Genomic DNA, 274753 nt, shown 5'->3' on the forward strand with positions numbered 1-274753 from the left:
AAGAGGAGCAGCTGCAGCTCAGCTTCACTAATGGCTGGTGGCCACTGCAGAGTCAAGGGATGTGACATTTGTTGCATCATTCCCAGTCTGGAGAGCAGGGAGGAGAGCAATCCGTGCCAGATCCGCCGCGGTGAGGACAAAGCCATCAACAAAGGCTGCTCCTGGCGGTGCTGCTGCGCAGAGCCAGAGCTATGCAGACACAAACGGCAGCAGAAAATGCACAGCCCGGCAGGCTGGGGGCGGGGGGCTGCCAGGCTGCCCTGCCCGCCTCAGCCCCCCAGGCGGCAGGCAGGAGACGAAGGTACAGAGAGGAGAGGCCACGCCTGCGCATCGCCCCCGGCGGCTTCCTACACGGAGGAGAAGTTGCTCTTTAAGGCAGAGGAGGCATCCTGTGGCTCTGGGTGCTGCTGGCTGCCGGCACTCCCAGGGGGGCAGTGGCAGGGGACGAGGTACTTTTCTTCCTGAAGCGAGGGCGAAGAGTCCTAGGCGGTGCCTGAAGGGAAGCAGAGACAACCTCGGTGGCAGCATAGCAAATGGTTCTGCTTGTCTTAAGCCTCACCTGGCCTTGTGGCACCTCTCTGGCACTGACCCATTCCAGGCACGAAGGATGGAGAAGCAGGTCTGTGCCCTGAGGGTCATTAATGGATGACCAGCTGAGGACTTTCCCTTTTAAGAAGCCTGGTTGCAGTCCTTCACCCAGGTGACACCACACCTTCCCCCAGCACTTGGTCAGAGGTGTGGCTGGGGACCACCAGCAGCAGCCACGGGAGCCAGGACAGACTGGTGCTGTCTACAGCAGCTGATGGATCAGGAGAGCACACTGGTGGCAGAGGGCCAGCTCTGCTGTGTCTCCTGAGCCAGCCTGCAGTGCCCAGCCCAGCCTCAACCCACCTGAGGGTGCAGCTCAGTGGGGCACAGCACAGCTGAAGGGTCCTCAGGGTGCAACACCAGGTCAGTAATTCTCTTGTAAAGCTGAAGCTCTTTCCTGGCAGACAGGCAGCCAATCTTTACATCATTTTAAGACCCTACTATTGCAGTTCTGCCTTGCAGATAGAGCTTCAGAGAGGAGCCCTGAGCACCCAGATCAGCTCCATGAAGCTGCCTTCCTGTGCTTAACCTCCAGCCGGGGCAGGGATTAATTCAGACTGGCAAACAGCCACCACCCTGCTCTGCAGTGCAGACAGAAGAGCTCTGGCGTGGTGCTGTGTCCTGAGAGCAAGGGCTAGCAGATGTGCAAGAGCACAAACTGTGTGGAGCCTGCTGAGCTCTTCTGCTCCACTTCCCAAGCCTTGCTCTGTGGCAGCAGCAAGCTCTTCCCCTGGCAGGCCCTGGCAGGACCCTGCACTCCCTGAGTGAGGACTCTCATTGCTCTCACAGGACTTTCAGACCCATGCTCTTCCCACACCCCCAGGGTGCAACAAGGTGTAAATGCTGACAGAGCCAAGGAACTGTAGCAGTGAGGCTTTGTTTAGGCTCCATCTAGAGCTCCATCCCTTCCAGCCTGCCCATAGAGCAAGGCAGTTGCTCACAGAGCTGGGATTAATCCAACACCACCCCCCTGAAATCTCCCCCACTGCTGGATCCTCAAAAGCACAACAGCCCTGGCTGGGACAGCTGCAGCCAGGGAGGCACAACTGGAGGAGAAGAGCTAAGGGAGAAAGCTGCTGTGCATGGCAGTCTGGGCTCCCACACCAGACTCCATAGCTGCTGGCCCCAAGAGCCCTGGGACACAGCTGACTGGAGCAGTACCTCCTGCAGCTTGGGAGCAGGCTGCTCTCTGGGAAACCAGATGGCTCTGGAAGCAAAGCAGCCACTAACTGCCTGGTGGAGACCCCTGAGTCAGGAGTTCATAGCTCTGCCTCCTTTGGCAGGCCACTAAGCAGCCCCCAGAGTAGCTGCAGAGGCTGCACCTTTCCATGGTAGTAACAGAGCAGCCTGACCTTTGGTGGGAACCCCCAGAGGTAGGACATGCAGCTGCTAACCAAGCCACACTGCTCCCACTCAGCCAAGGGGAGGATGGACAGACCCCAGCTCCTCACAGCAGAGCTCACCCAGCTCAGAGCTGAGAGCTGCTGGCTGTGGCTCCATCCCCTCTGCCCAGACCTGGAAGGACTCTTTGCCTGCCTCTTACAGAGGTTCTCTTTGCTCCACAACAAGAGGCTGCTAAGATAGCCTCTGACAATCCAGGCTGAGATCTGCAGCTCCTTCACTTCTTTTCTTTCCATGAAGCAACTGGAAGCAGACCTGAGCCAAAACCCTGCTGAAGCCACAGAACCTGAGTGCTGGGGTTGGAAGGGACCTCTGGGCATCACCTGGATCAGTTTGCCCTGGATCCCAATGTCCAGGTGGGTTTGGAATCCCTCCAGAGAAGCAGACTCCACAGCCTCTCTGGGCAGCCTGCTGCAGGCCTCCAGCACCTTCACACCAGGAAGTTTCTCTTCATGTTGAGGTGGAACCTCCTGGCTTCCAGTTTGTGGCCCTTGCCCCTTGTCCTGTCCCTGGGCATCACTGACAAGACTCTGGCCCCAGCCTCTTGCCCCCCACAGCTCCTTTAGCTCTTGCTGAGCATTGCTCAGCTGCCCTCTGGGGCTGCTCTGCTCCAGGCTCTCAGCCCCAGGGCTCTCAGCCTTTCAGAGCTGCTCCAGGCCCCTCGGCAGCTTTGTAGCCTCTGCTGGACTCTCCCCAGTAGCTCCCTGACCCTCTGAACTGGGGAGCCCAGAACTGGACCCAGTGCTCCAGATGTGGCCTTCCCAGCCCTGCTGCTGGCCACACTCAAGACTCTTAACACACCCCAGGGTGTCCTCAGCCTCCTTGGCCACAGCTGCTGGCTCCTGGTGAAGTGCTGTGCACCAGCACTGCCAGACTCCTCCCCAGAGCTGCTTCCCTGCAGCCCAGCCATTCACCTGTACTGCTCAGGGGCTCCCCAGGGGCAGCACTCTACACTTACCCTGGTCCTCTCCATCAGACTCTGCAGCCCAAGCCATGGAGGAGGAGCCTGGGCTGGTTTCAGTGAGCTCTGGCAGGGAGTGCGCTCAAGCAGGGACAGCTCTCAGCTGGGAGTGCTCTGGCTGGGGGTCCTGCCCTGGGGGTCCTGCCCTGGGGGTGGGGATGTTTGCCTCTCCAGGCATGAAAAATCATCTCGTGGCTGACAGCCAGACTCGCTCACTGGAACACCTCCCCGGGGCTCAGAGCCCCAGCCCAGCCCTGCAGCCCAGCCCGAAGCGGCTCCTCAGGGCACCACTCCGCAGAGGCAGCAACGCAGACCCCTCTCAGGCAACCCCCACCGGCAGGCCGGCGAGAGAGCCACAGCCACCCCGGAGCCGGCAGCCAGCGAGGGCCTGGGCTCGGTGCCACAGCGCCAAGAGCCGGCTGAAGGCTCGGGAGGGGTCCCTGGGGCAAGCTGGATGTACCTCCAGGGGTGGAGCCTTCCTGGTCGGCCTTTGGTTCAGCGGTGCCGGATCCAGGGCATTGTTCTCCTCATCATCCGAGAACACAGAGCCTGCCACCCCACAGCTGGCCTCAGCTGGCTGCTGGCACTTACTGTCCACACCTAGGCATCAGTGCAGCCTGAATGGGAGGGCAGAGATGAGGCCATCAGTGCTGCCAGGCAGCACACCGCCCCGGGGCACAGCCATGCAGCCCCCAGGAGTCAGTAGGGCTCACACCACACTGCAGGGCGGCAGCTGGGGTTAGACAACAAAGGCTCTTGGCTGGGAAGCCACCAGGAGCTCAGGTTGCTCACTTGACACAGGACTGAGACTGAAGCCACAGCCTCTGATGCTCTGCAGGTTGCCTCTGCAAGGGGCTGGGGGGGAGGGTGACTCAGGGAGAAATCCAATAGCTGACTGGGGACAGGGCTCAGGGGGCACAGGGCTGGGGGCAGGGCTCAGGGGGCACAGGGCTGGGGGCAGGGCTCAGGGGGCACAGGACTGGGGGCAGGGCTCGGGGGGCAGGGCTCAGGGGCAGAGCATGATCCACTTGCAGCCTTCAAGCCAGAGTGGAGTGAGCTGGGATGGGACTTCCAGGGGACAGTGCAAAGCAAGAGGGGAGGGGGAAGGGGAAGGGGAAGGGGAAGGGGAAGGGGAAGGGGAAGGGGAAGGGGAAGGGGAAGGGGAAGGGGAAGGGGAAGGGGAAGGGGAAGGGGAAGGGGAAGGGGAAGGGGAAGGGGAAGGGGAAGGGGAAGGGGAAGGGGAAGGGGAAAGGGAAGGGAAGTTTTTCCCAGCTGAACTGAAAATGCTGAGTGCCACTGCAGAGTGCCAGGAGAGCTGAGCTGGGCTGGCTGTGTGTGCCAGCAGCTGAGGCTGAGAGCAAGATGAAATCTCTGGGTCCCATGGCAGAGCACCACAGCAGCAGCTCATTGGCATCACTGAGCTACTCTTCCACCAGGGCAGTGAAGCTGCCTGGCCTAGGCCAGCTTGAGTTTGGCAGCTGCTCCTTGGTGCCTCACTGAAGTCAGCAAGAAATGGAGCCAAGTTTATTTCCAGTGCTGTCTGTCCAGCAAAGCCTGAACTGAGCTAAACCTGCAGCCTGGAGGCCAAGTACTGCCCCCAGCACCTACTCCTATGACTGTTCCCAGCTGCCCTCTTCCCCAGAGGTCTCTCAGCTGTGGGCTGCAGGGAGCAGGAGCAGGCCAGGACTCTTGCAAGTGTCTGACTGAGGCTTGCAGCGGTCCAACAAGACCCCAGCAGCCATGTGCCACCGCCAGGGGACAAGGGCACCCCGGGGAGAGGAGGAGTTCAGCTGGGGCAGGTTGGAAGGGTGCTGGAGAAGCATCATCAGAGCAGCCAGTGGGCAGCACTGCAGCTGAGAGCACAGAGGAGCAGAGCTGTGCCCTGCTGCCCTGCACTCAGCACTGCAAAGGAGCCACAGCAGCTGTCAGCCTCCAGGCACCCCCTGCACCCCCGTGGTTTGCAGCACACACTGCTCAATCCATTCTGCTTCTCTCTGGGACTGGGTAGTGAAAAAGATAGCCAGGCAGCTCTGCCACCTGTGCCCCCTGCCTCCATGGCAGGCACAGCAGAGACTCCTGCAGGCTCCTCTGCTCTCCCCACCAGCCTTGAGCATTGCATCCATGTCCTGGAGCTGCTTCCAAGAAGAGCAAGAGGAGAGCTCAGCTCCAAGGTGGCACAAGCTGCTTTGACTCCCACAGCAGAGAGGGCTCCAAAGGCCTCTGGAAGCTGCAGGACTCCTCTTGCCCTCTGGTCCTGCTCACTGTGAAGGAGGCACAGAAAGCAGTCAAATGGGAAGCAGCTCTGCTTCAGCCTCACTGAACAGGAGGAAGGAAGAAGTGTCCCAGGCCTTGCCACCACATTGCTGACCATGGCTGAGAGCAGATCTTGAACCCTGTGTCCACAGAGCCTTTTCTCTAGGGCCTGCAGGAAGGGAGGATTCCCTGCTCACCTTCCCTGGGAGAGGACATCTGCACTGTGGGCAATGCCCACCTCCTACTGCTCTGAGGTGCCAGACTCTGTGCCATGGCTGTGGGAGCCTTATGCTGCTGTGGGGCTGGAGGGGCTGAGAGCAGGGTGCTGAACCAGAACAATAAGCACCTGTGAGCAAGGGGATGGAGGCTGGGGCCTGGGACACCAAGGTTTGCTTCTGGAGAAGGTACAGACTGAGAAGCAACACCTTTTTCAGGGCTGAGAGATGCTTCTTCAAGACAGGACTTGGCCTTGAATGACCTCCTGTGCCTCCTCCACTCACATTTATGGCTCCTCACCTTTGTGTGGAGGGGCAGAAATGGGGAAGTCCCTGCTGCACCAGGGTGGGAGCTGCTGCCACCTCCTGTGTGTGTCTCTGGAATATGCAGAGCAGATCACACTGCTCCCTTCACTGAGGAGAAGCAGAAGCTGGCTGCAAACACTCTAAGGAAACCCCTCAGAAACAGTCTAAATCCAGCTCCTATCCTGTGCCAGTTCCTTCGTAGGAGGATGAGCAGTGCACAGAATCACAGACCCACAGACTGCAGTGGGCTGGGAGGTAGCCTCCAAGGGCATCCTGTCCAACCCCTGCAGGCAGCAGGGACAGCTCCAGCTCCAGCAGGCTGCCCAGGGACACAGCCAGGCTGAGCTTCAGTGTCTCCAGGGATGGAGCTTCAACCCCATCCCTGGGCAGCCTGTGCCAGTGTCTCCCCAGCCTCCCTGTGCAGAGCTTCCTCCTCATGTCCAACCTAACTCTGCCCTGCTCCAGGTTCAAACCACTGCCCCTGGGCCTATCCCCACAGCCCCTTCTGAGCAGTCCCTCCCCAGCCTGCCTGCAGCTGCCCTGCAGATATTGAACTGCAGCTCTGAGGTCTCCCTGGAGCTCAGAGAGGCTGCACAGCCCCAGCTCTCCCAGCCTGGCCCCACAGCAGAGGTTCTCCAGCCTCTGATCATCTTTGTGGCCTCCTCTGGACCCTCTCCAGCAGTTTCATTTCTCTCTTGTGTTGGGGGTCCCATGGCTGGACCCAGCCCTGCAGGTGAGGTCTCCCCAGAGCAGAGCAGAGGGGCAGGATCCTCTCTCTCCAGCTCTGGCCACACTGCTTTGGATGCAGCCCAGAAATCCCTCCCAGGGGAAGTGGTCCCAGCAAGAGGTTTGCACAGCACTCAGCATGAGCAAGGGAAGAGGCACTGATCACAGGATGGCCATGAGCTGCTCCCTGCACCAAAGACACACCTGCCATCGTCCCAACAGGCACTGACCCAGCCACGTGCTCCCCCATCAGCTTCCACTGCCAAACCAAGTTAGGAGCAGCCAGCTCCACCAGCACACTGCCCCAGAGCCACAGAAGAGAGGCAGCCACCCCTTCCCAAGCTGGAGCCCAGTGCAACCCAAGCAAGTCAGTGTGACCACAGCACAGGCATCTGTTAATGAGCACAGCCCACCCAGCATGGAGCTGTAAGTGCTGTGCACTCCAAACACCTCACAGCACTCTCATGCAATCTGTAACACTTACATCAGAGGCCCACAGAATTCACATGGAGGAAAAGAAAGAACAAACTGTTAGGGCAGAGGAGTGTGGAGGGGGAAGGAACATTTTGTCAGAGCACAGACATCTTCCTCTCTGCTGTCTGTGTTCCTCTGCAGGTCCCTGAACAACAGTGAATGCTGGCACCTGCTGCTGCTGCAGCTGCAGCCAGCCTGCTGGGTTTCCAGCAACGTTTTGCCTTCCCTGAAATAACCAAAACCAGCATCAAAGTATTTTGCAGCACCCAGAGGAGCCCCTGCATTGCCATCCAGAGGTGCCAGCGCAGCATGGTGCAGATCATCCCTCTACAAACCTGATTCAACGCTCAGCAAAGAGGAGTTTTAAGGAGCAAAATGCCCTGCAACAGGGGGAAGCTGTTGACTGCACTAAATAGCTGAGAGACAGGTTACAAAAAGCCCCAACAGAAGAGCTGGAGGCAAAACTGGTTAAAAATAAAGATGGAAACACCCACACTGTGTAATGGAATTCATGCAGAGACAGCTGAGCAGCTGTGCAAGGACAGTTGTGATGTTTAAGAGCACTTCCCAAGGTAATGCTCTCACTGGCAGCAGGGCACAGAGCAGGGAGTGGCTGCCCCTGAGCCAGCAGGGAGGGCATTTCTTTAACCCCAGTCAAGTGAAGGTCCCCTCAGGATCCTGCACTGCTGGCTGTGTGGGATCTGTCCCCCTGTCTCCAGGGTGACAATCCCATGCAGGGAGAGTGCCAACAGAGTGATGGGATTATGCTGCTGGAACAGCTCCAGGGGCTGGGTCTGCAGCACCTCATGCAGGGCTGCCTGGAGGTGTGGCACTGCCCAGCTGCAGTGCTTCAGGTGCTGAGCACCACCCTGCAGTGCATCTCCGAACAGCCCCAGGCACCACTGATGTCCCTGCACATTTCTTACACTGCCTAAGGCTCCCAGCAGCATTTCAGTGTTAAATGTGCCCTCAGACACATGCAGCCACCACAGCTCCCCTGATGCACAGCTGCCAGACACATCTATGCTCTGGAAGGGTTAAAGCCGTTCCTCCTCCTCAGCCACGCCACAGGTCTTTGCAACAGCACCTAAGAGACATTAGTGAAGAGACCAGCACCAAAGATTGCATTTGTTACTTCTCCAGCCCCAGGGCCAAGCTTGTTCAGCACCGACCAGCTCTAAGACACTGCCAAAGGACAAAGAGTTCCTGCTGGAGATCATCACCCAGTGCGTCCCGAGGGCAAAACACCTCCCATGTAAGTGTCCTGCCGCTCCTTAGTGCTGCAGCCTGACTCTGCACAGGCTGTCAGCACAGACAAGGAGAATCAGCAGCTGCTGTGAAGAGCAGGAGGGAGCCTGGCCAGCTGAGACCCGCCACAGACCAGGAGCAGGAGCTGCCGGCACCGAGCGAGCACAGCTGGAGCAGGGGCAGAACAGGTTTGCACTTCCAGATGCAGCCCAGAGCAGAGGACGAATGCCCTGCATGGCTTGTGTCACATGGAGACCACGAGGCCAGCTGGGCTGAGCCCACCAGGCTGGGAAGAGCTCTTCTGTGGAGCAAACAGCTTCAGTGGCAGGGGAAGCCACCCCCACTGCCCGCGCTGGAGCTGCCCCCAGGCCGCGGCCAGGCTGCACCAGTGGCCATCCCACGGCACCTCATGGAGCCACCACCCTCTGGCCCCAACCATTCTCATTTTGTCCTCTGCTGCTTTCAGGACACCACCAAGGCAGCAGGGTGGGCAGACTTTTGCTCCTACCAGCCTGTGCTCTACCCAAGAGCTGTGGGGGCTTCTGTGAGTCAGGCAGCAAGAGAATCATAGAATCCCAGAGCTGTCAGGGCTGGAAGGGAGCTCAAGGCTCAGCCAGTCCCAACCCCCTGCCATGGGCAGGGACACCTCACACCACAGCAGGTTGCTCACAGCCACCTCCAGCCTGGCTGCAAACACCTCCAGGCAGGAGGCTTCCACCACCTCCCTGGGCAGCCTGTGCCAGGCTCTCACCACCCTCATGGGCAACAACTTCTTCCTCACAGCCAATCTCAATCTCCCCACTTCTAGTTTTGCTCCATCCCCCCCAGTCCTATCCCTTCCTGACACCCTCAACAGTCCCTCCCCAGCTTTCTTGGAGCCCCCTGCAGATCCTGGAAGGCCACAATGAGGTCTCCTGGGAGCCTTCTCCTCTCCAGCCTGCACAACCCCAACTCTCTCAGGCTGTCTCCAGAACAGAGCAGCTCCAGCCCTCTGCTCCTCCTCCTGGCCCTTCTCTGGACACCTTCCAGCCCCTCCAGAGCCTTCCTGGCACAGAGGCTCCAGAACTGGCCCCAGAGCTCCAGCTGTGGTCTCAGCAGAGTGGAGCAGAGGGGCAGAATCCCCTCCCTGGCCCTGCTGGCCACACTTCTCTTGCTGCAGCCCAGGATGTGGCAGTTGAGCTTCACCCACAAGAGCACTGAGACAACTGCTGCTGCCACAGGCTGCATCCTGACACCAGCCCTCCACCCTCCTGCTGGAGCTGTGGCTGGACTAGCTGCCTGTCTGGATCAGGAAGGCTTTGGGAAGAGTACTGCCAGCAGTTGTGCTCTGAATAGCTACACCAAAGCTTGCACCAAGGAAAGCTGAGAGCCAGCAGCTCAGGACAGCTTCATCCCCAGCTAAACAAACTCAGCTTCTTCCTTCCCCCCTGCTCTCTGTGGGGTAAAAAGCTGTGGTCACACCACACAGCCAGGTCTCTAAGCTCCCAAAGCTGCACTTCCAAAGGAGCATTTTGAATGGCAGGCTGCTGTCTGCAAGTGCATCAATGCCTTGGAGACAGAGAGAGGGCAGCCTGTGGCCACAGCAGGAGCCACAGCTTCAGCACAGCCCTGCTAGTGTGGCCTGGGGACTGGACTGTGTCCCTGGTGCAAAAAGACAGCAATGCAAGGCAGTCTGAAAGCCAGGGCACACCATCAGCACCAGAGCAGCATGACTTTGGGCCCCATCTGTGAGCACATTGGGCTGACTGCTGCTTTGGCACCACCAGCTGAGTGGCCTCAGCTTACCTGGGGAGCATCAAGCACCTATGGATTCAGTGACTCTCTTGTAAGCAACACCTTGAAGTCCAATGCCTACGAATGAGAAGGATGCTAACAATAGGCAGTGTGACTGCAAGGCCTCCTGAGGCCTTAGCCTGACTGCACCTTACACAGGCTTCATTCTGCACAGGTGTGCTAGGGCAAGGAGCCAGACAAGGACAACAGGGAGGTGACAAACCAGGAAAGGGGTGGGGGGCATTTGCCACCTGCACAGTCTGCAAGGAGCCTGAGTCAGGCTGGCACCAGCAGCCTCCAAGCAGCAGTGCTGCTCAGGCCTGCATGGCACTTGATGCCAGGCAGCAGGAGGGCACGCTGCAGGGCCAGGAGCCAGCAGTGATGGCAGGTGGCAGCACCTGATCCTTCAGCCCCTCTGCTGTCTGTAACACAGTCCCTCTGTGCACATGAGGTGAGCAGTAAAGGGATTATGAAGGTCTTCTGCTTTCACCAGTATTAGGCACTGCCACCTGGATTTCTTCTTCCTTCCCAGACAGGTTCCTTGCCAGCCCCTTCCTCTGGTATGCCCACATCAGAGGCCTCCTCCCCCTTTCACCTGGCACTGGGACAAAAGGCACAAGTGATGCAGCTCAGTTCTTAGCAACCAAAGTAGTTGTTGCACCACTGAGAAGACCACCAGCAGCTAAACTCTTACTACCTCCTAAGATTGCAGGCACCACCCAGGCTGGGGACAGGAGGGACACTTCCTCAGAGCATCTCAGGCACAGACTGGAGCAGGCAGTCTGCCCAGCCCCTTCTGTCACACCAGGAGCTGCTGCTGACCTTTGCTAGACACCCAAATGCAGGAGAGGAGTCCTCTCCACCAACAGAGCCAGGTGTCAGAGCCTGGGGAACAGAGCCAAACACAGCTGGCACTGGGGCAGGGCTGCCACGCTGCATTCCCAGCGGATGCACAGCGGCGCTGGGGCACCAGGGGCACCCCCAGCGGTGCTCACTCTCTAGAGCAGGAAGGACTGAGGCTGTTGTCCAGCAGCAGCTGGGCTGGCAGGGGGCAGCAGGGCACACACCGAGCTCGCCGCAGCCCGGCCCCGGCACGCAGCGGAGCGGAGCGGCAGGGTCCGTGCGGCAGGAGCCCGGGCGGCAGGGTCCGTGCGGCAGGGGCCGGGGCGGCGGGGGCCGGGGCGGCGGGAGCCCGGGTGGCAGAGGCCGGGGCGGCAGGAGCCGGGTGGCAGAAGCCGGGGCGGCAGGAGCCGGGTGGCAGGAGCCCGGGTGGCAGAGGCCGGGGCGGCAGGAGCCGGGTGGCAGAAGCCGGGGCGGCAGGAGCCGGGTGGCAGGAGCCCGGGTGGCAGGAGCCGGGGCGGCAGGAGCCCGGGTGGCAGGAGCCGGGCGGCAGGAGCCGGGGCGGCAGGAGCCCGGGTGGCAGGGGCCGGGGCGGCAGGAGCCGGGCGGCAGGAGCCCGGGAGGCAGGAGCCGGGCGGCAGGAGCCCGGGAGGCAGGAGCCCGGGTGGCAGGGGCCGGGGCGGCAGGAGCCGGGTGGCAGGAGCCCGGGTGGCAGGGGCCGGGGCGGCAGGAGCCCGGGCGGCAGGGGCCGGGGCGGCAGGAGCCGGGCGGCAGGGGCCGGGGCGGCAGGAGCCCGGGCGGCAGGGGCCGGGGCGGCAGGAGCCCGGGAGGCAGGAGCCGGGCGGCAGGAGCCCGGGAGGCAGGAGCCCGGGTGGCAGAAGCCGGGGAGGCAGGAGCCCGGGTGGCAGGAGCCGGGCGGCAGGAGCCCGGGAGGCAGGAGCCCGGGTGGCAGAAGCCGGGGAGGCAGGAGCCCGGGAGGCAGGAGCCGGGGCGGCAGGAGCCCGGGAGGCAGGAGCCCGGGAGGCAGGAGCCGGGCGGCAGGAGCCCGGGAGGCAGGAGCCCGGGAGGCAGGAGCCGGGCGGCAGGAGCCGGGCGGCAGGAGCCCGGGTGGCAGGAGCCCGGGTGGTAGGGGCCGGGGCGGCAGGAGCCGTGCGGCAGGAGCCCGGGAGGCAGGAGCCGGGGCGGCAGGAGCCGGGCGGCAGGAGCCGGGGCGGCAGGAGCCCGGGTGGCAGGGGCCGGGGCGGCAGGAGCCCGGGTGGCAGGGGCCGGGGCGGCAGGAGCCCGGGAGGCAGGAGCCGGGCGGCAGGAGCCCGGGTGGCAGGGGCCGGATGGTAGGGGCCGGGCGCGGGGCGCGGGCGCAGCACTCACCGGCGAGCAGCCGGCACACCGAGCAGCAGGAGCAGGCTGCAAGAGGAGCAGGCCTTAGAGACTCACCGGGCTCAGCCGCAGCTCTCCCGCCACGCCTGGCGCCGCTGAGGCGGCTTGGTGGCCCCCCGGGCACGGAGAGCACAGCGCCACAGCCCAGCCCGGGCTGGCGCCGTGCCCAGCTACCTGGCTCTGTCCTCAGGTCACAGAACAGAAGTAACTCCTGACTAGGAGGGGCAGAGAGAGGCAGTGCCAAGGGCTGTGCCAAGAAGCACAGGGGCAAGACTGGCACTGGTCCTGCTGCACGCTCTGGAGGGCTTTGGTAGCTTCAGACTTCCAGCAGTGCTGCAGCCACTCATGCAGCCTCTGAAGGGAAGCGATCCCTGGATCCCTGATCCTCCCAGATCAGGAACATGCTGAGGAGCTCTGCAGGAATTGCCTCTGGCAGAGCTGCCACAAGAATGAAGGCAGCCAGGGGACTGCATTGCACCCTTCAGCACAGATCCTCACAGAAGTCTATCACAGCTTCAGCTTGTGCTCCAGGAAGCAGCCTTCCAGTTTTCCCTCACAGTGGCAGCAGGGACTCCAGATTTTAACAAAAAAAAAGGGGTTTGAGGGAAAATAGAGATCTGAGCTCTGTTCAACTCCTTTGGTCCTGATCATCCTGCACTACAGCAGTGCCACGCTCCCCAGCACACCTCAGTGCTGCTGCTGGAAGCAGACATCCCTCGCCCCTCACATTCCAGCCCTCACCTTCCCTCTCCCCTGGCTGATGTTCTCTGCTGGCTTGAGGATGTGACCCAGGTCAAGAGCAGCCTGGAAGCACAAACCAGCATTTAACCTGAAGCAGCTCCCGGACTGGGGTCAGCACTGGAACATGTCCAAGGCAGAGGGTGGCGCAGGGCAGGGGCAAGCAGCTGGCTCACAGCTTTTCCATGGGTGCTGCTCACAGCAGCTGGGTGCTGCCACGGAGCTATGGCCTGCACCTCAGAGCTGAGGCTCAGCCAACCTCAGGAGATCTGCTGGGGGCTTGGGCTCTGCTTTTACACAGAAGGTAGCTATCAAAAGTGCAGGATAGCTTCATCCCTGAGAACTCCTGTGACAGCCACATGCAGGTTGTTCTGCCCCAGCTCTCAGAAGCTCTGCTGGTGGGTGAGGACACATCCTGAACACTGACACCCCCTCACCTTTGCCCTGCCCTGCAGTGCTTAGGTGCAAACCCAAGAGGCAGAGAGGAGCAGTGAGCACGAGGGAGCACACTGCACGCTTCTGCTCTGAGCTCATGCCAGCAGAGAATGAGCTGGGCCTGGGGGAAGCTTAAGCAGAAAGGGCACTGAGCCTGGCAGCAGAGCCAGGCAGCAGAGAGCCTGCCTGCCAGCTCTGGCCTCTGCCCCGGGGTGCAGAGAGCTCTGTGTCGCTGGCACCCAAAGGCAGAGCCCACGCCGCAGCCTTCCCCGGGCGCCGGCAGCAGGAGCGGTGTCTGCAGGAGCTGTGCGACTGAGCTGTGCGGCACAGGGGCCAGCCCCACGCCAGCCCTCAGCACAAGGCACCAAGTTCTACCTGCGCTCTCCAGGGTGCTTCTGAGGCAATCCCATAAGGTGAGGAGGGCAGAAGGCCCTCTGGTAATACAGACACGGCCCTGTGTGGAGTGGGGACTTCTGCCAGGATCACCTCGACAAATCCCTGGTCATGTGCTCCGGCAGCTGCCAGCTTCCCAGGAGCAGCCACACTACACCCACAGGTCCTGAAGGCAGTGGTGGCTCTGCCCATGGAAGCAGCACAGGATGGAGCTAAAATATGGCTGTGGTTTAGGGGTGAACTTTGAAGAGCAGGGTTATAGGCTGGACTTGGTGATCCTGAGGGTCTTGGCCAACCTGAACGTTTCTGTGATACCACAGGCTGCTCACCAGGGTGACAGGACACTGAACCAAGCAAAGCAAAAGGGCAGCTGGAGAGAGCAGGGCCTGTCAAGTGCTCCCTTGTGTGTGTCAGAGGAAGGTGGCACAGATGTGGCAATGCCTCACAGTGTGCTGTGTGAGGGCAGCAGCCACACACAAATGATGGCAAAAGCAGCCTCTGCCCCTTCAAGTCACCTGTGTGGCTTTGGAGGCTGTGAGGAGGAGGAGGCTGTGTCTGTGTGCTGGGAGTGGATCCAGCAGGAACACCTGGAGCCCAGTACAGAGTCAGCAGTGCAGCTCCTGCAGAAGGCTGCACACAGGAGCAGGGCTGTGCACAGCAGGCACCGCTGCAAGGCAGCCAAAGAGAAAACAAAACAGCAGCAGAGGGCAGAGGAGAGCAGGAGGCATTCCCTGGCCCCCTGGGATACCTTCAGCAGGCAGAAAGAAGCCTGTGCTGTGTCTGCATGTGGTTACCACTGCCCAAATGCTGAGCTCTTCTCAGGCTGCTTTGTGTGAAGAGGGCACTCGGGGTCAGCAATCCACCTCATCAGCCCCAGGCATGCCCCAAACAATGAGCTGAAACAAGCTGAGCAGTTATTTGATGCAGCCAGCTCTTGGCCACAGCCAAGCTCCACCAGTGTCAGCAGACTCTTTTCCCAGGTTTCAGTGGGCTTGGAAAGAAACCTGAGAGACATGAAACCAGACCCTGAACCACCCCTGGTGCTCACAGAGGAAGTGGAAGGGTTTCACCCTGCCAAAGCTGAGCCTCAGCAGCCTGATCTATGCAGGGAGCAGAACAGAGCCCTCTCCATCCCCACCCATCTTTCCAGTCACCTCCAGATAACACATCTGCCCTTAAACAGTTACCCAGCAGGGCTGGAACCAGCAACAGGAAGCTGCACACCAAGCCTGGCTGCCTTTCCACTGCTCAGGGATGGGACCCACCTAGAGTCCTCTCACCTCAGCCTGAAGAGCCATCTCTTGGCTTGGCTTGGCCTGGCTGCTGTGAGAGTGTGCTGCCAGGCACCACTCATCAGCAGCAAAGCTGGCTAGGGAGCTCCCAGCTCCTGGCTTCCTGATCTCACACCCAGTCTGCCCAGAGTTCTCCCAGAACAGGTATCTTGGAGGCTTCCAGACAGGCAGATCAGCAAATCAGGCTGAGTTAAAACTAATCCCTCCACAGTAGTCACAGCCACATGTTTTTCCCTAGATCAAAGCCAGGATCTCTTCCCAAGTCCCCAGCTCTGCACTGCTGACAGCCTGACTGCCCACAGCTGGCCTGTGCCATCACCTGAGGCCAGCACTTGACATCTCCTTACCACAAGGCTGCTCTTCTTCCCTTGTGCTGTGCTAGATGCAAAACCAACCCTTCAGCCTCTGCAGATCCCTGCAGCCACCTGAGAGCAGTACCAGGAGCTGGAAAGCACTCTCCGGGCACTGCTCTGTGCTTCTGCTCTACCATCAAAGGTCTGAGCCCAAGGATCAAGCGATGCTGCCAAGATGCCAGGCTCAGGGGCACCAGTCCTGAAGCACAAAGGCTTACAGCTGCTCCAGTAGTGCTTGGCTTGCCCACTGGTGAGGCTGGCTGAGGCCCAGCAATGCCCCTGCTCAGGCAGACCCCACTGCAGCAGCACCTCAACCAAACAGACTTCTGGTTCCTGCCCCTGCTGGGGGCTGCAGCAGGTTGGTAGGGACAGAGGGGGCAGGGAAATGGGTGGGGGTGGAAGCACCTGAAGGAACAAATGGATCCTTGCTGTAAGGTCAGCAAGAATCTCACACATGAGCAGCTCCCCAGATGCCTGCACTGGGAAACAAAGGACAGAACAAACGAAAGGAAAACATAAATGAAAAGGAAAGTTCCCAGGGGCAGTGGCAAGCTAGAGCTCTGCTGCTGCAGCCAGAGCAAGCCTCTGGCAGAGCTGGGGCAATCCAGAGGCTGGACTTGAACATGTTACACTCACTGAGCTTCCTGCAGGAAAGCCACCCAAGAAGTCTTGTGGGGTACTGCCCTTCACACACACAGGCACCTCAGGCATGGGCAGCACAACTTGCTCTCTGGCAGACACCAAGGCCTGCTCCAGGCCAATACAGCAAGGTGTGAATTCCTGACTTGCCTCCTAACTACTACCCTGCTGCTTCTGCAGACCAGGGCCCATTCCTTCAAGCCTTCCCTACAAGTCTCCACCAAGCAGGATTTCTGACCAAGGGCACAATGTTTGATGTTCTGGAGGCTGTTTTGTGTCCCCCAGCTACTGCTGTCAGTCTTTCTAACACCTGGTGGCTTCCAAGGCCTTTTCCAAGGCAGGAGCCAGGTCAGAGCCAGGTCACCCTCATGTCAGTCCAAGGTATCTTTGCTGGCTCCCTCTGTCATCAGCCTCAGTCGTTTTCTCTCTCCAGCAGGAGCACAAAGAGCAATCTCATGTTTCTGTGTGACAGCTGGGGCTGCTGAGGGCTTGGGGCAGGAACAGCAGCTGTGTGCCAGCTGTTCTGCAGCTCCTGCTTACAACCTGCTGTGTGTCTGTGTTACACACACAGAAAGCACACTGACAGGCAGCAGCAGACCCTGAATGCAACACCCTAAAGAAATGGGCAGGTGGAGCAAAGAGACCATGTCTGGGACTGGTGAGTCTAGCATGGTGTTGGCTCACTCTGGGCACGGCCCCAGGATGTGGTGCAGGCTGGCTGATAGACCACACTCACACACATCATAGTTCTGACTCTGGTCACTGGCACCCTTGGACTTTCTGACTGCAGACATAGTTGTGTCAGACAACCAGAGAATGGTTTGGGTTGGAAAGGGCCTCTGAGATCACCCAGTCCAGCCACCAACCCAACCCAACCCCACCATGGCCACTGGGTTCTGGGACACCTCCAGGACTCCACCACCTCCCTGGGCAGCCTCTGCCAGTCCCTGACCACTCTGCAGCAAAGAGATTTTTCCTCATCTCCAACCTAAGCCTCCCCTGGCACAATTCCAGGCCATTGCTTCTCCTCCTATCACCTGAGACTAAGGAGCAGAGCCCAACCCCCACCTCACTGCAGCCTCCTCTCAGGGAGCTGCAGAGAGCAAGGAGGTCTCCCTCAGCCTCCTCTGCTCCACACCAAACCCCCCCAGCTCCCTCAGCTGCTCCTCCCCAGCCCTGTTCTCCAGCTTCCCCAGCTCTGTTGCCCTTCTCTGGACACACTTGTAAGAGAATAAAGCTTGTCTCCCTTGGTGTGACTCAACAAAGATCAAATCACCTTTGCTGCTTGCCCAGACAACAGCTGATGTGCATTGGGCAGAGGCCACTGGGTAAGGACTCTCTGGCATGTGCACAGACAAGATCCTCTCTAGCCAGCAGCTACCTGGGGAAGGGAGGATGGTGCAAAGGACAATGGATTCACCACCTGGACATACCTAAAAAACCTGAGCAATACCTGCTCAGGAGAAGGAAAACACCTGAGCAATGCCTGCTCATGAGAAATAAAGCAGAGAAGCAAATCCAAGGAGAGAGAAGGCCAGAGACAGGAGAAGACATCACCACGGAGCCCGGAGGCAGCACACCAGGAGGAAGCCTCTCTCCGTGTCCTAAGTTCCACCTGCTGCAACTCCTGGAGCTGAAGAGGCTGCTCAGAGAAGGACTGGGGCTTGGACTTTGGGCTCTCTCTCTCCCCTCCTCCAGTGGAGGACAGCACAGCCAACAAGGATGACCTCTCCTCCATGCCAAAGCAGCAGCAGCCTTCCTCCACAGGCCCAAACTGGCCTGGGGGGGTCTGGGGTGCGGTAATATAATTCCTTTCCTCTTCTCTCTCCCTCTCTCTTCCTCCTTCTGTTCTGTACACTTAGTTCTCTTCATAAATAGCCTCAAGGGCTGTTGACAGTTTGGCCTCTAATTTCCTACAGGGCAACACTCACAGACCTGAGTCTGTTTCCTGCTCCAGACCGAGACAGCACTGCAGCTCCTCAGTGTCCTTCCCAGAGTGAGGAGCCCAAAACTGAACCCAGGACTGAGGGTGAGGCCTGAGCAGTGCCACGGCCACCCACAGCAGCACAAAGACTGGAGAGACCAGGCCCACTTAGTCTGACTAAAAGCAAGAGTAAAACAGTGGCTGTGGTCCTCCAGTGCCATCCCCTCTGAGTGAAGTCACGCTCTGGGGTTGCCTCTCCAGCCTGACTGTGGGTGGGGAAGCAGCCTGCAAGCAGGCTCCTAGATCACTAAGTGAGCTGGGACAGCCAGAGGTGCATGCCAACAGGAGGTGCCCAGTGGGCTGCTCTGGTATTTGTGCTCCTGCAGCTGGTCTGGAAAGAGAATTTACTCAAGAGAAGATGTTAAGCCAAACAGACACAGTGAGCTCTGAAACTCTCAGCACCTGCACAGAGCTGGCAGGATGCTCTGCAGGGAGACACTGCCAACACGCTCCGAAGCTGGAGCAGACCCAGAGGGGTGCTGGTTCTGTAGGCTGAACCCACTGCCTGTCTGTACAAAGCTCAGCACAAGCCCTAGCTGCCAGCTTGTGCCCCACAAGCTACCAAGTGCACCACACCTGCAGCTTCCCATCCCAGCAATCCAGCTCCATGATCTTTGGTGGTGCTGAGGACCCCCAGAAGCCACCCAGAACCCCCTGCCTGGGATAATCTTCTGTGTCTCAGGGTTTGAGATCTCCAAAGCTACCTTCAATGAAATGGTTTGGATTTGGGCTTACAAAGATTTCTTTGGCCAAGTTTGAGATAAATTTTGGTAACTAGACCCCCAGGAATGGATCTTACTCCCTTTGTTCTTCAGGAATTCCAAGCCAGACTGCTGCCCTTCCCAGAGGCTTGTGCTTGTGCTGACATCCTTCACACCACACACAGCTGCCAGATCTGGGGTTCTGCTCCTGGCAGTGCTTCAGGGGGGGTTGTTTCTCAACAGGCATCACCAGTGACAAGCTCTGCAACTCCAGCTGCCAATGCTGTAACAGCTACTGCACAGTTTGGAAGACCTGCAGGTGTGCCCAGCTGAGAGAGACAGCCTGGGAGCTCACACCAGTGTCTAGGTGATGGGAGGGAGAGGCTGTACAACCACCTGGGGGCCCTTGCCCACTGCTCTGCCTCCTCATCCCCTCTTGTTGCATTTCCCTTCTCAGCGAGGCCCCACCGTGAGCTGCAGTCCTCACTCCAGAGCCTGACGCCCCTGCACGCTCCGAGGCCATCCCCGGTGCCAGGGGCAGCAAGGACCCAAGGGTGCTGCCCTCTGCTCTCTGAAGCGCCCCGAGGCTCAGGCACACTCGGCCTGTGTGCCGCACGCTCTGCTGCGCTCCTGCCGGCTGCAGGACTCGCTCGGCCCTGCCCTCCCCCCGCACTCACCTGAGCCGCCGCCGGCCGCGGCGCTGCGGGGCGCCTTGGGCTGGCTCTGCCTGCCGCTGGCTCGCACGGTGACCGGGGCGGGAGCGCTGCTGCTGCTGTCCCCGCGGATGCTCGACAGGTCCTGCATGCTAAAGCTCCTTAGCCGCTCGGACAGGGCCCCCTGCCCCTAGTCAAAGAAGCAAGCAAACAACAGACAAGGGAGTTAGGTTCCACAGTGTATCTGCAGCCTTTCTCCCTTGCTCAGTGAGATCAGGACAAGAGAGGAGAAAAAGGAGCTCTTAAAAGCATCGTTTGCCTCTCTGCTCGGCCTTTTGGAGTGGCTCTACGCACAAAGTCATTCAGACTTCTGGTGGTGACCATCTCTGCTCAGGGATTTGCTCTCAGAGCAACCCTGGCCACTTCCAGAGGAGCAGGAAGTTGTTGCCTCTCTCCATAGGTTCTTTCCTTTCATTAGGATCTGAGTCCAAGAGGTGCTTGGCTTCAGAAACACAAGGAAATGATCTGCAAAAGAACTCCCTTTTGAAGTGAATCACTTGACAATCACCATCCCCCCCCCCAAAGCACAGAACCACTGCAACTCCAAAATAAGAAAAACTTACTGTTACAAAATCCCAGAACACATCCAGCTGGGAGAGACCTCCAGCCCAACCCTCCCCCCAGCCCAGGAGGAACCAGCACTAGTTGACATCAGAACAGTGTAGCTGTGCCCCTGAATGCCATTGAGTACTCAGTGGCAATGAGCCCCAGGCTCCTAAGTTACTACAACTTCCCTGACCAAGCCAAGGGCTCTCTTCCTGTGTCTGTCACTATCCCTGCCGTGGGGACTGCCCATAACCCCCCCAAGCAGTCTGCCCCAGGGAGGAGGGCACTGGCCACAGTGACACACAATCCCAGAGCACATCTGGCTGGAAGAGACCTCCAGGCTCATCCAGGCCAACCCTACCCCCAGCACTGCAGGCTCAGCACCAAGCCATGGCCCTAAGCACCAGCTCCACAGGCTGCTGGAACACCCCCAGGGATGGGCACTGCAGCACTGCCCTGGGCAGCCTCTGCCAAGCTCTGAGAACCCTTCCAGGGCAGAAAGATTTCCTGAGCTCCAGCCTGAGCCTCCCCTGGGGCAGCTTGGAACCATTGCCTCTGCTCCTGTGCCCTCCTCCAGCCCAGGGGCTCCAGGCCCTTCTCCAGCCTCACTGCCCTGCTCTGGACAGGCTCCAGCCCCTCAATGTCCTTCCTGCAGGGAGGGCCCAGAGCTGAGCACAGCACTCCAGCTGTGGCCTCCCCAGTGCTGAGCACAGGGGGTGGTCACCTCCTGTCCCTGCTGCCCACCCTGCTTCTGACCCAAGCCAGGAGGCCATTGGCTCCCTTGGCCCCCTGGGCACTGCTGGCTCCTGGTCAGTGACTGCCAACCAACACCCCCAGGTCCCTCTCTGAGTTGCAGCTTTCCAACCACACCTCCCCAGGTCTGGAGCTCCCCATGGGGTTGTTGTGGCCCAGGTGCAGGACCTGGCCCTTGGCCTTGTTGAACTTCCTCCAATGAGCCTTGGCCCCTGGCTCTGACCTGTCCAGGTCCTGCTGCAAAGCCTCCCTAGCCTCTTGCAGATGGACACAGCCACCCAGCCTGGTGTTATCTGTAGACTTACTGAGGATGCCTCAATGTCCTCATCCAGGTCATTAATAAAGACATTAAAGAAATGCAGAGAAAGATTCTGGTGCTGCTGCTGCTTGGGGTTTTGCTGCTGCTGGGTAGGTGGTGGGCTGGTTGGTGTGTTGGTTGGTTTGGCTTTATTGCAGCTTAAGAAAGAAACTAACACAAGATTGATCTTTCTTTCCAGACTAGCTCTCAATCCAGCACTCCCTGGTGAGTGTAGCTGCTGCCTGTGCAGGCTGGGCTGGTTAACAGACACCTTCCAGCTCAAACCACAGCTCCTCAGAGAGCTGCACACCCACCAAAAAGCTGCCTGCAACCAGCTCCTGAATTCGCTAACCCTCACCCTACACCAGTGCCACACAGTGAAAGTGCCAGCAAAGAGCCTCTGTGCAGGCCCCCTGCACCCTCTGTCTGCTACACTGAGGGACACTCAGAATGTGGAAAGCACAACTGACAGAAGGAACATTTAGGTTTGAACATTTTGCTGAGAGGAGGAGGGTCTGAAAGAGACTTCACAGCATCCAGCCTTGACAAAGAACCGAGACAAACACACAGAGCCTGGCTGCTGGCAATTAGGCAACACTCAGTGGATGCTGTGACCAAGATGAAATCAGGAAGGCCAACTCCAGACAGTATTGATTACCCCTGCTCAGCCAGCCTGGCCAGCACAGCACACTGCAGCACGTCACACAGGGCTCTCCCTTAGGCTCCTGCTTGTCCGAGCAGTGCAGAGCTGGCAGCGCTGCCTGGCACTGCCAGAGAGATCTCTGCATGCTGGGTTTGGCAGCACGCTGCAGTTTCTGCAGGCTCTGACAGAGAAGTCTCCACACAACCACTCTGCTGTCTCAGCCTAGGGAAGAGCAGGCTCCAGGCAAATCTAAAAGCAACCTTCCAGTCCCTGAAGGAAGAAGGATGGAGAGGGACTGTGTGCAAAGGCCTGCAAGGACAGGACTAGGGGCAATGGCTTCAAACCAGAGTGGAGCAGATTGAGATTGGATGTGAGGAACGAGTTCTGCCCCAGCCTGGTCCTTCTCTGCCCCCAAACAGAGAGACCTGTCCCAGGAAGGGACCTAGTGACTTGGCAGATCCAGGGAGAAGAGGCAAAGAAGCCTGCAGGGGTCACTTTCAGCTTGGGCTGTACCTTCAGCCCGGGGGTGAACTTCCTTAGGGGCCAGCAGGTGAGGTGCATTGGGAGCAGGTACACTCCAGTGAGCAGGGAACAGAGAGACCCCTGCCCACACAAGGCCACCAAAACCTCACCTCCAGCAGAATCACTCTGCTGGGTCACACTTGGGGGATGAGGTTCAAGCTGAGTCTAGGCAGGCAGGCTTCTGCCCAGGGAGGGTAAGGCTCAGCCTGGGGAAGAGAAGGCTCTGGGGAGACCTAACAGGGACCTTCCAGTACCTGAAGGGGGCTGCAGAAGGACTCTTTGCAAAGGTCTGCAGTAACAGGACAAGAGCAGAGCAGATTGAGATTGGATGTGAGGAGCAAGTTCTGCACCAGGAGGCTGCTGGAACACTGCAGCAGGTTGCCCAGGGAGGTGGTTGAGGCTCCATCCCTGGAGCTATTCCAGGTGAGGCTGGACAGGGCTCTGGGCAACCTGCTCCAGTGGAGGATGTCCCTGCTGGGTGCAGAGGGCTTGGACTGGATGCCCTGTGGAGGGCCCTTCTGACCCAGACCATTCTGGGACTCCTGCAGACTGCATTCTCTTGCTTCTTGATCTGGTTTACTTTGTGAGGCATTTGTGAGGATGGAGCTTGGTGGCTTCTGCACCAGGACTGTGCTGATTGTGTGTGCTTGGCAGAGGAGTGCTGAGAGCTGCCGCTCAAAGCTCGCCTCTGCCGCGTCTCCAGCGTTCCACAAGGGCTGAGCAGCCACTGCTGGGAGGAGTTCTCATTCCAAGAGGCAGCTCAGGTTCTTCACAGAATGGTGGAGGTTGGAAGGAACCCCTGGAGATCACCTGGTCCAATCCCCCTGCTAAGGCAGGGTCACCCAGAGCTGGCTGCCCATGATGGCCTCTAGGCAGGTTTGGAGTATCTGCAGGCTCCCCAGGCTCTGTCTGTCACCTCCAGAGCACAGCAGTCACTGCCCCCAGGCCAGCGAGGGTACCTTCACTGTGCAGTGCCCCTGGGCTGCTATGCTGCAGGTCCCCTGCCTGGCTGCTCAGCTGGGTCGAGCTCAGCTGCCCACAGCTCATGCAGGGTGCCCTGGGTGGGTTCTGCAGTCTGCACAGCCACTCTATTCTTAGCAGCTCATTTAGAGCTACCAAAGTCATCCTACCTCCAGCAGACAGACCCTGGCTGAGCAAGCCCAGGGCAGTCAGACTGTCTTGCTGCTGCAGAGTGACTGGAGCAGCAAAGCTGGAGGTCAGCAGCTGATGTAACCTGAGTGCAGGATGCCTTCTGCACAGCAAGCTCAAGTGTCAGCAGGGCTCCAGGACTTACCCTGCAGCCACCCAGCCCAGCCCAGCTAACCCAAGTGCCATTTCACTCCAGGGAGTGATCTGTGTGTGGACAGGAGGCAGAGCAGAGCCCAGCCTGGCAGGGAGGGTGATACTTCAGGCACCTTTTGCACTGCAAGGCAGAAGAAATGTTAATATCCTTGGCTTGGCAGCTTGGGGTAGAGCAGCAGGTAAAGCCCAAAGGCACCAAAGAGAGCTCTGAAACAAGGGCCTGACCCGTGGGGCTGCTGCACTGGCAGGTCACACACAGCCACAGCCTTCACTGCAGAGTCAAGGCAGCTCTGCTCAACAGTTGTGACCTCAGCCAGGAAAAAACCCCAAACCCAAACTAAAACTGTCTGTCTTTGGTCTTTTCCACCTCCCTTGAGCTTCTACTAGCCAAGCTCAGGGTTTCACAGCACAGACAACAGCAAAACATTGCTGCTCCCAGCAGCCCATCACAGTTTGTCCAAATTTAAGCTGCAGGGACAGCAAAGGCTGAGGCTGGGGAGGCCACTGCAGACACCACCCCCTGCTGGCTCCCTTCCTTCCCCATCTTGGCACCTCTGGTCTTTGCAGGGACAGACTGGGTGGAGGTGCTTGAAGGGCACAAGATAACACAACTCTCTGTCACATCTCTACCTGACCACAAGCAGAAACACCACCGAGGGGATGACTGCCCCAGAACCGGCTGCCCCCAGCCTCAGTGTCCCTGTCAGAGCAGCAGCTGCTGAGGTGAGGCCACAGCCATTTGAAATCTCAGCACTGTCAGGGTTTGCATGGCTGCAGCTGCAAGTTTTAGCAGCACAGACTTCATCCAGTCTAACACTTCTTATCCACAACCAGACTTACTGTTCCCTAACCAAAGGAAAACCAAGTTCATTGCTTGCTTTCACAACAGAGTCAGCACTGCACACATCTGGCACCAGGTCTGGGTCAGAAGGGCCCTCCACAGGGCATCCAGTCCAAGCCCTCTGCACCCAGCAGGGACATCCTCCACTGGAGCAGGTTGCCCAGAGCCCTGTCCAGCCTCACCTGGAATAGCTCCAGGGATGGAGCCTCAACCACCTCCCTGGGCAACCTGTTGCAGTGTCCCAGCAGCCTCCTGGTGCAGAACTTGCTCCTCACATCCAATCTCAATCTGCTCTGCTCTTGTCCTGTTACTGCAGACCTTTGCAAAGAGTCCTTCTGCAGCCCCCTTCAGGTACTGGAAGGTCCCTGTTAGGTCTCCCCAGAGCCTTCTCTTCCCCAGGCTGAGCCTTACCCTCCCTGGGCAGAAGCCTGCCTGCCTAGACTCAGCTTGAACCTCATCCCCCAAGTGTGACCCAGCAGAGTGATTCTGCTGGAGGTGAGGTTTTGGTGGCCTTGTGTGGGCAGGGGTCTCTCTGTTCCCTGCTCACTGGAGTGTACCTGCTCCCAATGCACCTCACCTGCTGGCCCCTAAGGAAGTTCACCCCCGGGCTGAAGGTACAGCCCAAGCTGAAAGTGACCCCTGCAGGCTTCTTTGCCTCTTCTCCCTGGATCTGCCAAGTCACTAGGTCCCTTCCTGGGACAGGTCTCTCTGTTTGGGGGCAGAGAAGGACCAGGCTGGGGCAGGGCTCAGTGCCACTCAAACACCACAAAGGACCTTTGGCTGGCCCCCAGCAACTGCCACCACTGGGTGATACTCCTGCTTAGCTCCATGGCACTACCAACAGCACTAGGGCAGAGCCCTTCAAGCCCTGGGCATTTAGGCTGCAGCAGCTGATCCTAAGGGTACTCCCAGCCCCCATCCATGTAGCATCATTATTAATCCAGAACTAAGTTGGGAACATTTACCTGCTTGGGTCAAAGCTCAGCTGTGGTGCAGGCAGATCTCACTCACCCACATCCAGCACATTCTCTCCTTGCTTTGGCTGTCAAAACCAGGCTAAGCTGGCTTCCAGAGCCTGCAGGCTACCTTCCTGCAAGTGCTGCAGGCATCACCATCTCCAGGAACAGACACTGAGCTCTGTGGGCCCAGAGCGCACACACTGCTGCAACCAGTGCTGGCCTGGAAGGAGCTGAAGTCTTGGTGCCTCCCAAAGCCTGAGGTCAGCACAGCGACAGGCACTGCAAAAGGCATCCATCAGCAGCAGCTGCAGCTCTCCTCATGCCCTCACCTCGCTCTAACCTGGCTCTGCACTCACAGTTGAAGTGCAGCTTTGCAAAGGGAGGCAGAGTTACACGCCTGGAACACTGTTCCCGCAGGACACTCCTCACGGCTTGGGGCTGGGTGCCCTCCAGAAACCGGCGAGGAGCCTTACAGGGGGGCTGGAGAGAGGGCTGGGGGTGGATGGAAGCGTAATGGTTTGCTGTTTCATGCCCAGAATGCCTGCATCTAGCCCTCAGGAGGGACAGCACAAGCTGCCTCCCCCCCTCGCCCTGCCCCCTTGGCTCTTGTCTGGGAGGGGGCAGCGGTTCAGCCTCCCGCAGCCTGCGAGCAGCCTGGGCAAGGCTGGCTCCTACCTGAGCCTCTCTGGGCTGAACTGGGGGGGGGAGGGAGGCATGGGGGGGCTAGGGAGGCATGGGGGGGTAGAGAGGCATGGGGGGGGCATTTGAGGTCTGAATTTTGGCCTTGCTGGGGGGAGGCTGGGGGAGCTCTGGCTCAAGGGTCTCCTGTGTTAAGCCCAGCCCATGGATCTGTTTGTATCTGATGTGCTTTGCAGTGCAGCATGCAGATAGGAACAGCATTTCCATGTACACTTCCCAGGCTGTATCCAGCCCCTGTGTGGAGTGTTCCTGTGATCCTGGGAGAGGAGTCAGAGAGCTCTGCCTGGCTCCTTAAGCCAGACCAGCCCTCCCAGCACACAGCTGCAGCTAAGCACTAGGCCCAGTCTGCAATTCTGCATGTTGTGGATCAGTTCCATGTGAGCTACTAGAAACAAACAGACTGCATCCTACCTTCAGTCTGACAACCCGAGAGGATGCTGCAGACTTTACTCAGGCTTCTCTACAGCCTGCAAAGGCCATCCTGCAGCTGTGCAACCTGCAGCACAGCACAGAGACACAAACCAGGAACTCCAGCAGGTCAAGTCACGAGAAAGCAGCTGCAGGTATGGGCAGGGTTAATGCAGGGGGCACCTGCTGGCCTCCTGCAGCTTAGGGGCAGCAGTTAATGGACAGGCAAGGGAGCACTAAGTCATGCTCCCACACTTCCAGCACAAGACTAAACCTGTTACTGTCCCTCTTGCTGCCCCTTTGCTCCATGCTAGCAGACATGGCTGCATGCATCTCACAGCCTGAGTCCTGCAGACGTGCCCTGCAAGGGGCAGTGCATGTTCCCGGGATGCCACTTACTGCTGTGCTGTCAGCAGGACTCCCCCAGCCACACCCATCAGGAAATGTTTGCTGAGATGTGTCCCAGCCTCAGCAGCTTTACTGCAACCCCAACCATCCCATGATGGGCTCACAGCAGTGGGACAGAGGCTGCCTTGCTCCTTTAGCAAAAGAGCAGCAAACACGGCAGCCTGCCCAGTGCAGCAGCAAGGACCCGAGTTAGAAGGGTTTGCCAAGTGCGAAGCTCCCTGCCTGGCTGCTGGAGCCGCTCTGGCTGCCAGCAGAGGACCTGGAAGGCACTGTGCTGATGAGGTCAAAGGCTTCCAAAGCTCAGCATGCACTCAGCTCAGCAGACAGCCTCTAGCCTCAGACCAATCTCAGCTGAAAACAGCTCAAATGGGGAGGAGAAATGAGTTAGGGGTTAGTAGGAGCACTCAGCAGATTACCTGCCCTTTTTTCTGGTCCAAATACAAGTGTAAATGAAGCAGCTGAGAGACCTAGCAAGGAAAGAAGAGAGCCATTGTGGCAGCACACAGAGCTCGGAGAGTAAGGGCTGCTTGAAGCAGAAACCCCCGAGGTGAGACTGGGCAGCATGTGCAGGGACTCACAGGAAGAGCAGGGCCCCCACCTGTGGACTTGAGCATAGGTTCCCCCTCCCTCAGCTCTCCCAGAGAGGCAGAGAAAGCCCTGCACGAGCCCAGCCGACAGGGTGCTACCCTGCACCTGTGCTTGAAGAGGAAAGCAAAGCACACCCAGCCCCTTGCCTGCCCCTCTGCTCCTTGCACTCGGGGATGCCTTCCACTGCAGACACCCCCAGTGCCTGCCCACCCCTGACTGCAGGTCTGAGAGGGCACTTATGACTGGTAGAGGCAGAGGATGAGGTGAGGGATAGAGGGCACTCATCTCAGCCACAGTGACTGGCAGGACTTGGGAGCTGTAGGGTAAGGCTGGGCAATCCCTCAGGCCCGGAGCAGCAGTTTGCCTGGCTGCAGGCAGGTCCTGCTGACAGCCAAGCCACCAGCTGCATGCCCTGGGCACAGGCCTGAGGGAAGGAGGAAACTGCTTCTGCCACCTGGTTGCCCAGGGAGGTGGCTGAGGCCCCATCCCTGCAGATACTGCAGGTGAGGCTGGACAGGGCTCTGGGCACCCTGATCCAGGGGAGGATGTCCCTGCTGAGTGCAGAGGGCTGGATGAGCTTTGGAGCTGCCTTCCAGCCCAGCACATTCTGCGATTCTGTGAACACCAGGACCCTACCAGCCACATCCTCATGGGCAGCTGGGGCCTTTGTGCAATGCCTAGCCCCGAACAGCTCTCGGCTTGGGTGGCGTCAGGCAGCAGCACAGACTGGCAGGGAAGCCAGCTGCCATCAATGCTGATGGTGGATACTTAATTCCATCCACCCTTGTTTGTGCAGCTCGTTTCCTCTCCTGGGAACTGTTTGTTACTGTCACTCCCCCCTGGCCCCTCTGTATGAATTTGTTTGCTCCTGCTGTGCTGTGCATTCCCTGGCTGCTGTCTGCCTCTTGAAGACACCAACCAAGGAGCCAGCAAGGAGAAGAAACTGCAGCCAGCCACGGGGGCTGTAGCTCAAACAGCACTGGGCTTTGATCTGGGGAAGGGATTCTCCAAGACTTGGGAATGAAAGACATGTGACAAGATGACAGGAACAGCTCACAACACCCCATGGCCAGGGGGAGGCTCGTGAAAGCCTTTTGCTGCTTCTCCTCTTGGTGTGACACAGCTCAGCCACAAGAGCTCTGATTCTAGATCTCAAATGGAGATCCTTTAGGGGATCCTTCCAAAAGCAGCACGCTCAGCCCTCCTGAGGACACCGACAGGGCCCCAAAGGTACCCTGGGTCACTGCTGGCTTCTGAGGCTCTTGGCCACGGCCCAGTGTGGCCATTACAGATCTGCCACCAAGCAGAGCAGCCAGCAGCGTCCCCTGGCAGGTTTGGCAAGCGAAGAACTGCCCTGTCTGAGCAGCAGGATCCTCTCACTGCACAGAGGCCCCGGGCAGTGTCCCTCGGAGCAGGATGCTCCCCACCCTTGCCTCCTCTTTCCTGTGTCAAGTGAAAGTGCAGTTCTCCACTGCCATGCCACAACAAGCAGCTTCTCTCTCCTGCACAAGAGCGTGCTCCAAACTCCTACAACCAGTAGGTCTCCATGGCCATGGCAAGCCAGGGACCTGAACACTGCCTTGCAAGCAGCTGCAGTGGCTGCCCCAGCCCGGCCCTGGAAACCAAGGGAGAGTGCTGCTGGACCAGAGGGGGGAAAGTCTTAACCGGTGCCAGCAATTCCCTTCCGTGCCCTGCCTCAACACACAGCAAATGCCCTGGGAAGCCTCCCCCACGGTGAGGGGCTGAGGGGCCCTGAGGGGCTGAGGGACCCTGAGGGGCTGAGGGGCCCTGAGGGGCTGAGGGACCCTGAATGGCTGAGGGGCCCTGAGGGGCTGAGGGACCCTGAGGGGCTGAGGGGCCCTGAATGGCTGAGGGGCCCTGAATGGCTGAGGGGCCCTGAATGGCTGAGGGGCCCTGAATGGCTGAGGGGCCCTGAGGGGCTGAGGGACCCTGAGGGGCTGAGGGGCCCTGAGGGGCTGAGGGACCCTGAGGGGCTGAGGGGCCCTGAATGGCTGAGGGGCCCTGAGGGGCCCTGAACGGCTGAGGGGCCCTGAGGGGCTGAGGGACCCTGAGGGGCTGAGGGGCCCTGAACGGCTGAGGGGCCCTGAGGGGCTGAGGGACCCTGAACGGCTGAGGGGCCCTGAGGGGCCCTGAACGGCTGAGGGGCCCTGAGGGGCTGAGGGACCCTGAGGGGCTGAGGGGCCCTGAGGGGCTGAGGGACCCTGAGGGGCTGAGGGACCCTGAATGGCTGAGGGGCCCTGAGGGGCTGAGGGACCCTGAACGGCTGAGGGGCCCTGAGGGGCCCTGAACGGCTGAGGGGCCCTGAGGGGCTGAGGGACCCTGAGGGGCTGAGGGGCCCTGAACGGCTGAGGGGCCCTGAACGGCTGAGGGACCCTGAATGGCTGAGGGGCCCTGAGGGGCTGAGGGACCCTGAACGGCTGAGGGGCCCTGAGGGGCTGAGGGGCCCTGAACGGCTGAGGGGCCCTGAGGGGCTGAGGGACCCTGAATGGCTGAGGGGCCCTGAACGGCTGAGGGGCCCTGAGGGGCTGAGGGGCCCTGAGGGGCTGAGGGGCCCTGAACGGCTGAGCTCCCAGCCCTGAGCGGGGCACAATCCAAAGCTGGGAATGGAGAGCACAGTGCCAGAGCAGGGAGGGGGCTGTGGGCTCAGGCAGCCGGGCAGCTGCTGACACCGCATTGCTGAGCCCTCGGGAGGCAGAGCTGCCGCTCTGGCAGCCTCCTGCTGCCCCTGCAGGCCTGGAGGGACAGCCAGGGGCTGCTGCGTGCCCCTCGAAGGCTCCCAGGCCGCTCCTCAGGCGAGAGGCTTTCCCTGGCGGCAGCGCTGCCGCCTGCTCCCTCCGGCCCATCTCCCACCCCCTGCCAAGCACCGCTGTGCCCTGCTGCCCTGCCCCAGCAGGGACCTGCCCCGCAGCAGCAAGGGGCGAAGAGGCCCAGCCCTGCAGGCAGGAGGGCGAAGGAAGGGCAGAGGAAGGCACACGGCAGAAATCTCTGGGTCCCGGTGAGCTGCTGGCTCTGGGATGCTTTCTGCAGCTCCGCTTTGAAGAGCAGAGCCACAGCTGCAGCTCGAGGAGCGCTGATGGCCAGGAGCAGGCCTGGCCTTGGGGCTGGGGCAGGACATTGGCCTGCTGGGCAGAGCTGGCCTGGCGGAGGGAGGAACGCGAGTAAGGATGTGGGGAAGCCAGGAGCTGGAGGGAGAGAGTGTGGAACTGGCAACGTGTGATGGAGAGACAGAGGCCGTGGCAGGGCTGGGCAGGGACTTGAGAAGGCAAGCAGGGAGTAGAGGATTCGGGGACCGAGCCCAGGGCAAGCTCAGGGTGCCAGAGGGCAAGTGCTGGCAGCATGGTGACAGCCAGGCAGCACACAGGAGCCTGCTGGAGCTGCTGCTGCTGCTTCCTAGCCACCAGCACTCTCCTGCCTGCAGACACTTGAGTGCCAGCCACCGACATTACAAACCTGGCTGGTGCCAGTGAGAGGCCACTTGTGCCCAGGCCTCCAAATGAGGGCCCTGCCCCTGCCCCAGCGCCACAGCTGCGGCCCTGCCCCTGCCCCAGCGCCACAGCTGCGGCCCTGCCCCTGCCCCACTGCTGCAGCTGCAGCCCTGCCCCTGCCCCACTGCTGCAGCTATGGCCCTGCCCCTGCCCCACTGCTGCAGCTCGGCCCTGCCCCTGCCCCACTGCTGCAGCTGCAGCCCTGCCCCTGCCCCAGCACCACAGCTGCGGCCCTGCCCCTGCCCCACTGCTGCAGCTGCAGCCCTGCCCCTGCCCCACTGCTGCAGCTATGGCCCTGCCCCTGCCCCACTGCTGCAGCTCGGCCCTGCCCCTGCCCCAGCACCACAGCTGCGGCCCTGCCCCTGCCCCACTGCTGCAGCTGCAGCCCTGCCCCTGCCCCACTGCTGCAGCTATGGCCCTGCCCCTGCCCCAGCGCTGCAGCTGCGGCCCTGCCCCTGCCCCTGCTGCAGCTATGGCCCTGCCCCTGCCCCACTGCTGCAGCTATGGCCCTGCCCCTGCCCCACTGCTGCAGCTATGGCCCTGCCCCTGCCCCAGCGCTGCAGCTGCGGCCCTGCCCCTGCCCCTGCTGCAGCTGTGGCCCTGCCCCTGCCCCACTGCTGCAGCTATGGCCCTGCCCCTGCCCCAGCGCTGCAGCTGCGGCCCTGCCCCTGCCCCTGCTGCAGCTGTGGCCCTGCCCCTGCCCCACTGCTGCAGCTATGGCCCTGCCCCTGCCCCACTGCTGCAGCTATGGCCCTGCCCCTGCCCCACTGCTGCAGCTATGGCCCTGCCCCTGCCCCACTGCTGCAGCTGCGGCCCTGCCCCTGCCCCTGCTGCAGCTGTGGCCCTGCCCCTGCCCCACTGCTGCAGCTGCGGCCCTGCCCCTGCCCCAGTGCTGCAGCTCGGCCCTGCCCCTGCCCCAGCGCTGCAGCTGTGGCAGCCTCACTGCTGCTCTTCTGCTGTGGCTTCTCTCTTCCTCCCCTGTGGTGAGCTGGAAGGTGGTGGTCAGTGCTCAGAGCCCCCGGGAGCAGGAAGGGCTGAAGCAGGTAGCTGGCTGCAGGCAGAGGAGGAGCAGCAGGATTTACTGCCCAGTCTCTTCATCCTGCCCTGGGGACTGAGCCACTTGAAGTCCCAGCGTGTGACAGTGACCAAGCAATGAGCACAGGGCTAGAGAGCCCCAAATGAGATTATGCTCTTTGGTGGGGATGCAAACTGCCAAGGGCAGGGGAAAGATCTGCTGAGCACTAGCAGGAGTAATGAGAGCAGATACCCAGTGCTGTGTCTGCCCAGCCAGCATCCAAATGAGACTCTCCAGAGAGACAGAAAACCCCCAGGCAAGGCAGCAGGGCAGAGCCAGGGTACTTGGGACACTGACAGCTCCTCTGCCCGTGAAATGAACTGGCACAGGCCTGTGCCAACTGTGACTTCAAACAGAGCAGGGGAGGGCAGCAGGAGGCAGGGAGACAAGCCTGCCCTCCACCAGCACGCTGCAGGCTAAGATAGGAAGAGGAAAGGGCCAGGGGCTCAGAGATAAGGGAGAGGTTGTGCACAGCTCACAGCCCCTGGTAAGGACCCAAGCAGCAACCTGTCAGACACAAAGAGAACAATGAGTGCCAGCTGCTTCATGCTGCACCCTGGATAGGAAGAATGGAGAGATGGACCTGGCCCAAAGATCTGACCACCAAAGATGCTGAGGGGTGGTGGAGGAGCACAAAATCAGCTAAGAGGGCTCAGGGCTATGCAGTGGGAGAGGGCTCCCAGCACAGGCTCCCTGGGACGTGAGCTCATTCCTTGGAGACAGGGCTGTGCTGAGCACACCTTCAGCCCAGTGCAGGTGCCCCCAGAAGGTGCTCACTTGCAAAGTCTGATGGGCCATTTCTTAATACAAAAGCATCTTTTCTTTGCCCACTAATGCAAGTGAGGCAGGAAATCAGACACCCTCCTGCTGACTTGCTGCTGGAAGCTGCAGGAGCTCAGCACTCACCTCCAGAGGATCCGACCTGACCATGACCCATTACAGACCCAAACTCTGAGAGCCTGTGCAGAGCTCAGCTTCCCATCTGCACTCAACACTGACCACAGACTAGCTGGGTGCCCTTCAACCTCGGCATCAGGAAAGCCACAACGAGCCTCAGAAGCAGTATTCTCTTTCCTCCCTCCCTGGAAGCTTCCCCATAGGGCAGCACTGCAGCCCTGTCTGGCACCTGCCAGCTCCAGGGGTTCCCCAGGCAATCAGTCTCTTGAACTTCTCTCAGGAAGCACAACCCAGCTCTGCTGCACCTCCTCCTCGAGTGAGGGCTCTCCCACACACTTACCAGCACCTGAAAACCAGGGCAGCAGCAGCAGCTACCACCCCTACCTGCTCCTCTCTTGGGAGCAGCTCCCTTCACAGCAACTGAATGCAGACCCAGCCACACTCATCCCATCACCCAGCTCAGCACTCCTGCACTGCAGCACCACAGGCTGCAGTCACAGTCACTCAGCCCTTCCTGCCTGGAAGGCAACAGACTCACTTTGAGAAGGGCAAGGGACACAGCCTGCTTTAGCCATTCCTGACCTTTACACCATGAAGGGTGTAAATGTATTGAGGGTGTGATTGCATGAGCAGCAGAGCTAACGTGGCTGCTTCCCCCTGCCAGCAAGGGGAGAGCAGAGCTAACGTGGCTGCTTCCCCCTGCCAGCAAGGGGAGAGCAGAGCTAACCTGGCTGCTTCCCCCTGCCAGCAAGGGGAGAGCAGAGCTAACCTGGCTGCTTCCCCCTGCCAGCAAGGGGAGAGCAGAGCTAACCTGGCTGCTTCCCCCTGCCAGCAAGGGGAGAGCAGAGCTAACCTGGCTGCTTCCCCCTGCCAGCAAGGGGAGAGCAGAGCTAACCTGGCTGCTTCCCCCTGCCAGCAAGGGGAGAGCAGAGCTAACCTGGCTGCTTCCCCCTGCCAGCAAGGGGAGAGCAGAGCTAACCTGGCTGCTTCCCCCTGCCAGCAAGGGGGGGATCTTGCTTTCCCTTCCTCACAACTCCTCTCAGTCAATTCCCATTCCTCACAGTTTCACTCCTCACAATGCAGCTGTGTCCTTTTTCCCTTGTCCTGACCTTTGTGGGCTTGAAGAAACAGCATTTCAATTTTCCCCTCTTTCTGGATTGGCTTTCTGATGGATTTGAGATAAAGCAGGGGTACCCAAAGAGCTGGTGCACAGTAACCCACTGGGAGCAGGAGCACCACTCCATTTTGGAGGAGGAGAGCTGTCTTGGATTTGCACCCTGGGGCACACAGATGCAAGCAGCTTGCTGGAGGCCACTGCTGAAGACAGGGTTCTGTTTTTCCTTATACACTTGAAGTCATTTTAATGTCAAGACTGAAGCAAAGACATGAACAGTCCTTGCTCTGCTGTAAAAATCCCAAACCAACCAGTCCCATAACAACCTCTCAATCTCATCAAGAGATCATTTTCCCCTGCCAAAGCAGCATGCAGGAAAGACTCTGCAGGTCCACCTCCAGGCTGCAGTCTCTGGGCTGCTTGCTCTCACCTTGGGCTGGCAGATGTGCCACACAACAATACCACACCAGTAACAGAGAGGCTGTCTTCCAGCACTGAATGGGGAGCTTCATTAACTCATGCAAAACAACAGCTTCCTTGTACCCTGGAGCCTCTTCTCCCTCCTGCCCAGCTCCCCACTGCCCCTACAGCCACTTTTCAAGGCTGAGATTCCCAAGAAAACACCAGAAAAGCAGAGTGATGCTGACTGCTCATCCAGGATGAGGAGCTGCTGCAGTTCTGCAATGAACAGGTTGGCACTGGGGTCTGGGCTACTGTTGAGCCTCAACATTCAGGATCTGCCACAGAAGAGACAGAATTCCTTCAGGATTCAGTTTCCCACCCTGTCCCAAAGCCAGCTCTAGCACAGAATCTTGCAGGATGGGGCTCAGGGCAAAGGCAGTTCTCAGAGCCTGTTTCTGTCTGGTGTGACTTCTTCAGGCTCACCCAGCAGCAGCACGAGTGTCACACAGGCACCACACAAATGTTCTTCTGTCCAGGTATGTAACACACAGCTGTGCTCAGCTCCACAGTCATCCCAGGTCTCAGTCCAGCTCTGGATTAGCCAGCAGCCCCTGGCTTAGCAGAGCCTCCCCCTGAAGAGCAACAGCTTAGGAGAACTGAGGCAAGCCTGGGAGCCAAGGCTGCAGAATGCTTGGCAAGGAAAAGAGAAGCAGTTTGTGGCTTTTCTTTGGAGCAGGACAGAGCTTTTGCATATCCTGCAGTCCTGCATGTGCCTGGCAGTGTCCCCCTGCTTCTGTAACACCCTTCATGCAACATGCTCTAGAGGTTGATCTTGTTTGGCCTCCTAGGGGTGCATGATGCATTGGCACAGAGGGTGAGCCCAAGGCCTGCTGAAGTGATGCCTGAGGTCACAAGGGAAGCATCTGACTGGGCAAAACAATTTCCTTCAGCTCCCATTCACAGGTTCCTACTGTCCCTTTGCAAGAGGCCTTGTCTCTGGGTGCATGAAAGCCACACCTCACACACAAGGCTTGCCCCAAACACAGAGCTCTGTGCATTCACCCTGGCATGATCCATGGCCAGAGAGCAGGGCCACAGAATACCACCAAGTCCTTGCAGCTTTTATGCAAGCAAAGAAACAGAGCCAGAATCTCTTTCCTGGTTCTAAGCCAGAAGGAGCACACAGGCTACAGCTCCCCAGCCTCCAAGAGCAGCCAGGGCCAGTTCTCTCAGCACCATGTGAGCAGAGGATCAGCCAGCAGCATGCCATGTGTAAGCCTTGCAGACAAGCTCCTGGCCTTCAGGAACTCCACATCACAGCTGCTTCCTGTTGGTACCCAGGTTACAGGTCCCTGGATCCCGCAGGCTTCTCAGGAGCTGACCCACAGGGCTGCAGGAGGCCTTTCCTTTCGCTGCAAGAAGTGCTGCCCGAACACCAGCTCCCCTGGCAGCGTGCTGGCAGCGCTCACCCGCCGGCAGAGAGCCGGGGCAGCGAGGGCCGGGGGCCGCCAGGGCCGGGGCAGCGAGGGCCGGGGCAGCGAGGGCCGGGGGCCGCCAGGGCCGGGGCAGCGAGGGCCGGGGGCCGCCAGGGCCGGGGCAGCGAGGGCCGGGGGCCGCCAGGGCCGGGGCAGCGAGGGCCGGGGGCCGGCAGGGCCGGGGCAGCGAGGGCCGGGGGCCGCCAGGGCCGGGGCAGCAGCCGCTAACGCAGCCCGTCAGGCGCTCCTCCGCAGCCTGGTGCGGGCTGCCAGGCACCACCTCTGCTGGCGAGGTGCGATCCAAGCCCGAGAGCGAGTGCCTGCCCCCCGGCCGCAGCTTACCTTGGAGGCTGCCATGACGGCGGCCGTGGCGGCGACGTTCAGCCCCCGCTTGCCGAAGTGCACCAGGGCGTCGTAGCTGCGGTCCTTGGCCTGCACCAGGCAGTCGTCGATCTCCTGGCACGGCAGGCAGCACCACAAACGAGAGAGGAGGACAGGGTCAGAGCTCCCCCTGCCCAGCTCCGGGCAGGGCCAGATCAGCGTTTGTTCCTCCAGCCAGAGCCTGCCAGAGAGCTCTGCAGGGGCAGCAGCCCGGCTGCAGCGTGTGGCAGCTCTGCACTCCGCAGGTGGAAGCCTGGGACCCAGAGGCTGGGGCCCACAGCCTCTCTGGGCAGCCTGCTCCAGGCTCCAGCACCCTCACAGGGACAAAGTTTCCCTCCTGTTCCCCTGGCACCTCCTCTGCTCCAGCTTGCCCCCAGTGCCCCTTGTGCTGTGCTTGGCCATCCCTGAGCAGAGCCTGGCTCCAGCCCTGCACATCTTTATCCCAGCACTGAGGGCAGCCCTCAGGCTGCTCTGCTCCCAGCCCCAGCTGCCTCAGCTGAGCTCACAGGGAGATGTTCCACTGCCTGCAGCAGCTCTGTGCCTCTGGGATGGACTCTTTTATGCAGTTCCTTGAGGTCCTTCCTGAACAGAGTGGCCCAAAACTGGACACAATATTCCAGCTGTGGCCTCAGCAGGGCAGAGTAGAGGGGCAGGAGAACCTCTCTGGAGCTATCAACACAGCCCTTCTAATGCACCCCAGGATGGCCTTGGCCTTCTTGGCCACAAGGGCTCACGGTCTAGTTAAGAAGAATCTTGACACTGGGCTGCTGCAGCTGCCCTGGGTCCAGGACTGGAGTCCCAGAAGCATCTGAGATATTTCTGCACATTACTGCAGTGTTCAGCTTCAATATGCCCACAGAATCCATAGGATCAGAGCTTCTGGACTCCAACACTGTTCAATATGCAGTCAAATTCCTGTCCTTAGCCCCCCTCAGGACACAGAGGCCTGGGTGATAATGCCTGACAATGACTTCTGGTCCTCAGCTTCTGAAGTGCTGGGTTAGGAGGGACTGTAGGCTGCTGGAAGCTGCTTGCTCTGCACTGCTCTCCCCTCTCTTCCCAGCAGACAAGGGGTGGCAACCCAAAACGTACAAGCAGGACTTGTGAGGGGCATGGGCAGAAGGTCCCAGGAAGCAGGGAGTTTTTCTTGGAGAGGACAGACACAGCCTCAGGCCCTGCCTGTGGCTAAGCAGAGCTCTTTGATAGCTGCCAGCTGCAGCAGCAGTCCCTCCTCGGCAGCCTGCACACTGGTATGTGGCTGCTGAGCTATTCCTGGCCTGGGTGTCCACATCAGTCAAATGGAGCTGCCTGGCAGTGTCCTGTTCAGCCACAGGCATCTCCCAGGCAGCCTGTGCTGTACCTCTCCCCCCCAGAATTAGCTCTTTTAGTTGGAGCAAGACGTTTCTCAGCCCAGGACCTCAACACCCCCATGTCCCACCAGAGCATGCCCCAGCCAGGCAGCTGCTGCCAAGCCCTTCCCAGACAGCCTTGGCTCTGTGTCTCATTGCTGAGCCCTGTTTCAGCAGAGTCCTACCCTGGCTGCCAGACCCTGTTTCTCTAATCATCCTACCCAGCCCCAACATCAGCTCCAGCCACACTCAGCGAAGAAGCTCAGGAGGTATTTTTATCCCACTCCCTCCCAACTTCAAGTGTACAAAGGTCAGTTAAGATGTGTGAGTGCTCTGAACAGATGCCAGTGTGTACAAATACAACCACCAAAGAACAAAAGCACCAACCAGACAGGGAGAATCAAAGAGCAAAGAGAACCAGCAGCTCCCAGGCCTTGCAGGAAAATGAGAGCCAGGAAGACTGGAGCAAGCACACTGCAGCCCTGCCTCAGCCAGGGGCGAGCCAGGCACCTCTGATTACCTTTTCTTTTGAAGACAGTGTTGGATGAACAAATTTTCTGTACAGGAGGCTGGAGCCTTTTGTGTATGGAGACAGCAACCATGCTACAAAAGCTATTTTGAGTTCATAGTAGAATGGAAACCTGGAAGAGAAAGAGCTGTTAGTGTCCACTCCCAAAGGTGACCACTGCCCTCCAGTAACCAGAGATGCTCAGCACAGGAAGGGCCTGGCCAGCCTAGCTTTGGACTGCCCAAGACTCCAGAGAGCTGAACACATGAACTCACCTTTGCACACACCTCAACTAGGCAGGTGGCTAAGTCTTTACTCAGGTACTGAGGCCATTACTTAATGGTCTGGAAGAGTTTTCTATGTGCAAAAAGCACAGATGCTGCCTCCACAGCAACCTGAGTCACTGTGAGGGAGCAAAGAGGAAACCAGCACATCAGCAGCTCCCCTCTCTGCCTCTGAGCTGACACCATAACACCCAACACACAGGTGCAGAGCCACGCTCTGGCTTCCAGGGAGCACTGCCAAATACAGAGCTCCCAGACTCTGCTGGAGAGCAAAGCCCAGAGCTCAGGCAGCAGGCCTGGGGAACACAGCAGCAGCACCAGGACCCAGCACTGCCCTTTGTAGGCAGGGACAAGGGAGAGCAGCACAGAGCCCCTGTGATGGCTGGGCACCAGCCCTGCTGCACCCAGACAGGCTCCTGCTATGCTCCCACAGCACTGGCACTGAGGCAGCAGGGCCACAAAGCTGCCAGGCCTGGCCCTGTGCACCTCTGCCATGCTTCTCTGAGCGTGGGTTTGCCAGGCTGGGCTCCCTGCTCACTCAGGATCCCTACTTGAGTGCTCAGGCTGCACAAGCTCTCTAGAGACACCCACACAATGCATCCTTCAAGGAAAGAGAGCTCCAGATGAACACAGTGGAGGCAGATCTGCATGTGAATTAGACAGACACAAGGGCATCCTTTATCTCCTTTTCAGCAGCGCTGCCAAGCTGCCAAGCACCCCCATTCCCTTAGCAGGGAGGACTCACCAGAGCCATGCAGCACCAGACAGGGACAAGCTACCCTCTCATTTTCACCTGAAGTCAACTGGTTTCACTGGCTGCCACTGGAAAAGCCTTGCTAACAAAGGACAACCAAGTAACACCCCCACACCCCCCACCCCAAGCAGCCAAACGCAAGGAGCAATCTGATGGCTGGGCAGTTACATGCCTGGCCCTGACAGAAGCACAGCAGCACAGCATTAACCAGCTTGGAAAGGACCTCTGAGATCACCAAGTCCAACCTATCACCCAGCACCATCTAATAAACTCAACCATGGCACCAAGTGCCTCATCCAGGCTCTTCTTAAACACCTCCAGGGATGGTGACTCCACCACCTCCCTGGGCAGCACATTCCAATGGCCAATCTCTCTTGCTGGGAAGAATTTCTTCCTCCCCTCCAGCCTAAACCTCCCCTGGCACAGCTTGAGACTGTGTCCTCTTGTTCTGGTGCTTGCTTGCCTGGGAGAAGAGCCCAACCCCCAGCTGGCTACAACCTCCCTTCAGGGAGTTGGAGAGAGCAAGAAGGTCTCCCCTGAGCCTCCTCTTCTGCAGGCTAAGCAACCCCAGCTCCCTCAGCCTCTCCTCCCAGGGCTGTGCTCCAGACCCCTCCCCAGCTTTGTTGCCCTTCTCTGGACACCTTCCAGCATCTCAACATCTTTCCTAACCTGAGTAGCCCAGAGCTGGACACAGGACTCCAGGTGTGGCCTAAGCAGTGCTGACAGAGAGAGGCCACCAGGAATCCTTCCACTGGCAGCACAGAGATCACATCAGTGTGGACTGTCAGTGTGCTCCATCACACCACAAACCCAGAGCAACCAGGCAAGGGCCTGGCAGAACAGCCAGCCAAGCTCAGCAGCCAGGGCTGCTGCTATCTGCACAACCTCTGCAAGCATCCAGCTTGGCAACCAGCAGGGCACTGAGACTCCTGTGATGACTTCTCTCTAAGGACAGCATTCAGCAGACCCTTCCTTGCTTTCCTGTGACAGCCCTGAGGAAGGAAGCAAGGCTGCCCCAGGCAGAACTCCACACAGCTGAGGCTCCTAGCCCCACATTCAGGAGCCAGTGCACCTCTGTGTCTCCTTCTACTCCTTGCCAACATTTCCAGTTCCTTTCCCCTGCCCCCTCTGGTGCTCACCAGCAAAGAAATATATCGGTGAAGGTCTCTGCGGTGGTGAAAAGAGCAAAGATGATCCAGTACATCATCCACTTGACCTGGGGGACACAAACAGAACCTGGGTCATCTTCCACAGAACCACACAAACATTCAGGTTGGAACAGACCCTCAGGATCACCAAGTCCAACCCAGAGCCCTACCCTGCAAGGCTCACCCCCATACCACATCCCTAAGCACCACATCTAAGTGACCTTTAAACACCTCCAGGGGTGGTGACTCCACCACCTCCCTGGGCAGGCTGTGCCAGTGCCTGACCACTCTGGCTGGGAAAACCTACTGTCCAGTCTAAACCTGCCCTGCTCAAGGGCCTCCAACTGCCTCACACAGGCACAAGTGCACAGAGTGACCCTCACAGAAAAGAAGTAGTTCTTCCCCCCCTGTGTATGTAACCATCACTTCTGAACTGATGTCAGAGCTCAGCACACAGCACTCCTCATGTTTCTTGGCAGTGAGGCTGGGGAGACACTGGCAGAGGTTGCCCAGGGAGGCTGTGGCTGCCTCCTGCCTGGAGGTGTTCAGGGCCAGGCTGGATGAGGCCCTGAGCAGCCTGTGCTGGTGGGAGGTGTCCCTGCCCATGGCAGGGGTTGGAACTGGATGAGCTTGAAGGTCCCCTCCAAACCAAACCATGCTCTAACTTCCCACCCTTGGGAAGGCATTTGGTGGCCTTTAGGACTGGTCTTGTGAAACTGAGAGCAGCCTGACTCTGCTCCTCTGGCCAGCAGAGGACCATAACCTCACTCAGCTCAACAGCAGAGGTTAATCCTAGAGTGTTGGCCAAAGAGCAATTAAGACACTCTGTAAGCACTTAGGGAATACCTGCAGGCAGGAGAAAGCAGGCAAGAAGGGCTGAAGAAGTAACTGCCCCCCATGAGCCAGGGCTCCTGGGCACCATCAGCCCCCCACAGCTCACTGACTTACCTGCATCAGCTGAGTGCTGCTGCGTCCCCACAGCACAGGCTGAGCCCATGGCAGGGCAACCCAGGCAGCTTAACTCCCTTCTCTGGGCCTTAGCTAGGGGCATTTTACCCCACACTGACACCCAAAGCCTGTGCTGTGCTGTCACAGACCTGGGGAGGTGTGGTTGGAAAGCTGCAACTCAGAGAGGGACCTGGGGGTGTTGGTTGGCAGTCACTGACCAGGAGCCAGAAGTGCCCAGGGGGCCAAGGGAGCCAATGGCCTCCTGGCTTGGGTCAGAAGCAGGGTGGGCAGCAGGGACAGGAGGTGACCATCCCCCTGTGCTCAGCAGTGGGGAGGCCACAGCTGGAGTGCTGTGTTCAGCTCTGGGCCCTCCCTGCAGGAAGGACATTGAGGGGCTGGAGGTGTCCAGAGCAGGGCAGTGAGGCTGGAGAAGGGCCTGAAGAGAGGAGGGGGCAGCCTCTGGTCCTTGGTGGCAAGGGACAGGAGCTGAGGCAGTGGTTCCAGGCTGCCCCAGGGGAGGCTCAGGCTGGAGCTCAGGAAATCTTTGTGCCCTGGAAGGGTTCTCAGAGCTTGGCAGAGGCTGCCCAGGGCAGTGCTGCAGTGCCCATCCCTGGGGGTGTTCCAGCAGCCTGTGGAGCTGGTGCTTAGGGCCATGGTTTGGTGCTGAGCCTGCAGTGCTGGGGGTAGGGTTGGCCTGGATGAGCCTGGAGGTCTCTTCCAGCCAGATGTGCTCTGGGATTGTGTGTCACTGTGGCCAGTGCCCTCCTCCCTGGGGCAGACTGCTTGGGGGGGTTATGGGCAGTCCCCACGGCAGGGATAGTGACAGACACAGGAAGAGAGCCCTTGGCTTGGTCAGGGAAGTTGTAGTAACTTAGGAGCCTGGGGCTCATTGCCACTGAGTACTCAATGGCATTCAGGGGCACAGCTACACTGTTCTGATGTCAACTAGTGCTGGTTCCTCCTGGGCTGGAAAACAGCAACATCTGCCCCCTGCTCCCAGCACTGGCAGTGGTCTTTCCCAGGTGAGGCAGTGCTCCTCTTCTGGGGCACTGGCACCAGAGATGATGTAAGAAGGAACTTCAAAGTCCTGGAGATGAGACAAAAACTTTTCATCCCCCCTCAAGATTTTCTTCCCATTGTAAAACTCAGTTCAAACAGATGTAAGAAATTCTCTCTCCAAGGGAAGTGGTGGTGAGACAGAAGTTGTTCCTTGACCTCAGCATTTTGGTCTAATCAGCTCTGTTTGCAAATGCAGCTCCCTGAGCAGCTTTGCTGGAAGGCTTATGGAGGTAAACTCCATGAAAATCTATGAGCTAAAGAACTGGCCCCTGGTGTGTGAGGCTGGGATGACTGCAACAGAGTAAGGCAAGGCTGGAAAGGAGGACACAAGAGGGACACTGACATCAGGTGCTGCTCTGCAGAAGGGAGGATGGAGGGGGCAATAAATTGGGGTCTCCCTGGCTGGGACACGGCTGGCTCCATCTGCTCCTGAGGGCAGTGGGGACAGTACCTTCAGTGGCTCTTCGTCTCCCTGCAGGTACTGAAATTACTCACTAAGCACCTGGCACCCAGCTGGGGAACTGCTCCCCTGGGATGCATCTTTGTCAACACAAAGAGAATTACTTACAGTTATCATACTGCAGCAGCAGGTGCCTGGGCAGCTGCTGCCAGGGTTTTATGTGACTCAGCTCCCTCAAACCCTCTCTGCCACCACAGTTCTGTCAGCTAAGACATGACTGCCAGCACCAAGGCCTGGGCTTGGAGCAGCCTCAAACACCCAGCAAAATCAAAACAGGCTACCCAGGGAGGCTGTGGCTGCCTCCTCCCTGGAGGTGTTGAAGGCCAGGCTGGATGAGGCCCTGAGCAAGCTGTGCTGGTGGGAGGTGTCCCTGCCCAGGGCAGGGGTTGGAGCTCTGAGGCCCTTTCCAACCCAAGCCATTCTAGGATCCTGTGGTGTTATCAGTGCAGGAAGGGTTTGTCCTGGGTCAGTTTGTATCCGAACAGCCAGAGCCCAGCAGCAGGATTGCCACCGCTGCTGTGCTCAGCTGAAAGCCATGGCTCAGATCAGCTGCTCCCACCTTGGAGTCTGATGCCAGTTCCTCTTCTGGGAGTGGGTTTCCAACAGGAGCTGGAGCCTTCAACTGAGTATTCTCCAGACAAGGACTGTGGGTGTGTTAAGCCTCAGGGGCAGACACTGCCTGGGACCCCCACACTTGTCTGCTGCCTTTCCCAGCAAAGGGTGCACACAGCTGTGCCAGGGCTGCAGGGTCACTCTGCCTGCACTATCTGCTGTGTTCTCTGACACTTATGATTCTCAAAGCATCCAGAAGCAGCACCTGAAGGAGGAAGTATCTCAGCTGGCACAGTTTGAGCTTTCACTAAAGACTTGATGGGACAGGCAGCTACAGAGGAGAACTTGGGTTTGTTATCCCTGGAACCTCAGGAGCATTGAGGAGGCAAGATCTGGAGGCTGCATCAGGTTCACTGAAGGTTGTGAGGGCAGTATAAATCCTACAGGACCCCAACAGCATCCAAGTGCTTTTGATTCTCCCACATGTCACTTGCCCTGTGGCCCCATATGCTTCTAGAAACCTGAGCCCAGGGCAGACCCCTCATCACACCCAGCTGCCAGCCCTGCCTGTAAGTAGGTCACTGCAAGGAAGGATGTTTCTATCTGAGGATTCAGTCCTCTGTGCTTCCAGTTGCCTTCTCTGATCCTTGTTTTGAATGAGCAGCTCAAGCTTCAAGGCTTTCTGAAAAGGCTTTGATTTGTGCTGCTCTTTGGAAAGAAAGGGAAAGAGGCACAGCCCTGTGTGCCAAACACCTTCCCAGGCAGCCACACACAGCTCACAGCACCAGAGACACAGCAGGCACCTGTCAGACAGCACAGCAGCTCTGCACAGCAGCCAGAAGCACAAACTCAGGTCTCCTTGTTTGAGGCTTGTGCCCAGCAATCAGCCAGTCACAGCATGTTAGGGGTTGGCAGGGACCTCCCCAGCTCACCCAGTCCAACCCCCTGCCCGAGCAGGGGCACATCCAGGAACACATCCAGCTGGGGTTCCCAGCTGGAACCTCCTGTGCTGCAGTTTCCATCTATAGCCCCTTGGCCTATCCCAGGGCACAAGTGAGCAGAGTCTGTCCCTTCCTTCCTGACCCCCAGCCCTCAGCTATTGATAGACATTGATCAGATCCCTCTCAGCCTTCTCCTCTGCAGCCTGAACAGCCCCAGGGCTCTCAGCCTCTCCTCCCCAGGCAGTGCTGCAGTCCCTTCAGCATCCTTGGAGTCCTCCCTTGGACTCTCTCCAGCAGATCCCTGTCCCTCCTGAGCTGGGGAGCCCAGAGCTGGATGCAATGCAGCCCCCCTTCAGGCCAGCCTTCCCCTTGAACTGAGGGGGTCTAGGAGCTTTCCCAGAGCCCAGGCAACTCCTTCCCAATGTGGTGAGGCAGAGGCTCAGAAAGCCAGCCCAGCAGCAGAGCTGCAGAGCTCAGTACTCACATATTCTTTGATGTCCTTTGATTTCACGGCTTTGTAAGAGTAATAGGCAGGGTAAAGAGTGCCAAATATAAGCCTGGAAAAGAGAAACAACACACAAACAACAAATGGATTAAATTGATTCCCTGTCACAGGGACAGGTATTTCCCCCCTGTCTGTCCAATGAGTTCCTTGCACTAGCAAAAGGTGTTAGATTTGATTTCAGCTTGAGAGCAAAGTGCAGTCCAGGAGCCAGGAGTGATTTTGCATCACTGAATTCAGAGAGACTATTGCCAGAGAGAGGAACAAAAAGCAGGGCTGGGGCTGGCTTGCCTCTTGCAAAGGGTTCCACAGCTGAGCCTTGGGGCTTACAAGCAAAAGGAACAAACCAAACCAAACCAAACCAAACCAAACCTCCAAAGGCCAGCACACTTTAAAAAGGCAACTGAAGCCCTGGCTTCAAAAGAGCCTGGTGTGACAGCAGCACATGGCAGCACTGCCTTCCGAGGCAGGACAAAAGCAGAACCCTTGCCCTGCAATCCTTTCCCCTCTATTCAGGACCCTGGAAAGCTGGCAGACAAGCAGCATCCAAGCCCTACAGGCTCAAGGGTTTGAATGCTGGGGCCTCATCCTGCATTAAACCTGCCCAAGGGAAGGGTCCTGCACGCCAGAAAAGTCCATTTGGACTCAGCAGAGAAGGAAATTCCCCACTGAGATATAGCAACAGGATCAGGCCTAAAAATGCCAGGCCTGCCACTCTTCCTGGCAGGTTCCTCTCCTCTTCAAGCCTGGAAGGGACACTGCCAGCTTCAACATTTCATGTAAGGAAGAAATCCATCAGTTAAAAATAGCAGCAGTGAGGAGAAACCACTGAGAGTGTCTGCCACTGGCTCCTCTCTGCACCACTGCCTAGCTGCTTGGTCACTTTGGTTAGCCTGGACATAAGCTCAGGCTTGTCAGCCCCGCTCTGCCCTGCCCGGCTGTCAGTGCAGCAGGATGGTGCTGCAAAGCCTGAATGCAACAGCTTGCAGGGGGCCTTGGAGTGGCTTGCAAGCACCCCCCTGCCGCTGCAGCTTTTGCCTGCAATTCACACAGCTCTTTCTGCTGCTCTTGGCAAGGGGAGTGCTCAGGGTTTCAGTCCCTCACTGTGGAGCCACAAGGACCTGCAGTGGTGTTTTCCATCCTGTCAGCAGTGATTGTGTGCTGTGGGCCTCAGGCATTACCTGCATAAGACATCCACAGTTAACTCTCTGGGAGGTGCTGCCCCATCCTGCTGCTGGAGCTGAACAAGGCATTTGAGAAAGAATGGGGCAAGCCAGCACACATCTTGGTTTCCAAAGCAGTGACCCAAGACAGTTTGCCTGCTGTTCATCATGCTCACTGCAGCAGAGCTGAGCAAAACCTGAGGCACCAGGCAGACCTCAGGAAAGCAGCTACTGAGCCAGGAGAGTCAATCTTTTACAGTGGCTTCACACTGGCTTCAACAAGCTCAGCCCTGAACCTGTTCCTCCTGCAGGGGCTGTGAGGATGCAAGGATTGGGTACAAATGATCAGAAGGAGTCTGGGAAACTGAACACATTTTGATCCCTTGCAGTATCTCAACAACATAAATGAGCCCTTGTGGTCAGGAAGGCCAAGGCCATCCTGGGGTGCATTAGAAGGGCTCTGGTCAGTAGGTCCAGAGAGGTTCTCCTGCCCCTCTGCTCTGCCCTGCTGAGGCCTCATCTGGAATATTGTGTCCAGTTCTGGGCCCCTTAGTTCAGGAAGGACCTCAGGGAACTGCATGAAAGAGTCCATCCCAGAGGCACAGAGCTGCTGCAGGCAGTGAAACATCTCCCTGTGAGGCCAGGCTGAGGCAGCTGGGGCTTGGAGCTGGGAGCAGAGCAGCCTGAGGGCTGCCCTCAGTGCTGGGATAAAGATGTGCAGGGCTGGAGCCAGGCTCTGCTCAGGGATGGCCAAGGACAGCACAAGGGGCACTGGGGGCAAGCTGGAGCAGAGGAGGTGCCAGGGGAACAGGAGGGGAACTTTGTCCCTGTGAGGGTGCTGGAGCCTGGAGCAGGCTGCCCAGAGAGGCTGTGGAGTCTCCTGCTCTGGAGCCTTTCCAACCCCAGCTGGATGTGTTCTGTGTTCCCTGCCCTGGGTGCCCTGCCCTGGCAGGGGGTTGGACTGGGAGAGCTCTGGAGGTCCCTTCCAAGCCCTCCCATTCTGTGGTTCTGTGAAGCAAGCACATCAGTAAAGGCAGGGAAGAGCATGCAGACAACAGCTTGGTCCTGGGCTCACCTAAGATGATAATAAATACCCTCTTTGAGTTTAGCAGGACCTAATACAAAGAATCTTGAGCTCACAGAAGGAAGAGAGCTCCACAACAGTGAGAACCCAGCAGCCAAGCACACAACTGACATTTTTAGCCGTGGTTCTAGGTGCTGCCTTTCTGTCCTCCTGCCCTTCCTCCCCAGCCCCTGCTGCTCGCTGCCCCACGCCTTTATTTCCTGCAGCTCAGCAGGCAGTGACTGACAGCCACTTCCTCAGGTTGTGCTGCCCACAGTAAGAGACTGAACCCTGAAGCAGCAGTTTCCAGGAGCACACGAAGAGAGTTGCTTGCAGACAATGAGCACAAGACCAAATCTGCTGTGAGGGAAGGAAACTGCAGAGCAGCAGCCAGTCAGCAGGGCACAGTGCTCTCCTAAATTGGAGGTGCAGAGCTCCCTGGGTCTGCCTCACGCTGAGCCTGTGCATATATGGAGCTCTGGCAGTGCCGTGGCCTGCCCAACCCCAAACTCTGCTGGGGAACGCTGGACTGCAGCCTGGGCACTGCTGCAGCTCACCGTGTGCCTGCACTGCACCCTGCAGATGACAGACAACAGCCATCCAGGCATTTCTCTGAGGCATGTGCGGGGCACTGGAGACAAGAAGCACAGGGGCAGACCCCAGCCTCCACTGGGCTTTGGATGGGGCTTGAATACCGCTGAGGTAATTCCAACAGCCCTGGCTGGCCTCCGGCTCCTCCACCAGCTCCCATCCCCTGGTGAAGACACAGCTCCCCTCATCCTCTTCACCCAGGCTTCAGTGTGGTTAAAGTTATCCTGGATTCCTGCCTGCCTCTGCTCCGCTCTTCCCACCCCTGTGCTCCGCTCTTCCCACCCTGTGCTCCGCTCTTCCCACCCTGTGCTCCGCTCTTCCCACCCCTGTGCCCCGCTCTTCCCACCCTGTGCTCCGCTCTTCCCACCCTGTGCTCCGCTCTTCCCACCCTGTGCTCCGCTCTTCATAGCCCTGTGCTCCGCTCTTCATAGCCCTGTGCTCCTCTCTTCCCACCCTGTGCTCCGCTCTTCCCACCCTGTGCTCCGCTCTTCCTACCCCTGTGCTCCGCTCTTCCCACCCTGTGCTCCGCTCTTCCCACACTGTGCTCCGCTCTTCCCACCCTGTGCTCCGCTCTTCCCACCCTGTGCTCCGCTCTTCCCACCCTGTGCTCCGCTCTTCATAGCCCTGTGCTCCGCTCTTCATAGCCCTGTGCTCCGCTCTTCCCACCCCTGTGCTCCGCTCTTCCCACCCTGTGCTCCGGCTCTTCCCAGCCCTGTGCTCCGCTCTTCCCACCCTGTGCTCCGCTCTTCCCTCCCCTGTGCTCCGCTCTTCCTGCCCCACCGCTCCGCTCTTCCCACCCTGTGCTCAGCTCTTCCCACACTGTGCTCAGCTCTTCCCTCCCCTGTGCTCCGGCTCTTCCCACTGCTCCGCTCCGCTCTTCCCGCCCTGTGCTCCGCTCTTCCCACCCTGTGCTCAGCTCTTCCCATCCCTCCGCTCCGCTCTTCCCACCCTGTGCTCAGCTCTTCCCACCCTGTGCTCAGCTCTTCCCATCCCTCCGCTCCGCTCTTCCCACCCTGTGCTCCGGCTCTTCCCGCTCCTCCGCTCAGCTCTTCCCACCCTGTGCTCTGGCTCTTCCAATCCCTCCGCTCCGCGGTTCCCACCCCTGTTCTCCGCTCTTCCCACCCTGTACTCCGGCTCTTCCCACTGCTCAGCTCTTCCCACCCCTCTGCTCAGCTCTTCCCACCCCTCCGCTCTGATCTTCCCATCCCACTGTTCTGATCTTCCCATCCCACCACTCTGCTCTTCCCAGCCCTGTGCTCCACTCTTCCCGGCCCTCCGCTCCGCTCTTCCCACCCTGTGCTCTGGCTCTTCCCAGCCCTGTGCTCCGCTCTTCCCTGTGCTCCGCTCCGCTCTTCCCACCCCTCTGATCCGCTCTTCCCACCCTGTGCTCCGCTCTTCCCACTGCTCCGCTCCGCTCTTCCCATCCCTCCGCTCAGCTCTTCCCACCCCTGTGCTCCGCTCAGCTCTTCCCACCCCTGTGCTCAGGCTCTTCCCTGCCCTCCGCTCCACTCTTCCCACCCCTCTGATCCGCTCTTCCCACCCTGTGCTCCGCTCTTCCCAGCCCTGTGGTCCACTCTTCCCACCCTGTGCTCCGCCTCTTCCCACTGCTCCGCTCCGCTCTTCCCATCCCTCCGCTCAGCGCTTCCCACCCTGTGCTCTGGCTCTTCCCATCCCTCCGCTCTGCTCTTCCCACCCCTGTACTCCGCTCTTCCCACCCCTCCGCTCTTCCCACCCTGTGCTCCGGCTCTTCCCGCCCCTCCGCTCAGCTCTTCCCACCCTGTGTTCCGCTCTTCCCACCCTTTGCTCCGGCTCTTCCCATCCCTCCGCTCCGCTCTTCCCATCCCTCCGCTCAGCTCTTCCCATCCCTCCGCTCTGCTCTTCCCACCCTGTGCTCCGGCTCTTCCCATCCCTCCGCTCTGCTCTTCCCACCCTGTGCTCCGGCTCTTCCCATCCCTCCGCTCTGCTCTTCCCACCCCTGTACTCCGCTCCTCCCACGCCTGTACTCCACTCTTCCCAGCCCTGTGTTCTTCCCAGCCCTGTGCTCCGGCTCTTCCCGACCCTCCGCTCAGCTCTTCCCACCCTGTGCTCCGCTCTTCCCTCCCCTGTGCTCCGGCTCTTCCCGACCCTCCGCTCAGCTCTTCCCACCCTGTGCTCAGCTCTTCCCACCCTGTGCTCCGCTCTTCCCTCCCCTGTGCTCCGCTCTTCCCACCCTGTGCTCCGCTCTTCCCTCCCCTGTGCTCCGCTCTTCCCATCCCTCCGCTCCGCTCTTCCCACCCTGTGCTCCGCTCTTCCCACCCTGTGCTCCGCTCTTCCCTCCCCTGTGCTCCGGCTCTTCCCATCCCTCCGCTCAGCTCTTCCCACCCCTGTGCTCAGGCTCTTCCCTGCCCTCCGCTCCACTCTTCCCACCCCTCTGATCCGCTCTTCCCACCCTGTGCTCCGCTCTTCCCAGCCCTGTGGTCCACTCTTCCCACCCTGTGCTCCGCCTCTTCCCACTGCTCCGCTCCGCTCTTCCCATCCCTCCGCTCAGCGCTTCCCACCCTGTGCTCTGGCTCTTCCCATCCCTCCGCTCTGCTCTTCCCACCCCTGTACTCCGCTCTTCCCACCCCTCCGCTCAGCTCTTCCCACCCTGTGCTCCGGCTCTTCCCACCCCTCCGCTCTTCCCACCCTGTGCTCCGGCTCTTCCCGCCCCTCCGCTCAGCTCTTCCCACCCTGTGTTCCGCTCTTCCCACCCTTTGCTCCGGCTCTTCCCATCCCTCCGCTCCGCTCTTCCCATCCCTCCGCTCAGCTCTTCCCATCCCTCCGCTCTGCTCTTCCCACCCTGTGCTCCGGCTCTTCCCATCCCTCCGCTCTGCTCTTCCCACCCTGTGCTCCGGCTCTTCCCATCCCTCCGCTCTGCTCTTCCCACCCCTGTACTCCGCTCCTCCCACGCCTGTACTCCACTCTTCCCAGCCCTGTGTTCTTCCCAGCCCTGTGCTCCGGCTCTTCCCGACCCTCCGCTCAGCTCTTCCCACCCTGTGCTCCGCTCTTCCCTCCCCTGTGCTCCGGCTCTTCCCGACCCTCCGCTCAGCTCTTCCCACCCTGTGCTCAGCTCTTCCCACCCTGTGCTCCGCTCTTCCCTCCCCTGTGCTCCGCTCTTCCCACCCTGTGCTCCGCTCTTCCCTCCCCTGTGCTCCGCTCTTCCCATCCCTCCGCTCCGCTCTTCCCACCCTGTGCTCCGCTCTTCCCACCCTGTGCTCCGCTCTTCCCTCCCCTGTGCTCCGGCTCTTCCCATCCCTCCGCTCAGCTCTTCCCACCCCTGTGCTCAGGCTCTTCCCTGCCCTCCGCTCCACTCTTCCCACCCCTCTGATCCGCTCTTCCCACCCTGTGCTCCGCTCTTCCCAGCCCTGTGGTCCACTCTTCCCACCCTGTGCTCCGCCTCTTCCCACTGCTCCGCTCCGCTCTTCCCATCCCTCCGCTCAGCGCTTCCCACCCTGTGCTCTGGCTCTTCCCATCCCTCCGCTCTGCTCTTCCCACCCCTGTACTCCGCTCTTCCCACCCCTCCGCTCAGCTCTTCCCACCCTGTGCTCCGGCTCTTCCCACCCCTCCGCTCAGCTCTTCCCACCCTGTGCTCCGCTCTTCCCACCCTGTGCTCCTGCTCTTCCCACCCCTCTGCTCTGCTCTTCCCACCCTGTGCTCCGCTCTTCCCAGCCCTCTGCTCCGCTCTTCCCACCCTGTGCTCCGCTCTTCCCACCCTGTGCTCCTGCTCTTCCCACCCTGTGCTCCGCTCTTCCCAGCCCTCTGCTCCGCTCTTCCCACCCTGTGCTCCGGCTCTTCCCACTGCTCCGCTCTGCTCTTCCCACCCCTCTGCTCAAGCTCTTCCCACCCTGTGCTCCGCTCTTCCCACCCTGTGCTCCTGCTCTTCCCACCCCTCTGCTCCGCTCTTCCCACCCTGTGCTCCGCTCTTCCCATCCCTCCGCTCCGCTCTTCCCACCCTGTGCTCCGCTCTTCCCACCCCTCCGCTCCGCTCTTCCCACCTTGTGCTCCGCTCTTCCCACCCCTCCGCTCAGCTCTTCCCACCCCGCTGCTCAGCTCTTCCCATCCTGTGCTCCGCTCTTCCCACCCTGTGCTCCGCTCTTCCCACCCTGTGCTCCGCTCTTCCCACCCTGTGCTCCGCTCTTCCCACCCCTGTGCTCCAGTTCTTCCCACCCCGCTGCTCAGCTCTTCCCACCCTGTGCTCCGCTCTTCCCACCCCTGTGCTCAGCTCTTCCCACCCCTCCGCTCCACTCTTCCCACCCCTGTGCTCCAGCTCTTCCCATCCCTTTGCTCTGCTCTTCCCACCCGTGCTCCAGTTCTTCCCATCCCTCTGCTCTGCTCTTCCCACCCTGTGCTCCAGCTCTTCCCATCCCTCTGCTCCGCTCTTCCCACCCTGTGCTCCAGCTCTTCCCATCCCTCTGCTCTGCTCTTCCCACCCGTGCTCCAGCTCTTCCCATCCCTCTGCTCCGCTCTTCCCACCCCTCTGCTCTGCTCTTCCCACCCCTCTGCTCCAGCTCTTCCCATCCCTCTGCTCTGCTCTTCCCACCCCTGTGCTCCAGCTCTTCCCATCCCTCTGCTCCGCTCTTCCCACCCTGTGCTCCAGCTCTTCCCACCCCTTTGCTGGCTGTGTTCCTGTGTGCCCTGCCCCGGGTGACCCTGCTCTAGCAGGGGGGTTGGGCTGGATGGTCCCCGGAGGTCCCTGCCAACCCTGCTACCCTGAGATCTCCCTACTCTTCTTCTGCAACGCTCCAGTTCTCCTCTTGCTCTCTGAACCACACCACAGAGCCTTCATCATTCCTGACAAATCCCCCACTCCCAGCTCAGGCCCTCAGCTCCCTCCCAGCGCTGCCAGCTGCCCTGAGAGCCACATGTGCTGCTTGCACTGAGCCCTGCCTGCCAGCCAGAGGGGGTTAACACTGCAGCTTTCCCCTCCCAGCAGGCACTGCTGCCAGACCATCTCCTGTCCAGCAGCTAACTCTTACGGGTCACAAGTGGACTTCGTATTTGAGATCTCTCTGACACATCTCTCTTGGCTACAGCCACTTTGCAGATGCAAAAGTCAGCAGCAGGGGAAAACCAGACTGCTCAAGCCTCATTTCCTTAGGAAACCAGGCCACAGTCAACCCACTCCCCACCCACTTCCACCTCTCAGAGCTCCTCTGGGCGTGCTGTGTGCCCTGGAAAGCTTTGGCTCTTCTGCCCTCGGTGCTGGAGCAGAGATCCTGATCAGCAAAGCAGAGACTTCCAGAGCTTGATGCAGTGGTGGTGACATTCAAAGCTACAGAGATGCTCCTGCAGCCTGAGCTGAAGCAAGCACACACCCTCAGGGTGTGGGAGAGGCAGGGACATCCACCGGTGAAGAGGAAAAGCTCACTTGCAGTACTAAGCAAAGCTGAGGGTTCCTGCACTGCTCGGTGCTGCAGCTCTGCATCACTGACAGGGGCTTGGAGAACAAAGCAGCAGCTGCAAAGCAGCCACTGAAGAGTCAACTAACTGCAACAGGAGGCAAACAGCTAAGTGAAAGGTGACTCTGCCTAAAGAATAGGATAAGGATTCATGCTGAAGACCTTTCAGTCCTGTTAGGCACAGCAGCAGCAATGCCCAGTCTGGACCATTCTGTGTGCTTCTGGTCACTCTCTGTCAGAAGGGACACAGGGGAGGCAGGAGGGGACAGGAGAAGGGAGGCAGAAGTGTGCTGAAGTGCAGTGGGGAACACCCAGCTGGGCAGCTGTGAATGCTGTGGTGATTTCCTGGCAGCAGAGACAAATAACCAAGGCTATCTGCTCCACAGCCTGGTGCAGGTAAGGGGATGTGCAGCTCCGGCAAGAGAACAAAGACAGGAGGAGAGGATGCCCCACTGTCGCCAGCAGCTGTCTGGGGAGCTGAGGAACTGTGTTCACCTACAGAACTGCATCACACAGGGCCTGAGGTTTGCTTGCAGTCTGCATTATTCAAGCTTACCACTAAATGAGACAGGAAAGGATAAAGCTTCCCGTGCTGGGGGGTTTCCTGGTTACCTTGGGAACACTAAACCAGCTGAGCTGTTGGCTCCTCTTCAGCAATCCCTGTCACACTGCAGGGGAGCAGCTGAAGCATCACCAAACCTCCTCCTGCCGCTACTTACCAGTAAGGGCCACAGCCAGCCCTGCCTGCTGTATCACAGAATGGGTTGGGTTGGAAGGGATCTTAAAGATCATCCAGTTCCAGGCCCCTGCTCATCACCTCCCACTCATTAGGTTGCTCAAAGCCTCATCAAACCTGGCCTTGACCACTCCCAGGGAGGGGGCAGCCACAGCTGCTTCTATTCTTTCTCTGGATCTGCTGGTGCAGTGGTCCAACCATCACAGAGCAGAGGCTCACCCAGCTGTGACCACACTCCTAGTGGCATCTGGGTTATAAACTGGGCATGAGTGTCAGAGCTGCTGTGGGACCCTGAGCCCTTGAGCTCTGATGATCTGGGGATGCCATTTTCCTCATGAGGAGCCTGGCCCACATCCTTTCCTTCTGCCACTGACTCTCACCTTACTCTCACACAGCAGCCTCTGGGAAAGAAAAGAAACTGGGAGGACTCTCAGTGCCTCTGAGGACTGCTGGCCAGGACTGAGGGTACCTGCAGCACCCCTGCACATCCTCTCCCTGTGCCTCTGACCACACAGGCACTTCTGGATGGTGACCTACTGCCACAAACACCCCAGCACGGTGCCATCTGCATCCAAGCCTCCCAAGCTTTGCTCTGCCAGGGCCCAGGCTGCCAGCTGTGTTGGTGCTGCCCAGAGCCCTCCACTGCTGCCACACAAACAGAGCAGCCCTTGTACTGCCCATAACTAACTCATGCTTCCAGCTCCACCCCAGGGATGGACACATGCAGGAACCACTGAAGCTCTCCTATTTCTCAACACATTCCCTGGCTCATGTGGGCTTCTCTGCAGGGAGCAGCACCTCAGCTGTCAGCATTCCTCACTGCAACCCACCAGAGGGGTGCCAGTAGGTTTCTATTCCTTATTGCCAGTCCTAATTAATGTTCACTTAGTGCCACAGACTGGGAAAGCAGCACAGTTCCTGGACCAAAGGTGCCCAGTTTCAATCTGATAGCTGTGGAAGTGAGCACAGCAGTGCAGAGGGGCAGGGAACAGGTCACTGCCAGCCCCTGGACAGGCCAAATGCCTGACAGCCAAGAAGGGCCTGGGCTGAAGGAAGCATCAGCTGCAGAGCAGACTCCAGGCTGGTACTTCCCTGGGACATGGCTCCTGCAGGTTCTCTGTGGTCATTTGCCAGCAGAATGAGCCCTGCACAGTGGCTCCAGGGCAGACTGGAGCTTTGCTGTCCACCCTCAGGGTGACAGCTGATGCCAGGCCCAGCCTGGGCCCCAGGAGGTGTGGGTACTCCCCCCTGACGCACCAGCAGGCTCTGAGAACACCAAAGGTGCCCCAGTACAAAAGCATCCCCCAGGGGAAGTGCTGGGCCCTGGCCTGAGGCAGAGCAGGCTCTTTCCCATCAGTTGGTGCCAAAGCTCAGGCCCTGGAGCTCTCCTCACTGTCCCTTGGAGCACAAGCAGCCTGTGGAGCTGCTGCACAAACAACCCACAGCCCTGCAGCTATTTTAGGAAGCAAATTTATTGCAGGTAGCTGCCTTACAAAACTGCTCTGGCCTACTTCACCCTGCCTTCAGTGAGCTGCTGGGCAGCAGAGATCACAGAATCACAGAACTGTCAGGGCTGAAAGGACCTCGAGGCTCAGCCAGCTCCAACCCCCTGCCATGGGCAGGGACACCTCACACCGCAGCAGGTTGCTCACAGCCACCTCCAGCCTGGCTGCAAACACCTCCAGCCAGGAGGCTGCCACCACCTCCCTGGGCAGCCTGTGCCAGGCTCTCACCACCCTCATGGGCAACAACTTCTTCCTAACACCCAGTCTGAATCTCCCCACTTCTAGTTTTGCTCCATGCCCCCAGCCCCATCCCTCCCTGACACCCTTAAGAGATGAGCTGCTGCACAGCAGAGATGAGCTGCTGCTGAGCAAGGGCCACTGGGCTGCCCCTGAGGCAACCTTCTAAGGGCCCAGCCTGCATGGGGACTGTGAGGAGCTGCTGTGGGTTGGGAGCAGGGGCAGAAGCTGTGGGTGCTAGGAAGGCTGTGCCTGGCTCTGAGCAGCTGCATGCAGGAGATAGTGTTTCATGGGCCTCCTGGCAGGCATCTGCCCTGTTGCTGCTCCTGCCTCCCCTGCCTTGGCTCAGCAGCAGAAAGAACCCACTGCAGGGAGCCTTCTGCCAGCGCTGGCACAGCACTGCCCACCCCTTCACTCAGACCCTTTGGGGGAGAAGAAGTCATTCAAGCTGTGATGCTGAGGGGAATAAAACCTGTGCCCTTTAGAGAAGCAAAGAGTCTCTGCTACATGACCTGGTCAGAGCTCCCCTCAGCCCTGCAGCTCCAGAAAGGCAGGGCCTGGCATGTGTGCCCCTGGCGGCTTCCCTGGCCAGGGCCCTGCTCCAAGAGCCCCTTCTGTTCCAAGGCAGGGGATCAGCACTTCGAGAGCTCCCTGCACGGTCTGGAGGAGCAGGGCTGCTTCCCAGCCTCGGCAGAGGGAGGTCTGGGTGGAAATGGTTATTTCAGAAGCACTGACATGATGCTCCAGAGATGGCAGATGGTCCAAAATCTGGCTGGAGTTATACTACACATTTATGGTGGGCTCAGGATGCTGCAAGGCACAGAGACACAGAACCTAAGCAAACTCATGTCTAGGCTGAAGGAGGTGAAACTGGGGCTTGCATGGCAGCAAGGGGGGGCTGCACTGTTTGCATGTGAAAGCACACAGCCCATGGGGGGCTGAAAAGAGGCAGAGCTGCGGTGCTGAGGGCCACAGGCTAGAAAATGTTTGGGCTGGATGCTCTGCAAGGGCTTTTCCAACCAAACCCATCCTGTGATTCTATGCTGCAAGTGTTGTGTTGGAGTTATTTCAACTGCTGCTGTGTGAATCAACTTTCAGAACTCCTGATTTCAGGCAGCCTCTGAACCTCTGTGCTGCCAGAAAGTCAGTTCAGGGCAGGGAGCAATCCGACAGCAAGCCCTGGGTGCTGCCACCGAGCGAGGAGGTGCTGAGGAACACAGCAGCTCAGCTCCTCACTGCAAGGCAGCTCTAGGCTTCCAGGGCTGCACTCATGGAAAGGGGAGCAGAAAATTAAATGAAATGCATCCAAGGCAACTGCAGTAGGATCTCCTTGGAGTGGCACTGCTGCAGCTGCCCAGGGACAGCACACTGCTAGGAGCACTCAGCTAAGGGCAAGAATCTTTTAGCTCACTGAGGGATTCTATGGTCCTGCCCTGGCAGGGGGCTTGGACTCGATGATCTTTGAAGGGCCCTTCCAACCCCAACCTCCACAAGCTCTTGGAGGTGGATGGGAACCTCAGCTGCATCTCACTAGCTGTGGAGAGCAGCTTGACACAGCCACAGGTATCAGGCACAGGCAGGGCCAGCTTGGTGCAGAACAGCCTGAGGAGACCTCAGCACGACCTGCACAGCTCTAGCAGATGCCAGTAAACTACCAACAAACTGCACCAGTGACTGCCCTCACGTCCTCACAGCTCTGAGGGCTCCAGAACACGAACCCCAAAACACACTGGAGGGACCAGCCACAGGGAGGACAACTCAGCCACAGGCTGTGTGTTCCACAGCCACTGTCTACCTCCTGGTTAGAGTGAAAAACAGCCCAACCCCCCCCAGCCACCTTTGAAACAGCTCATTTTGCTAAGGCATGGCAGAGAAGGGCTTCAAAGTGCATGACCAATGTTAGTGAGCTCAGTACCCCAGGGACTGCTGGTCACTCCTGTTCCATCTTCAGTGGCAAGCACAGTGGGAGCCAGGGGAAGCCATGCAGAAACCCACCCCAGGGACAGGCAGAGCACTCAGTTCTAAAGCAAGAGTGCAGGAAAGCCAAGGCAGGAAGACTCCAGGGCACTCCTGAGCACCCAGACCATCCCAGTGCTTCCTTAGCAGGGTGCTAGCAGAGCCCCACCTGCCACAGACAACAGCTGAGACACCAGAGGGTGTCATGGGCTCTGCAGGGCCAGGGGCACACACTGCTCCCCTGAGCACCACAGCACAGCTCAGGGAGGGGCTGGGCACCTCCCTTACCAGGACCTGCTTTTGCTTTGTCTTCCCATACAGAAAGGCAAACGAGACACTCTGATGGAGCCTGGGGAAGCCAGGCCTCTGGGGTCCACACTCAGAAGCATTTGACAGGATTCCCAGGGGGAATTTAATAGAATTCTTTCCTCCAGGGTCTCTTCTTACTTGGTTTGTCCTTTTGAATCCCTCCATTTCAGCTGATTAGTCACACCACCAGCAGGAACTGCATGGTGCAAGTGAGATAAACGAGGGGGAAGAGATCCCCAGCTGGAGCTGCACTGATAGAGAGCAGCCTGCAGTGTAACCCAGACAGAAGAGAGAGGGAATCAGGAGGACACCAGCTTCTGTCCCCGAGCCATGGCTCACTGAGTGATCACCACTCAGCTGCTGGCTACACCTCTGAGCTCAGCTTCAGCTCTCAGCACAATTATTCACCTCTAAAGCAAATGAGAAGAAAACAATGGGAGAGGATAAGTGATAGAAAGCAGCAGCAGGGGAGCCTGGCCCAGCACCCCTGAGGGCTGCCCCAAGACAGCACTGGTCCCACGAGGGTGACACTCACCACGAGGAGCTGATGGGCAGGCTCTGCAGAAGCCCCCAGAGAGTGGTTAGCCCCTGCAGGGGTGTGGGATGCATGCAGGGGTGCATGGGCACTAGGGCCCACACAGGAGTGAGAAGCACATCAGCATGGCAGCACAGGGGCACCCTGCTCTGCCTGGGTTCACATCTTCCCATTCCAGTCCCCAGGGACACCTGCTGCATCCCCTGGAGCCCCCTCACGAACAGCCCTGCCACAGGGCTCCAGCAGAGAGGCTCATGGAGAGGAAGGGAGCTCCCAGGGCTGGCTCTGGGGGAACCAGACTCACTCAGCACAGAAGCAGCAGCTCATTTGCCCCAGATCAGCAAACTGCAGCTGGGCATGAGCAAAGCACAGCAGCACTAAACCAAACCACTGGAAAGACCTTTCCTCTCCACACCCTCCCATCTGGGAAGAGAAAGAGCAGGAGCCATGGGGCAGGCATCACTGTGTGTGCTGCTGGAGGGAAGGAATGGCAGGGGCAAGGTGAGAGACAGCATGGGGCCTTGGGACTGGAACCACAGAGGAATGGAGGGAGGCAGAGATCTCTGCAAGCCCTTCACCCAAACCAGGACCACCTGCACATCAGGCTGCCCCAGGCCCTGCCTGGCCTCACTGTGGTTATCTCCAGCTTTGGGCCTCTGCTCCAGTATCTGCTCACTCCCTTGGAAGAATTTGTTTTCTGTCTAAACAGAACTTCCTTTGTTGCAGCTTGTGCCCTCTGCCTCACTGTGTGCCCCTACACAACACCTGCCTCAGGCTGCTCACCTCCCTGTGCCCCAGGGTGCTGCAGCTCCCTTCAGGCTGCTCACCTCCCTGTGCCCCAGGGTGCTGCAGCTCCCTTCAGGCTGCTCACCTCCCTGTGCCCCAGGGTGCTGCAGCTCCCTTCAGACTGCTCACCTCCTGCTGCCCCAGGGTGCTGCAGCTCCCTTCAGGCTGCTCACCTCCTGCTGCCCCAGGGTGCTGCAGCTCCCTTCAGGCTGCTCACCTCCCCGTGCCCCAGGGTGCTGCAGCTCCCTTCAGACTGCTCCTCCTGCTGCCCCAGGGTGCTGCAGCTCCCTTCAGGCTGCTCACCTCCCTGTGCCCCAGGGTGCTGCAGCTCCCTTCAGGCTGCTCACCTCCTGCTGCCCCAGGGTGCTGCAGCTCCCTTCAGACTGCTCCTCCTGCTGCCCCAGGGTGCTGCAGCTCCCTTCAGACTGCTCACCTCCCTGTGCCCCAGGGTGCTGCAGCTCCCTTCAGACTGCTCACCTCCTGCTGCCCCAGGGTGCTGCAGCTCCCTTCAGGCTGCTCACCTCCCTGTGCCCCAGGGTGCTGCAGCTCCCTTCAGGCTGCTCACCTCCTGCTGCCCCAGGGTGCTGCAGCTCCCTTCAGACTGCTCACCTCCCTGTGCCCCAGGGTGCTGCAGCTCCCTTCAGACTGCTCCTCCTGCTGCCCCAGGGTGCTGCAGCTCCCTTCAGACTGCTCACCTCCTGCTGCCCCAGGGTGCTGCAGCTCCCTTCAGACTGCTCCTCCTGCTGCCCCAGGGTGCTGCAGCTCCCTTCAGACTGCTCACCTCCCTGTGCCCCAGGGTGCTGCAGCTCCCTTCAGGCTGCTCACCTCCCTGTGCCCCAGGGTGCTGCAGCTCCCTTCAGGCTGCTCACCTCCTGCTGCCCCAGGGTGCTGCAGCTCCCTTCAGACTGCTCCTCCTGCTGCCCCAGGGTGCTGCAGCTCCCTTCAGGCTGCTCACCTCCTGCTGCCCCAGGGTGCTGCAGCTCCCTTCAGACTGCTCCTCCTGCTGCCCCAGGGTGCTGCAGCTCCCTTCAGACTGCTCCTCCTGCTGCCCCAGGGTGCTGCAGCTCCCTTCAGGCTGCTCCTCCTGCTGCCCCAGGGTGCTGCAGCTCCCTTCAGACTGCTCACCTCCCTGTGCCCCAGGGTGCTGCAGCTCCCTTCAGGCTGCTCACCTCCCTGTGCCCCAGGGTGCTGCAGCTCCCTTCAGACTGCTCCTCCTGCTGCCCCAGGGTGCTGCAGCTCCCTTCAGACTGCTCACCTCCCTGTGCCCCAGGGTGCTGCAGCTCCCTTCAGGCTGCTCACCTCCTGCTGCCCCAGGGTGCTGCAGCTCCCTTCAGGCTGCTCCTCCTGCTGCCCCAGGGTGCTGCAGCTCCCTTCAGGCTGCTCACCTCCCTGTGCCCCAGGGTGCTGCAGCTCCCTTCAGGCTGCTCACCTCCTGCTGCCCCAGGGTGCTGCAGCTCCCTTCAGACTGCTCACCTCCTGCTGCCCCAGGGTGCTGCAGCTCCCTTCAGACTGCTCACCTCCCTGTGCCCCAGGGTGCTGCAGCTCCCTTCAGGCTGCTCACCTCCTGCTGCCCCAGGGTGCTGCAGCTCCCTTCAGGCTGCTCCTCCTGCTGCCCCAGGGTGCTGCAGCTCCCTTCAGGCTGCTCACCTCCTGCTGCCCCAGGGTGCTGCAGCTCCCTTCAGGCTGCTCACCTCCTGCTGCCCCAGGGTGCTGCAGCTCCCTTCAGACTGCTCACCTCCTGCTGCCCCAGGGTGCTGCAGCTCCCTTCAGGCTGCTCACCTCCTGCTGCCCCAGGGTGCTGCAGCTCCCTTCAGGCTGCTCACCTCCTGCTGCCCCAGGGTGCTGCAGCTCCCTTCAGGCTGCTCACCTCCTGCTGCCCCAGGGTGCTGCAGCTCCCTTCAGACTGCTCACCTCCTGCTGCCCCAGGGTGCTGCAGCTCCCTTCAGGCTGCTCACCTCCTGCTGCCCCAGGGTGCTGCAGCTCCCTTCAGGCTGCTCACCTCCTGCTGCCCCAGGGTGCTGCAGCTCCCTTCAGGCTGCTCACCTCCTGCTGCCCCAGGGTGCTGCAGCTCTATGGCTTTGAAGGGAAGCCTGTGAAGGATTGCACCGCAGTGTCTCAAGCCTGGGAGCTCACGGGGACCAGAGTGCAGTTCGCAAGAAGCTTTTAAAGAAGGGCTTAGGGAGATGAGCTGGACAGCGACAAACACCTTTGGCTCTCTTGCTGAGTCCTTCCTGGTGAGCCCGAGGCTGCCCAGCCGGAGTGGCCTTACCTGCCCCGCACACAGCGCGGCTGGGAGGCCGGGAGCCACCCCGCAGCGCTGCCGCGCAGCAGATGGTTCATGGCAATGCCGGTGCCTGGGGCGGCCCCGCAGCCAGCCGCCAGCAGGGAGGTCTCTGGCGTCTGATTTACCTCTGTGCCAAACACCACAGCCCACCGCCTGTGTTCGGGGAGAAAACCAAACATCCTTCCTTTGTCTGGAGCCAGCAGCCTCCCGGAGAAGGTCAATTGCCCAGACCCGAGGCTAACAGCCCTGCTGTGATCCTTCCTAACAGGATCGGGAGCTGCAGCAGCCAGCCAAGCCCTGACTGAGCCAAACCTTGAAAGGGCTTCCTCAAGCTACAATCTCCACCAGTCCCCACATTCACCCTTCACAAGGTGGAGAATTGCATTTTCAGGTGAAAAAAGGTTAAATGAAACCGATTCTGAGGAGACCTAGATCCCAAGGGTTCACCTGGGTTAGAACAGGACAAACACAGCCCAGGATTCAGCAAGCCTTCATTTTCCCAACCTACTGATCCCAAGAGGCTTCTGTCCTGGTTTTGCTGGGCCAGAATCCCAGGGCATGGGATCAAGCAGTTCTGAGTCAGCCAGGAGAGCTGCCTGGAGCTGGCTCCAGCTGGATCCCAGACCTCCAGCATCACACTCCAGACGGAGGGGGAAGTTAGCTGAGGAGAGGGAGCCTCTTGCTTGGGCTCCTCCTGACCCTGCTCCTCTTCATTCTCCTGCTCTCCAGGCCTGCCTCCCTGTTTGGAGTGACTGCTGCCCCTTTGCTGGGCTGAGGATAACTGCATGGCCTTCACACTTGACACAGGGATCAGCTTGGCTGTTCCACCAAACCCATTTGCATTTCAGCCTGTCAGTCTCCTCTCCTTTTCCAGTCCCATTCTCTGCTGGAGAGGGCTCCCTGGGTGCCAAATTGCCAGAGTTCAGCCCCAGGGATGGCTAAACCTCTGCTGGGGAGGAACCCCTGGATGACAAACTGCTAGAGCTGAGCCCCAGGGATGGCTAAACCTCTGCTGGGGAGGGATCCCTGAATAACAAACTGCTAGAGCTGAGCCCCAGGGATGGCTAAACCTCTGCTGGGGAGGGATCCCTGAATAACAAACTGCTAGAGCTGAGCCCCAGGGATGGCTAAACCTCTGCTGGGGAGGGATCCCTGAATGACAAACTGCTAGAGCTGAGCCCCAGGGATGGCTAAACCTCTGCTGGGGAGGGATCCCTGAATAACAAACTGCTAGAGCTGAGCCCCAGGGATGGCTAAACCTCTGCTGGGTGCCAAACTGCTGGAGTTCAGCCCCCACTTTCCAGCTGGTTTCTTTGGGCCCTGGTAGGACACTCACCAGGCAGTAGTGCCATGGAAAGCCGCATCTGCTGTGCCCTTGGCATGCTGGGGCTGGGCAGCACTGACAGGCTCTGGCTCAGAGCAGGGCAGCACAGTGTGGGTGCACTCCTGGGAAGGCAGCTGCAGAGCCTCCAAAGCTCAGGATGCTGCCCCAGGAGCACTTGCCCAGAACCACAGCCCCAGGTGGAGGTGTCTGGCTTGCTGCTGGCTTGGCAGGTGCCTGGCACAGGTACAGTTCATGCAGGTTGCACAGGGTCTAAACCATCTCTGCTGTTTCTGTCCCAGCAGGACACAAACACTGCTGTCACTCTGAGCTGCTCCTGAGAACTGCAAGGCTTCTCTTCCAGACTCTGGAATCTCTTTTGTGTCTCTGCAGCTTTCCCACCTCAGGATTCACCCCACAATCTCCTGCTGCCAAAGGACAGTTCTCTCCCTCCCCAGTAAAGTTATTTCATGACCTATCTCCAGGTTTTGCATTTCTTGACCAGCATCTGATTCTTCTGTTGGATTTCTGGCATTTCCCTGCCTCACCACAGCTTTCCCCTGATGCTGAGCAAGGCAAACACTGCCCTGCTCCATCCTGGACTCTAGGCTTCAGTCCCTGCAGTTTTTAGTAAGTGAACTAAGGTAAGAGAGAGGAAGAGGTTTCCCTTAGCTTCCACTGGCTGTCAGAGCACTGCTGCTATCCATCTGCATCACAGCTCTCAGCAGTGAAGTGCAGGAGAAAGTCAACAGCCAGGCCAGACAGCAGCTGAAGCCCCTCACAGTACAGCTCTGCATACTGAGAGCCTCATGACAGCTACTGAAAGCCAGAGAGCCTCCAGGGATAGAAACCTTCCAAGCAGCCTGGGACAAGAGGCAAATATCTACAGGTTCCATTGCCTGTGCTGGAAGTTAAATGGTCACCACTGGAACTCAGCAGCTTGGTCATAGCCCAGGCAGAGCCAGGGTGAGGGCTGGAAACAGCAGTCACAATCTCCAGGCTATGCCTCGGTGCCAGCCTTCATCACCCTCCTCTGCACACGGCAGTGAGCTTCCCTCTGCGAGCACAGCCCAGCATCACCCACTGCCAGGGCTGACATTTGCCCACTGAGTCTCACCAGGTGGCTCCTTGGGACCTGTCATAGCAACATCTCCGTCCCAGATGAATTCTCAGACTCCATGGACCCTCAGAAAAGAGCAGGAGAGCAACCCTGCAGCTTCAGAGCACAGCTCACACCTCTGCTGCACAGAGATCGGTCACACAGGCAGACACTGCAGAACAGGGATGTGAAATCAAGCCTCACAGCTTGGTACAGAGCTGAGGGGGTCTGCCCTGGCCCCCAGACAGCAGCACTGCCACCCAGATACTCCATCCTCCCTCTGACAGATGTCACACTCCCATCTGCATTCAGTTTGGGTCTCCTCCAGACTTTGTACCTTCCTGAATGTCAGGCTTTGGCTGAGCATTAGAGAGCACAGGGGCTAAGCCCTGCCACTCTCTCCTGTGCTGCAGGTCCCCAAGCCCACAGGAGCTCAGGGCCAGCCCTGTGGCACAGACAGCTCCATCCCCACCCTGCCAGGAGCAGCTCTTTGCTTTGGCCTTGGCTAAAGCCTCGTTCAGAGCAGGAAAGGCCTTGCTGCTCCTCTTTCCTTGGGCTTAGTGACTTCACCTCTCTTCCTCCTCACCTCCCCTCACACCCCCTGCCACTGGCCTCTACTCAGACAGAAGCTGTGGCTGAGGAGCCAGACGGAGGCTCCCCAGGAACAGCTTCAGAGAAAGCAAGAGGCCAAACTCCCAACGCGCCCAGGAGCCTTGCAGGCAGCTCTCAGCAGCAGCTGCTGCAGCAGGCAGCTTGGGCATGTGGGGACACCCCCCTGCCTGCTGCCCACACATTGCCTGCTGCCCCCCCCCCGCCTGCCGCCCCCACACTGCCTGCCGACCCCCCCCCCCGGCCGTCCCCCCACTGCCTGCCGCCCCCCCCTGCCTGCCGACCCCCCCCGCCTGCCGACCCCCCCCGCCTGCCACCCCCCCACTGCCTGCCGACCCCCCACTGCCTGCCGACCCCCCCCCCGCCTGCCGCCCCCCCCCCGCCTGCCACCCCCCCACTGCCTGCCGACCCCCCACGCCTGCCACCCCCCCACTGCCTGCCGCCCCCCCACTGCCTGCCGATCCCCCCCCCCGCCTGCCGCCCCCACACTGCCTGCCGACCCCCCCCCCCCCGGCCGTCCCCCCACTGCCTGCCGACCCCCCCTGCCTGCCGCCCCCCCCGCCTGCCGTCCCCCCACTGCCTGCCGCCCCCCCCGCCTGCCACCCCCCCACTGCCTGCCGCCCCCCCCGCCTGCCGCCCCCCCACTGCCTGCCGACCCCCCACTGCCTGCCGCCCCCCCCGCCTGCCGCCCCCCCACTGCCTGCCGACCCCCCACTGCCTGCCGCCCCCCCCTGCCTGCCGCCCCCCCCCCGCCTGCCGCCCCCCCACTGCCTGCCGCCCCCCCACTGCCTGCCGACCCCCCACTGCCTGCCGCCCCCCCCGCCTGCGCCCCCCCACTGCCTGCCGACCCCCCACTGCCTGCCGCCCCCCCTGCCTGCCGCCCCCCACTGCCTGCCCCCCCACTGCCTGCCACCCCCCCAATGCCTGCCGACCCCCCCGCCTGCCGCCCCCCCCTGCCTGCCGCCCCCCCGCCTGCCACCCCCCCACTGCCTGCCGCCCCCCCACCGCCTGCCCCCCCCGCCTGCCGCCCCCCCACTGCCTGCCGCCCCCCCACTGCCTGCCGCCCCCCCGCCTGCCGCCCCCCCACCGCCTGCCCCCCCACCGCCTGCCACCCCCCCAATGCCTGCCGACCCCCCCCGCCTGCCGCCCCCCCCCGGCCGCCCCCCCCCTGCCTGCCGCCCCCCCGCCTGCCACCCCCCCACTGCCTGCCGACCCCCCCTGCCTGCCGCCCCCCCCGCCTGCCGTCCCCCCACTGCCTGCCGCCCCCCCCGCCTGCCACCCCCCCACTGCCTGCCGCCCCCCCGCCTGCCGCCCCCCCACTGCCTGCCGACCCCCCCGCCTGCCGCCCCCCCCACTGCCTGCCGCCCCCCCACTGCCTGCCGACCCCCCCGCCTGCCGCCCCCACACTGCCTGCCGCCCCCCCGCCTGCCACCCCCCCACTGCCTGCCGACCCCCCCCGCCTGCCACCCCCCCACTGCCTGCCCCCCCCGCCTGCCGCCCCCCCACTGCCTGCCCCCCCCACTGCCTGCCGCCCCCCCACTGCCTGCCGCCCCCCCCCCCGCCTGCCGCCCCCCCCACTGCCTGCCGCCCCCCCCTGCCTGCCGCCCCCCCACTGCCTGCCCCCCCACTGCCTGCCGCCCCCCCCCCGCCTGCCGCCCCCCCCCTGCCGCCCCCCCACTGCCTGCCGCCCCCCCGCCTGCCACCCCCCCACTGCCTGCCGACCCCCCCTGCCTGCCGCCCCCCCCCGCCTGCCGTCCCCCCACTGCCTGCCGCCCCCCCCGCCTGCCACCCCCCCACTGCCTGCCGCCCCCCCGCCTGCCACCCCCCCACTGCCTGCCCCCCCCCGCCTGCCGCCCCCCCCACTGCCTGCCCCCCCCACTGCCTGCCGCCCCCCCCCTGCCTGCCGCCCCCCCCCCGCCTGCCGCCCCCCCCCCCGCCTGCCGATCCCCCCCCCCGCCTGCCACCCCCCCACTGCCTGCCGTCCCCCACCCGCCTGCCGTCCCCCACCCGCCTGCCGTCCCCCCACTGCCTGCCACCCCCCCACTGCCTGCCGATCCCCCCCGCCTGCCGTCCCCCCACTGCCTGCCACCCCCCCGCCTGCCGCCCCCCCACTGCCTGCCACCCCCCCACTGCCTGCCGCCCCCCCCTGCCTGCCACCCCCCCCCCGGCCTGCCGCCCCCCCCCCCGCCTGCCGCCCCCCCACTGCCTGCCACCCCCCCACTGCCTGCCGCCCCCCCGCCTGCCGCCCCCCCACTGCCTGCCGCCCCCCCACTGCCTGCCGCCCCCCCCTGCCTGCCGCCCCCCCCGCCTGCCGCCCCCCCACCGCCTGCTGCTGCCCCGGGGGTGCTCCTCCATCACCCCTTGCTCCCTGTCACGCTGCTGGCTCCCACCCCGCAGTGCTGCGCTTCTCTCCCCGCAGCAGGCTGCCATGATGCAAGGGCCACTCTGCACTAACAGCTGGAGTGAAAGGGTTACTTGTTCAGACAACATCTGGCGGTGAGAATGTGCCTTCAGCACTGCACCTTCACAGGCTGCAGCCACTCACGGTCTGACTGCCCAGGCTGAGGCCTCCTGACTTCAGGAAGACACTGACGCACAGTGGGATCTGCTTGGTTACAGCCAAGGGGCTGCAAACCTCAGCAGAACGGTAACAGAGATTGCTGAGCTGGCCCCGGGGCTGCCTGGCACATCCCAGTGTCACACCTCAGGACACATCACAGCAAGGACAGCAAAACATCTCATCCACAAAGAAATGCTGGCGAGCAGGGGGAGAGGAGAGGCTTTCCAGAGGGGGTTAGGTGTGACTGGCTGTGACTCAGAGAGCAGAGGGAGGCTCAGCTCCAGTGCCAGCCAAACCTGGCACGCTGTACTGGAGATGCACACCCTGCCTCCCAGGCAGCAGGCAGCCTCCTTCCCTCTGGCTGTACACAGTTCCTGAAGCAGCTTTGCTCACTCTGCAGCGATCTAAGAACCCAGGCTGTAGAGAGATGCACAGGGCCTGTACCATCAGCTGTGTGTCACAGCCCCCTGGGCCCTGGGGAGCCCTCAGGATGCAAAGCAGCACTGAAAGGGATGCCAGGATCAGAGGTAAGCTGAGCTGATGGCAGCAGGCTGTGCTCAGCCAGCTGCAATGTGCAGCAGCCTCTGGCACTGCTCTGCAGATAAGGGCACAGGGGTGAAGCATGAGAGATGGCAAAGCCTCTGCCTGTCTGACAGCAGCAAGGGGCTCTTAGCAGGCACATAGTATCACAGCATCAGTCAGGGTTGGAAGGGACCACAAGGATCATCCCATGGGCAGGGACACCCCACACTAGATCAGCCTGGCCAGAGCCTCATCCAGCCTGGCCTTAAACACCTCCAGGGACGGGGCCCCAATCACCTCCCTGGACAACCCATTCCAGGGCTTCACCACTCTCATGGGGAAGAACTTCCTCCTCCAGCCTCAATCTCCCCACCTCCAGCTTCATTCCATTCCCCCTAGTCCTATCACTGCCTGAGATCCTGAGCAGTCCCTCCCCAGCCTTCTTGTAGCCCACTTCAGATACTGGAAGGCCACAATGAGGTCACCTCAGAGCCTTCTCTTCTCCAGACTGAACAGCCCCAACTCCCTCAGTCTGTCCTCACAGCAGAGCAGCTCCAGCCCTCTGCTCCTCCTCCTGGCCCTGCTCTGGACACCTTCCAGCACCTCCAGATCCCTCTTGCAATAGGGGCTCCAGCACTGGAGGCAGTACTCCAGTGTGGTCTACCCAGAGCTGACCAGAGGGGGAGAATCCCCTCCCTGGCCCTGCTGGCCACACTTCTCTTGCTGCAGTGTGCTCAGATGCTTGGGTGGCCTGCAGCAAGCCTCAAGAGAAGGTGATTGTGCTCCTCATCCTCACCTTCCAGTGGGTATTGATGCTTAGAGAGCAGCTCCTCAGAGAGCTGCAGAGATATCTTGACTATGGGCTCTGGATGGCCCATCTGGTCATGCAGGTAGAGCCACGTTTCCATCTAGGGACGAGACTCACATCACTTGAATGCAAGCAAGGATGAAAGAACTGTCCTGGCAGCATCCCTCTGGGAGCCCTCTCCTCTCCAGCTGTCATCACCCAGGGGGCAGTTGAGCCTCACACAGAACTGAAGTTGTCTGTTGTCCTGTTCCCACCCTGCAGGAGTCGCTTGCCTGGGCTCCAGCTGGGCCATCCTGTCCTGGGCTACACACACACCCCTTGGGGTTCCGACCAGGGTAGGCTTCCAGCCACTGCCTTCAGCAGAGCTGCACCATTAACGGAACTTGAAGCCATGGGACTGAGGAATGATGGTTGGCTTGCACTGAGGCAGCATGTTCCAGCTATTGACTCCCTCTGCTGAACATCCACCCTTGAGCCTTCAGGTGTACACAAGCCAGGACCAGGAACTGTGGCAGCTCCTGTCACAGTGTGGCAATGCAGCGCTCGGCCTCCTGGCTGTGACAAAGCAGAGCAGCTGCCACGACTGCAGAGAGGGGGGCAGAGAACTCTGCCCCTCCTGCACTGTGGGGCTCTGCTAGAGAGTGTCTCTAGTAAGTTCCTTTCCTCTGCTCTTCATTTCATGAGGCTTCTGCAGCTGTGATCAAGAACCTGCCAAGCTCTTCTGGGCACGTGAAGCAGTGATGCAGTCATCTGCTTGCTGGGGAAAAGGAGTTGGTGAACTTCCTGCCGGCTCCAAGCATCCTCCAGACCTGTGTGGCTGGCTGCCCACTCACTGCTAGCTGTTCGGGTGCTGGAAGGTCACTGCAGGTTCCCAGCCAACAGCCAGCTGAAGTGACACCAAGCTGTGTGCTGCTGGCCTCACTGGAGGGCAGGGCTGCCATCCAGAAGGATCTTGCCAGGCTTGAGAAGTGGCCAGTGCCAGCTGCATGAGGATCAGCAAGTCACAGGGCAAGGTCCTGCAGCACCAATCCAGCCTGGGTGCAGAGTGGGGTGAGAGTAGCTCTGCTGTCCCCAGCAGGAGAAGGACTCAGAGCTGCTGCAGAGGAGGCCACAAGGATGCTCCAAGGGCTGGAGCAGCTCTGCTGGGAGCACAGGCTGAGGGAGCTGGGGCTGTGCAGCCTGCAGAGGAGAAGGCTCCAGGGGCACCTCAGAGCTGCTGCCAGGACCTGAAGGGATCCTGCAGGAAGGCTGCAGAGAGACTTTTGCTGAGGGGGTCTGGAGCCAGGCCAAGGGGGAATGGTTTGGAGCTGAGGCAGAGCAGGGTCAGACTGGAGCTGAGGAAGAAGTTGTTCAGCAGGAGGGAGCTGAGACTCTGGCACAGGCTGCCCAGGGAGGCTGTGGCTGCCTCCTGCCTGGGGGTGTTGAAGGCCAGGCTGGATGAGGCCTTGAGCAGCTGAGTCTAGCTGAGAGGTGTCCCTGGGCATGGTGGGGAGGTTGGAGGAGATGTTCTCTGAGGTCCCTTCTCTAGGCCATTCTATGACAGGCAAGGATCTCAAGATGCTATCCCAATATTGATGAAGCCTTTACCCAAGAGATGGAGAACACCAGCCCCCAGAGGCACTGCTCCCCTGGCACCCTGTGTCAGAGATTCAGCAGGGTTACAGCTCCCACCTGTGTGGGTATGGATAGCCCTGAGAAAGAGAGGGTGTCCTGGGAAAGGATCATCACATCCCTCTGTGCCCCTGAATCACCAGTCAGCAGGGCCCTGGTGTGACTGCCCTGACAGCCAGGAGAAGAGGTCAGCACCCAGCCACCAGCAAGGCCCAGCACCCCCTATGCAGGAAAAGGCTTTCTTTCCCTGCCTGTGCTTTCAGGGTGTCTGCTCTGAACAGCAGCTTCCTGCCTGCTCCTGAGCCGAGAAGCAAGCCCTTGCTGTATGTAGGACAGCAGTGTTGCCATGGCAATGCTGCCGATCTGCCTTCATTCACCAAACCCATCCCCGTGGGCTCCCCTCCCCTGAGAGCCTCAGCTCAATTATCCATCTTCTGCCCAAACAGCAACACCTTTCTGTTTGGGCCAAACACCCTGCCAGGCAGAGTGAAAACACTGACCCTGGAAAGCAGCAGCCTGTGTGCAGCAGAAAAGGGAGAGAGAGAGGTGCAGGCAGGGCAGGGAAGATGCAAACAGCTTCCTGCACAGGTACTGAAGGATCACCTGGTGGGGAGGGAGTCTCACTCAGGGCACGTGTCCATTGCATCCCTGGCCTCTGCTGGGACTGCCAGCAAAAACACCAGCCAGGAGAAGAGGGCTCTGCAGAGGGACACTGCAGTGGAACCTACACCCCAGCCACCAGCTCCTTTCCATCAGCCACCGGTCTCAGCCTCCATCCCAGCCACACAAGGCCAGGGAAGCCACCCAACCTTCTGCCACTAAACACATCACTGCACTCAAAGCCTCGGGACAGCTCCAGCAGCCACTCCTCTCCTTCAGGGTGATCATGGATTTGCAGGTGGTGCTGTTCAGGCTGGTCTGACACCAGGGACAGTTTCTCGATGGCTCTTCAGTTTCAACATCCCCAGACACAGCCTCCCAGCCAAACAGGCAGCAGGGCAAGCAGCACCCTTCCACAAGCAGGATGAGGCCCAAGGGTCCCAAAGTGCCACGAAAGGGCCCAAGGCAGCACAGCAACCTCCTCAGTGTGGCTGCTTGGTGTGCCCTGCAGCCTGCCCGGGGGTGCCACCCTCCCCAGTGCTCACAGCAAGCATGAGGGCAGTTGTGACCTCCTCTCCAAGCAGCCATGGCAGGAGAAGGTCACCTTGGGACTGCTCTGCTCTTAATCCTGGCCAGGTGCTTCCCATCTCTCCCGGCCAGGAGAGCATTCCTCACAAAGTGCTATCCCAGAATTCTGTTTTCACTGCCCCAGGAGTGCTTCCCAAGGACTGAGAGTCAGGAGAGTTCTGCCACAGAGGCCACGACACCCCAGAGCATCCCTGCTCTTCTGACTCCTGCCTTGGAAACCTCAGCTGACAATTCCTATCCACATTGCCCCTTTCGATTCTGCCCCAGCAGGGCCTGCCAGCTGAGAAGCAGGATGGGCAGTTCAGATGGACAGAGGGCAGCACCAAGCCTAGCTGCCAGGGACCACGTGCAGAGAGAATCACTAACCTGCAGCGTGGCTGTCTCCAGCCTCACCTAGCCTCACCCCCCTGCAGCCCAAGCCCTTCCCTCCTCTCTCACACGAGGCTGGCCCCCTCCAGAATGCCAGACAAGACCTGACTGTCACTTTGCAGTTCTCCTCTAAACCCTTTAATTACTGGCTGGAGACAATAAAGTGAACCAATGAGCTCAGCAGAGCTGCAGCAGAGGAGGCAGCAGCACCAGCTCCACACAACAGAAGAGCTTCTGGAGCAGGAGCCCCGGCTGCCGGTGAACGCTGGCAGCACCGCGCCGCGTGCCAGGCTCGGAGGCAGCCTGCACACACTGCCCTGGCACTGCCCAGGAAGACAGCAAATCCCAGAGGTGAGGGCAGCCTGGCTCCTGACAGACAAGGCTCCCAGCACTGGGTCTGGAGTCCTGTGAGATCTGGAGAGCAAACGACTGCTGGTGGCTGAAGGGGAGAGCAGGGCAAAGGAGACTGCAGCTCTGCTGCCCAGCTGATTGCTTCCTTCAGCACTCTTTGTCCACCAGCAGTCAGGGCACTGCCAGCGAGGGCACAGCAAGAAGCAGGCAGCATCTGAAGAAACAAACTGGAGTGTGACACCAGCCCAGCATTCCCAGCTGTCCCCCTGGCACTCCCAACAGCTGATCCCCAACGCTCTGCCTCCACCTCAGTGTGTCCCTCTGAAACACAATCCCTGCTCTTCACCTCTCCCCACTCCACAACCAGCTCCTCTCCCTCTCCACCACCACCCCTGCTCTTCTGCCTGTGGGGCAGCTCCTCCCCAGCTGCCTGCTTTACCTCCCCAGCAAGTTAACATCCCCTGCCCTCCTAGATGCTGCAAAATGTCCCCAGGAAAGAAAAGAGCTGCAGGGGGTTGACTCCAGTCAGCATCACACAGCCCCCACACAGCAGCAGAGGATCAGGGGGAAAGTCAAGCTCACAAGTTGAGATAAAGACATTTGAAGGACAGAAAAGGCACAAAATGTTAACAGTGATATTAACAGTAAAATAATCAGAATGTACAAACCCAGGGATGCACAATGCAGCTGCTCTCCACTTGTCAAGCAGTGCCCAGCCAGTGGCTCCCAGCCAGCCTTGCCCCTGCTTCGTACACTGAACATGATGCCATGGAACGGTCTGAGCTGGAAGGGAGCTCCACAGCTCCTGCAGCCCAACCCCCTGCACCCAGCAGGGACATCCTCCACCGGATCAGGTTGCTCAGAGCCCTCTCCAGCCTCACCTGGAATAGCTCCAGGGGCAGGGCCTCAACCACCTCCCTGGGCAACCTGTTGCAGTGTTCCAGCAGCCTCCTGGGACAGAACTTGTTCCTCACATCCAATCTCCATCTAATTTCAAGCCATTGTCCCTGGAGCCCAGGAGAGTGTGAGAACTTCTGCAGAAGCTGTCTGCAGTTAGTGCACCACTGCTGCACCTCAGACAGTGTAGCTCCCTTGGGATGTTGTATCAGGCTTTGTCTTCTAATGTTTAAAAGCCTGGATTGGTATGGCATATTCCTCTGGCCAGTGTGGGTCGGCTGTCCTGGCTGTGTCCCCTCCCAGCACCTTGTGCCACTCCAGCCTCCGCTGGCAGGGCCGGAGTGGGAAGCTGGGAGGTCCTTGACACAGCACAGCAACTAAGTGCCACAGCGTTGTTCTGACATCAAATCCACAGCACAGCACTGCCTGCTCCTAGGGAGCAAACCAGCTCCATCCTGAGCATCACCTGGGCACCATGGAGCCCTGCCTGGGGGCAGCCAGGGAGCTCGGCCGGGGGGCTGCCGGCTGCGGGGCGCCCGGCCGGGGGGCTGCCGGGGAGCTCGGCCGGGGGGCTCGGCCGGGGAGCTCGGCCGGGGGGCTGCCGGGGAGCTCGGCCGGGGGGCTCGGCCGGGGAGCTGCCAGGGAGCTCGGCCGGGGGGCTGCCGGGGAGCTCGGCCGGGGGGCTGCCGGGGAGCTCGGCCGGGGGGCTCGGCCGGGGGGCTGCCGGGGAGCTGCCGGGGAGCTCGGCCGGGGGGCTGCCGGGGAGCTCGGCCGGGGGGCTGCCGGGGAGCTCGGCCGGGGGGCTCGGCCGGGGGGCTGCCGGGGAGCTGCCGGGGAGCTCGGCCGGGGGGCTGCCGGGGAGCTCGGCCGGGGGGCTGCCGGGGAGCTCGGCCGGGGGGCTCGGCCGGGGAGCTCGGCCGGGGGGCTGCCGGGGAGCTCGGCCGGGGGGCTCGGCCGGGGGGCTGCCGGGGAGCTCGGCCGGGGGGCTCGGCCGGGGAGCTCGGCCGGGGGGCTGCCGGGGAGCTCGGCCGGGGGGCTCGGCCGGGGGGCTCGGCCGGGGGGCTGCCGGGGAGCTCGGCCGGGGGGCTGCCGGCTGCGGGGCGCCTGTTGACCGCTGGAGTGGTTCCATTCACAGAGCCTGGGAAGGCAGCAGGCAGCACACAGCCAGTGCCGGCTCCAGTGCCGGCTCCAGTGCCTTCCTGTGTCCTGCCTGCAGAAGGGACAGCCCTCCCCTGCTGCCTCAGCCCTTCAGCAGCAGCCAGGGCAGACCTCTCACACGCAGCTGCCGTGGTGCCTCTCCCAGCTCATTCTCACCACGCTGCCCATCCCCTGCTCTGCCAAGCTCCCATCCCTCTCCGTGAGGGGCTCCTCAGAGCAGGGCTCTGGTCCCATTCTGTGATGTGGATGCCAGAGCAGGAGCACTGGCACACAATCACAGAATGGCAGGGGGTGGAAGGGAGCTCCAGAGCTCAGCCAGCCCAACCCCTGCCAGCGCAGGGCACCCAGGGCAGGGCACACAGAACACATCCAGGGGGGGCTGGAAAGGCTCCAGAGCAGGAGACTCCACAACCTCTCTGGGCAGCCTGCTCCAGGCTCCAGCAGCCTCACACCAGAGAAGTTTCTCCTCCTGTTGAGGTGGAACCTCCTGGCTTCCAGCTTGTCCCTGTTGGTCCTTGTCCTGTCCCTGGGCACCACCAGCCAGAGCCTGGCCCCTTCCTCCTGACCCCCAGCCCTCAGCTAGTGACAGACATTGATCAGATCCCTCTCAGCCTTCTCCTCTCCACACTACTCAGCCCCAGGGCTCTCAGCCTCTCTTCACAGGAGAGATGTTGAAGTCCTTTCATCATCCTCATAGCCTCTGCTGGACTCTCTCCAGCAGATCTCTGTCTATGTGGAGCCCAGAACTGGGCACAGCATTGCAGGAGTCCCAGCACAGGATCAGGCTCAGAACCAATTCACCTGGCAGCAGAGCCTCATTTATTCAGTCTGAGCCTAACCCCTGCCTGGGGTGCTGTAAAAGCAAAAACACTGAAGAAGACTTCCTGCCAGAGAGTCCCAATCTGAATGACACACAAGGGACACCAGGAGTATGTGACACCTTCCTCAGGGGGAACCCCAACCACACAGGTGAGCTCAGAGACATTTTGCCACCTGAGTGGTTTTTCTCTTGTGAAGAGAGGATGCATCCCTCCAAGGGACCTCATCTCACAAGGCCTGCCTGAAATTTGCTGTGGCCCTGATCAAGTGGACAAGTCAACAAATCTAGACCCAGACCCTTGCTGTTCAGTGAGGACACTGAAGAAATGTTGACACACAAAGGTTCTGCAGCAGGGCAAATTTGCCCCAGCTCTGCAGCACTCACCCCTGCACCGGCAGCACTCACCCCTGCACCTGCCTCTATGAGCAGCCTGACAGCTCCCAAGATCCCACTTCTGTCTGCTGCAAGCATGGAAGCAGAAAGACAAACACACTGTTTGGTACCTCGACACCCAGGAGCAGTGCACCACACTGTGTGGTGTGGCTGACAGCTGGAGGGAAGGGATCCACCAAGAGGGACCTGGGCAGGCTGCAGAGCTGAGCCCAAGCCAACCTCATGAAGCTCAACAAGGCCAAGTGCAAGGTCCTGCAGCTGGCTCAGGCCAATCCCCAGCACAAATCCAGGCTGGGTGAGAGCAGGCTGCAGGAGAAGGCCTTGGGGGGGTCAGGTGGTGACAAAGTCCCCAGGATCCAGCACTGGGCCCTGGCAGCCCAGAGCCAGCTGAGTGCTGAGCTGCAGCCAGAGCAGGGAGAGCAGCAGCACAGGGAGGGGATTCTGCCCCTCTGCTCTGCTCTGCTCAGCCCCCACCTGCAGCACTGCCTCCAGCTCTGGGGCCCCCAGCACAAGGAGGACCTGGAGAGGGGCCAGAGGAGGCCACCAAGATGATCAGAGGGCTGAGAACCTCCCCTGTGGGGCCAGGCTGGGAGAGTTGGGGCTGTTCAGCCTGGAGAAGGCTCCAGGGAGACCTCAGAGCAGCTTTCCAGTAGCTGAAGGGCTCCAGAAGAGCTGGGGAGGGACTTGTGACAAGGGTTGGGAGGGACAGGATGAGGAACAATGGATTGAAGCTTGAGGAGGGCAGATTGAGACTGGAGATGAGGAAGAAATTGTTGGCAGTGAAGATGGTGAGACTCTGGCACAGGCTGCCCAGGGAGGGGGTGGAAGCCTCCTGCCTGGAGGTGTTCAGGGCCAGGCTGGATGAGACCTTGAGCAGGCTGTGCTGGTGGGAGGGGTCCCTGCCCATGGCAGGGGGTTGGAACTGGATGATCTTTGAGGTCACTTCCAACCCATTCCATGAATGAATTATTCAGGGTATTTAAGCCTTTGTTTATTTGACTGCTTCAGTACCATCCACTGAAGTCTGTATTTCCTCACACTCAACACTAATCCCCCAAATGAGCTACAATTCCCCTGCTCAGATCCCCTTTCATCAATTCATTGATCAAGAGGCCTGGAGCAAACACATCACAGCCTCCCACCATCTTCCTGTGGAATACTGAGCACATCCCTTGGCCTCCCTGTGCCTCAGCCCTGAGCAGCACCACAGCAGTTCCAGCACTCTGATGACACAACAGTAAAGCAGTCCCTGTAGATACAGGGAGATGGAAAGGGTCCCTCAAAGGCAAACCACTGCCTGAGGGCAGCTGCAGAGGGCCCTCAGCTGCATCACACAGCTCCTAGTTTGGAAAGCATCCCTCAGCAGAGCAGGGCTGCTGTGTATGCAGGAAAAGCCTCCCCCTGGGGAGTGCTCCCAGCACATCTGGAGCTGTGCAGCAAGAGCTGGGCCAGGGCTGGCAGAGCAGCAGGCAGGGCCAGCACGGTGACATTTCCCAGCAAGGGCAGAGCAAGTGACACCTGCACTGCCTGCTCCTCTGCCAGTCACTGGCACCCACAGGCTCTGCCTCCTCAGCAGAGATGCAGGTGCAGCAGAGATGCAGGTGGTGGGCACTGGGCTGAGCTGGCAGCCAGGGACGTGCCCAGGTAAGGCTGCTGGTAAGCTGCACCTGTGGGAGGTCATCTGCCCTCCTGCTTCCAGCTCACAACGCACAGAGAGGCTGCTGCAGGCTCAGCCCCAGCTGGAGCCACGCTGCTGCCCTTTGCATAGTGCTGTGCCACTAATCTCAGGATCCTTCCAGCAGCTGCCAGCCCCAGGCAGGCAGTGCAGGCTGTGAGGGAGGCCCTGACACACGTGGTGCTGGTCAGCCCAGGGGCCAGCACTGGCACATCGCTCACCAAGGGCATCCAGCAGGGCAGCTCTGGCCCTCCTGAGCACAGCCCTGTGCAGGGGGCACAAGCTGTCCTGCTCTGCTGTCATTTTCTCTCTGTGACACAACTTCTTTTTCTTTCCATTCATGAATCTCTAGAGGCTTCCCACAGGCATGACTGAGAGGAAGAGGAGGGATCTGCTGTGCTCCTCTGGGCTGGGAACCCACTGCTGATGCAGGCTGTGTCTGTCTGGTTCGGGGGCACCACGGATCGGTACCAGCTGGGGGTGGGCAAGCTCACCCAGCCCTGCTACAATGGCATCACTGTGAGCAAGAAAGCAGAGACACTGTGACAAAGCAAGGCATTTCACTCACCAGCTCAAAGAATTCTCACTGGGTTTGCTCTGCCCTACCTGCTGCCAGCAACAGCCAGCAGAATGCCTCTGCTAACCCCAGATCTCCGCTACCTCCACACAGGGCTGGGAATTCCCAGGGAAGATTTCTGAGGCTGCAACTCCCTTTCACATCAAACCATAAGAGATCAAACAGGGCCAGTGCTGGTACTTGGATTTAAAAGGAAACAAACTTGGGGGAAAAGCATCACTAAGGCTGTGGCTGCCACCACAAAGAACAAATTTACCTATCTCATAATAATTTGTGCTGCTCTGCTGAGGCTCTCAGAGCAGGAATTCGGCAGGGATGATCTGCCTGATCAGCCTCATTCCTGTTGATGTCTCCTGCTGCTGCCACACCTTCCAGACTGAAAGGCTTTCAACAGGCAGTGAGCTCTGCCTGACTTCCAGAGCTGGAGCCAAACCCTCTATTTCTGTTCTGTAAGACACCAAGCACAAAAAGCAAGTGCCATGCTTCTGGGGAAGGAATAGTATGTCCCTGCAAACACAATGGGCAGCATTTCTATATCCCACTTTTCACTTCACAATGCTCTTAGACAGGAGCCAAACCACATAACAGAGGAGTAACTGCCTCAGAGTGCCAGTGCTGGGCACTGCAGCTGAGCTGAGCTGCAAGAATGAAGGCAGACCCCAAGTCCTTTGTCTAGAGTGGCCTCAGCCACTTGAAGCAAAAAACCCCACAAGCCTCCTTGGAAATGAAGAGCAAGAAACTGTAGATGGTTGGACCTGCCACTGATCCCTTCTGGTCTGCCTCAGGACAAATGCAGCACAGCTCACTGCATCTGACAGAACAGGAGACTGAAATGCAGGTGTGCTGGGGTGTCCTGTCAGATGTACTCACAGATGAGCTGCAATCAACCCACAGATGATGACACATAAAAAGCCCATGCCAGATACTGAGAGAGAATGCAACAAAGAGCCCCAAGGTGCAGTGACAGCAATCACAATGACCCCAGGCACCTCTGGGTGCAAGAGTCAGATGTAAGCTACTACCACGAGACAGCAACATCCTGGCTTTGTTCTCCTTGAGGTGAGTGCAAGGAACTCCCTGGACTTCAGGTGGATAAGAATTGAGCTCTTAAAGGACAAAGATGTCCAGGGACAGGATTATCCTTTTGTTTGCATTTGCACAGTACTGAGTGCAGCTCCTGACAATAATCAAGGCTTTGGCTTTCACACACACCTACAGCAGCAGAAGATGCTGCTCTGAAGTTTCTCTCATGTCTCTTCTGGGGGGTCCTAGCACACAGCTGTGCAGGCAGAAGACAAGCAGCCACACTCCAGACCAGTGCTAAACCCAAAGACTAAAGCTGAAATTATGCAGAGGATGGTTTGCAGGAAGCTGCCTGACTCCCCACTGGAAGTGGGTGAGAAGTGCTCACACTTTCCTTCCACGATGCCTTGGAAATGGAAATCGCCAGGACAGAAGCAGCAACAACCAAACCAGGGACAAGGGAAGCAACAAAGCACCCAAGAGCCACAGGTTTCCTCTCTTTTTAAAGCTGAGTCATATCAGGCACGAGCCCTGTGGAGATCAACAGAGTCCTAAGAGCACGGAGCAGTGGTCACAGTGTGGCTGGGCCACACCACACCACTCGCTCCATAATCCTCCTCAGTCAGTGAGATGTGAGGAAAAAACAACTAAGTAAGCATCAGCAGGGTGGGGGTTAGCCCAAGCAGGAGGTCACTGTCCCAGAGCACAGCTGATGTACTGATGGATTAGCCAGTGATGGGAAAACTGGATTGGAGAGATTACAGCTTTGTCAGAAGCCTCATCTGAAGACCGCTGCACCCCAAGGAGTCAGGGATTCACCCAAGCTGAGTGGATCATCTCAGCAGGAAGCTCACAGCGGTCAGCAGCAATTAAACCACCTGCCCATCCTCATTTGCCTTACCCAGCAGTGCAGCAGCACATACCCTTGTCACTTGGAAGAGAAAGGATGGACAGATCTTCCCACCCCCCTTTAAAAACACAGCTCTAAAGGCTCCAAAGACCAAGGTGCAAGGGAAGCAGGTAACCCTCCCCAGACAGATCTGCACAGCAGCGTGCACCCAGGCTGCAGGCCTGCTCCATTTCAGGCAGCTCAGGCTCTCCAGCCTCTGAAGGGATGCAAGATTATTTACCCCCTCCTCTGAATGCTGTTAGCTCTGGTAAATGGCTAGAGTCCCAGGTCCTTGCTGGGACTGTAGCAAACCAGCAGGTCGTGGTGCAGAGCACTCACAAAGGCTGGGTGTGCACCGAGGAGCGGTGCAAAGGAAGTGCAGATGCAGCTTGCCTCCCCCCAGGCTCCCCTGCAATACTCATTCTTATTGCTAGGATTGCCAACTTGTTCATATTTTAATACTGCACTAGCTGTTTGCTGCTGAAATCCTCGCCCAGCAAGCCATTGGCAGCAACCTCTGCACAGCTGGGGGCAGGCTGTGACACGCTGTCGAGATAGCTAAAGCTGAGGGGGCAGGTTTGTGTCTTCAGCTAATCACCTGCCTGCAGATGTCAGCTGCTCTGCCTGCTGCCCCCGGCAGATTCCCAGCCAGCTCCCCAGCCAGCCCCGTGCCTCAGCTGCAATCACCTGTGCACATCTGTGTGTGCCAGGGCAAGCAAGCCAGCCCCCATCCCTCTGCAGACACTCTTTGTTCTGCAGCAGGAGCTGGGCTGCACCACGGCATGCCTTTTCCAAGCGGAAATTAGTGCACAGGGAAGGAAGAAAAGCAGCCTTGGACAATGCATGGCACATCTCAGGCGGCTGTCAGAGCTATCTGCACAGCTCCACCGTTCAAATGAAATCATTTAAATATTTCACGTGCTTTCCCGGAGTGAAGTGCAAACCAAACACCGACCGGCAACAACCGGAGCCCAACCCAGACCTGCTACCTCCAGGGGCTGCATTCAACTCTTGAACCCCCCCAGGCTTTCCCATCTGACAGCCACTCGACACCTTAGCGAGAGACAAGCAAGATCAAGGCAAGTTTGCCTTTTGATGTTTCATCTCATGCAGCAACGCAGGAGACCTTGAAAACGCCTGTCTGGAGCTCTGCTGACAGCGCAACATCACGGCACGTTTCCTTCAGACAAAGAAAGTGGCAGGCCCCTGCAGACCCGCTCCCATAACTTCAGAGCACAACAGATGTTCCCTCCGGTCTGCAGCTACATGGACCAGGCAGAGGAAACTGGCAAGGGAGTCATCTGATTCCGTGTCCTAACCTTGGTCGGCCACATTTCCAGCAGGGAGACAGAGAAGTCATCCCGGGCCCCACCTTGAGTCGAGCTGTCCCCTCCCCCCCTCGGCATTCTCCTAGCAGCATCCAAAACGCCCTTCCCTCACTGGCTCTCTTCTCAGGTGGGGCAGATCAGCATATTCCCCGATCTTCGTCCATTTTCCCCTGTTGCCTGGGAAGCATTTCCAGGGAATTTCCACACGCATTCCCACCTCCGACACCTCCAGCCATGGAAGAGCGGCAGGACAAGTGCAGGGCGCCTCACGCCTCCCCTGCCAGGCTGCCGCTTGACGGCAAATGGAGAAGGCGTTTGGCGAGGGCGGGCGGTGAGCTGCGGGGACAGCAGCATTTGCCATCTCCTGCACCCGGAGCAGGCAGCAGCGGGGGCAGCGCCCATGGCCCCTCGCCAGTCCCGCCGGCGCCGCCAACAAAGCGCCCCCGGGGATGCTTCAGCCCCGGCCCCCGCGTCGAGCAGCGGGGCGATGCCATCGCCCCCCGTCCCCGTGCAGCACGGCAGCTCTAGCCTCCCAGCCCTGAAACCCCCCCTGCGAGCCAAGGGCAGCGGGCACCGAACTCCCCGGCCCCCCCACGGCGGCTGCGGGCACCGAGCCGCGGCACCGAGCTCCGCAGCGCTGGAGCGGGACGAGGCGGCCGGGCAGGGCGCGGACACACGGGCACGGCACACGGACAGGCAGGGACAGGGACACGGCACACACACGCAGGGACACGGCACACACGCAGGGACACGGCACGGATAGCGACACGCAGGGACACGGCCCCAGGGGCGCAGGTGCCGGCGGCAGGTACTCACACCACCAGCCTGGAGATGATCCATGAGACCATGGCGCTGCCCGGCGCAGGGCTGGCTCTCCCTGCAGGGAGGGCTCGCCCCGGCTGCTCGCCCGCCGCCGGCCGCCGCCCGAGTGAGCGGGGCGGGCGGCTCGGCCATCCGGCCCCGCAGCCTCAGCGCAGCCTCACTGGCGGCGGCGCCGGCAGCCAACGCGCAGCCGGCCCCGGCCGCCCAGATTGGGCAGGGCCCGCGGACGCCCCCGGGCCCTCGGCGCTGCGGGGGGAGGAGGAGGAGGTGTGGGAGCCCCGGGGGAGCGCGGGTGCGGAGGAGGTGTGGGAGCGGGCAGGGGTGCCCTGCCCACGCTGTCGCACCGGGCACGCAGGGCTCCGGGCAGGGCTCCGGCAAACCCTATCGCCTGCTCAATAGGAAAAGGCACAGCCAAGAGAGAGGCTTCTTGGGGAGAGAGGAAGAGACGGATCCTACACACACCCCAAAGCCTGCAGGCACCGACAAGAGCATCAACCTCACAGCAGGAAGAATTGTTTCCCTGTGAGGGTGACAGAACACTGGAGCAGGCTGCCCAGGGGGGTTATGGAGTCTCCCTCTCTGGAGATATTCAAGACCTGCCTGGATGTGTTCCTGTGTGATCTGCTCTGGGTGATCCTGCTCTGGCAGTGGGGTTGGACTGGATGAGCTCTCAAGGTCCCTTCCAGCCCCTAACATTCTGTGATTCTGTGAACCACATGAGCCAGGCAAGTCCCTGCCACTGTCAGTCTCTCCTCCACATCCCTTGTCACACCTATTGAGTCCAATTTCCATGCAGAACCGTTGCCCACAAACAAATCAACAGATGTTGGCTGCAGGTTCCCTGAGTTTCCTTCAGGTTCCCCTTTGCTACGCTGGCATGTGCCAAATGTCATTGCATTGTCAGAAGTCGTCTTCCTTCATGCAGAAGCACACACCCATGGGAACTCATGAGGGTTTAGTTTTGTGGCATTCCTCAGATCTGAAGCTTGCTACCAGGAGAGCAGCCTCCAGCCTCACTTGGAGGTTGCTGTTGGCCTGGTGTCAGGCATTAGGGCCGGGGCCCCATCCAGCCACCCTGGCTGCGCTGCGTGGTCCCTGCCTCCCTGCCCAGCACATTGTTCTTTTCTAGGACTCTGCATCTGCAGCAAATTTTCCTCATCATCCTGAGGCAGCAGAGCTGAAAGAGGCTGAAATTCCCTAAAGCAGTGTAAGTAACCTGCGAAGAACTCTTCTAAGGACAGACCAAACCCTTCCGAGGAGAAGCAGCAGAGCTAGAGCCTGATCACAGAGCTCGCTGGTTAGAGCTGGCCACAGCCACGCTCACACTCCTGTCCCTTTCCACAGGGGGAAACCCAGCACACAACACCCAGCCCTTGCCTAGCACCTTCCTTCTGCTCACCCCGGAGTCCTGCATAACAAGATCATCTCAGACTAGGCAGGGGCTCTGAATCTGGTCTCCAGGAAGCATCCAGCACGCACAGCCTTCAGCTAAAGCTGCAGTTCAAGCTCAAGACCTCTAACGATGACCTCCCAGGGTGAGCATCTCCGGTACCCATGGCCCTTCTCTCTGCAGTGGGTCTGCTCCTCCAGCAGAGGGAACTTCCACCTCAGCCTCTGACCTCCCTTCCCTACAGCATCGCTGCTCCACCAACACCGACGCGTTCCGGTCACAGCCAGGTTGTGAACCGCGGCCGGAGGTACGGGGCCCGCGCCAGGCGTTCCTGCCTCGGGGACTGCACGGAGGCAGCACGGCTACGGCTGCATGCCGACTGCCCCACGCACACCACAGAGGCAGCACTGGGTGCTCGGCTGCAACAGGCAGAGTCAATGAAGTGTCTTCCCCAGCCAAGGCTGCTCTCCGCGGGCACGACCTTCTCCCAAAGAGAAGTCATTAGGCCTTCCAGCCCACTCCCCAAGGCAGCAGATCGGCCTGTGGCTGTCTTGCTTGTGCATCCTAGGCAGGCAGGGACTGGGGGATCTGTCCCCCAAGCCTTTCCACGTGTCCATGTGGGAGTTTAGTCTGGCAGACGCTCCACAACATCACACAGTGCATCGTGTGAGGTTATCAAGGGTAAGGCACAGACCTCCCAGCATGGATCTCTGTAATCACCACAGTACACAGGACTCTCCACTGAGAACTTGCTGCATGTCTGAAGCACAGAAAAATGGCTCAATGGGATGGAGTCTGTGCTGACAGGTTGGACTTGATGATCTTTGAGGTCTCTTCCAAACTTGGTGATTCTGTGAAGATGCCAGATCACAAAGACAGATACCACAGAGGACAACAATCAAAGCTGCAGCTAAATGTTTCGGTGCCCAAAGCACAACAGCCTCATGGCTGCTTTCCTCTTTCCAGCCCCTTCCAGCTCACCATGTTCCCTGTAACTCCTCACCATCACTGCTGACCTGCAGCTCTCTTTCCTGGGCAGCAACTGCCAGAAGGGCTGGAAGATGTTTTCTCCTGCTTGGCAGCAATCTCTGTCAGGGGTGAGCAGGAACCCCTCTTGTGCTGCTTCTGCTTGGTACACAGCTGACACAACCACCACTCTCGACTGATTTTAAGCTTCAGATGTCCACAGGTAGTTAAAAGGCAGCTCTGGTGATGGAAAACCAGTGGGAATGCAGGGAGCTGAGCTTGATAGCCATGTGGTAAAGAGAGAGTGAAGGGGAGAAATCCAGCTCTGCCATGTCATCAGTGGCAGGGTGACAATGCCCCCTACCTGCTCCTCATGGGCTGTGCCTTGGGACAGCAGTCGCACAGCCTGCAGCTGTAAGCTCAGCCTGTCACACCCCAAGCATCCTGGCAAGAGGCTTTCCCTGCAGAAAGCCTTTCCTTTGACACCAAACCACCTGACCCAAGCTCAGAGAGACATGAGCAGGGTTAAAGCTGTAGGGACAGGTAGGAGCCAATTCACAGAGCCAGCTCAGCAAAGAGGCCGCCTGGTGCTGGTGGAACAGTCTGGAAGAGCTTTAGCAGGGGAAGAAGGTCAGGCAGTGAAAAAGCCTCTGCAGATTGCACCACCCAATGGTTTGGTCTCTGCCCCCCAACTATCAAAAGGAACAAGCTCTGGTAATGAAGGCTGAGCCACCAGCCCTGCCCTAAGCACTCTGCAGCCTTCTCCTAGCAAAGTCTTTTTCCAGGTAGTTCACAGCCACGGAAGACTCAGACCCTCCATGGCTCCATCATAACCAGGCTTAGAAGCACAGAATCATTAAGGTTGGAAAAGCCCTTTAAGAACTTGGTCCTCTTTGGCCCCAGGGAGGGAGGATCTCAGCTCACAGCTGAACAACAACTGTCCAGCCCAGAACAAGAAGAGTAACTGATAGACATGCCCAGGGCGTTCTTGTGTCCAAATCCAGCCATGCCAGGGAGTAAGAGCAGACAGCTCTGACCAATAAGGCATGTCCTCTACACAGCATGGAGGCATTTCAGGACAGAACAGTCCTAGACAGCAAATGTCCCAAGGTACAGGGAGAAACCTCAGTCAGGAAACCTGTGGTGATGTTTAGGTGCTACAGTTCATGCAGAGAGAAGAAAAGAAAAGCAAACAAAACCCAACAGCAGAGTTTTGGGGCTGAGCTGTTGGAGAGCAGCTGTGGGGAAAAGGACCTGGAGATCCTGGTGGACAGAAGGATACCCATGAGCCAGCAATGAGCCCTGGTGACCATGAAGGCCAAGGGCACCCTGGGGTGGATTGGAAGGGCTCTGGTCAGTAGGTCCAGAGACATTCTCCTGCCCCTCTGCTCTGCCCTGCTAGGCCACAGCTGGAATATTGTGTCCAGTTCTGGGCCCCTTAGTTCAGGAAGGACCTCAGGGAACTGCTTGAGAGAGTCCAGCCCAGAGGCACAGAGCTGCTGCAGGCAGTGGAACATCTCCCTGTGAGCACAGCTGAGGCAGCTGGGGCTTGGAGCTGGGAGCAGAGCAGCCTGAGGGCTGCCCTCAGTGCTGGGATAAAGATGTGCAGGGCTGGAGCCAGGCTCTGCTCAGGGATGGCCAAGGACAGCACAAGGGGCACTGGGCACAAGCTGGAGCAGAGGAGGTGCCAGGGGAACAGGAGGGGAAACTTTATCCCTGTGAGGCTGCTGGAGCCTGGAGCAGGCTGCCCAGAGAGGTTGTGGAGTCTCCTGCTCTGGAGCCTTTCCAGCCCCCCCTGGATGTGTTCTGTGTGCCCTGCCCTGGGTGCCCTGCTCTGGCAGGGGTTGGCTGGGTGAGCTCTGGAGGTCCCTTCCAAGCCCTCATGTGCTGTGACTCTGTGCAAATGGATGTAAAATACTCAGTCAGTAGGAACAGTGCAGACATCTACGGCAGAGTACTGTTACAGTAGCTAAGAGGTATCAGGGGAAGACAGAGTGGTCAGGAAATGGATATTCTGCATCCCATCAAGGAAGAAAAACATATATGTATATATAGAGAGAGCCATCTGCTCAGCCTCCTGGCAGAGGAATGCTTGGTGTTCCACCCACTGGAAGGGGATAGGTGATCTCTTGCATTTATCTCCTGACTTCTGCTTGGGAAGCAAAAGAGAAAAACAACAAGAGAGCCTGGCCATTGAGAGCAGAACTGCCAGCAGAATGCCTCTGCTGAGCAGAGCAAGGAAACATGCACTAAAGCAGCAGAGATGGAGCACTGCTGCTCTGTGGAGCCTTGGCAGAGCCTGTGGAGACAGCCAGCACTTCCTGGCTGCCACTTCCATCCCTGGGACTGACTTGGCCGTCGGCAAAGGGAATCAAGAGATGCTGGGTTTGGCTCAGAAGTGCTGTGGTGTGGCACGTGGGACCTGTGGCTGCTGGGAAGCTCTCTTCATCCTCACTGACTGACTGCAAGAGCCTGGGGAAAGCAGCCAGAGCAGCAGGCTCGAGGGGATCATTTGGCTTTAGGTAGCCAGGGTGGCACAGCTTAGCCTCAGGTACTGCCAATCAAGCTCTGCAGCACGGGCAGCAGGCACTGGCACTCAGTAGCTCCAAGTAGGAAGCTCTCAGCACTTCAAGGCATGCACCAAAAGTGTCTTCCAAGAGCCTGTCCTTTGCCTCCCATATCCTGGCACTGTCTCAGCACAGGGTGCCTGTGCCTTGCATCAGTCCACATCTCTTAGGTGGCTGGGAGGCCCCTGCAGGCTCTCCAGCTCCGTGGGACGCTGCCCCAGCTCAGCAAGCCTCACACTCTGCTGGTTCAGGATGAAGAAACTGTTTGAATTGCAGCACTTGGTCACTTGAGGAGAACAGGACTGGATCTTGGACTGTACCTTCCCTTTTTCTCAGCCTTAACAGCCAATAAAGATGTTCATAACTGACCACCACTGCACTGCTTCCGACACTCAGAGTAGGGTTTTTTGTCTTTTGTTACCTGCTACCATCCTTCCACCCCAGACTGCTCACACACAACCAGCAGGTCTATTCTATGGCTCCAAATCATCTTCCTGTCACTGTCTATGTCCTAACCACCCTGCAGCTCCATGGAGAAAGACCTTGGGGTGCTGGTGGACAGCAAGTTCTGCACGGAACAGCAATGTGTCCTGGTGGCCAAGAGAGCCAAGGGGATCCTGGGGGCCAGCAAGAAAAATGTGGCCAGCAGGGCTGGGGAGGTTCTGCTGCCCCTCTGCTCTGCCCTGCTGAGACCACAGCTGCAATGCTGTGTCCAGTTTGGGGCTCCCCAGCTCCAGAGAGACAGAGAGCTGCTGGAGAGAGTGCAGGGCAGGCTGTGAGGATGCTGAAGGGAGTGGAAGAGCTCTGCTGTGAAGAGAGACTGAGAGCCCTGGGGCTGAGTAGTGTGGAGAGGAGAAGGCTGAGAGGGATCTGATCAATGTCTGTCAATACCTGAGGGGTGGGGGTCAAGTGGAGGGGGCCAAGCTCTTTTGGGTGGTGTGCAACAAGCCAAGGAACAACAGCTACAAACTTGAACAGAGAAGATTTCACCTCAACATGAAGAGAAAATTCTTTGGTGTGAGGGTGCTGGAGGCCTGGAGCAGGCTGCCCAGAGAGGTTGTGGAGTCTCCTGCTCTGGAGCATTTCCAGCCCCAGCTGGATGTGTTCTGTGTGCCCTGCCCTGGGTGCCCTGCTCTGGCAGGGGGTTGGGCTGGGTGAGCTCTCAAGGTCCCAGAGGCCCTCCACAGGCAAATAGAAGAAGCTTCCAGGTCACAAGCCCTGCTCCTCATGGGTGATTTCAACCACCCTGACATCAGCTGGAGGGACAACACAGCAAGGCTCCAGCAACCCAGGATGTTCCTGGACTGCATAGAAGACAACTTCCTCCTCCAAATGGTAGAGGAACCAACAAGAAAAGGTGCTCTGCTGGACCTTGTTCTCACCAACAGGGAAGGGCTGGTAACCAATGTGAGGCTCAGAGCCAGCCTGGGCTGCAGTGACCATGAAGCAGTTGCATTTGATCTCCTCAGGGCAGTCAGGAGGAAGTATTCTCAGCTCACAACCCCAGACTTCAGGCGTGCAGGCCTTGATTGCTGCAAGGATCTGCTAGCCAAGGGGTTGTGGGACAGAGCCCTGGAGGGAAGAGGGACCCAGGACAGCTGGGCAGTATTCAAGGACCACCTCCTCTGTGTCCAGGAGCTATGTATACCAACAGAGAGAAAAGCAGGAAAGAATGCTAGGAGGCCTGCCTGGATGAGCAAGGAGCTGCTGGACACACTGTCACTGAGAAGGAAGCTCTAGAGGCAGTGGAGGGAAGGACAGCTAGAACTGCCCATCGTGAGAGAAGATCAGGTTGGTGATCACCTGAAGAGCCTGAAGGTGTTCAAGTCCATGGGACCCCACGGGATACACCCAGGGGTGCTGAGAGAACTGGCAGAGCAGGTTGCTAAAGCCTTCTCTATGCTATTCCAAAGCTCCTGGCAGTCTGGGGCAGTCCCCACAGACTGGAAGAGGGGAAACATTACTCCATTTGCAAACAGGGTAAGAAGGAGGAACAGGGAACTCCAGGCCAGGCAGTCTCACCTCTGTGCCCAGAGACATCATGGAGCAGATCCTCCTGGAGGCACTGCTGACTCAGCAGAATAGTGAAGAGGTGACTGGGAACAGTCAGCATGGCTTCAGCAAGGGCACATCCTGCCTGACCAACCTGGTGGCCTTCTCTGCACAGGTGACAACATCAACAGCTGAGGGGCAGCAGCTGATGTCGTTTGCCTGGGCCTGAGCACAGCCTTCCACACTGTCCCACACCACAGCCTGGGCTCCAGGCTGCTGACACAGGGGTGTGATGGGTGACCACTAGATGGATACAGAACTGGCTTGATGGCTGCACCCAGAGAGTGGCTGTCCATGGGTCCATGTCCCAGGGGAGGCCAGGGACAAGCAGAGTCCCTCAGGGATCAGTCCTGGGACCAGGCTGGTTCAACATCTCTGTGGGTGCCAGGGACAGTGGCATTGAGTGCAGCCTCAGCAGGGTTGCTGATGGCACCAAGCTGTGTGGGGCAGCAGACAGGCTGGAGGGAAGGGATCCATCCAGAGGGACCTGGACAGGCTGGAGAGGTGGGCACAAGCCAACCTCAGGAGGTTCAACAAGACCAAGGGCAGGGTCCTGCAGCTGGGCCAAGGCAACCCCAGGCACAAATCCAGGCTGGGCAGGGACTGGCTGGAAAGCAGCCCTGAGGAGAGAGCCTTGGGGGTGCTGGAGGAGGAGAAGCTCACCAGGAGCTCTCAGTGTGCACTTGCAGCCCAGAGAGCCAAGCAGAGCCTGGGCTGCAGCAAGAGAAGTGTGGCCAGCAGGGCCAGGGAGGGGATTCTGCCCCTCTGCTCAGCTCTGGGGAGACCCCACCTGGAGCACTGCCTCCAGTTCTGGAGCCCCTATTGCAAGAGGGATCTGGAGGTGCTGGAAGGTGTCCAGAGAAGGGCCAGGAGGATGAGCAGAGGGCTGGAGCACCTCTCCTGTGAGGACAGACTGAAGGAGTTGGGGCTGTTCAGTCTGGAGAAGAGAAGGCTCTGAGGTGACCTCATTGTGGCCTTCCAGGATCTGAAGGGGGCTCCAAGAAGGCTGGGGAGGGACTGCTCAGGATCTCAGGTAGTGATAGGACTAGGGGGAATGGAATGAAGCCGGAGGTGGGGAGATTCAGGCTGGACATGAGGAGGAAGTTCTTCCCCATGAGAGTGGTGAAGCCCTGGAATGGGTTGTCCAGGGAGGTGGTTGAGGCCCCAGCCCTGGAGGTGTTTAAGGCCAGGCTGGATGAGGCTCTGGCCAGGCTGATCTAGTGTGGGGTGTCCCTGCCCATGGCAGGGGGGTTGGAGCTAGGTGATCCTTGTGGTCCCTTCCAACCCTGACTGGTACTATGGTACTATGATACTATGATGCTGGGGGAATGGCAGCTTGGGGTTCAGATGCTCCCCATCTCCCTCCTGAGGAACACCAGCTCCCTGGATGTCTGCTGGGGCCAGAGGGCAAACCACAGACATGTTCCCTCTGCTGGGAGAAGAAGACTTCTCAGAGAGCTGCCAGAGTGACCTCTCACAATAATGCCTGCTCTCAAGAGTGGACAGCCCCAGCTAGAGCAATCCCATTCTCGTCCTGAAGCAGAGGATTTCATCATTCTGGAAAAGGAAAAGGAAGAGGCCTCTGCCTGGGCAACCTGCTGTGGGTGATGCATGCTGAGGCAGGGCAGGGGAGTGCCACTCTTCAGCCTGCTGCTGGCAGCCTCTCTGAGCCCTCCAGTTCTTTACTATGAGAGTAGTGGAACACTGGAGCAGGCTGCCCAGGGAGGTGGCTGAGGCTCCATCCCTGCAGATATTCCAGGTGAGGCTGGACAGGGCTCTGGGCAACCTGCTCCAGTGGAGGATGTCCCAGCTGCCTGCAGGGGGGTTGGACTGGATGAGCTTTGGAGGCCCCTTCCAGCCCAGCCCATTCTGTGATTCTATGACTCTGAGCTCACAGCAGAGAGGAGACACCAAGATGCACAGAGCTTTGGTCTGACCAGTGTCTCAGTCCTTCCTTTCATGCACTGGAAGCAGAGGCTGTTCTGAGTTCTACTGTGTTCCACAGTGCTCCAGAGGGCAGCACACTGTGCAGGGTGGCTTGACCATGTTCTTGCCCATAAAGCAGACACAGAGAGAGAGGAAGAAGGTAATTAAGTGCTAGAGTGCTGCCAGAGATGGATGTGGAGAGAAATTGGTCAGTGCATGGCCTGGGGGTTTCAGCAAGGCAGCATGCAGATGGGAATGCTGCAGCTAACCAGAAGCTGCAGACACTGAGTGAGAGGAGCTGCTGCTCTGGGAGCAGAAGAGAGAAGGGTTCCTCTAAGGAAAGAGAGAAGTAACATGAGGGAGGCTGTTGGTAGCCCTAATTATGTTAGGGGGCAGCTAAAGGCCATCTGCAACTGGAGTTAGCAGTTTCTAGAGGCAGGCTGCCTTCCCAGGCTGAGGTGGTGAAAGAACTGAAGGCCCTGGGAGGGCAGCGAAGGGAACCCCTCGGCCGCCCCTCGCTGAGTCACCTTTGCCCCAGCTGGGTACCACAGGCACTGCTCTGGTCAGCAGCAGCCTGCACAGAGGTGAAGGTCCTCAGCAATTCCTCACCTGCTGTGGCTTTGTGAATCATGCTTTAATAACTGGTTTAGTGCTACCTCACTGCAAGTTTTTACAACAAGCTGCTGTTGACCTTCAGGATCAGCTGAAATCCCAGCACAAGCCAGGATGTGGCAAGCACAGATCAGCTCTGTGCAGAGCCCCAGGGGAGGCAGAAGGAAACTGGCTGCACTGGCACAGCTGGCAAAGATCCTTCCCATGGCAGCTGCCCCAAAACACCTGCAGGTGAGCAGCACCCTCCCTGCAAGCACCAGCCTTTCTCTGGGGGTTCTCCACACCTCCATGAGGCCTTTCCATGAGCCCTGCCTCTGCCATGAGTGTCCTGCTCTGCTCCTCTCCAGCTGTGTGCTTCCTGACTGCCTTCCCCTCACTTAGAAATGCAAAGAGAAGTGCTGGCTCAAGGCACAGGGCACAGTAAAGACACAGTACCTATAGTTATAAACCTGAGATTCCATCAAGCTAATCTAGCTCCAGTTCCATTTAACACTGGGAAAAGTAAGAAGGATGTCTTTTCATACAGACAAGTTAGAGAACTAAAGAGGGATCTCAGAGCTTGGCAGAGGCTGCCCAGGGCAGTGCTGCAGTGCCCATCCCTGGGGCTGTTCCAGCAGCTGTGGAGCTGGTGCTCAGGGCCATGGCCTGGTGCTGAGCCTGCAGTGCTGGGGGGAGGGCTGGCCTGGATGGGATTGGAGGTCTCTGCCAACCAGATCTGTGATTCTGTAAAGCTTTTCCCTGCAGCCAGGGCATATGACACACTTGCAGTATCATCCTGCTTCTCTCCCTCCTTATGTGGAAGTAAGAACAGCTGATTGTCTTCTAAGGGACTAAAAAGGCTAAGCTCCAGAACTGAAATGGAAAAGAAACAAAGCAGGATCCAAACAAACAACTCAGAGGCTTTGGGGAAGAAAAAAGCCACAAAAGAAAGAGCAAGCCACTGTGGAGAGATTCTGAGCTGCCCTCCCTGGACTGTTCATAGGGACCCCCAGCCCTGGCCTCATGCCTCACTGCTGAGGGCTTACAATATCTCACTTGACTGTCACTGTTAATGAGGCCAGATAATGGTTTCTTGGCTACTGTCTGCTTCCAAGTTAGAAAGGTCAAAGAGAGTGGTGGAGGAAGAGCACCCAGAGCACTTCCAGCCTGTGGTACTGGCAAGTGCTGCTGTTCCCACACGGCTCCATGGGAGCAGTGGCTCTTCCCCACAGAGGGTGAGCAGCCTGACTGCTGAGCACAAGAGCTGAAGAGGCTACAGAGGAAAATGGAAATCAGACTCCTAGAAGTCTGCACTTCAATACCACAAACCTCTCTTTAAAGGCAAGGGAGAGAAAAACCACAACCAACCCCAAACCCCAGCAGCCTTTGTGCTTGATCTCCATTTCCCCTATCAGTCTCCAGCCAGAAGCCCCAAATTCCAACCTCTCAAGCTGCTAAGAGAAGCATTTGCAGCCATGCTCTCCCCCATGCTCCAGCAAGAGCCTCTTACCTGCAATGCATGCAGGTGAGGAAGGGTCTTCTGCGCTCTCTTCTCCCTCAGACCCCACTCAGTGTCCATTACAGCTCTGAGCTTCTCCAAGAGCCACTGAAATGAAGGGGACACAATGGAGCAGGGCTGGGAAGGTGTCTGCAGCCCGTGGGCAGTGTGCCAGCCAGCCCTGCAGACTGGCAGAGCTGCCCTGAAACCACTCAGGGCACTGGGAAAGGTGTTGCTGTAGCAACCCAGAGCTTGCTGAGACAGCCACACAAGGTGTCCTCGGCAGCCAGGCCAGTTTCAGTCCCTGCTGAGCTCCATGCCTCACCTGAATAATTCAGGTTGCCAGTAGGCTGTGGAGGACACCTGGCTCCAAGGAGGGCCAGCTTTGGAGCTGTGCTACACTGGGGAGGGCCTTGTCCCAGCCTATGGTTTGTAAAGCAGTCCTGGCATGACTTTGTGAGCTGTGGCTCACACCACAGTGAGCCAGGAGATACTTTTCACCTCATGACAGCTCTGCAGAAGCAGTGTGGTAGGCAGGGACCTGATGCTGTCTTAGCACTGACCTTGTGTGCCCTGGTGCCAGACATCAGAGCACTGTGCAACAGGCTGCCCTCCAGGGATGCCTGGTTACAGCCAGGCCAAGGCATCCTTCTGCTGGGCAGAACCCTGTTCTGCACAAGTCAGGCCCATGGCTGCTACCCACTCTAGGCAAGGGGCTTTCAGCCCCTGCTCTGGGGCTGTGGGAAGCACACTGGTGAGCAGCTGCAGCCATTACTTGAGAGCTAATCGCTGGAATAGCCTTTGTTAGCCTAACTGCAGCGCTGCAGAGGTATGGGACAGGCCCAGCGTGCCCGGGGGGATGTCAGACTGCCAAGATCACCTGCTGCTGCTGGCAGTGCTGCTCTGCCTTTATTCAGCACTCCTCTGAAGAGCAGAAGGTGCTCTCCAAAGGCCAGTAAATGCTTGTTAATCCCAGAGGGGAAAAGGGCAGTGCCAAGAGATTAAGCAATAGCAGCAGGTCCACACAAGGAGCCAGCAGCAGCACCCCCAAAGCCTGCTGCAGCACAGCACAGCCTGGCTTCTCGTGCTAACAGCCTGCTTCCAAAGCACCATTGCCACTGCTAGTCAAGCCTCCATCTTGTGACAGGTTAACACACTGTGAAGGGTGACCTGCCTGCTTCCAACTCCAGAAGAAAGGTTAATGAGGCCAAGTGCAGGTCTGGCACCTGGGAGCACAACTCAGGAGTGCAGCTCAGGCTGGGAGCCTGCTGGCTGGAGAGCAGCACTGTGGAGAGGGACCTGGGGGTCTTGGTGGACAAAAGGCTCAAGGTGAGCGAGCAGTGAGCTGCAGGGGCACAGAAAGCCAGCAGGGTGCTGAGTGGCATTGACAAGGGTGTCACAGCAGGGGTAAAGATGTCATTGTCCCAGGCTGCTCAGTGCTGCACCTTGAGCACTGGGCACAGGTTTGGTCCCTGCTGCACAAGAAGGCTGGGGCCAGGCTGGAAAGGGGCCAGAGAAGGGCCAGGGGAGTGATCAGAGGGCTGGCACAGCTGTCAGCTGAGACCCGGGCTTGTTCAGCCTGGAGGAGAGAAAGCTCAGGGCAGACCTCATAACCATGAACAAGCACATGAACGGTGGCTGCCATGAGGGGGGACACTGCCTTTGTACAGAGTCCCAGGGCAGACAGGGCAGTGGGGACAAGGCACTGCTGGGGACATTCCAACTGGAGGCCAGAACAGTATTTCTTCACCATTGCATTGGAATAAAGTCCCCAGGGGGTGGTGGAGTCCCCTGGGTTAGACAGCTGCAGGGCCCAGCTTGCCAGGGTGCTGGGCCCAGCTTGCCAGGGTGCTGGGCCAGCTCACTTCACCTATATCCACAGCCTGAAAGGCTGGACTGGATGATCCTTGGGGTCCCTTCCCTGTGAATCCTGTGAATTCTATGAACACACAGAAGCAAGAGAAAAGTAACCCAACCCGCTCTGGGCTGAGATACAGAGAGCTGAGAGTGGAAGTTCCACTGAGCAAATCAGACCATAATAACACAAAGCACAATCCCCAGCCCATAACATCCTGCCAGCTGCCTCAGCTTAGCCTGCCTGCAGAAACAGCACAGCACCAAGCACAAACCCAGGGAGCTACCCAACCCCCCACGGGAGAGAGGCAGCACCCAAACCCAGCCCAGCAGCAAGCCTCTCGGGTGCCACCCTCAGCTCCAAGCCCCACAGCACCCTGCTGCAGCCAGCACCCTCATGTGCTGGCATGGGGCAGGATGGGTGCCAATGACAGCAGCAGATCTGGGCCCAACCCATGGCAGCACTCAGCAGTTTTGCTGAGAGGCTACAGGCAATGTCTGTGGGAGAGCACAGAGGTGCCACTGGCAGAGCTGGGCAGGGGCCTGCAGCACATCCCACACTGTGCTGGGGAACGGCTGGCAAAGATCTCTGCACTCAGCAGGGACATCCCTGTCCACCATTGCCCCTGCTCCTGGCCCTGCAGGCCTTTGGGAACAGTCTCTCTGCAGCCTTCTTGTAGCCCCTTCAGGTCCTGGCAGGCTGCTCTAAGGTCTCCCTGGAGCCTTCTCTTCTCCAGGCTGAACAGCCCCAGCTCCCTCAGCCTGTCCCCAGAGCAGAGCTGCTCCAAGCCCCTGATCATTTCCTCCTCTGGACCCTCTCCATCAGCTCCAGGTCCTTCCTGTGTTGAGGGCTCCAGGGCTGGCCCCAGCCCTGCAGGTGAGGTCTCCCCAGAGCAGAGCAGAGGGGCAGGATCCTCTCTCTCCAGCTCTGGCCACCCTGCTTTGGATGCAGCCCAGGCTGCCCTTGGTCTCCTGTGCTGCAAGCTCCCACTGCTTCTCCCCCACCAGCACCCCCAAGGCCTTCTCCTCAGGGCTGCTTTCCATCCCCTCCTCCCCCAGCCTGTCCTGGCAGTGAGGATTGTTCCAGCCCAGGTGCAGGACCTGCTCTTGCTCTTGTTGAAGCTCAGGAGGTTCCCCTGGGCACCACCTCTGCTGGTGCCAGGGGCACAATGTGGGCACCACAGTGTTGTGAACCAGGGAGGCCAACACCTGACAGACAGCCCTGGCCTCTACAGGTCACAGCCCTGCGGTGCTCTGCAGGACTTGGCTTCCAGCATTCCCCATCAGCTTCCCCAATTATTTCAACCACCTAAAATATTTAGAAGGGCCAGAAGGAGGACCTGGGGCTCTTCAGAGCTGCCAGGCTGCCCTGGGTGCCAGGGGAGGTCATGGTGCAGGTCAGCTTGATGCCATCATGCAGCATGTGCAGTGCAGCCAGGGGATCAGGTCCGGTCAGCATAGGTTCATGAAGGGCAGCTCCTGCTTGACCAACATGCTCTCCTGTGACAAGGTGAGGGACAGGTTGTCTACTTCAGTGAAGCCTTTGGCACCATTTCCCACAGCACCCTCATGGAGAAACTGCCTTGGCTTGGATGGGTGGACACTTCCCTGGGTGAAAACCTGGCTGCTGGCCAGGCCCAGAGAGTGCTGGGGAATGGAGTTAGCTCCAGCTGGTGGCTGATCACCGGTGGTGTTCCCCAGGGCTCAGCACTGGGGCCAGTTCTCTTTAACCTCTTCATCAAGGGTTTGGATGGGGGCATCAAGGGCATCCTCAGGCAGTTTGCAGGTGACACCAGTCTGAGTGGCTGTGTTGATCTTCTGGAGGGTAGGAAGGCTCTGCAGAGAGAACTGGCTGGGCTGGATTGATGATCTGAGGCCAGTGGGATGAGGTTCAACAAAGCCGAGTGCCAGGTCTTACATTTGGGTCACAACCACCCCATGGAGGCTCCAGGCTTGGGGCAGAGTGGCAGGAAACTGCCCAGCAGAGAAAGCCCTGGGGGTGCTGGGTGCCAGCAGCTGAAGGTGAGCCCAGGGGATGCCCAGGGGGGCAAGGAGGCCACCAGCAGCCTGGCCTGGAGCAGCAGTGCTGTGGGCAGCAGCAGCAGGGCAGGGATTGTGCCCCTGGGCTCAGCACTGGGGAGGCCACAGCTTGAGGGCTGGGTTCAGCTTTGGGCTCCTCACTCCCAGAAGCACATTGAGGAGCTGGAGCAGGGCCAGAGAAGGGCACCAGAGCTGGGGAAGGGTCTGGAGAAGAGGGCTGGGGAGGAGCAGGTGAGGGAGCTGGGGGGGTTTGGTGTGGAGCAGAGGAGGCTGAGGGAGACCTCCTTGCTCTCTCTGCAGCTCCCTGAGAGGAGGCTGGAGCCAGGGGGGAGTTGGTTTCTTCTCCCAAGGAACAAGGGGCAATGGCCTCAAGTTGTGCCAGGGGAGGTTTAGGTTGCAGGTCAGAAGAAACTTCTTCACTGGAAGGGTTCTCAGAGACTGAACAGGCTCCCAGCAGGGACAGCTGGATTAGCACCAGCCTTGATACTGGTCAGACTTGGGGATCTTAAAGGTCTTCCAACCAAAGGCATTCTGTCATTCTGAGACTCACAGTTTTTCTACTTGCCTCTGACCCAACCCATCTCCAGCCCTCCCACACAAACACAGATGTTTTAAGCTCCTCTGCACTGTGTGTGCCCAAGCCTGTTGGATGAGAGCCTGCAGTAACCTGGCTGTGTCCTGTGCTCTCATGAGCAGACTGCAGCTGGCCATTTCACTCTGAGAATCTGTGCACAGGAAACAGGAGCAAGCAGCAGCACTGGGTCCTGTGCTGCACCACATCTGCCTCTGCCAAGGGAGCTGGGAAATGGCATTCCCATGCCTTGGACAACTGACTGTGCTGCTTAGGGGGTGAGCTGTTGGGAAGCAAGAAAAGCTCAGCTTTGCCTTCTGTTGCTTTTTCAGAAGAGATGAGAGACAAGACAGATCCCAGCCCTCCTCTGCTGCCCCATCCCAGCCCTCCCCTGCTGCCCCATCCCAGCCCTCCCCTGCTGCCCCATCCCAGCCCTCCCCTGCTGCCCCATCCCAGCCCTCCTCTGCTGCCCCATCCCAGCCCTCCTCTGCTGCCCCATCCCAGCCCTCCCCTGCTGCCCCATCCGAGCCCTCCCCTGCTGCCCCATCCCATCCCATCCCATCCCATCCCTCCCCTGCTGCCCCATCCCATCCCAGCCCTCCCCTGCTGCCCCATCCCAGCCCTCCCCTGCTGCCCCATCCCAGCCCTCCCCTGCTGCCCCATCCCAGCCCTCCTCTGCTGCCCCATCCCATCCCATCCCTCCCCTGCTGCCCCATCCCAGCCCTCCCCTGCTGCCCCATCCCAGCCCTCCTCTGCTGCCCCATCCCATCCCTCCCCTGCTGCCCCATCCCATCCCAGCCCTCCCCTGCTGCCCCATCCCAGCCCTCCCCTGCTGCCCCATCCCAGCCCTCCCCTGCTGCCCCATCCCAGCCCTCCTCTGCTGCCCCATCCCAGCCCATCCCTCCCCTGCTGCCCCATCCCAGCCCTCCTCTGCTGCCCCATCCCAGCCCTCCTCTGCTGCACCATCCCAGCCCTCCCCTGCTGCCCCATCCCATCCCAGCCCTCCTCTGCTGCCCCATCCCAGCCCTCCTCTGCTGCCCCATCCCAGCCCAGCCCTCCCCTGCTGCCCCATCCCAGCCCTCCCCTGCTGCCCCATCCCAGCCCTCCTCTGCTGCACCATCCCAGCCCTCCCCTGCTGCCCCAACCCAGCCCTCCTCTGCTGCCCCATCCCAGCCCTCCTCTGCTGCCCCATCCCAGCCCAGCCCTCCCCTGCTGCCCCATCCCATCCCTCCCCTGCTGCCCCATCCCAGCCCTCCTCTGCTGCCCCATCCCAGCCCTCCTCTGCTGCCCCATCCCAGCCCAGCCCTCCCCTGCTGCCCCATCCCAGCCCTCCCCTGCTGCCCCATCCCAGCCCAGCCCTCCTCTGCTGCCCCAACCCAGCCCTCCCCTGCTGCCCCATCCCAGCCCTCCCCTGCTGCCCCATCCCAGCCCTCCCCTGCTGCCCCAACCCAGCCCTCCCCTGCTGCCCCATCACAGCCATCCTCTGCTGCCTCATCCCAGCCCTCCCCTGCTGCCTCATCCCAGCCCTCCTCTGCTGCCTCATCCCAGCCCTCCCCTGCTGCCCCATCCCAGCCCTCCTCTGCTGCCCCATCCCAGCCCTCCCCTGCTGCCCCATCCCATCCCTCCCCTGCTGCCCCATCCCATCCCATCCCTCCCCTGCTGCCCCACCCCAGCCCTCCCCTGCCCCATCCCAGCCCTCCCCTGCCCCATCCCAGCCCTCCTCTGCTGCCCCATCCCAGCCCTCCTCTGCTGCCCCTTCCCAGCCCTCCCCTGCTGCCCCATCCCATCCCAGCCCTCCCCTGCTGCCCCATCCCAGCCCTCCTCTGCTGCCCCATCCCAGCCCTCCCCTGCTGCCCCATCCCATCCCATCCCTCCCCTGCTGCCCCACCCCAGCCCTCCCCTGCCCCATCCCAGCCATCCCCTGCTGCCCCATCCCAGCCCTCCCCTGCTGCCCCATCCCAGCCCTCCCCTGCTGCCCCATCCCAGCCCTCCTCTGCTGCCCCATCCCATCCCTCCCCTGCTGCCCCATCCCATCCCAGCCCTCCCCTGCTGCCCCATCCCATCCCTCCCCTGCTGCCCCATCCCAGCCCTCCTCTGCTGCCCCATCCCAGCCCTCCCCTGCTGCCCCATCCCAGCCCTCCTCTGCTGCCCCATCCCAGCCCTCCTCTGCTGCACCATCCCAGCCCTCCCCTGCTGCCCCATCCCAGCCCTCCCCTGCTGCCCCATCCCAGCCCTCCCCTGCTGCCCCAACCCAGCCCTCCTCTGCTGCCTCATCCCAGCCCTCCTCTGCTGCCCCATCCCAGCCCTCCCCTGCTGCCCCATCCCAGCCCAGCCCTCCCCTGCTGCCCCAACCCAGCCCTCCCCTGCTGCCCCATCCCAGCCCTCCCCTGCTGCCCCAACCCAGCCCTCCCCTGCTGCCCCATCCCAGCCCTCCTCTGCTGCCCCATCCCATCCCTCCCCTGCTGCCCCATCCCAGCCCTCCCCTGCTGCCCCAACCCAGCCCTCCCCTGCTGCCCCATCCCAGCCCTCCTCTGCTGCCCCATCCCATCCCTCCCCTGCTGCCCCAACCCAGCCCTCCCCTGCTGCCCCATCCCAGCCCTCCTCTGCTGCCCCATCCCATCCCTCCCCTGCTGCCCCATCCCAGCCCTCCCCTGCTGCCCCATCCCAGCCCTCCCCTGCTGCCCCAACCCAGCCCTCCTCTGCTGCCTCATCCCAGCCCTCCCCTGCTGCCCCATCCCAGCCCTCCTCTGCTGCCCCATCCCAGCCCTCCCCTGCTGCCCCATCCCAGCCCTCCCCTGCTGCCCCATCCCAGCCCTCCTCTGCTGCCCCATCCCATCCCTCCCCTGCTGCCCCATCCCATCCCAGCCCTCCCCTGCTGCCCCATCCCATCCCTCCCCTGCTGCCCCATCCCAGCCCTCCTCTGCTGCCCCATCCCATCCCTCCCCTGCTGCCCCATCCCAGCCCTCCTCTGCTGCCCCATCCCAGCCCTCCTCTGCTGCACCATCCCAGCCCTCCCCTGCTGCCCCATCCCAGCCCTCCCCTGCTGCCCCATCCCAGCCCAGCCCTCCCCTGCTGCCCCAACCCAGCCCTCCCCTGCTGCCCCATCCCAGCCCTCCCCTGCTGCCCCAACCCAGCCCTCCCCTGCTGCCCCATCCCATCCCTCCCCTGCTGCCCCATCACAGCCATCCTCTGCTGCCTCATCCCAGCCCTCCCCTGCTGCCCCATCCCAGCCCTCCTCTGCTGCCCCATCCCAGCCCTCCCCTGCTGCCCCATCCCATCCCTCCCCTGCTGCCCCATCCCATCCCATCCCTCCCCTGCTGCCCCACCCCAGCCCTCCCCTGCCCCATCCCAGCCCTCCCCTGCCCCATCCCAGCCCTCCTCTGCTGCCCCATCCCAGCCCTCCTCTGCTGCCCCTTCCCAGCCCTCCCCTGCTGCCCCATCCCATCCCATCCCTCCCCTGCTGCCCCACCCCAGCCCTCCCCTGCCCCATCCCAGCCCTCCTCTGCTGCCCCATCCCAGCCCTCCCCTGCTGCCCCATCCCATCCCAGCCCTCCCATGCTGCCCCATCCCATCCCTCCCCTGCTGCCCCATCCCATCCCATCCCTCCCCTGCTGCCCCACCCCAGCCCTCCCCTGCCCCATCCCAGCCCTCCCCTGCTGCCCCATCCCAGCCATCCCCTGCTGCCCCTTCCCAGCCCTCCTCTGCTGCCCCATCCCAGCCATCCCCTGCTGCCCCATCCCAGCCATCCCCTGCTGCCCCATCCCAGCCCTCCTCTGCTGCCCCATCCCAGCCCTCCTCTGCTGCCCCATCCCAGCCATCCCCTGCTGCCCCATCCCAGCCATCCCCTGCTGCCCCATCCCAGCCCTCCCCTGCTGCCCCATCCCAGCTCTCCTCTGCTGCCCCATCCCAGCCCTCCCCTGCTGCCTCATCCCAGCCCTCCTCTGCTGCCCCACTTCAGCCCTCCTCTGCTGCCCCACTCCAGCCCTCCCCTGCTGCCCCATCCCAGCCCTCCTCTGCTGCCTCACTCCAGCCCTCCCCTGCTGCCTCATCCCAGCCCTCCTCTGCTGCCTCATCCCAGCCCTCCCCTGCTGCCCCATCCCAGCCCTCCCCTGCTGCCCCATCCCAGCCCTCCCCTGCTGCCCCATCCCAGCCCTCCCCTGCTGCCCCATCCCAGCCCTCCCCTGCTGCCTCATCCCAGCCCTCCTCTGCTGCCTCATCCCAGCCCTCCCCTGCTGCCTCATCCCATCCCTCCCCTGCTGCCCCATCCCAGCCCTCCCCTGCTGCCCCATCCCAGCCCTCCCCTGCTGCCCCATCCCAGCCCTCCCCTGCTGCCCCATCCCAGCCCTCCTCTGCTGCCTCACTCCAGCCCTCCCCTGCTGCCTCATCCCAGCCCTCCTCTGCTGCCTCATCCCAGCCCTCCTCTGCTGCCCCATCCCAGCCCTCCCCTGCTGCCCCATCCCAGCCCTCCCCTGCTGCCCCACTCCAGCCCTCCTCTGCTGCCAATCCAAGGCTGACTCAGTCTGTTCAGGCAACACTGGCTGAAGCTCCTGGTTGCACTGCAGTCAGGAGTTTGCTTTAGACCTGCTGCAGTGTAGGGCACAAAGCTCTGCTGCAAAGGCCAGGCCCTGGAGAATGGTCAGTAGCCTCTGACAGCTGGGAAGAGAGGGGGAAAAGAAACCAGCCAGCTGCCCTTCCCTGGGGACCTCCACAGAGAGCAGCAGGGCAGGGGGAGCCCTAGGAGAGCAGCAGGGCACAGGGGGCCCTAAGAGAGGAGCAGGGCACAGGGGGCCCTAAGAGAGCAGCAGGGCACAGGGGGCCCTAAGAGAGCAGCAGGGCACAGGGGGCCCTAAGAGAGCAGCAGGGCAGGGGGAGCCCTAGGAGAGCAGCAGGGCAGGGGGAGCTCCAGGAGAGGAGCAGGGCAGGGGGAGCTCCAGGAGAGGAGCAGGGCAGGGGGAGCCCTAAGAGAGCAGCAGGGCACAGGGAGCCCTAAGAGAGCAGCAGGGCAGGGGGAGCCCTAAGAGAGCAGCAGGGCAGGGGGAGCTCCAGGAGAGCAGCAGGGCACAGGGAGCCCTAAGAGAGCAGTAGGGCACAGGGAGCCCTAAGAGTGCAGCAGGGCAGGGGGAGCTCCAGGAGAGGAGCAGGGCACAGGGAGCCCTAAGAGAGCAGCAGGGCAGGGGGAGCTGCAGGAGAGGAGCAGGGCAGGGGGAGCTCCAGGAGAGGAGCAGGGCAGGGGGAGCTCCAGGAGAGGAGCAGGGCAGGGGGAGCTCCAGGAGAGGAGCAGGGCAGGGGGAGCCCTAAGAGAGGAGCAGGGCAGGGGGAGCCCTAAGAGAGGAGCAGGGCAGGAGGAGCCCTAAGAGAGGAGCAGGGCAGGGGGAGCTCCAGGAGAGGAGCAGGGCAGGGGGAGCCCTAAGAGAGGAGCAGGGCAGGGGGAGCTCCAGGATAGGAGCAGGGCAGGGGGAGCTCCAGGAGAGGAGCAGGGCATCACTGAGTGCTGTGCAGTGAAACAGGTCACAGTCAGCAGGGCCAGCAGCTTGGGTTGCCCAGCCTGGAGAAGACTCTGGGGAACCTTAGAGCTGCCTTCTAGTACCTGAAGGGGTCCTACAGGAAGGCTTCAGAGGGACTGTTTGTGAGGGGGTCTGGAGCCAGGCCAAGGGGGAATGGTTTGGAGCTGAGGCAGAGCAGGGTCAGACTGGAGCTGAGGAAGAAGTTGTTCAGCAGGAGGGAGCTGAGACTCTGGCACAGGCTGCCCAGGGAGGCTGTGGCTGCCTCCTGCCTGGGGGTGTTGAAGGCCAGGCTGGATGAGGCCTTGAGCAGCTGAGTCTAGCTGAGAGGTGTCCCTGGGCATGGTGGGGAGGTTGCAGTAGATGATCTCTGAGGTCCCTCCTGTTGCCATCCCAGTGCTTTACAGCTGCCCAGCACTCCCCTCCACTGGCTGGTGATGTAAAGGAGAAGGTCAGAGCAGACAGCAAGAGAGGTGCTGACTGAGATGGCAGCAGCAGGGCTCACTGCCCCCAGGTGTACCAGCTGGTAAGCAGTGCTCTCCAGTGATGCTGCTGTGGAACCTCAGTGCCCACTGCCAGGCTCTAGACTGGGAGCACAGGGAAGGTGGAAGGCAGTTTGAAGGCAGAGGTGTGTCAGCTGCTTTGCTTTTCACAGCATCACAGAATCACCAAGGTTGGAAGAAACCTCAAAGCTCATTGAGTCCAAGCTGTCACCACAGACCTCAGGACTAGACCATGGCACCAAGTGCCACATCCAATCCCCTCTGGAACACCTCCAGGGATGGGGACTCCACCACCTCCCTGGGCAGCACATTCCAGTGGTGAATGACTCTCTCAGTGAAGAACTTTCTCCTCACCTCCAGCCTAAACCTCCCCTAGGTGCAGCTTGACCAGACTGGACTCATGCTCTCTGCTCTCACAGAGCAGTTCTTGCATGGTCCCTTGATCTGAAGCAGAAGACTCAATCCCAGTTTGCTATTGATATCTACTGGGGAAACCCCTTAGCAGCTGCATTGCAGTCATGCCTGTTTCTCTTTGTCCCTGGCTTGAGGGAGCACAAACATTGAGCTTAAAAGGGGAGAGGAAATGTGAGTATTCAAACAGTTTTCAATGAGCTGTAGCACTCAGCTCCTGTTGGGTGCACAACACAGAGAATACATAGAATACATAGAATACATAGAATAAACCAGGTTGGAAGAGACCTTCAAGATCATCGCGTCCAACCCATCAACCAATCCAACTCCGCCCAAGCAACTAACCCACAGCACCAAGTACCCCGTCAAGTCTTCTCCTAAAAACCTCCAGTGATGGTGACTCCACCACCTCCCCAGGCAGCCCATTCCAATGTGCAATCACTCTTTCTGTATAGAACTTTTTTCTAACATCCAGCCTGTATCTCCCCTGGCGCAGCCTGAGACTGTGTCCTCTTGTTCTGGTACTGCTTGCCTGGGAGAAGAGACCAACATCCGTCTGTCTACAACCTCCCTTCAGGTAGTTGTAGAGAGTAATAAGGTCACCCCTCAGTCTCCTCTTCTCCAGGCTAAGCAACCCCAGCTCCCTCAGCCTCTCCTCATAGGGCTTATGTTCCAAACCCCTCACCAACTTTGTTGCCCTTCTCTGGACTCGTTCCAGCAAGTCAACCTCCTTCCTAAACTGAGGGGCCCAGAACTGGACACAGTACTCGAGGTGCGGCCTAACCAGTGCAGTGTACAGGGGCAGAATGACCTCCCTGCTCCTGCTGGCCACACTGTTCCTGATGCAGGCCAGGATGCCATTGGCCCTCTTAGCTGCCTGGGCACACTGCAGGCTCATGTTCAGTCTACCGTCGACCAGCACCCCCAGGTCCCTCTCAGCCTGACTGCTCTCAGCCACTCTGACCCCAGCCTGTAGCTCTGCATGGGGTTGCTGTGGCCAATGTGCAGAACCCGGCACTTGGATGTGTTAAATCTCATGCCGTTGGACTCTGCCCATCTGCCCAGCCTGTCGAGGTCCCTCTGCAGAGCCTCTCTACCCTCCAGCAGATCAACTCCTGCCCCCAGCTTGGTGCAGTCCCCAAGAGCCATTATTGCTCTCCCCCTGAGAGCTGAGCTGAATTATCTGCTTAATGACACACTTAGGGGTAGGTTCCAGCCCTGGCTCCACCAATGGGTCACATTTAGCCATCCACACACCTGCACTCTTAGCCTCTCAGCTTTGCAGGCACTGTCCCAGCACAGCATGGAGAATGTCACTTCAAGCAAGGCTGCAGTTCTCACCTGACCCTCGGCAGGGCCATGAGAAGGATCAGGGACCTGGCAGCCCTGCCAGGTGAGGAGAGGCTGAGAGAGCTGCACTTGGCCAGCCTGGAGAGGAGGAGGCTCAGGGCAGACCTCATCACCATGGCCCAGCACATCAAGGGTGGCTACCAGGGGCATGGAGACTCCCTTGGTACAAGGAGTGCCATGGCAAAGCCCAGGGGTGATGGGGACAAGGTGCTGCTGGAGACATTCCCATTGCACCCCAGGAGCACAGCCAGGCCTGGGCTCAGCTCCCAGGGGCAGCAGTGGAGTCCCCTGCATGGGACAGGCTGCAGGCTCAGCTTGCCAGGGTGCTGGGCCAGCTCATCTCAGCTGCACCACCACCTGCAGAGCTTGGGGCAGAGGAGCCTGGGGTCCCCCCCAGCCTGGCCCTCTGGGCTCTGTGACATGCCAAGACACTCTGCTTTCCTGCTGCTGCCAGTTACTGCTCTAGAAGGCAGAACACAGCTCTCTGCTGAGCAGGCAGCTGGCACTGCCTAGTTCATGCAGTTGGCACTGCCCAGTTCATGCAGTTGGTAAGCTCAAGAGAAGTGGGAAGTGCAGGAGTGAGCACCAGTGGAGGCACTGCTCTCTGTGGGGAGGGGACAGGTCTGCAGGGCACTGGGCAAGACTCAAGCCCACCCACCACGAGCTCCCCTTGCCTCCTCCACACCCTCATCAAAAGGCTCAGTCTCTTTCCAAGTGGATCCACATTCAAGAAGAGCCAAAGCCCCTGTCCAGACTGCACATCCTCCCAACTCAGAGCCACCACTGCTTCTCCCCAGCTTCACCACTGTGCTGGAAACTGCACTCACTGCTGGAACTGAGTGTCCCAAACCAAATCAGAGAACTGTTCGGGCTGGAAAAGACCTTTGAGGTCATTTGAGTCCAGCCATTGACCCAGCACTAAACCAGGTCCCTCAGCACCACATCCACACAGCTTGTAAACCCCTCTGGGCATGGGAACTGCACCCTGGGCAGCCTGGTCCAGGCCATGACAACCCTTTGGAGGAAGGAATTGTTCCTCACACCCAACCTAAAGCTGTCCTGGTGCAAGGTGAGGCTGTTTCCTCTCCTCCCAGCTGTACTCTCCAGACAACACACATGTGGCTGTGGCAAATCAAAAGCAGCACTGCCAGCGGTGCTGAAATGATGGCAGAAAGCACACAGTGGTTCAGTATTAATGAGAACAATCACCCAGCCCAGGAGTCCCTGGCTGCCACCTCCACAGCAGCCTGGGCTGCTGGGAGCTCTTCTCACACCCACAAGAGCAAGTGTCACCTTCCTAGCAGGGACAGGCTCAGTCACAAGACAGATCTGCTCAAAAGCAGCAGCAGGGAGAATCTGCAGTCAATGGCAAGATCACAGAACCACAGAACCTGAGGGGCTGGAAGGGACCTGCAGAGCTCTCCCAGTCCAACCCCCTGCCAGGGCAGGGCACCCAGGGCAGGGCACACAGAACACATCCAGGTGGGGCTGGGAAGGCTCCAGAGCAGGAGACTCCACAGCCTCTCTGGGCAGCCTGCTCCAGGCTCCAGCAGCCTCACAGGGATAAAGTTTCCCCTCCTGTTCCCCTGGCACCTCCTCTGCTCCAGCTTGCCCCCAGTGCCCCTTGTGCTGTCCTTGGCCATCCCTGAGCAGAGCCTGGCTCCAGCCCTGCACATCTTTATCCCAGCACTGAGGGCAGCCCTCAGGCTGCTCTGCTCCCAGCTCCAAGCCCCAGCTGCCTCAGCTGTGCTCACAGGGAGATGTTCCACTGCCTGCAGCAGCTCTGTGCCTCTGGGCTGGACTCTCTCAAGCAGTTCTCTGAGGTCCTTCCTGAACAGAGTGGCCCAGAACTGGACACAATATTCCAGCTGTGGCCTCAGCAGGGCAGAGCAGAGGGGCAGGAGAACCTCTCTGAACCTACTGACCAGAGCCCTTCCAATCCACCCCAGGGTGCTCCTCCTTGTTGGTGAGAACAAAGCCCAGCATGGGACCTCTCCTCATTAGTTCCTCTATCACCTGGAGAAGGAAGAGCAGATTATGGCTCACAGGAGGTGTCTGCGGGCTGCTGTGAGGCTTTTGCAGGTAAAGCTGATTGACAAAGAACAACTTTCCTCACTTCATTAAATATCTGAGGGCTGGGGGTCAGGAGGAAGGGGCCAGGCTCTGCTTGGTGGTGCCCAGAGACAGGACCCACAGGGACAAGCTGGAAGCCAGGAGGTTCCACCTCAACAGGAGGAGAAACTTCTCTGGTGTGAGGCTGCTGGAGCCTGGAGCAGGCTGCCCAGAGAGGCTGTGGAGTCTCCTGCTCTGGAGCCTTTCCAGCCCCCCCTGGATGTGTTCTGTGTGCCCTGCCCTGGGTGCCCTGCTCTGGCAGGGGTTGGGCTGGGTGAGCTCTGGAGCTCCCTTCCCTTCCATTCTGTGACTCTGTGGTTCCAATGTTGCCTGAAGTTCACTGTGCAGCTTGACCTAAATTCCAGTGGATCTTGCTGTGCATGGGTAGCAGCAGCACCAAGGCACTCCTGCTGTGCTGGTGGTGTCTAAGCCTTGACTCAGTGAGAGAAGAGTGATTTGCATTCTTGATTAAAAGAGTGATACCACAAACCCTTTTAGTTAGCATCTGGTGATGTACGAACACCTGAAGGGACAGGGCCTTCTCCTTCCAGCACAGACCTCCCCCCTCTGGAGCAGCCAAGGAAAAGCACCTGACCACACTTCAGCTCCAGTGCTTGCCTGTGGCTCCTCTTTAAAGGCTCTTGCATCACCCTGTCTATAAATACCTGCTGAACTTCAGCACTGAGCTGAAACGTTCCACACCCAACCCCAATCCCCAGACAACAATTAACATCCACCAGAATAATTAAGTATCTTAAATGAATAGCCAATTAAAACTTCAGAGTTGGCTGTGGTTTATCATCCTACAATTCCTCTCCCGTGCTGCTGTTTCCACACTCATGACACAAATCCGAGTGCTGCCAGCCAAGTCAGTCCCCACTGCTGAGGGGGTGTGGGGTGGAAAAGAGGAACCTCAGCTTTCCTCAGGGAATTCTTCCTTCAGCAGCACAATGTACTTTGTGTCCAAATGTGTGCTGCCCTCAGCTGCAGGCAGAGAGGCAGAGAGAGGTGGTTTTGATGGAGCTTAAGGGAGAGAGAGCCATGGGGGAAAGAGCAGAGCTGCTGATCCATGCCAGGTGAGTGGAGATCTTGACCCACAGGGGAACTGGAGTGTTAGTTCCGCTTCTGTGATCCCCAGTTGAACAGGGACATGCTAGAGAGACTCCAGTGGAGGCTATAAGGATACTGAAGGGACTGGAACATCTCTCTGGTGAGGAAAGGCTGAGAGCCCTGGGGCTGTTTAGGCTGGAGAAGGCTGAGAGGCATCTGATCAATGTCTGTCAATAGCCGAAGGTGCCAGTCTCATCTCAGTGGTGTCCTGTGACAGGACAAGGGACAATGGATGCCAACTGGACACAGGAGGCTCCACCTCAACATGAGGGAGAGCTTCCTTACTGTGAGGGTGCTGGAGCTCCAGAGCAGGCTGCCCACAGGGGCTGTGGAGTCCCCTTCTCTGGAGCCTGCCCTGGGTGTCCCTGCTCTGGCAGCGGGGTTGGACTGCAAGATCTTCAGAGGCCCTTCCCAAGCCCTACCATTCCAGGACTCTATGAGGTGTGCTGTACCTGAGAGAGAGCTCAGCCAGACTTGCAGCTTTTCTTGCTGGAGCTGGAGCCAGACTGCATGGCAGCAGCAACCAATCTGCTTTAGCTACTTGAGGAGGAACTAAACTACATCACCTTGGTGCCTGTAGATAGGAAAGCTGCTGGCAGTCTCTTCCTCATCCTTTAGCTCCCCATCTCAAGACTCACTGCAGAAATGCTGCTGTTGGGTGTCTCCCAACGGCCTGGCTCTGCCAGTGTGGCTGCTCCTTTTGTAGTCTGACCAGCAGCACTTTCAGCTGCAATCACACATCCTCACACCTCCATCATTCACCATCAGAAGACACAGCAGCTTACGTTCTTCTCCTGTGCTTTTCCAGCCTCCTGTTCAACATGCTGGAAGGTGTCCAGAGCAGGGCCAGGAGGAGGAGCAGAGGGCTGGAGCTCCCCTGCTGCGAGGACAGCCTGAGAGAGTTGGGGTTGTGCAGGCTGGAGAGCAGAAGGCTCCCAGGAGACCTCATTGTGGCCTTCCAGGATCTGCAGGGGGCTCCAAGAAAGCTGGGGAGGGACTTGTGAGGGTGTCAGGGAGGGATAGAAGTGGGGAGATTGAGATTGGATGTTAGGAAGAAGTTGTTCCCCATGAGCTGCTGCTTCTGTGCCCCAGCCCCTTGGGTGTGATCTTGTTTTCTGCAGACAGGGCAGCAGAAAGAGTGGGAGCTGGGGAGCTGCTGGGTTTCCCCCCCTGTATTTCACTGCACTTCCACAGATAGGCTAAGCTAAGGTAAAGATGCATGGCAGTGTTGGACTGGTTAGATTGTTAGCTCAGGTAATTATGCATTGTGCTTAGGATATCTTCTGTTACATTAAACTCTCACCTCTTTACCTCAGCCCTGAGTTGTGTTACTCTTCCCCTCACTGCTGTGTTGTTAGCCCTTGTGCCTCTCTGTCCCAGTGGGACAGCAGCTCCCAGGCACAGCCACTTGGTAGCACAGCCAGGCTTTGCCTGCAGAGAGGCAGGCTCAAACCTTTGAGGCACTGCTGCTTCCAACATGGCTGTGCAGCTTTGGCACATATTTTATCCAGCCCCAGCTGCTCTCCACACAAAGCCTCTGACACTCTTTCCCCTGTGATGCAGAGTGCAAAGTGCTGCTGTGGCAGGGTGGCTGACAGGAGGAATTGAGTCAGGTGTGCTCTGAGTTACTGGTTAAAGAGCTCAGCTTGCAGAGTGCTCCTTGCTCCAGCAGCAGCTAAAGGTTACCTATTCGTTCAACCCAGCAGGTAGAGCTGGCTGCAACATACAGGCTCAAGAGTCCTTGTGGGCAGAAGAAGAGGCTGAAGTCTGCTGCTCTGGAGGTTAAGCAGCTCTGCATGTTTATGGCACTGGGTTTATGCACAGAATCATGGAATGGGCTGGGTTGGAAGGGACCCTCAAGAGCATCCAGTTCCCTGGGCAGGGACACCCCTGCCATGGGCAGGGACACCTCCCACCAGCCCAGGCTGCTCCAGGCCTCATCCAGCCTGGCTTTGAACACCTCTAGGGAGGAGGCAGCCACAGCCTCCCTGGGCAGCCTGTGCCAGTGTCTCCCCACCCTCATACTGAGGATTTTTGTCCTGACAGCCAATCTACATCTGGTACTGGAAGGCTGTTCTAAGGTCTCCCTGGAGCCTTCTCCAAGCTCAACAGCCCCAGCTCTCTCAGCTTGTCTTCACAGGAGATGTGCTCCAGTCCCTTGATCATGTTTGTGGCCTCCTCTGGACCTGCTTGAGCAAGTCCATGTCCTTATGCTAGGGGCCTCCAGAGCTGAACACAGTCCAGATGGGGTCTTGTGGGAGAAGAAGGGGGAGAATAACCTCCCTCGAGCTGCTGGGCACGGCTCTTTGGATGCAGTTCTGCAGGTACTCCCAAAGGCATTTTGTCTGTCAGATGCAGAGTGGGGCAGCTGCAGCTCTGCCATTGTCCCAGGGCTGGGCTGAAAGTGAAGGCTGAACATTTGGATGCTCTGCTGGCATGCTGTGTGAGTGAGGGTGGGCACAGACACCCCCAGCTGTCCAGCAGACAGCAGTTTGGGGGCAGACTGTTGTGAGTGGTGATCAAACAAGCAGGGAAGAGAGGGAGTGGCATTTATTTTTTCTGTATTGTATGGTTAGACCTCTGGGGAATAAACTCTAACAGGACACAACAAATTCAGAGCTGTTGGCAGTCACAACTTAAAACTGTAGATATTTGGTTATTGTTTTGCTGCAGGACCTCCCCTCTGACCCAGGAACTGGAACCTACCAGACAGCTAAATAATTTTCTGTCTGTATCTACTTCCTCCTGATCTAGCTTCTTCAGGGAATGAGGAATCCCAGGCAAGTACAACAAGTAGCTTGAATTGAAATACTTCCAGCACTCTGAGTTGGGCTTCAAGGTTTAGCCCCTGGGCTTTGAACAGCTCTGCTCTTTCAGGACGAAAACCTTGTTTGCACCCTGAGTGCTTGATTTGTGTCCAGGTTCCTGTCTGCTGCACCACCTGCCCTCTGGGGGTGAGAGCATACCCTCACAATGCTTCTCTTTGGTTACATGGCTCTCCTTTGGCCATCACCTCCTACACAGGCTCATTTTCAAGGTCATTCATGGCTGTGTCACCCTCTGCTTGCTCTCTTACTCTTGAGCCTCTAGGCATGTGGGAGCTGCTCATTCACAATACTTGGTTGTCTTTCAAGTCTCTCCTCACAGTACTGTGTCCAGTGCTGTCTCCATCTATGGGCCCCCAACAGAAGAGGGACATGGAGCTGACAGAAGGGGTCCAGATGAGGCATGAAGATGATCAGAGGGCTGGAGCAACACTCCTATGAGACAGGCTGGGAGAGTTGGGGCTGTTCAGCCTGGAGAAGTCAAGTCTCCAAGAAAATTTTAGAGCAGCCTGAAGGAGGCCTGCAGGCAGGCTGGGGAGGGACTGCTCAGAAGGGGCTGTGGGGATAGGACCAGGGGCAGTGGTTTGAACCTGGAGCAGGGCAGAGTTAGGTTGGACATGAGGAGGAAGCTCTGCACAGGGAGGCTGGGGAGACACTGGCACAGGCTGCCCAGGGATGGGGTTGAGGCTCTGTCCCTGGGGACACTGAAGCTCAGCCTGGCTGTGTCCCTGGGCAGCCTGCTCTAGCTGGAGGTGTCCCTGCTGCCTGCAGGGGCTGGTCAAGATGCCCTTGGAGGCTCCCTTCCAGCCCAGGGCAATCTGTGAGTCTGTAAAGCTTTCTTTATCTCTGGTGCTAATGGAACAACCCCCTTCCCATTAGCTAACTGGAGTGCTACCAACAGCTTGATCTGCTGCCTCCACTAACACTGCTTCATTACTGCCCAACGTTGCTCCTCCTGGGTGCATTCATGAGCCACCCTTGGAGGCAGGGCTGTGTATGCATCAAACCCAAGGGCTGCAAGTAAGGAAGGTATGCAACACCTGTACTGAATGCTGGATGTGGTTTAGTGTGGACCCTTCAGTGCTGGGTTGAGGGTTGGACTGGATGAGCTTGGAGGTCTCTTCTAGCTGGGTGTTTTCTGTGATCCTGTGTTGCACCACTCCTGCTTCACCTGCAATGAAACAAGGGAGCTGGTCGTTTGAGGTACAGCTTGCCTTAGAGAATAGCCCAAATCCCACTTTCTAGGTCAGCTCTGTATATTAAATATTCCCAGCTGAGAAGGCACTGTGCCTGTTTTCCCTCCCAGTGCCAGCTAACAAGCACTTCTCCAGGTCACATGCAGCCCCTGGTACATCAGGCTCCTTTTCTGTTCCTCACTTTTGGCTGGCTGGTTGTTTGCCCTGCTGAAAATGCTGCACCCTCCCAGGCTGCTAGGAACTAACAAAGAGGAGCTGAAGTTTTCAAGGGATTTGGGAGAGCTGATGTGCATGCTGTGAAGATCAGGAATGCCTCACTGTGGCACACAGGGGAATGCTCTCTGCCTTCTGATTTCACCCAGGCACGTGTTCGCAGCAGCAGCAGAGAGGCCGGAGGAGAGCTCTGGGGCCAGCTGGGGAGGAGAGCTTCTAAACCACCTTTACAGGACTGGCTTCGTTGAGAAAGAGGAGGATGAGAAGAGAATGTGGCAGGAACATCCCAGAGAGTGCCCACTGCTGTCTGCTGGGGATTGCTGGAGCTCAGACAGCTCTGGTGATGAGACCCCAAGGAAAGAAACAGCTGCACACGCTGGTTTGCACCAAACCAGACCACTCAAAAGCTGCTTGGCCTTGGCCTCTTCATCTTCTTCCTCCCACATCTGCCAGTAGGAAACTCTCCTGGTAGAAGATGAGTCTGTGTCTTGCTAGACCACTAGAGTGTGCTCAGCTAGCTTGGCAGCACCTTCTAACTACCTGGTTGTCTGCAGCCTTCCATCTCAAGCTGTGCCAGGGGAGGTTCAGGCTGGAGGTGAGGAGAAAGTTCTTCACAGAGAGAGTTGTTGGCCACTGGGATGTGCTGCCCAGGGAGGTGGTGGAGACCCCATCCCTGGAGGTGTTCAAGAGGGGATTGGATGTGGCCCTTGGTGCCATGGTTTAGGTGTCAGGTGTTGGGTGACAGCTTGGACTTGATGATCTCTGAGGTCTTTTCCAACCTTATTGATTCTGTGCTTCTAAGAGTGTGCGGGTCCTGCATGAAAGGAAGCCCTGTGGGGAGAGGCTGAGGGAGCTGGGGTTGCTTAGCCTGCAGAAGAGGAGGCTCAGGGGAGACCTCACTGCCCTCTACAGCTCCCTGAAGGGAGGTTGTAGCCAGGTGGGGGTTGGTCTCATCTCCTGGGCACCCAGCACCAGAACAAGAGGACACAGTCTCAAGCTGTGCCGGGGAGGTTCAGGCTGGATGTTAGGAAGAAGTTCTTCATAGAGACTGGCCATTGGGATGTGCTGCCCAGGGAGGTGGTGGAGTCCCCGTCCCTGGAGGTGTTTAGGAAGAGCCTGGATGTGAGAAATTGTTTTAATGTTCGGCTTTCCAAGGGGAACTGCTGGGGAGCGTGGGGCTCGGTCCTGGGGCTGCTGGGTTGGTTGTGGTCTGTATCCTGTGGGGTTCACTGCTGTGTACGGGGAGAGAAGGGTGAGGCACCAACAGCTCTAAAGACTGGCCAAAAGTGCAGGTTTTGCCCCAGCCCTGACGGAGAGGGGTGGGAGGTGCTGGGGAGCATGTGTGTTTGTCTGCTTGCCCTCTCTGCAAGCCCAGCCCGTGCGGTTGGGGTGCGCCCCCAGCAGGCTCGCCCCGCACCCAGCGCTGCCTTGCCTTTGTTTAGTAATACACTGGTTACAGACTGCAGCAGTGCGTTCATTCGCACGCTGGATCAGGCACTTGGTGCCATGGTTGAGTTGATCAATGGTGCTGGGGGAGAGGTTGGACTCGGTGATCTCGAAGATCTTTTCCAAGCTGGCTGATAGTGCGATCGAGGGATGTGAGGTGGTGGGAGCCATTTGCGTGTAGACGGAACTCCATAACCCAGGTCAGCCGCAACCAGAGCTTCGCTGAAGACTGACAGCCCCGCAAGGCTTCTCCAGCGGATCCTTTGTCCGCTGTAAGGCCTCGAGTCACGCAGAGACCTGCGGCTCCCCCGGCCCTCAAGGCCACCCAGCAGACGGTGCCCGGCAGCACGCCTCGGGCTAGCTCCGCCCGGCCCTGGGCGCCGCCGCGCCCCAGCGCGCAGGCGCAGAGGCGGCGGCGGGCAGGTGCCGGGCGCTGCCCTGCCTGCGCAGAAGGCGGCGCGCAGCCCGCAGCGCCCCCGCAGGTGCCCGCTGCCGGCAGGCGCCTGCGCAGAGGCGCCCGCAGGTGCCCCCTCCCCCTGTGCTATATCTGAGTACGCCGCGAACCGCACGTATAAGGGTCGGTTCACGCCTTTTGCCTCCTTCAGATCCTTCCGCTATCGCCAAAGGCGCTCCTTAGGCCTTAAGCCTGAGCTGGCCTGCGGCAGAACCCTAAGCGTGCAGGCGTGCTGAGGCCTCAAGCATGTTGGATTTTGATCCCATCTTTGGGTTCTTCGTGGATGTGGCCGGGCTGTCGGACTCCTTCCCTCGACGCCCTGCGGAAGGATACTTCCTTTTTTTATCCACCATCTGCTGAGAAACGGTTTTGAGGCGTGGCCGGGGTGCGTGCACCGCCCCTGCAGGCCAATCGTAGCGGGAGGCTGGTCATGAGCCCCGCCCGGCTGGCGAGGAGGAGCCAATGGGAGCGAGAGAGAGAGCGGCGGGGGCGGGCTGCCAGCCGGGGCAGGGGCGTGCGCGCGCGGTGAGGGGGTGTGCGCGTGGGGCCCGGCTGTGCGCAGTGGCTGGAGCCGAGGGAGCGCCGCGTTCGCGGGGCCCGCCGACGGGCGCCGTGTGGCCGCGGGGTGCGCCGGGGGGAACGCAGCGGGGGCCGGGGGAGGGGGGGGGCGGCGGGTAAAGGAAGGGGCAAGGCTCCAGGCTGCCTGGGCCGGCGGGAGGGGGTGTTGGTGAGGCGGAGAGGCGTCCGGAAGGAGCTTGGCCCGATCGGCTCTTTCCCTGCCTCGCCTTCAACTGCCGCCCCGCGCTCCTGCTCGTCGCAGGGAGGGAGGGAGGGAACAAAGAGGCGGCGGGGGACAGGCCCAGGAAGGCAGAGAGCGGCCGACCGGGGTGGAAGTCGCTGCGAACTGCACTGCAGCAGCTTCTGGTATTTCTTTTCACCACCCCCCCCCCCCCCCCCCCCCCCCCCCCCCGACTGAGGCAATGATTAACAGGACCGTGGGCAAGGAGGCGTCCTGTGGGTGTCTGAGGGCTCGGCTGGAGCCGCCTGATGAGAAGTGGGGGAGGGAAGCGGGAGGACGGGAAGGAGCGAAAGGAAACAAGGCTGCTCCCGCCCGCCGTGGCCCCTGCGGGTCCCCGTGAGGAGAGCCGGACGCGGGGCGAGCTGCGGGCAGGGTAGGGAGCGCGGCCTGCCAGCTGACCGCCGCCGTGCTCTCTTTTGTTGTTTTTTCTCCTCCTTCCGTCGACTTCCTCTCTGAAGGCCTCCCGATGAGTTAAAATGGTGCTGAGGCTCGAGGGGAGCTGGTCGCTGCTCGTGGGAAAGAAGTTCCTCAGCCTGTCGGAGGAAGACGACAGGCCCTGGGACGTCAGCCGCGTCTTGGAATGGCCCTGGAAGTCAGGCAGGATCCGAGCGGTTTCGCACACGGACATCTCCAAACAAGACCTGAAGGTAACCGGCAACTTTCGAAGAGCCTTAAACCGAGAGTGCTCGCCCTGTGCCCTGGCAGCTCGGCGTGCGTGTGGGGGTGTGTGCACACAGCTATGTATACCCGCAGCTGGGGTAGGGAGGCCCTTCTTGGTTCAACTTGCCTGCTTAACATGCTTGCAAACCTGCACCCCCGGCTACAGCCCCCACTGTGGGGCTCCTAACGCTGGCAACTGCCTCAAACTAATGCTAAATCTGCATTTTTCCACTAGCATTTTGAAAACTTAAGGGTTTTATTGCATCCATTGTGCCTACGGTTTTATTTGTATGTATTTCCTAAACGGAATTTAAGGTCTTGTCACTTGTGAAGAGTTCCCCCCGGCCCAGAGCTGAAAGTGAAACACTCCCGTGTTGTTGTGCTTGGTGACCTTTCTCAGTCTTTGGAGCAGCTGGTAATGAACAAGTGCTTCAACTGGCTTGACAGATGTACCAATTCATGTGTGGTGGTAGAGGTGTTTGGGACTTTTCTGATGTGGTGGCCACTTAATAATCATTACCAATAGGACTGTAAACATTCAGTTACTGCAAACTTCGTGTAGTTTAACTGTACTTTGGGTGAAAGTCGAGTGGTAGGTGCAGTTGGGCTATGAAGCTCTTTAGAGCTCTCTGGCAACTGTAATCCAGCCACCTGTGGGCAGTTACTGTAGTACACAGCATGCTCTCTAAGGGCATCCTGTGCATGGTCCTCTTGCTTGTTTCTACAAGAGGCTTTGGTGGCAGGCTGTTCTGACAGCACCATCTTCCCATTGAGATGGTTTCATTGACTTTTGTTGATGGTGTGGGGGTTTTTGTTGTTCTGGGATTTTTGTTTGTTTGTTGTGTATTAATGGAACTTCATGACCTGTAATTAGCTGAAGAAACATCTGCTCGTTGTGAAACAGAAATCGTAGGCGTTTCGAACTCCTTTTTGGAAGTGTCATTTCGGGGAGTGCAAACTTTGTTAGGCAGAGTTGTTAGAGGCCGAGCTTGTTGTGGAGGTGCGGTAGGGGTGGAGCTTTCTCCATCTTTGGTCAGCGGGGCTGTGTCCTTGCCGTACTTGGAGCGAGGAGGAGGAGGGTGTTGCTGCTACAGAGCTCTTCTTAAGGTCCTTCTCTGGGACTTAAAAGGAGAAGCAGCAGATGCTGTTGGAGACTTCACTGTGAGCCTTGGAGCTGGTTATGGTTCTGCCAGAAGCGATTGGCTTAATGCGCTCCGCTCCCCAGGAAGAGTGGTGAAGAAGTTGCCAAGTAGCAAGCACCTGCCTGCTGCTTTCCTCTGGCACCTCGGGGGAAGACTTGGACCCAAACCACTAATGGACTGGGAGGGGGATATGTCTCCAAATTAGTCTTTCAAACTTTGCTTTTTGTATAGCATCAGGAACAAGCTACAGAACAGCAGGACGCTCGGCTGCCCTTGGAAGTGTTTTCTCAACTGTCCTGTCCTGTTCTGCAGTGCTGATGCTACAGACAAAACAAGCCATTCTGGTTCTGGCACTTGGCTTGTTTGCTTATCTCTTTCCTTGTTTCCAGGAACTTCAAAATGACTAAATTCATCTCTGTCCCCTCCTGCCTGTGGGAGCATTCCCATTCATGTGCTTTTACTTGCTTTTCCCCTTAGAGGGAGAAACTAAGCAAGAGGTTCTCTCAGGTGAAGCTTCTCTGCTGTTAGGGTGAGTTAGATAGGTGTGGATTAGAGTGTTGTTTCATGGGAGGACTGAGGGATTTAAATGAATAGATGTGTATACTCCTTTTTTTTCCTGAGAATTGTGCTTTACCAAGATACTCCACTTCCAAAGTTGTTTGATCTTTCCAAATCCTCTCATAAGCAGCATGGAAAAAGCAGCAAAGAAGGGTGATGCCACCCCACGAGTTGAGCACTCCTTTCCTGTTGGAGTTTGTATGGATGCTTCAGAGTCATAAACACCTGTTACAAGCAGGCAGCAAATGACCTTCTTCACATGATGTTAGTGGAGCAGTTTTGCTGGCTTCCTGTCACCAAGTTAACTAAAGCTATGTTCTTTGAGCAAATGCCTTGTGTGTTCAAGTGCTCCAGAGGAGAGTGGCAAGCGTGTGGCAAATGCATTTGCACTGCAGCGTACAGCGCTCCGAGTGCTGGGGGACTGTGCTGCAGCTTCCCTTAGCTGTAAGCACTGGTGGCTGAGTTAACACATGGAACTGTCCTTGATCAGCAGGTGACTTTTTGAGATGAGAGCACTGCAGAATGGAGTAGGAATATTGATGATTGATGTGATGGTAATGATGACAAACCAGTTAGCAGTGACTGTCACTTATCATGAGCTAGGTCAGCCTGGCATGCTTTAATGATTGTGTGCTTGCCAGAAAGGCAATAATCACATTCATATTATCAAGAACTTTGTTTTTTTTTATTTCCAAGGAAATTGATGTTTATCCTTTGTCATGTTGTGTATTTGGTGGTTAGTCACTCTTTCACTTCATTTCCTTTCTGTAGATCTGTGTGGAGTTTGATGATGAGCCATGGGAAAAGAGAAGATGGATAGAAGTCTACAACCATAGAATGAAAGCATTCCTGGTGGAGCAAAAGCTGGTACTGGCTGAAAGAAAATTTCCAGCCACTTCTATGTCTCCTGTCCAGTGGCCTGCAATGGCAAGTATATGCTTGGCCTAAATCACTTTGGCTCTGTAGCTGCATCTTCTAAGGACAGTGTTGGTACAAGTGTGGATTTCTGAAGTACAGCTTCACTCCTGTGCTCTTTATGTGATCTGAAGGGAGATTAAATATCTTTGTACAGCTAGAGCTAGGCAGAGCTTGTCAGCATTGGAAGCTGGTGTGTAGTGCCTGGGGACAGAGGCACAATATTATTTGTATGAATTTGCCTCCCTCCCAACCCACTCTTCAGTAAATGCTAATTCCTTCCCCCTCTGGTTTCTTCCTGCTTGCACGAAGTTGCAGCTAGAGAGAGAGGGTAAAGAACAGGTTTCTGAGGATGTAGCCAACACTTGTTTCTTAAATTCTTGGTTTACTTTGCCTTGGGTACTGTTGATTCTACAGTGCTTCTTGATCTAAGACAGACCCTTCTGTGATGGCTGCCTGGCACAGGAGATAGGGGAAGTTTAGGCTGGAGGTGAGGAGAAAGTTCTTCCCAGAGAGAGTTGTTAGCCCTTGGAATGTGCTGCCCAGGGAGGTGGTGGAGTCCCCATCCCTGGAGGTGTTCAAGAGGGGATTGGATGTGGCCCTTGGTGCCATGGTTTAGTAGTCATGAGATTTTAGGTGACAGGTTGGACTTAATGATCTTTGAGGTCTTTTCCAACCTTACTGATTCTATGATTGTATGATTTGGAATTTGTCTTTATAAGCATTGGAGTTGCTCTGCACAAGACAAAGAACCAAGGTTCCTGTGAGCACCATGCATGGCTGGCTGGGCAAATCACCCAGCAGAGGTGAACAGGGTGCATTTTGTGCCGTGTCTGAGCTGTGCTTGAATACTTTGGATTCTACTGCTGCTCAGGGCAGTGAATTAAATGGAGATGTAAACTTCTGGGCCTTAATTACACTGAAGTTGTGTTGCATGTTTTGATACTCTTCACCAGGTATAACACATGCAGTGCTGCATTTCAGCTGAGCTCATCAGCAAAGCTATTCTAAACAGATACTGGGCCACATAGGATGGGAGAGGAACTGGAGAGATGAATCCTCAGTTCCTGACCTGTGCATTAGTATCAGCAGTTCACTGGGTGGGTTTGCTGATGCAGTGTTCTGAAAGCCTGCAATTTAAACTTAGCTGTTGTCCTTTTCTGAGTCTCTGAACAATTCTTGCTGGATGCTTTGTTGTGCATTAATAATTCCTTCATGATGTGTTTGAAGAATCAGTTCATGCATTGTGCATGTTTAAAAGCTCATTTGTCAGAGGAGCCACTTAGGCTAAAGTAAAGCACAATACTGGATCTTGTCTTGGCAAAAAAAGAAGACTCTTCTTCCCTTACACCATCATCACACAGAGCAAAAGAGAAGGGGTCCAAAAAGAGGTGTGTGGATTAATTTGTTTGTCTTGAGCATGCATTTTTGATGCAAGACAGATGGGAGAGCACTGCAGAGCTCTTTTACTGCCCAGTCTCTCCCAGAGACTCCTGCTTCTTTTCTGGTGATGCTGCCCCTTTGCCAGTGCTGCTCTAACTGAGGTGAAAACAGCAAAGAGGAAGGAAGTCTTTGCTTGATCAGTCCTTTGGAAACCCAAACACACTCTGTCAGAAGGGGGTTTGTTTTCTCCCTTCAAATGGGGCACAAATGTGCCTTTTACACAGGGAGGAGTTGTTCTTGCCACTTCTTGTTCCAGGCTCCTCATGCCCACCTACTCAGAGCTGTTACTGTAGGGCTAGACATGGTTTAACCTTGAACATGCTAGGAAGAGTGCAGAGGCTTGTACAGGGAGTTGTCAGTTCTTGGAGCGTTTGGGGCACCCAGGCACAGCTCCCTCGTGGCACAGCAGCGCTGTAGTGGCTCTGAGGCACACCTGAGCTTGGGGCATTCTTCTCTTGGTTATCAGTGTTGGTGAGAACTGAGACCTTCAGCATAAGCCATGCAGCAGGCCTTTGTTGCTGTGCTGGTTGTTCCCCCAGTCTGCCATGAGGAGGGAGTTTCATTAACATACCCACAATTAGAGCTCTCCATGTTGAGATGAATGATTCATGGCAGCCACCTGAACTGGATTCCTGGCTCATTCTACTAGAGATGAGTTCCCAGTGGAGTCCAGCAGCTCCTTTATTAGGCCTCCATTAGAAATTGTGTTAGAAACTTGCTTTGTCACAAGAGTTGCATGTGGAGAAGGATCTGCAGAACTGGAGTAATTTTTGTAATGCAAGTGAGGAACAGTGAGATCTTCTTGCTCTAAGACAGTGCTTTTCACTCTTCTAGACCTACAAGTCCTTGGTGGACAAAGCTGGTTTGGGATCGATGGTTTGTGCGCGCTATCTCGGGGAGGAGAGATGTGTTTTCATTTCTAAAGACCTTCTGACACCCATTCAGGTAACCTTGGGAGGATAAATCTGATCTTGGGATTTGAGATATGTCAAGCTAATGTATCGTAAATGCAGTCCTTTGATGCAGGTTTTTGTGGCTCTAACTCACAGATACCAGCTCTGAATGCAGTGTGTCTGCTGATTCAACACCTGCTTGGGGTCATTTAAGAGCACTGGGTTAGGCAGTGTGCTAGGCCAGTTGCTCAGCCCAGGTGACAGCTGTTGTCAGGTCGCTGGTGGGAATAATCTGGAATAGTTTCCCTTTGTTCTTGTGGACACGACTGTCATTACTATGTGAGGAGCTGCAGGCATGTCTGGAATAAGTCTTGGGTTTTAAGTGGGACTTCATTGCTAATCCTAAACAAATGATGAATTGGACAGGATGTAAAGGAGGTGGTTGAATTATAGTCCCTATACTGAGGAGAAGAAATGGTTAGTGAAAATGAGGCAGAGACAGGCTGGAACAATTGCCCTGCTCAGGCCGTTTGAAAACCAGGATCTACTGATGCTAGAGAATCCAGGAAACGACTCCTAAGAGCTATGAACAGTCTGAGTGAAAGTGGTAATGGATGTCCTGTGCTCCTAGTGGCATCAGTAGTGTTCTGCTTTGACTTGTTGGCAGTCAGTAGATAGACAAAGGCTCTGAGAAACTAACAAAAGAATCACTTAATGCTGAGTTTGAGTTGTAGATTGTTGTCTTGCCTGGGGGGGCCCAGAAAGAGAGTGGAGATTACTTTATGTAGAAGCCTTATCTCAATACTGCAGTGTAGAAGATCAATTTTCTAGCATCCTGAGTAGCAGTTTCTTGGCTAGTAGCTCTTCAGCCTCCTTTGTACAAATGGCAGAGGAGGACAGAGGGGAGAGCTCGCTTCAATTGGACTGCAGATAGCTGACCCAGATTAGTGGTGAGGAAATGAGTACAATAAATACAATATCCTGAGAGCTGAAGGAAGTCAGTTCTGGGCTTGTTGAACGTGCATGAGTTGCTGCTGACAGCAGCATTATGGGACTTTGTTAATAATTTTCCTTAGTAGCTACCTTTTTTGTTTGTTTCCTAACCAGGATGTGGACAACTCCAGGCTTCCTCTTAAAGATGATCAAAATGTTAATGAGGAAATTCAGGCTTTGGTTAAGAAACACCTGGATGAAACCCGTTTGGTACAAGGTGCGTGCTGTGTGCTGGGAAACTCGGGCAATAAGTGCTCAAAGCCAAAGGGAAGTGGTAGCAGTGGTGGTGGTAATGACAGGAATCTGCCTTAGGGATAAAAGCTGCTGAAAAGTACTGCTTCCAGTTTCTTTTGCAGCAGTGAATGCTTTACAGAGCATTGCAGAGCTTTGAGTTTTGAGTGCTGCCTTTGCAGCAGCCAGTACCTAATTTAGGTACAGATGGGTGGTCTTGTGACAGAGAGCAAACTCCTAGCAATCATCCCTGACATTATTTGGAGTTGTTTCTTTCAAGTAACTTAAAGAAAAATCCATATTTTTTTCAGCCTCTTGTTTATAAACTCCCAAAGTTTTATAGAGAGACTAAGTTTTAGTCAAGTTCACATTGTTCCTTTTAGCTTTTCCAGCTTCAGGTTCTTAATTCCTGGGTTCATACAAGGGCCTTTGTAGCCATGTGCTTGCATGTGCAAGAAAGCTCTTACTCAGAGTTGCCATTTCCAGCACTGTAAAGAAAGGGAGATGCCACATCTAATGAGGGAATCTTCCTTCCCATGTCACTGCAATCTGGAGGTCAGTTTGACCTCTGCTCCATGGCTTAACCTCTGAAAAGCTTCACTGCCCTGTGTCAGGAGGGAGGCAGCAATGTCATGTTGCTAACTGAGATTTTCATGCTCACTTTTTTTAAGCTGTCTTTCCCCCCCTTTTTTTTTTTAAGGAGGGAAAAATATCATTGGTTCAAAAATTAGGATTTATAGCCTGGATCCATCCACTCAGTGGTTCACAGCAGTTGTTGTCAATGGCAATCCAGCTACAAGAACTCTAGAAGTCAACTGTCAGGAGGTAAGAGTCAGTGGCTATGGCTTTACAAATGGGGTTGGGGATGGGTGAGAGCTTGAGATTATATCCCCACCAGCTCTACTTTTCATTCTGTCCTTGCACTAATAAGCTCATCACAATGGGGCCAGTGTAGTGCAGAGTAATGTATTGCCCAAAGGGTTTCCCTGTGTTGCTGCTAGAACTGTGGCATCAGGAATGGTCTTCTGCACAAAGTGAAGGAGACCTGGAATCCTTATTGGAAGGGTGAGGCAAGCCTCTGATCCTGCTTGCTTTGCCTTCTATGCTGCACAGACAGTGCTCTGAAGCAGCAGTTCATGTGTGGGCTTACATTTAGAGACACTGTCACAACAATCTATTGCTAAATTCAGCTTGGCATTCCAAGAGCAGAGAAGCAAAGTGTCTGTACCACAACATCTAAGATAACTGTGTCCCAATGGGAACTTTCACCTCTTGACATGACTCTGTGTGTGCTTTTGTTCCTTTCCAAGATTCCAGCTTTAAAAACTCTGGATCCAGAGTTAATTCACGTTGAAATCATATATGACAACAATGGGAAGTGTGGTAAGAGCTGTTACTCTTTGTCCTTCAAGCACTGAGTAGTGTATTTGTGATGAATGGACTAACCCTGCTCACCTTCTCTTCCAGATAAGTCTAAGAGAATTGGGGGGGTGAAAAGGAAGTCATCTGAGAATGGTGGAAGCATTGATGCAAAACAGGCCAAATGTTGTGAGGTAACTCCTTCCTGTGTTACATATGAATGTTGCATAATGGCTCTGCTACTTCTCAAAAAAAAATGAAATGAGGATTAGGAGGAGAGTGGAACAATGAATACAATCCCTGGGAGGGTGTGTTGAGTCCTTTGAAGCTTGTCTGGGCATGGGTGAAAACCTCTTGCCTTGTGATAATGGGGGGAAAAGTTAACTGAGGCTTGAAGGTTGGTTTGGTAGGGAGTTGGGTTTTTTTCAGCTGTGCTTTTTGCTCCCACCTTCTGCTTGGGAGTTAGCCTGCCTGGTCATGTCTTCTGTAGTGACAGGAAATGCAAAGCACTTCTCAAGTTTATAACCTTGGCTTTGCACATTCTTTTGTTAACTGTTTGGTGTCTACACCCCAAACCTTCAGCAGCACTCAGGTGCTTTGAGGCTCCAAGCTGCACAACCAGAGGTTTGAAAAAACCCTGTTTCAGTCCATCAGACCTATGACTGCTTTCCTAGTACTTCATGTCTACATTTCTTTTGTGAGTGACCCCCCCCAGGTGTCACTGCCTCAAAGGTCAGAAGACAATCTGGGGAATGTAGGCATAGAAATGCAGATGAAAACTAATGAGCAGTACTTCAAACTTGCCCTAGCATTTTGCTCCAGTGTTCCAGGCTAGGAATTGCATTTGAGGCAGGAGTGGCCTCTGGAAGCTCTGGAGTGGTGGTGGGGTGGGAAGGTTGGACTTTGGTTTTCAGGCTTGGTGTTCTTGAGCTGTGTGCTGAGGCAGCTGTGTGGATCTGGCTGATGACTGGGTGCCAGTGTTAGCAATCGTTAACAGCTGCTCAGGTGCGGTGTGAAGGAGGAGGTACAGGGTAGGATTCCTCACTGCAAGGAGTTCTCTGGCTTGTAGTTAGTGCTGAGGAAGAGTGTGTCCCACCCAGCATGCTGCAGTCACATCCTGCTACTGCTGCTTCTGTAGCTCCTGCTTGAGCACCTTGAGTGCCTTTTTGGGTGCTCAGTTACTGTTCTGTAGCTGTCTGCACATTCAGCCATTGAGCAGCCTGCTCGATACATGCCAGGCTGCTCTTCATTCTGTGTCCCAGTGTCCTGCAGTAGAGTTACTGTGGTCTGAACTCATAGCTTTTTCCCTGCATCCTTGATCACCTCTGTCCTCTTGGAGAAATGTCTGACAACTGTATCCTCACAATGGTTCAGGGAGTGCCCTTTCTGACGAGGGCAGCAGCAGCTTTCTGTGCTTCTCTGGTTTCCATGGCTGTGAAGCCACAAGCCAAAGCCATGTTTTGTTTAATTACTCTGATTTCTAAGGAGGAGTTAATTCCAGTGGTGTTTTGAGAGCTTATCTTAATGCCTGTTAGCTGTGCTGTATCAAAGTAGAAAGGAAATCCTTTGGAGCTGATAGTAACAAGTCTGGTTGAGCACGTGGGAGTGGAGTATGGGTGTTAGAGCTGAGGAAGGAGCCCCACAGAAAACAGGGTTTAAAGACACTTGCTAATTGGGTAGGCCTCTTGTGTTCCTAAGAACAGTGGCAGATTTATAAGGCTGCTGATTCAGTCAGCACAGGATCTCATTAGTTAACACTCCGTGGAATCCTAGTACCAGGATTGTTCTTGCTACAGGGAGGTGTACACCTGGAGCCTTGGTGACATTTGCAGACTAACATCACAGCTTTAGTTTGCTCTTAAGATTCTCAGATGAGCTCTGAAAGCTTTCTGAATTCTGATTACTGCAATTATTTTGGAAAGGTCATTGCCCTGTCAGTTCTACAGAGCAGAGCTCTCTCTATCTTTCTTTCCACTTTTGCAGTACACCTTTCTCCCCCACTGCCCAAGTTTAATTGGGGAAAGTGAATTAGCACAAGCAGTGTTTAATAGAAGCTGTAAGGTTTAGAAGGACATGAAGGTTGAAGGTCTGTGGTAGTTCTAAGCTGTACCTTTAAACATTTTCCACAGAGCAGGAAGTAGCAGAATGTGAATAGATCACTGTTGGGTGTAAAAAGGAAAATGATGGTAGTTCTAAACAATCCATTGGAGAGAAATAAAGGACCTAAACTGGTTGTACTGAAACAATCTCTCTCTTCTTGCTGCTTCTCTCTGGGAGTTACTAACTTGCTTCTGCTTGACCTTGCCTGCATTCTTTTGGCTAAGTCTCAACAGCTCTCTGCTCCTTTCCCTTGTCCCTTTTGTGTACAGGGGGCGTAAGGCAGGGCAGGGAGGGAGAAGCTAGTAGCTTCCCCTGGTCTTTGACCAGAGGGGTCCTTGTGCTGTCTGTTAATTGTAAATACCTGCAACTCTTGTATCTTTTGCCCATATTCATTGCATTCCATTGCAGTTTTGCTTGCAAATATGACTTCATTTGCTTCCAGCTGAGCTGGTCTGGCAAATTTCATGTTAGGGGGGAATTGTCAACCCACCACAAGGCCTTTTCATGTTACAGGTAGAGCAAGGAACAGCTTTAACTGCAAAGAAAGGCATTGATGTGGTGTTTTGTGTTGAGCTGAAGCCTGCAAAGCAGCATTTCTGTTACCCTGAGTGTTCCTAGCTGTTGAAATCTCTGTTACAGGTTCCTCCCAGTCAGGGACATGTGCAGTCAGTACCAACTGTGTTGGGTGAAGCATTGCTAGGATGTACTCCTGCTAACAAAGACCAAAGGCACCAAGGCCTGCCCCTGCCAGCTAACTCACCACCCAACCTTGGTGCAGAAACACCTCAAGGGTAAGGAAGCAGTTTGCACCTATGCAGATCTCTCTTCTTCTAAGAATACCTCCAACCAAACTCAGGTCACTTTAAAGATCTGTGGCAACTAATCTGCTGTAATATTAGCTGAGAAAAGTGGTTGACTTGATTGCCCTGGATACATAATTCACTTGCTTATGCCTTATGTACATAGCTGCCCTTCACTGTCAGAGGCCAGTGGCAGTGCTTCACTGGACCCATCTGTAAGCTGCTGGGCTGCACGTAGGTGTGGTGCCGGCTTTGTGCCAAACCTGCCCTGCCCCAAGGAAAACCCATCCAGGCTGGTGTCCTGGATGCTGCCTTCTTGTGGATCAGCTACAGGTCTTCAGTTCTCTTTCTTATGAACACTCTTGACTTCAAACAGCTGTGTTCCTCCTGATTCTGTCACAAACATGAGCATCATGGCAGAAGCAGTGTGACAGGAAAACACAGGTGTGTATTAGCTTGAACAGCAGTGGTGCAGGAGGTTAGATGCCTAGTTTTGCAGATGTATCTCACCAGATACATGTGGGGGAAACAATGACCTTTTTTTAATTGGAGCTCTTTGTGTGGGAGCAGTTTCACTGTCTGCAGTACAGACCTTAAGCCAGCCAGAAGTTCCCTGAGTCAGAACCTCTTTGGGCAGACCTGCAAGCGATCAGCTGTTGGTTGTCCAGCCCTTGCCTGGAGACAGTGAGGCAGGAACTGCTCCCGGGCGAGAGAAGGCAGCAGGGCAGCTGCAGTAGCTGAGTTTGTTGTGCAGCTTTAGCATTCTTGCCCAACTCTAAAAAACAAACCCCACACAAAACCACCCCAGTAAACTAAACCACCTCCCCTCAAATCTCCACCACTGAAAATGTTGAGCATCGGAAGTCAAAGGGCAGGATTCAGTTCCTTGTTCCAAGCCTCAGGTGCTCCCGGCTTGGGCAGCCGAGGCCCTGCTTTGTTGGCCTCCTTTGTCTGATCATTGCCTCTCCTGTGTTTCAGCACGTGCAGACGAAGCTTACCAGAGACTCATCCTTCCTGTCTCAGTGCTGGAATGAAACCATTGAAGGAAAACCTGACTGCCTTTCCCAAGGTGGGGTTTGTGTCTAAAGAACAAAACCTTAGCAATCCAAACGCTAAATATACCTCTCTGACAGCCTCAAGATCTTCATCTTTGGCTGATTTGGCCAGTGAGAAGGGAACCAGCCTGAAAACCACGAAGGAGCCTCTCCTGAAGCCTGCCACAAACTTTTCAAAAGAATGTGTCTCTGTAAAACAGTTGCAGCACCTAAACCCTTCCACAGCCGTGCCCAGGGGCGGCAGCGCTGCGGAGCTGCAGCGGACTCTGGACTGTAGACCCTCGACCTCGGATGCTCATCTGCTCCCTTTTGCTGACTCTGGAGTGAAATCACAAAGCAGCTGCCATAGCCAGAACAGCCACAGAGCAAACAAGATGGATGAGCTCACAGACATGGAGTTCTTCATTAGAAGACATTCAAATGAGATTCTTTGTGACAGAAGTGAAAACGAAAGCTTTTGGACTGGGAGTGCCAAGGCCCAGGATAACAGTAAGTGTTCTTCACACTTCCTGCAGGCCCTTGTTGCTGTGTGACTGCAGACAAGCAGGTCCTTTGTAATGTATTCAGGATTAGCAGTGTCAGGCCTGAATGTGTCTTGCATTTGAGTCCTTTTACAGAGGTGGGGAAATAAACTTGCAGAATGTCCTTTCTTGATCAAGGAAAAGGACTCAGTCGTTTCTGCAGTGCATGCCAGAGGAGAGCAGCACAGCGAGTTACAAAGGCAAGGAGCTGGTTGGAATGCAAATGCTGAGGGCATAATGGGACAGTCCTTCCAAAAATTGTTGTTATCAGTGCTCTTAAATCCTGTAAGCTAGTGAGATCTTGATAACAAAGCATTTTTCCAGAGGAGCCATCATTAAATGAATGTTCTGAAAACAAACAAAATGCCCCAACCAGCAAAAAAGAAACCCCAAACCCAAGCCACCTCATTGCTGGGGTTTTTGGGGGGGGTTGGGTGCTGGGTTCTTTTATGGCCCAGTTCCACTTGGTGAGCTCTTCAGGCTTTCCCCATGGGATGGAATGGGAAAGGCTGTAGTTGTTTAAGGAGCTGGGGTCCTGGTTTCATGTGTTGTGCACCAGGCATTGCAGTTGATCACTCGGAGCTGGGAATCTCCCCACACCCCCACATCATCTTGCTTTCCAATCTCGTGTTGCTTGTCTTGGTTTCCCATCTGCTCTTCCATCATTATCATGGGTACACAGCCAGCCAAGCAGCCAGTGTTGTGCCCTGCTGGGGCTCACCCACAGTCTGGGAGAAGGGTATTTGACATCTGCTACAGTGAAGTGCTAAAACGTGTTTTGCATCGTGAAGCCTGAGAAGGACTGGGAAAAGGCCAGGCTGCACTTCTGTCTTGCGGAGCGCGGGCCGCTCGCTGCGCAGGTACTGTAGCCCTGAGGGCTGAAGAGCTTGTGTTAGAACCAGATGCTCTTTCAAAACGATCTGTGGAGGGGAGAAAGGAGCTGTTAGGCTTGGCTCCAAAGAGGAGGACTCCAGTGCAGCTATAGCTTAAGAGCTGCATCCGCTTGAGCGGAGCTTGGTGCGGGGTGAGTGGCAGGGACGCTGCGGTGCCCGTCTCGCTGAAGGAGCTCTGCTTGCACTGGGGGGAGCTGAAGCCTGTCTCCTTTGCCTGCTCTTCCCTGCAGTCACGGTTCGCAAGTCCGTTCTGGCAGACGCTTGCAAGGTGAAGAAGCTGCAGCAGAGCGGAGAGGCCTTCGTGCAGGACGGTTCCTGCAACAACATCGCCCCGCACCTGCACAAGTGCCGCGAGTGCCGCCTGGACAGCTACCGCAAGAACAAGGAGCAGAGGGACTCCACTGTCTTCTGCCGCTTCTTCCACTTCAGGAGGTAAGGGAGCTGTGGCTCTCCAAAGGCTTTGCTCTTCTGTGGAGCTGTGTAACGTGCCCTGTGTCCCAGGCACACCTCTGACCTCTGCAGCTCTTCTGTTCGCTTCTAGTGTGGATTTCGTTTGCCAGGACAGATGATCGCAGTTTCAGGTCTCTGCCTCAGGAATCACAGTAGCACGGTACAGGAGAGGTTGGAAGGGGCCTCAAGAGGTCATCCAGTCCAAACCCCCTGCCAAAGCAGGAGCACTTTGGGTAGCTGGCACAGAGATGCATCTGCGTGGGTTGTAAATGTGTCCAGAGGAGGAGACTCCACAACCCCCTGGGCAGCCTGCTCCAGGGCTCCCCGGCCCTCACACCAAAGAAGCCTCTCCTTGTGTTGGGGTGAAATCTTCTATGTTCAAGCTTGTATCTGTTGTCTCCTGTCTTACTAGTGCACACCACCAAAAAGAGATTGCTGGGCCTTGGTGTGTAGCTGTTGGTCAGGCTGGCACACCTGTCTCATGAAAGGTTGGCTGTGTTATTTTTAGCCCTTAGAAGTGTTATAACTTCCTGATTTGAGTTGAAAGTATTCTGGCAGGACTCTGAGCTCTTTATTTTGCTGCTCTGGGCTGAGTGCCAGTGGGATAACATTAACTTAGTTTGAGTGGCACAGGTCAGTAGTAGTGGAGGTAAGTGGGAGGCTGGATTCCATGTCTCCCAAAGGTGAGCAGTTGGACACATGGAATGTTGGACACAAGCACTGCTGCAGAAGAGCTGCAGTAAGTGGCCAGTGGCTCTTGGATGGCCTCGTGGAATAGCAGTGGGTAAATCATTGTGTGGCTCAGTTCCTTGTTCCACTTCACACTCAAGAGTTTGTGCTGCTGCTTGAAGCTGTCCATAGAAACCTTTATCAGTACCTGCTCTGGGGTTCAGGAGCACAGATGTGGAGGGTCAGGAAGGCACTCATGGAACCAACCAACCAGGTTGGAAAAGACCTCAGAGATCATCAAGTCCAACCTATTACCTAAACCCTAACACCTCCTGACAACTAACCCATGGCTCCAAGTGCCACAGCCAAGCCTTTTGTGAACACCCCCAGGGATGGGGACTCCACCTCCCTGGGCAGCACATCCCAGTGGCCAATCTCTCTAGCTGGGAAGAATTTCTTCCTCACCTCCAGCCTGAACCTCCCCTGGCACAGCTTGAGACTGTGTCCTCTTGTTCTGGTGCTCTGTGCCTAGGAGAAGAGACCAACCCCCACCTGGCTGCAACCTCCCTTCAGGTAGTTGTAGAGAGCAAGAAGGTCTCCCCTGAGCCTCCTCTTCTGCAGGCTAAGCAACCCCAGCTCCCTCAGCCTCTCCTCACAGGGCTGTGCTCCAGACCCCTCCCCAGCCTTGTTGCCCTTCTCTGGACACCTTCAAGTCTCTCAATGTCCTTCTTAAATTGAGGAGCCCAGAACTGGACACAGGACTCAAGGTGTGGCCTGAGCAGTGCTGAGCACAGGGCACAATGACCTCCCTGCTCCTGCTGGCCACAGTTCCTGATGCAGGCCAGGATGCCATTGGCCCTCTTGGCCCCCTGGGCACACTGCTGGCTCCTGTTCAGCTGCTCTCCACCAGTACCCCCAGGTCCCTCTCTGCCTGGCTGCTCTCAGCCACTCCAACCTTAGAAGGAAATGCCTCAGAACTGTGAAACATTCCAGTGGGTAATGCCTGGCACACAGCTTGGGGTCCCTCTCACACAGAATGCACCCAAGGTGTGGCAGGGGAAACCATCACCGACAGCAGAATGATCTAGACCGAAACAGGACTTTTGGGCACTGCAGCTTAGGCTTCTCAAGGAATTTGCATGCTGCAAACCAAAATCCTCCTGCAGCTGGGAACCTGCATTGAGTAGCTTCACAGGTAATAGTCACAGAAGAGGTTGGGTTGGAAGGGACCCCAAAGCTCATCCAGTTTCAGTCCCCCTGCCATGGGCAGGGACACCTCCCACCAGCCCAGGTTGCTCAAGGCCTTATCCAGCCTGGCCTTGAACACCTCCGGGCAGGGGACATCTACAACCTCCCTGGGCAGCCTGTGCCAGAGTCTCCCCACCCTCACTGCAAAGAATTTCTTCCTCATCTCCAATCTCAATCTCTCCTCTCCCAGCTCAAAGCCATTGTTCCTCATCCTGGCACTCCCTGCCCATGCCAAAAGTCCCTCCCCAGCTCTCCTGGAGCCCTTCAGGCACTGGAAGGCTGCTCTAAGGTCTCCCTGGAGCCTTCTCTTCTCCAGGTTCAACAGCCCCAACTCTCCCAGCCTGTTCCCACAGGGGAAGTTCTGCAGCCCTCTGATCATCTTGATGGCCTCCTCTGGCCCTTCTCCAGCAGCTCCAGGTCCTTCTTGTGCTGGGGGCACCAGAAGTGCTGCAGGTGGGGTCTCACAGGAGTTGTGAGAGGGCAGAGGCAAACCTGCTGAGCAGTGCTTGGAAGCAAGCTGAGTTCTGAATGCTGGCTGGTTTTCCAAACCTGATCTGCAGCTGTCAGATCCTTCACTCTGCACCCCCCAGAGCCTGAATCTTGGGTGGAACACTGTCTGTCAGTGATAAAACATAGTTAGGGCTGTGAGAAACCCTTTCAGAGGGTGTAAAACCCAGCAGGGTGGGTGCTGTCAGACTGTGCTGGCTGGTTTATAACATACCCTTCTGTTGTGGACATTGTTCTCCTGAGCTGTTTGATCTCACATCCAGATGTTGTTCATGCTTCTTTTGACCTCCCCCTGCACCCACTGAAGCTGTAAGGCATGGTCTCTGTGATTGAAGCCCCAAAATGCTGGTGGTCTCAGGGAGGTGGGAATTTTGCTGCTTCTCTTTTTTCCTTTGGATTTTCAGAGTAGTGACTTTCTTATCATAGAATAGCAGAATTGTTGGGGTGGGAAAAGCCCTCTAAGACCATCGAGTTCAACCACTGACCTAACACCACCATGGCCATCAAACCACATCCTCAAGTGCCATGGCCACAGGCTTCTGAAACACCTCCAGGGATGGGGACTCCACCACCTCCCTGGGCAGCTTGTTCCCATCCCTGACCATTCTTGCAGCAAAGAAAATTTTCCTCCTTTCCAACCTAACCTCCCCTGGCACAATTTCAGGCCAGTTCCTCTCCTTCCAGCACCTGAGACTAGAGAGCAGAGCCCAACCCCCACCTGTAGCTGCAGAGAGCAGTGAGGTCTCCCCTCAGCCTCCTCAACACCAAACCCCCCCAGCTCCCTCAGCTGCTCCTCCCCAGCCCTCTTCTCCAGACCCTTCCCCAGCTCTGGTGCCCTTCTCTGGCCCTGCTCCAGCTCCTCAATGTCCTTCTGGGAGTGAGGAGACCAAAGCTGAACCCAGCCCTCAAGCTGTGGCCTCCCCAGTGCTGAGCCCAGGGGCACAATCCCTGCCCTGCTGCTGCTGCCCACAGCACTGCTGCTCCAGGCTGGGCTGCTGGTGGCCTTCATGGTCACCTGAGCACACCTTGGGTCATCTTCAGCTGCTGTCAAGCATCCCCCTCAGGTACTTTTCTCCTTGGCAGTTTTCCAGCCCCTCAGAAAACTGAACAGAAAGGTTACAAAAAAATCATAGGGGGAAAAAACCCCAACAAACTCCTCCACTCCTTCACTAGGATCTTGAGCTTTATTCTTCTGCCACAGCACCATCCCCTTGCATGTTTGGTAGCTAGAGGCAAACCCAGCTGTGTTACTGCTCTGTTCTTTAACCTCAGATTTTACTGTACTCATGTGGGGATAATCTGACCTGGAAATAGTCAGAAACTTGAGACCAAAATAACAACAGGCTGTGCTACGTCCTGGTGGGCTGCAGTGCAGCTCAGAGCAGCTGAGTCCTTGCTGAAGCTGATGGACCTGCCCTTTCCTGTTGACTAGGAACTCTGCAGTGCCCAGAGATGGCAGTGATCTGGTGATGCCAGTTGACAGCACATGTTCTTAGCACAGCTGACTCTGGATGTTCTGTGCAGTCAGATGCAGGCAGGACAGGAGCAGCACTCTGGATGTTTTGTGCAGTCAGATGCAACAGGACAGGAGCAGCACTCTGGATGTTTTGTGCAGTCAGATGCAGACAGGACAGGAGCAGCACTCTGGATGTTTTGTGCAGACAGGTGCAGACAGGACAGGAGCAGCACTCTGGATGTTTTGTGCAGGCAGGACAGGAGCAGCACTCTGGCTGTTTTGTGCAGTCAGGTGCAGACAGGACAGGAGCAGCACTCTGGATGTTTTGTGCAGTCAGATGCAGGCAGGACAGGAGCAGCACTCTGGATGTTTTGTGCAGTCAGATGCAGACAGGACAGGAGCAGCACTCTGGATGTTTTGTGCAGTCAGATGCAGGCAGGACAGGAGCAGCACTCTGGATGTTTTGTGCAGTCAGGTGCAGACAGGACAGGAGCAGCACTCTGGATGTTTTGTGCAGGCAGGACAGGAGCAGCACTCTGGCTGTTTTGTGCAGTCAGGTGCAGACAGGACAGGAGCAGCACTCTGGATGTTTTGTGCAGTCAGATGCAGACAGGACAGGAGCAGCACTCTGGATGTTTTGTGCAGTCAGGTGCAGACAGGACAGGAGCAGCACTCTGGCTGTTTTGTGCAGTCAGGTGCAGACAGGACAGGAGCAGCACTCTGGATGTTTTGTGCAGTCAGGTGCAGACAGGACAGGAGCAGCACTCTGGATGTTTTGTGCAGTCAGATGCAGACAGGACAGGAGCAGCACTCTGGATGTTTTGTGCAGTCAGGTGCAGACAGGACAGGAGCAGCACTCTGGATGTTTTGTGCAGTCAGATGCAGACAGGACAGGAGCAGCACTCTGGATGTTTTGTGCAGTCAGGTGCAGACAGGACAGGAGCAGCACTCTGGATGTTTTGTGCAGTCAGATGCAGGCAGGACAGGAGCAGCACTCTGGATGTTTTGTGCAGTCAGATGCAGGCAGGACAGGAGCAGCACTCTGGATGTTTTGTGCAGTCAGATGCAGACAGGACAGGAGCAGCACTCTGGATGTTTTGTGCAGTCAGATGCAGGCAGGACAGGAGCAGCACTCTGGATGTTTTGTGCAGTCAGATGCAACAGGACAGGAGCAGCACTCTGGATGTTTTGTGCAGTCAGATGCAGACAGGACAGGAGCAGCACTCTGGATGTTTTGTGCAGTCAGATGCAGGCAGGACAGGAGCAGCACTCTGGATGTTTTGTGCAGTCAGATGCAGACAGGACAGGAGCAGCACTCTGGCTGATTTGTGCAGTCAGATGCAGACAGGACAGGAGCAGCACTCTGGATGTTTTGTGCAGTCAGATGCAGACAGGACAGGAGCAGCACTCTGGCTGTTTTGTGCAGTCAGGTGCAGACAGGACAGGAGCAGCACTCTGGATGTTTTGTGCAGTCAGATGCAGACAGGACAGGAGCAGCACTCTGGATGTTTTGTGCAGTCAGGTGCAGACAGGACAGGAGCAGCACTCTGGATGTTTTGTGCAGTCAGATGCAGACAGGACAGGAGCAGCACTCTGGATGTTTTGTGCAGTCAGGTGCAGACAGGACAGGTTTCATTCTTCCCACCGATTTGGAGTCACTCAAGAAGGTCTTACTCGAGTTTAGCTCAGTTCTTTGGTTTTGGCAGCCCCTTACAAGTGGCTTGTTAACAGGATGTGTTCTGTATTTCGGGTGGTGTTGCATGTAGTTCCAGGTGAAAGTCTTAGTGCTGCCTTCTCTAGATGTGATCCTCAGTGCCAGTGCACCTTGCAGATTGTTCATGTCGCTTGGTTTTGTGTGGATAAAAAAGGACAGAGCCTGTAGTCAGGAAATCTACCTTACTGCAAACTAAACCACCCTGCTTTGAGTCTCTTTGCACCCAAGCAGTGTGTCAAGCATGCTTAGTGCCAGTGACCAGTGTGCTTGTCACAGCTGGAGTGAGCAGCGAGTTCGCTCACCGGCGTGCAGCTCACACTCGGGCATTGCCTCCTTGCGGTGAGTGCGGAGTGGTGCAGCACTTGATGCTGAGCTGTCTGCTTTCCCCCTGCCCACAGGCTGCAGTTCAATAAGCATGGGATACTGCGTGAGGAGGGCTTCCTGACTCCCAACAAGTACGACCCTGAGGCCATCAGCTTGTGGCTGCCTTTATCAAAGAATGTAGTGGGGCTGGATCTGGACACGGCGAAGTACATCCTGGCCAACATTGGAGACCACTTCTGCCAGCTGGTGATATCTGAGAAGGAAGTGATGTCCACCATTGAGCCCCACAGTAAGAACCATTGCTGTGAAATGTGTGCCTTAACAGCTTCCTGGCAAGCTTTGTCCTCTCCCCTGCCTGTGAGTGTGCTGCATGCATTTGGCAATGCCACACGAGGTTCAGTGTTTGCCTCTTCTGGGAGAGGTGTGAGCTAGTGTCAGCAGCTCTGCTCCCAGCAGGGAGGAAAGGAAGAGTCATTCCACCCTCCTTTGTCAGCAGACTTCTCTCTCACGTTGCTTTTCCTGTTGCAGAGTATGATTCTGTTCTGGAAGTAGGTGTGAAACCCATAAATTACAGAGAGGGCAGCTGACACCAGTCTCTTGGTATGCAAATGAAATAAGCTTTCATTTGCACTGCACACACTCTTAGCTCACTTTGGTTCTTACCCAGGGGACCTAATGCTGCAGTAGAGCAACCCTTGCCCTCCCCCTGTCACTGCCCAGCAGGCCTGCTCGGGGCCTTCTTGTACAGCCCTGCCAGCAGCAGAGCCACAGCCTCGAGGGCAGGGGGGTGGCCACAGCAGACCCTTCCTGTAGCAAACAGCAGCAGAGGGAAGGCTGTGGCTGTGGTCTTGCATAGTGACTTGTCAGAGAATGACTTGAAACCATGTTTGGGTTTTGGATTACAGCTGCATGACCAAGATGCACTAGGGTTTAGAAGACTACCCAATGCCTTCTGTGTTTGGGTAGTGTTGACAGACATTGTGCAACATCACATCATCTCACCAGGCACTCCCACCTTATGGAGAGAGGAAAATACAGGGCTTGAATGGCCTTCCAGAGGGGAGGGAAGACTGGAATGCTTAAGTACTTGTAGAATGATGAAATTGGGAGTGGAATTCCTGAAACAAAGGGGATGCATACAGTAGAGTATGGACCTGTTAGCAGACCCACCAGAAACATCCCCTGCTGCAGAACAGAGGCAGGTGTGAGTGCTGGAGATGGCTTGGGATGAGCAAAGTGTCCTGAATCTCTCTTTGATTGTTTATTGCCCTAGCTGGTGGGAATAAGGCAGAACTCAGTTCATTCAGAGGGAGGATATTTGTAATGCCCTGGCTAGGAAAGAAGCTCTTCACAGTCTAGATGCTCATTTGTCTCTGAGGACAGCTCAGTGACAGAGGGCTCCCTGGGCTGGCACAGGGAAAAGGCAGATGTCTCTGCCACTGTGCTTTGAAGTTAGGGTAAACTTCTCTTGGCAGAGGCCAGTGGCAGTGATCCATTTTGTTCAAATCCTGTTTTTAGCAGGTCATTCATGTTGTGGAGTGCAAACCAACACACAAACATGTCTCAGGGTTAGCCCTGCTCTTTTACCTGTGAGTTACCAGACAGGTAAATCCAGAAGAGACAGAGGTGTGAGGGAGAAAATTGTGGAGAGCTTCCTTAAAGGCTTAGTGAAAAAGCACAAGTGAAATAGTCTGTGAGGTAAAAGACTGAGCATTGAAAGAACAGCTTGTGAGGGCACACTGCTCCTGGTCACTGAGTGCCAAGAGGAGACCTACAAAAAGAGGAGGCGGAATCAAGCAGCAGAGAGGGAACAGAAGAATAGGAGGAGCATTCAGGAAACTGAAAAATGAGATGGCATGCAAAAGAGAACAGAACCCACTGCATCCTCTTGGGGGAAATGGGAGGATTAGCCTAGGAAATGGGAAAATGCATGTTTTTAGCAGGCACAGGAGAATGCAGCTGGTGGTGTGGAGATCCCTGTCTCCTAGAGGAATTCAGAAACAAGCAGGCAAACAGTTCTTGCCTCCTACTTAAACTGTGCCAAGCTGCTGTGGTTTTGCTCCACAGGTAGCTAGTGGGCATTCTGCAGAGGAAGAGCAACAGATGGCCTGGATTCCTGGGGTGGGTTTTGAGCATGCCTTAGGGCAGGGACTGCTCACAGCTTGCTCTTGAAAGGAAGAAAGGTGGTGGGCAGAAAGGTTACAGGTCTGGGAGGAGGCAGCTGTGTGCTTCTGGTCCATGAGTGAAGATCAGGCTGGAAGAATTGGTATGTAATGCAGCCCTGGAAAGGCTTCTGCAGTGGCCTGAGGGAGTGAGTGGGGCTGAAGACAGGTGGAATCTCATGGGTACATCAGAGAGCTGATCAGCAGCTCACCTGCTCAGAGAGCAGCTCGCCCTGCCCGGGTCTGAGGCACAGCAAGAGAGCTGCCTGCCCACCGTGCAGGTGCAGGAGGGTAAGGATGAGCTGCCTGGGGCAAGCTGGACACAAGGCTTAGCTTACCAGGGGGAACTCATTGTTTTTTCTGGGGTAGCTATGGAACTTGCAGTTGGGAGAATGTCAGCAGTGTGCATGTGAACTTGGGCAGGCACAGCAGGAGCAAGAGCTGGGACTGCACAGGAGGAAGCAAAACGGCCCCTAGGGCTTAGACTCTCTTCTGGCCTTGCCTTCCTGCATCTGTGAGCAAAGGCTTTGCTTTGGAGCTGCCACACGAACCTGAGTCTGCTGCTTGTGTCACTGAGGGTTGGCTGTAGCTCTGTTGAGCATGCTTGAGCTCAGCCTGCCTGCTGTGTCCGTGCCCACAGGGCAGGTGGCCTGGAAGCGGGCGGTGCGCGGCGTGCGGGAGATGTGCGACGTGTGTGACACCACCATCTTCAACCTGCACTGGGTCTGCTCCAAGTGTGGCTTTGGGGTCTGTGTGGATTGCTACAGGATGAAGAAAAAGAGCCTGCATGAAGGTGAGAATGGATGCTGGTGCTTGACACAGAGGGGAGAGGGGAAATACAACTGTGAAGTCAGTGACAAGCCAAACGGGGCAGTGAGGCTCCCCAGCAAAGAGCCTGTTGCAGGCTGCAGTGCCAGTGACCAGGGGAGCTTTGCACAGGGGGCTGAAGGGTGCACTGATGCAACAATGGGATGGTTTTGTCTTACAGATGACGACTCAGATACCTTCTCCTGGTTTAAATGTGTGAAGGGGCAGGCACATGAGCCAGAGAATCTAATGCCCACCCAAATAATCCCTGGAAAAGGTATGTGGTGCCCAGCAGAGCACAGAGCCCCCCCCAGCAACACATCTGCCCCACCAGCTCGGAAGTGGGGCAAACAGGAGGAAGCCATAGTCACCCAATGGACTAAATAGGAACTTGCAAAAGGCAATAAACATACCTAGGCTATATTTCCCTGCATTCACAGGTCAGCAGCCTTAGAAATACTCCCTTATGCAAAGCCCCCAACCCCAAAGGAGGCTGCATGGAGCTTGCCTGCTTCTCCCTGCCCCCCCCTGCCTTCTTCCTCTCTGGTATCTCACACAGCAGTCAAAGATTATTCCTTCAAGACCTAGGTTAGGGAGAGAGGCAAGTTGCAAGCAGGCAGAAGCAACAGGGACAAGAAGAGAAAGAACTATCTGTAGTACAAAACATAGGTGTTGAACAAACCAGTGGGATGGTGTAAACTTAGCTTGCATCTGTGTGCAATCCTTGAAGTTGCTTATTCTTTAGACTTGAACTCTGGGAAATCCCTGCTGTTACTTACAGTTAGTGTTTGGGCACTAGCTTTAATCTGACAGGATGAAGTACTTGTTTGGGGTGAAAGAAGGCAGCAGGCTTTCAGTGTCTTTTGTTGATGCTGTATTGAGTGAGGAGGTTTTGAGTTTTTTCTAGGAATAAAGTTAGTAAAAGCTTAGTGTTTTGGCCAAAGAGTGGAGCAGCTGTGTAGGTAGTACTGGTGAACTGCCTTGGACCTTGACAGGGAAGTAGCTTAACTTCAAGTGCCAGGTGCTGCACTTTGGCCACAACAACCCCAGGCAGTGCTGCAGGCTGGGGACAGAGTGACTGAGAGCAGCCAGGCAGAAAGGGACCTGGGGGTACTGGGTGACAGCAGCTGAACAAGAGCCAGCAGAGTGCCCAGGTGGCCAAGAAGGCCAAGGGCATCCTGGCCTGCATCAGGAACAGTGTGGCCAGCAGGAGCAGGGAGGTCATTGTGCCCTGTGCTCAGCACTGCTTAGGCCACACCTTGAGTCCTGTGTCCAGCTCTGGACTCCTCAGTTTAAGAAGGACATTGAGAGACTTGAAGGTGTCCAGAGAAGGGCAACAAGGCTGGGGAGGGGTCTGGAGCACAGCCCTGTGAGGAGAGGCTGAGGGAGCTGGGGTTGCTTAGCCTGCAGAAGAGGAGGCTCAGGGGAGACCACCTTGCTCTCTACAGCTACCTGAAGGAAGGTTGTAGCCAGGAGGGGGTTGGGCTCTTCTCTCAAGCAACCAGCACCAGAACAAGAGGACACAGTCTCAAGCTGTGCCAGGGGAGGTTCGGGCTGGAGGTGAGGAGAGAGTTCTTCACTGAGAGAGTTGTTGGCCATTGGGATGTGCTGCCCAGGGAGGTGGTGGAGTCCTCATCCCTGGAGGTGTCAGGAGGTCTTGGGTGAGAGGTTGGACTTGATGATCTTTGAGGTCTCTTCCAACCTTACTGATTGTATGATTGTTCAGTGATGGGCTGAGTCTTGTGCCATTGTTTGCCTGCACAGCATGCCCAGGTTGGCAGTTACTGAGTGCTGGATCCTCTGATCACCTGTGAGCTCACTGATGACTCTCTTCCTTCAGCTCTCTACGACGTTGGTGACATTGTTCACTCTGTGAGAACCAAGTGGGGAATCAAGGCCAACTGTCCCTGTGCAAGCAAGCAGTTCAAGGCACTGTCCAAGCCAGCTCTGAAGGATGATTCCAAGCAGGTATTGCTGCTCTCTCACCGTCTCCTGAGTGCCTCACTCTGCTGCCTGTCTTTGCAACCAGTGGTAATGGACTTTGTGGGTCTGCCAATCCTGACTGCTGACAAGCCACCAGCTAGGTTTTTGTCCAAAGTCTCTGCTCCACAGTCACCTGCTAAGGTCACTTATTTTTGGGGGGAAAAAATCTAATTGTGTCCCTTTGACACATGGATGCCTCAGTGATGACTTAGCCTTGAAAAATTAGGGGATTGAGAATACCCTGGAGAGAAGAGTCTTAAAGACAGACTAATGGGAATGGTTGCAGAGTGTGGGCTGTCCCTGTAGGGTCCTGGAGATGTAATGCTTGCAGCATCTAAAAGAATCAGTAGGGCAGAAGAGCAGTAGGACACAAAAGAACCAAACATGAAGAAATTGTGAGTGCTGGAAGCACTGATTGGAGAGTCCTGGGACAAAGCTTGCTGCTCATTATAGCCAAAAGCAAACAGCCAGCCCCCAGCATGTTTGTCTAGAAATGGATGTGGTAGGGGTTTGCTTTTGGAAGTAGAGCATAAAGTAATGGCTTGTTCTTGCACAAAAGTGCAGCTGGATTAGGTGATTTGTTGTGTGCTTAGCTGGAAACTTACCTTGAGAATAGGTTTGTCCAGTGTAAGGAGCAGGCTGAGCTTGATGCTGCTGTTGGTAATCAACAGAAGAGATGAAAAACACAGTGAAGTGTGAGGAGTGAGGATGGTCACACGAGGCAGGTGGCAGCCTGCAGCTGACCTGGCTTCAGGCTTCTGTTTGTGGAGATTTCCTTTGGCCCTGGACAAAGAGCTGCATTGTAATTTCTGTGCCACCCTCTCCTTAAAATCAGGCACTGTGCTGGCTGTGTGAGGAGCAGCTTGTTAAGTTTGGAACACTGCATTCTGTCATGTTTGGAGTCCTTACCAAGCATCAGCAGTCACTAAGAGATGAAGTAAGGAGACTGCAGTAGGCAGACACAGGTGCAGAATCATTTCCCTACTGGAAAGCATTAGATTAGAGGCAAGAAATGTAGGCTGTTAGGGCAGACTCCCAGGGCAGAGCAGTGATGCTAAGTGAGAGCCCTGAAGGAGCTGTGCAGGGGATGTGGTCTGTGCTGCACTCACGTGCAGCTCTATCTCGGTCACTCTGCCACTGCCTGGAGCTGGTGGCACTGGGGGTTTGTCTGTCTGCTCACCTAGACCTCCAGCATAGCCCTGCTCTGAACACCAGCTGCCACTGGAAGCTGCCTTTGGTTCCCAGAGCAGGCCCAGAAAATCCCTCTGGGAAGCCTTGCCCTCTGTGCTTGCCTTGAGGGCCGATGGCCTCTGCCGGCTCCTCAAGCCCGAGCTCTGCTCTCCGGCTGACTCGGAGGTGCAATGCTGACCTCTCGTGGAGGGCCAGCCCCGTTGTGTGCTTGCTTCCCTTTGAGGTGAGTGTGTCTCTCTCTGAATTCTCACCTTGCTTTTTCCAGAACTTGGTACCTGGAGAGAGGAGCAACCTCCAACATGCCAGTTTTGGCCTGAGCTCACAGGTCACTGCACACGATCCTCCCCTGAAGGCAGCAATTGGGAGTAAACAAACTGCTCCAGTAAATACTTCTCCTTCCTTAAGCTGGCTGTCAAATCTCACCAGTGGAAATGTGAATAAAGAAAACAAAGGTATGTGCAGAGCCAGCGAAGTGTGAACTCTCTGTAGCTGTTTGGCAGAGCAAGGGAGATCAGACTTGGCAGTGCCTGGCCCTGAGAAGGATGTGAGCTGCTGGCTGGGACGGGAGCTCAGTGCCTGTCCTGCAGAAGTGGTCCCTGGGCTAAAAGCTGGCAGGGTTAGCACATTGTGTGTTCAGGACTGGCTCAGTATCCCAGGGGTGCAGGTATTCCTGGGGATTCCATTGGGGGTGTGTTAACTTGTGTGATTGGAGCTGGGGGCAAGAGTGCTGGAGCTGCGGGCAGAGGGAGCAGCGGCCTGCCCGTGCGCACAGCCAGCTGTGCACGCAGCAGTGTCTTGGCCTCTCCAGAGAGCCACAGCTGAGCTCTTTCCCTCATTTCAGAGAAGCTTGGTGCACCTATTTCCAAGAGTGAGAGCAAGCCTCTCCAGGCACTGCCTAGCCTGGCAAAGCCAGCTGCAGCCCTGCAGACCTTCAACAGCGCGATCCTGACACCCGTGAGCAACAACAGCACAGGCTTCCTGCGCAACCTGCTCAACTCCTCCGCAGCCAAGGTAGGGAGAGGGCCTGGGTCACACCTCTGCATGGTACCAGCCTTACACTGCTGCTCTAGGCCTGGGGGCACCTGCCACAGACATTAGTCACAGCAGGTAAACTTCTGTCTTGGTTTGGGAAGAACTTGGTTGGGATTGTGGGTTGCAGGGCTCCAGTTAGTGCTTTGCAGAGTAATAGCTTGGTGTCAGCAAGTTTTGCTTGGGGAGGAGCTGGCAGCCAAGTGATGGAGCAGACTGACTGGTGTGGGCTGGGGCATTGGTTGGTGTGTCCATTAGACTCAAAAGGTATCATCAAGGAACTTCTTGGTGGAGGGGAAAACCTTCTGTGGTGGGTGGCTGGCTGTGTCCTACCTCCTGTGCAGGCTGGTTCACTTCAGGCAGTGTGGGCTTTGCCCTTGCAGACAGGACCTCAGGGTGGTGGGGGCAGTTAGTGGCCCTGAGACTCTAATGCTGAACCTGCTTTTCTGTTCTTCAATTCAAAGTCAGTCCTGTGCCCTGCTGTGCTCTGTGGCTTTCTGCAGCACTGCTGACGTGTCAGAGCACAGCTGAGGCCAGAATGCCACAGAAGCGTCAGCAATGGCCTCGGCAGTTAGTGCTGGTGAGCTTCTGAACAGCAGTGTTGTGCAGACTTCTGCTCCTCTGCACAGCTGAGCTCAGGTGAAAGATTTTGAAGGCAGCAGATGTCTGCAGGACAAGGCCAAAGACAAGTGCACCAACTGCTCTTCTCTTCTTCCTTTTGAATTGCATTAGACAGACAACGGCCTCAAGAGTACACCCAAAATCCTTGATGACATTTTTGCTTCCCTGGTGCAAAACAGAACCATCACAGACTTGCCCAAGAAGCCTCAAGGCCTGACCATCAAGCCTACCATCATGGGCTTTGATACCCCTCACTACTGGCTGTGTGACAACCGCCTGCTGTGCCTGCAGGATCCCAACAACGAGAGCAACTGGAATGTCTTCAGGGAGTGCTGGAAGCAGGGGCAGGTACTGAAGCTCTTCTGGGTTTCCATCTCTGGTTCAAGTGCTTTGCCCTTTAGTTCAAGTGCAGGTGCAAGCTTACTGCAGTTCAGACTGCATCAGGCTGGGAGGCAGCCTCCAAGGGCAGCTTGGCCAACCCCTGCAGGCAGCAGGGACAGCTCCAGCTAGAGCAGGCTGCCCAGGGACACAGCCAGGCTGAGCTTCAATGTCCCCAGGGACAGAGCCTCAACCCCAGCCTGTGCCAGTGTCTCACCACCCTCCCTGTGCAGAACTTCCTCCTCATGTCCAAACCATTGCCCCTTGGCCTATCCCCACAGCCCCTCCCCAGCCTGCCTGCAGCTCCCCTTCAGGTGCTGAAGTGCAGCTATAATGATAAGCTACCTTCATTGAAAGGGGTCTCATGGATGCTGATAGGTCACAGGATAGAGAGGTGCTGATCTTACAGTTTGAGATCAGTTTCTAACATGCTGCTGCTCTTTGGCTCTGTATGAAGCTGCCTCAGTTGCAGCCCAGAGCCAGCAGCTGTCTGGCAGCCCTCTGGGAGGGCCCATTTCAGATCTCCAGTACATTGCCCTGGTCTGGTTGCAGCTGGGATTGCAGTTTCATAGCTCTTCACAGTAGATTCTTCTGTTTCATAGCCTGTGATGGTGTCAGGAGTGCATCACAAATTAAATGCAGACCTCTGGAGACCAGAGTCCTTCAGGAAGGAATTTGGCCAGCAGGAAGTAGACCTGGTCAACTGCAGGACCAACGAAATCATCACTGGAGCTACTGTAGGGGATTTCTGGGATGGATTTGAAGATATTGCCAGTAAGTGGTGTGATTTGGGGCTGCTTGGGGTTGGGTTTGCCTTGTTTGTTCTGTTCCAATAGGTGAAATACTCAGCAGTAAATTTGTCCTAGCCCAAAGTTGTCATCCTCAGGCAGCAGAAAAGATGCTCCAGGCTTTTTCTTCATCCTGGACAGAGTCTGCAGCTATGTATGCTCATGGGATGGTGGGCTGCATACAGATTGTTAGCCCCATGGAGGACTCTCCTTCAGGACTGTGGCTGCCTTAGTCTTTTGGGGAAGCACTGAGGAAGTCTGGGATCTTCATAGAGAGCAGCTCCACTGCTCAGCTTTCCTGGCCCAGCTGAGTGACACACAAGGGCATGTGTAGGGTTGGTGCTCAGAGGTGATTGGGTTCTGCTGCTTTGACTTGCAGATGCCTCCTGTACCTAAGGAACTAAGAGTTAATTGGCCTAAAAATGGGTTCAGGAGTGGTGAGCATCAGACTTGACTTTGTCTTCATTGCTAGAGAGAACAAACTGCTTCCAGGGGGATCCATGTCTGGGCACCTGGAGTTCTACTTCAGCTGTTGGTGTAGGAATTTGGTACTTGGGGCATGAAGAGTGGGATCTGGGAGGCTCCCTTACACCTTTCTTCTTTGGGTTTATCTCTAACCTCCGAAACAGAAGAGGTGCCTGAGCTTCACTGCAGGAAGTGCTTGGGCAGGGGAGCCGGCAAAGGCTACTTGTGTGGTCTGGAACCTCCTGTCAGCAGCCTTTGTCATGGCACTGACACCCTCCAGGGGTGTGGGGGCAGCTTGGCTGTCTTTGGTTCTGCCCAAGTAGAGTCAAGGTGATTTTAACCGAAGAGAAGGATTTCTTTGTGATGGTTCTTTGGGTTGTGAGCTGTACAGCTGCTCCAAACTGAGCCCTGTTGCTGTTGGACAACAGATCGCCTGAGGACAGAAGAAGGAGAGCCGATGGTGTTGAAGCTGAAGGACTGGCCCCCAGGAGAAGACTTCAGAGATATGATGCCCTCTCGGTAGGAGCTGACACAGCAGCTGCTGAGAGCTCCCTGGCACACCCCAGCCAGGGCATGCAGGAATGCTGCTAGGCTTTGATGCCTGCTGCAGCTCTGAGGAGCAGCTGCTCGCATCTGAACCCTTTTGTTTCCCAGGGGTGCCTGCCAGAGCTGGCAGGGCCAGGCAGGGTTTCTGAGGGGCTTTTGCTGTGGCTTCAGTTGCTAAGGATTAGTTTGGCTTTGGAAGCTTCCTAAAAGCCCGAGTCCTCCTGAAATCCAGGGGTCAGCTGAACCTGCTTTCCCACATGGTTTTGAGTATTCTGACTCCCTCTCTGATGATAGTGGAGATGATGACACAGAAACAGCACTGCTCCAGAGCACTTGAGTTTGCTTCTCTGCTGCCCTCCTGTGTCCTGCTGCTTTTGGCTCTTTCTGCGTGCCCAGTAAAGCCCCTGGGGCAAGGAGGCTTCTCCAGGTTCTTGACTGGAGAAAACTTGTTGTGTTCTTGTTTGCTCTGCTTTTTGTGTTCCTAACACAGCTGCTCTGCTTCAGGTTTGATGACTTGATGAAGAATATTCCATTGCCAGAGTACACCAGGAGAGGTGGGAAGCTCAACCTTGCCTCTCGACTTCCCAACTACTTCGTGCGACCAGATCTGGGCCCCAAGATGTACAATGCCTATGGTGAGGAGCTGAAGGTCCCCTGCACTGCACATGCAGATGGCAAAGTGCTGTCAGCTAGCTGAAGCCTGCAGACAACTGGTCCCATTGAGCTGAAAACCTGATCTTGGCTCCTTACCAGTGAGGATGTGATTTTGACTGCTTTCTGTCTGGATGTGTTCAGGCCAGCAGCATTTCCTGCCAGCCAGCTTGCTCCAGCTGTGTGTGCACAACTGGAGCTGGCCACCTGGGTCTGTGCTGCTTCTGCCCCCCTCACTTGTGTTACTTCTCCCTGTGGGGCTGTGTCATTTTGCTTTGCATCTGAAGCAGTTCTTTCCATCTCCTTTCACTCACAAGGCATTTAAAGCCATGGAGAGCTGGTGGCTGCAAGTGCTGTGGCAGCTGCCTTTTAGAGTGAGAAAGAGACTTCCTGCAAATGCTTTGTTCTAAACTCCAGAAGCCTTCCAGCAGGGCTCAGCTGTAGCTTTCCTGTATCAGGCTGGGTGGAGATATAGGTTGGGGTCAGCTTGGAGTGGGGGCCTGGCTGCTGAACCCCTGGGAAGACACCAACAGGATGGGCCAAGGTCCTGGACTGGAATCCTTGCTGACAGAAGGGGAAGCTCTCTGGGGAGCTCAGGTGGTGCTGCTGAGGGTGGCATAAGGTTTTCCTTTCCTGTTTTCAGGCTTAATAACACCAGAGGACAGGAAGTACGGCACCACAAACCTGCACCTGGACGTGTCCGACGCCGCCAACGTCATGGTTTATGTCGGCATCCCCAAGGGCCAGGCTGACCAAGAGGAGGGTAAAGTCCCTTGTGTCCAGGGCGGGGAGGCTGTTCCTGTGCTTGGAGGGAAGGGCCTTTAGTGTAACTGCTCTTGTTTGCTCCCAGCAGAGGTGCTCAGAACCATCCAGGATGGGGACTCCGACGAGCTGACGATTAAGCGCTTCACGGAGAGCCGGGAGAAGCCCGGAGCCCTGTGGCACATCTATGCTGCGAAGGACACGGAGAAGATCCGAGAGTTCCTCAAGAAGGTGAGCTCTGAGCTGCCTGGGCAGCTGCTCCTCTTGTGCTGGGACAGAGGGACCTGGGCTGTGAGGCTTGTGGGGTGGGAGGGTAGCGAGCTGAAGCTGGAGCGAAGCTGGTTGTGGATCCTCTGCCCTCTTGTGCTGTCAGACATTGCCAGAGCAGAAGGGGTTGGTTGAGACTGAAGCAAACCCACAGCTGAATCCTGAGCTAGCTCCTTGCTGAAAGCATGTGAGATGTGAGAGCATGTGAGATGCATTAACTTCTGCCCTGCTCTCTCCCTCCTGCCTCTTTTCCCCATACCTTTGGGATGTGGATAAAGGGAGAAGCCCTGAGGGGGTTTGGGTGATGTGTTCCTGGCAGTGGAAGGTTTGGTAGAGAAACAACTGCATCCAGAGGAGGTCATGGCAGTAATTCACCAAATACAGCTCAGAGCTCGTGGCAGTCTCAGTTCTGGAGCTTCCTTGGCACACAGTGGAAACAGCTGAAGTACTGATGCTGAAAAGGGTCAGTGGGATGATCTTGGACACTGCAGGCCATGACTGTCTTGGGAGGGAGGTGAGAGAGAACAGATCCTGCCATTGTAAACTGACTTTGATAGACCTTGGCATTTGGAGTTGGGACATCTGTCTCTCACACCTCTCCCTGGTCCCTTGCGTGCCTGCAGCTTGCCTTGGAGCACAGCCAAGCTATTGGTCTGCTGCCAGGTGAGCTGCTGGGCTACAGCTGTGGGTGTAAAGGATCACCACAGCAAAGTGGATTGGAACTGCAACTCCTTGCAGAAATTCTGTCCCCACAGCCCTCGTTTCTAAGGCATTTGTGCTTCCCATCCTCCTGTCTTCTACTTGGGCTCCTGTTTTGGTCAGCGAGCACACTGCCTAGTGCTGGCCTCAGGGCAGACACCCTCCCAGCTCCAGGCCACCATGGAGTCAGATCTCACACCTGACAGTGCTTCCTGAGCCACTTAACCCTTCTGCTTCTGATGGAAACAGGGCTCACCCATTCCCCATAGCCTCTGAAGCAAGAGGGGCTGAGCCGTGAGGCAGCCTCGGCAAGGACCTTTGCCTGCGTGCCCCCGCAGCCGCCCGTGCGCAGCGCCGCGGGCAGGCCTCGGGCCCAGCAGCGCTGGCACAGGGCAGTAGCTGTTGTTGTCTTCTGGCTTTCCAGGTTGCAGAGGAGCAAGGTCAGGAGAACCCTGTGGATCACGATCCCATCCACGACCAGAGCTGGTACCTGGACCGCCCGCTGCGGAAGCGCCTGCACCAGGAGTACGGAGTTCAGGGCTGGGCCATTGTACAGTTTCTAGGGGACGTAGTTTTCATTCCAGCAGGAGCTCCGCACCAGGCAAGCAGCAGGGGCACGCAGCAGGGGCACTGCCGGGGCCCGAGCGCTGGGGCAGGCTGCCGAGCAGGGCTCTGACGCTGCTTTCCTCTCCGCAGGTTCATAACTTGTACAGTTGTATCAAAGTTGCAGAAGACTTTGTATCCCCAGAGCACGTCAAGCACTGCTTCTGGCTCACTCAGGAATTTAGGTATCTCTCTCACACGCATACCAACCACGAAGACAAGCTGCAGGTAACTCTCTCCTGCCCTTACCACGCCCTCTCCAGGCCCAGCAGGGGCCACACCCCCCAGGCTGCTTTCATGTGCAGAGCATAGAACCACAGAATGGGTTGGGTTGGAAGGGGCCTTCAAGATATCCAGTTCCAAGCCCCTGCTATGGCCAGGGACAGCTCCCACCAGCCCAGGCTGCTCAAGGCCTCATCCAGCCTGGCTCTCAGCACTTGCAGGCAGAGGACATCTACAGCTTCTCTGGGCAGCCTGCTCTTGTGTGTGGCCACGCTCAGGGGAAGGATTTCTTCCTGGTCTCTAATGTAACTCCCCCCTGGGTTTAAAATGTTACCCTGGCCCCATCACTGCACTCCAGCCAAAGGCCCTCCCCACCTCTTCTTCAGCCCCCCCTTAAGTACTGGAGGCTGCAGAAAGGTCCCCATGAATGTCTGGGACCTTGATGAGGAGTTGGAATTGTTACAGGTTTTAGTAGCTTAGAGGTAGCCTCCTGAAGCTTCTCCTGAGGTTCTTTTGCAGTGCTCTCTTCTGTCTCTCTCTTTTGCCTCTTGCTGAGCTTGCAGTGCTCTGCTGAGGCCAGAGGGCTCCCTTCTGCCACAACGTGGCCCTGCAGCTCGGGCTTCCCAGCTGCCTGGGCTGGGGGAAACCGTGCAGGTGTTTGTCAGAGACCTCCAGCCCAAGCCTGAGCAGTGCTGAGCTGAAGGCCTTGTCTCCTCCCAGGTGAAGAATGTGATCTACCACGCTGTGAAAGACGCGGTGGGGATCCTGAGAGCCAACGAGTCCAGCCTGAGCAGGCCCTGAGCTGGCACGCCTTACCCACGCCAGGAGACAAGCGTCGGCAGCTGTTTAACTACTCAGTCAGGACCTCTGTGGGCTCTGAGAGTCACTGAATGTTACCTCATCCTCCTTCCAGCAGTACCAGGGGCCCGTGGTACTCTCTGTGTGTGTTCTTCCAATGTTTACAACCCCGAGGTGTAAATCCGTGCGGACGGCCGGGGGCCTGCTGCGAGCGCTCAGCTGCAGGGGAGCTCGGGGGAGCTCTCCAGCCTGTACAAAATACCTCCTCTAGAACTGCTGGCACCTCTTCCAGACGACTCCTCCGACAAACACTGTCCAAGACCTTCTCAAGCTCCAGCTTTTAGGCTCTCTTGGGGTAGAGCAAGTCCAGAGCCACCCCATGGAACAACCAATTTGCATAGGAGGCCGGAGGCGGTTCTGGAGTCTGCCATTAACCTAGAACTAGGATTTGACAGTAGCTTTAAGCTGTTGTATAGCACCCTGGGGAGGGGAGACCCAGCTGTAGGCAAATGTATTTAAATTTCTAAATGTTGAAAAAGAAACTTTTAATCAGAGGTCTTCTGTTTGGAACTGTTCTTTAATTTGAGCTGATGTTTGATTCTCTGCTTTTTAACACCGAATGGGCTACATAAAGTTCTTCTATTTCAGACCCTGTTCCCTGCCTGCCTTCTTCAGCTGCCTCACCACCCTCTCACTGCCGTGAGGCACTGCCTCCTGCCTGCTTCCTGCTGGCTTCTAGAGTGTTCAGTTCAGTGCTCAGCGATTCACAGCTCTCTTCTGCTACCCAAAGCACGACTTGGCTCGACCCCTGCTGCTCAGCCCGGGCCGGCCCCTCCTTGGCTCGACCCCTGCTGCTCAGCCCGGGCCGGTCCTTCCTTGGCTCGACCCCTGCTGCTCAGCCCGGGCCGGTCCTTCCTTGGCTCGACCCCTGCTGCTCAGCCCGGGCCGGCCCCTCCTTGGCTCGACCCCTGCTGCTCAGCCCGGGCCGGTCCCTCCTTGGCTCGACCCCTGCTGCTCAGCCCGGGCCGGTCCCTCCTTGGCTCGACCCCTGCTGCTCAGCCCGGGCCGGCCCCTCCTTGGCTCGACCCCTGCTGCTCAGCGCGGGCCGGTCCCTCCTTGGCTCGACCCCTGCTGCTCAGCCCGGGCCGGTCCCTCCTTGGCTCGACCCCTGCTGCTCAGCCCGGGCCGGCCCCTCGGCTTTGCACCTTCAGTCTTTACCTGGCACATGCTGCTCCAGACTGGCTTAGAGAAGGCCTGAACCTGTCATAAACTTGGAACAGGCAGAGGGCTGGGAGTGGAAAGGAGCTGAGGCAAAATGAACCTTTCCCTTTGGTGCCCTTTCCAGCAGGGACAGCTGTTAGGCTGAGGCAGGTAGGAAGGGAACCTCCCCCTCCCAAGTGTCACTCTCCTGCCCGTGGTGTAACAAAGGGCAAGTCCCCCTCCCCGCGGTGCTTCCCCTGCTGCTGCTGCCCAGTGCTGGCTCTTCTCCTGCTCTCAGCTCCACAGAATTTCTTTCAGAGAAGCTTCCTCACCTGCTTGCCTCAGCTGCTCAGCCCTTGCCTTGGCATCCCCTAGGTGAGCTGAGTGTCCTTAAAGGCAGTGCTGCAGCTGCCTGTTCCTGCACTTGGGGCTGAAGGCAATGAGAGAAGGCACTGAAAGCTTTCCCTGGAGGAGGAGTGGAGTGCAGGTGTGTCACCCTCCAGGCAGGAGGCAGGCAGCTGCCAGGACCCATCCCTGCAGCTGGGTTTGTGCTTTCCTAAGGGGCTGCTGTTCAGGCTGCTCTTACTGGCCCTGTTACCTACTCCTCACCAACTCCTCAGCTGCTTTGGGCTTCTTTCTGGTATCCTCTCTGGAGTCTCTCAGACCACTGGAAACTCGCCCATGTGCCAGTTAGTTGTTGTTGTGCTTAGGGTGGAGGTGAAACACTTGCCTCTGACAGTTCTGCTGAGCCCTGGAGCAGTAGGGCTGCTATGGCAGCTGCAGTGGTATTTGCCACCAGCTGGTGTGAAGGCAAGCAGAGCTGGGCCCCATGGAACTGGGAGCTGCTGGACCCTCCCCCCGTCTGTCCCTCCAGCCTTGCTGCAACACCATTAGTGACAGGCTCTGCTCTCTCTGGCCAAGGGAGGTTCTGGTGGCAGTGATGCTCAGGTGGGAGGCACAGTGGTACCTGCATTGCAGCTGCCTGTTGTGAACCACGGCCTGGCCGTTGCCTTCAGAGCAGATGCCTCTCTCCCACCCCTAGGAATGTGCCACTGAGGCAGCAGAGGGCTGGTGGCCACCTGTGGCTGTGGGACAGTGAAGTGACAGCACCTAGGAAGATGCTGGGAGAGCTGCAGCCAAAGGCCCTGGTGGTGCAGTGCTGCAGGGGAGGAGCTCTGGCTGGTGCCTGCCTCTGTTCTGGGTTTGCAGGGGAGCAGAGGGGTGACTGAAGGCCACAGCCCTGCACAGGAGTCTGGGGTTGTCTCTATAAAGCTTAACAGACTGAAAAAGGAAAGGACAGAAGCCATCTGCTGTCACCTCCCCTGGCACAGCCCAGGGCAAGGCTGCTGCCTCAGGACTCAGCTCCTAGCTCTGAACAGCGCTCTGCAGAACAGGCAGCGTGGGGGCAGAGCTGCTCCTGGCGCAGGCTTTTAACTCTGCCACGCAGGCCCTAAAGGTGCTAAAGGAAAAAGGTGTTCCAAAGGCAGGAGGCAGCTGTGAGAGCTGGCCAGCTGTGCAGAGAGGCTGCAGTGATGCAGGGAGCAGCTGGTGGGAGCAGCTTTATTATGGAGTGAGGCAAACAAAAACCTTACACCACCAACAGGCTTGGGGAGCAGGGTAAGGCAAAGTGCCCTGCAGGAAAGATGCTGTTTGAAGCTAGAAACAGAGTTCAGGACTTCATAGCTACAGCTACTTCACACTGCTGCCCTGCCAGCACAGCCCCCGGGCAGGCGACAGCAAGCTCCCCTCCAGGCCCCAAGCAGCGTCTCCGTGAGAGCCCCTCCTGGAGCACAGGAGCCCCAGGAGAACAAAGGATACACAGGACACAAAGTAGTGTGGGGAGCGAGTTCTGCACTGCAGCCGGGAGCAGCCCCCCCGCGGCGAAGGCCGGGAGCAACCCCCCGCAGCGAGGGCCGGGAGCAGCAACCCCCGCGGCGGGGGCCGGGAGCAGCAACCCCCGCGGCGGGGGCCGGGAGCAGCAACCCCCGCGGCGGGGGCCGGGAGCAGCAACCCCCACGGCGGGGGCCGGGAGCAGCAACCCCCGCGGCGGGGGCCGGGAGCAGCCCCCTGCAGCGAGGGCCGGGAGCAGCCCCCTGCAGCGAGGGCCGGGAGCAGCAACCCCCGCGGCGGGGGCCGGGAGCGCTGCGGGCCTCAGCTGCGCAGCGTGGCCAGCCGCGACTGCATCGCCTCGATGTCGTCCTCCTCGTCCAGCGCTGCCGCCGCCGCCCCCTCGGGCTCAGGCTCGGGCAGGGCGTCTGTCACCTTGCTGGGGGCTTTGCCCAGGGCCCCTGCAACCAACCACAGCTCGTTAGTGTTGTCCCCGTGCCCGCAGCCGGGCTGAGCGGCCTCCAGGTGCAGCCAGCTGCTTCGGGTGGCTTCTGCCGGGGGCCACCGCTGCCTGCCTCAGCCTCTGCTCCCATGGCTGCTGGGAAGCCCCCGGCCCGCTTCCACCACAGCCCAGCAGGGAGGGAGCTGCTCCCACACATGCTAGGTTTAATCACATCTGATCACTCCTTTGGCACCTCAGACTTTCCTCCTAGAGATGTAAAAATCCTCTGCTTTCTACTGGGTGAGTTTCTTCAAGCCAGGAGCAGAGCCTCAAGCAGGCTGCCCTTCACAGGGGCTCTGCTCAGACACCCCCTCCCATCCAGGCAGCACAGGCATAGACTCAGACAATGGCTTTGGCTGGGAGGAACTTGTGGAGATCATCCAGTCCCTGCCCCCTACAGTGAACAGGGTCAGATTCCTCTGCTCCCTTGTACCCTGTGACAGCACACATGGCACTGGATGGAAACTGCAGCACAAGAGACTGCACCTCAACATGAGGAGAATCTTCACTGTGAGGGTCCCAGAGGCCCGGAGCAGGCTGCCCAGAGAGGTTGTGGAGTCTCCTTCTCTGGAGCCTTTCCAGCCCTGTCTGGATGTGTTCCTGTGTGACCTGTGCTGGACTCTATGCTCCTGCTCTGGCAGGGGGTTGTTAGGGTTCCAACTGGGATCACACTGGGAAACAGGATGGAGAAAAGTCTCTCAGGAGGTGAGGAAGGAGTAGGTGAGGAGGCAGCAGCGAGGCAGAAGAGATCAGCAGGGCACAGCTGGGAGCTGCCCTGCCAGCATGCTGCAGCTGAGTACACCCCCAGCACCTCCCTCTGTCCCAGGAAATGCAGAGAGGAAATGCCCAGCACTACCTGAGCCAAGTAACAAACCCAGCAGATCACTGCTGCATGAGCTGCAAGGCAGAGGTTAGGCTTGGGGTTCCCCCCACCCCCCAGCTAGCTCAAGACACGAACAGCATTTGACAGGCAAGAGTCAGCACAGCTCATGACTCACCCACTGCAGCTCAGCTTACTTCCTGGCCCCCTTAGCAGCAGTGGATTTGATCACTCATGGACTGACAGCAGGACCCCAGTGCAGGCCCTGATCTGCCAAAGCCCTGAGCACAGCACTGCACAGACCTCAGCTGGTGCAGCTCACTTGGCTTGGCTGGGCCTCCCCAGCCAGCGCTCCCTGAGCAAGCAGTTTGTCAGGGCACTCCTTGCCTGCTAGCAGAGGAGGCAGAGGGAGGGCACAGTGCAGCCTGAGCAGGCAACGCTGGGAACTGCTGCATCCTACAGCCCAGGGCAGGCAGCCAGCACTCACCAGCTGTGATTTCAAACAGGATTTTGTCAATTTCCATTTCAGCTTCCTCTTCCATTTCCTCCTGATCCTCCAGGCCTTCAAAGGTGTCCTCCAGCATCTCCTCTATAATCCCAGCCTGGAAGAAAACAAGGAGGCGGTGGGTGACCCTCCTGGAAAGAGTGGCATGAGGAGACAGTGAGGTGAGGCCATGGGAGCCAGGCCAGGCTGGGCTGCCCAGGTGCACTCCTCTGCACAGCTGATGCACAGGCAGTGGAACCTGAGGCCCAGGGACACCTCTGCACTCCGAACCCCTCAGCTGCTAGTCCCTGCTGCTGCGACCCTGCCTGCTCCAAGCGGGTGGGATCTACCTGCGAGCTCCAGCCACGCAGCACAGGTTGTGTGAATGCTGCACAGCCAGTGTCTGACACAGGCTCCCTTTGGGCTTCTGCAGGGCCTGGCCGTGGCCAAGATGTTCTGGAGCACATTGGTGACATCATGAAGAAACAAACTGATGTGAACTGAACAGTCTGGAGGGGTAAGAGAGGGAAAAGCAAACCAGAAAGGCAGCTGCCAGGACAGAGCAGCAGGGCAGGGCAGCCCAACAGGAGGAGACACAAAGCCTGGCCCAGCTGAGCCAGCTTGCCTAAGGCAGGGATTCCAGCTTCCCACTCCACAGCAGGCTGTGAGGGGCTTCCTTAGGGAGCATTTTCACCCTGAAAGCAGAACTCAGCCTCTCCCAGGACAGACACCGGGCACAGAGAGAATCCTGTGGCGAGCCTCGGTCCGCCCTGGCCCAAGCTGCAGCTGCCCCACGCAGGGCCTGCTTTAGAGGAAGCTTCACACCAAGGCTGCTGCAGCTGTTCCCAACCAGAGCTCTCCCCACACACAGCTCTGCTGGAGCACCCCCAGCCAGCTGCTGCTCAGGGCTCTCCCTCCCTGGCGCTCGGTCCCCGCGGCGCCTGCGCAGCTCTCACCTTCATCATCTCCTTGGACAGCTCCCTCATCGTTGCTTGGATCTCGGGGATTTTGACCAGGTTTTGCATAGCCTTCATGACTTCTGTGCTCTTCTGCAAGGACCCTGCCACTCTCAGGACAGCTGTGAAGGAAAGGCATAGGAAGCCTGACTGCTCCCTGCACCACCCAAAGCAGATTACACCCTGCCTGCCCTCAGGCAGTGTCACCCCACAGAGACAGGGACATCCCTCTGCTTCAGTCCTGTCTCCCTGCCTGGGCAAGCTCAGCTCCTGTCCACATCCTGGATGGTTACCTGGAGCTCTCCAGGTTGCTGCAGAGAGCCTTCAACCCATTTGCTCTCCAGATCACAGAGAGAGACCCCTGAGGAGCTGTGCTCCTCAGAAGCCAGAGCTCTTGCTGAGGGTTCACCAGCAGGGCTACAGCCCAGCTCCAGGTCCGACTGCTGACCAAGCTGCTGACCTTCTGCCTGACTCTGGGCAGTGGAGGCTGGCTGTGGCAGCAGCTCTAAGGGTGATGCTTTCACAGCCAACAGCAGGCTAGACAATCAGTCCTGAAGCAGGCAGGCTGGCAGCAAGGGCAGTCTGAACTGACCTGAACAATGCTCTTTCCAGGGGCACTCCTCACAACACAGCCTGGAAGCTCTTCCCAGAGCTGATGCTAAAGCAAGATCAAAATGCAACAGCTGGGGGTACTCAGGTCCTGGAGTTGTGCCACCTAACCCTGCAGCTTCCCAGTCCTGCAGGACTTCCCACTTTGGGTACAGAATGGTCACTCCCTGGGCAAGCAACACCAAGGTACAGCAGAGAGCACTGTTCATTGGGACACTCCATGGCTTTCAGAACACCACAGCTGTGGTGGCAGCAAAGCACCAGAAGCCTTGTCTGGAGCTCCACTTCCACAGAGGCAGCAAGCTAATACAAACCTGGGGCTGGACTCCAGATGCCCTCCTGCTGCTGGGCTGAGCACATCAGAGCTCTCCCAGCACCAGGAGGATGCTGGCTGGCACTGAGGAGGAGGAGGCTGCTTGGAGTCTCAGGCCCAAGGAGAGTCCCCACTTCCCCTCCCTGAATGGGGATGAGGGGAGCCAGGCTGGCCCTGCTGGGGTGGGCTAGGGACTGAGTGCCCTGGGAGCCAGGCTGGCCCTGCTGGGGTGGGCTAGGGACTGAGGGCCCTGGGAGCCAGGCTGGCCCTGCTGGGGTGGGCTAGGGACTGAGGGCCCTGGGAGCCAGGCTGGCCCTGCTGGGGTGGGCTAGGGACTGAGGGCCCTGGGAGCCAGGCTGGCCCTGCTGGGGTGGGCTAGGGGCTATCTGCCCTGGGAGCCAGGCTGGCCCTGCTGGGGTGGGCTAGGGGCTATCTGCCCTGGGAGCCAGGCTGGCCCTGCTGGGGTGGGCGAGGGACTGAGTGCCCTGGGAGCCAGGCCGGCCCTGCTGGGGTGGGCTAGGGGCTATCTGCCCTGGGAGCCAGGCCGGCCCTGCTGGGGTGGGCTAGGGGCTATCTGCCCTGGGAGCCAGGCTGGCCCTGCTGGGGTGGGCTAGGGACTGAGGGCCCTGGGAGCCAGGCTGGCCCTGCTGGGGTGGGCTAGGGACTGAGGGCCCTGGGAGCCAGGCCGGCCCTGCTGGGGTGGGCTAGGGACTGAGGGCCCTGGGAGCCAGGCTGGCCCTGCTGGGGTGGGCTAGGGGCTATCTGCCCTGGGAGCCAGGCTGGCCCTGCTGGGGTGGGCTAGGGACTGAGGGCCCTGGGAGCCAGGCTGGCCCTGCTGGGGTGGGCTAGGGACTGAGGGCCCTGGGAGCCAGGCTGGCCCTGCTGGGGTGGGCTAGGGACTGAGGGCCCTGGGAGCCAGGCTGGCCCTGCTGGGGTGGGCTAGGGGCTATCTGCCCTGGGAGCCAGGCTGGCCCTGCTGGGGTGGGCTAGGGGCTATCTGCCCTGGGAGCCAGGCTGGCCCTGCTGGGGTGGGCTAGGGGCTATCTGCCCTGGGAGCCAGGCTGGCCCTGCTGGGGTGGGCTAGGGACTGAGTGCCCTGGGAGCCAGGCTGGCCCTGCTGGGGTGGGCTAGGGACTGAGGGCCCTGGGAGCCAGGCCGGCCCTGCTGGGGTGGGCTAGGGACTGAGGGCCCTGGGAGCCAGGCTGGCCCTGCTGGGGTGGGCTAGGGGCTATCTGCCCTGGGAGCCAGGCCGGCCCTGCTGGGGTGGGCTAGGGGCTATCTGCCCTGGGAGCCAGGCTGGCCCTGCTGGGGTGGGCTAGGGGCTATCTGCCCTGGGAGCCAGGCTGGCCCTGCTGGGGTGGGCTAGGGGCTATCTGCCCTGGGAGCCAGGCTGGCCCTGCTGGGGTGGGCTAGGGGCTATCTGCCCTCCATGGAGCTGAACTCCCCCCCAGGAGCAGAGTGCCCCAGGGCAGAGGCTCTGCTCCAGGCCAGGCTGTTGCATCCCTGCCCTGCAGCTCTCTGTACAAGCAGACCTCAGGGCAGTTTGCTGTCCCTCAGCTCTCTCCTCCAGCTGTGTCTGCTGCTGGCTCTGGCTCGTGGGGCAGTGAAGGCCTTGCTGGCCAAGCCCCTTTCTGGCTGTGCAGCTGAGGCCTATCAGGCCCAGCCTGGGGGCAGTGAGGCCTCACAGGAGCCTGCCTGGGGGGGGTAGGTTTGGCTGAGGCCTGGCTGAGGCCTGGTGCTCCCATCTGGAGAGCCAGGCCTGAGCTGGCTGTGCGTGCAGACAGATCCTTCTCCCTGGCTGTCTTTGGTGCCTGTGGTCATTTTTGTAGGCAGCAATTCCATTTCAGCTCCAGTCCTGTGTGAGTGCTCTGGGGTGAAACACCTTCTGTCCCAGCTCAACCCTCAGTGACACTTGTGGCACTCATCTGGAGTTAAACTCTGCTGGCAGCTGGCCTGGGTCGTGCTGGGGGAGGAACACTTTGACCTTTCAGCATCAGGTTAACCTCCACCAAGTCCCTCCTCATCTTCAGTGCTTTCTGCTCTGCTCTGGTTAGAGGCTGACGCACTCTGAGGTATGGAAATCCATCACAGCACACTTCTGATGGGGACAAATGAGGAACAGGTGCTGGGGGCCTCCAAGGAGGGCTTACAGAGAGCTGGGTGCAAGCCAGAGGGTAAACCCACTCAGTCCACATGGAGGAACTCAAAGACAACTCCCCTGCTCCACCCAGGCCTCCTGAGCAGCAGTGCTGCCCAAGGTGAAGGGCATTCCACTGAAGGCAAGGAGCCCTCTCTCTCAGAGCCTGCCAGAGGCAGCTGCCAGCTCACAGGCACCAGGCACTGCTGAGCCAGGCACCTAGAAATGTGTCCCAGGCTGCTGGCAGGGAGCTCTGCTACAGAGCCCCTGGCTCCTGTGTCACTGCAGGCAGGCTGAGGAGAGGTGCTTGATGATCTGCCAGGCAGAGGAGACACAGAGAGCCAGCCAGGACCCAGGCAACAACGAGGGCCAGAAGCTCCAGGAAGCTAACTGGGAGCTCCCTGAGCACCCCAGGCTGGGAAACCTGCCCAGGAAGAAACCACCTCCAGAGCATCCTGCAGACCAGCGGTGCTGCTGCCCACAGGGACAGAGGAGGCAAGGCAAAGAGCCTGAATGGCTCTGGGAAAGCTTGCTACAGGGCTCTGGGGTGACTGCAGGAGTGCAAGAAACTTAGGATGGGATGCTGAGGGGAACAACCAAAGGAATGGGAGGGATCAAGGTGGACCAGGGAGACACAGACCTCAGGGACCTGCATGACCAGGGAGCAGCTCAGGCAGAGGAGAGCTGGGCCCCAGCAGCTGGACAGTTTAGACTGGGCAGCAGCAAACAGCTCCTGGAACGAGGCAGGCATCGCCAGTGTGCTGCTCCTGCCCTGCCTCCTCCTCAGCTGCAGAGCAAGGCCGGGGCCGAGCGGCCAGGCGCTGCCGGTGCCCCTGTGTGTTCACAGGGTGCTGTGAGGGCAGTGCTGGGGGGCTCCCGGGAGTGGGTGCTCTGCGGGGCCGGGGGGCAGCTACAGCAGCCTGCCAGCCCTGGGGTGAGGCCCGCGGGGAGCAGCTGCTTCTGCCGGCTTCAGGAGCCCAGGCCCAGCCGGCTGTGCCCCGGGGCTGCCCTCGGCAGCTGCTCTTACCCAGCTGGTTCTTCATGCCCATGAGCACCGAGTTCATGTGAGCCCTGGAGGCGTAGAGCTTGGCGACGGCGCGGCGGGAGCGCAGCAGCTCCTTGGCCAGGATCACGCAGGCCTCCCTCTGTCCCTTCCTGGCCGCCTCCTTGATCGACCTCTTCACCTTCTCCTCCTCCCTCTGGATGTCTGCAGCGCAGGGAGGGCACAGAGAGCGCTGATGGCCTGCCCGGGGCCAGCCTCCCCCTGCCGCCCCAGGGCCGGGCCCCGGCACGGCTTAGCTGCCTGCCTGAGGAGCAGAAGCAGCCCCAACAGCCCCGCAGATCCCGCCGATCCCGCAGCCCCGCAGCCCCAACAGCCCTGCCAGTCCCGCAGCCCCAACAGCCCCGCAGCCCCAACAGCCCCGCAGCCCCAACAGCCCCGCCGGCCCCGCAGCCCCAACAGCCCCGCCGGCCCCGCAGCCCCAACAGCCCCAACAGCCCCGCAGCCCCAACAGCCCCGCAGCCCCAACAGCCCCAACAGCCCCAACAGCCCCGCAGCCCCAACAGCCCCGCCGATCCCACAGCCCCAACAGCCCCGCCGGCCCCGCAGCCCCAACAGCCCCGCCGGTCCCGCAGCCCCAACAGCCCCGCCGGTCCCGCAGCCCCAACAGCCCCGCAGCCCCAACAGCCCCGCCGGCCCCGCAGCCCCAACAGCCCCAACAGCCCCGCAGCCCCAACAGCCCCGCAGCCCCAACAGCCCCGCAGCCCCAACAGCCCCGCCGGCCCCGCAGCCCCAACAGCCCCGCAGATCCCGCAGCCCCAACAGCCCCGCCGGCCCCGCAGCCCCTGCTGCCCCGCCGGCTCTGTGCACACAGCTCAGCTCCAGCACACGCAGAGAGCTGGAGGCTGCTGTGCTCACCTGCCTCAGACCAAGCCACCCCAGCCCCCTCCAGCAGGCAGGGGCAGAGCTCTCGCAGGGAGGCCACAGCAGATGGGCTCAGAGGAGCCCCTGCCTGCCAGGCTGCACTCAGAGCTCAGCCTGTCTGCCTGCTCCAGCTGCATCTGTCCTCACTGCCTCAGAATCCCTGCCTGGTGTTTCTCTAACCAAACAAAACCCATTCAGGAAGATGGCAGCAGGGGGAGAATCAGCCCCCCCCTTCTGCAGGGAATGCCTCTGGGTGCACTCACAGCTCTGAAAGTCACCCAGAAACACAGATGAGTTAATTACTGCCCCAAAAGAGCCTTCACGCCTGCAGACAGCCTCAATTATTCCCCTCCTCAGGCACAACTCACTGAGCATTAACCGGATGCTGAGCCAAGACTGCTCTTGGACATGAGTTAAGGTCCTGGGTCCCTGCTGCTCACACAGCAGAGGGTAAGTGGCACTTTCAAACCCTGGCTGGCTGCTGCCACAGCTGGGGATGACTTACCAGCAAAAATCAGAGTGCTGCTAAATGGTCAGAGCTAAAGCAGCCTCCTGCAGCTCTCCTGGCAGCCCTCCTTCAACAGCTGTCTGCAGAGCCTGCTGGAGCAGGAGCAGGGCAGCAAGGCTGCACCCACGGAGCACCAAACACCCGCATTTAAATGCTGTCCACTAAGGAAGCTCCCTTAAACCACTCAGCTCTCTCTAGATCTGATGGGATGCACATGCATCTGCCTTGCCAGACAGCCCTGGAGCCCAGGACCTCAAGAAGCTCCAGGTGAGAAAGGCAGGGGCAAGCAGAGGCTAGGTGAAGCCCTCTCGCTTTCCAGACTCAGAACCGCGGCTGCAAGCCAGCCTGCAGGGAGGAAGTGCTCCTCAGCACCAGGACTCAGGCAGTCAGGGTCAGACACATGGCCTGCACAGCCCTGAACCACAACTGCAGTGACCCCTGGCAAAGGCTTTGCTCAAGCTGTGCTGCTTTCTGCCAGACACAAGTCACACAGAGGCAGGGCTCAGAAGGCATCCGCAGGCACCTCCTGGCACAGGCCAGCTTGGAGGCTTTGCTGCAGCTTCCCAGCTGGGAGCCAATGAGCCCTGCACTCAAGAGGAGTCATCCTCTCCCACAGCACCTTCATCCTGCAGGACTGGCAGAGACCTGCAGCAGCAGCACCAGAACACACTCCTGCTGCTGCTCCCTGCAGAAAGGTCACAAGCTTGAAGGCAGCTCTGTGTCAGACACAGGAGTCAGCTGGCACCAGGCAAGAAGCAGCTGAAGAGGTGCAGCAGGGAAGAGCAAGCCCCAGGAGCACTCCAGCAGCACTGAGCAATGGGGAGAGACTAAAAGCACAGGGCAGGGGGGGCTGGGCTCCAGTGAATGCTTTCAGGTGCCTGAGCAGCTGCTGCTGAGACTAATGGCATAAAATCTGCAGCAATGGGCAAGCTCCCCTCTGAAGGTCACTGCCAGCTATGCACCTCCAGTGAGCCAAGTCCCTCTGCAGCACTGGCAGGAGAGGCACAAAGCAGCCCAGAGCCCCTGTGAGGCCTTGCCAGCTCAGCACACACTTTGCTGTGCTGGTCCAACCACATTAACCTGAAAATTCAGCCTGGAAGTCACAAGGGACATCTTCATCAGACCTCCCAAGCGCTCCAGAGCAACCTGCTGCAGACAGAAACCGGGACAGAGCCAACAACAGCGTGCTGCTGTGTTTGTGACTGCACTGCCTGGGCAAACCAAGCCCTTGAGCCATCCAAGGCCACTCAGGGCAGCCCAGGTGGAGCTGAGTGTGGCCATGGAAGCACAGCTAGCAGAGCTTTCCCCTGGGCAACCGAGGCAGGTCCCAGCTCAGCAGCTGCACTCCAGCAGTCTGCAGGTGAAAGGCCAAGAGCAGGCAGAACACAGCTGCAGTGAGCAGGTCCTGAGGAAGCCCTCAGTGGCACCTGGCTGCCAGCAGCCTGCTGGCCTGGCAATGTTCAGCAGAACCACAATCTCCAGGCTGCCACCCAGCCAGCTGTGAGATCCCAGCACAGGGAGAGCAAATACCCTGGGACTGAACTCAGTGGCAACTGCCAGAGCTCCAGGCCTCACCCAGCCTGGCCCTGAACACCTCCAGGCAGGAGGCAGCCACAGCCTCCCTGGGCAGCCTGTGCCAGAGTCTCACCACCCTCACTGCCAACAATTTCTTCCTCCTCTCCAGTCTCAGTCTCCCCTCTTCCAGCTCAAAGCCATTGTTCCTCATCCTGGCACTCCCAGCCCTTGTCCAAAGTCCCTCCCCAGCTCTCCTGGAGCCCTTCAGGTACTGGAAAGCTGCTCTGAGGTCTCCCTGGAGCCTTCTCCAGGCTGCACAGCCCCAACTCTCCCAGCCTGGCCCCACAGGGGAGGCTCTGCAGCCTCTGATCATCTTGGTGGCCTCCTCTGGAGCCTCTCCAGCAGCTCCAGGTCCTTCTTGTGCTGGGCCCCAGAGCTGGAGGTGGGGTCTGAGCAGAGAGGCAGAATCCCCTCCCTGGTCACACTCCTGCTGATGCAGCCCAGGCCATGGCTGTCCATGGCAGTCTCACTCATCTTATCCAAAGGGACTTCACTGCATCCTGTCTGACTGGAAGCAGACAATGTTCAGGTCCCTTTGAGAAAGTCCCTTGGAGCACTTCACAGCAATGTCACTTTGTGAGGCAGCCCAAGTCTGGCCCCAGGATCACACTGATCTCCCTCACAGCCTCTCCCACAGCACAAAACCCTTCAAGGCAGCGAGGAAAGAGAAGCACAAATCATGAGAAGCAAGTACAAACCTCTGATCTGTCTGTCAATCACTCTCATTTCTTTCCTTATCTTCAGGGACCACTCATTGACCTTCAAAAGAGAAAGTGAGAGTTACCTGAACACCCAGCCTTAAACCCAGGCAGGAGCCCTGCAAGGTGCCCAAGCTGGGAGTGAGAAGTGTTTAAATGTTTCATCCTTCAGAACCCCCCAAACCACTGCAGCCACCCCAGCAGCTCCTGCAGCCTTCCCAGCAGCTCCTGCAGCCTTCCCAGCAGCTCCTGCAGCCTTCCCAGCAGCTCCTGCCGCCACCCCAGCAGCTCCTGCCGCCACCCCAGCAGCTCCTGCAGCCATCCCAGCAGCTCCTGCCGCCACCCCAGCAGCTCCTGCCGCCACCCCAGCAGCTCCTGCAGCCACCCCAGCAGCTCCTGCAGCCACCCCAGCAGCTCCTGCAGCCACCCCAGCAGCTCCTGCCGCCACCCCAGCAGCTCCTGCAGCCACCCCAGCAGCTCCTGCCGCCACCCCAGCAGCTCCTGCAGCCTTCCCAGCAGCTCCTGCCGCCACCCCAGCAGCTCCTGCAGCCATCCCAGCAGCTCCTGCCGCCACCCCAGCAGCTCCTGCAGCCTTCCCAGCAGCTCCTGCAGCCATCCCAGCAGCTCCTGCAGCCACCCCAGCAGCTCCTGCAGCCTTCCCAGCAGCTCCTGCAGCCACCCCAGCAGCTCCTGCAGCCACCCCAGCAGCTCCTGCCGCCACCCCAGCAGCTCCTGCCGCCACCCCAGCAGCTCCTGCAGCCTTCCCAGCAGCTCCTGCAGCCACCCCAGCAGCTCCTGCAGCCACCCCAGCAGCTCCTGCAGCCACCCCAGCAGCTCCTGCAGCCACCCCAGCAGCTCCTGCAGCCTTCCCAGCAGCTCCTGCAGCCTTCCCAGCAGCTCCTGCCGCCACCCCAGCAGCTCCTGCCGCCACCCCAGCAGCTCCTGCCGCCACCCCAGCAGCTCCTGCAGCCACCCCAGCAGCTCCTGCCGCCACCCCAGCAGCTCCTGCAGCCTTCCCAGCAGCTCCTGCAGCCTTCCCAGCAGCTCCTGCAGCCACCCCAGCAGCTCCTGCAGCCACCCCAGCAGCTCCTGCAGCCTTCCCAGCAGCTCCTGCAGCCTTCCCAGCAGCTCCTGCAGCCACCCCAGCAGCTCCTGCCGCCACCCCAGCAGCTCCTGCAGCCACCCCAGCAGCTCCTGCAGCCATCCCAGCAGCTCCTGCAGCCACCCCAGCAGCTCCTGCAGCCTTCCCAGCAGCTCCTGCAGCCATCCCAGCAGCTCCTGCAGCCACCCCAGCAGCTCCTGCCGCCACCCCAGCAGCTCCTGCAGCCTTCCCAGCAGCTCCTGCAGCCACCCCAGCAGCTCCTGCAGCCACCCCAGCAGCTCCTGCAGCCTTCCCAGCAGCTCCTGCAGCCTTCCCAGCAGCTCCTGCAGCCATCCCAGCAGCTCCTGCAGCCACCCCAGCAGCTCCTGCAGCCATCCCAGCAGCTCCTGCAGCCACCCCAGCAGCTCCTGCAGCCTTCCCAGCAGCTCCTGCAGCCACCCCAGCAGCTCCTGCCGCCACCCCAGCAGCTCCTGCCGCCACCCCAGCAGCTCCTGCAGCCACCCCAGCAGCTCCTGCAGCCATCCCAGCAGCTCCTGCAGCCACCCCAGCAGCTCCTGCAGCCACCCCAGCAGCTCCTGCAGCCACCCCAGCAGCTCCTGCAGCCACCCCAGCAGCTCCTGCCGCCACCCCAGCAGCTCCTGCCGCCACCCCAGCAGCTCCTGCTGCCACCCCAGCAGCCAGGCAGAGTGAAGGAGGCCGAGCCCACAGCCTGGGCTCACCCTGGGGGCACAGCCACAGGACACTGCAGCCTGAGGGAGCACAGGATGACAGACCAAGAGTGCCCTGGCTCACCTCAGCCAGAGGGAGCCTCACCAAGCCAACCTCCTGCTCAAAGCAGGAACAAGCTCAGAGTTCAGGCAGGTTGCTCAGGGTCCCATCCCCTGAGCTGTGCCACTGTCCAAGGCCAGAAACTCCCTGGCTGCTCTGAGCAGCTGTCCCAGCACCCAGCCACTCCTGTCCCTGGGCACCCCCACGACAGGCAGTGAAAGGCCTTGGCCTTCACCTTCCCTTCTTGAAGGGAGAATGAGCCCAGCTCCCTCAGCCTCTCCTGCTGTGCCATGGGCCCCAGCCCTCCACCACCTCAGTGGCCCTCTGCCACCCCTCCCCAGTTTGTGGCTAACATCCTAGCCCTGGGTGCCCCAAGAGGGAGGCTTTGGCAGCAGGGCGCTCAGGGGCTCCAGCTGCTCAGTGCTGCCCACTTGGCCCTCTCCACCCTGAGCACACTGCTGGCTCAAGCTCATTGCCCACAGGAAGCCCAGCTGGCCCCAGGCTGCCCAGCTGGCCCTGTCCCACCTGCACAGCCTGGCATCCCTCACCACTGGAGCTTCCTGCTGGCTCATTCCTCCTGCTTGCTCAGCTTGTTGCTGCCCCTACCTGGCAGCTCTGCTCCCCAGCTTTCCTTCCCCTGCCTTAGGGGAGACTCAAGCACAGCCCCCCCCACACCAGCTTCCCTCTGGGAAACACCAACATCTCTATTGCCTCCTGAAGTTGCCCCAAGCTCCTCTGCAGGGCAGCAGAGACACCAGGGGGGCAGCAGCTGCCAGCCATCAGCTGAGCACCAGGAGAGAGAGGCTGTACAGCAGCAGGGCCCAGAGGGGGGAGCTGACCCCAGCACAGAGCAGAGAGGAAGCTCTGATGCTGCTGTCATTAGCAGCACAGGTATTGCCCAGTGTCTGACCCCCCCAGGCATGAATCCCAGAGCACATCTGGCTGGAAGAGACCTCCAGGCTCACCCAGGCCAAGCCTCCCCCCAGCACTGCAGGCTCAGCACCAAGCCATGGCCCTAAGCACCAGCTCCACAGCTGCTGGAACACCCCCAGGGTTGGGCACTGCAGCACTGCCCTGGGCAGCCTCTGCCAATCCCTCAGATCCCTTCCAGGGCAGAAAGATTTCCTGAGCTCCAGCCTGAGCCTCCCCTGGGGCAGCTTGGAACCATTGCCTCTGCTCCTGTCCCTTGCCACCAAGGAGCAGAGGCTGTGTCCCCTCCTCACCCCAACCTCCCTGCAGGGAGCTGCAGAGAGCAAGGAGGTCTCCCTCAGCCTCCTCTTCTCCAGCCTGAACACCCCCAGCTCCCTCAGCCCTCCTCTAGCCCAGGGGCTCCAGGCCCTTCTCCAGCCTGGCTGCCCTGCTCTGGACAGGCTCCAGCCCCTCAGTGTCCTTCCTGCAGGGAGGGCCCAGAGCTGAGCACAGCACTCAAGGGGGTGTCATGGTAGCTCCAGACAGGCCCTGATGTGTCCCCCTCCCTGAGCAGGGTCCCACTCTTCCCCCTCCTTCCTGCAGGAGTCAGGGTAATGCAGGACAAGGAACAAAGGGACAGGAGCCAAGGTGTCTGGTAAACAAGTCTCCTTCTGGGGTAAGAGCACTGTGCTGGGCACTGCTCCTGCCTGGCCAGGCCTAAGCTGCTGCCTTTTATGGCCACAGCCTGGCAGAGTCCCTTCTCCCTGGGTAACTTTGCTGGCTTCAGTTGCCCTGTTGGCCCAGCTGAACCTTGGGCAAGGTATCTGTACAGGCTGGCCTCTGGCTGCCTCACCTCCTTGGATCTGCCATGCTCTCACTTGCCTTGCCTCTAGATGCCTGATCCAAAACCTGTGACCAAGCCATGAGCCCTGCTTGCTGCAAGCTGCAGGAGCCTTAGGAGCTGGAGCCAAGCCTTGCTTCCCTTTCCACCTGCAGCTCTGGGGCCAGTTCTGGAGCCTCTGTGCCAGGAAGGCTCTGGAGGGGCTGGAAGGTGTCCAGAGCAGGGCCAGGAGGAGGAGCAGAGGGCTGGAGCTGCTCTGCTCTGGAGACAGCCTGAGAGAGTTGGGGTTGTTCAGTCTGGAGAGGAGAAGGCTCCCAGGAGACCTCATTGTGGCCTTCCAGGACCTGCAGGGGGCTGCAAGAAAGCTGGGGAGGGACTTTGGAGGGTGTCAGGGAGGGATAGGACTGGGGGGGATGGATCCAAGCTAGAGGAGGGCAGATTTAGATTAGACATCAGGAAGAAGTTGTTCCCCATAAGGGTGGTGAGAGCCTGGCACAGGCTGCCCAGGGAGGTGGTGGAAGCCTCCTGCCTGGAGGTGTTTGCAGCCAGGCTGGAGGTGGCTGTGAGCAACCTGCTGTGGTGTGAGGTGTCCCTGCCCATGGCAGGGGGTTGGGACTGGCTGAGCCTTGAGCTCCCTTCCAGCCCTGACAGCTCTGTGCCTGTAACTTCCCCAGGACAGAGCAGGTGCCTGAGCTGAGCAGCATCCTTCAGCCTGCCGGAGCCAGCCCAGCACTGAGCCCTGAGCCCCCAGCCCCGAGCTCTGAGCCCTGAGCCCCCAGCCCCGAGCCCCCAGCCGGCTCCTGGAGCTTCAGCTGATGCTTTACTACAGGGAAAAATCTCAGGCTGAATCCTTGCAGGACTGACTGCAGCCTCCCCTCTTGCTCTTCAGAACAGAGCAGAAAATCAGACTCATGGAATGGATTGGATGGGAAGGGACCTCTAAAGGCCACCCAGTCCAAGCCCCTGCAGGCAGCAGGGACACCACAGAATCAGTCAGGTTGGAAAAGACATCAGAGATCAAGCCCAGCCTATGACCCAATGTCTAACACCTCATGACTAACTAAACCATGGCTTCAAGAGCACACCCTCAGCTAAAGCAGCTGCTCAGAGCCTCACCCAGCCTGACCTTGAAGATTTCCAGGGCTGGGCACCCTGCACCTCTCCAGGCACCCTGTGAGGATTTCCTCACTCTCCCTGTAAAACAAACCTTCCACAGCCAGTCTGAATCTCCCTCTGCTAGAGTCAAACCATCCCCCCTTGTGCTGTCACAACAGGCCCTGCTCACAAGTCTGGCCCCAGCTCTCTCATAAGAGCCTTTAAGTACTGCAAGGCCACCAGAAGCTCTCCCTGGAGCCTTCTCCTCTGCAGGCTGCCCAAGGCCAACTCTCTCAGCCTGGCCTCACAGCAGAGGGCTTCCAGGCCTGCCAGCACTGCTGTGGCCTCCTCTGGCCCTGCTCCAACAGCTCCCTGGCTGTGCTGAGGGCTCCAGAGCTGCCCCAGCCCTGCAGGGGGGCCGCAGCAGAGCACAGCAGAGGGGCAGAATGCCCTCCCTGCCCCTGCAGCAGGGAATCAGCCCAGGGCTGTGAGAGGGCATTGCTGGCTCATGTCCAGCTTTTCATCCACCAGCACCCTCAAGTCCTTCTCCACAGTGTCTCAACATGTCACACAGATTCCTTCCTCAGCCTGCTAAGAAGCTGGGAGGGTTGCTCCTCTGAGAGCACCACCATGGGCAAAGCAGAGGGACTGCAGCAAGCCACGGCTGCGCGACTGCCGCGTCCCACGGCAAGCATCCTCCAGGGACCAGCTCTGCAGCCTGCAGGCTCAAACACCCACTCTGGGTGAAGCCTTCCTGTGCCAGCACAGCTGGCAGCAGCACTGACAGCTCCTGTCTCTGTGAGGCACAGCCCAGCACAGACACCATCACACCACGGCTACCCACATGCTGGCACCAAGCCTGCCGGCTCTGCCAGCGCAGCCCTCTGCGACAGCCCATCCCTGGTGCTGCCCATGCCTGTCCTGACAGAGGCAGAGCTGGCTGCTCCTGCAGCCCCTGCTCCTCCCAGGTTTGTGCAGGAGGGAGAGGAAATCCCACTGGCTCTGAGCCAGCCAGCTGCATGCTTCCCAGTCCATGAGGCACAGCCATTAGCTGAGCAGCAAAGAGCTGCAGTGCCAGCCCCAGGCAGGACACCAGGGATACAGCTCCCCAGCCATGGCCTGATGCAGTGGAGAGCTTGCCCTGCTGGGAGCAGGAGTATGGATTGCCCCAAGCACAGCTCCATGCCAGGGAACCTACCCTGCTTCTACCTGTGACAAACAAAAATGTCATCCTCACAGCACTGCATCACCCCAGAGCCAGCCAGCAAAGCACCAAGCTGAACATAAACCACTTGGACTACACTGGAGCTCCAGCCAGGCTTTAAGCTCCAGCCAGGCTTTAAGCTCCAGCCAGGCTTTAAGCTCAACAGCTCAACCATGGCATCAAATCTATGAATCTGTAAAAACAAATCTTTTGTAGGCAGCCTGAGTCTCCCTCTGCTAGATTCAAACCAGCCCCCCTTGTGCTGTCACAACAGGCCCTGCTCACAAGTCTGGCCCCAGCTCTCTCATAGGAGCCTTTAAGCACTGCAAGGCCTTTAGACCCTTGCTTCAGGCAGGCTGGAGTGCATCAACAGCTCCTCACAAGGACTGGAGCTGGTGCCTAGCATCAGCCACAAACAATCCTCTTCCAGCCACAGAGAGCACACCAAGGAACCCAGGGCCCAGCACTGCCATTACAAAGCTCAGCCTCCTGCCATCAGCAGCCAGCCCCTGTGGGTGTGCTTGGGGTGCTCTCTCTAGCCCTGCTCAGGAACAGGGCCTCCTGCACAGCTGCTGGCAGACACAAGCTCAGCAGAGCTGCTTCCCTGTCATCTGCTATGCAGAAATAACTGCTTCCTCCTCCTCCAGCTGCAATTACAAACAGGAGGGAAGAAGCTTCTTGCTGTGGATGGGTTTCTCAATATTGCTGTGAAGTCATCATGCCAGCCAGGAGCTCACACCAGCAGGCAGGCCCACACCACTGCTCCCTGCTTCCTACTGCCTCTGCAGCTGGCCTCCAAACAGCTGAGAGAGAGCCCATGCTGCCCCCTGCAAACCCTGGCAAGCTTGGCAGCTAGGGAAGGGGCAAGCTCAGTCACCAGGGGTGTCAGTGCTCCCCACCACTGAGAGCAGCAGCCTCCAAACCCAGCTGCTGTGGCATCTGCCAGCACCACTGCTGAACACAGGGAAGCCCAAGCAGGCTGTGTGGTGCTCAGGCACCGAGGAAGCACTCTCAGAGGGCTGCCCCTCCTCTGCCACCCAGCCAGCAGCAGCCACAGCCTGCTCCCCTGCTTCACCTGCTACAAAGGTGAGCCTCCAGCAGGGAGGCTCTGACACCACAGCTCTTCTGAGACTTCAGCCTTGGTGCCTGTCACCTTCCCCCTGCTCCTTGCTGAGTGCCTCTAATGCATCTGATCCTCCCTGCTGCAAAACAGCACAGGTTTCATTCAAGATGTCAGCAGTGCTTGATGGAAGGCAGCTGGGAAGGCTGGCACCATCTTGGTTATTTCATTGCACTGTGACAGTGGAAATCCAGGAGGAGAAGGCAGGCTTACACAGCTTGACTGCAGACCTAACCCCAACTTCCAACCTTTCAGGTACTCATGCTTTTAAGCCTCTTTGCAACAGGAGCTAGAAGTCTCCAGCAAAGCCAAGAGCTAGCAGCTATGCAAGACAGCTAAGAGCAAGCCAAAAAATCTGGAGCTTCTTTGGCTACTGGACACTGGCACAGGTTGCCCTGGGGGGTGGTGGAAGCCTCCTGCCTGGAGGTGTTTGCAGCCAGGCTGGAGGTGGCTGTGAGCAACCTGCTGTGGTGTGAGGTGTCCCTGCCGATGGCAGGGGGGTTGGAGCTGGCTGAGCCTTGAGGTCCCTTCCAACCTTAACAATTCTACTGCTTCTGTGGCCAGGAGTGGCCCTCTACAAGTCTCTGCACACCCCCAAGGGCAGGAGCACTCTGGCAGCAGAGCAAAGGCACTCAGAAGCTGCTGCAGTCCAGAAGAAATGAAGCACCTGAGCGTGGGTACCCCCAGCCCGCTGGGGCTGGCTTGGGCTGGAGCAAAGGTCCTCACAGCAGCTGGCATGGGGTCATGTTTTGGACGTGTGCTGGGAACACAGCGATGTCCTCGGCACTGATATGCAGCACCTCCAGTCAAGGCCTTTTCTGCCCCACAACTCCCCAGCAGAGAGTAGACTGGGGGGTGGAGGAGCAGCTGGGGGGGACACAGCTGGCCCCAGCCGACCAAAGGGATATCCCAGAGCATCTCCCTCAGCATACATAGCTGGGGGAAGGGAGAGGCGCTGGGAGCGACAGCGTTCGTCGTCCCCAGTAAGCAGTACTGGTGGCGCAGCCCTGCGCTCCTGGAGCCGGCACAACACCCCAGAGGAAGCAGTGAGTCAGGGCCGTGCTTCGCTTAGCAGCTTTTGCTTCACCTCTTCAACCTGGCCCCAGCCCAGGAGCTGGCTCCCGCCTCCCCTTCCCACGCTCTCTCCCATCCCACCGGGACAAGTGAGCGACAAGCAGCTGCCCGAGGTCCAGCCCCAGCCCGCGCCTGTCGGTGGTGCCCGGTGGCCGCACGGATGGCCGGGGCAGAGCTGGCCGGGACACCCCGCCCGCACCGAGCCCTCCTCCCACGCCACGGGGACCGGACTCGCCGCTCCCCGCTCGGGGCCGGGGAAGCCCCCGCACAGCCCCCACCGGTGGCCACGGCAACGCCAGACAACAAGGCCGCCACCCCTGAAGCGCACGGCCCGCCCGCCTCCCGGCCCCGCCCGGGGCGGCCCCGCCGGCAGCGGCCTCACCATCTCCTTGGGCGGCTTCTCGGGGGTCTTGCCGAAGAGGCCCATGGCGGCAGCCGCCTCGCGCCGCCGGCCCTTCCGGGTGCGCGGCCGGCCCCGCCCCGCGCCCCCGCGCACAGCGCCGCCGGCCGCGGCGCCTCCTGCGCAGGCGCACAGGGCCGCCCGGCCGCGGCGCCTCCTGCGCAGGCGCACAGGGCCGCCCGGCGCGGCGCCTCCTGCGCAGGCGCACAGGGCCGCCCGGCGCGGCGCCTCCTGCGCAGGCGCACAGGGCCGCCCGGCGCGGCGCCTCCTGCGCAGGCGCACAGGGCCGCCCGGCGCGGCGCCTCCTGCGCAGGCGCACAGGGCCGCCCGGCGCAGCGCCAGGCGCGCTCCGCTTCCTTCCTGCGCATGCGCACCACGCCGCCCCGCCTCCGCCCTGCCCACGCTCAGGGGCCAGGCGCCGGCTCGCCGCGGTCCCTGCCCGCGCCTGCGCACGGCGCCGCTCGCTGCTGGCCGTGTCCGGCGGGGGCACAGCGCCTCCTGAGCTGCGGTGTCCCTCACACAGCCACTTACCCCTCCCACATCCCCACGGCACTGTGTGAGAGGGGTACCGGGCACAGGGGCACAGCGAGGAGTTAACGGCATTTGTCCTGCCTTGGCCCCGCTGTGTCCGAGCGGCGCTGCGAGGCGGCGGCAGGTGCCCGGGGCAGGCGCCGGCGGCAGGCGCCGGGGGCAGGCGCCGGGGGGCAGGTGCCCGGGGGCAGGCGCCGGGGGGCAGGCGCCCGGGGGGCAGGCGCCGGGGGGCAGGCGCCCGGGGGGCAGGCGCCCGGGGGGCAGGCGCCCGGGGGCAGGTGCCCGGGGCAGGCGCCGGGGGGCAGGCGCCGGGGCAGGTGCCCGGGGCAGGCGCCGGGGCAGGTGCCCGCGGGGGGCTGGGCGAGATGAGAGCAGGAAGAGCAGGGCAGGGGATGTCAGCGCTCGGGCGGAGCCTGGCCTGCAGCAGACGACGCCGTGAGAGCGCTGCCGCAGTCTGTGTGTGCAGGGCTGGCTCCGCTCCGGACGCCTGAGTCCAGCTGTGGCCTGAGCTGCATCACAGCTGTGGGCAGCAGCTCAAGGCTGGGGATTCTCCACCGCCGTGTGACTCCCCCTGCAGTGCTGGGGCAGCTCTGGAGGCCTCGGCACAGACAGGGACCTGTTGGGAGTGCGGCCAGAGGCCACAGCAGTGCTGGAAGCCCTCTGCTGTGAGGCCAGGCTGAGAGGGTTGAAGTTGTTCAGTGTGGAGCAGAGGAGGCCCCAGGAACACCTTCTGGTGGCAGTTCAGTCTTGTTAGAAATCTGGGGACAACCTTTTTGAGGGTGAGGAAATGCTCACAGGTGGCCCAGAGACGGGATGGTTGCCCAACCCTGGAAACCTTCCAGGTCAGGTTGTCTGGAGCTTTGAGCAGCCTGCTTTAGTTCAAGATTTCTCACTGTAAGGGGGTAGGACTCGATGACCTTTACATGTTCCTTCCAACCCAAACCATTCTGTGGCTATGGAATTACACTTCACATCTTTCCCCTGCAGCCCAGGAAAGACCCACAGCAAACCCAAAGGGAAAGAGAAGCAACTGCTAGCACAGAATATGTTACCTTCCTTGTCTTCTTGTCTTCCTTTTTGCTGAGAACTGTTGTCCAGTCACAACAGTTGGAGGAAGAAGTTGTATGAGCTCAAACTGAAGAGCTTTGGATTTGTGAGTGTGTGCTTTCTCAGTTTTTGTGATATCCTGATGCCAAAGTTGAGGTGCTTCCCAGATCATCCGATAGCAGAAAGCTGGAGGGCATGGAGATGCCATACCAGCAGTGCTTGAAGATGCATGCAGCAAAAGGGTGGGAAACATTAAACCTATTCTTCTCCTGAAGTGTGACAAATTAGTAGCGGGAACTATGGAATGGTGAGTCGTTATTCAACAAAAAAAAATATATGTAGGTTTTCAGGTCCCTTTTTCCTCTCTTGTTCTATTGAGAGTAGGACTTAAAGTTACAGGAACACCATAGTTGTTTGTAGGCATAAGAGATAATTATGCACAATGTCGCAACGTTACACTTGGTGCCATGGTTTAGTCATGAGGTCTGTGGTGACAGGTTGGGCCTGATGATCTTTGAGGTCTCTTCCAACCTTGGTGATTCTGTGATTCTGTGATTCAGCTGCCAGGGCTCTCAGAGATGCCCCACCAGCAAGGCCTGGCTCATCTCCACCCTGAGCCATCCCTTCTGCAGCACAAGGCAGGTAACCTGGCCAGAATCAACAGACAGCTTGCAGCCCCCATGCTGGGTGCTGCAGGGTGAGCTCCAGCAAGTCATTCCATCTCCTTATGCCCCAGTGCACAGGCTGAGAAGGAGAGGACTAAAAATAATCACCAGTGCACAAAAGAGGCAAATTCTCAGGAAGAAAAAGGTGCCATCAGCTTACTGTACTACCTTACAATTACACTTACCCCATTGTTAATTCCCAGGGAGAGACATTTTCACAGCAGTTGCACAAAGCCCGAGTTCACCTTTGTCAGCAGAACAAAGAGAGCTCCAAAAATGCTTTGGAAAGGAGAGCTCTCCTTCTGGGCTGGCTACCAGCAGTGGGAAGGCCCCAACCAAACTGTGACTGCTGAGAGTGGCAAAGACCTTTGGAGAGGATCTAAATCCACCCTCTCTGAGCAGCAGCACGAAGCACTCGTCAGTCAGCCTCCTCGAACCTGCCGAAGGAAGCAACCCCACGGCAGTGCTTTGGCATTTGTTATTCACAGCTGGCTGCCAGCTTTCAGGCAGGAGATGGCAGAGCACAAAGCAGATCGAGAATGTTCAGCATCTCAGTTAGACACCTCACACATGCCAACACAACCCAGTCCAGGCAGGCAAAACAATGCAGCAGAAAAACTGCCGCCCTGCTGACAGGCACAGGCCTGGCTCCCTTCTGTCGATGCGCTGGGCAAGGGCTGCCAAGCGCTCCACAGAACACAGCCCTACCTGCACGCCTCTGCTGCTGCAGACACAGCACTTCCTGCAGTAAACACATCCAGCTGCTGCTTCTTTTCCTGCTGGGACCACCAGTGCACCACATCAGCTGCTGTGGGTTTGGAAACAGATGCAGGGCCAGGAAGTGCATCACAAACCATTTATGTAACACAGGCTAAGGGCCACAAAGGGACCGAGCCTCAGTCACAGCTCATAATGATCTGCTGACAAGAACGTGCCCTCTGCAGCCCTCCTGCTAATTAAACAGCAGCTTGTGTCACTCAGTGAAAGACTTGGACTGGCAGAGCAACTGAGGCCACTGCAGCAAGGCTTCAGCTGAAGTGCACAGTGCTGTGCAGAGAAGACTGAGCCTGTGCAGAGGAGAGCAGCTCCTGCTGTGTCCAGCTGTCAGCAGCAGAGGTGAGCTGCAGCACTGGAGCTGCTCAGGCTGTGTGTGTCCAGCTGTCAGCAGCAGAGGTGAGCTGCAGCACTGGAGCTGCTCAGGCTGTGTGTGTCCCAGCTGTCAGCAGCAGAGGTGAGCTGCAGCACTGGAGCTGCTCAGGCTGTGTGTGTCCAGCTGTCAGCAGCAGAGGTGAGCTGCAGCACTGGAGCTGCTCAGCAGAGCTGGCTGCCCCTAGGATGCTGCTTGGCCTCACTGCTGGCCACCAAAGGGTGCAGTGGGCTGTGGTACAGCACCTACAGACTGGTTTACACTCTCAAAACCTCTCCTGCATTTCCTCTCTGGTGATGGGAAGGCCTCACCACTTCAAGCCAGCTGCTTGTGATAAGCACACAGGGTAGGGATCACACTGCTACACCAAGCCCAAGCAGAAATGCTCTTTGCCCTCGTTATGCCCTTTCACTGCTCTGCCAGGGCTGCAGACAAGGGCAGGTGCTGCCAGGCCTCAGCTGTAAGGAACATTACCTTCTGCTGATGTTATTCCCTTTTCAGCTCCTTGCTTCAGTACTGCAACAGGGAAAGGAAACCAGAGAGGCAACAAGTCCTCACCATTCAAACTGTCTCTTGCTGATCACAGGAACACTCTCCTGGCACAACCCCTGCTGACTGGAGGTGTGAAACATTTGGTGCTAGAAATGATTGCCCAGGTACCCTGGGCAGGTAAACCAATGCCAGGCAGCTTTGTGAGTGCCAGCCTGCCAGCTCTGTAAAGGCACAGAAACAGAGCTGGGTGGTAGCTGCAGGAGGGACCTGTGCTTTCATTTCCTGTTAGCCCCTTCATTTAATTACCCTTCATTTACACCACATGGGCAGCAGCTAGGAAAGCAGAACAGCAACGAGCCTGATGCTTCTGCTGGGCCACACAGAACAACTGAAAAGCCATTTCAGTTTGGCCTACTTGCATCACCTCACACCTTTCTTTCCACCCCTTGCCTCAACCTCCCCTTTTCTTTCCAACCAACATTTGCTCTCTGGCCATTCAGCCAGATGATTTCTGACCCATACAGCCAAAGCCCTGGCTTCACAGTGAAACACAAGCACTACTACAGACTCCATTTCCATGGCATTCAACAACCACCATTTTGCTCCATGGAAAGGAAGAAACTTTGTCCCTTTGAGGGTGCTGGAGCCTGGAGCAGGCTGCCCTGAGAGGCTGTGGAGTTTCCTCCTCTGGAGCCTTTCCAGCCCCACCTGAATGTGTTCTGTGTGCCCTGCCCTGGGTGCCCTGCTCTGGCAGGGGGCTGGGCTGGGTGAGCTCTGGAGCTCCCTTCCAAGCCCTCCCATCCTGTGATTCTCAAAGAAATCAGAAACCACTTCCTGAAATCAGAAATCATTATCTGAAAGGTAACTGTAGACAGGAGGGGGTTGATCTCTTCTCCCAGGCAACCAGCACCAGAACAAGAGGACACAGTCTCAAGCTGTGCCAGGGGAGGTTTAGACTCGAGGTGAGGAGAAGGTTCTTCACCGAGCGAGTCGTTCGTCATTGGAATGTGCTGCCCAGGGAGGTGGTGGAGTCCCCATCCCTGGAGGTGTTCAAGAGGGGATTGGATGTGGCACTTGGTGCCATGGTCCAGTCATGAGGTCTGTTGAGACAGGTTGGACTCGATGATCCTTGGGGTCTCTTCCGACCTTGGTGATTCTGTGAGACTGTAAAATGCAGCAGTTAGAAACTGGCAGTTTTTACCTTTGCAAGCCACAGTTGGTGCTGCATGACAACATTCTGCCACTTCAGGATGGTTTGATGTGGTGACAGAAAGGAGCCCTAAGGAAAAGGACTTGGGGGTGCTGGTGGGGGAGAAGCTGGACAGGAGCCCGCAATGGGCACTGGCAGCACAGAAGGCCAAGGGCAGCCTGGGCTGCATCCAAAGCAGTGTGGCCAGAGAGGAAGAGAGGATCCTGCCCCTCTGCTCTGGGGAGACCTCATCTGCAGTGCTGTGTCCAGCCCTGAAGCCCTCAACACAGGAAGGACCTGGAGCTAATGGAGAGGGTCCAGAAGAGACCACAAAAATCATCAGGGGGTTGGAGCAGCTCTGCTACAAGGAGAGGCTGAGGGAGCTGGGGGTGTTCAGTCTGGAGAAGAGAAGGCTCCAGGGAGACCTTAGAGCAGCCTGCCAGGACCTGAAGGGGCTACAGGAAGGCTGCAGAGAGACTGTTCCCAAAGGCCTGCAGGGACAGCACCAGGGGCAATGGCTGCAAACCAGAGCAGAGCAGATTGAGATTGGATGTGAGGAACAAGCTCTGCCCCAGGAGGCTGCTGGAACACTGCAACAGGTTGCCCAGGGAGGTGGTTGAGGCTCCATCCATGGAGCTATTCCAGGTGAGGCTGGACAGGGCTGTGGGCAGCCTGCTCCAGTGGAGGATGTCCCTGCTGAGTGCAGGGGGTTGGACTGGATGAGCTTTGGAGCTCCCTTCTAACCCAGCCCCTCCTGTGGTTCTGTGAGGCTATAGAGGAGCTACCCTAAAGTCTTTCCAGGGGTCTGCAGATGAGGGTGCTGCAGCGGCGGCTGCCTGAAGAGGGTCTCCATCCCATGAAGCAGTTTGTAGTCACCTGGAGAAGCCCTGGTCAAGCAGAGCAGCTCCCAGTGAAGCACAACTCCCATCTGCTTGGGCAGGAGCTGGCAGCGGAGCAGTGCCCCCCTGCCTCACTCAGGAGATGATTTAGGAGGCAGCAAGAGCTGTGTTGCATGTTTTTATTGTCTTCACAGAGAGATCAGACCGGCAAGACATCTGGAACCATACACACAGAGTAGTTATCAAAACAATTAGCATTACAAATCTCCTTTGAAAATAATTTATTCTGTCACTGGTGCCCCGTGGCAGGGCACTGTCTGACCACACACACCACTCACCAACGACGCGCTGAACGGACTCCCAAGGAAGAAACACTCCGGTTAAGCGATGCGGATGCGGGGCTCAGCCGCCGGCGCTGGGACGCGCTGCTGGGCGCAGGCTTCGCTTCTGTGCTTACCCAAGAGAAAACAAAAAAAGAGGGGGGAAAACCCAAACAAAAGAGCCTCGAGCTTGTCAGGTGGTGAAAAGAAAAACCGAGTGAGGGGCAGGGTGGAGGTCAGCAGACAAGGCAACCGGAGGAGGCTGTTAGCCGCAGCGTCAGGTACAGCTTAGCTCACCGCACTAACATTGAAACTAAAACTTGGAACCACGGAATCTCTGGAGGGACTAACATCGACAAGGCAAGCAGGAAGGTCCCGACAGCTCCCCCGGGGGGCAGCAGGCACAGCTAGGAGGGGGCCTGGCCCCAGGCCGGCCGCGCGTACAGCTGCTTCTTCTTGTAGGAAGGCCACCTGCAGACGGGGCAGCAGTGCCGCCCGCCCGCCAGCCACAGCACGATGCAATTCTGGTGGAAGACGTGGCCGCAGGGCAGGCCCATCAGCACGCAGCCACCGCGGAAGTTTTCTAGACACACCACACACTCCGTACAGTGCAACATCTGGGAGGGCCAGGCTGCCCAGTCGGGCTCGGAGCCCCCCGCAGCGCCGCAGGGACGGCGGGAGCCGGCCCCGCGCCCGCAGGGCTCCCGCTGGCGGCAGCGGCTCCCGGCGCCGCGCCCCTGCCGCCTGCCCGGCTCATCGTCCTCGGAGCCTTCTCTCTCGCTGCTGCAGACCTCTTTGTTGTCGCTGTCAGAGTCACTCTCGCTGTCTGGAAAGGTTTCCAGCATCTCCTCATCGGAGTGGCTGCCAAGGCATCGAAACCTCCACATGGGCAAGTTTTTGATATAATCGGTGGGGATCAGAGGGTGAAGCCAGAGGTCAGGGAACGCCAGCCGCTCCAGGAACAAGTCTGGGTCTTCATCCCAGTCCGAGTCGAAGGGGAAGTGCTGGAAGGAAGCGATGGGGTGGAACAGGTAGCTGGTGTACCAGTCCCAGAGGCTGGACAGCCACTCCAGGTTGTTGACGTTCACCTCGTCCGCGTTGTTGTGGCGCCGTCTCTTCTTCTCAAAGTAGTCGATCAGCAGACCGTGGCCCAGGTAGGTGCTGAGGAAGAGGGCTGGGTGTGAGGAGTAGAACATCCAGTCAGCCCTCACCCAGGAAGCCAAAGTAGTTGTGTTGGAGTACCTGAAGAGTTTTAAGCTGTACTCGTAAAAGCTGTCTAGGTAGGGCAGCTGCAAGAACCCCAAGACAGGCAGCCAGGAAATAATGAGCAGCGAATTGTACGTCCCCAGGGTGCTGATGAGAACCACGAAGCGCTTGATGGTGGCGCCCTGCGTGATGAACAGGTCCATCCACGCCATGAGGTTGACCAAAACTAAGCTCAACACAAACAGGTCGTTGACTTCGGGCTGCAGGGAGCGCAGGAAGGAGTCCATGGCTCGCAGGGAGATGAACTCCCCGGTGTTGTTGCCGTACCTGTAGATCCCCTCGGGAGTCCTCAGGATGTAGGACGGCGTCTTGTAGACGCCGATCTCCGCCACGTAGCTTCTGTTGTCCCAGTTCTCCACGTTCACGAAGATGAACTCCACCCTGCCGGTGAACTTGACGCTGAGCGCCGAGAAGAAGGCAGGGGGCTGGTCCAGGCTGGCGAACAGGTAGATTTTCACCCGGTACCGGTCGCTCCTGTTCCACTCCTCCCGCAGGTGCTCCGAGCTGTGGATGGTTTTGATGCGGGAAGCGGCGTGGGCCGTGATCCATTTGAAGATGTGCTCCACCTCCACCCTGCGCCCGCTGTACTCCTTCAGCGTCACCTTCCCCTTGGAGGTGCTGGTCTGCGGAACGGACATGATGAGCGTGGACTTCAGCCAGCCCCTCCTCCTGCAGTACCTGCAAGGAGAGCGGCAGGTTAGGTCGCAGAGCTCCAGAGCCCTGCAGCTGCAGCCCTTCAGTGGCTGTTGCCGGCCCAAAAATGAGCACCTGGGCATCTTGCCGTGTGCCAGCAGGAAACAGGCATCCAGTGCTGCCTGCCAGAGGGCATCTGTCCTTGCAGGGCACTTGATACCCACCTCACAGAAAGGCTGTGAGGAGAGGTGGAGCACGGCACAGGAAGAGGAGCGGCTCATGGATCGTTAGAGCCAACAAGGCCAGGCGGTCACCCCCTGCGACTGGATCTGACACACACCCAACAGAAAGCTTCAGTGTCAGAAGGTATTTGACCTTGGCCCTCCAGGCAAGAACACCACCACTGCACTGCAGCTCCACATCCCACAGCCTTCCCGAGCCTGCAGCTACCTTTCCTAGTGCCTCCCTCTCCTGCTTCTGCCCAGCAGCAAGGCCAACACTGGCCTGCTCACAGCTGCTCGAATGAGGCTGGCAAGTGCCCACCTCCTGCGGGGGCCATTCAGGAGGGATGCAGGCAGGGGAGGTGTGGTGGGAGAGCAGAGCACAAAGCTGGTGGGGGTGATGCCTGGTGATCTGGGCTACAGGAACACCACCCCTGAGTGGCACAGAGTGCTGAGGTGGGGTAACTCCTCAAAGAAGAGGCTCCTCAAGGCCCTGAGTCGTGGTACAGACCCCAGTAACCGTGAGACAAGTCTGATGACTCGGAAGATTCTCTCATGCATCTTTCCTACCAGCATCAATGTGCCACCCAGTTTGCCTTGTCCTCCTTCCAGGAAATGTCTGGCAGGCCTCAGCAATCGAAGCATTGCACAGCCAGCAGCCATGCAAACTGCCTCTGAGCACCCTGCACACTCAGACAGGAGCCACCAGCCTCAGGCACCAGCCCTCTTACCTACAGCCTCTCTGGGTCTGCTCTCTCAGCATCTGATGAGGCAATTACAACTCATCACCTGAGAAACCCAAAGGGAAAGTTTAGAAGGGGCCCTGAGGTACTACCCTCCCAATAAAAGTATCCTGACAACTGTAGTGTGCAGTCTTCTTCTGCATTTCAGTAGCAGCCTGATGAAAACCATTCCATTTACTCAGCTGTTCTGTGTACTCAACAAAGCATTGCTGCTACTAGGGAAAACCCAACATTTGATGATAACACTGAAGCCACTCAGGAGCTGTGAGAAGAGCAACACTGCCAATGGTTCAGGTGTCCAGGCACCACTGTTGTCACTAGACAGGATTGGTTTGCATGAGCACTCTGAAGCCTGAGAGTTTTCTCTTCTGCTTAACCCTGAGGTGTCTTTCCAGACCTGGCCCCTCAGCTGTGTAGGGCACAGAGGTACCCAGAGGTGCCACTGCAATTCCAGACACAGCCTCCTGCCACCTGAAACTCCAAAACGTTCACAGCTCTAGCACAGAGCTGCTCACGGTGCCTTGGGCTCTACTCCCCTCCCTTCTTCAACAGCTCAGGCAAACAGGAGAGCCTCCTGCAGAACACACTGGGTGTTGTCACAGGGTGTGTGCAAGCTGTACACAAACACAGGGCCCTTTGTCAGGGAGTAGGCTTGGCAGCAAGCCAAGAAGCAGGGCTCATGCCACCCTGTGCTGCTCCTTTGCAGATGGCAGTGTCACAACTCTGCAACTGCCACAGTCCCCTCACATGGCCTATATATATACTTGCCCCATTCTTGTCCCTGAATGCCTGGGCTGTAAAGCCAAACTCCTCTGCTCTGTCCCCTGCCACTGCTGTGCTCACTGCACACAGCTGAACCCTGCATTTCCCAGCCAGTGCATCAGCGAGCTGCAGGTCTGCCCTCAGGGGGCTGACAAACAGTCCTGAAGGGATTTCAGCAGAGATCAGAAGGTGAATGAAGCCAGCTTCTGCCACAGCCACTTCCACCACACAGCAAGCCCTGCTGCCAGCAGACAGCTGAGCCTTCAGAGATTGCTGGGGCAGGCAGTGCTGGAAGCACATACCTGGGGTCACTGGAGCAGTTGAAGGTGCCAGTCCGTATGCCGAATCTCGACACTTTCTTCACCATTTTCTCCCAGTGGACCTTCCCCACCAGTGGGCTTCTGCCATTGGCTATGACCTAGAGCCAAAAGCGAGTAAGAGTTTAGTACCACACCAAGGCTGCTCCCTGAAACAAAGAGCAAGCTGCATGGACACAGAGAGCTAGGCACCCTTGACACTCACAACACAGTAGGTACATGATCTGGATGGTCTTAAGGTCTTTTCCAAACCCAACACTTGTGTGGCTCTCTATACAAGCAGGCATCACAATAAATGTCTGTGGAGAGTAAAGCTCCAAGACAGAAATGTGGCTTCTGTAAAAAGACAAAAGTACATCAGCACTGCAAGTACCTGTGGGGATACCAACAGGAGCTCAACAAAACCCTTGGCAGAGGGAACAGAACTGCTGCTGAGCAGCTGACAGCAGTGCAGGCAAGGAGAGTGCAGCAAGTTCCCCTGCGGCACGGCCCGAGAGCAGGATTTTCTTACAAGGCTCCATCAAAAGCTGCCAGATACCAAAGAGGTAGCCTGAGAGCGAGGAACATCAGGCAGGTACCAGAGCAAGCTGCCAACAGCCAGCAGCCCCTTCTGCCTGGTGCAAAGTGGTGAGTAAACTCCCAGAGAATGCCCAGAAATTCTGACTGCCTCCGGCTCTGCCACTGCCTACCTGCAGCTCTCTGTGGCTGCTCCCCACTGCCACTGCAGATGGTGGCTCACTGGAACTGTCCTAACCCAGTGTATTACCTGGCACAAGCTTCTGCCCACACAGCTGACATAGAACCAGCACTCAACCTCTGACTGAGGGGGAAGAGGGAAGAAAAAGTTTCCCTGCTTGTGGGAAGAGGACACCAAGCTGCGTGGTGCTGTCAGTATGCCAGAGGGACAGGAGGGCATCCAGAGGCACCTGGACAAGCTGCAGAGGAGAAGGACTTGGAGGTGCTGGTGGAGGAGAAGCTGGACAGGAGCCAGCAAGGGGCACTGGCAGTCCAGAAGGCCAAGGGCAGCCTGGGCTGCATCCAAAGCAGTGTGGCCAGAGAGGAAGAGAGAGGATCCTGCCCCTCTGCTCTGCTCTGGGGAGACCTCACCTGCAGGGCTGGGGCCAGCCCTGGAGCCCTCAACACAGCAAGGACCTGGAGCTGATGGAGAGGGTCCAGAAGAGACCACAAAAATCATCAGGGGGTTGGAGCAGCTCTGCTATGGGGACAGGCTGAGGGAGCTGGGGGTGTTCAGTCTGGAGAAGAGAAGGCTCCAAGGAGACCTTAGAGCAGCCTGCCAGGACCTGAAGGGGCTACAAGAAGGCTGCAGAGAGACTGTTCCCAAAGGCCTGCAGGGACAGCACCAGGGGCAATGGCTGCAAACCAGAGCAGAGCAGATTGAGATTGGATGTGAGGAACAAGTTCTGCCCCAGGAGGCTGCTGGAACACTGCAACAGGCTGCCCAGGGAGGTGGCTGAGGCTGGAGCTCTTCCAGGTGAGGCTGGACAGGGCTCTGGGCAACCTGCTCCAGTGGAGGATGTCCCTGCTGAGTGCAGGAGGTTGGACTGGATGAGCTTTGGACCCTTCCAACCCAGAGCATTCTGTGATGCTGTGATTCACTTACAGCAGCAGGATTTCACCAGGCATGGGTTTGTGCTTTGGAAAGCAGTCACCACCTGCATGGATGCAGGTCAAGCAGCCATGAAGTCATCCAGCTCCAGTTAAAGACAACTTGCAAACACATGGAACAAATTTCATTTCAGAAGTGTGAATTTTGACAAGTTAAGAAATTCAGCTTAAAAACCTGTGAGGAGACCAGGAATGGAGTGTGGAAGAGGCCTGAAAGTTCTACTAGTCCAAGGTGTTTTAACAGGACTTTAGATTTCAAGCAAGGGGGGAGGAAAGTTGAAGTACTGCACTGCTTCCTCTGAAGCACTTCCAAAACATGTTAGGAGCAGTATGAGAACCCACAAGGAATGAAAAAAGGCCAAAAAAGAACTGGAGAAGAAGGCTATGCAAGAGAGCAAGAATAAAAGTGAGCAATTCAAGTTAGACCTTGCAAAGGGCTCTGTGAGCTGCACTGAAAGGTTTGCAGGCACATAAACAAAGTAAGGAGACAGCAGCAGGGTCCCCAGGCAGGGAAGGCAGCAGGGAAGTGTAAGGCAATGCTCTCCTGAAAATGGCAGCAGAGCTCTGCCTCAGCTTTCCATGGGGAGGAGACAGCTGGCCAGGGCCAGCTTCGGGAAGGGACTGGGAGAAGGTGGGAACTGAGCTCAAGTAACTTCATGCACTTCAATCAGAACAGGCAATCTGCATCCCAGGGCAAGGAGCACAGAACATCTGAGACCAGCCTGGGAAGACTTTGTCTAAAACCTCCTCCCAGATGATTTACATTTTGACAGCAGAGTAACAGGGGAGTGGCTGGGGCAGGGGCAGCAGGGCGGGGGCTGGGGCAGGGGCATGGGCAGGGGCAGCAGGGCGGTGGCTGGGGCAGGGGCAGCAGCAGCAGCAGGGCAGGGGCTGGGACAGGGGCAGCAGCAGCAGCAGGGCAGGGGCTGGGGCAGGGGCACGGGCAGGGGCAGCAGGGCAGTGGCTGGGGCAGGGGCAGCAGCAGCAGCAGGGCAGGGGCAGCAGGGCGGGGGCTGGGGCAGGGGCACGGGCAGGGGCAGCAGGGCAGGGGCTGGGACAGGGGCAGCAGCAGCAGCAGGGCAGGGGCTGGGGCAGCAGGGCGGGGGCTGGGGCACGGGCAGGGGCAGCAGGGCGGTGGCTGGGGCAGGGGCAGCAGCAGCAGCAGGGCAGGGGCTGGGACAGCAGGGCAGGGGCTGGGGCAGCAGGGCAGGGGCTGGGGCAGGGGCTGGGGCAGCGGGGCAGGGGCTGGGGCAGCGGGGCAGGGGCTGGGGCAGGGGCGGCAGCGGGGCAGGGGCTGGGGCAGGGGCGGCAGCGGGGCAGGGGCTGGGGCAGGGGCGGCAGCAGGGCAGGGGCTGGGGCAGGGGCGGCAGCAGGGCAGGGGCTGGGGCAGGGGCAGCAGCAGGGCAGGGGCTGGGGCTGGGGCAGCAGCAGGGCTGGGGCAGGGGCAGGGGCAGCAGCAGGGCTGGGGCAGGGGCAGCAGCAGGGCTGGGGCAGGGGCGGCAGCGGGGCTGGGGCAGGGGCGGCAGCGGGGCTGGGGCAGGGGCGGCAGCGGGGCTGGGGCAGGGGCAGGGGCAGCAGCAGGGCTGGGGCAGGGGCAGGGGCAGCAGCAGGGCTGGGGCAGGGGCAGGGGCAGCAGCAGGGCTGGGGCAGGGGCAGCAGCAGGGCTGGGGCAGGGGCGGCAGCGGGGCTGGGGCTGGGGCAGGGGCAGCAGCGGGGCTGGGGCTGGGGCAGGGGCAGCAGCAGGGCTGGGGCAGGGGCAGCAGCAGGGCTGGGGCAGGGGCAGCAGCAGGAGCAGCAGGGCTGGGGCTGGGGTGGCAGCAGCAGGGGCAGCAGGGCAGGGGCAGTGGCGGCAGCAGGGGAGTAGCTATATTTAAGACCTTCTGAACCAAATATCCCCCATTTGATCTCAGCACTATGCAAACCTGTTGAAATGCTCCAGGAGCAGAGGCAGTTGAGCTTCCCACCTGTGCCAGCATGCTGCTGCTAAAGCTTAAGCCCTGAGTTAAAAATCCATCTTTCCTTGGAAGAAGAGAGCTGAGCTTCAAGAGGAATGAGGCAGCCTGCCTGTGGTTTGGTAAAGCACTGTATTGTGCCTCATGGAACACTGTCATGAGAACTAGAGAGAAGCTTTCAGGGTGAGGAAAGACAAAGTTTTGAAGGGAGGTAGAAATTGGCTCAAGCAAGGAAACATCAAACCAGCAGAAAGGAGCCAGGAGAGCTGTTGACAGATCTACCCCGGAGTGCAGTGCAGGCTGTTTGCCTCTGAATGCTCCTCCTGCAGACACCTGCATGCTCCCAAAGCCACCTGTAGCTGACATCAAAGTGGGAAGCACATCTGTGTACCAGAGGTCTCAAGGCCATGCAGGACAGCTGCACAAGTCTTGTGATGCAGAGTGCCAGGAGGGGAAGTGGATTCGATAACCAACAGGACACTAGGGGAGTTAGTCAGTCAGAAACAGCCATGGGAGGCAAAGGCTGAGCCTATTAGCTGGGCCAGAACTGACCAGGAGCCCTCAATACTAACTGGCTGTGCCACAAGCAAAGCCCAGGGTGTGCTGCTGCCACCCAACCAAACTGCTTGGTGGAGCTCCCACAGGAGGAGCAGTGGGGGGACACAGGAGTCTGTGACACTGGGGAGCAGTGTCAGCAGCAGAACAAATCAGCCAGGGATGCACTTCAGGCAGCAGCTAGAGAGAGGCTTCCAAAGCAACAGTCAATAAGAGCACTGCACTCAGATGAGCAGCAAAGAGACAGCACCAAGACACACTGCAGGGCCCAGCAGTGAGCTGAACTCACTCATCCAGAAGGTCTCTTTCTGAAACATGCTCGAGTTCAGTTTAAAGAGAGATCAACAGAGCTCCCAGGAGAAGGGCTCTGGGAGGAGAGCAGCTGCCACAGCCTGGAAGCAAACACTGTGTTTAGAAGAACAAACCCATCAAGATTTTCTCATTATTAGCTGTGTTCACAACCTGTAAAATATCAGGTGTCAGAAGGAAGACAACTCAATCCTTTAACTGCCTTCATGGGTTGGAAGAATCCAAGAAGATGAAAGTAACCCACACTCCACAGCCTGCCCCCTGACCTGCCCCAGCCCAGGGCTGGCTCTGCCTGCAGAGGCTGAATGGCTACCTCTGTGCATGGATTCCTGGCTTCTGCTGGAGAGGCCAGGCCCCCACTGAGCACCCAGCCACAAACCTCTCAAGTCTCAGACACAAGCTCCTTCATCCTCTGCCTGTGAATCTGGGAGGACCACGCCGCACCCCAGAAGCCAGGAAACTCCCAAGCCCTGAGCCTGCAAAGGTGCAGCTGTGCCAAGATGTGAGGAGTGAGAGTGGAAAGACAAGGGTTTCCTTGACTTCTGCATGTGCTCTTGTTCAGTTTCCATAAATGCCTACAAAGAGGCCTGCAGCCATCACAGGAAACAGAATGAACACAGAATTCATCTAGGGACACACACCACTGAAGTAAATCCTGACCATCAGCAGCCATCTGAATCAAGGTGGCTTTGGCACTGGCAGAGCTCTCCTGCCTTTGAATTAAACAGAAGTGTCCCAAGAGAGGCCACTCAGGACTGTAATTACCAGAATCATTTTGATCCATGTTAAAGCAGTCATAGTTATGACATTAAAGAAGCAAATAGACCTTAAGAGCAAACACCCTGAAGACAGAAAGCACTTGGAAAAACAGAGCAGTGTCAGCAGGACACTTGGCCTCCCTCACCTAGTCCAAAAGGGAAGTGCCTGGGGCAGAGGCACCACTACTGCCATGAGCACTCCAGAACTGTCATCCATGCTCCTAACCCCCAGGCATCATCAAGCACTGCTGACAAAGCACTTTATCAAATGTGCAGTCTTAAAAGACGAGTGGAAGATGTAACAGGAGCTGAAGAGGCTCGAGGACTCGAGGGGGACCTTAGAGCTGCCTTCCAAGAGCTGAAGGGAGCCTGGAGGAAGGCTGCAGAGGGACTTTCTACAAGGGTGTCCACCAACAGGACAAGGGGAGATGGATTGAAATTGAAGGACATCAGGTTTAGATTGGATCTGAGGAAGAAATTCTTCACTGTGAGGGTGGCAAGACTCTGGCATGGATTGTCCAGGGAGGCTGTGGATGCCTCCTCCCTGGAGATGCCCAAGGCCAGGTTGGATGGGGCCTTAAGTAACCTGGCTAGTTGAGAGGTGTCCCTGCCCATGGCAGGGGGTTGGAGCAGATGATCCCTGAGGTCTCTTCCAGCCTAAGCTGTTCTGTGATTCTATGAAACGCTGCTGGTGTCGAAGGGCTGCTGCAGCAATGCAACATGCACAGCCAGGGCCTGCTTCTGGCAGCCCTGCAGCACTTGAGCATGGCACTGAGAACAGCCTCACCTGAGTATTCTCCTGCTTCCTGTGCATTTGAAGCAGAGATTTCAGAAGAGGTCAGGGTGACAAGGTTTGGTCTCAGTGAGTTCTGAGGCTCACTCACAACTAGAAACGCTCCAGTATCACAAGGCAAGGGAATGAGCAGAGATGGACAAGCACAGCAGAAACACTTGAGGGCATTTCAGCTCTAGATGGACAGCAGGTGCCAGGGACACCTGCTCACACCAGCAGCACACAGCCCTGAACGTGCATCAAGAGTCCCATTTGGGTTTACAGCTCAGCCACAACGACTCCAAGTGCTCATCAGCTCTGGGCACCAGGGCACTGCAACAAATGTGAAGGCACCAGGAAGAACAGAGCTTGTGAAACAGGAGACACCATTTGCTGCTGCACACAGCTGTGCAGGTAGCTCTCTGGGGAGCAGTGGGCTTTGGGCAGCCTCAGCAAACCAGAAGGAGCACAGACATTGGAGCTGGGCAAACCTGCACCCTTCTGCCAGCAGCAGAACTGATTTCTGACTTCAGTATGCTCGAAAGGCTGCCTGCATGCAAGGCCTGCCAGTCTGGCTTGGCAGAGTCCAGCTGGAGATACCCAGACCCCTGCATGCCCACCAACTCCACAGTGCCTGCAAGGGCAAGGGCAGCCTGGTGTTACTGCAAAGAGCCCAGGCACTTGCTGGGAGATTTTTAGGGAGCCACAAAGATAGAGAGGTTCAAAACCTCTATCTAATACTTAAGCTCCTCACACGCTCTGCATGGAGTCCTTCACAGCCAAGGGCTACACTTCCAGCTGCCCTCCAGCTTAAAATATCTGGAAAACTCTGCTTTAATTCATTATAAATGAACTGGTGAGTTACTTATTAGAAGCCTGGCAAACAGTCCTCTTATTGCAGATAATGTCAGTCAGCTCCTCCCTGGCTGTCTGCACTGCCATTAATTGAGGCATCTCACTCTCTGCTTTCTCTTGGGCACTGTGCTGACAAAACTCAATTTCCACACCGCTGCTCTTTGCTGAGCGCTCACAACTGCTTCAGGATCCACCACATGGAGTAAAGATGTCTGATGGTCTGAGAGAGACCATGAGAAAGTAGATCAAAACTGTCAAAGAATGAAGACTACATCCATCAATCCATCACAGCATCCAAAGCTCATCCACCTTGTGGAGTTTCTAATCCTGTGCAGTTTCTCAAGGCAGGGGAGGTGATTTATGCCCCAACCTGAACAGCTCAGTCAGGCTGAGATGACTTCAGTGAGCTTCTGTAATGAATTAAGGTGGATATGCAGTGAACAGGGTAACTATTACTCTCCAGCTGATGGTATTCTGCACCCTTGACAGGATGTGAAGACTCCCAAGGAGTCTTAACTGGAAGTTAAGAATCAGGGTTTCTATCACACCTGATCCTGAAGGGCTACTGGGAAGGACAGAAATACTGCACACTGGATTTGGGAAGAACTGAGAGTTTCTACTTCATTTCCTTAGAGCAAGAACAGCTGATCACCTGCCAAAACTGGAAGCCCTAAATATGACAACTACTCATCTTATGTGCAATCTAAAGGAAGAACAAACCAACCACCACCAAAATCTTGTAGGCACATCCCTGGCTCTGCGGTTCCACCACCTGAAGCAGCTGAAAGCAGAACAGGCTGAAACATTTTATATATCCATGTTAAAGGCCTCTGCACCCCTGCCTGAGAACTGTCTGTCCTCCCATTTCCATGCCAGGCAGGAAGTTCCCTTTACTTCACTCTAGCCCTGAGTTACAGTAGAGACTTCAAAAATAAAACCATGTGGTAGTTTAGGTTGGAACTTCACAGAGGATTTTAACCTGTAGAGCATTTGCTGCATGCTTTCTGAAAGTTACAATGGCTGCAGGACTTTTGGATGTGACAGGCTTCTAGAGACTCACCAGAGACCACAAGCCACAACAGAGCCTGCAAAAGCAACACCCTGATGGGTTACTCCTCTGCCAACAAGAGAGGCAGCTCCAGAAGCTACCACTCGCCCTCCTTGCCAGGCAACAAAGTGCACAGCAGCAGCTGGCAGGCAAGAAGAAAGGCATAAAAGGAAAGGTGATGAGATCATGAGCTAATAGGAGAAAGAATGTGCTGCTCTCTGTGGAAGCTCCAGGCAGGAGCAGAGGGCACCTGTGAGCAGTGACACTGCTGAACAAACGACCCCTGGAGCTGGATGCTATGCACATGGCTTTGCAAAGCCACACCACACTGCTCCCTTGGCTTTCTTCAAGCAACTCACCCTGCTGGCTCCAAATGATAAATTCACATCTCAATGTATCAAGAACTACTGCTTCCCCCTTTGCCTTTGAGTCTCTGCAGACAGTGGTGGCTACCACATTATCAGCCTGGGCTACCCCAGAGATTACATGCACAGGGAAGTAAAAATCATCTTCAGACTCAGTCCTCCCATACACCACCACTAAGTGTTGGAAACTGGCTCAACCAACAGCCGCTGTGCCAGCTGAGCCACAACTGCTCCTCTCTCTCCTGCATTCCAGCAGCCCCTACAGAGTGGAAATTCAGGCTTGGGATCATGGGAAGGTCCTGGAAATCCTTTGTTTCCCAGCCAGCAGCAACAACAGAGCAGGGGAATGCTCCAACCTTGCCTGGGTCACCAAACCCATCCCCGAGGCATCCCCACCCTCACACCATCCCCTGCCTAAGCATCCAGCTGATTCAACCAGCTGGGAAGTAATTAATCAGCTGGGAAGTTTCCACGGGATGCCCAGTGGTAAAGGAGAAGGGGCAAGGGAGAGGAACCCAAAGCTGGAGCAGGGAAGCAATGATAAAAGGCAGCTTTGGAGGGGTAAGGGCTAAGGAAAGAGCATGGCGGAACCTGGGAGAGGAGGTGAAGGATGCACACACAGGAGTGACCCAAAGAGGAGTTAGGGTGGGGAAGGAAGCCAGTGACAATTCCCAGTGCTGAGAAGTCAAAAGGTGAGAGTGACCCAGAGAGGCTGGGTTTGTCTGGGGAGGGGGTTGCTGTGCACAAACAGACCAACAGCATTCAGCAAGTAAATCATTCAGTACATTCCACTTTCCACCCCCCCACACAGCTATTGAGACCAAGTGAATAGCTGTGCAAACACTCCCAGAAGGATGGCAACATCCATCACACTGTATACAGACCCCAGAGCCCAGCCTATCTGAGCTGCTGCTGTCAAGCCAGCAGAAAGAGATTACCATTCAAATTCTGCAGGCACCAGAGAGCAGAGAACTACATCAGCCTGGAGCTGCAGGGGGAGAGGGAAGGGTTTGCACAGCAGAGCCAGGCCCGTGTTTGTCAGCTGCCTTGGAGATGTGTAACCTGCCTTTCAAGGCTCTCTCTGCTTGAAGAATGCCCTTCTGTATGATCTAAACTTGGAACTTTGATCCAACAAACTCCAAATACTCCTTGTCCCAAACACAAATGCCAGAGGTAATCTGTCCTCCCATTGCCTGTTTCAGGGTGAGACCTGATGTGGTGACAGCACAGGTCTAGGAACAGGAAGTCACTAAATGTTGGTAATCTATTTAAATAGAAAACACAGAGAGAGGAGACCAGAGAAACCAGGCAGGAGAGCTGTCTGCTGTCTGGGGGAGAACTCTGATTGCCTGATGTGGCTGTTGGCAGGCAGCTTATGCCTAAGAGACCTCTTATCAATACAGAGGTTCATGCAGAAAAGCACATTTCCACTTTGGTCTCAATTACTCACACTCTCCAGAGTGATAAATGGTTTCAGAACCCTCTCTGCCAAAGCCTTCCTTTCAGTCTTGCTCTCAAGCAGCCCTGGGGACGGCAGGCTCTAAAATCGGTGTGCCCACAGGGTGTGGGGCAAGGTGCAGCTCTGCTGCTGCAGTAGGCTGCGGAGGCAGCCTGCTAGCCTGGGAAGCAGCACGCTGGGATCTTGCCTCTGGGAAGAGGCAACACAGATTTGTCTACCCTTAGACAAACAGAAACTGCCACTGCCTGGGTCTCAGCAGCACCAGAAGCAGCTCTGCCGTGCCAGCTGGGAGCAATTCACACTCAATACACCTACTCCAGACCAGCTCTTACCAGGGCCAAGTACTTGCCTAGTCTGTGTGCCTAAGCATGTGCTGCTTTGCTTGTTTGCTGGGTCTGAAGGACCTGCTTTTCAATGAGCAGCCCAGAGACCAGCAGGGTTTGTCCTGTCTGTCACTTCCAGCCTTTCTTGGTATTTTGAACAGATTTACTCCTCATGAGCTCCCTGATGGAGCTGATCTTTGTCACCATCTCTCCGTTATCCATTTTCACTGCTGGTTAATTATCCTCACAAACTCCTCCTGTGAAACACATTTTGGATGTGGTAAAGCTACAAAAATAAAGGATCAAGTTTCCATACCTGTACCAGCCAGATCCCATCTTTTGTGTCTTCCACAAGCTCATAGAAGTGCATTTCACCACTAAAGTTGGTACTGGACACCGACTCAGAAGCCTCTTCCTCCTTGAGAGCAGAATAAAGCTCTCCTTCCATGAGGTCACCTGAAAGAGAGATAATTGGAGACACTGCACTGAAATGGCACTTGGGAACAATCCCTTCCTAAGCTCTGGTAACAGTTTAACTACCTGGATTTGGCATGGCTGCTCGGAGAACCTTCTCAGTGCAAAGGTAGCTAAGCCCTGAAGTTGTTGTAATTCCACCCAGAGTGACATGCCTGTGAAGAGCCTCAGCCCAGGCTGTCAGCCCAGAGCAGAGGCTGTGGAACACAGAGGCACAGCACACATGCAGCTGAGCGCACTGAAGGATAAACGAATGCCTAAGTCTCATCTCTGGAAGTAAGGCTGCTCAGGGGCTGAGAGCAATTTCAGTTCATGGATCCTGGTTTTCCTTTCACAGGGCTGGGTTTGGCTTTTTTGTGTTGGTTGGTTCTGGGGGTATTTTTTGCAGCAATCTCCTCCTTCAAACTGATCATTCAATCAGACTTCGTCAACAACTCTGTACCAAACTCAGATGCAAGTAAACATCACCGGATCACAGCTCACAGGATGCCAGGGGTTGGAAGGGATCTCCGGAGAGCACCGACTCCAACCCCCTGCCAGAGCAGAGAATCCAGCACAGGTCACACAGAACACATCCAGGTGGGGCTGGAAAGTCTCCAGACAAGAAAACTGCACTACCTCTCTGGGCAGCCTGCTCCAGGGCTCCATTACCCTCACAGCATCCTCATGTTGAGATGGAACTTCCTGTGCTGCACTTTCCATCCACTGCCCCTTGTCCTATCCCAGGGAGCAACTGAGCAGAGCCTGTCCCTGTCCCCTCCCTCCTGACCCCCAGCCCTCAGCTATTGATAAACATTTATTAAATCCCCTCTCAGCCTTCTCCTCTGCAGCCTGAACAGCCCCAGGGCTCTCAGCCTCTCCTCCCCAGGCAGTGCTGCAGCCCCTTCAGTATCCTTGGAGCCCTCCCTTGGACTCTCTCCAGCAGATCCCTGTCCCTCCTGAGCTGGGGAGCCCAGAGCTGGATGCAATATTCCAGGTGTGGCCTCAGCAGGGCAGAGCAGAGGGGGAGAAGAACCTCCCTGGTTCTGCTGGACACACTCCTCTGCATGCCCCCCAGGACCCCCTTGGCCTCTTGGCCACCAGGGCACATTGCTGTCCCATGCAGAACTTGCTGCCCACCAGCACTCCCAGCTCCTTCTCCCCAGGGCTGCTCTCTACTCTGGTAGAATAACTTAGCTGCTGCCTTCTGTTTGAGCAGCTGGAAGAAGTTCCCATGGCTTCCAGTGCTAGCAATGTACAAGCTCACATGACAATCATCTGCCCGTGTTTCTTTTCTAATCTCATTTCCTTCCCATCACAAACGCTGCTAGTAACAACCAGCGTGCTAGTAACTCATCAGCTAAGTCTGAAGAAACAAAGTCTTGTCCAGAAAAGCTATTTCTTCCAAAAGAGAAAATAAAAAGTGTGAGAGCTGAAGTCCTGGGGAGGTGAGAGGGAGGTGAAAGTATTCACAGAATTTAGCACAACAAACTCAAAACAAACGGAAAAACGCTGCAAAGCCTCTTGGTATGAGCCATGTTTCCATGACATCTGAAGAGTCGCTCAGTGCAGTTTGTTTGGAGTGAAACACTTCCCTGCGGCGCTTGCCACCCAAATACCATGACATCATGGGAGCACCCCAGCCCCGGAGGGGAGCCGCGGGCAGCTCAAGGCGAATCACCTCACGCCTTAAGGTGTCTCAGCGCTGGGGCAGCAAAGCAGCAAGCAACATAAATAAGCAAGGAATTACAAAAGCGAATTAGATTTAAATGCCCAGCACGGACAGCGATTATTTAAAGCGGCGTTTTTAAGGTGAGGGCAGCCACGGCATCCATCCGAACCCTCTTCTCTGAGCCCTCCCGGCCCATCTCCCCGAGCAGCAGCCTTCGATCCTCAGTTTAAAGCGGCTGCTCACATGTCCCTGCCTGGCTGGCACCACAGCTATTACATCAGCCCCATCTCCCAGGCCTCGGGGCCGGCTCCCTCCAGCCCTTCCTGCTCACCGGCCTTGCTTTCCTGCCGCTCCTCACATCCCCACTGCTCTTCACGCTTCGCTCTCCACCACCCCCCAGGAGCCCACCTCTTTCCCTGGGCTCTCCCTGCTTCCCAACCGCCTCCCTGCAAGCCATTTTTTGTAGGTAGGATCTACTTCTTCTCCTCTGCTATAAACCCGCCACGGGTGGCTGGAACCTGTGCCCGCGGCGCTGCGGATGGCTGCTGTCCCGATGGCCGCACCGGGGACAGCCCAGCCCAGCCCTGAGCAGGCACCCACCGCACGGATCCGGGCCCCTTCCTCCTCCTTTCTCACGGCAGACGCCAGCTCCCACCCGTGCGACCACCCCGAGCCGCAGCCCCCCGGCGCCGCCACCCGGGCAGGGCCACCCCCCGGTGGCAGTCCCCCGCCGGCCTTCCCCGCGGCTTGACCCGCCGCCGAGGCTCTGCACGTCACCGCCCCGAGCCTCCCCCGCCGGCCTCCATTAACCGCTCCGGCTGCCGGCGCCGGCCCGCAGGAGAGGCGGCTCCAGCCCAAGGGCGGCGGGAGCCCGGGCGGGGTCACCGCCGATCGATCGCCCTCCGCGGGCGGAGGGGCCGGGGACCCACCTCCCCCCCCGCCCACCAGCGGGGAACGGGCGAGCTGTACCTGACTTCTCCACCAGCTCCCGCACATCCTTCTTCTCGGGCAGCCCCGAGTGCCCCAGGCCGCGGCACTCCAGGATGGTCCGCAGCTTCCTGAAGCTCAGCGCCACCGGGTCCACCAGCTGCGTGGCGAGGAAGCCGCTCTCGTACCACGCCACGGCCTCGAACACCCGCGCCAGCACGAAGAGCGCCAGGAAGTAGAGCAGCAGGCAGCACAGCTTCACCCACATCTTCCCGCCGGGGCCGCCCGCCGCGGGCCGGGGATTGCCGCGCCGCAGGCCGGGCTGCCGCGGGAGGGAGGGCAGGGGAGGGCAGGGCAGGGCAGGGCAGGAGCGGGGCCCTGTCAGCGCCGCGGGGCCGCCGCCCCCCCGCCTCCCTCCCGCCGCTGTCCCCGCCCCGGCGGAGCGGCGGCCGCCGGCGGAGACATAACAAGTGACGTGTGCGGGGATGGGGGCTGCCCCGCACCGCCCCCGCACCGCTGTGATTCAGCAGCGCCGCCCCGCACCGCCGGTACCGGATTCCCTTGCCGCGGCACCGACCGGGACCCGGCGGCTGCGCTGGCTGCAGAAACGTGAGACAGGAGTCCCTGCGGTATCGGCTGTGGGGGGATCCGAACCTCCCCGGTGCTACTAACGAGAAATGGAACATTTGCACAGCGGGAACACAGCGGATCCGTCCGGGCAGCGCTGGGACAGCGAAAGGGACACGGTGTGCTTGGAGCCGGGCTGGGGGCAGCCGGGCTGGGGGTGCCGGGAGGATCCCTCCTCTCTTCACTCCACACACCAGCTCTGCTCCAAGCCAGTAATAAATCAGGGAACTACAGGATAGAGTCCGTTCAGTCGGAAAAGGACTTTAAGACCATCAAGCCCAACTACGTAAATCCCTCCACGAGGACTGAGACTGGGATGCAGCAGCTTTGTGTTTACCTGGAACTTGGTGTGCTTAAAAAGGCAGCACAACTCCTGACAAAAGTTTACATTGGGTCTGGTCTCACGTCAGCAGCACCTGGAGTGCGGTGTGGATGCTCCTTCAAGTGTGTCCGCAAATAATCTCCCAGGCTGTACAGGTGTCAGACTGCAAAGAAAACACTAAGCCTGCTGCAAAAGCTGTATGAAACCAAGCTTTGTCTCTGAGACAAAGGCTCTTCTCTGAAGCAAACTCAACGTTTCTTTTGTACATTATTTTTAGAGTCCATAATTTGCATGAAAATTGCCAGCTCATACAGATGAGCACAAAAATAGCACAGCTTCGGTTAACAAACGCTGGCAGCCCCCAGGCTGTGCAGGGTGAGGCCTTTCAAAAGGACACAGCGGTACTGACCGGGAGAAGGCTTGAGCGGGCACCTTCCTCAGCCTGTACAGGGCTCCTGGCCTCCCGATGGGATTTCAGAAGTCTCAAAGCCCAGGTGTGGCCTGTTTTTTCTGCAGCCTCCTCAGGAAGAGAAAACATGACACTTCAGCACAGGGATTGCTTTCTCTCGGGGAAGAGCTGGGGCTGCTCAGGAAGGAAGCCCTGATGGGCTGGTAAAGGTGGGGGGCACAGGGCATCACCTGTGACTTCCTCATGGCATGGGAAAGCGCAGGGGAGAGCTGCTGTCTCTGCTCCCTTAGCACAAAGGGGTTTCAGCTCGGCTGGGCCTGCAGCAAGCCTCAGGTGGGACCCGGGAGCTGGGGCAGGGTGTACCAGTGGGGTAACAGAGGCACAGCTGGCAAAAGCCCAGGCTGAAGCTCTACCCTTGCCTTCAAAGCCACCAGTTTGCAAAACTCCCCCTTCACCGGGGCCAGGGCTGTTTCCCTGACAGGACAGTGGCAAAGCACCGACAAGGTGAATTGATGGGAGAGCCTTGGTACAGAGAGTGGCTTTGTTATTGCAATGGGCAGAGCCAGGGGGCTTCCAGTAAAGTGCTCACTGGGCATCACTTGCCACAAGGGCCAGAAGCAGGCTCCTCTCCCTCCCACCCCCTGCCCTGGAACCCCCCAGGGCACAGCTCTTCCTCAGAAGCTTCCAGCGGGCTCATTTCTTTAGTCATGTGCACAAGGTGCCTGATTTCCCTGCCTCTGTTTCAAGTGAGCAGCTCAAGCTGAAGCAGCGAGAGAAGGGAGTTCGGTGTCTGAGGAGGAACCTTGTATGTTTAGCTTCAGTTAGCAAACATTGTTGGGGGCTTGGTGTTGGCTGCTCTGTTTTCAGTGAGCACTGCAGAGCCTCTGCACTCCATCCCCTGTCACTCCTTTGGGGACACCCTTGCTTCCTCTGGCAGAACACCTAGCAACAATTATGAGGCCGTGCTCACTGCTAAACAATTTGTGGCACCAACTGCTGGGGAGGCTGTCACCAATATGTCATTTCCTAATGCTCATGGGTTAAGCTAAATCAACTCTTAACATTCCCCAGTGGTAACTGATGATGAGTCCCCTGCAGAGATGACACTAATCATCTGCCAAAACTCAAAACCCTGGAGTCCTTTCAGGAAAGTAAAAATGGTCTTTCACACCACTACCCCAGCCCCAGATCAACCAAAAGCAAGGCAGCTACTAACACAGAAGCACCCAGCCAAGGAGATGGGCCAGGGCCAGGGCTGCAAATGAAGAGCAGGGATGGGCACAACCAAGAACTGCAAGTGGGCCTGTGCAAACCCCATGAAGTTCCACAAGGCCCAGTGCAACATCCTGCATCTGGGTTGGGGCAATCCCAAGCACAAAGAGAGCCTGGGGGAGCAGACTGAGAGCAGTCCTGAGGAGGACTTGGCAGTGCTGAGGATGAAAACCAGAACAGGACTGGCAACGTGCTCTTGCAGCCCAGAAAGCCAGTTGCATCCTGGGCTGCACCCAAAGCAGTGTGGGCAGGTTGAGGGAGGGGATTCTCCTCCTCTACTCCACTCACATGAGACCTCACCTGGAGTCATCTCCAGCTCTGCAGTCCCTAGCATAAAAAACCACATGGACCTGTTCAAGTGAGTGCAGGGAGGCCATGACGGGCATCAGAGGCTGGACCACCTCCCCTGTGGGGACAGGCTGAGAGAGTGGGGGCTGCCCAGCCTGGAGAAGGCTCTAGGGAGACCTTAGAGTGGCCTTCCAATATAGAGGGCTTATGGGAAAGATGGGAAGGAAGAGTGACAGGATGAGGGCTAACAGGATGAGGTAGACTTAAATTATATACTCAGAAATTCTAAACTGTGAGTGTGGTGAGGCACAGGCTGCCCAGGGAGGTTGTGGCTGCCCAGGGAGGTTCTGGCTGCCCCCTTGCTGAAGGTGTTCAAGGCCAGGCTGGATGGGGCCCTGAGCAACTTGGGCTGGTGGAAGGTTCGGAACTGGACGATCTTGAGGGTCCCTTCCAACACAAAGCATCCTATGAGTCTATAATGAACTGGCCAAAGACCTTGCAGAAAAAACCCAGAGTGATTTGGTTCCCCCCCGCCCAGGCTCTCCAGCCCTCTCTTTCCTCCCTCCCTTTACATCCCTGATTTAATAAGCTGCTCCTACCAGAAAATCTTGTCTTTTCTAGATACAGTCATCATCTGCTTGCTTCCAGCTGCAACCCAGCACCTTTTTGACATGTCACCTGCAAACACTTTTGCAGGTAGTTTTAATTACCTGGGGGATCTAAATATCTTAATGTTGAATTCAAATTCGTTTGGGCTGAAGAGAAAGAGGACACAGGCTGACATTTCTAAAGACTCTGGGGTTAACTCTGCCCAATTAACAGCATTAAACAGTCATCAGTCAGTCAGCCCTGTGCTCAGAGAGCAAATATTACAAATGTGAAGAGAATGAAGACCATAAATTGTGCCTTTAAACCAAAGGCCAAAAAAGGGCTCTGCTTTGAAACTATTTTGGCAGCAAAAGTATTTTACTGATTTACTAGAGAACGGGACCAAAGCCTGAGAGCTGGGGCAGCCAGGTTCTCCTGTCACACAGCCAAATCTGAAGCCTCTGCTGCCTCCTGAGAAATGGCCAGGATTCCCTCTCCTCCCTCAGCCTCTCTGACAAGCTTTTGCTGAGTGCACAGCCTAGGAACATGGACAACAATCCGCTTTTCAGGCTTCCAGGGAACGTTGCAAAAAGCATTTCCATCTTGAAGTTGGTACAACCAAGGACTGAAAATGGATGTGAGGAACAAGTTCTGCCCCAGGAGGCTGCTGGAACACTGGAACAGGTTGCCCAGGTTGCCCAGGGAGGTGGCTGAGGCTCCATCCCTGGAGCTCTTCCAGGTAAGGCTGGACAGGGCTCTGGGCAACCTGATCCAGTGGAGGATGTCCCTGCTGAGTGCAGAGGGGTTGGACTGGATGAGCTTTGGACCCTTCCAACCCAGACCATTCTGTGGTTCTATGAAGATCTTAATTGAGATGTTAAAATATGATCATAACACTTTTAAAGTTGCCATGTGTCACAATAGATTTCACAGTCACAGAATGGTTTGGGTTGGAAGGAACCTTCAAGACCATCCAGTTCCAGCCCCCTGCCATGGGCACGGACACCTCCCACCAGCACAGGTTGCTCCAGGCCTCATCCAGCCTGGCCTTGAACACCTCCAGGGAGGGGGCAGCCGCAGCCTCCCTGGGCAACCTGTGCCAGAGTCTCACCACCCTCACTGTAAAAAGCTGTAAAGTTCTGCTGCTGTGCACCAGGGTCCAAAGAAGTGACAGTAAAACACTCCAGAGCATAATTGCTCATTTGCCTCCCACAGCACCTCCACTGCAGCACAGCTGAGCCCTGGACCTGCTCCCTCACTTGTGTGATGCTCCTGCTTCTCCACAGGGAGCCAGAGTTTAACTGCAGACCCTGACAGAGGCATTGCTTGTTTGACAGAAGCAATTTTATTTCTCTGCACAGCACATACCTGATAAAATCTTTATCGTGAAACCTAATTTGGTAAGGTTTTCATTCCAGTAACCAAGTCTCAGAGTCTCTCTTGCTGAAGGCGTGAAAGAACTGATGCAAAAGTTCAGTTGTGCTACTTGGGGTTAAATATCAAATGCCAAAGAAGCATTCTGAATGGGAAACAGGAGTGGCAGGAACTGCTCATTCCAGGCCCTGTCCAGTGCTTCAGTCTGCTGTAGTCAACATTCTTTCTTTTTTTCCTTACCATACAGGTGTGAGTTCCCTCATTAATTGCATTTGCAATAATGCTCATATGAACTTCATTTAAGGATAAGTAACCTGGGTGGGAGTTATTCCAGCAGCCCCTCATCTTGCTACCAGCTGTCATGGGAAAAAAAAACCCAGAAATTAAATACAAACTGTCTAGCAGAGTGAAATGTATTGGCTCTTCCAGCAAACCAAGTTGCAAAGCCAGATGACAGCAGCCCTGATGGAATTCTAAACTAGAAGCTGTTTCCTACCATCTACAAGCAGACAGGCAGAAATAGGTTTGATATGTAGGTGTTGTTCTGCAATACAATGGCCAACGTCTGGCACCTTAGCTAAAGCAGCAGCTAGTTGGGTGAGGCAACCCTGACATGACCTGGCAGTGATTCACACAGTAGTTGGACAGGACCTCAGGAAGTTCTGAAGCCCAGCCTCCTGCTCATTGCAGGCTCAGCTGCAGCACCTGAGCAGGCTGCTCAGGGCTTTAAGCAGTTTTATCTGAGTCATCTCTTCTTCTCATGGCAATTATGGATGCTTATAAACATGCAGCAGTCAGCAGCACAGACATGTACATTGGTCAAGGCCAGACCAGCTGGCAGGAGGGGCTAATTACATTATAAATAATACCATGTAGAGCAATACATTCATTACAGCTTGAGATATACAATACTTCTCTTTCCCAGGCAGTTGGTGTTTGGTTTTGTAACAGTGAAACACTATTTGTTGCCTTCTGGAGAACGTAAAAGGAACAAAAAACCCCTGAGGAAACCTTGTTGAATGTGCCAATTTAATTTAACAAACCTCTGTGCTAAAGCCTAAGAAATGAGAAGACATGCACATGTCTTTAAACATCATCCTCGATTATGGGAAGAGTAACAATGCAACCAAAAGCAGCACTTTGGGCACAGGTCTGACAGAATGAGTGTCTGGTAAGCACCTACCCAGGTCCTGTACTCTTACAGGAACACAGACTTCTTGATTTTCATGTCCTGTTCCACCAGCACGGGCACAGATGAACCAACATCGTCCCAGACTCAGACAAGATGCTGGCTTTTCAGTCAACTTTGCCCAAGTTTCTTTGGGAGCTGTGGTTGTCCCACGTTACAGCCACAGACACGGCCAAGTACCTGGCTCACGTTGCCCTTGCCGAATACCGAGGCTGGAGCATGCCAAGCAAGTGGTACCCGAGCTGAAACATTTTGAGCGCATTTTTATGCTTGCCAGTCAGATGCATGACTTCAGTGTGTGAGCCAACGTAACGCTCCAGAGGAAATGTACTGACCAAGAACCTAATGACAGGCTAAACGTCGTGTTTCCGGCACGCCAGGCTCCTTAATGCAGCCTTGACTGTGCAAAGCCGCTCTTCAGGATGTACTTTTGACGCATTATGGGGCAGCTAGGATGCATTCCTGTCCCTGGGGCCACACCACTGCGCCGAGCCCCGTGCCGCGCTCCCGCCGCCCGGAGCCTTACCCCAGCGCTGACACCCCCCGCCCCCCCGGCCCCGGGGCAGGCTCCGGCCTGCCGCTGCCCAGCTGCTGCGCGCCTCCGGGCACCGGCGACTCGCACAGCCCAGCCCTGAGTACCAGAGGGGCCATCCCGGCCTTCTGTGGGGCTGGGACAGCCCCAGGAACTGCCAGCCCCGACCTGGCCCCGCCGCATCCCCCGACTCGCCAGCCCGGCTCCTCGTGGCCATAGCAACAGCGCCCGCCCCCAGGCCCTGGCGCTTAGCTGCCTACCTTCCTGCCTGCGCCCTAACACCTCCGCCCTCTCCGCTACCTGCCCTACAGGCCACCTAACTGAAGAACCTAAAGTTCAGCGCTGCCCGGGAGCTCCGAAGCGCCCCCAGACCGCGAGGCTCCAGTAGTTAACGCGACCCCTTCAGCGGCCCCGGCCTCGTCCCGCCGGGCGGCAAGGGCTGCCCCGCCGCGCTGCCTGAGCAATTAACCGCTGCCCCTCCCCGCGCGGCCTGCGACAAGGTCCCCGGGCCAGGTGTCCGCGGCGCTGCCTGTGCCGAGCGCCGCTGAGGTCCCCGCCTGCCCGCGGTGGTGCCTGCGCACAACTGCCGCAGCCGGAGGAGACAGGGAAGTTGGGAGCGAGCGGCGCGCCGAGCCGGGCCGCATCGGCGAGACGGTGCTGGCGGAGGGCAGCGAGGGTGGGGCGGGCAGGCGGAGGGGTCCGGGCAGAGAGGGGGGCCTGGCAGCGGAGGAGGAGGTGGAGGAGGAGGAGGAGCGCGGCCCGGTGCCGGCCGCTATGGACCAGTGCGTGACGGTGGAGCGGGAGCTGGAGAAGGTGCTGCAGAAGTTCTCGGGCTACGGGCAGCTCTGCGAGCGCAGCCTGGAAGAGCTCATCCAGTACGCGGGCGGGCTGCGCCGGGAGATCCTTCAAACCGAGAGTACGTGGAGACCCCCTCCCGCTCCCCTCCTACCCCTTCCCCGAGGAGACAGGGCCCAGCTCCTTTCTCTGGGGTGAAAAATCTCTAAAGGCTCAAAAGTTTTGGCCTTTGTGGGCGGGGGGGAACCCCTCCAGGCAGATACCCACCCACCGCCCTGCCTCCAGCCTCCGGGCCGAGCTCCTGGGGGCTCCAGCCCTGCGTAGGGGCCGGCCCCGAGCATCAGGAAAGCTCTGCAGGGCGAGGGCTGAGCTGGGGGTCTCTCTCCATCACCTTCCTAGAGTCGGAGCTTTGTGAGTTTCCTGCAGGAGAAGCATTAAAGGCAGAACCAGGTTTCGGCCCTCCCTTGCCTGCCTTCTGTGCGCTGCTGAGGAGGAGTGTTTGCTCCTGATCAGCAGGTACTGCGTGACCCTGGTCAGCGCGTTCCTACCTCACGCGTTTGTGTGGACTTGCAGGGGGGTTGGTCACCCTCGGGGAAATAAACAGCAGAGCTGCCCTCTTTTCTCCCCCCTCAAGTCACTAAGTTATTTTCTTTCGCTGCGGCTGGGTTTGGAAGCGCTGAGGGTGAAGCCACTCGGTGGCAGGAAGTAAACACGGGCTCTCCAGGCTTGTCTGTTTTGCTGCTGATGTTGATCACTTGCGCAGGCGGGCTGGGTGGTCACGGCACGCTGTAAACATGAGGCATTTAAACCTTGCGAAATCCCTGAGCCGGAGGTAGCGCTGCGTTTGTTGGCGGGGTGGGAGGGGAGGGTGAGACAGCTGCAGTGATTTACCGGGGGCCGTGCAGGGAGCCGGCCGTGGCTCAGGGATTGAAGATGGGAGCTTGCAGCCCAAACTCGAGGGGAAGCTGAGGCGGTTCACTGCTCGGCAGGATGTGCTTTTGTTGGGCTCTGAGAAGAAGGTGCTTGCTGTAGCCCTGTACAGACACAGATGCGGAGCTCGCTCAGTGCGTGGGGTTGCAGGAGCGTGGTCCCCGGCGCGGTGGAGCCGCGGGGTACACAGCGATTACCACAGGGAGCAAACCTGCAGCTCCAGGGGGTCTGAGGCGTCAGGGTGCAAGAGCATTTGGTCTTCTGGCATTGTTTTGAGCTGCATTGCAATGAGTGTATGTTGTGCTGTTTGAGACAGGGTGGGCTGGTGCAGAGGGGACAGCTGATAACGTGAGTCTTCACAACCTGAGGGGTGAGCTTGCCTGGAAGGCTGTGTGCCCTCACACCGACTCTGGGGGGCTGTGAGAGTCCTGTGGCAGATTCAGAGCTTTTACTTTCTTTGTAATGAAATTAAAGGGTGCCAGCATGCAGCTCCTTCAGGGTCCTCACTGGACTTTCCATGCAGGCTTGGGGTAAAGGTTTTGAGGCTGCCCTGTGAAGGCACTGAACGAGTTTTCAGCACTTCCCAAGTGAGTGGTGAGGCTGTCCCACCAGAGTACAGCCCAAACTGAGCTTTCTTGCAGCAAGGACTGTAGAATGAAGCCAGTGTTACCAGGGCACCCTCAAACATCTGGGCACTCTGCTCAGTTTTGGCATCTGAGGGTAAGCTTCCTTTCTGTGTGGAAAAATAGGGGTTGGGTTGGTTGCTTGGTTTGGGTTTGGTGTTTTTTTCCCCCTTAACAACGACTTTGTAACAAGAACAGGCATTTGTGCAGATCTTGCACACTGCATCCTGAGTGTTTCTGAATAGTGATGGGGGTGCAGACAGCCAGACCTCTGCAGTTTGGGGGTTGTGAGCTGCAGGAATATGCCTGAGTGTACAGTTTCAAAGCAAAAGAGAGGAAAGAAAACCCTCACTGCTGAAGAAATTAATCCTGTAGGACAAGATTTGAAAGCAAAGATATGTGAGAAGAGCTTAAATAGGCAGGGGATATAAGAAGGAAGTGGGTGAAGAAAAGGAACTGCTAGAAGCTACTTCAGCCTCTACAGCAGTTGTTTTCCCCCACTCATACAGCCTCTTAAAATATGTTATCTGTTTTCATATTAAACCTAAATCCAGACCAGCCATGGGGCTGTTCTGAACTTCAATCTGCCTGGGAATAGGAAGACAAAGGTTTTCTTCTCTCCCCCCACTAGTATATCACAGTCTCACAGTATAGCTAAGGTTGGAAGAGACCCCAAGGATCATCAAGTCCAACCTGTCCCAACAGACCTCAGGACTAGACCATGGCACCAAGTGCCACGTCCAATCTCCTCCTGGAGTAGCCAAGGCAGGTTGGGGATTCTTGGGGTATATAAATGTGTCTGGCTGAGTAAACTTGGCTTTGGGCTCTGCTCTGTGCCTGATGTCTTCTCACTGATGTTTCACTTTAGAGCTGTAGCTGTAGGTGCACAAACCAGGGAGAAGCTGTTGGGCTGTGGTGTGCTCTGAACACTGAGTTACTGCTACAGCTGTGTGCAGGCTTCCTTCTTATGAGGAGAGGCTGAGTGAGCTGGGTCTGGCTTGGAGCACAGGAGCCTGAGGGTGATCTCATTAATGTTTATCAATATGTAAAGGGTGATGGAGCCAGGCTCTGCTGGGGGATGCCCAAGGCCAGCACAAGGGGCAATGGTGGAAGCTGAGGCAGAGGAAGTGCCATGGGAACAGGAGAATAATTTTTTTCCCTGTGAGGATGACAGAGGCCTGGAGCAGGCTGCCAGGGGGGTTGTGGAGTCTTCCTCTCTGGAGAAACTCAAGACCCTCCTGGATGTGTTCCTGTGACCTGCTCTAGGTGACCCTGCTCTGGCAGGGGGGTTGGACTGGGTGAGCTTTCAAGGTCCCTTCCAGCCCCTAACATTCTGTGACTCTGATTCTGCTGATCTAGTAGGAGTAGCCCATGGGGGGAAGTCCTTTCTCTTGCAGCTCTGCTGGCTTTTCCTTTAGCCATTCCCATTGCTTTGCTGTAGTTGTTTTCTGCTGCAGTGCTAGGGGTGAGTAATTCACTTAGCTGCTTGAGGTAAGAGCACATGGAAGCTGTTTGGATTTTAGCTTCATGGCTTTTCTTGCAAAACAAAAATCACTCTTCAGAGTTGATTGTTGGGGAGTGAGGACTGGCATTTTGCTTGCTGCAGCACTTCAACTGGTACTGTCTTGGCAAAAGTCACGACAGCTCAGTGAGAGCCTGCAGGTGATTTCAAAGTCTAGCAGCCAAGACATGACTGCCTTGGAAATAATTTCAGGAGGCAAACTCTGTAATGGGTGAGTGAAACATTCATTTTTACCCCAGGATGTGTGGTGTCAAGCCAGTGAGTGTGCAATAAAGAGACTGGATCCTGTTACTCCTCACTCAGTCCCTGGGAAGAATGTGGAACCCTCTTAGTTCTTTGCCCAGGAGCCAATGTGTCTGGAGGGAGGGGAAAAGAGAAAGCTTTTTGTGTTCTTAAAAGCTGTGGCTCTTGCAAAGGCTCTGGCAGAAATGCTCTTCAGGGATGAACAGGAGCTGTGTGCGTTTCTAGGGCTGGTGTACCACAGAAGATGGGTTTCATGGATGCCAGCAGCAGGGTTGAGAGTCAGGATGCACAGAGGTAGGGACCTGGAATGAGTGGCTGCTAAGTTCCTGCCTACTCCTACAGCTGTTTCCTGGGTTTCCTTTGCCCTCCTCAGGCATCTTGCTAAGGGCACACTGAGAGAGGTGCAGGTTGTTTGCATGGTTCTTGAGTTCCTGCTCTCACAGCAGCAGGATGTGCCTGTGCTTTGCTCTCCATGGAATGCCAGACAGGGACTCAAGCATGCTGCTGAAAGCAAAGGTGTGCTAAAGTGTGAAAGGGGAAGGGAACAGGCTTTGAGGAGAATGGGACTGCTTTCCAAGTCTTCCTTCTAAAGAGGTGTTTCAGGGATTTTGGTTTTTCATGTGAAGGGTTTGGGTCTGGAATGTGAAGGAAGCATTTCTGGGCTGTCCTCCCACTTAAATTAGCTTTCCCTTGCAGTTGAAGGCTGTTAAGAACAATTCTTCAGGTGGAATGAACTTGGAAGGAGGCTTTCAGAGATAAGAGTAGAAAAGATTCTCCTTGTGTTCTGAACTGGAAAGCTGAAAGGAAGCTTGCTTGCTTTACTGGGGCAAAGCACAGGCCTGGTGGGGGGGAGGGCTACAGCTAAAGCTGCTGGGTTGTGTTTGAGTTGAAACATGTAGAATGTGAACTGCCCAGAGCAGTGATGTGGTCAGGGGCTTGTCAGCCTTTGGTGTTTGTGATTCTGGTCACAGAATGGTTGTGCAGCACTGCAGCCCCTGCTGGGACAGCAGGTCAAACATGGCACAGTGTCTAGAGACTACATCTGATGTAAGAGGGAAGTGTGGACCTGCTGGTCACAGGCAGGTCCCTTCTGGGCTGTTTATGGTCCAGTGAGGAGTGTTTGAGAGTGGCTGGCTGAACCGCTCAGAGCTGCTCCCCCAGGCCAGGCAGCAGCAGTTTCACAGAGCTCAAATGCGGAGCTGGGTATCAGTGAGGAGCCTGGTGGGCAAGGTTTTGCTGGCCCCTTGTTGAAATGACACTCTGATGGGACCTTTCTGGAAGAAAAGCTCAGTGGCTTCCTGTTAGATTTGTGGATTTGAGTGTTTGCTTGAGATCTGCTGTGCCTGAGACCCGTGAGAGCTTGACATGATGTTTTTGAGCTGCTGCCCTCGGTCAGTGTTCCATGCCCCTGGCTGGAGTCAGCAGTGTCCTGGCCACCTTCCTTCATTTCAGCTGATCTTCTTTGCCTGGAGGAGTTCCTGTGTGATCTGGTAGAGGTGATCCTGCTCTGGCAGGGGGATTGGACTGGATGATCTCTTGAGGTCCCTCCCAGCCCCATACACTCTGTGAAGCTCCCTGGGTTGCAGCTCTTTCTTTCCCTGCCACCTGCCTGTGGATCCCTTCCTGTGGGCCGGCTCGGAACGCTTCCTTGCTTGCTTGTTTTTCCTTAAAGTCATTTTCCTCTCTTTTCTCTAGATCAAGATGGAGACCTGTCAGGGACAATCTCACTGGTTATGACACAGTGTTGTAAAAGAATAAAAGACACAGTTCAAAAGCTGGCCTCTGAGCATAAAGACATCCACAGCAGCGTGTCCCGAGTTGGAAAAGCCATCGATAAGGTATTTACCTCTGCTCTGATTGTGGTGCTGTGTGTGTTCTGTGATGGTACAGAGCTGGCATCTGCACTGCAGCTCATCTTAACCCTTCCTCTCAACTACAGAAGCACAGGCAAGACACTGGGGTGTCCAGTGCTTGCTTTCAGAGCTTGTGTGCCAAGTGTTCCTTGTGGGGCAGGTGATGTCTGAAGCCCCGTGCCCTCTCGGTACCGCTAGGCTCCGTGTGCTCAGCAACCTGTGGGCTTCACTCTCTCACTGTAGGAAATCCTGGAGTTTGATACATATATTGCATCCCACCTCAAATGCTGCATCCAGTTCTGGTGTCCCCACTGCAAGAGGGACACGGATCTGTTTGAACAAGGCCAGAGGAGGCTGCAAAGATGACCCAGGGACTGGAGCACCTCTGCTATGAGGACAGGCTGAGAGGGCTGGGGGTGTTCAGCCTGGAGAGGAGAAGATTCCACGGGGACCTTAGAGCTGCCTTCCAATAGCTGAAGGGAGCCTGCAGGAAGGCTGCAAAGGGACTTTCTGCAAGGGTGTCCACCAACAGGACAAGGGGAAATGGATTTAAATTAAAGGAGAATAGGCTTAGATTGGATCTGAGGAAGAAATTCTTCACTGTGAGGGTGGCAAGACTCTGGCATGGATTGTCCAGGGAGGCTGTGGATGCCTCCTCCCTGGAGATGTTGAAGGCCAGGCTGGATGAGGCCTTGAGTAACCTGGACTAGTTGAGAGGTGTCCCTGCCCATGGCAGGGAGGTTGGATTAGATGATCTCTGAGGTCTCTTCCAGCCTGAGCTGTTCTGTGACTCTATGATTCTGGATAATTGTCAGCAGAGAACTTAGAAGCAGCGTTTTGGTTTAGAAGACAGGATAAGCCCAGGCATTCCCAGGTGTGATGCTGGTTCTTAGGGCTTGGTTTTCTAACACATGATGTCCTTGATGTGGATGGAGTAGATTGAATATCTCATCATATCTGTGCCTGGGCCATAACAAATATGAAGGTAGGAGAGCTTCTCTTTGGAGCTCTGCATGTGAGACACTCTTCAGCCTGGAACTGGTAGGAGAATAACTGGGATCTGAATATGTTTTTGTGGGTAGACATTAACAATCCTCTGACAGGATGCTCCAGCACTCTTGTTGCTGTTCTGTGGTCAGTGGGGCCATACATACTCTTCCAGGCCATGTGCCAGTTCCTGCATCTGTCTGTTCTGTTCTTTCGTGTAACATAGTTCTGTGTGCCTGGAGTCTTGTGCTTGCTTTTGTTGGACATGCTTGCATGACAGAATCCTGGAATGGGTTGGGCTGGAAGGGGCCTTAAAGATTATCTAGTTTCAACCCCATGCCATGGGCAGGGAGACCTCCTACTAGAGCAGCATGTTCAAGGCCCCAGACACTCTGGCTTGGAACACTTCCAGACTTGGAGCCTCCACAGCTTCTCTGGGTAGCCTCTTCAGTGCCTCACCACCATCATGACAAAGATCAGACATTGGGAAGAGATTCCAAATCAAGTCTCTCTCAGTTTGAAGCCATTCCCCTTCATCCTGTCACTCCATGCCTTTGTAAAAAGTCCCTCTCCAGCTCTCCTGTAGCCCCCACCTAATCCTGGGAGGCTGCTCTGAGGTTTCCCCAGAGCCTTCTCCAGGCTGGACAATGCCAGCTCTCCCAGCCTGTGCACAGCCCTTTGATCATCTCCATGGCCTCCTCTGGTCCTGCTCTCACAGTTCCATGCTCTTCTTGTGTTGGGGCTCCAGAGCTGGACACAAGACTCCAGGTGTGGTCCCACCAGAGTATACTAGGGGGAAGAATCCCTCCATCAGCCTGCTGGCCATGCTGCCTTTGATGTAGCCCAGGCTATGGGTAGCTTCTGGGCTGCCAGGGCATGTTGCTGGGTCGTGTTGAGCTTCTCATTGGAACATGCTTGTGATGGTTTAGTCTCAGCAGTTGGTTTGGGGCTCACTTTACAGTCTTTCTAAGGAGCACAGCAGTAACTGAGGCTGTTTGTCTGGAGAGAGGCACTGGCCACAGAACACAGCACCACAGAACACTCCTCCTCAGGGGATCTCAGTTAAGCTTGGTTAGCAGGAAAGCCTTGTCCAGTGCAGCCTAACAGCAGTGTGGTGAAGGACCCAAGTGCATCCTTCTGTTCATGGCAGAGTGTCTGTGGAAGGGCTGATGTGGTGCTTGTATCTCTGACTGACCCTCCTGGAGGGCTCCAGTGTGGCACTGAGGGCATTAATCCCGGCGTCACCGTTGGCCAAAGCTTAAGCAGGCAGCTGGCTCTAATCCTTGCTGCTGTATCTAAACCAATTAACTGGAGCAAAATTCCATCCTCATTACTGGTTTGAAGCCTGAAACAAATCTGTGTAATCTTGTCTCAAGTTTGGAACTCCCCATTTCTGCCTCAGCAACTGGACTTTGTACCAGTGAGCTTTCAGGTCTGGTTCTGCCTTCCTCCTGTCGGTACTCTGAGGTGTAGCAGCTCTAGATCCTACAGAGGGGGTGTGAATGCTCAGTGGAAATTGGAGAGTGGTTCTTAGAGGCCAAACAAAACAGCACTTCAAAGCTCAATAAAGTTTAGATGTGAGTGCAGTGTCCAGACTGCTGTTTCACTTCTCACCTGCATGGGTTTTCCAGTGTTGCCTCTGTCCTGCTGTCTTCAGTGTGTCTGCTGTTTTTGTTTGAGCAGGGATGCCCTAAATCACCAGTAGTCCTCTCCATGGCTGCTGAGTGGCAGAAGGGCTTTTGCAGTGGGAGGTTCACAAAGGAGCTCAACTTACTGCATTCAAGGTACTTATTCCCCTGGGGTTTCAGTATTCTTTGGTATCTGTGGTGTTGGCATCAAAAGACCAGGAGCAGTGGGAAGGCCACAACTGCCCAGTGCTGCTCATGTTGAAGGACCTCTCTTGATGAAGTTCTGAGCAGTGGTTGGGAATTGTCTCCTTGAAGCCTGGCATTCTGCTGGACCTAATTCAAAACACTTGCCTTCAACAATTTCTTATTTTTTCCTGACTGATGTCAAAACCATGTCCAGCTCTGGGGCCCCCAGCACAAGAAGAACCTGCAGCTGCTGGAGAGGCTCCAGAGGAAGCCATGAAGATGACCAGAGGGCTGCAGAACCTCCCCTGTGGGGGCAGGGTGGGAGAGTTGGGGCTGTTCAGCCTTCTCCTCCCTGGAGAAGCAAAAGCTCCAGGGAGGCCTTGGAGCAGCCTTCCAGTACCTGAAGGGCTCCAGGGGAGCTGGGGAGGGACTTCTGGCAAGGGTTGGGAGGGACAGGATGAGGAACAATCGATTGAAGCTTGAGGAGGGCAGATTGAGCCTGGCAGTGAGGGTGGTGAGACTCTGGCACAGGCTGCCCAGGGAGGCTGTGGCTGTCCCCTCCCTGGAGGTGTTCAGGGCCAGGCTGGATGAGGCCTTGAGCAGCCTGTGCTGGTGGGAGGTGTCCCTGCCCATGGCAGGGGGTTGGAAGTGGCTGATCTTGAAGGTCCTTTCCAACCCAACCCATTCTGTGAATCTGTGAGAGTGCACCCTGAAGCCTTTTACAGAGAGTGATTGGCCATTGGGATGTGCTGCCCAGGGAGGTGGTGGAGTCACCATCCCTGCAGGTGTTCAGGGGGAGACTTGATGGGGTGCTTGGTGCCATGGGTTAGTTGGTTGGGTGGTGTTGGATGATAGGTTGGACACGATGATCTTGGGGGTCTCTTCCAACCTGGTCTGTCCTCTCCTGTCCTATCCTTAGCCTGTGTGTGATGAGTGCATGGAGTGCCCCAGGCCAGGTGGGATTTTATGCTTCCCTGCACACTGACATTTGGAGGGAATCTTCCACAGGTGCTTAATGCATTTCCACTGTGCTGCTGCAAAGTATGCTTGAAACCTGCCAGCAAGGCCTGTGCTGGCATCTGAGTCCCAGACCCCTCCCCCATGCCTTCAGCATAACCTGCTTGAGCTGAACCCAGTGGCAGTAACGAGCTGTCATCGATTAGTGCATTGATTCTCTCTGCATTCTGGGCCAAAGCCTCCTCTTCCTAAATAAAATGCCTGTTAGAGCTGAAAGCACAGCCCTTGCCTTGATCCTTGAGATGTTTCTGTCACACAGATAGATCCTCATTTATTTTCCAGGGGGATTAACAACACTGCTTGTGGCCTTCTGAGCTCTGTCTGCTCAGATCAATGCAACTCATTATTGTATTGCCTGATCTGAGATGGGGAAACCTGCTAATGCTGCTGCCAGCTCGCTGTGATGCACCCAAATGGCAGCAGTTGGTAGAGGTAGAACCAACAAACTTCCTGCTGCAGCCTGCATTTTGTATTGCCTGCTGGCACATTGCAGGTTACATTTCCTTCCCTCCAGCACTGAGGCAGCCTGATGCCTGTGTGCAGAGCTCAGCTGGACACTGTTTAAGTTGCTGTAGTCATTGGGGATTCCTAGAATGGTTTGGGTTGGAAGGGACCTTCAAGATCAGCCACTTCCAAGCCCCTGCCATGGGCAGGGACACCTCCCACCAGCACAGGCTGCTCAAGGCCTCATCCAGCCTGGCCTTGAACACCTCCAGGGAGGGGACAGCCACAGCCTCCCTGGGCAGCCTGTGCCAGAGTCTCCCCAGCCTCACTGCCAACAATTTCTCCCTCATCTCCAGGCTCAATCTGCCCTCCTCAAGCTTCAATCCATTGTTCCTCATCCTGTCCCTCCCAGCCCTTGTCACAAGTCCCTCCCCAGCTCTCCTGGAGCCCTTCAGCTACTGGAAAGCTGCTCTGAGGTCTCCCTGGAGCCTTCTCTTCTCCAGGCTGAGCAGCCCTAACTCTCCCAGCCTGTCCCCACGGGGGAGGTTCTGCAGCCTCTGATCATCTTGGTGGTCTCTGCACCCACACCAGCAGTTTCTTGTCCTTCTTGGGCTGGGGGCACCAGAACTGGAGGCAGAGCTCCAGCTTGTCCAGATTCCTCTGGATGCCATCCTGTCCCTCTGGCACACTGACAGCACCACTCAGCTTGGTGTCCTCTGCACACTGCTGGTGGTGCCTGCCTCCCACTGCCTATACAGTGATAGAAACATTCAACAGCACAGGTCCCAGTCTGGACCCCTGCTTCCTGGAGAGCTGAGCCCATAAGCTTGGCCTTTTCTGGTGGCAGCTCTGCATGGCTGCCACAAAGGGTTCCCCTTCCTTCCAAAGAGCATTGTTCCCTTTGAAAGGCCTCCAGTTTTCTCTTTGTTACTCTGTCATTTGCTCAGCTGCCAGAATTTACCACTCTGTTCAGCAAGCTGTTACCAGGTGCTTCGCTCATCTCCCTCCCTGTAAACCACTCACTCTCCTGGAATGGTTTGAATTCATCTCAGTGATGGGGCTGGGGAATGTTCCCCCTCTGGCAGCACCCTGTCCCAGCAGTAGTTAAACACCTTCATGCAGGAAGGTGGAGTAAGTGCTAAGTCTTTTTATTTCTCTTCTCTCCCTGGACTTGAAGCTGGGTTTAAAGGGCCAAGGGTTTCATCCCATCTTTGTTTTGGCCAGTCAGACTTCTATGAGTTTAGTGTTTGCTTCGTGTAGAAGCCTCTAGACAGGCAAACTCAAAGCCTGTCCTGACCAGCATTTCCTTGTGCTGCTGGGAAGAATGTGGCTGGATAAATCCAGAGTCCTTGCAAGTGCAGCCTTGTCTGGTGAGCCAAGTCTGAACAGACAGGGCAAATGAATGGGTTTGTATTTTGGTTCACAATTGAGAAGGAAGGAGGAGCACACAGAGAAGGAAGGAGGAGCACACAACACAAGCTCAGCTGAGAAAGTGAGGAATGCAACTGTCCTGCAGTCATCCTTCTTCACATCCTGTTGTTCCTAGTAACAGTTGTATGTGCATTGAAATCATGGAATCACAGAATGGTTTGGGCTGGCAAAGCCCTCCAGGCTCATCCAGTCCAACATCAACCCAACCCCACCATGGCCACCAAACCATGGCCCCAGCTGCCATGGGCACAGGTTTCCTGTCACCTCCAGGGATGGGGAATCCACACCGACCTCCCTGGGCAGCCTGTGCCAATCCCTGACCACTCTTGCAGCAAAGAAATGTTTCTTAATCTGCAATCTAAGCCTCCCCTGGCACAATTTTAGGCCACTTCCTCTCCTTCTGTCACCTGAGACTAGGGAGCAGAGCCCAACCCCCACCTCACTGCAGCTTCCTTTCGGGGAGTAGAGCAATGAGGTCTCTCTTAGCTTCCTTCAGCCTGAGCACCCCCAGTTCTCTCAGCTGCTCCTCCCCAGCCCTGTTCTCCAGGCCCTTCACCAGCTTTTCTGCACTCACTCCAGCCTCTCAATGTCCTTCTTGGAGGTGAGGAGCCCAAAACTTAACCCAGGATTCAAGTGCAGCCTCCCCAGTGCCACAGGTTGGAGCACAATCACTGCCCTCCCGCTGCTGGTCACAGTCCCCTGTTGCAGCAGGGATCAGTGATGTCCTTTATGTGGTGCCTTTGGTGTATTTAGCACAGAACATTCTACACTTCAGCCCTAGGCTTAATATTTAGGCTGTGAAAAACAGGTTTGTTCCTCAGGAATATTATCTGATGCTGCTCTTGGGTTATTTTGTACTGTTCAGGTTTTAAGCTTTCTGGAGTGTGTAACTGGTGAGGTTTATCTCAGCTTGTGCAGTCTTATCAGAGCCCCTGTGCTATCAGTTGGCACACTCAGCATTCAGAAAGCCAAGCTGAGAGGTGCAGCCACCAGCATCTGCTGTCTGCATGGCAGTTATGAGACTGATAGGCCAAAGGCAAGCAGGAATCTCTGCTGCACGGGACAGGCACTGTGGCCTGCAGTCAGGCCCCAGTGGATGCAGAGCTGTGGAGTCCCACAGGTAATAGAGACATCAGAAACTGTTAAATAAAAATGGTACTGAAATTAGAGCCCAGGGAAGGTCAGAGCAGGCTGATCAGACAGTGAGAGAGGGAGAGAAAACCAAAGTGAAGTGCTCAGGTTGTAGGGCAAGATGTGACTGCAGCACATCTAGGGTGGTGTGACTCAGTTACACAGAATGGGCTGGGTTGGAAAGGACCTTCAAGATCAGCCACTTCCAACCCCCTGCCAGGGGCAGGAACCCCTCCCACCAGCCCAGGCTGCTCCAGGCCTCCTCCAGCCTGGCCTTCAACACCTCCAGGCAGGAGGCAGCCACAGCCTCCCTGGGCAGCCTGTGCCAGAGTCTCACCACCCTCACTGCCAACAATTTCTTCCTCATCTCCAGTCTCAATCTGCCCTCCTCAAGCTTCAATCCATTGTTCCTCATCCTGTCCCTCCCAACCCTTGTCACAAGTCCCTCTCCAGCTCTCCTGGAGCCCTTCAGCTACTGGAATGCCTCTCCCTGGAGCCTTCTCTTCTCCAGGCTGCACAGCCCCAACTCTCCCAGCCTGTCCCCACAGGGGAGGCTCTGTAGCCTCTGATCATCTTGGTGGCCTCCTCTGGACCCTCTCCAGCAGCTCCAGGTCCTCCCTGTGCTGGGGGCCCCAGAGCTGGAGGCAGTGCTGCAGGTGGGAGCTGCCATTGATGGGATTGAAAAAAATCTCATTTCTGACGGCCTTTTGGTCTGGCTCTCAAGGCTCAGAGGGTTGTAACTGAATGTGGATTCTGTGGAGGAGCTGAGGTAAGTGGCTGTAGTACCTCTGCCCCCAGGCAATGGGGAGGATGCTTAAGGCATAGGCTGAGCTCTCATGGCTGCCCAGAAGGACACAGTTCCTTCTTACAGCATTCTACATTCAGCAGGACTTGACATGGCATGAAAAATAAGGTAGAATATTTCCAGACTGCTGCTGATTCCCCTGTCCCTGTGTCAAGGGCCAGCCTTGCTGCTGCCTCTGGTGCTGCTGTAGTGCACTGCTGAGGGCTCTCTCTTGCCTGCTGCTGGGGTCTGGCCAGCCACACGAGGGGCAGCAAACGTGGAGCACCCTAAAGGTTTCAAAGGGTTGGCACAAATGGGGGAATATTTGGTCTTCAGAGTGCTGCTTTCAAGGTAGAGCTGAATGCTGAGCAGCATGGCAGTGAGCTCACAGCTGAAAGAGTTGGTAAATGGGAGGCTGGAAGCTGCAGCACACCTCAGCATGAGGAGGAACTTCCTCACTGTGAGGGTCACAGAGCCCTGGAGCAGGCTGCCCAGAGAGGTTGTGGAGTCTCCTTCTCTGGAGACTTTCAAGACCTGTCTGGATGTGTTCTTGTGCCACCTGCCCTAGATTCTATGGTCCTGCTCTGGCAGAGGGCTTGGACTCAATGGCCCCTTCCAACCCCTACCATCCTGTGAGCTGTGATCAATGGCAGCAGTGGAAACGCTCCTCCTGGCCACCACCTCTGAAAGGTGCAGGAGATGATTTGGTAGCTGAAGGTCAAAGCTTGGGAAGAGACCTAAGGCAGTGGTGCTTTTGAAGGTGTGCAGGGATGAGGAGGCTGCCCCTTCCCCACGAGGACAGCAGGGTGGCACCAGAGGAGAAGTGGAGGTGGCTGATGAAGCAGGCAGTGAAGGAAAGGAAGGCACAGTGCAGAGCTCTGGGGGGTGGCTGGTACCAGCTTTGCCAGGAGCTTGGCTGGGTGCTGGGCTGGTGCTGGCTTTGCCAGGAGCTTGGCTGGGAGCTGGGCTGGTGCTGGCTTTGCCAGGAGCTTGGCTGGGAGCTGGGCTGGTGCTGGCTTTGCCAGGAGCATGGCTGGGAGCTGGGCTGGTGCTGGCTTTGCCAGGAGCTTGGCTGGGAGCTGGGCTGGTGCTGGCTTTGCCAGGAGCTTGGCTGGGAGCTGGGCTGGTGCTGGCTTTGCCAGGAGCTTGGCTGGGAGCTGGGCTGGTGCTGGCTTTGCCAGGAGCTTGGCTGGGAGCTGGGCTGGTGCTGGCTTTGCCAGGAGCATGGCTGGGAGCTGGGCTGGTGCTGGCTTTGCCAGGAGCATGGCTGGGAGCTGGGCTGGTGCTGGCTTTGCCAGGAGCTTGGCTGGGAGCGGGGCTGGTGCTGGCTTTGCCAGGAGCTTGGCTGGGAGCTGGGCTGGTGCTGGCTTTGCCAGGAGCTTGGCTGGGAGCTGGGCTGGTGCTGGCTTTGCCAGGAGCATGGCTGGGAGCTGGGCTGGTGCTGGCTTTGCCAGGAGCTTGGCTGGGAGCTGGGCTGGTGTTCCCATGCTGTGCAGGATCCTCACCAGCACAGCTGCAGCTCTGCACTTCTGACCCAGGCCACAGTTCCCAGGTCAGCAGGTTGGGCAGCAGTGAGGGCACCAACTGTTGAGCTCTGCTTCTTTTGCAGGAGGTTTGTTGCAGGCAGGGACTCTCCACCCTGCCTATAAAGCATGTTAGCAGCCACAATGCTGTGATGTGTCCTGCACTAGAATGAGTGTTGCTCTCCTGCTGCCAAGAGGCACAGTGCCAAGCAGTGCCAAGTGTTACTGAAGAGTCACTGTGACAATATTTGTCCTTATTCCTGGAACATGCCTGTAGGCCACTGGCCTAAAAGCATGTGACAGAAGGGTCATCAGGGTTAGACCTGTAAAAGAGCTCTCAGATCTTCAAAGCTTATCCTGTTGTTGGGATGTTCTGGTCTTCAGAGCATTGAGTTTCATTGTTTGGGGGTGGAGAGAAGCAATGCTTTCCTTTTCCAGCATTGCCTCTCTCCCAGCTGTGCAAAGCATGACTGAGAGCTTTTGCTTCTCATTCACTGTGCTGCAGTGACAGCAGTGCAGCCATGGAGCTGCTTGGATTCCAGGGCAGGCAGTTGTGTGTGACAGCAGTGCAGCCATGGAGCTGCTTGGATTCCAGGGAGGCAGTTCTGTGTGACAGCAGTGCAGCCAAGGTGCTGCTTGGATTCCAGGGCAGGCAGTTCTGTGTGACAGCAGTGCAGCCATGGAGCTGCTTGGATTCCAGGGCAGGCAGTTGTGTGTGACAGCAGTGCAGCCATGGAGCTGCTTGGATTCCAGGGAGGCAGTTCTGTGTGACAGCAGTGCAGCCATGGAGCTGCTTGGATTCCAGGGCAGGCAGTTCTGTGTGACAGCAGTGCAGCCATGGAGCTGCTTGGATTCCAGGGCAGGCAGTTGTGTGTGACAGCAGTGCAGCCATGGAGCTGCTTGCATTCCAGGGCAGGCAGTTCTGTGTGACAGCAGTGCAGCCAAGGTGCTGCTTGGATTCCAGGGCAGGCAGTTCTGTGTGACAGCAGTGCAGCCATGGAGCTGCTTGGATTCCAGGGCAGGCAGTTGTGTGTGACAGCAGTGCAGCCATGGAGCTGCTTGCATTCCAGGGCAGGCAGTTCAGTGTGACAGCAGTGCAGCCAAGGTGCTGCTTGGATTCCAGGGCAGGCAGTTGTGTGTGACAGCAGTGCAGCCATGGAGCTGCTTGCATTCCAGGGCAGGCAGTTCAGTGTGACAGCAGTGCAGCCAAGGTGCTGCTTGGATTCCAGGGCAGGCAGTTCAGTGTGACAGCAATGCAGCCAAGGTGCTGCTTGGATTCCAGGGCAGGCAGTTCTGTGTGACAGCAGTGCAGCCAAGGTGCTGCTTGGATTCCAGGGCAGGCAGTTCAGTGTGACAGCAGTGCAGCCATGGAGCTGCTTGGATTCCAGGGCAGGCAGTTCTGTGTGACAGCAGTGCAGCCAAGGAGCTGCTTGGATTCCAGGGCAGGCAGTTCTGTGTGACAGCAGTGCAGCCATGGAGCTGCTTGGATTCCAGTGTTGTTTTCTGTTCTGTTTCTGCAGATCCTCCCTTCAAAAATGCAGTGGGGTCTGGAAACCCCTTTGTTAGCTACCCAGACTTCTGATTTGCTGGCTAGGCTTGTAATGTGTCTGTGCCATTTCTTATAGTGAATGATACTAAGATGTGAATCAAGCAGGCCAAGGATTTCTCTGAGGACAGGCTGAGGGAGTTGGGGTTGTTCAGCTGGGAGAGGAGAAGGCTCTGAGAAGACCACACTGTGGCCTTCCTGTATTTGAAGGGGACTACACAAAAGCTGGGGAGGGACTTTTGGGGACATCTGGTAGTGACAGGACAAGGGGGAATGGATCCAAGCTAGAGGAGGGGAAGATTTAGATTAGACCTTTGGAAGAAGTTGTTCCCCATGAGGATGGTGAGAGCCTGGCACAGGTTGCCCATGGAGGCGGTGGAAGCCTCCTGCCTGGAGGTTTTTGAAGTGTGGTGAAGAGGTTATTGAAGTTATGAATGTGAAATATGAATCATGAAAATATTATTTCTATTAATTATCAAACCCTTAATAACCGATGAATCACCAACTTGTATCCATGTGCTGGTGCACGTTCCTGAAACACATCCCACAAGTGGCTTAGTGTAGTGAGTAGAGCTTAACTGAACGACAGCCTAGTTCTGTATTTATATCACGGAGGGTGCAGTTCCGCCGCTTGGCCACTAGACGGCGGCTCGGCGCCCGCGGGCGGCTCCTGGCTGCACACAGCACTGTTGTAATCTATCTGTAGGTCAGCGATTGCTCTGCTGGACGCGGGTACTTTGGTCTGAGTGCTGGTGGGTGGAAAGCACCTGGGAGATGCTCTGCAGCTGTTGTTTGCAGCAAGGGGGGGGTCCGGCAGGCGACTGTGGCTGGGCTGGTTCCCAGTCGAGTTGGACGGCGGCGCTGGGTTACTGTCTCCTCTCTCCGCAGCAGTGCAGAGGGAATGATGGAGCCTGGGCTTAGCTCGGAAGCAGGTTCCCTGCAGGACTCGGTCGATTCCCTCCAGACGACAGGGCTCGGTCCTGGTCGGGGTCGGCCCTCGGGAGTCGGCTCTCACGGCAGGGCGGGGTGACGGTTGCCGGTGCGTTACGCGGCGGCTTCTCGTTTGCTGGGCTTAAAGGACCAGCAGGACGCTCGGAGCGGTGCCGGGTTCGGTGCAGCGTAGGCACGAACAGTGCTTTGGTCTTCCCTGAGGGTCACAGGGCTCAGAGCGGCACAGGTGGCGGCTCCTCTCCCGCTATGTCAGGGCTAGGCGTATGGGGACTCGGTCTCGATCAAGTCCCTTCTCCCCGGCAGCTGGGCAGGTCTTACCCTCGGGGGCTGGTCCAGTCCCCCGGTGGCACGGTGGGCTCTCCCGGTCGGTACGACCGGCTGTGGCGACGCTGGGCTCCTCGGGCTCAGCGAAGGTCCTCCCTCTGGAGATGTTTCTCCAACTGCTTCTCACGGTGCAGAGGCTTTCAGTATGTGTGCAGGTATGGCAGAAGCTAACAACAATCAGCTCAATGGCAGAGGCTGCGGCTCGAGAGTTGCTCTGTCGAGCAAGCACAGAGACAAAGTGAAAGAGAGGGCAACTTGTTTGCCAACTGGGTGATACTTATAGATCCCTCGAGGCTGGGCTTGCCCAATGGGCACTCTCATAAACAACTGGCTCCAGCCTATAGAAAGCATGAAGCTAGAATTATGCCATGCTTGGTGTTTGCATAAGCACTGCATGTGCTGGATGCCTGCTGGCCTGGCCAATGCCTTGGCTTTTGTCTTCCTCCTGAAGGAGGGGGACCTTGTCCACATGCTGGGACAAGATTCAGTATCTGGGCAGAATGTGCCTTCACCACATTAAGGCCAGGCTGGACGTGGCTCCGGGCAACCTGCTGTAGTGTGAGGTGTCCCTGGCCATGGCAGGGGGTTGGAACTGGCTGAGCCCTGTCAGTTCTGTGAGTCTGTACTGGGAGCTGATGAAGCAGCTTCCCTTGCACCCGGCGGTGCCCGAGGGTGAGCTGAGCCCAGGGAAGTGCCAGGGGCTGGCTCGCCGCCGCCTGTTGACTGTGCCTTTGTGCCTTGCAGAACTTTGACTCCGACATCAGCAGCGTGGGGATCGACGGGTGCTGGCAGGCCGAGAGCCAGCGCATCCTCAACGAGGTGATGGTGGAGCACTTCTTCCGGCAGGGCATGCTGGACGTGGCCGAGGAGCTGTGCCAGGTAACCGCGCCGGGGCGCCGGGGCCGGGCTGGACGGTGCGGGTGAGCGGCGAGGCCGTCCGGCCCTGCTCCTGCCGTGCTGTAGCTAACCCCTGCCTTTGTCTTTGCAGGAGTCTGGCCTCTCGATAGACCAGAGCCAGAAGGAGCCCTTCGTGGAGCTGAACCGGATACTGGAAGCGCTCAAAGTCAGAGTTCTGAGACCCGCTCTCGAGTGAGTCTCTTCAGGGTTTCCTTCCTCCCTGTCTTTGCAGTGCTTTCACCAAATCCTTACTTTCTCACTTTAAATGTTGCCTTTAGTGTATTTTGATGTGTCCCTGTTTGTCCTTCAGGCAGCCTGGGTACTGAGTGAACCCCTTCCTCCTTTTGCACTCTCAGTGTCTCTTGCCCTGGGCAGTGCTTAACTGAGCACTTAACTTCCTTACCTTGAGGATTAACTTGAGCCATTTGTGATGCTGAGTTCAGGTTTTGGGAAGAAACCTCCCATGGAGTAGCAGCTGTCTGCCTTGGTGGGCACTTGATCTTACAGTGACTCATTAGTGACCCTGCCATGTGAAGGATTCCAGGCTTTACTGAACTTCTGCATACCCCAAATCCTCTTGGATTCCCCAAGCCTTTCACTTGTAATCCGAGTCCTCCCCTTTCCTGGAGTCACCTTCCCTTTGCAGACGAGGAACCAGAGGGAGGGCAGGGGGAGTGGATGGGCAGGGGTGTGCTTTGCAGGCTGCCAGGTCAGTGCTGAGGAACACTGCAGGAGAGATGAGCTGCAGCTGGGCTCCTGGCCTGACAGATGTGCTAGTGAAGATTCAGTGAATGCAAGCCAGTGGGGAATGCTGAAGGCTCAGGACACAACCATGTCTGGGAGTGTCTGAAGTGTGTCATCAGCCCTTGGACCAGGATATTTTCTTGGCCTTAGTAGACTTTACAATAGTTAAACTTACAAGCTGGTGCTGCAAGTGAGGAGAAAGGTGGTGAAGGAGTTGGGGCTTTTGAGCCTGGAGAAGAGAAGGCTCCAGGGAGACCTCAGAGCTGCAGTTCAACATCTGCAGGGCAGCTGCAGGCAGGCTGGGGAGGGACTGTTCAGAAGGGGCTGTGGGGATAGGCCCAGGGGCAGTGGTTTGAAAGTGGAGCAGGGTAGAGTTAGGTTGGACATGAGGAGGAAGCTCTGCACAGGGAGGCTGGGGAGACACTGGCACAGGCTGCCCAGGGATGGGGTTGAGGCATTCTCCTGCAGCCTGTTCTGGAGCACTCCTCACCCAGCCTGGATTTGTGCTTGGGTTTACCCTGACCCAGCTGCAGGACCTTGCCCTTGGCCTTCATGAAGTTGGCTTGGGCTCAGCTCTGCAGCCTGCCCAGGTCCCTCTGGAGGGATCCCTTCCCTCCAGCTGTCAGCCACACCACACAGCTTGGTGTCATCCACAGACTTGCTGAGGGTGCCTCCATCCCAGTGTTCATGTCACTGGCAAAGATGTTAACCAGCACTGGTCCCAGCACAGAGCCCTGAGGGACACCACTTGTCACTGCTCTCCCTCTGTTCCATCAGCTCGGTCCTGGGATGTGCCTCTGGGCCATGCAGAGTTTGACCTGAATAGCTGATCCTTGAATGTAGTTACCCAGGTTGGAAACTCGAGTGGTTAATTGCTATTGAATTGGCTAATTGGAAGGAACAGCCCTGGGAAGGTTGGGGTTCCAGCTGAAGTGAGGTTCACTGTCAGCTCCACAGATTCCTTGTAGTTCAAGCAGCCACCAAGCTGTTGTGAGGGACACTCCATGGGGAGCAGTAACTTGCTCTGATACCCATTCACTTGCAGGCACTGGGTTCATTTTAGTTGCAGTTTAGTTTGCTGGGCTTCAGCCCTTGCTCATCACCCCTGAGCCATACCTTGTAGCTGCTGTGTTCCATGTTTACCAAGGCCAGGAGAAGGCAAGGTCCTGCCTGCAGAGGACTCCTGCTGCAGAGGCAGCTGCATGGCCAGAGAATGGCTGCACTGTCAGCAGCCTTTGTGTGCAGGGCTCCCTCCCCACTCTGTCTGTCTTCTGGTGATGATGTTTGCTCTGTTCGAGCACTTCAGAGCAAGCACTCTGCCTGTCTGTGCCTGCTGCTGGGCACAGGCAGCTCTCCTTTACAATGATGCACTGTGGTGTGGAAGCCTTGGCTGGTAGTGAGGAGCAAAGCCTGGAGGGACAAGGCTGTTTTGGAGCTAACTGGTGTCTCACCTTCCCAGTTACCCCCCAGAGCTGCTGCTGCTGGGGAAGGAGCTGCCCATGGCACTTCCCAGCAGGGTGTTCAGGAGCAGAGATAGAAACTGCTCCTGGTGGGGGGGGCAGCTTCAGTGTGAGAGGAGCTTGGAGGGGTGGCACTGAGCTCTCTGGGCAGAAAGCTCCAAGTGATGCCCAGTGAATACAGCTTGAGGGGGCACAAAAGCTGCTCAGAGTGGGGCTCTGGGTTAGGTGCTGGAGCAGCAAGCAGCTGTTGCAGGGTATTTGACTCCAGAGCCATGAACCAAGATGACAGCAGGTTTGCTCATGCAAATCCACAGGCTGGAACCAGCCTCTCTGGCTGCCAGTGCTCTGCAGCTGGTGCTCAGCTTAAGGCAGTGCTGGGGAGAAGCAAACCTGGGTGGTCACTGCCACTGGAAGGCAATTGTCAGGTCAATGGCTTCCCAGAAGGCCTTTCAAAGCCCTGCTGTGGTGATGGAGAGAAGTCAGTATTCAGGTCTGATCTGAAAACCAAACCCTAACTCTCTCTTCCTGGCCACTCTTCCTCACACAAGTCCCAGCACTTCAGAACTGAATCCTGTACAGCTGCCCATCACACCTCCCTCTGTTGTGGGGTGTGGAACTTTGTAGCTGTCTGGCCCTGCACCCTAGGCCCTGTAATCTCTGTGCCTCCACATGATCCCATTAATTTGCAGTGACTTCTCTCCTTGCAGCTTGCTGCAGGTTCTGGCCAGATTCTGGCCATTCTGAGCCCATTCTGAAGGTCTGGTGGGAATGACTTTGCAGAGTAAAGTCTTTTGACTGCAGCCCCTCAGGGAAGAGCTGTTGTCTTCTGTCTGTGAGGCAGTGAGGTGCATAGCTGCTGGTGTTTGCTGGGACCTTTTGGGTGTAGTTTACACTGAATTTAGTCTTTGCTCAGCTTTGTGCAATTCATATCCACTATATTCCCTGTAGGAGCTAGAAGAGGGCTCTGTGTGCCTGTGCTTTGAGTAGTACACTCCAAGCTTTAAAACCATCAGATGGATTTGAGTCTCAGAAGGGAAGAGGCACAGACAGTATCATTTTGGGTGGGGTGTGGTGGTCACTGGAGGCTGAGTCTGGGAGGTGAATGTTTTAAACCTCCCTTGTTGGTTTTTCCTCTCTCCGTTGGAGACAGGAACAGCACATCCTAGACCAAACACCTCAGGCTTTGCTCCTGGGGCTGTTTGCTTCTGATACAAATCTGTGCTGCCACTCAAAAGAGCTAAAAATGGAAAGCCTGCCTTGAAAGCTAATTTGGAAAACCAGAGTGGATCTCAGCAAGATGAAGCACAGTGTCATGTGGTGGTGAACACTGGCAGGCAGGGGATGGGGCTGTTCTGCTGCAGTCTGGATGAAGCTAGACCTGGGGGCTCGTTTCTTGATAGGAGCCTTTTGTCTTTCACCTGTTTATTGGTCTATGGTTGCTGATTTCAGGCTCTTGTTTCCTTAGCTGGCACTGAGCACTATTGCTCAGTTTAAAGCAGGGACACTGATCATTAAAAAGAATCCACACAAAACAAACAGGAAAGCCAGGAACCACCCCCCCCAACCCCACCCCCCCCAGAGGCAGGAGGCCAAGCACACCCTGGGCTGCAGCCAAAGCAGCATTGCCAGAAGTGATTCTGCCACTTTGCTCTGCTCTGGTGAGACCTCACTTGGAGTACTGTGTACAGGTCTGGAGCCCTCAGCACAGGAAGGATGTGGACCTGATGGAGAGGGTCCAGAGGAGGCCATCAGGGGGTTGGAGCAGCTCTGCTATGGGAACAGGTTGAGGCAGCTGGGGGTGTTCAGCCTGGGGAAGAGAAGGCTCCAGGCAGATCTAATAGCAACCTTCCAGTACCTGAAGGGGCTACAGGAAGGCTGCAGAGAGACTGTTCCCAAAGGCCTGCAGGGACAGCACCAGGGGCAATGGCTGCAAACCAGAGCAGAGTAGATTGAGATTGGATGTGAGGAACAAGTTCTGCCCCAGGAGGCTGCTGGAACACTGCAGCAGGCTGCCCAGGGAGGTGGTTGAGGCTCCATCCCTGGAGCTATTCCAGGTGAGGCTGGACAGGGCTGTGGGCAACCTGCTCCAGTGGAGGATGTCCCTGCTGGGTGCAGGGGATTGGACTGGATGAGCTTTGGACCCTTCCAACCCAGAGCATTCTGTGAATCTGTGGTCAGGAGGTGTGCCCCTGCCTCCCATGCTGACAGTCTGCTGAGGCTGCTCATCTGAATTGAGGGCCAGCAGGGCTGCTTCTTGGTTCAAAGGCTACTTTTGTCACTGTCTCCTACCAAAGGGTTCCTGCTGTCATCACAGAGCTTTGCCAGTAAACAGCAAGTGGAATGCAGATACCTGCTCATGAATGCAGCAGGCAGCCTTGCACTGAAAGCTTTAGCAGGCTGTAGCAATGCTTCATTTGCTTATTTCAGTCTTGGCTGAAAGGAACCTCAGCCTCTCCAACCCCTTTCTTTCAAGGAGCAGAGACTACCTCACTTCCTTACTGGAAAGTGAAAAGCTCTTTGCTTAATGGGGCCTCCAGAGTGAAAACAGTAGAGCTAATTAGCACTAATGAGAAACAGATGGACTGAAGAGCATTGAAATCTGAAGTTCTTAAGAGAAAAATTGGATTGATGTAGGCCTGACTAAATTGAGTTAAGGGGGAGGAAACCCTCAAAGCCCCCAAACATCAAACCCCCAAGCCCCAGCAAAAAACCCACAACCAAAACCCCAACCCAAGCAAACCCCCAAGCCCCCCAGAAACACCCCAAGAGAAGGGATGGATGAGATCTAAACAACAGAGGGAACTTCTTTCTGCAGTGCTCTGACCACCACAGTTCATTTTGCTTGCTGTGTACCTAAGAATGTCTCCATGCTCCTTGGGAGCCAGGCATGAGCCTTGTCCTGCTAGGTGAGCCCCAGGAAAGGAGAGGTTTGTGTTGTCCAGGCTGACAGCAGCACAGGAGACAAAATTGATGCAGGGTAAAATGTGACACTGTGACTGATTTCCCTTCCCCTTCATGGTAAGATCCTAATCATATCTGTCTTGGAGGCCCCCAGAGATGCAGTTCCCCTCTCAGGGTGACATACAAATGTGTGTGTGAACACAGAGGGGCCTGGACAGGCTGGAGGGGTGGCTGTGGGGAAGCTGATGAGGTTCCACAAGGCACAGTGCAAGGTCCTGCACCTAGGTTGGGGAAGTGCTTGGTACCAGTCCAGGCTGGGGGATGATGAGGTTGAGAGCAGCCCTCAGAGAAAAGGTCTTGGGGGTTCTGGGGGGAGAGAAGCTGGAGAGGAGCCAGCAATGGGCACTGGCAGCACAGAAGGCCAAGGGCAGCCTGGGCTGCATCCAAAGCAGTGTGGCCAGAGCTGGAGAGAGGATCCTGCCCCTCTGCTCTGGGGAGACCTCACCTGCAGGGCTGGGGCCAGCTCTGGAGCCCTCAATACAAGGAGGACCTGGAGCTGCTGGAGAGGGTCCAGAAGAGGCCACAAAGATGATCAGAGGCTGGAGAACCTTCCCTATGGGGACAGGCTGGGAGAGCTGGGAGTGTTCAGCCTGGAGGAGAGAAGGCTCCAGGGAGACCTTGGAGCAGCATTTCATTGCCTGAAGCAGGTACAGGAGAGCTGGGGAGGGACCTTTGGCAAGGACTGGCAGTGACAGGACGAGGGACAAGGGATTGAAGCTCAAGGAGGGCAGATTGAAACTGGAGATGAGGAAGAAATTCTTGGCACTGGCACAGGCTGCCCAGGGAGGCTGTGGCTGCCCTTTCCCTGGAGGTGTTCATGGCCAGGTTGGATGAGGCCTTGAGCAGCCTGTGCTGGTGGGAGGTGTCCCTGCCCATGGCAGGGGGCTGGAACTGGATGATCCTGAAGGTTCCTTCCAAGCCAAACCATTGTATGACTCTGAACCTTGCAGTGGTTGCCCTGTACAGCAGCACCAGCATCATTTGTGCAGCTTGTCCTCTGTACCCATCACTTGGGAAGGGTCTTGCCCCTTTCTGTGCTCTGTGTAACTGTCAGGAGTTCAGGGAGCAGTCAGACTCTGGCTGGCTGAGGTGGCTGCTGGTTGCAGTGCTCTCCTGTGGTGTGGCTGGCATGGCATGACTCCTGTCACCTCCTTCCTTGCAGGTGGGCAGTATCCAACAGAGAGATGCTGATGGCACAGAATAGTTCCTTGGAGTTCAAACTGCACAGATTGTATTTCATTAGTTTGTTGATGGGGGGAACAGCAAACCAGAGAGAAGCCCTTCAGTATGCAAAGAACTTCCAGCCCTTTGCCCTCAACCATCAGAAAGGTGAGTTTGGGAAGGGCCCTCCAAGCACTGGGGTGGGGCACAGGTCACAGCCCAAATGGTTTGCTCTATTGTTTTGATTTTCATAGAATCATTAAGGTTGAAAAAGACCTTTGGGGCCACTGAGTCCAACTGGAACCCAACTACCATGACCACTAAACCATGTCTGAAGCACCACAGCTACAGCTTCTTGAACACCTCCAGGGCTGGGGACTCCACCACCTCCCTGGGCAGCCTCTGCCAATCCCTGACCACTCCTGCAGCAAAGAAGTTTTTTCTCACCTCCAATCTAACCTTCCCCTGACACAATTCCAGGCCATTTCCTCTCCTTCCATCACCTGAGACTAGGGAGCAGAGCCCAACCCCCAGCTCACTGCCGCCTCCTCTCAGGGAGCTGCAGAGAGCAAGGAGGTCTCCCTCAGCCTCCTCTGCTCCACACTAAACACCCCCTGCTCCCTCAGCTGCTCCTCCCCAGCCCTGCCCTATTCTCCAAACCTTTTCCCAGCCTGCTTGCCTTTCTCCAGCCCTGCTCCAGCCCTCAGTGTCCTTCCTGGAGTGAGGAGCCCAAACCTGACCCCAGGATTCAAGTGAATCCTCCCCAGTGCCACGTGGGCACAATCACTGTTCACCTGCCCTCCAGCCCCTCACCAGCCTCACTGCTCCTCTCTGGGCACCCCCAGCACCTCAGTGTGGTTTATTTTTGTCTTTGAGGTGTGTAACCTGAGTCCTTACCAGCTGAAGGAAGTCCCTGTTTTTTTAAAGAGAGCACAGTAGAACAATAGTGACTGGGACCTAGAGCAGGCCTGTGCCAGGCTGCAGGAATCTTCCTGCAAGGGTCACCTGCTGTTTGCTGCTGTCTGGGGGAATGTGGAGAGAAATCAACCTTTGGAGTGGGGAATGGGGAAGATGTGAGTCAAGTGAACCACCTCAAGCTGAACCCAGCACAGCCTGGGGTTTTGGGTGCTGTGTGTGTCAGCAAGCTCACAGCAGAGCAGAGCTCCTGGGGTTTTGGGTGCTGTGTGTGTCAGCAAGCTCACAGCAGAGCAGAGCTCCTGGGGTTTTGGGTGCTGTGTGTGTCAGCAAGCTCACAGCAGAGCAGAGCTCCTGGGGTTTTGGGTGCTGTGTGTGTCAGAAAGCTCACAGCAGAGCAGAGCTCCTGGGGTTTTGGGTGCTGTGTGTGTCAGCAAGCTCACAGCAGAGCAGAGCTCCTGGGGTTTTGGGTGCTGTGTGTGTCAGCAAGCTCACAGCAGAGCAGAGCTCCTGGGGTTTTGGGTGCTGTGTGTGTCAGTAAGCTCACAGCAGAGCAGAGCTCCTGGGGTTTTGGGTGCTGTGTGTGTCAGCAAGCTCACAGCAGAGCAGAGCTCCTTGCAGCCAGTCGCAGCCCTCCAGCCTGTCTGCACTGGAGCTGCCTGCCCTGGGGGGCTGGAGCTGTTTAGCAGAGGGGAGGCTGTGGTTGGTTTGGGGGGCCTGCCTGTTTGCCTGGGACAGGTGGAGCTGCAGGCAGGAGGTTTTCTTGCTGGTGTCATGTAACTGTTGCTGGTCCCTCTCAGATATCCAGGTGCTGATGGGCAGCCTGGTGTACCTGCGGCAGGGCATAGAGAACTCGCCCTACGTTCACCTGCTCGATGCCAACCAGTGGGCAGACATCTGTGACATCTTCACAAGGGATGCCTGTGCCCTCCTGGGGCTCTCTGTGGAATCACCTCTCAGTGTTAGGTATGCTGCTTTCCACTTGCCTTTAAGACCAGGTGCATGCTGCTTTGCTTTCTGTTTACTTGCTGAGGACAAGCTCTGCTTCTGAGCAGCAGTCTGATGTGGCCTGTGTTAAAGTCTGTAACTAGAGTGAGCTCTAACAACAGTTGCACTGATTTGAAATCAGAAGTTCCCATGGGCTGGGCTTACCCTCTACCTTTGCAGCTCAAGAGGAATCATTCTTGGATGGAGTGTGGCTTCCATGGATTTGACAGCAGTGTGAAAGCTGAGGGTGGCAATCAGGCAGTTACTCCTACAGCAAAGGTGTGAAAGCTGGCCCTGCTCTTCACCTGGAAACTGGGGCCAGGCTTTGCCCAGTGTTTGGTCATTTTAATCCACACATCATTTCACCTCTCTTCCCCATAGCAGAATGCTTTAGAGTTATGTTAGGATTGCAGCTGCTGGACTTGCCAAGTTGCTTGCCAGACCTTTGCAGGGGGAAGGAGGCACGGGCAGGTTCAGCAGCACATCTGACACTGCAAGTCTGTAGGAGCTGTGGGAAATGTGAAGGTGACCCAGCTGAGCCTTCGAGCTTCTCTGGAGATGAACCAAACAGTTCCCCTCGTTACTCTCACCTGATGGTTTCACTTTCATCTCAGACATTAAACAGAAAACAAAGCACGTCTCTTGCTGGGCCTGGTTTGGTTCCTGGCAGAAGTTTCACTGTCTCTTCTTCTGGGTTTGGCTTTTTCTCCCAAACTTATTAATAAGCTTCTGTGCTTAGTTTAGAGCTCTTACAGTGGCAGAGGTTTCACTTGTTGGCCCCCCTGGCACAAAGCACAGCAGGAGAGGAGCAGCACTGCCAGATTGCTTCTCCAATGAACCTTGGGAGTTCCAGCTTAGGAATTTCATAGCTACCTAAAGCTTCATCTCTTTTGGCTGCAGCCCAGTCAACAGCAATCCTTCACATTTTGATTGCTCACACCCTGACCCCAGTGCAGCTGGCACTGCAGGAGGTTGGCAGTGAAGTGGGAAGTCCCTGCTGCTGCTGTTCGGGCCGAGGCCTGCGTCGTGCCGCCGCTGGCACCGATGTGTGCTCTGCGCAGGCAGCGCTGCTGCTCTGCTGGCTGACAGGCTGGGCTGGGCTGGGAGTGCTGCCAGGAGTTAACCAGCCTGAAGTCAAAGCCCTGCTCTAACAAAGCTTGCTTACTGGGGCATGGGCACTTTTCTGAAGGCTGGGGGTTCTCTCCAGGATTTGTCTAAGCCCAGACAGGCCTCGAGGTGTCAGTTACTGCATGGAGTCAGGGGAAGAACTTGTCCTGGAGAGGCCATGGTGCAGGCTCTTGAGGCCAGCAGGCACTGTTGGACTTTGTTTACATGAGTTGTGACACTCTTGAGAGCTCTTGCAGAGATGTGTTCACAGAGAGCCATCAAAGCAGCAGTGCCTTTATTTCTACAAACCCTGCTTGTCTGAGCTTCCCACAGGGTCAGCAGAAGTTACACTCAGGGCTGAAATCCCCAGAGGGCAAGGATGAAAATGGCCCTGCTGGGTGGGAGGGACATGAGTATTTACTGAACTTAAGCAAGAGACCCATGGGTTTCAGGTGCAGCCCTCCCAGGTAAACTAGCCAGAAGGTTCCTGCACAAACAAAGCCAAGAGGCAGAAGGGAGATGAAGGCTGTGACCTTTGTAGCCAATAAAACCTGCACAAGCAGCAATCTGCCAGAGAGACACAGCAGGTTGATACCAAGGCCAAAGCTTCTTTCTGTTGCTGGTGATTTCCAGGCCTACAGTGTTGCCATTAGCCTTAAATCCATCCAAGCACTGGGGCTTCAGTGCCATTTTCCCTCCTGCAACCTAGTGACAGGTTTCAGAATCCTGTGGTAAGTTCTGGCAGTTGGTGACTCCCAGCGCAGGCTGAGCTGTCAGCACACCACCCTTCAGTTGCAAGCTGCCACCCTGCTTACAAGTGGTGGTTTCCTTCCTTCCCTTGCCTCCCTGTGTTTGTTCTACCTTTGTGCTGTTGATGCAAGGTGCAAGTGGAAGGAGACATTGCCTTACCTGCTAGTTAGCTGTAATGAAAGCTCTGAGCAGACTCCTGAGCTGCGTCACGCTCCCCTAGTTGAGAGCAGCCACCTATGCATCACCATCTTCCTCCTGTGCAGCACAAACTCAAGGCAGGTGGTGTGAAGATCAGCTCATTGCTGTTTCTAGTGCAGCATGTGGTACCTGATACAGGGGAGCTGATAACCTGTCCCCAGACTCTTGTTGTTAGACTTGAAGGGAGCTCGGTAGTACAGGCAAGGGCTGAGCGAGGCAGTGGCAGCTAATGTTTGAGAAGACAGCACAGAAGCCAGCAGACAGCACAGGCTGCTTTCCTCTGTGCTAACCTTGCCTCTCTCTGCAGTTTTTCAGCAGGTTGTGTAGCATTACCAGCTCTGATCAACATCAAGGCTGTGATTGAGCAGAGGCAGTGCACAGGAGTTTGGAACCAGAAGGATGAGCTGCCGGTGAGTGGCTGCTGGGCTGGGCCAGGGCCTGCTGTTCTCAGATGTCCTTCCTGCTAAACATTAGAGGATGTCCTACAGTCTGCCCCTTCCACCAGCTCTGGGGCTTGAGGCTTCCTACTGGACAGAGGCCTTGGGGTCTGTGCCCCAGGCCAAGGGATGTGGCTGCTGCTTCCCATTTATAGGCTGAGGCAGCAGTGAAGCTGGACAGGAATGGCAGACACCCCCATGCCCCCCTGGACACTGGCACAGTGTCACCCACAAACCACAGCTGCACAGAGCTCATTGATAGAGAGCCATGGGAGCTCCCTCCTGGTTGGCTGGTGCAGACTGAGCTGCATTGGTGAAAGCACACAGGGGGCACTCTGCACTGCCTGTCCATGGACCCTCAAACACTGCCATGGCACATCTGACTCTTCCTGGCCATTCCTCCCCAGTCCCTTTCCCCTGCACAGCCCTCCTGCAGTCTGAGGTTCTGCTGAACCCCTGAGACCTCAGCTTTGCATTCTTGCCTGCTGCACAGCCCAGCTTTGGTGGCAGTTGCTGGTGACCAGCATGGTCCCCAGGTTGTTTCTTGTTGCTGGCTCCATTACATTTGTCTGTGTCATGGATTGCCATAGCCTGGGGTTTGCTGCCTTTCCCCCCTTCCCCTGTCTCTCCCCCCCAGCAGAGAGTCTCTCAAATGCCCCAGCCCAGCCTTCATTCCCTCAGCAAGCATTGCTCAGAGTGCTGTAGGGGGGCTGCTCCAGCTTGAACCAGGCAGGCTTAGAGCTCTCAGGTTTGTTTGCTGCTCCCCTCATCCCTTGTTACCCCCTTTCACCCTCACCAAACAAATGCTCCCAGTGTCCACTCAGCTGAACACCTGAGGTGTTTCTGTGCACCTGGAAAGGGAATGCATCCCCCTGGGAAGCAGGCACCTCCTCTAGTCAGGCTCCAGCTCTGCTCATGGGCTGCTTTGCAGTGACTTTGTCAGGCAGATAGGAGAGGAAGGAATTAGTGCCACAGCTAGGGACGTGGGGACTGAATTGGGATGCTTCCAGCACTACTGGCTTGTGTCAGCTGAGGTGAAGTTCAGTTGTGCTGAAGCCCCAGTTTCCCTTTGTAGCTCTTTCCAGGTGTGTGTAGCTCTCCAGTGGCCTGCTCTTCATTTGAACAGCAAAGCTGTTCAGTGCAAGCTGGCAATGAACTGGGTTAGCCTCTTGGAAGAGATGAATTCAGAGTGTAATTACCTGTGGTGAGGTTTCCTCAGCTACATTTTCTGTAGCAGTGGGAATGTCACCTGTGAGTGTGGCAGGTTCATGCCCTGCCATCTGGCTAGGGAGCACTTGGGACCAGCTTGCTGTCAGCTGCATCTCAGTTAATAGCACGCTCAGCTGTGACACCCTAATGCAAGCCTCCTTGCACTTCCTGAACTGGAGGGGCCTTAGCCTGTACTGCTCAGGCAGCACTGTGCAAAGACTGAGATTAAGCAGCATGAAAGGATGATAAGGTCAGGTTTTGGGCAAGGTTAAACCTGTCAGAGCCAGGAGCCTGGGGTACAGAAGCTGTGATTTGGGTTCAGTTCTCAATCAACCCCTGAAGTCACAGAGCCATTCTTCTGTCAGGTGTGCCCTGTCTGAAGTCATCCTGTCCTGGGGGTGGGAGTTGTGCCTCAGTGTCTTCTGTGTTGGTACTGGAAAGAAATGGGTCTGCTGCACTTCCCCTACTGCCATGGCAGCCTTGGCAGGGTCTTCCAAGAAGCTGTAGAGCATTGGCAGAGTCAACCCAGGGCTTTTTCTCTTTACTCTCTCTTTTCACCCCCTTTAAATGAGACTTGTCATCTAAACCCCTTTGGAAATCACTGCCCAGACAATACAGGAAGTCTTGTTGGGTCATCAGCTTGGTTTTCATGCCAGAGCTTGGATCTGCACTCAGATATGCCCTTGGCATGGTGCTGTGCTCTGGTGGGGTGGGAGAAGCAGCAGGAATCACCAGTCCAGGATTTCTGCCTGGGGCACTGCCAGGCAGCCACACCATGGATTTCTCTGCCTGCACCTTGGGTGGTGAAATCTCTGGAGTATGAGCCATGGCCTAAAGGGGTAAGTGTCTGAGATAAATTGTTAACCTTGATTTCCTTTCACAGATTGAAGTGGACCTGGGGAAGAAGTGTTGGTACCATTCCATATTTGCCTGTCCCATCCTTCGCCAGCAGACGACAGACAACAACCCCCCCATGAAGCTAGTCTGTGGCCACATTATATCAAGAGATGCTTTGAATAAAATGTTTAATGGCAGCAAGTAAGTACCATGCTCCTGTTTCAAACAGTCTCAGGGCAGAACACTGAGTTTCAGGCAAACTGAATTCCTCAGTCCAGGATGGGTGAGAGCTGCTGAATCTTGGAGGGTGACTCAAAAGCCAGACAGGCTGGGCTGAGGCAACCAGCCCTCTGAGGCAGAAAATAGTATTACATGAAGGAATGCAGCCTGCAGGGGGTTCTGCAGGCTGTGACAATGACTCTTGTCAGGTGGAGGCTTTTCTAGAGTTTCTCATTGGGAGCAAGTTTAGTAATGCATGAGACAGCCTTTAAAACCTCTAGGGCAATGGCTTTTGAACTCAACAGGTAGCTGAATTATCACAGAATGGCAGGGCTTGGAAGGGAGCTCCAGAGCTCAGCCAGCCCAGCCCCTGCCAGAGCAGGGCACCCAGGGCAGGGCACACAGAACACATCCAGGTGGAGTTGGAAAGGCTCCAGAGCAGGAGACTCCACAACCTCTCTGGGCAGCCTGCTCCAGGCTCCAGCAGCCTCACACCAGAGAAGTTTCTCCTCCTGTTGAGGTGGAACCTCCTGGCTTCCAGCTTGTCCCTGTTGGTCCTTGTCCTGTCCCTGGGCACCACCAGCCAGAGCCTGGCCCCTTCCTCCTGACCCCCAGCCCTCAGCTATTGACAGACATTGATCAGATCCCTCTCAGCCTTCTCCCCTCCACACTACTCAGCCCCAGGGCTCTCAGTCTCTCTTCACAGCAGAGCTCTTCCACTCCCTTCAGCATCCTCACAGCCTGCCCTGCACTCCCTCCAGCAGCTCTCTGTCTCTCTTGAGCTGGGGAGCCCCAAACTGGACACAGGATTGCAGCTGTGGTCTCAGCAGGGCAGAGCAGAGGGGCAGCAGAACCTCCCCAGCCCTGCTGGCCACCTTCAATATCCATTGGGGTGCCTGCAGGTTTTTGGGAAGGAGGAAATGGGAAACAGAGCTGTGTAGGTCTCCTTGAGGAGGATCCAGTGGCACTTTGGGCTGGGTATCTGCAGCTCCATGGAGGCTGGCAGCCTAATTTGGAGCAATCAGTTGTTTGGCAGAACCCAGTGTGGAAATGTTGAGTGGTGTTGCTGTCAGGAAAGCCCCAGGCTATGCCTTCATGGGGACTTCAGCCATTTAAAGTCACTGAACTTGCTGCTGCCTTATTCCTCTGCACTGGAAGGTAGAGATGGGGAGCAGAATGAAGCTCCCCTAAATCCAAGAGGAGATGGGGAGTGACTTGCTGCAGCACTTACACAAGTCTGTGGGTCTGCTCAGGGCTTGGGTGGCTGGACACCTCCCTGGGTAAGAGAGGGCTGGATGGCCAGGCACAGTGTGGTGAAGAATGGAGCTAAATCCAGTTGGTAGCCAGTCCCCAGGGCTCAGCTGGGCCCAGCTGTCTCCTCACTCTCTACAACTCCCTGAGAGGAGGCTGGGCTGAGGTGGGTGTTGGTTTCTTCTCCCTAGTAACAAGGGACAGGACATGAGTTGCACCAGGGGAGGCCTAGGTTGGACTTCAGAAGAAACTTCTTGACTGAAAGGGTTCTCAGCTGGAACAGGCTGCCCAGGGAGGTGGTTGAATCCTCAGCCCTGGAGGTGTTTCACAGAGACAGAGCTGTGGTGAAGGCCATGGGTTAGCCCCAGCCTCGGCAGGGTTAGGAAGGGTTGGGCTGAGCGCTCTGAAAGGCCTTTTCCAGCCCCAGTGATTCTATGATTTTATCTTACTGCCCCCAGCCATTCATTTCTGATGCTTTCACTGAACAGCTTTAGTGACCTCTCAGCTCTGACAGTATTAACTTGGGAGGGGTGAAAGGCCAGGACCTAGAGTTTGGGGGAGATGGACCAGTGCTAGAAGAGATACTGCAAGCAGGTGGAATTGTCAGCGGAGACCCCGGCAGGGAGGCAAGGCTGAGCTCTGTGGTGACTGCCTGCAGGAGCTGAGTTAAGTGGCCTGTAAAATCCCAGCCTTTTGGGAACCTGGCAGTAAAACCCAGGGAGTGCTGAGGAATCCAGGGGGAAAGCTCCTAGCCTGTTCAAAAAGACTGAAATGCAAAGCCAGGAGCAGCAGAGAGATGAATCATGGAGAGCAGCGTTTCAGAGGTGTGTGGGTGAAAGGTGGGAGAGAAGATAATGAGAGGTTGTGGATGCCTGCTCCCTGGGGGTGCTCAGAGCCAGGCTGGATGAGGCCTTGAGCAGCCTGCTCTAGTGAGAGGTGTCTCTGCCTGCTGTGGGGGCACTGGAGGAGATATCTGTAAGGTCCCTTCCAACCTAAGCCGTGGAGTCTCCTCTGGAGCCATTCAGAGCTCACCCGGATGTTCCTGTGTGCCCTGCCCTGGCAGGGGGCTGGACTGGGTGATCTCTGGAGGTCCCTTCCAAGCCCTGATGTTCTGTGATCCTGAGCTTGGCTGTCCTGGAGCCGAGGAAGGCCGTGTGGCTGCAGGGGGCGGCGCTGGGGAGGGGCTGCCTCTGGCGCTGCTGCCCTTCTCACCCTTGTCTTTGTCCCCAGGTTAAAATGCCCCTACTGCCCGATGGAGCAGAGCCCTGGAGATGCCAAACAGATCTTTTTCTGAAGGACAGCTCCGTGGTGCAGCTGGCAAGTGACCCTGTGGAGCCGAGGTGCAGCTGGGGAGCACACAGCCGCGCTCGCTGCGCCTCCTGCGGCGGCCCGGGGACTGCTGCGGCTCCGCCGGGAAGCGCTCCGCAAACTTGGCCAACATTTAGTCTCTGCAACCCCCAGTGGAAATGCTACACAAATATTATTACCATAGGGCTTTACTCTACTCTTGGTCTCCATACCTGATCAAGTTACTACACCAGCAGCTGTCATTGGATGCAGGTTTTTGTACTTAACTATATGGTGACTGTTTACTTTTTAAAGGCAGAAATGGATCCACCCCCTCCCCCCCCCCCCCGGGTTTAATATCCTTCCTGCTCTGACTCTGTCATTCTAGTGATAACTTTCACATTAGAGAATGTTTGTGGAAGATTCTATTGCCTGCCACCTGTACATAAAATGCAAGGTAAATCCTGCAGAAGCCAACCCAGCCCTCCCCACCCCCGAGTCTGATAGATTGGATCGTGGCCCTGGGACTGATTTGTACTTCTGGCTGAGGAAGCTGTGATATATTCTGAGCTTTGTTTTTCTTTCAAAGGGTTTTTCAAACTTTTACATAGAATTCAAAGTAAATGTGCATATATATATATATATATAAAGTCTATAAAAATCTATTGGCCTCAGGGGCTGCCTGTTGAGATCCATCACCAAGTCCTGAGGGTGGTGCTGGAGCAGAGAGGGGAGTGGGCAGTCCTGTCCCTTTGGCTTTTCAGGCTCCAGAAGTGTTTGTGTAAGAGAACCTTCAATAAATTCTGAAGTGGAACTGCCTTTAGTCAATGGCCTTTTGCTCTCTGGCCTCTGTAGTCCTGTTCCTCGGGCTCTGTGTGCAGGGTTGGGCTCTCAGTGTCACGTTGCTGTATAGTTTGGTAGTCCTTACGGTGTGCTATTTATAAACACTTATCAAACCCCAACCAGTTGTAGCAGTATTCATTGTTCAGTGGGGGCAAAGCATGTGCTGGTGCACTCTGACCACGGCTCTGCCCTTGGCAGAGCTCAGCCCTACAGCACTCACTGGCAGGTAGTAAGTTTTCTGTAGCCTGAGAACACTTTGCTTCTAGCCTTGTTTTTGTAGTAGACCCTTGCTGCCACTGCCCTTTCCCTGCCCCATTGTCTAGGTCAGAGATGCAGACCCTGACAGTGAAATCCTTTCTAGTGTGCCTAGGTTTGTGTGTGTTGGCCTGTCCCACACAAGGCAGGCAGAGCTGCAGGGGGAGCTCTGCTTTCTGCAGTGCAAACCAGCCCCCAGCTGAGCTGCTTGGGCTGGGTGCTGCCAGCCTGGCTCCTCCCTGGCACAACACGCTGCAGCGGAGAGCAGGGCAGGGCTGCAGCGGAGGGCAGGGCAGGGCTGCAGTGGAGGGCAGGGCAGGGCTGCAGCGGAGAGCAGGGCAGGGCTGCAGCGGAGGGCAGCGCAGGGCTGCAGCGGAGAGCAGCGCAGGGCTGCAGCGGAGAGCAGGGCAGGACACCTGCAGCGGAGAGCAGGGCAGGGCTGCAGCGGAGAGCAGGGCAGGGCTGCAGCGGAGAGCAGGGCAGGGCTGCAGCGGAGAGCAGGGCAGGGCTGCAGCGGAGGGCAGGGCAGGGCTGCAGCGGAGGGCAGGGCAGGGCTGCAGCGGAGAGCAGGGCAGGGCTGCAGCGGAGAGCAGGGCAGGGCTGCAGCGGAGGGCAGGGCAGGGCTGCAGCGGAGGGCAGGGCAGGGCTGCAGCGGAGAGCAGGGCAGGGCTGCAGCGGAGGGCAGGGCAGGACACCTGCAGCGGAGAGCAGGGCAGGGCTGCAGCGGAGGGCAGCGCAGGGCTGCAGCGGAGGGCAGGGCAGGGCTGCAGCGGAGAGCAGGGCAGGGCTGCAGCGGAGAGCAGGGCAGGACACCTGCAGCGGAGAGCAGGGCAGGGCTGCAGCGGAGGGCAGAGCAGGGCAGGGCTGCAGCGGAGAGCAGGGCAGGGCTGCAGCGGAGAGCAGGGCAGGGCTGCAGTGGAGAGCAGGGCAGGGCTGCAGCGGAGAGCAGGGCAGGGCTGCAGCGGAGGGCAGAGCAGGGCAGGGCTGCAGCGGAGAGCAGGGCAGGGCTGCAGCGGAGAGCAGGGCAGGGCTGCAGCGGAGAGCAGGGCAGGGCTGCAGCGGAGAGCAGGGCAGGGCTGCAGCGGAGAGCAGGGCAGGGCTGCAGCGGAGGGCAGAGCAGGGCAGGGCTGCAGCGGAGAGCAGGGCAGGGCTGCAGTGGAGGGCAGGGCAGGGCTGCAGCGGAGGGCAGGGCAGGGCTGCAGCGGAGGGCAGGGCAGGGCTGCAGCGGAGAGCAGGGCAGGGCTGCAGCGGAGAGCAGGGCAGGGCTGCAGCGGAGAGCAGGGCAGGACACCTGCAGCGGAGAGCAGGGCAGGGCTGCAGCGGAGGGCAGGGCAGGGCTGCAGCGGAGAGCAGGGCAGGACACCTGCAGCGGAGGGCAGCGCAGGGCTGCAGCGGAGGGCAGGGCAGGGCTGCAGCGGAGAGCAGGGCAGGGCTGCAGCGGAGAGCAGCGCAGGGCTGCAGCGGAGAGCAGGGCAGGGCTGCAGCGGAGAGCAGGGCAGGGCTGCAGCGGAGGGCAGCGCAGGGCTGCAGCGGAGAGCAGGGCAGGACACCTGCAGCGGAGAGCAGGGCAGGGCTGCAGCGGAGGGCAGGGCAGGGCTGCAGCGGAGAGCAGGGCAGGGCTGCAGCGGAGAGCAGCGCAGGGCTGCAGCGGAGAGCAGGGCAGGACACCTGCAGCGGAGAGCAGCGCAGGGCTGCAGCGGAGAGCAGGGCAGGGCTGCAGCGGAGAGCAGGGCAGGGCTGCAGCGGAGAGCAGGGCAGGGCTGCAGCGGAGAGCAGGGCAGGGCTGCAGCGGAGAGCAGGGCAGGACACCTGCAGCGGAGAGCAGGGCAGGGCTGCAGCGGAGGGCAGGGCAGGGCTGCAGCGGAGAGCAGCGCAGAGCTGCAGCAGCGCTGTGCCACCTGCGCGGGGACTGAGCGCGACTCTGCCGCGGCACTGCCACTGCACGGCGCTAAGGACACAGGAGGAGGGAGTCAAGGCTCAGCCAAGTGGAACTGCAGAGGTGTTTGGGAGCTGTGAGAGGTGCAGGGCTATGATCTGCACAGCTTCCACTGTAGCCACGCTGAGCTCCCAGCGGCTGTGCTGCCACCGGCAGTAAATGGGTGAGGAGAGGATTTGCCATCCGGGCTTCTGGTCTTGCTGGAATGGCTTTAACCCTTTCTTATGAGTGGAGCTTTGAGTTCTGCTGCCACTCTGCTCTGCCCTGCTGAGACCACAGCTGCAATCCTGTGTCCAGTTTGGGGCTCCCCAGCTCAATGGAGAAGAGAGCTGCTGGAGAGAGTGCAGGGGAGGCTGTGAGGATGCTGAAGGGAGTGGAAGAGCTCTGCTGTGAAGAGAGGCTGAGAGCCCTGGGGCTGAGTAGTGTGGAGAGGAGAAGGCTGAGAGGGATCTGATCAATGTCTGTCACTAGCTGAGGGCTGGGGGTCAGGAGGAAGGGGCCAGGCTCTGGCTGGTGGTGCCCAGGGACAGGACAAGGACCAACAGGGACAAGCTGGAAGCCAGGAGGTTCCACCTCAACAGGAGGAGAAACTTCTCTGGTGTGAGGCTGCTGGAGCCTGGAGCAGGCTGCCCAGAGAGGCTGTGGAGTCTCCTGCTCTGGAGCCTTTCCAGCCCCCCCTGGATGTGTTCTGTGTGCCCTGCCCTGGGTGCCCTGCTCTGGCAGGGGCTGGGCTGGATGAGCTCTGGAGGTCTCTTCCAACCCCTAGCACTCAGTGAGTTGCTTAATGCTTTGGATTTCTGGGAAATGATGTATGAAAGATTGCAACAAAATCAACAAACAGCAAATCCCAAACCAAAACCACCCCAACAGCTCCACAACCCCTCACAAACACCCTGCAGTGAGTGCTGCATCTCTGTCCCCCTCATGCTGCCTTTATTTTGATACTGCTTGAGCAGTAGTGAGTGGTGATAGAGCCTCTAATGCAGCTGCTTGGAGTACAGGAACGGCACAGCTGCTACCTGGCACCAGGCTACTCATTCAGCTTGGGTGTTGCAGTGTTTTTGATGCAGAGAGGTCCTGGTCTCACTTTTAAAGGGTGCACTGGATAGCTTCATACCTCATTCAAAATTGCCCCTGGGCTCAGCACTGGGGAGGCCACAGCTTGAGGGCTGGGTTCAGCTTTGGGCTCCTCACTCCCAGAAGGACATTGAGGAGCTGGAGCAGGGCCAGAGAAGGGCACCAGAGCTGGGGAAGGGTCTGGAGAAGAGGGCTGGGGAGGAGCAGCTGAGGGAGCTGGGGGGGTTTGGTGTGGAGCAGAGGAGGCTGAGGGAGACCTCCTTGCTCTCTGCAGCTCCCTGAGAGGAGGCTGGAGCCAGGTTGGGATCAGCCTCTTCTCCCTAGAAACAAGTGAGAGGATGAGAGGAGATGGCTTCAGGTTGTACCTTGGGACATTCAGCTTGACTGAAAGGGCTCTCAAAGCCTGGCCCAGGCTGCCCAGGCTGCCCAGGCTGGTGGTTGAATGCCCATCCCTGTAGCTGTTTCGCAGAGGCAGGGCTGTGTGGTGCTGAGGGCCATGGCTCAGCCCCAGCCTGGCTGGGCTGGGGGCTTTGAAAGGGCTTTCCAGAGGGAGGAGTGGTGTGAAAATCTGGGCTCCTCTCAGCAGGAGCTGCAGTTCTGGCTGTGGCCTGGCAGCCTGCAGTGCAGAAGCTCCACCAGCAGATGATGCCAGCAGGTTAATGCAGAGTGCTGCTGTGCTGGCAGCCATGGGCCGTGCCCCCGGGCCTTGGGACGCAGCCCTGCACGCTTCCAGCCACCCCCAGCACCTTGGGCTGATGCAGAATGGCTACTACCACACCCCATAGCCTTCTGCTAACCCAAAGTGCTTGCACAGGGAAGAATGCTCTGAGCTCTCCATGCCTCAGGTGCAGCCAGCAGCTGCTGCCTGCGTGGTCTCTGACAGGAGCAGAAAGTGTTTGATTGCAGAGCTCTGCTGGCATGTGGGCTTTGTCTCTTGCTGCAGCTGTGGACCAGACTGTGAAGCCTGTACCTGGTCCCTTTGTGCACAAGGCTGCTGTGTGGTGAGACTGAAGAGTCTCAGCACATTGACCTCTGCATCCAGATCACTTCTGTGCTGCTGGCAGCTGCTCTTTCCCCTCTGCTCTGCAGCGTGGCACAGCAGCAGCTGTGCTTCCAGCTTCTCATGTGTGCCCCAGAACCATGGAGCTGTTTGGCTGGAAAAGCCTTCTGAGCTCACCCAGTCCAACCAGCAACCCAAAATGGCCTCCAAACCATGGCCCCAGCTGCCATGGCCACAGGGCTCTGGAACACCTCCAGGCATGGGGACTCCACCACCTCCCTGGGCAGCCTCTGCCAGACCCTGACCACTCCTGCAGCAAAGAGATTTTTCCTCATCTCCAACCTCAGCCTCCCCTGGCACAATTCCAGGCCAGTTCCTCTCCTTCTATCCCCTGAGACTGGGGAGCAGAGCCCAGAACCAGCCTCACCCCAAACCTCCTCTCAGGGAGCTGCAGAGAGCAAGGAGGTCTCCCTCAGCCTCCTCTGCTCCACACCAAACCCCCCCAGCTCCCTCAGCTGCTCCTCCCCAGCCCTCTTCTCCAGCCCCTTCCCCAGCTCTGGTGCCCTTCTCTGGCCCTGCTCCAGCTCCTCAGTGTGCTTCTGGGAGTGAGGAGCCCAAAGCTGAACCCAGCCCTCAAGCTGTGGCCTCCCCAGTGCTGAGCCCAGGGGCACAATCCCTGCCCTGCTGCTGCTGCCCACAGCACTGCTGCTCCAGCCCAGGCTGCTGGTGGCCTTCTTGCCCAGCTGGGCACCCCCTGGCTCACCTTCAGCTGCTGGCACCCAGCACCCCCAGGTCTGCCATGGGACTTTCCATCTACTCTGCCCCAAGCCTGGAGCCTTCCTGGGGTTGTTGTGAGCCAGGTGCAGGCTCAGTGCTTGGACCTGTTGAACCTCATACAGCTGACCTTGGCCCAGCCAGCCTGGCCAGGTCCCTCTGGCCTTCTTCCTACCCTCAAGCAGATCAGGACTAGTGCCCAGTGTAGTGCCATCTGCACACTGCCTCAGTCTCCTCACCCAGATCATTGGTAGACATTAAAGAGAGCTGGGCCCAGCCCTGAGCCCTGGGGAGCAGCACTGTGAGTGGCTGCCAGCACTGCCTGGGCCTGGCCACCCCTATGGGGGCCTTAAGCCAAGGACTTTTTGACCATGTCTGTGTGAAAGGTTTAGCTTTCAGGTGCTTAAAAGTCACTGTGTGCTCCAAATAGAGCTTCCACAGCAGTGGCTTGGGGGTGTTGCTGTGTCTGTTAGGGGGGATGCTAGCTCTGTTGATGACCTTTAGTAAGGGTCTGAAGTGGGAATCTCTTGTGGTATGCTCTGGTTGAAGGCTGTACCCAGAGCTTACAAACAGGGAGCAGGAAATGGGGGGAGTGCAGAGGTAGCCTTCTGTTCTCCAGAGGCATCAGTCCTTCTTGCAGTGCTGTGGCTGCCAGCGGCACAGAGCTGCTGTCCTCCTCTCCCTGGGTGATCAGCTGCTCTGAGGCATTGCTGGGCTCAGGGAAGGCTTGCCCTGCAGTGGCTTCAGCCCTGCACAGTGCACACAGACCTGGCTGAGCTGCCAGTCTGCCCTGCTCCAACCCTCTGCTGGTGCCACGGCTTAGTAGTCAGGAGGTCTTGGCTGACAGGTTGGCCTTGCTGATCTTTCAGGTCTTTTCCAGCCTTAATGATTCTGTGATTGTCTGCTGAGCTCCTCTTGGCTGTCCTCTTCCTGGGGGGACTCAGGCTAGTGAAGATGTGGAGAAGCTGCAGTGCAAGGCCTGATCAGCTTCTGATCACTTCTGAGACCTTTCCCCATCCTGGTGCTTAACGTTTTACAGGCTGGCTGCTGCTGCACGTTAGGGCCGGGGTTGTTTGGGAGCATTCAGAGCCAGCTGGGCAGGTTCAAAGCAGGGAGTTTGGGTTTCCTGCAAGGTCTGTCTGCCAGACACCCTCTTGTTTGATGTGTTTATGGCTGCAGAGGTTGATTTGTCTCCAGGGGGAAAAACATTCATGCTCCTTAATCTGTCCCCCCCTCTTGCACTGTGTGATCAGCAGACTGCAGTGAGGGAAGGGAGCTTGTAGAGCAAGACACAGCAAGGGAGGGAGCTTGGAGAGCAAGACACAGCAAGGGAGGGAGCTTGGAGAGCAAGACACAGCAAGGGAGGGAGCTTGTAGAGCAAGACACAGCAAGGGAGGGAGCTTGGAGAGCAAGACACAGCAAGGGAGGGAGCTTGGAGAGCAAGACACAGCAAGGGAGGGAGCTTGGAGAGCAAGAGACGGTGCTGGAGTGGCAGCAGTGATGTGTAGTGAGTAGAGCTGTAGGGCAGAGTGGCTGCACTGGGCTGCATTCAGCCCCAGTAGAGACAGCCTTCAGGGATTCATACAATGGCAGGTTGGAGGGGACCTCAAGGATCATTTAGTCCTTTACAAGTGAGAGAACAGACACTGAATATTCCTCTGTGATGTGGGGTTTGCTTTGGCTCAGCAGGGAAGCAGGGAAACTGGAGCTGCTTGCAGCCTGCTCTAAGCTCTCTCTCCTTGGCAGCTCCCCGTGCCCTGGGGAGCTCTCACAGGGCAGCTGCAGCTGTGTGTTCAGATGCCAAAGCCTTACTGCACTTCAGGAGCAGGAGCTTGTCCCTCTCCAGAGGGCTGTTTGGGCTGTAGCCAGCACAGTGCCAGTGCATCCTGAGGCTGGTGGGTGCTGTGCCCTGGGCTAGGCTGAGCACCCCTTTGCAGTGGGTGTCCCTCTTGCCCTTGCACTCCCTCCCTTGGTGTTTGTTTGCAGCCTTAGTGTCACTGCTGATGGCTTCTTCCTTCTTAGGACTGGCACATTGGTCACTGAGGGCTTTCCCTTCCTGTGGCTGGAGGCAGAGGGAAGGTGCAAAGAGTGCCTCAGTCACAATCTTGAGCATCACACAAACACAGCTGTTTTGCCTGACAGCACTTCCACCTCAGAACTGAGCAAATCTGTCTTCTCCAAGGCTTCTGAATGGCACAGGAGGCTTCCAGGAGCAGAAGTGGATGTGGTTGGGGCTCCCATAACAAAATGTGTACACATTCAATTCCTTCAGCACAGGGCAGGATGAGAGGGCAGGGGTGGCTGGGTTGTGCTGGGACAGGATGAGAGGGCAGGGGTGGCTGGGCTGTGCTGGGGCAGGATGAGAGGGCAGGGGTGGCTGGGCTGTGCTGGGACAGGATGAGAGGGCAGGGGTGGCTGGGCTGTGCTGGGACAGGATGAGAGGGCAGGGGTGGCTGGGCTGTGCTGGGGCAGGATGAGAGGGCAGGGGTGGCTGGGCTGTGCTGGGGCAGGATGAGAGGGCAGGGGTGGCTGGGCTGTGCTGGGGCAGGATGAGAGGGCAGGGGTGGCTGGGCTGTGCTGGGGCAGGATGAGAGGGCAGGGGTGGCTGGGTTGTGCTGGGGCAGGATGAGAGGGCAGGGGTGGCTGGGTTGTGCTGGGGCAGGATGAGAGGGCAGGGGTGGCTGGGTTGTGCTGGGGCAGGATGAGAGGGCAGGGGTGGCTGGGTTGCATGCCAACCAGATTAGATTTCAGATGAATCAGAAGGAAGAAGCCCAGCTGCAGGAATTTCACTGTCTCTGAACACTTCTGCCAGAGAGGTCTGCCTTTCTTTCCTTACTCTGCTTTTCTCTCTTGAATGGTGCAGGAACAGCAGCAAGGCTTCCCTGGGGTGACTGCCCAGGCCTTGCACAGCATGCACCAATGCATGGGCTGAGCTCAGGTGCCTGCACAGTGAGCAGTGCAGCCTTGGACAGACAAAATGACTTCAGCTGACCAGCCCAGTTGCAGGCTCTGCTGTGGCCAGCTGGGCTGCATTCTTTGTCTGGAGCTCAAGTAGCTGATAGGAATCCCTCTGGAAACAGTTGAGAGTACCTGAGGCACTGGGGGGGGTTAGAAGCTTCTGGGTGCTCTGTGCTGTGCCCCCACAACACAGTGACCATCTTGTCCCCCTTTTCCTTTGGTTAGTTGAGGTTATGCTTCGTTTCTGCACCAGCTCTGGTTCACAGAATCAGAGAATGGCTGGGAAGGGACCTTGGAGATCATCTGCTCCAGCCTCCCCACCATGAGACACCCTTCAGCCAGAGCCAGCTGCTCAAGGCCCCATCCAAGCCAGCCCTGAACACCTCCAGGCAGTCTCCCTGGGCACCCTCTTCCCCAGCCCCCCACCCCTAGGTTGACTGCTGGGCTGTTGGTCTTTAGCCCATCAGCTTCTGGGAGCTTCAAGCTACTCCAGTATCAGTTTTGAGCAATTCTGCCACAAATGATTCCTTCCACTTCTCTTCTCTTTGGAACTGGTTCTTGTTTGCCTCCTTTGCCTTGCATTAACTCAGCAGCTTCCCAGCCTTTGCCCCTGCACATGGGGTAGTTGCCTGACTGTGCAACCTGGAGCCTCCTCTGGGTGCTGTTGGCAAAGAGCTGTGGGGTCTGTGGGCCCTGTCCAACACCAGCCTGCTGCATGGAGAACCCATCACCCCTGAGCTGCTTCTCCAGCCTCCAGCTCAGCCAGTCCTCTTCCTTCCATCAGGGCAGGCAGCAGCCAGGCTCCTTGTCCAGACAAGCACACAGGCTGCCCTGAACCTCTGATCTCCTGCAGGCATCCTGCCCTCCAGCTCCATCCTGCCTTAGGCCTTCACCCCTGCAGCAGGGCTGGAGCTGCCCCCAGCTCTTTCCCTTCTCACTGCTGCACCAAAGATTTCCCTCTGGGTAGTAAGGTTTTGGTACAGAAGATTTGGTTCATCTTGTCTGCTGTCAGAGGGGGAGCTAAGGTGGCTGAAGGAAATCTGGGTCTTACTATGCTCAGCTCTGGGTGTAAATGGAAAACTCAACAGAGCCTCCTGAGCTGGAGGTGTGAATCTCAGACAGTGCTGGCTGCAGCTGCCCTCAGCTGGAAGGGGAATGGAGCTGGGTGGCTGTGGGGAGCTGTGTGGCTATGGGGAGCTGTGTGGCTGTGGGGAGCTGTGTGGCTGTGTGGCTGTGGGGAGCTGTGGGGAGCTGTGTGGCTGTGGGGAGCTGTGGGGAGCTGTGTGGCTGTGGGGAGCTGTGTGGCTGTGTGGCTGTGGGGAGCTGTGGGGAGCTGTGGGGAGCTGTGTGGCTGTGTGGCTGTGGGGAGCTGTGTGGCTATGGGGAGCTGTGGGGAGCTGTGAGGAGCTGTGTGGCTATGGGGAGCTGTGTGGCTGTGGGGAGCTGTGGGGAGCTGTGTGGCTATGGGGAGCTGTGTGGCTGTGGGGAGCTGTGGGGAGCTGTGTGGCTATGGGGAGCTGTGTGGCTGTGTGGCTGTGGGGAGCTGTGTGGCTGTGGGGAGCTGTGGGGAGCTGTGTGGCTATGGGGAGCTGTGTGGCTGTGTGGCTGTGGGGAGCTGTGGGGAGCTGTGTGGCTGTGGGGAGCTGTGTGGCTGTGTGGCTGTGTGGCTGTGGGGAGCTGTGTGGCTGTGGGGAGCTGTGGGGAGCTGTGTGGCTATGGGGAGCTGTGTGGCTGTGTGGCTGTGGGGAGCTGTGTGGCTGTGGGGAGCTGTGTGGCTGTGGGGAGCTGTGTGGCTGTGTGGCTGTGTGGCTGTGGGGAGCTGTGTGGCTGTGGGGAGCTGTGTGGCTGTGTGGCTGTGTGGCTGTGGGGAGCTGTGTGGCTGTGGGGAGCTGTGGGGAGCTGTGTGGCTGTGTGGCTGTGTGGCTGTGGGGAGCTGTGTGGCTGTGGGGAGCTGTGTGGCTGTGTGGCTGTGTGGTTGTGGGGAGCTGTGGGGAGCTGTGTGGTTGTGGGGAGCTGTGGGGAGCTGTGTGGTTGTGGGGAGCTGTGTGGCTGTGTGGCTGTGGGGAGCTGTGGGGAGCTGTGGGGAGCTGTGTGGCTGTGTGGCTGTGGGGAGCTGTGTGGCTGTGGGGAGCTGTGGGGAGCTGTGTGGCTGTGGGGAGCTGTGGGGAGCTGTGTGGCTGTGTGGCTGTGTGGCTGTGGGGAGCTGTGTGGCTGTGGGGAGCTGTGTGGCTGTGTGGCTGTGGGGAGCTGTGGGGAGCTGTGTGGCTGTGTGGCTGTGGGGAGCTGTGGGGAGCTGTGGGGAGCTGTGGGGAGCTGTGTGGCTGTGTGGCTGTGTGGCTGTGGGGAGCTGTGTGGCTGTGGGGAGCTGTGTGGCTGTGTGGCTGTGGGGAGCTGTGTGGCTGTGTGGCTGTGGGGAGCTGTGTGGCTGTGTGGCTGTGGGGAGCTGTGTGGCTGTGTGGCTGTGGGGAGCTGTGTGGCTGTGGGGAGCTGTGGGGAGCTGTGTGGCTGTGGGGAGCTGTGTGGCTGTGGGGAGCTGTGTGGCTGTGTGGCTGTGGGGAGCTGTGTGGCTGTGGGGAGCTGTGTGGCTGTGGGGAGCTGTGGGGAGCTGTGGGGAGCTGTGTGGCTGTGGGGAGCTGTGTGGCTGTGTGGCTGTGGGGAGCTGTGGGGAGCTGTGTGGCTGTGGGGAGCTGTGTGGCTGTGGGGAGCTGTGGGGAGCTGTGGGGAGCTGTGTGGCTGTGTGGCTGTGGGGAGCTGTGTGGCTGTGTGGATGTGGGGAGCTGTGGGGGGCTGTGTGGCTGTGTGGCTGTGGGGAGCTGTGTGGCTGTGGGGAGCTGTGTGGCTGTGGGGAGCTGTGTGGCTGTGGGGAGCTGTGGGGAGCTGTGTGGCTGTGGGGAGCTGTGTGGCTGTGTGGCTATGGGGAGCTGTGGGGAGCTGTGTGGCTGTGTGGCTGTGGGGAGCTGTGTGGAGCTGTGGGGAGCTGTGGGGAGCTGTGGGGAGCTGTGTGGCTGTGTGGCTGTGGGGAGCTGTGTGGTTGTGGGGAGCTGTGGGGAGCTGTGTGGCTGTGTGGCTGTGGGGAGCTGTGTGGCTGTGTGGCTGTGGGGAGCTGTGGGGAGCTGTGTGGCTGTGTGGCTGTGGGGAGCTGTGTGGCTGTGTGGCTGTGGGGAGCTGTGGGGAGCTGTGTGGCTGTGGGCAAATGCCTCAGCGATGCTGCTGCCCATGAGGTGTTCCCCCCTTTGGGGGCATTTGATGTGAGCCTCAGGGCAGTGGCTGAGGCAGAGGCAGCTGCAGGCTGCGGTGCCTGCCCCGAGCTGCCTGCTCTCGGCCCCTCAGCTCCTGCCCTCGGGCAGGGCTGCTGCTGGCAGCGTAGCCAGCGCTGGGGCCCCAGCCCGGCTGTGTGTGCCTGGGGTGCTCCTGAAGTGTTTCATTCACAGTGCCTCGCAAAGGGAGAAGCCCAGGAGACAAATGAGCAGCTTGTATCCACAGGTGGATTAATATCTGCCTGGGTTTGTGCTGACTCCTGAGATCTGTAAGCAGGGGCACAGAGGCTTCATGTTTCTGCTGGTGCTGTGCATGTGGTTTGCAGCCAGGCTTCATGTGCATCTTGGGTGGTAGATCCCTTTGGCCATCTGCAGAGTCATAGATTCACAGAGTCACCACAGACTGCTTTGGGTTGGAAGGGACATAAAGCTCACCCAGCTCCAGCCCTGCCATGGGCAGGGACACCTCCCACCAGCACAGGCTGCTCAGGGCCTCATCCAGCCTGGCCCTGAACACCTCCAGGGAGGGGACAGCCACAGCCTCCCTGGGCAGCCTGTGCCAGAGTCTCACCACCCTCACTCTAAAGAATTTCTTCCTCATCTCCAGTCTCAGTCTCCCCTCTCCCAGCTCAAAGCCCTTGTCCCTCATCCTGTCCCTGCAGGCCTTTGCAGTCTCTTTCCATCCTTCTTGTAACCCCTTCAGGTACTGGCAGGCCGCTCTAAGCTCTCCCTGGAGCCTTCTGTTCTCCAGACTGAAGAGCCCCAGCTTCCTCAGCCTGTCCCCATAGTGGAGGTGCTCCAGCCCTCTGATCATCTTTGCAGCCTCCTCTGGGCTTGCTCCTAGAGTTCTAAGAACCCAAATCAGAGAGCACTGAGCTCTGCCTCTTAAAGAGCTGCACAGAGATGAGCAGAGATACAGGCTGCCACCTGGCTAAGAGCAAGGAAGCTGAAGGCTGCCAGCGGAGCTCAGTGGGCTGCATGGATGTCTGACAGCTTGGTTGCAGCCAGGAACAGCCATGACCCCAGCTGGGCTGACAGCAGCCAGGCACTGGTGAGCAGGAGGGTTTGGAACAAGCCCATTGCCAGGGCTGCTTGTGTGTGAAAGAGGGAACGTGCTGCACAGGCAGTGCTGCTGTGAGCTCCAGGGTGCTGCCACTGCTGGGGCCCTGCTAGGGTCAGGAATGTATGAATGAAGTTTCCCATTGCCTTCAGAGCTGAGGTCTCCTCTCTGGTTTCTTTTGAAGCACTTGGCCATGGAAGCAGAGCTTGCACCAGCAGGTGCTGGCTCCTGCAGGCAGCTGTGTCAGTACCGATCTGGGTTTGCAGGGCTGGGTGCAGGATGTGTCCTGAGGCTGTGCCGAGTGGAGCCTCCCCTGGAGCGCTGTGTGAGCTGTGGCCTGCAGGGTGAGGCTCAGCATGAGGAGTGCAAAGAGGCAGGAGGCAGCCCACAGCCTCCTGAGTTTGGCACTGGGGTTAGAAGAGAGGTCAGACCCCAGCCCTCAGTGTGCCGTGGGGCTGTGCTGTATGGAGGGCAACTGCAGCTGCCCCTGCTGGCAGTGATTCCTGTGTCAAGTGAAGGCTGCTGGAAACACAGCAAACCCACAGCCAGCCACACTGCTTCCAGCTCACCACTGCCTTCAGCCACCCTGGCAGCAGGGCTCTGGCTGCACAAGGCTCTCAGTGCAGCACTGTGGAGCATTGCTGTCAGCAGTGCCTGGAGAAGGCTCTGGGGGGACCTCAGAGCAGCCCTCCAGTACCTGAGGGGGCTACAGAAGAGCTGGGGAGGGACTTTGCACAAGGGCTTAGAGTGCCAGGACAAGGGACAATGGATTGAGGCTTGAGAAGTGCAGACTGAGACTGGAGATGAGGAAGAAATTGTTGGCAGTGAGGGTGGGGAGAGCCTGGCACAGGCCGCCCAGGGAGGCTGTGGCTGCCTCCTGCCTGGAGGTGTTCAGGGCCAGGCTGGATGAGGCCTTGAGCAGCCTGGGCTGGTGGGAGGTGACCCTGCCCATGGCAGGGGGTTGGAAGTGGATGGTCTTTGAGATCCCTTCCAACCCAAGCCAGGCTTTGGGTCTGTGATCTGTGAACTACCTACAGAATTTAGGCAGAAGAGCTGGAGTGGGAGGGAAGTGACTGTGGAAGTGTGGAGGCAGTGGAAGAGGATTTTAACCTGGAGGTTAGGAGGAGGTCAGGAGGAGCGCTGCCTGTGTTACTGCAACGTGCTGTGATGTGGACCAAAGCTCTGGTGTAGTGTGGAGACCCAGAGCAGCAAAAGAGCTGCAGGTGGGGGTCACAGACTCACTGAGTGCATTGGATTGGAAGGGACTCTCCAAACTCATCTTGGCCAAGCCCCTGCAGGCAGCAGGGACAGCTCCAGCTGGAGCAGGCTGCCCAGGGACAACAGCCAGGCTGAGCTTCAGTGTCCCCAGGGACAGAGCCTCAACCCCATCCCTGGGCAGCCTGGAGTTGGTCTCTTCTGCTTAGTATAAGGAAATGGCCTTAAAGTGTGCCAGGGGAGAGTTAGGAAAATGTCTGTGCTGCAGGAGTGGTCAGGGCCTGGCAGAGGCTGCCCAGGGAGGTGGTGGAGTCCCCATCCCTGGAGTGTTCCAGCAAGGTGTGGCCATGGCACTTGGTGCCATGGTTTGGTGGCCATGGTGGGGTTGGGTTGATGCTTGGGCTGGGTCATCTCAGAGGGCTTGTCCAAACCAACCATTCTGTGGCTCTCTGGGTGCTCTCTGAGGCTGTGCTGTTCCTGTCTCTGCTAAGCTGCTCTGCAGAAAAGCTTTGTGTGGTGAGACTCACTTCAGACTGAGGCAACAAGAGACTCTGGCACAAGCCAGTAATAAAAGTGATGCTCCTGGGAGAGAGATTTGATTTGATCTTTCATCTGCATGGTCAGTGCTGAGTGTAGGGTGAGGCCAGATTGATTTCATCCCTGTGTGTTCAAATGGGGCCAAAGGCTGGGGCTGGTCTGCCTAGGAGCAGGGTGGTGAGCAGACCTCCTGCATGGTGCCCCATGTAGCTGCACCTGGTGGGGACATGGACTCAGAGGGGGCAGGGGCTGGCTCTGCAGGTGTGGGGGAGACCTTTGCTTCTCCCCAGCTTAGCACCTGAGCCTTGAAGGGGGTCACCCTTGTGTCTTAGTGCTTGTCAGTGTCTGAGCATCCACAGGTGTCACCATGCTGGGGCTTTGCTGTGGGTGTTGCCTTTCTAGCCTGTGCAGAGACAGAGACACAGAGTCACAGAACACATCTGGCTGGAAGAGACCTCCAGGCTCACCCAGCCCAAGCCTCCCCCCAGCACTGCAGGCTCAGCACCAAACCATGGCCCTAAGCACCAGCTCCACAGGCTGCTGGAACACCCCCAGGGATGGGCACTGCAGCACTGCCCTGGGCAGCCTCTGCCAAGCTCTGAGAACCCTTCCAGGGCAGAAAGATTTCCTGAGCTCCAGCCTGAGCCTCCCCTGGGGCAGCTTGGAACCATTGCCTCTGCTCCTGTGCCTTGCCACCAAGGAGCAGAGGCTGCCCCCTCCTCACTCCTACCCCCCTCCAAGAGCTGCCAGTCCCTCTTGGGTGTCTGGATGCACTTCTCTAGGCCCCCATGAAGTTTGTAAAGCTTTACCAAAAGCTACTTTTGAAGGAATTGTTTCTCTCTGAACTTATCTCTTTCCCAGCTCATTTGCAGAGGAGGAGATCAGCAAAGGGTTTCTTTGACTCTGTTTTTCCCCAGGTGTTTATCAGCCCCTTGGCAAGAGCAGCTGAGTATCTCCAGAGTCCTTATCTCATTCACCTCCACAGCTCCTCCCTGGGATGGGGGAAGTTTTCTGGGACCCATCTTGCAACTCCCTGGGAAGATGCTTGTAGATCATTTTAGGCTGGAAACGTAACTCTGGCACCCTAAGGCTCAAATCCCTGCTTCTCCCTTAGCCAAGACTCCCACAAACCCTCATTTGTTACTTTCCCAAGGGACTTTAGCTTGTCTGGGGCTGGGAAGTGAAGAAAGAAATGTCATTGGATCTGAGCAGGAGCATTGACTTGGGTTTATTGTTTCTCAGTTCTAGATTTGCCAGTGTGGGAAGGGAGAGCTGAAAGAGCAGGATCCATTGGAGTTAGGCCCTGTAGGCCAGGTCAGCATGCTCACAGCTCTGCTTAACCAAAGCAAGGGACCAGTGCTTGGGGGTTAGTTTTAATGACTCTTTCTCTTCTGAAAGCAAGAAAATCCCCCAGGCAAAATGCTGAGCACAGGGGGACGTGGGGCTAGCAGCAGAACAAGGACAGCAAGGAGGAAACAGTAAATGTTTGCCCTCAGGACTGCAGCCCCTGAAAAGCAGAGCCCCTTCCAGCCACACTTCCCTCCCCGGGGCAGCCCTGTGTTACCTTGCAGGGCACAGCACAGCCCCTGGGAGCCCTGTGGCACCACAGGCTGTTCCTCAGGGCATTGATTTCTAAGTCACTTTGCAGCAAACTCAAATTTTGGCTGCATTAAAAAAACCCCAACCCAACCCAAACCTCCCAGAGCCTTGGGCAAAGGTGCTGCTGCCATCCTGTTCTCCTCGGGCTGGCACTGCCCTGTCTCTGTTGGCTGCACTGGGAGCTGGTGCCTGGCGCTGGGGGTTGAGTTGCAAAGGTCAGGTTTGGGCAGGAGCTGTGCACAGGGACAGTGCCTGCTGCCTCTGTCTCTGCTCCATCCTCTCAGACTGGGCAGGCTGGAGGGCAGCTGCAGCCCTGGGTGATGGCTCCTGTGTGGCAGCTGCCAGCCCCGGCTCCAGAGGCCAGCTGTGCTAGGCGTGCCGGCTCGGCGTGCCCGGCTTCACCTGGGGCGTCCTGTGTGCAGGCCTGGGGAGACAAAAGGCTTGAGCCACTTTGGGGTGAGAGGAGCAAGCAGGCAATTAATGTCTGACTGCTGCTCAGCTCCTGTTGATCAGGGACCAGGCACCTCCACGAGCAGGCTGCGAAGTGCAGCAGCAGAGCAAGAGCCAGGACCCTGTCCCCAGAGGACAGAGTCTGGAGCTGTGCAGGGTGAAGTTTAGGCTTGACCTGAGAAAGAGGTTCTTCACAGACAGAGAGATTGGCCTTGGGATGGGCTGCCCAGGGAGGGTCCCTGCAGGGGTTTAAGAAGGGACTGCATGAGGCATTTAGTGCCATGGTCTGGTTGATTAGTTAGGATTGGCTTGGACTTGATGATCTTGGAGGTCTCTTCCAAGCTGGCTGACTCTGTGTGTGCTCCTCAATCCCCTTTGTGCTGGTGGAGGCTCTGCCAACACTTCAGCTGGCGGCAGGCAGTGGAAGGAGGCACACTGCTGTGTGGTTGTTACACTGATGACACCACAGAAGGGCTCTCTCAGCTTTGCCTCTGACTCCTGCACCCTCCTGTCCTTTCACCAAGCCTTTCTCCACATTCAGCAATAAAGAAAGCAAAAGAGCCCAGGGTTGTTCTTTGTGGAGCTGAGGAAGCTGCTATCAATTCCTAAGGACTTTTTCTTGTTGCAGGCAGCTTTCCTGCAGAGGAGATTGGAAGGAGGCTTTCTGGACAGCCAGCATGCTCCCAAGATGAGGGAAATTGCTACTCCAGCACCTGATAGATTGATGCTGATTTAACAAGTTTGGAGATTTGGCACCCAGTTGCCCTGAAAATTAATTAGTGGTGGAAAATGAATCCTTCAGCTGCCAGCAAGGATCCCAGGCCAGATCCTAAGGCACTCTTTGAGTGAATTGCACTCTTAGCTTCCAAAGAGCCTGATTTGGGTAAGCAGGAACTGCTCAGAGCAGCAGGAATTCCCTCTCCAAAGGAAAGCTTAAGTGTGCTGCAGGTGCTCAGGGAGAGCTCTGCCATGGCAGTGCTGCTGAAGGGAGGCTGGCCTTGGGGAGCTGATTTCCTGAGGCACTTGTACCCGTGTGGGGGAAGACTGAAGAGCTCTGCAGCCTGTTTATCCCTGTAGGGACAGGACATCTGTGGCAACAGGGCCTGAGATAAGTGAGGAATGCAAGCATGGTGCTAAGGAGGCAGCAAGGAGAGCTCCTCATTATCAGTTAGCCCTTGGGAGGCCAGGAGGGGATCAGTGCTGGGTGTGAAAATATCCATGGTGAAAATGCCAGGCTGGGCTCTTCAGGAAAGACCTTAGAGCAGCCTGTCAGGACCAGAAGGGGCTACAGGAAGGCTGCAGAGAGACTGTTCCCAAAGGCCTGGAGGGACAGGACCAGGGGCAATGGCTTCAAAGTAGAGCAGAGCAGATTGAGATTGGATGTGAGGAACAAGCTCTGCCCCAGGAGGCTGCTGGAACACTGCAGCAGGTTGCCCAGAGAGGTGATTGAGGCTCCATCCCTGGAGCTATTCCAGGCGAGGCTGGACAGGGCTCTGGGCAACCTGCTCCAGTGGAGGATGTCCCTGCTGAGTGCAGAGGGTTGGCCTGGATGAGCTTTGGAGCTCCCTTCCAGCTCAGACCATTCTATGACTCCTCAGACAGGGACAGAAGCGAGGCTGTGGCTGTGCTCTGATGGGGGGCTGCTGCCACAGGGCAGAAGCATTGCCACTCCCTGCTCTTCCCTCAAACACAGACTGCTCAGGCAATGATTTCTGATGTGTTCTGCCTGAAAAATCAAAATCCTTCACAGACAGCAGTGGGCTGGAAGGGAGCCTCCAGGGGCATCTTGTCCAACCCCTGCAGGCAGCAGGGACAGCTCCAGCTAGAGCAGGCTGCCCAGGGACACAGCCAGGCTGAGCTTCAATGTCTCCAGGGACAGAACCTCAACCCCATCCCTGGGCAGCCTGTGCCAGTGTCTCCCCAGCCTCCCTGTGCAGAACTTCCTCCTCATGTCCAACCTAACTCTGCCCTGGGAAAGCTTAAGGAAAGGGCTCCTGTCTGCCCTAGAAAACAGATTAAGCCTGAAGCCAGCCACATCTGCACTGCTGTTCCTCAGGGAAGGCAGCTAGGGCTGTGTCAGCCTCTCTGCTTGGGGCCTGCTGGGGAAATAGAGGCAGAAAGCCATGGTGGTGTTGTCCAGAATTGTGCAGAGGGGCATTTGGGCTGCAGCAATCTGCATCTAGCCCATGGGCATGAGCTGAAGCTCCAGTGAGGAAATCAAATGAAGAGTCTGGGGGGAGGAGGGATGAAATCTGGTCACCCTCCAGCTCGAGCTGGAGGGTGACCAGCACATTAGTTATGTGCTGTTAGTTATAAGCAGCAAGTGCTTAAGGCTGCCACAGCCACCTCCTGGCTTCCTGCTTAGTGCTCAGTGGTTTGATTGGTGTTAAAATCCCTCTCTCCTTTCCCCCTGAAGTGCTTGCCCAGTCCCCTCCCATCCCCCCTCTGTCAGATGAAGCATTTTCAGGCTGCTTTTTGGCACCTGCCTGCTTGATCACTCGGGGCTGAGTTGCTGCTGAGGAGGGGAGGGGTACTTGGCACTAACCTCTTACATCTGCATCTTCGGCTCCTGGTCTCTGAAACAAAAAAGACAGGTCAGTGCCACAGCCCCAGCTCCCAGCCCAGCCCAGGGACAAGTGCTGCAGCCAGGCTGCACTCCCTAGCAGGTTGCTGTCTTCAAGTTCCCCAAGGGATAGGCTGAGTATTGGAAGAAACTTCTCGACTGAAAGGCTTCTCACAGCCTGGCACAAGCTGCCCAGGAAGAGGCAGAGCTGTGGTGCTGAGGGCCAGGGTTCAGCCCCAGCCCTGTCAGAGTCAGAGATGGTTGGGCTGGGTGCTCTGAGAGGCCTTTTCCAGCCCTTTCTGTGATTCTAAGACTAACAAAGGTTAAACCAAGCTTATGTTTGAGGACAGCCCTGGGAGGGAGCAGTGCTGCAGGTCATGCCTCACTTAAGTAGTTTCATGGACTAAATTTACATGTGAGGAGCAGCATCAGGGTCAGGCTGGGAGTACTGACAGTGGGTTTGCTCTTGCTGCCTCCAGTGGCTCTGGCATGCTGCAGGAAATGCATTTGCAGCACCGAGTTCCTGCACCAGGCAAGGGGCAGTGCTGCCCTGCAGCCAAGCTGGACCAGGCTCTTGCCTGTTCTAGCTCCCATCTCATTCCTTTGGGATGTCTTCTGCAAATCCAATGTCACAGAGCCACTGAGTTGCTCTGGTTGGGAAAGCCCTCTAGGGTCACTGAGTCCTAGCATCAACCCAGCCCCACCATGGCCATCAAACCATGGCTCCAAGGGCCATGGCCACAGGCTTCTGCAACACCTCCAGGCATGGGGACTCCACCACCTCCCTGAGCAGCCTCTGCCAGGCCCTGACCACTCCTGCAGGAAATTCCAGCTGTTAATATTAGCACAGGGTGAAAAGATCCACGTCTGGGGGCTCGGGCTGCCTGCTGCAGCCATGAGCAGCAGCTGAGGGCTTTGTGCTGAACGCTCACATCAGCATTCAGAGACAGAAGTAAACCCTGAGTGGCATCTGCAGGTCACTGGGGAGTCTCCTGGGGACTTCAGAGGGAGTTTGGGTCACTTGTGGGCACCCTGCTCTGGCACCCTGCTCTGGCACCCTGCTGTTTCCCTAGAGAAGGATTTTTCTCCTGTGGCTTGTCAGTGCTTTCTTCATGCACTCCTTCCTGCTGCTGCAGACCATGGTGATTAGTGTTCCTCAGGGCTGAAGGGTGCTGGCAAATGGTGCTGTGTAAAACTGGCTCAGCTGGTGAATTCATCCTGCATCAGCTCCAGGCTGCAGGCTCGGTGAGCATCTGGCCAGGTCAGTTCAGCAGCAAACCACTCTGGTGTTCCAGACAGAGGAGCTGAGCTGGTGAGCTGGCACTGATGTCACCCCTGGGAGTATCAGGAACTTAAACACCTCTGCACTCACTGCTTGCTCTGGGGACTTCAAAGGTATTTCAGACTTGAAGGTCCACAAAAGGACTTTTTCCTGCCCAGAGATTTTTTATTCCTGCTTTAACCTCAGCAGCCTCTGAACCTGTGCAGCTCAGTGTTTGCTTTGGTTACAGCTCAAGCTGCTAATGAGAGTCTCTGCATTTGGCTTTGCAAGTCCCTGTGTGCCCCCTGGGACACCAGCCTAAGGCTGGTAGAGCCAACAAGAGTTTTCTCAGTTCTGGGTCTATCTGCTCTGCTTCCTTGCAGCATAGAGATCAAGAATTATTTCTCAGGCTAAGCCTACTGATGAGGGAAGCAGAGAGGCTGAATTTTAATGGGGGCCCTTCCCTTGGGCTGCCTCTATCCTGGTTGCCTGATCCTATGTGAAGGGGCTAGCAAGAATCACACAGCCTTAGGGGTCGGAAAGGGCCTTGAAAGCTCATCCAGTCCAACCCCCTGCCAGGGCAGGGCCACCTGGTGTAGGTCAAGCAGGAACACGTCCAGGTGAGCTTGGAAAGTTTCCAGAGAAGGAGACTCCACAGCCCCTCTGGGCAGCCTGCTGCAGTGAGGAAGCCCTGCAGGGCAGGGCTGGAGCGGCGCCGGGGGGCTGTGGCTTACGCTGGCACAGTGCGAGGGTGAGCGTCAGGGCGATGGCCAGCAGGAGGGAGGCACCTGCCAAGGGAACCCAGATCAAGAGGTCACAGAAGAAATTCAGCTCCTCTCTGCTGGTGCCTGCAGGAACAGAGGAGAGGAGAGCTCACAGCCAGCGCTGGTGCAGCAAAGGGAGCTGCCTGCCCTTCAGCAAGGCCGTGGTGAAGCCGGGAGCTTCCCCTGGGCAGCCGGCGGTGCCTGCAGGTGCAGCATGGACCTGGCTCTCAGCACTGCCCGGGGGGCTCGAGGAGGACACCTAGCTGAAGGTTTGCTTGTGCCCCTGCCAAGGCTCACACCAGCCCCAGCCCCCAAGGCTCCACCACCCCTCTTCCAAGGCACGAGACACACTCCTGCTTTTGGCATCTGGAGCCTTTCCTACTGGGTTGAAGCACTGGAGTTTAACCCTGCCAGCTCTGATAAAGCTCTAAGGACTTCTTCTCTCCTCCCATCCCAGAATTTCTGCAGGATGCCCTATGGTACCAGTGGACCAGTGCCCAGCCATTGCCCTCTCCCTCCCTGCATCAGAGCTACCTGGATCTGTGGTCCTCAGGCAGGAGTCCTGTGTGGTGGTGCCGTGCTGGGTGGTGGGAGGTGCTGTGGTGGTGGTGACTGTAAGTGAAGCAATACAGCATGGAGGGAAATGCAAGAAGCCAGCTCTCTCCTGTCCTGCTCTCCCACCCCTGCAGGGAATGGCTGCTCCTGTGGTTCAGCACAGGGCTCAGGTCTGGGGGGACTTTCTACAGCCCATTTTGGTTAGTGACCCCCCCAAGGAGGGTCTCTCAAGATCAAATAGGGAGCCACAGGCTTCTTTCTTCTTGCTCTCTGCCACCATCCTCAGAACCCCCAAACAGCCTGAGGCTGGCAGGACCTGTGTGAGGTGAGGTAGTCTGACCCCTTCAGAGCCATGACCAGGATGAAGAAGTGGGGCTGGGGGGGTGATGCTGGGCCTGCTGTTGTGCAGGAGTGACCCCAAGAGACAGCAATCAGCAGAGCTCCAGCAGGAGGGACCGGTGCAGGGCTCAGAGCACGCCCTGGGCAAGCAAGCAGGGAAAAGGGAGGTTGTGGGAGAGGTGAATGACTAAAGAGTGTATGGGCAGGAGGTGCTGGGTGTTCTGGCAGACAGAAGTGGGGCTGGGTGGAGGTGTAGCTGACCTGGGAAGAAGGCAGGCAGGCCAGTGCTGAAGTACAGCACTTGGTTGCTGTTCACCAGGCAGAAGTATGTGCCCTCATCATGCGGCTGGAAAGCCCTCACCACCAGCTGGTAGGAGCTCATGGCCCTCTTCACCTCGAAGCGTGAGGATGTCCTCTGGTTCCCCTCAAATGTGGCTTTGCTCATGTAAGAGATGTAGGCAATGAAGTGCAGGGCCTCCTCCTTGTCCTGGCGGATCCAGAGCACGCCAGCGTCCCTCCTGTCAGGCACACACTCCAGCTCCAGGCGCTGGCCCGCCTGCTGGGGCCCCGCGGTGCTGCCACCGAACCGGATCCTTACGCTCTGCTCCCGGCCGTGGATCCCAGAGCAGCCTGCTGCAGAGAAACCCTCGTGGGAGCTGCTCAGGAAGGGCCCTGTGCCCTCAGGCAAGCCCTGATCCCTCTCCACGGGGGGGTGCCACAGGCGGACCGTGCTCCAAGGTCTCCTTGCTGGGACGGTGCTCATCCTTGTTGAGTCCCCAGGCTTTAAGGAGGGGCTCTGCCCTTCAGAGGAGCATTTCAGCTGCCTTCTGAGGGGCATTGCCCCTTCCCAGCTTCTCTGAAGTGACTCCCCAAACTCTGCTAAACTCCCTTCTTCCCCCTCCCTTCCAGAACCACTTCTCCAGCCACCCCCCGGCTGCCCGGTGCGGAGGCGATGCCACCTTGGCCTCCGCAGTGCCTGAGCAAGCCTCCAAGTCAGCCTTTTCCCGGCTTGGCAGAGACCCTGAGGATTGCCTGGGCCCAGCTCCCCTCCCATCGGGTCGGGAGTTGCCCTCTGCTCAGCGCCTTGGCTGGCAGCCTCCCAGCCCTGTCTCCATACTCACCGAGCTCCAGGCCGAGCAGCAGCAGCAGGAGGGGAGTCCTGGCCATCGTCTCCATCCCCGGGGAGGCTGTGGTGGGGCAGAGCTGCTGTGTCTCACCTCGGGAGGCTGTGTTGCTCGCTGGGGAGGATGTGATGTCATCAGGACCCTCTTGGTTAGAGAGATGCTGTTCAGCATCTGTGGCGACGTGTAGGGGGGAAAGTTTCCTGAAGCAGTTCAGTTCTGGGGCAGGATTTGGGCTGGTTTGTCCTCACCGGTTCCTGATGGTGCCTCAAGGATTTTGCCTTGGTGACATCCCTAGGGGCTCAGCCTGAGGATGCTGCTGCCTGAGGCAGGATCAGCCACCACAGCTGCTGTCTCCCAGCTGTCTGGGGCTTCACAGCAGCTCCAGCTCTGCAGGAGTCGCAAGGAGCCCTCCTGCTTTGGCTGCAGGCCTCAGGCTGGCTCTCTTGGCTGGGGGGCCTGGCTGGGCTGGCAGAGCTCTCTGTGCTTGGTCCTCCAGCAAGCAGGAGAGGGCCGTGCCAGGGTGCACACCCCCAGGTGTCAGTGGTCTCCCGGTGCTGCCGATGCAGCTGGGCTCTGCAGCTGCTCTGTGGCTCTCCGTGCAGCTGCTCTGCAAGAGCAGCTTCGTGTGAGGCAGGTGGGCTGTGAGCTGCGCCCCCAGAACGCCTCAGGCCCCGGGGCTGTGCATTGTTCTTTGGTTTTTCACACCTTGTGGTTTTCTACTCTAAGCGCAGGAGCTTCCTCCCTGCCAAAACATCCCTGCAGAGGCCTTGCCTCTGCCTCCAGCTGACCACTGGCACATGGCTATGGGTGACACTTCCTGGAGCTCTGCAGCAGCAGCTCCTGCAGGCTGGGGCAGAGAGCTGCTGTATTGGTTTCCTCAGTTGGCACTCCCTGGCTTTCTTGCCTGTGCAAGATGTTCCTCTGCAGGTCCCCTTCTCCCTGGGCTGTCACAGGCCAGGTGCTGCTGCTGGGACTGCTGCTGAACAGAGGAGTTGGGGGAAATGCTTTAGGAGTGGGGTTGTTTCACTCCTCCAAACATGCTGGTGGGTGAGGAAAGCTGCTGCCAGGCCTGCTGAGGTGGGTGAGATGCACACTCCCATGGGGCTGTGACACTTGTGGTGGCTACCTGAGAGACAGCAGATATGGACAACAGCAAGAGAAAACATCACAAGGCTCTGGATCTCAAAATCCCAGCAAGCAAATGTGAGCAGCCTTGAGCTGAATCCCAGAATGGCTCAGGCTGGAAGGGACCTCAGAGATCATCTACTCTAACATGGGCAGGGACACCTCTCAGCTGGACTCAGCTGCTCCAACCTGGCCCTGAACACCCCCAGGCAGGAGGCACCACAGCCTCCCTGGGCAGCCTGTGCCAGACTCTCACCACCCTCACACTGAAGAACTTCTTCCTCAGCTCCACTCTAACCCTGCTCTGCCTCAGCTTCAAACCATTCCCCCTTGGTCTGGCTCTGGACACCCTCATGAGAAGTCCCTCTGCAGCCTTGCTGCAGGACCCCTTCAGGTACCAGAAGGCAGCTCTGAGGTTCCCAGCTTGGTGACATCTGCAGACTTGCTGCAGGTGCCTCTGTGCCCCTGTCCCATGTCACTAACAGAGATGGTAAGCAGCACTGGACCCAGTGCACATCCCTGAGGGGCTCCACTTGTCACTGGTGTCCACCTGGGCATCAAAAGCCACCCCTTAGCAGCCCAGCCATCTCCAGAGGAGGGATCAGCTGGTGCTGCTTCCACAGGCTCCTCTGGTGTCAGTGAGGCTTTTGTGCTCCTTAACCTAGGTAGAATTCCTCTTCCCTCTGTAACAGGCTAAGCTGCTGAGGGAAGGTGCCTGTCTTCATGGGCTGATAGAGGAGTGATGGAGGGAGCTGAAGCTGCAGCCTTGTAGGTGCCTGCATGAGCCCCATGTTTCCCGAGGTGCTGAAGTGAGCTGGCTCCTGGCATCCCTCAGGACTGTTGTGGGAGTGCCCCCCAGATCTGTCACACTTACAACTCAGTGACAGAAAATGGACATTTCAGAAGCACAGCCTGAGCCCAGAGCAGGAACATCCTGGGTCCCTGGTTTCCAGTGTGGTTCAAGTGGGCTGAAGGTTTGTCAGGACGAGGTGCCTGCTGTGCTGCAGGGGGGGATGCTCAGCCACAGCACACAGAGCATGGGCTCAGAGACCTGGTGCTGGATGTGCTGGGGACCCTGTGCAGTGAAAGGACCATCCAGGAAGGGCTGCTGCCTTTCTTAGTGGGGACATCTTACTTCTCTCTGGTCTCTGACTAATGGCAAGTTTTGTTATGAATCAGCCTGGGGTAGCAAACTGGAGCCCAGAGATTCTCCTTATGAGTGTGGAGTGCCCCTGGTCCCTTGGTGGCTGGCAGAGCCAGCTGGTCTGCATGCAAAGCCACTCTGCCTTTTGTCTCCAGATCTTGTGTCACCATTCAGAGGTCTCCTTTATCTCTTCTTACTCTCATCTGATGAATTGCTTTGTGGCTCACCACCAGAGGGAAGATCCCACCAGTACCAGTCTCTTGTGATGCTTGCCCATGGTGCTGGGCAAGGGTGAGGCTGGGGAGTCACAGGAGCCAGCTGCAGGCAGCTGTTCCTTCCTGCTGCCCACAGTGAGCTGCTAAGGAAGGTGCCCTCCCGAGGCAAGGCAGGAGCTTGCTGGCTGCAGGGAGACAGCTGCAGGGGGGCTGCCCTCAGCTCTTAACACACTTCACTGGCCAGAGGAGACCAGGGAAGTGTAGCTGTGCTGCAGATGGGTGTGTGAGATCAGATCAGGTCAGTTCAACAAGGCCAAGTGCAAGGTCCTGCAGCTGGGGCAGGGCAATCCCAGGCACTGATCCAGGCTGGGCAGGGACTGGCTGGAGAGCAGCCCTGAAGGAAAGGCCTTGGGGTGCTGGGGGAGGAGAAGCTCAAGAGGAGCCAGCAGGGAGCACTTGCAGCCCAGAGAGCCAAGCAGAGCCTGGGCTGCAGCAAGAGAAGTGATGCTATAAGCCCTGCCTCTGTCCCCCCCTCAGGCCTCCCCAGTGAGGAGCCAGCTGGGGCAGGGGTCGCTGTTTTCTGGCTCTGTGTTTAGGGATTGCTGAGCACAGAGCTGTTCCTGTTCCACGTGGTAACAACAGGGACACCTGCACCAGTGGCAGTTGGCACAGCTGGGCTGTGGAAGGCTCCAGGCACAAGCAGGAGCTGCAGGGACAGTCTGGGTTACAACCACCAGCTGTGCAGGTAATCCAGGTCAGTAGATGTAAGCTTTACACTCACGAGGGACTCCAGACCTGGGAGGAGGAGGTGGTTAATGGGATGACTGAAGGAATCCCTTTGGCTTTAGCATGCTCTGCTTTGGCAGTTTGTCCCCTGGATGATAGATGCCATGGCTGGGACCTGAGCCAACCCCTGGCACTAATAATGTCTTTTATTTGATACATTCTGTTGCAGTGCCACAGCTGTGACTAAGGGAGAAAAAGCTCAGCCAGCCAGTTGCTTCTGCAGAGCATCCTGTGAGGTGGCAGGAGGCCACCCAGGCTGGTTAGGCAGCAGAAGGTAATTCATTGTCTCTCCCAAACCCGCCAGTAAGTTTCATTTTACTCACAGGGGAGGCTGCAGGGCTCTGGTCACCGGTGGACTCCAGCCTAAGTCACTTGTGACCGAGGTTTATGCTCTGAAGCCAGCCTAGGTCTGTGTTTAATTAGTGTCAAATGAACAGAAGGAGACAGCAGCAAGGAGAGAAGAGACATAGCCAGGAAGGGAAGAGGCAGACTAACAAGAGCCCACTGCTGGGCTCAGCGGGAGGTGGCTTTAGGATCGACTCTGTGCTGGCTTACATTCATCTAACAGAGGAGACACTGGAAGTCAGAGGGAGCTGGAGGAGATGCTGAGCTTTGGTCATCTTGTGGAAGGATCTCAGTGTCTTTTCCACAGTGGAAGGACACTCTGCAGCTTTGTAGTGTCAGAGATTGTGTGGCTGCCTCGCAGCGCTGTGTGCCTGGCAGCAGCAGCACATCCCTGACGCACACGGCAGCGACTCACTGGTGCTTGGCAGGCACAACAAGCGGCGTGGAAATGAGCAGGCCCTGTCAGCTCCCGAGCTCTGCTGGCCTGTATCTCCTCATAGGGCTGCAGAAGGGCTCCTTCTTGCTAGCAGTGCTGCAGCATTGCTGCTGCTGAGCAGGTGCTGCCTGCTCGGAGCCCACCTCACCAGGTGCTGTTTGCCTCAGCATCCGTCCTGCTCTTGAGCTCTGAAGGCTCCCTCCTGGTGGGAGCAAGGGCAAAGCTCTGGGGAGAGCTCACCATTTAGTCACAGGTCACAAACTGTGCTTCAGACAGAGGGGGGAAATTTGCAGGGAGCTGAGTGCAGAATTTTCCATTGTGCCACAGCTGTGGTCTGGCAGCAGCCTCCTGCCTGCCTGCCTTCCTTCTGCCTGCTGCCTGCCTCCTGCCTGCCTCCTGCCTGCTGCCTGCTGCCTGCCTGCCTGCCTCCTGCCTGCTGCCTGCCTGCTGCCTGCTGCCTGCCTGCCTGCCTCCTGCCTGCTGCCTGCCTGCTGCCTGCTGCCTGCCTCCTGCCTGCATGCCTCCTGCCTGCCTGCTGCCTGCCTGCCTGCTGCCTGCCTCCTGCCTGCCTCCTGCCTGCTGCCTGCCTGCTGCCTGCCTCCTGCCTGCTGCCTGCCTCCTGCCTGCTGCCTGCTTGCTGCCTGCAGAGCTGCAGCACCGCAGGGCCCTGCAGGGGCAGGGGCAGCTGTGGCCACCAGATGCTCACAGGCTGCCTTCCCACTCCAGCTGCATGTTTCCACTGCCCAGCACTGCCCTGCCCCTGCTGCTCACACACACCTTCAAGTGCCCTGCACAACTCCCCCCCCTGAACCCCAGCAGCTCTGCATGCTGGAGACCTTCCACCTGCTCTCTGGGTTGAAGATCTCACAGTATCACAGCATCACAGCATCACAGTTGAAGATCTCCATCACCTCCATGCTTGTTGGTTCCTCAGCTGAGAGTCTGCCAAGCCCTGACTGTGGTACAAGTTTGCCTTGCAGGGGGGTTGCTGCCCTGCTCCCCCTGATGCTGCAGAGCCTCTTTGTGCAGCCATGTGGGACATCAGCAATCCCTGATGGCATCTTGGGCAGGGACTGGCTGGAGAGCAGCCCTGCAGGAAAGGCCTTGGGGGTGCTGGGGGAGGAGAAGCTCAGCAGGAGCCAGCAGGGAGCACTTGCAGCCCAGAGAGCCAAGCAGAGCCTGGGCTGCAGCAAGAGAAGTGTGGCCAGCAGGGCCAGGGAGGGGATTCTGCCCCTCTGCTCCACTCTGCTGAGCCCACAGCTGGAGCTCTGGGGCCAGCTCTGGAGCCTCTGTGCCAGGAAGGCTCTGGAGGGGCTGGAAGGTGTCCAGAGAAGGGCCAGGAGGAGGAGCAGAGGGCTGGAGCTGCTCTGCTGTGAGGACAGACTGAGGGAGTTGGGGTTGTGCAGGCTGGAGAGGAGAAGGCTCCCAGGAGACCTCATTGTGGCCTTCCAGGATCTGCAGGGGGCTCCAAGAAAGCTGGGGAGGGACTTTAGAGGGTGTCAGGGAGGGATAGGACTGGGGGGGATGGATCCAAGCTAGAGGAGGGCAGATTTAGATTAGACATCAGGAAGAAGTTGTTGCCCATGAGGGTGGTGAGAGCCTGGCACAGGTTGCCCAGGGAGGTGGTGGAAGCCTCCTGCCTGGAGGTGTTTGCAGCCAGGCTGGAGGTGGCTGTGAGCAACCTGCTGTGGTGTGAGGTGTCCCTGGCCATGGATGATCCTTGAGGTCCCTTCCAGCCCTGAAGATTCTGTGATCTGGGAACTGCTAACAATTTGCCCTGCCAGTACCACAGGTGGGGTTAACAGAGGACAGGTTGGGTTTCTGCAGCTCAAATCTCCTAAACACCACAGAGATTCAGTCCAGAAATCCAGACAGGCTTCCTATTTCTAGCCCCCAGTACAGACCTTCAACAGCATAAATAGAATGTCCTCATCACCAGGGAGATCATCTCTGTAGCTCCAGGGTATAGTTTTGTCTAAGCAGCAGTTCCTGTAGTCTTGTGGATCCCCACAAGTCCATGGGACCGGATGGGATCCATCCTGGGGTGCTGAGAGAGCTGGCAGATCAGCTCCAAGCCACTCTCCATCATTTGTCACCAGTCCTGGCTCACTGGAGAGGTCCCACAGGACTGGAAGCTGCCAATGTGATGCCCATCCACAAGGAGGTCAGGTTGGCTGAGCCAGGGAACTCCAGGCCTGTCAGCCTGACCTCAGTGCCAGGCAAGGCTATGGAACAGTCATCCTGAGTGCAGTCACACAGCACTTACAGGGTGGCCAAGGGATCAAGCCCAGCCAGCAGGGATTCAGGAAGGGCAGATCCTGCCTGACCAACCTGATCTCCTTCCATGCCCAGGTGACTGCCTGGGGGATGTGGGGCAGGCTGTGGATGTGGTCTGCCTGGACTGCAGCAAGGCCTTGGACACCATCCCCCACAGCAAACTGCTGGCCAAGCTGTCAGCCCCTGGCTGGGACAGCAGCTCTCTGAGCTGGGTTAGGAACTGGCTGGAGGCTGAGCCCAGAGAGTGGTGGTGAATGGTGCCACAGCCAGCTGGCAGCCAGGCAGCAGTGGTGTGCCCCAGGGATCAGTGCTGGGCCCCAGCCTGTTCAATATCTTCATTGATGCTGTGGATGAGGGCATTGAGTCCATCAGCAGTGAGTTTGCAGATGACACCAAGCTGGGGGCAGGAGTTGATCTGCTGGAGGATAGAGAGACTCTGCAGAGGGACCTCGACAGGCTGGGCAGATGGGCAGAGGCCAAGGGCAGGAGATTGAACACATCCAAGTGCCAGGTGCTGCACATTGGCCACAACAACCCCAGGCAGAGCTACAGGCTGGGGTCAGAGTGGCTGAGAGCAGCCAGGCAGAGAGGGACCTGGGGGTGCTGGTTGATGGTAGGCTGAACATGAGCCTGCAGTGTGCCCACGAGGCCAAGAAGGCCAATGGCATCCAGGCCTGCATCAGGAACAGTGTGGCCAGCAGGAGCAGGGAGGTCATTGTGCCCTGTGCTCAGCACTGGTTAGGCCACACCTTGAGTCCTGTGTCCAGTTCTGGGCCCCTCAGGTTAGGAAAGAGGTTGAGCTGCTGGAAGGTGTCCAGAGAAGGGCAACAAAGCTGGGGAGGGGTCTGGAGCACAGCCCTGTGAGGAGAGGCTGAGGGAGCTGGGGTTGCTTAGCCTGGAGAAGAGGAGGCTCAGGGGAGACCTTCTTGCTCTCTCCTACTCCCTGCAGGGAGGTTGTAGCCAGGTGGGGGTTGGTCTCTTCTGCCAGGCACCCAGCCCCAGAACAAGAGGACACAGTCTCAAGCTGTGCCAGGGGAGGTTTAGGCTGGATGAGAGGAAGAAGTTCTTCCCAGCAAGAGAGATTGGCCATTGGGATGTGCTGCCCAGGGAGGTGGTGGAGTCCCCATCCCTGGAGGTGTTCAAGAGGGGATTGGATGTGGCACTTGGAGCCATGGTTTAGTTGTCAGGAGGTGATGGGTGACAGCTTGGACTCAGTGATCTCTGAGGTATTTTCCAACCTGGTCTATTCTATTCTATTCTTCAATTTGTGGACTGGACTCCTTCTCTCACTTCCAGCTCCCACACTCAGCCTTCTGCTGGGTGTGAGGTACCCTTTGGTAGTTGTCATTCTAGTTCAGCTCCCTTCTAGGACCTTGGTGTTATCTCCATGCCCCTGGGCACTGAGTTCTTCTGTCTCCAGAGTCTTGTCATACCTGGTCTCTTTCCTTGCTGTGCACTAACCCTGAGCAGAAGACCTGCTGGTGGTGCCTCAGGGAGCTCCTGGTGGTGCAGGGCTTTCCCAGAGCAGGCTGCTGCTGTGCATCTTTGCTGTTAGCATCTTTCAGAGGGAATTTTTGTGTCTGTGGTTGGTGACAGCTGGTGGAAATGATCCCTTTCCTGACTACCTACCCCTCCTGCTGATGGTGCTGGCAGGATGGAAGCCTGTGGCTTGCCTGAGATCCATTTTGTGCTGCTCTCACCAGCACTGCCTTGTACAGCCTGCTCTGGCCTGAGAAGACCCCAACCCTTGTGCAGCAGAGGGGAGAGGGCTGCAGCAAAGAGCAGCAGCTGGCTTGATGCTCTCCCATCATCAACAAAACAAACTAGGTTTGAAGTGTTGTGCCCAGGACCCCCCAAGACTGTTCCCATGCCTGTCCTCCCAGAGGATTGGACTCAGCTGCCATCTAACAATTCACTTTAAAAAGACATCCTGCAGGCTTTATTGTCATGCACATGAGCTTACCTGCAGTTCTGTGCTGTAAACAGGCAGCTGCAGAAAGATCTTTCTGAGCCTGGGCACTACAGGGGCAGGTGAGCTTGGGAGTAGGTGACTGGAAGTGCTGCATGCAAGCAAAGCCAGCTTTAGCTCGGGTAGCATTTGGCTCAGGCAGGGGCTGCCATGGAGACATCAGCTCAGCACCCAGCAGGAAAAGCAAGCCAGATCACAGAATCATGGCCTGGGCCAGAAGGGACCTCCAGAGATCATCCAGTCTGACCTCCCCACAATCAGCATGGGCATCCCCACTAGGTCAGGTTGCCCAGAGCCCTGTCCAGCCTGGCCTTGAATATTTCCAGGCAGGAGGCTTCCACCACCTCCCTGGGCAACCTGTGCCAGGCTCTCACCACCCTCCTGGGGAACAACTTCCTCCTAACCTCTAATATAGCTTGGATCCATTCCCCCCAGTCCTATCCCTCCCTGACACCCTCAAAAGTCCCTCCCCAGCTTTCTTGCAGCCCTCTGCAGATCCTGGAAGGCCACAATTAGGTCTCCTGGGAGCCTTCTCCTCTCCAGCCTGCACAACCCCAACTCCCTCAGTCTGTCCTCACAGCAGAGCAGCTCCAGCCCTCTGCTCCTTCTCGTGGCCCTTCTCTGGACACCTTCCAGTACCTTTAAGGTCCCTTCCAACCCAACCCATCTGTTGAATCTGTGACTCCATGAATCCTGCTATCTACTTGTGCAGTGTAATCACTGAGCAGAGAGGCTGCCCCCCCTCTCCCTGGAGCCCAGCTGTGTTTGTATCTCTGCAAAGGTTTTTCTAAGTAGCTGTAGGAGGTTTGCAGTCAGCTTCTGCTCCCCTGCCGCTGGCTCCTTTTCAGAGGAGTGTTTGCAGCTGCACCTGCTTCAGTTTCCTTCATACAAACACAGACCATGGAGAGAAAAATGACTGAGCAGCTTCACAGAAGAAAGCTAAGCACTGCTGGGGTTAGAGCAGCAGCTGAGCTGTTCTGGACAGCTGGGATTGAATCCTTCTAGAGAGCTTTTAAGTGAAGATCAGCCCTCAGAGCTGCAGTTCAGGATCTGCAGGGCACCTCCAGGCAGGCTGGGCAGGGACTGTTCAGAAAGGGCTGTGGGGACAGGACCAGGGGCAACGGTTTGAAAGCCGAACAGGGCAGAGTTAGGTTGTGCTGAAACGCCTCAGCTTAGGCTAAAATCTTTCATGGGGGTGACTGAAACCACCAGAAAAACAGAGAGAAGCTGGGGTGCAAGGTGCAGCCCCCAAGCCCAGGCCTGCCCCAGCCACAGCAGTGCTGCTGCTGCCGCTGCTGCTGCTGTGCAAACCCCTGCTGGCTTTGTGGTGATAAACAAAGGGCACTGCCCGGGGCTCTGGCTGGGTTTGCGCTAACCGAAGGGGTGCGAAGCGCTGCCGGCTCCGCGGAGGGCAGCAGCTCCGAGCAGCTGCGGCTGCGCTGCCGCCTCCAGCAGCCCTGCAAGGCTCTGCCTCCGCTGGCAGCTGGCTGGGCGAGTGGGAGCCTCCTTGCCTGGGGCTGCACCACCGTCCTGCGGCTGGCCCCTGCTCGGCCACACTGGCCAGCTGCATGCTTGGGATGGAAGAGAGGAGCACGTGAATTTTGTGGGGGTCCTTCTTCCCCTGCAGGCTCCCCAAACAGGTTAAAGGGGTAAGGACCTCCCAACAACACGAGAGAGACGTGGAGAGAGCTGGGGCTGTGCAGCCTGGAGAGGAGAAGGCTCCAGGGAGACCTCAGAGCTGCAGTTCAGTATCTGCAGGGCAGCTGCAGGCAGGCTGGGGAGGGACTGCTCAGAAGGGGCTGTGGGGATAGGCCCAGGGGCAGTGGTTTGAACCTGGAGCAGGGCAGAGTTAGGTTGGACATGAGGAGGAAGCTCTGCACAGGGAGGCTGGGGAGACACTGGCACAGGCTGCCCAGGGATGGGGTTGAGGCTCTGTCCCTGGAGACATTAAAGCTCAGCCTGGCTGTGTCCCTGGGCAGCCTGCTGGAGCTGGAGCTGTCCCTGCTGCCTGCAGGGGTTGGACAAGATGCCCTTGGAGGCTCCCTCCCAGGGCACTGCAGTCTGTGAGTCAAAGGGAGATCATCCCCAGGGAAATTCCTTCTCATGCACCATGCCAGGTGTCAGCAAGTTGGAAAGGTGCTTTAACCAAAAGTGCTGTGTTTTGTGTGAGGCTTTGCTGTGACATGAAGAGAGCAGCAGAGCACAGGAGGGGACAGGCACAGACACTTTGAAGCATGGGGGACAGAGCTCAGCCTCCCATGCCAAGGGTGAAGGGGGTGTTTTGGTGGCACTTGGAGGGGAAAAAGCATCTCTGTGTTTGCAGGTGGTGATTTGTTTATTCACCTTCTCCTGAGCTCAGTCACAAGGTGCTCCTGGGGAGCAGTGTTTGTGTCAAACCCACAGGGGGAAGCTTCACTTCTCTTAAAGAAACTGCTGTGGCTCTGTGCCACCTCTCTGAGCTCCCCAGCCCATGGCTGTGACAAGTGCAGCTTGAGCTCCTTTCTGCTGAGCTAGAGGACAACTCTTTAACCTTTTTTTTCAGCTTGGATTGCCAAGGAAAGTTTTGTCCTCCGATGCCAAGGGTGAAGGGGATGTTTTGGTGGCACTTGGAGGGGAAAAAGCAATGAAGTAATAAAATCATAATAGCAGGTTCTTGCAACCTGTCATTGTGAACCTCTGTTACCTCCTCACCTTGATGCACAGCGGTGGGTACAACACAGCTTGCACCTGATACTGCAAACCCCTCCTTGTCCTGTTCAAAATCATCTGTTTTGTCTTAAAGCACAAAAGGAGAGGCTGCAGAAAGCTGGATGAAGGCAGAAGTCTCCTTTTGTGCTTTAGGATGAGATGGTTTATCTGCTGCTTGGGGCCATACTTACAATCCCAGCATTTTCCCTTCTGGGTATGGTTGTGAAAGGAGGGAGGCAGTGCTCCCACTGCTCCCTCAGGAGAAGGCTTCTGTCCTCAGAAGGAAAAGAGGAACAAGTTAGGGGTAGTCCTTACCAGGAGCTGGTGGCTGTGGTGACATCATGAGGGGTGATGCTGTTACCCCTACCTCTCCCTGTGGATCCCAGCACTGCACCACCAGCAGAAATGCCCAGGAACATTGCCCTCCCCTCATCCCTTTGCCCCGCGGGCCACAGCAGGGGTCCCTGCCCCTGGCCTGGGCTCACTGTCCTGCTCTCAGCACAGGAGCAGGGCAAGAAAGAAACCCAAAGCTGCTGCAGGTAGCAGGGACTGAGCTAATCCTCCCGGGCATACAAGCTTCTTTGTGCTGTGTTTCTGTTTCTCTTTGAGAAGTGCTCTGGGGTAAAAGCCAATGGAACAGGAGGGGATTTTCCCCACCGACTCCCCCCGCTGTGAAAGCTGCTGCCAACACCTCTGCAGGTTTGCTGGCTGAAAACACTGAGGGTGATTGAGCACCCCTTCCACACCCCTTCCACACCCCTTCCACACCCCTTCCACACCCCTTCCACACCCCTTCCACACCCCTTCCACACCCCTTCCTCACCCCTTCCTCACCCCTTCCACACCCCTTCCTCACCCCTTCCACACCCCTTCCTCACCCCTTCCTCACCCCTTCCTCACCCCTTCCACACCCCTTCCTCACCCCTTCCTCACCCCTTCCACACCCCTTCCTCACCCCTTCCTCACCCCTTCCTCACCCCTTCCTCACCCCTTCCACACCCCTTCCTCACCCCTTCCACACCCCTTCCACACCCCTTCCTCACCCCTTCCTCACCCCTTCCACACCCCTTCCACACCCCTTCCACACCCCTTCCTCACCCCTTCCACACCCCTTCCTCACCCCTTCCACACCCCTTCCACACCCCTTCCTCACCCCTTCCTCACCCCTTCCTCACCCCTTCCACACCCCTTCCACACCCCTTCCACACCCCTTCCTCACCCCTTCCACACCCCTTCCTCACCCCTTCCTCACCCCTTCCACACCCCTTCCACACCCCTTCCTCACCCCTTCCACACCCCTTCCTCACCCCTTCCACACCCCTTCCTCACCCCTTCCACACCCCTTCCACACCCCTTCCACACCCCTTCCTCACCCCTTCCACACCCCTTCCTCACCCCTTCCTCACCCCTTCCACACCCCTTCCTCACCCCTTCCACACCCCTTCCACACCCCTTCCTCACCCCTTCCTCACCCCTTCCACACCCCTTCCTCACCCCTTCCTCACCCCTTCCACACCCCTTCCTCACCCCTTCCACACCCCTTCCTCACCCCTTCCACACCCCTTCCTCACCCTTTCCTCACCCCTTCCACACCCCTTCCTCACCCCTTCCACACCCCTTCCACACCCCTTCCACACCCCTTCCTCACCCCTTCCACACCCCTTCCACACCCCTTCCTCACCCCTTCCACACCCCTTCCTCACCCCTTCCTCACCCCTTCCACACCCTTTCCTCACCCCTTCCACACCCCTTCCTCACCCCTTCCTCACCCCTTCCTCACCCCTTCCACACCCTTTCCTCACCCCTTCCACACCCCTTCCTCACCCCTTCCACACCCCTTCCTCACCCCTTCCTCACCCCTTCCACACCCCTTCCTCACCCCTTCCACACCCCTTCCTCACCCTTTCCTCACCCCTTCCACACCCCTTCCTCACCCCTTCCACACCCCTTCCTCACCCCTTCCACACCCCTTCCACACCCTGTCCTCACCCCTTCCACACCCCTTCCTCACCCCTTCCTCACCCCTTCCTCACCCCTTCCTCACCCCTTCCTCACCCCTTCCACACCCCTTCCTCACCCCTTCCACACCCCTTCCACACCCCTTCCTCACCCCTTCCACACCCCTTCCTCACCCCTTCCTCACCCCTTCCTCACCCCTTCCACACCCCTTCCTCACCCCTTCCACACCCCTTCCACACCCCTTCCACACCCCTTCCTCACCCCTTCCACACCCCTTCCTCACCCCTTCCACAGCCCTTCCACACCCCTTCCTCACCCCTTCCACACCCCTTCCACACCCCTTCCTCACCCCTTCCACACCCTTTCCTCACCCCTCCACACCCCTTCCTCACCCCTTCCACACCCCTTCCTCACCCCTTCCACACCCTTTCCTCACCCCTTCCACACCCCTTCCTCACCCCTTCCACACCCCTTCCACACCCCTTCCTCACCCCTTCCACACCCTTTCCTCACCCCTCCACACCCCTTCCTCACCCCTTCCACACCCCTTCCTCACCCCTTCCACACCCCTTCCACACCCCTTCCACACCCCTTCCTCACCCCTTCCACACCCCTTCCTCACCCCTTCCACACCCCTTCCACACCCCTTCCACACCCCTTCCACACGATTTCATAGAATCATAGAATGAATAAGGTTGGAAAAGACCTCAGAGATCATCAAGTCCAAGCTGTCACCCATCACCTCCTGACAACTAAACCATGGCTCCAAGTGCCACATCCAATCCCCTCTTGAACACCTCCAGGGATGGGGACTCCACCACCTCCCTGGGTAGCACATCCCAATGGCCAATTTCTCTTGCTGGGAAGAACTTCTTCCTCTCATCCAGCCTAAACCTCCCCTGGCACAGCTTGAGACTGTGTCCTCTTGTTCTGGGGCTGGTTGCATGTCTGGGAGAAGAGACCAACCCCCTCCTGGCTACAACCTCCCTTCAGGGAGTAGGAGAGAGCAAGAAGGTCTCCCCTGAGCCTCCTCTTCTGCAGGCTAAGCAACCCCAGCTCCCTCAGCCTCTCCTCCCAGGGCTGTGCTCCAGACCCCTCCCCAGCCTTGTTGCCCTTCTCTGGACACCTTCCAGCAGCTCAATATCTTTCCTGACCTGAGGAGCCCAGAACTGGACACAGGACTCAAGGTGTGGCCTAAGCAGTGCTGAGCACAGGGCACAATGACCTCCCTGCTCCTACTGGCCACACTGTTCCTGATGCAGGCCAGGATGCCATTGGCCTTCTTGTCCACCTGGGCACACTGATGGCTCATGTTCAGCTGCTGTCACCCAGCACCCCCAGGTCCCTCTCTGCCTGGCTGCTCTCAGCCACTCTGCCCCCAGCCTGTTGCTCTGCCTGGGGTTGCTGTGGCCAAAATGCAGCACCTGGCACTTGTTCAATGCCATCCTGTTGGCCTCTGCCCATCTGCCCAGCCTGTCCAGGTCCCTCTGCAGACCTCTCCTACCCTCTAACAGATCAACTCCTGCCCCCAGCTTGCTGTCATCTGCACATTCACTGCTGATGGACTCAATCCTGTCCTCCAGATCATCAATAAAGATATTGAGCAGGCTGGGGCCCAGCACTGCTCCCTGGGGCACACCACTGGTGCCTGGCTGCCAGCTGGCTGTGGCACCATTCACCACCACTCTCTGGTCTCAGCCTCCAGCTCAGAGTGGTGCCAAGCTGCCAAACCTGTGTTTGCACAGGGCAGGGGACACTGGTGCCTTGCTGTCCCCCCCCTGCTTGCCCTCACACACAGGATGTGGAGTTTGGGGGTTTTAGCTGTTGTTTTTTTCAAACTGAAAAGGAACCAGGAGGCCAAAGTGGAGCTTTCAGACCCTGGGTGAATTCTTCTCTGCCTGCTGCAGCTGTTCATAGGTAGATCCCCATTGACAGAATGGTGTGAGCGGAGTTGGGGCAAGCTGGTGGCCGCAGGCTGTCAAGGCAAGACAGAGCCAGCCTGGGATGGGCTCAGCAGGTCAGACCCCTGGGGACGGTGTCTGCATGTGCATGGAGGGACGAGGCAGGGCTCCCCATGAGGCTGCTCACCTTCCTGTGGGGGAGAGGAAGCCTTTCCTGGCCCAGACCTGGCCCCGGCTACTTGGCCGTGGGAGGCCATCTCCTGTGCTGGTCAAGAGCTGAAGCAGGGGGGAACATGAAGGTAAAGATGCCTCAAGCACAGGAAATGGATCTGGCATTTCAACGCAGCTGCAGGCAGAGGGGAGCCCACTGGTCTGGAAAGAATTAACCTTTGCTCATGGGACTTGCCAAGGGGTTTCCTCACTGCTGTCCTGTAAGAAATACCCGTGATGACAACGGGCTGCTCAGGGCACAGCGCCATGCACAGAGCCCCGGCAGGGTGGGCTTGGTTTAGTTCATCTGGGCTGTCCCAGGGGCTCAGACGCGCTGCTGCTGTGGGGTGTCCGAGGCAGCAGCGCTGGGGGACTCCTCCCTGCAGCACTACCTGAGTGCCTGGGTGGGCAGCACAGCCCAGGGGGGCAGCACAGCCCAGGAGGGCAGCACAGCCCAGGGGGGCAGCGCAGCCCAGGGGGGCAGCACAGCCCAGGAGGGCAGCGCAGCCCAGGGGGGCAGCGCAGCCCAGGGGGGCAGCGCAGCCCAGGGGGGCAGCACAGCCCAGGAGGGCAGCGCAGCCCAGGGGGGCAGCACAGCCCAGGAGGGCAGCACAGCCTAGGGGGGCAGCACAGCCCAGGGGGGCAGCGCAGCCCAGGAGGGCAGCGCAGCCCAGGGGGGCAGCACAGCCCAGGGGGGCAGCACTGCCGGCTTTGGGACGCGTCACGGCGGGGAGCACACACGGCCGGGCCGAGACGAAGCTGCCCGGAAGGTCTCTGTTGGAGCAGCGACTCAGCTCCTGCGGACAGCTGGAGCGGGAGGGAAGCCGCTGGCGCTGGACGCTCTGCAGCCGCTTCAGCCCCTTGGCCGTGGGCAGTTGTGAGGCAGATCGCAGCCCAGAGCCGCTGGCTGCCCCCGTGCTGGGCACAGGAGGGGCCCGGGGCCGCCTGCCGCCCGCACTCGCTGGCGGCGGGACCGCGGCTGGGGCTGCGCCGGCAGCCGGCGGCCGCTGCCCACCCTCAGCACCGGCCTCAGCCCCACGGCTCCGGGCAGCTGGCCCACGGGAACCCCCTGCAGCCCTGCCTGGCACCGCTGCGGGCTCAGCACCCAAGGGGCTCAGCACCCACGGGCATCGCTGCAGGCTCAGCACCCACAGGAGCTCAGCGCCCACAGGGGCTTGGCACCCACGGGTGTCACTGGGGGCTCAGCACCCACAGCAACACTTGGGGCTCAGCATCCACGGGTACCACCGAGGTACAGCACCCACAGC

General features: G+C 57.6%; 6 protein-coding genes across 6 annotated transcripts; 2 read left to right on the forward strand and 4 right to left on the reverse strand.

Moving 5' to 3' along the window:
- Positions 1 to 432: 432 nt before the first annotated feature.
- On the reverse strand, positions 433 to 81507 carry REEP1 (receptor accessory protein 1). Its single transcript, XM_054172248.1, has 7 exons — positions 81329 to 81507; positions 44715 to 44787; positions 40262 to 40338; positions 38097 to 38217; positions 36189 to 36302; positions 19375 to 19540; positions 433 to 493 (listed from the first exon to the last, which is right to left on the reverse strand). The coding sequence occupies exons 1-7, from the start codon at positions 81358 to 81360 to the stop codon at positions 483 to 485; spliced, it is 594 nt and encodes a 197-aa protein (XP_054028223.1). The 5' UTR covers positions 81361 to 81507; the 3' UTR covers positions 433 to 482.
- Positions 81508 to 114419: 32912 nt separating this feature from the next.
- Positions 114420 to 148844, forward strand: KDM3A (lysine demethylase 3A). The gene is made up of 26 exons (XM_054172168.1): positions 114420 to 114535; positions 115168 to 115356; positions 117841 to 117996; positions 120262 to 120372; positions 121428 to 121530; positions 122245 to 122369; positions 122855 to 122927; positions 123012 to 123097; positions 125643 to 125794; positions 126782 to 127347; positions 128503 to 128704; positions 134715 to 134929; positions 137443 to 137595; positions 137791 to 137886; positions 139450 to 139577; positions 141049 to 141235; positions 141625 to 141794; positions 142545 to 142781; positions 143414 to 143585; positions 144493 to 144583; positions 145115 to 145245; positions 145905 to 146024; positions 146115 to 146254; positions 147414 to 147590; positions 147686 to 147820; positions 148535 to 148844. The coding sequence occupies exons 2-26, from the start codon at positions 115186 to 115188 to the stop codon at positions 148613 to 148615; spliced, it is 3978 nt and encodes a 1325-aa protein (XP_054028143.1). The 5' UTR covers positions 114420 to 114535; positions 115168 to 115185; the 3' UTR covers positions 148616 to 148844.
- A 3115-nt stretch (positions 148845 to 151959) lies between these two features.
- On the reverse strand, positions 151960 to 194357 carry CHMP3 (charged multivesicular body protein 3). Its single transcript, XM_054172222.1, has 7 exons — positions 194353 to 194357; positions 170661 to 170742; positions 162166 to 162226; positions 158488 to 158667; positions 154402 to 154523; positions 153449 to 153563; positions 151960 to 152100 (listed from the first exon to the last, which is right to left on the reverse strand). The coding sequence occupies exons 2-7, from the start codon at positions 170703 to 170705 to the stop codon at positions 151964 to 151966; spliced, it is 660 nt and encodes a 219-aa protein (XP_054028197.1). The 5' UTR covers positions 170706 to 170742; positions 194353 to 194357; the 3' UTR covers positions 151960 to 151963.
- On the reverse strand, positions 177077 to 194342 carry RNF103 (ring finger protein 103). The gene is made up of 4 exons (XM_054172221.1): positions 193967 to 194342; positions 191189 to 191328; positions 180836 to 180951; positions 177077 to 178852 (listed from the first exon to the last, which is right to left on the reverse strand). Exons 1-4 carry the CDS (start codon positions 194190 to 194192, stop codon positions 177316 to 177318), a joined length of 2019 nt encoding a protein of 672 aa, XP_054028196.1. The 5' UTR covers positions 194193 to 194342; the 3' UTR covers positions 177077 to 177315.
- Positions 194358 to 201084: 6727 nt separating the features above from the next.
- On the forward strand, positions 201085 to 235206 carry RMND5A (required for meiotic nuclear division 5 homolog A). The gene is made up of 9 exons (XM_009905529.2): positions 201085 to 201441; positions 206334 to 206476; positions 219188 to 219322; positions 219432 to 219532; positions 225668 to 225834; positions 227382 to 227547; positions 229931 to 230033; positions 232153 to 232307; positions 234807 to 235206. The coding sequence occupies exons 1-9, from the start codon at positions 201300 to 201302 to the stop codon at positions 234868 to 234870; spliced, it is 1176 nt and encodes a 391-aa protein (XP_009903831.2). The 5' UTR covers positions 201085 to 201299; the 3' UTR covers positions 234871 to 235206.
- A 16537-nt stretch (positions 235207 to 251743) lies between these two features.
- Positions 251744 to 258473, reverse strand: CD8A (CD8 subunit alpha). The gene is made up of 6 exons (XM_054172064.1): positions 258428 to 258473; positions 257568 to 257939; positions 256947 to 257024; positions 256383 to 256496; positions 254370 to 254400; positions 251744 to 251798 (listed from the first exon to the last, which is right to left on the reverse strand). Exons 1-6 carry the CDS (start codon positions 258471 to 258473, stop codon positions 251744 to 251746), a joined length of 696 nt encoding a protein of 231 aa, XP_054028039.1.
- Between the last annotated feature and the right edge of the window lie 16280 nt (positions 258474 to 274753).

The sequence above is a fragment of the Dryobates pubescens genome, chromosome 23, assembly GCF_014839835.1.
Source record: "Dryobates pubescens isolate bDryPub1 chromosome 23, bDryPub1.pri, whole genome shotgun sequence".
In the NCBI taxonomy this organism is placed as follows: Eukaryota; Metazoa; Chordata; class Aves; order Piciformes; family Picidae; genus Dryobates; species Dryobates pubescens.

What these genes read in the sequence shown, in the direction of transcription:
- REEP1 (XM_054172248.1), bottom strand. Translation starts at nt 81,360, where the DNA reads ATGGTCTCATGGATCATCTCCAGGCTGGTGGT. An exon ending in ACCGATATATTTCTTTGCTG is followed by an intron (nt 38,218 to 40,261) that starts GTGAGCACCAGA and finishes TTTCTCTTCCAG; the next exon opens with GTTTCCATTCTACTATGAAC. An exon ending in CCGTCATGGCAGCCTCCAAG is followed by an intron (nt 19,541 to 36,188) that starts GTAAGCTGCGGC and finishes TTCTTTGACTAG; the next exon opens with GGGCAGGGGGCCCTGTCCGA.
- CD8A (XM_054172064.1), bottom strand. Translation starts at nt 258,473, where the DNA reads ATGGCCAGGACTCCCCTCCTGCTGCTGCTGCTCGGCCTGGAGCTCG. An exon ending in GCTGCTCGGCCTGGAGCTCG is followed by an intron (nt 257,940 to 258,427) that starts GTGAGTATGGAG and finishes GTTTCTCTGCAG; the next exon opens with CAGGCTGCTCTGGGATCCAC. An exon ending in CCTGAGGACCACAGATCCAG is followed by an intron (nt 256,497 to 256,946) that starts GTAGCTCTGATG and finishes CTGTTCCTGCAG; the next exon opens with GCACCAGCAGAGAGGAGCTG.
- RMND5A (XM_009905529.2), top strand. Translation starts at nt 201,300, where the DNA reads ATGGACCAGTGCGTGACGGTGGAGCGGGAGCTGGAGAAGGTGCTGCAG. An exon ending in TTGGAAAAGCCATCGATAAG is followed by an intron (nt 206,477 to 219,187) that starts GTATTTACCTCT and finishes TGTGCCTTGCAG; the next exon opens with AACTTTGACTCCGACATCAG. An exon ending in TGGCCGAGGAGCTGTGCCAG is followed by an intron (nt 219,323 to 219,431) that starts GTAACCGCGCCG and finishes TTGTCTTTGCAG; the next exon opens with GAGTCTGGCCTCTCGATAGA.
- CHMP3 (XM_054172222.1), bottom strand. Translation starts at nt 170,705, where the DNA reads ATGGGCCTCTTCGGCAAGACCCCCGAGAAGCCGCCCAAGGAGATG. An exon ending in AGAAGCCGCCCAAGGAGATG is followed by an intron (nt 162,227 to 170,660) that starts GTGAGGCCGCTG and finishes TCTCTTTTGAAG; the next exon opens with GTCAATGAGTGGTCCCTGAA. An exon ending in TGTCCAAGGAGATGATGAAG is followed by an intron (nt 153,564 to 154,401) that starts GTGAGAGCTGCG and finishes GTTTTCTTCCAG; the next exon opens with GCTGGGATTATAGAGGAGAT.
- KDM3A (XM_054172168.1), top strand. Translation starts at nt 115,186, where the DNA reads ATGGTGCTGAGGCTCGAGGGGAGCTGGTCGCTGCTCGTGGGAAAGAAG. An exon ending in CGCTTCTTCCACTTCAGGAG is followed by an intron (nt 128,705 to 134,714) that starts GTAAGGGAGCTG and finishes CCCTGCCCACAG; the next exon opens with GCTGCAGTTCAATAAGCATG. An exon ending in CAAGATGTACAATGCCTATG is followed by an intron (nt 145,246 to 145,904) that starts GTGAGGAGCTGA and finishes TCCTGTTTTCAG; the next exon opens with GCTTAATAACACCAGAGGAC.
- RNF103 (XM_054172221.1), bottom strand. Translation starts at nt 194,192, where the DNA reads ATGTGGGTGAAGCTGTGCTGCCTGCTGCTCTACTTCCTGGCGCTCTTC. An exon ending in GGAGCTGGTGGAGAAGTCAG is followed by an intron (nt 191,329 to 193,966) that starts GTACAGCTCGCC and finishes TCTCTCTTTCAG; the next exon opens with GTGACCTCATGGAAGGAGAG. An exon ending in ATGGGATCTGGCTGGTACAG is followed by an intron (nt 180,952 to 191,188) that starts GTATGGAAACTT and finishes TTTTGGCTCTAG; the next exon opens with GTCATAGCCAATGGCAGAAG.